Source organism: Schistocerca gregaria, chromosome 2, assembly GCF_023897955.1.
Source record: "Schistocerca gregaria isolate iqSchGreg1 chromosome 2, iqSchGreg1.2, whole genome shotgun sequence".
Lineage (NCBI taxonomy): Eukaryota > Metazoa > Arthropoda > Insecta > Orthoptera > Acrididae > Schistocerca > Schistocerca gregaria.
In genome coordinates, this window is record NC_064921.1 from 110,578,408 (window position 1) to 110,866,765 (window position 288,358).

General features: G+C 41.5%; 2 protein-coding genes across 2 annotated transcripts; both read left to right on the plus strand.

Annotated features, from left to right (window-relative positions):
• The first annotated feature begins 54,378 nt into the window (after window positions 1-54,378).
• On the plus strand, window positions 54,379-171,280 carry LOC126335664 (uncharacterized). Its single transcript, XM_049999119.1, has 7 exons — window positions 54,379-54,439; window positions 65,945-66,580; window positions 111,305-111,376; window positions 121,243-121,917; window positions 153,796-154,113; window positions 166,317-166,547; window positions 170,425-171,280. Exons 1-7 carry the CDS (start codon window positions 54,428-54,430, stop codon window positions 171,157-171,159), a joined length of 2,679 nt encoding a protein of 892 aa, XP_049855076.1. The 5' UTR covers window positions 54,379-54,427; the 3' UTR covers window positions 171,160-171,280.
• Window positions 171,281-193,290: 22,010 nt separating this feature from the next.
• On the plus strand, window positions 193,291-198,208 carry LOC126336455 (cuticle protein 64-like). The gene is made up of 2 exons (XM_050000164.1): window positions 193,291-193,339; window positions 197,285-198,208. The coding sequence occupies exons 1-2, from the start codon at window positions 193,328-193,330 to the stop codon at window positions 197,918-197,920; spliced, it is 648 nt and encodes a 215-aa protein (XP_049856121.1). The 5' UTR covers window positions 193,291-193,327; the 3' UTR covers window positions 197,921-198,208.
• Window positions 198,209-288,358: the final 90,150 nt, after the last annotated feature.

Genomic DNA, 288,358 nt, shown 5'->3' on the forward strand with positions numbered 1-288,358 from the left:
TGTGCTCATGGAAGGCACCGTAACGGTTTTCGGATACGTGAATGCCACCCTCCGACCGATAGTGCAACCATATCGGCAGCATATTGGCGATGCATTTGTCTTCATCTTCATGGACGACAATTCGCTCCCCGATCGTGCACATCTTGTAGATGACTTCCTTCAGAATAACGACATCGCTCCACTAGTGTGGCCAGCATGTTCTCCAGACATGAAACCTATCGACCAAGCCTGGTATAGACTGAAAAAGGCTGTTTATGGACGACGTGACCCACCAACCACTCTGAGGGATCTACACCGATTCGCCGTTGAGGAGTGAGACAACCTGGACCAACAGTGCCTTGATGAAGTTGAGGATAGTATACCACGACGAATACAGGCATGCATCAATGCCAGAGGACGAGCTACCGAGTATTATAGGTACCAATGTGTACAGCAATCTGGACCACCACATCTGAAAGTCTCCTTTTTTTGGTGGTACAACATGCAATGTGTGGTTTTCATGAGCAATAAAAGGGCGTAAATGATGTTTGTGTTGATCTCTATTCCAAAATTTCTATACAAGTTCCGGAACCCTCGGAACCGAGGTGATGCAAAACTTTTGTAATGTGTGTATTACATAAATGAGTATAAGATTTAATTATAACTTTCCCACAGTTCTTTGCCATAGGATCGCTGTATAATTTACAACTGTAATGGACTAAGAATGGATAACTTAGTATACAGATTAAGAAGTTGTTCTCTTGCAGTACAAAATGCAACATTTACGAAAGTATATTTCATCAGAAAATTTAACTGTCACTGTTCTACAGGACGACGTTCACTGCTGTATCTAAGATGTCGAACGGGCTGAGCTCTTGCATGTTCGATCGAGTGTATTGAAGTCAGCGTGAAGGTACTGCTTTGCTGAGAGGAACGGCGTGTCTTGTGGAGTGTCTCCCGTTGGTTGGTGCGGATTGGATCGAGTCCTCTGGAATGGTATGAGCGGGAGTGGAGTAGTAAGGTGCCAAGCCACTTTACAAACATACGTTAAAAAAACACTTATTGTTAATCTCTTCAATACTTTAAACAGTGAACACAGATGGTCAGTGCAGAAAAATTCAAACAAACTCTTATAACCAAAATTAAAAACCTTGTCAACTTTACAACTGTGACTCCTGACATTAAAATAAGATTTAGAATATACAGTACGTACAAATAATTCCAAGAAACTTCAAGTGTAACCTTATCTCCTTAAAACAAATAATCACAACTCATAATATCACAAACGGCTGACTCAAGAAATCAGTCAAGACAATCAATTAAACAACAGATACAATCCTTACAAATCTATTGCCAATCAAGGGATAAACAACAATACTCAACCTGCGGTGGTGGTGTTGGTGGTAGGGGCGGGGGGGGGGGGGGGGAGGAGGTGAGATATGCACCACAGTATTCGTATTAGCTTCACTAATGGTAGGTCCTTTAGTGCATTGCTGGCACTGAAACAAACATACATAACACCACGCAAGCATACGCACACACACACACACACACACACACACACACACACACACACACACACAGCGAGATAGAGAGAGAATACGATAAATTGCGAGAACTAGTATTGGAATTAACCGTTGACATAAGCACTACAAACCCACTTATCTTTAACCTTTTCATTTAATAGTGTCTGAGTTAAACCAATAGATGATTTCTCTCTCTCAGACCAAGTTAAGAACCAACAGTCTGAATGACTTCCCGAGATATCAAATAAGAGGTACTATTTGACCAATGCAAACAACAGCACTTGACTGAAATTCTGTGACATTTGGAAGGTAGGAGACGAGGTACTTGGCGGAATTAAAGCTGTGAAAACGGGGTGGGAGTCGTTTTTGGGTATCTCAGTCGGTAGAGCACTTGCTCGCGAAAAGCAAAGGTCCCGAGTTCGAGTCTCGGTGAGGCACACAGTTTTAATCTGCCAGAAAGTTTAACAGCACTTGACTTTACGAAACAGTTCCCGATCAACAGGAGTGCAAAAACATTTATGGCAGTCATTCGAAATCCCCAAGCACTCAATAAGTCAACAGCTACTTCACAAACACCTCCTCGGCTTACGGGAAACAACAGGGTCAGCCCACTTCATCGTACTAGAATTGTAAACAAGTCAGTGATTATCCAGCCAGCTAATATTTACGTAATGGGTGAATACAAGGAACTCACTTTAGAAGAAAAAATACGTAAAGTACAGTAAACAAATAACAACAGCACATGATATTTCTTTAAATATGCGCACTGTACTAAATTGCAGCCACCTGAAATTAACACAGTTCTTAACAGGCGAAAGAAACTTGAACGGTGCAACAGGAGAAAATTACTATTATCAAATCACAGACCAACCAGGTGTTTCATAACATATACGCTCAATAGTGGAGTCGGTCACAGAATAGAATGAGAGTTGGAACTTTAATAGTGGCAACTATTTATTTACAGCTCATACAAAATAGCGGTCGCGCGGTTCCAGACTGGAGTGCCTAGAACCGTTCGGCCACCCCGGCCGGCTTCAAAGTCTTACTGACCTTCAAAGTAGTCACCAGCATTGTGTATAACTCGTTGCCAGCGATGTGGAAATCGTGGGATACTCTTAGCTCTGCCAGTTATGTTGACACTTCGAGTGGAGCGGTCTATTCCCCGACCAGTTTGTAGCAGTTCTGAAACGACTTTCCGTGAAGTGATTCTTTCAGTTTAGAAATCGAGTTGAACTCACGAGGGCTTCAGTGAGGGGAGTTCAGTATGTTGTATAGTGCTTAGCTGCCCCATCAGTCAAGCAAATCAGTAACAGCTTGCACTGTACGTGCTTGAGCATTGTCCTGGAAAATGATGGTCAGGCCCTGCAGAAAGTGTCATCACTTCTGTCTGTATGCTGTTAATTTTTGGAACACAACCTACGACCAGCTTAGTGATAAAAGTGATGACACTTTCTTTGCTGGACCTGACCATCATTTTCCAGGACAATGCTCAAGCTGTTACTGATTTGTTTGCCTGGCGAGAAAATTCATAGCTTTTCACGACAACGTATCAGCAATTTCAACCCTGATGATGCGTCACTATGCACAAAAAACGAAATCACTGTGCTGCCTCATCCTCCGTACTCTCCAGACCTGGACGCTGCTGACGTTTTTAATAGCGAAGTTGAAATCCCCGCTGAAAGGCCGAAGATATGGCTGGTTCAAGTGGCTCTGAGCACCATGGGACTTAATATCTATGGTCATCAGTCACCTAGAACTTAACACTACTTAAGCCTAACTATCCTTAGGACATCACACAACACCCAGTCATCAGGAGGCAGAGAAAATCCCTGACCCCGCCGGGAATCGAACGCGGGAACCCGGGTGTTGGAAGCGAGGACTCTACCACACGACCACGAGCTGCGGACGGCCGAAGATATGTAATGATACACGAGATGAAAGAAAATTTGGAGACATCAGTTTGTGCGATCCAGCAAGAGGCGTACCAAGAGCGCTCCTGGAAGTGGAAACGTCGCTGGGAGCGGCGCACCAGTTGTCGAGGAGAGTATTTCTATGGCGACCGTGCACAATAAGTATAAGGTAAGCGTAGAAAAATTTTTTCGAACGGACCTCGTATATGCAAATGGTTGAGCTACCGCCTGTTAAGCGAGGGCGGCGGAGACCGCTGGCACCCCGTTGCGTTCGCTTCCCGACCGGAGAACGGGCCGCGGAGTAGGGCGCTCCGCAGTTTCTTACGGCCCGCCGGAGGTGTTACAAGCCCTTCCGCCGGCGGTTGCAGCAGATGGCGGCCGGATAGCACCGGAAGACATCTCGGCCTCCTGCCGCTCTCGCAATTAGACGGAAAACCCGGAGAAAGAGGAGTGTAGCAGTCGGGTGGAGGGGGCAGGGGCTGGCTGGCTGGTTCGTCGCCCCCGCCACGGCACGCCGGAAATTACGCGCCTCCAGCGGCACCGGCGGAAAGCTGCCAGCCTCCACTTCTGCACGGCGGCGCACCACGCCGCGTCGTTCGCTTGTTACGTGACGCACGGCGCCTGCACCGCCGCCGACGCCTTGCTTAACGCCACTGCTGGAAGGCGCCTGCTGCTGCACTGCGTACGCGCGTTTCCTGTTACGTCTTCTACACAGCGTGACAGCTCAAGACAGGTCGTGGTGGGATGATCACATACCATTCAGCCGGCATTAAATACTAACTAACTACATACGCTGAAATTCTTCTGCATAAACCATACAAAGCATTAAAAGTGGCTGCGAATAGTTGGGGATCTACTAGCAGAGGAAAGTGCGGCAACAGTTCGAGAGCTGACAGTTGTAGCAGCTAACTAGTAGAAGTAGTAGTACTAGAATGGTATTCTGCCTTACGGCAGGTCTTGTCATGGGTTAAGCCTCTTCCTCTTTTGTCTGTCCATAGCCAGTCCTTTCATTTCTGAGTATTTGTCTCCTTTTGTATGGTCCAGCGTTTGATATCTTCATTTTCCTCTTACCCTTTTTCCCTCCACCATTCCTTCGTTTCATTTCTGAATATTTCTCTCCTTTTATATTATCCAGGATTTGATACCTTCATTTTCCTCTTCCTCTTTTCCCCTCCACCATTCCTCCTATTCCTCCCTTCAATAAACAGTCCCTCCTCAAACAATGTCCAATCCAGTTTCGTTTTCTCTTTCTGATAACTTCCAGCATGTTTCTTTCTTCTCCAACTCTTCTTTATACTTCTTCATTCCTTACTCGGTCATCCCATTTAACTTTTTCCATTCTTCTCCATATCCACACCTATGGTGCCTCCAGTCTTCTTTTATTTTCTTTTATCAGTGTCAATGTCTCCGCACCATATAGTGCAACGTTCCAGATGTAAGTCTCCTCAAACAATGTCCAATCCAGTTTCGTTTTCTCTTTCTGATAACTTCCAGCATGTTTCTTTCTTCTCCAACTCTTCTTTATACTTCTTCATTCCTTACTCGGTCATCCCATTTCACTTTTTCCATTCTTCTCCATATCCACACCTATGGTGCCTCCAGTCTTCTTTTATTTTCTTTTATCAGTGTCAATGTCTCCGCACCATATACTGCAACGCTCCAGATGTAACATTTGGCAAGCCTATTCCTCGGATATTTGATTAGTTGTCCATAAAGTAATACCTGTTTCCTCTTGAACCCTTCTTTTGCCATTGCAATTCTTTTCCTAATTTCTGTTGACCAATGCATATCATCCGTTAGTACACTTCACAAGTATTTGAAGTTATTCACTTGCTCTATTTCCTCTTCCTCACTTCTCATACGGCATTTTCTCCACTTTCCTCCAATTACCATGCTTTTCGTTTTCTTCTTGTTAATCTTCATTCCACTCCAATAAACGATATTTGGCAATTACCATTTCTCAATTTTTGCTACAGTGTTGCCACTTCGGCTACCGACTAACGCTCGGTAATAGGCGACACACAAATACGGCAGGTCACTTCACAAACGTTGTTAATATGTAGGTATATTTCAGTTTCAGTGCTAAATTCAAACTATGATTTCTCGCTGTCACTGGTTACCACAAACTGTCCTCACAATGGCAAAATGAGGTGCCGCGCTAGCGACCGATGAACAGTCTTAGGAGGCGGCCGTTGTGGCCCAGCGGTTCTAGGCGCTTCAGACTGGAACTGCGCGACCGCTACATTTGGAGGTTCGAATCCTGCCTCGGGCATGGATGTGTGTGATGTCCTTAGGTTAGTTAGGTTTAAGTAGTTCTAAGTTCTCGGGGACTGATGACCTCAGCAGTTTAAGTCCCATAGTGCTCACAGCCATTTGAACCATTTTTGAACAGTCCTAGGTGCTAACTGGTTGTAGATAATAGGCGACACACCCAAATTTCTAACGAAACAAGAATGATAGGAAGAAAGAAATGCAATAATAAAAAAGACGCGGAAAGGATTAGAATTAAGAAAGTAATTTTAGACCAATTAATTAAATAAAAAGAATTGGCAGTATTTGACGAGACCCGATCCTACTACATTGTACACCAGGTTTATGCCCTAACCAATGCGCTATGCCACTGGACTTGTTATGTATGTTATTCTGATGCCTACCCGCAACTGTCAGTTGCATCCTTCAAAACTGCACTTCACACAATGTGCTGCGAAGCTTATCTAATGCAAGCCGATCTCTGTCATATCTGTATATGTGATGAACGGCGTCGTGTGCGGAAGGATCCAGTAGTGTTTGGTTAGTGCTGTGTATGAAACTTTCATATTTCGTTAGCATCATGGTGTGTGTGTTGGTGCGCAAACTTTTTGGTGTTGCTGCCGTGTGTCGGGGTTCCGGATAGAAAAACATCAAGAAAGAAAGCCAGACGAGAGATGGAAGTGGAATGACCAGTTTTTGTGGCAGTTTGCCACCGGCGAACGCTTGGGGTATGATTTTGAGTACTCTGATTGAAAGAAACCAGCTCCAACGAGTGAAGTGTCAACTATCAAGTAACTGTAATCGGCCTTTAGTGTGTTAACTAGCGTAATGATTTAATCGAATGCTACCAGCTTATGAGAGGATTTGTAAAGCGTGGTAGTGAAGGAAGGCAGGAATCGGTTACGGTTGTGGACGGGGTCGTAATCAGTTACTATCGGTTAGCTTTTCTTATAACCACTCACAATTTATTTATAATCAAGACAAAAATTAAGATAATGGCAATAATCTAAGAAAGGTTTCACGCCCGAAGTCCTTAAGGGGGAATACATTAAGAATTGATTAAACTTCTTGCACAGTAAAATCACAGTTATTACAATATAAAAGACAAGTGACCAAAGGTCTTAAAGCTCGCTGCAAAATTACAATTGCCAATTTAGAATTTTAAGACCAGTAACGACACTCAAGGCTGAAGGCCTCAATGGCAATAACTTAAGTATTTTGTCAGGACTGAAGACCTTAAACGCCAAAAATGGCAACTATTAAAATTTTTAACAAACATACATAAAATACAGACACACAAAATAATGTTTGGAAAACAATTCAATGTGGTCGCAATTAGGATCTTAAGGCAAGTAACCACAGTCACGGCAGAAGGCCTTAAACGCCAATAATGGCAATTATTAAAAAGAATTTACAAACATACAATAAAACAGCTAATATAATAACAAAGGTTAATCTAAAAGGACAAGCAACTAATCATAAAACAGGCGAGACAAATGATGGTAGCGTGGTAATACAATAAAATGTTAACACAATAGAAAAACACAAGGGACAGTCACAGACGGTGCTCCAGGAATCGGCCTCTGAGTAGGTCAGGCCAAAAACACTTTCGCGAGCCATGAGAAAGGCAGCCAAGAGTTGCATTCACACCACAAGTCGGTAACTCAGACTAGTGGCAGCCTCCAGAGTGACTAATGATAATCTCGGTGAGGCTACCTGACGTCCGATAAACCAAACGCAGAGATGTAAAAATACGCCAAAGCCGGAACCGGCGGTCTGGACTCCGCGCGCAAGAAGACTGTGCTTAGAGCGCTCGGAACAAGAAAGGAATCACTACTACTAAGATAGAAGAATCGCCAACCAATCTAAAATCAAGAAAGCTGTCAAACTTCACCAGATGGCGGCGACAAGGCGAGGAAACGTACGCTACCGTTACATACACTAACCCCCAGGGAAGGTTTCTGGGCCGTTAGCGGCCACCAGGCAACGAACTACCGCTGGTTGAACTAACAAACTGAAAGTAGTAAATAGTAATTTGAAGCAGAGGAAAGCTAATCAGGTCCGCCTTTCCCAAGCACTACACTCACTGATATTTGCCTCAGTGACACTACGAGCAGCAACACGAATCTAAGTCACTGGAGAATCGCGAGAATTCACAATGATGGAGGTTTGTCTACTCGAATTGAAATGCACTCAACTTAAAACTTGCAAGATCCGGTCTCGACAAGGTCGTGCACCCTTGTGACCACATCCCTTCGATCTGGCAGTCCATGCGCGCTGCCAGCGGTCCCAGCATTTTCGCGTTCTGTGCGGACCTGGCTCCTCCTGCATCCCCAACGGAACTGCTGACTCATACGAAACAGAAGAACAACGACGTCGCCCCAAAGATAGAGCCACAGTTACTACATATCGATAACCGCCACTGCTACCACTAGCAGACAGGCAAAGCTTGTGAAACACAGTGGCGCCAGTCAACACGAGAAGAAGACAAACAGCCACAACCATGTCAGCTAAGCTTTACGGTCTGACCACGAACAGAGGACGGAAACCTACAAACAGCACCAGCGCGAGCCGCAGCATGGCTCAATGGCTCAATGTGTGCTGTATGGTGCGTGGATCATACACTTCGTCTTCTTACCAACATCAACAAGAATATTGCATTTCCAACAGAGGGGCAATGCGTCTGTTTCACTGTAACTGGGAATGAGTGTCTGGTGTCAGAGGCAGCATCGCACAACTGTTAAGTCCCATAACAGCGTCTCTAAAGTGTCATTATCATACTGCGAAGTGTCTCCTTTGCTACCTCGAAAAGAAGTCCTCTCTCTCTACACACTGATACAACCTCTCTTTTGACATCATACTGATATCAGCCTCTGGATGAGATCATGTACCTGACTGACCATCGTGCACTGCTCAAAATTCTTACTACAGCCAGGAAAGGTATTCCTAGAATGCACTCACTCGATTGGCTAGTTATGTCTAACATTACAGAATCATAGCTTTATTTTTCTTTCTCAATTAACAGAATTTGTATTTGGTGACTGAAAATTTTATTATTATTTTTGTAAGAATGTTCTTCTCCCTTTAACTTAAAATGCAAGAAACGTTGATTTTAATACTATTGGATCCTCGACACCCAAGTCAATAGGAAAAATGTAATTTAATATAGCTCCTCATAACATTAAAATGTAAAATAATTTTCACAAGTAAACTATCTGATCAAAAGTACCCTGACAGCTGTTTCTGCACATTTATATGGGGCGTGTCCTACCGAGGATAGTTTCAATCTGAGGAGGATTTGAAGTCCATTTTTCTTAACGACGCAAAAACAAACAAGAGGTGTGCATGGAACCTTCGGTCTAACTCATCCCAAAAGTGTCACACCGAGCTCAGGTCAGGACACTGGGCAGACTAGTCCATAGGGGAATGTTATGGTTCACAAATCATTTCCGCAAAGATGATGCTTCATGACAGGCTGCATTGTCGTGCTGGTACAAGCTGTCACTGGCTCCAAACAGCTGCGCTACCATACGCAATGCACAGCGCAGTAAAATGTTTTCATATACTTCCGCATTTAGCGTTTTCTTAATGGCGATAAGTGGACCACAACCTAAAAACGAATAACACCCGCATGCCGTAAAACCACCTCCTCAGGACCTTCAAGTTAGCTCGACACATGACGGCATGTAACGTTCTCCTGGAAATCGCTCAAGTCACACTCTTCCGTTGCATTAGCGCAGCGTACAGCGTGATTGATCACTCCAAATCTCTCGTTTCCAGTTATCCGTTGTCCAACGTCGTTGCTCCTTAGAAAACCTCAAGAACTGCTTAGCAATGACTACAAAAATATGAACCTTATAAGGACCTGCTCGAACTTATCTGTTCGTCACTACACGATTCTGCCGGGTGATGGATTAACTATGCAAGGTTGTTTCTTCACTTTTCCATTTCACAGGCACACCACGGCAATGGGCAGCTTAGAAGGGTTGGCAATGTTCACGATTAATTTGTTACTCAGGTTACAAGCAACTCCATATTCCATATGGATGTCCGGATATTGATCAGGTAGTGGATATTACTACAACCCACTAGTGAAGTCTTTAATACACATTTCAAGCTGATAGCAACACTTGCTTCATTACAAACTGCATGGTGCCACGTGATTATTCCAAAAATTATTATACTCAATAGGTTGCTACTGTGACAACACAAATTTAGCATTCCCGAAGTCCTCCACATTGGATATGCTATTAGATGCTGTTATGTTGTCATGTCAAAATTAGCCCTTCCGGTATACTACGGAAACAGTTCCGGTTTACTACACGTTCTCCAGTATGATAGACATGAGAACGATCATGCACTTGGATGAATGACCATCTGGTCTGCCGAGCGCTGTTGGCAAGCAGGGTGCGCTCAGCCTTGTGAGGCAAAGTGAGCAGCTACTTGACTGAGAAGTAGCAGTTCCGGTTTCATAAACTGACGTACGGTCGGTAGAGCGGTGTGCTGATCACATTCCCCCCATATCCACATTCAGGGACACCTCTGGGCTGAGAATGACACGGCAGCCGGTCGCTACCGTTGGGCCTTCATGGCCTGTTCAGGCGGAGTTTGGTTTAGTTTCAGTACAATTTTCGGATTTATTACACAAGTTTCCCACTGCTAACTAACCTTTTCTCTTCGTCTCCCTCACCATTATTCTGCAATTACTTAGTGACACGTTGCATAAATTGCGAGTACCCCTCTGGGCTGACGGAGCAGTGTTCGAAATTTTCCCTGTCTCCCTGAGACCCCATGAACCTAGGATTAGAAAAGTGCTGCACATGAAAAACCGATACTAAATCCCCACTTGACATACAATGAATACGAGTAAGCGCAAGAAGTATTTTGTGGCAGTGGGTACGCTTATGCAAATGAGGTGTTCATATTATCCACTCAATGATCTGACAATATTAATTTGTTTGTAAAAACATAAGAAAAACAGGGTCGCCACAAGCTACAAAAGCTTGAAAATGATAAACTGTTTTGAAATCACTGTTGCTAGAAATGGCACAACATCAGTAACAAATAACACATAACCTACATTTATGTGAAATCTGTGAAGGAAAGCCATGGTGGTTGTTTATAAGTAAATAAATGCTCCTTTCTTTCTCATAATTCAACGACAGATATTACCTCACTTTAACTGTTAGGATGAGAGGAAAGAAGACTTCTACCCAAACCCAAGGACAGCTTCTGCTCACCGAAATCTTTCTAATTCCAAACATGAGTAACTGCTCTCTACAAGCCAAAGGAATGAGACTGATTCGCTCGGTGTGGCCCGTCACCTGAGCTCAGAGCAGAGTGCCCTTTTCACCCCCATGACCAATGGCAAGGAAGACACCATTTCAAATTAAAAGAACTGAAAATAAGCTTCGATTTCCACGAGAATACTCGGCACAGGAGAGGAATCAAATGCACTCCTTTCTGAGGCAGATGCATACCGAAACTCCCTCCCCCAGAGTCTCATGTAGGCATCGAGTATCTCCCCTACAAGAATGCAAGTCAAAAATCAGCTATGGAACTATAAGCGCCCTATGCTGTCATATGTATCTGGAAAAGATGTTATGCTTTCTAAAACTGCCACGTCATTCCTAAGGATCACGTGTAGCAAAGAAAGTTTTCTGGAATTCCTTTGGCTGAAGGCTCGATTTTATTACCCAGAGTGTCCCCGAGACACAGGCTGGCGCCTTAGTAGCCCAGTAAGTGGCCGATCCGACGTCGCCTCATTGAGCATCCCATGCTCTCTGCCGGTTGTAAATTTCTCTCTTTGCGCTATCAAGGGACAACAGAAGCTTAGCGGACACAGTAAATGCGAGGCGCAGGTAATGAGATGTAATTAACTGAAAAACCCGCTAAATTTGAACACAGTGAACATACATTATCAAATAAGAAGAAGCTCACGTAAATATTGAGTGAAATATCTGGTTTGAAAATGAGAGGAGGAGACCCAGACAAGGCTGACACCTCTCAACAACTCCGTCATAGGAAAAGAAATTGAAGCCAGCTGGGTTACACTGAGAAACAGGATGTATCCTTTCCGTGCCATTTCTCACCAAGCCAAATGTTTTGAGAATTAAAAGAAAGAGTTGAAGTGGGTATGGAAAGACAGGTATGGTGGTTTCACCTCGGCATCAACATTCTCCTCATACTTATTCAATATTAGCCATGGGTACACTTAAGCTCAAAGATGGCGTCCAGTCACATTTTATAGTTAATTTGACATTGAGTTCAGCTGTTAACCACCTTTGACATTTATTTGACAAGGTGGGCATTCCCCATAACAATCACACTTGTTAACTTTAAAAGGGTAGCACCTCAAGTGATGACACATTTATACTCTCTCACTTCGTAATGGCTCCAGATCATAATGATCTGTGCAAATAATTTTATGAGGGTGGTACATATGTACATTCATACTTCCAAAAAATAGAAACGTAATAAAAGTATATAATAAATCATATATAAGTCTGACATACACACTTATAATTCGATAACATGCGTGTCATCATCAGTTTTCTGCCAAAAGACAGGTTTTAACATGGTAGTTCTCCAGGCTGTCCGGTCTTCTGCCATCCTCTTCAGGTCTGCATAATTTCCTCTTCTCTTTATGTCGTCTATTATTTTGTATCTCCTTCTTCCTTTCAGTTTTCTCCCACAAACCAATTCTTCCAAAGATCTGCTAGCAAGCACTCCCTTCTCAATGAATGTCCTAACCAGTTATTTTTCCTTTATCTTACTACCTTCAGCAGACATCTTATGTCACCAACCCTTTCCAATACTCTTTCATTACTCACTCTTTCCATCCAGCGTTTCCTCTTCATTCCCCTCCACACCCATATCTCAAATGCTTCTAACCTTTTTTCATCCTCTCGTCTCAGCGTCCATGTTTCTGCCACACTCCAGACAAAACATTTGCCAAGCTTTTTCCTTAGACCTTTATCTAATTTGCTACATAAGAGTCTCCTCTTTCTCTTGAATGCCTCCTTCGCTATGGCAATTCGAGTTTTCACCTCCTGGTGACATCTCATGTCTTCAGTTAATTGTGCTACCAAGACATTTAAATGCACTTACCTGGCTAACGGTAGATTGTCCTATTTCAATATTGGACAGTCTGCTTCTTGTACTGATGACCATACTCATTGTTTCTGCTGTGTTTATTTGCATCCCACATTCCACACAAGCTTCATTGAGATCTTTCAGCACGTTATTCACTGTCCGCTCACTTTCTGCCACTAATACCATGTCATCAGTAAATCTTATATATTCTATTCTCTTTCCACCAATACGTTTTCCTCTTTATCCATCTAAGGCTTTCGCAATAATCTCTTCAAGGTATGCACTAAACAATAGTGGGGAAAGGCAACAACTTTGTGTAACACCTCGTCCAATGCTGCTTCCTTATGACATTTCATTTCCAATCCTTATCCTTATTTTCTGGTGTAAATATAGATTCTTTATCAGTAGTCTCTCTTTCCGATCTACTGCTTTGATCTTCAAAATATCCATCAGCTTATTCCACTAAACTCAGTCAAAAGCCTTTCCTAGATCTACAAAAACAGCAAATATTTCTCTTCCATTTTCCTTATATCTTTCCCCTATAGTTTTTAACAGGCCAATAGCATCTCTTGTTCCTTTTCCTCTTCTAAATCCGAACTGCTCCTCTGCAATCCCTCTATCCAGCTTGCCACACAATCTTCTATTCAACAGTCTCACCAAGACTTTAGCTGCATGAGAAATTAGACTGATGGTCCAATGCTGTTCACATTTTTTAGTCTTACTCCTTTTCGCTATTGGTATCACAACTGTTGCATGCTTGCTTGTAAATGTTTTGATCCTTTAGCATCAAGGGAAAACACACCTAAGCAATAGCTCAGGAAACACTGCTCAAAAAAATTGAAAACAAATCTTTCGCTTTCTCCAAAATTATTTTACACAAAAACAACGCCAAAGGTGTGAAATTTGCATTTTAAAACTATCTGTTTTTAATGAAAGCTAAACATTTAATGTATGCCACAAATTCTTGTTAGAATCCCAAATTTAAAGTGAAAAACTTTCATCAAAATTGTGTTGTAATTGACCCTACATACAAATAATTAATCATCCCCGAAAACAATAAGTTAGCTAGTTACTAAAATCGCTTACCTCTGCTAAATCTTCAAAAATTACATTTTTTCATGCATATCATACTTGTATACATATTTTAAAGATGGAACACACTGTTGCAACACATTACTCAAAACAAGTTGTGTATCACAGAAAGATTAGTACGAAGCAATAAACGATTTGTCTCTCTGGGAGGCACTATATTAAAAAAAAACTGTTTGCCTGAAAAAAATTGTTGTTTCATATTTATTCATGTGAGACACATTTGAATTAATATTGAAGGATTAATATAAATTTTTCATATTTAATGACAATTTTCATGGTGTACTAATGGGTATTATAGAAGAAGTTGTAAACTCTTTGAGCTTGTGTGTAAAGGGACAGGCTTGGCGAGAGTGTGGTGTGAAATGGAAAGTCTTGATGGAAGATCTGTTGTAAAATGAATCTAATGTGTTTTTTACAACATTACTAATGGAGGAAACATCTTTTGTTAATAGCTCAGTGTGTCTAAATATTTGTGAATATAGTTGTTTTCCAGGTCAGAAATTTTAGTTCATTGATTTATCACTGGAATCCATCTGAAAAATCCAATCCATTCACCAGTTTATACTTTCTTTGTTCTCAGATGTAGGATCCAAGACCAGCACTACATACCACAGAAGACAACAAAGCCTTCAAAGAAATAATAAGATAAGTAATACTTCATAACTAAAGATGAGGATGTGGGATCGATGCAGCTCACGTGAGATAAATGATCTACATTTGTTTCTGAGATAGATCATTGGACGCTTAGCATTAAAGACCCCATTGTAACATACATTGACATCTTACACTGTAAATGAGGAAAACATCTGGTGCGAACCTCCAAGTTCACTGTCTGCGACGTCTAACTCGTGGATTAGCTCACAGTGGCTGGAAACAAAAGTCCGTTTGTGCTGGTGGTGTCATCTTGGGTTGTTGCGCCTAGATTACTAGCATTGTGGTTGTTGCATGAGGTAAGGCTTTGCCGATGGTTTCTTTTTAGGCTAGAGAAAAGGTTTTGTTATTGAGACTTTTACTGGCTTCATTGTGAGTGCAATTTAAGAAACTTGGTATAGGTTTCCCAAAAAGAAGGATGAGTACAATTCACCATGCAATACTATGGCAGGTAATATCTACTCACTAAAAGGTTTCAGAAAAATATTCATCTTATTTAAGCATGATCAATTAGTTTGTTGACACATCCATTGAATACTGACAGTAAGGTAAAACGTGTCATGTTCTTAGCTTTCTATGGGTGTCAATGTACACCATCTTTAGACATCACTTACTCGTTGCTCAGTGCCTCATGGATGTTCATGTAACTCACCAACCGGTTCAGGTTTGTTGTCGGAAGGCTCGTTTGAAACTGTATCAGTCACCGCCATCGCCTCTGCCGCCAGCGGCACTGAAGGGCTGATGGTAGTACATCGACATCTTCGGGACACCACCATGTCACACGCTGCCCTTCAACAGAGTCTCAGGTTATGTCTTGACCAGACACAGCATACATTTGCTTTCATTGAGGACGCCAGCTGACATTCCACTTGTCACTGCGCTCGATGCTTTGGGATTACAGCTATTATGTGCGCTCCACCATCTGGTTCACCTGCCTCCTTCCCTTTTGCTCCACCCAACTGTTTCCATCGTGTGTCAGGTCAGGAAATAGAACAATACTTCTGATACTTCCTGTTCCAAATCATTCATCATCTCGTCGTTTTCGTATGTTTATAGATCGTCGACTTCCGTCGTTTTCGTCTCACACCTCATTATTTCTTCCTCCTTGTCCCTATTTTCTCTTCATGTATATCGCAATTGTCCATCTGGTTGTATATCATCACATTGTTGGCAATGAAACATAAAATTTCTGCACGCCTAGCACTTTCACATCCTACTCTTTTCAGTACCTCCTCGGTTTCGCATCTTGTCTATTTTTGCTTCTGATATTATTCACAACAGCAAAAGAAAACTTCATTTGGTAAATAAATTGTTTTACTTTACTAACCCCATGTTCTCTTCTATTTACTTTACTATGTTTCGTCTATATCATGTACACTTGTCTTTTTTACTTCAAGTTTCACAAAAATTTTCTTGCGGCGCCTTATCCTTTACTATTCGTGGTACTTCATACTTTCGAATGAGGTTTTCTCCTTGGTTATCATCATGCTTTTCTAGTTCGCTTTCACTTCGTCTAAACTGTTCACACACGGAAAAATTAGTTCATAGATTACATTAACGTTTTACTCAGATACATTCCTCAAATACTGTCTTCTATTGGCATGATATAATACACCGATTCTACGTTTTGCTGTGTAAGCTCGTCTCCTCTGATTATTGGCAGGATCCGAAAGCTGCCTGCTAATTCTATATTTATCCTCGCTGACGGTCTCCAATCTACGTCGTAACTCTTCGTCACGTAAATCCCATATACATGACGGGCCCGACGGTCTCTGGTGTGGACAGTTAAAAACACCAAATCTCTCTGCACTCTTAGTCCCAGCCGTCACTGATTTTGACGAAATATAACCCTTTTCTACTTAATCTCCGTATATAGTTTTAGATCCTGCGAACAATCTCCTCAGGCTATCTCCCGATCAATTCCATCAGGCTCACTGCATCTGTGTTTGTCTTCACGTGACAAAATACATAGAAATTCTTGCTTTAAATAATTCATCATTTCCACACTTGCTTAATTGCATATCTTTCCTGATTACCAGCCTATGTCCTCCCGTAGCCTCTTCTCTGACTGCATCTACACATTTCATAAAACCTGGTTCTCTGGGCGTCTCACCCGCAGTTTCTATGCTCGACATTACATCTCGTTCGATCATAATCATCCCACCTTCATATCATCACGATTACACCAATAATCCTTTGAAAAATGTCACCAAAATGAACAACTGAATTCAAACATTACAAATCATCTCCAAGACGTGCCACTGCTTATTCACTTTACAGTCTTGAAATAAGTCGTCAGTCCTAATCCTACCCTAATTGCTTGCGCAATCACTTCCTTACACTATTATTTTATCCCTAAAAATCAAACATAATTTGTTAAATCATTTTATTCCCTAAATTTCAAAATCTTACTGTAACTAAATGCTCCTTGCATCTTCAGTTACTCACTTTATAACTTTACGTTCACCACATGGTGTGTCCCATATTACGTCCCTGTATCGATTACTTTTATTGACATAGAAATGTAGATATTATAAAACCGATTAACAAAAGACAGGATGCAGCGTGAATACTACTGCACATATTCCAATCACATGTGGTAGTTCGTTCATTACTTGCTAAAAATTGTTTGATAACACATCCCATGATACGTTCTGATACACTATTCTAAGCCCAATTCTGTTGATCTTATACTGAATTAGATGGAACAACAGGTACATTTTGTATTAAATATGATGTAAATAAAATAGTCGTTTACTGCAGTTATCATGCTTAAATACTTTGCAGTAAAATGTTAACCTACAATAATATGAAAAAATAACACATAAAGTGATCTCCAAAGGTACTTAACGCGTATTATGCTCTATTGAACAAGTTGTATTGCAGTATGTGGTGCATTCTGATCTTATATGATCTGTTTATATCTAATGAAACTTAATTATCTGATTGTTCAGCGGCATTACTTAGAACCCGTACTTTGTATACAGTCCTACAGTCAAGATTACTTTTATTGTCATAGAAATTCATATATAAATACGACTAACACCTGCTAGGATGGATGATGCATACTCCTACACATATTCCGTTCGCGTGATGTACGTTGTGAGTATAGTATAGTCTGGCACCTGTTTGATGACGCTTTACAACCTATGAGTCACTTTTTCATGCATAATAATACTCGTTTGCATTCAGTTTGAGGTACCGACTTACTCCAATCCAGAGTTGAAAGTAGCTATCACAAAAGGTTCAAAAATCCCACAAAAAGGAGCTATGGAGATCTGGCATCAGCGAACAGATTTCTCACAAGCAGACATATACATTTAAACATTTGCAGAAAAGCTTCCGGTATCAAGCAATGGGATATATCACAAGTATGTTTAGATATTTACTAACGCCGTTGATATATAGTTCCAGTCTACTGAATTTTTCTGAAGACATGGTGCAACAATTACTTGGTGTCTGCGAAATTGTTCGCAAATCAAACGTATTTATATCTTGATATCATCGTTGGCATTTCCTGCGTTAATGTTGGATGTTTAATTAAACAGAAACCGAATTTTTACGTGACTTAATAATGGTCAGAACTTGCTCTCAATGGCTAACTTAGTCTAGCACGGAGAAATTGGTTGAAGTGATTTCCGAGCTAGAGGTACACATAGTGCCGGCTAGTTCGCCACAAGACCTTTCCTTTCAAATTTTTTGTAACTAAAATTCAATTTTATGATTCAGAAATTAACTCAAATTCGCGAAATAACTAAAAAACAAGATTCCATTGCATCCGAAAATACTGGACTTGTGAACAGGCAGAATGTAGCTGTGAGGCAAATAGACTGTCGAGATTTGCTAGGACGAGCAAACTGCATATTTCGCTGACACAAAAACACATGAAGTGATATGTCAGATTTTCACCAAAGTTGCTGAAATGAAAACTACTCTCAAGTGGGAAGCTAAGTACAGAGGGTTAAGAAAAAGCTGAATCAGGATTTATCGCTTTGGCGAAATGTTGTCCATGAATAATTAGGCGAAGTGAAAGTAGAACGAAGTAACTGGTATCGTCCTAGACGATACGTCGGTGGCTGGTTCGGAAGGAAACTTCGATGCAGAACGAACATCGAGAAAATTATACGAGCTCAGTTCGACTCGTTATCAATGGCGTAACCAAATTTAGCATGCGGCGTGAGGATGGTGTCATATTTAAGTAATGTTGAAAGAAAATTTAATCATCGGCTTCCGGTTTTTTATCCTGGTCAGTAGAAGTGTGAATCGAAATGGTTTGTAAAAACCTTTCGATCACAGATGCCACATTAGTTGTCAGTTATGCAAAAAATCACTTTTGTGACAGGTCCTAGACTTGCCTTATTGGCAACAGTTCTTACATAATATTGCAAAACCTATGATGGCTTTGAATTATCTTATTTCTACATCTACATCTACATGATTACTCTGAAATTCACATTTAAGTGCTTGGCAGAGGGTTCATCGAACCACAATCATACTATCTCTCTACCATTCCACTCCCGAACAGCGCGTGGTAAAAACGAACACCTAAACCTTTCCGTTCGAGCTCTGATGTCTCTTATTTTATTTTGATGATCATTCCTACCGATGTAGATTGGGCTCAAGAGAAAGTTGGTGGCTGAGATTTCGTAAGTAGATCTCGCCGCGACGAAAAACGTCTTTGCTTTAATGACTTCCATCCCAACTCGCGTATCATATCTGCCACACTCTCTCCCCTATTACGTGATAATACAAATCGAGCTGCCCTTTTTTTGCAACGTTTCGATGTCCTCCGTCAATTGCATCTGGTAAGGATCCCACAACGCGCAGCAATATTCTAACAGAGGACGAACGAGTGTAGTGTAAGCTGCCTCTTTAGTGGACTTGTTGCATCTTCTAAGTGTCCTGCCAATGAAACGCAACCTTTGATTCGCCTTCCCCACAATATTATCTATGTGGTCTTTCCAACTGAAGTTGTTCGTAATTTTAACACCCAGGTAGTTAGATGAATTGACAGCCTTGAGAATTTTACTATATATCGAATTCCAACAGATTTGTTTTGGAACTCATGTGGATCACCTAACACCTTTTCGTTATTTAGCTTCAACTGCCACCTGCTACACCATGCAGCAATCTTTTCTAAATCGCTTTGCAACTGATACTGGTCTTCGGATGACCTTACTAGACGGTAAATTACAGCATCATCTGCGAACAACCTAAGAGAACTGCTCAGATTGCCAAATGTTCGTCAATAGTTGTTAAGGCAAAGTAATGCAGAGACGTCTTTAACCCTGAGGCTTTCCAAAAACTCCATGCAAACCTGTGAAGTAATTTAAATAATACGCAACTGAAACATGGTTCTGGGACCATCCTATCTCGCAGCATAGCGTGATAAGAATATTGGAGGCTAGATTAGAGAAAAATTGGCTCATGTATCTGAATATAACGTTGAGTAATTTATGCCGTTATTTTGTTTGATTCAGATGATAGAAGAAATACGGAAGCATATTATCAAAATGGTAAATAGAGCAATAACAGTTGACTTGTTAACGAAAATAGTCAACTGAAGGTTGGTGGAGATCACAAAATGGTTCAAATGTCTCTGAGCACTATGGGACTTAACATCTATTGTTATCACTCCCCTAGAACTTACAACTACGTTAACCTAACTAACCTAAGGACATCCCACAAAACCCAGCCATCACGAGGCCGAGAAAATCCCTGACCCCGCCGGGAATCGAACCCGGGAACCCGGGCGTGGGAAGCGAGAACGCTACCATCACGAGATGCGGGCGGAGATCACAATAATGGTAACGCTATCAATGGGATTATTTATTATAATCACTTTAATATATGAAACCACAGAAAGCAGGGTTATAGATTGAATCCTGGCTATCCAAACCAAACATCAGCCAGCTAATTATTACGCAAATTTTAATAGGCAGAATACTAATTCGTGTCTAAACGACAGAGCGGTAATCAGCCAACTGCCTGTTCCAACCTCTGAAACCAAAATCAATTCCGTCTAGCCCGAGACAGTTGGCTGGAAAATGGGAAAGGGGTAAAGAAGAGAATATTAGACTGGTAAGATATGACTGTGGCAGGGCCATTTGAGAGTAATTGTGTGCTGATACATAAATTGTCTGAATGATCCTCAAATTGTGACGTAGTCACCTGTACATGCCCTAATAGGAAAAATTCCTACAGTAGTATCTTTTGACACGGGTGCTGCAGCCATTGTAATTTCCCATGGTTTCTTGAAAAGTTGTGTCAGACAGTGGTTGTACCCACCATGACAGTTATCAACTGTAGGGTCGTGCGAGCTAGTGACATTCGATCTCAATCTATGAGATGGCAGTCTCGCGTTCCACTGACCATAGATAATGTAGCATTTCCTTGCAGTCAAAGAATTAAATGTAGGCAGCATAACTGGCAGGGACTTCTTACGTGAGAAGAAGGCAACAGTAGGCCGCTCCATGGAGAAATGCGCAATATTAAGCTGCAATATTAAGCGACGGACATGAGAGAGCAACTCATCTCTTAAAGACAAACCTGGGCCATAGCAGTTATGGCCAGGGGATAGTAGCGAATTTATGTGTAAGAAGAATACAAAGCTGTATCAGCGGCATTCCAAACTCATTAATAACCTCAGTATAAAACAGCAGATCGTAATAAACCCAATGTTAAACTCAAAATCAATTAACAGGCTTTGTGGATGCCGTACTGTGACGTCTTTAGGGTTATGTATTTAAATCCATTATCACTAAACGCTACTGTTGTCATTTGAACGTCACACCACACGAACCATTCTACTTACTCTCTCATCCCATTCCTTCATGAAACCGGAAAACCATTTCAAAACGTTAAAAAGGGAAGTAACTGGGCCATCTTCAAGCCAATACCGTAATACTTTGTAATATTTACATCCAGTCCAGATACCCAAATTACAAGAGTATTTGATGCACTTAAAGACTTAAAGAACGATTTTGGCTAATGAGTTTCAAAGGTTTTGTCTCTTACTTATATAACACTATTGTATTATTAGGTGCTTTTTTTTACTACCTACATTAATATCTGTGTGAACTGAATGATTATCTTAGCAGGTAAATGACAACTTTCGAAAGATGTAAGAGCAGAAAAAGAAATTCTCGAAAACCTGACAACAATGGACTGATGAAGATGTTGTAGGATCTTACGTTGGTATTTTATGTAGGGCACTGTTACACTGTTAATAAGTCAGTGATCATTTCATTCTCTAAATAACTATGATACGAAAAAGACACCAGGAATGATTTGTTGATATGTTACTATTTAATAGCTGATGAATATAGGTAGTGGCCATCTAGATTTTTCATAAGGTGATCTTTTCAGTTCTTGAGAGAATTATTGGCCATTTTTGCCTAATGATCTTGGCACAAGTGACTCTTTCCTTCTGAAGGGATGAAAACATATTATGAAGGACTCACTGAACTCCCCATGTCTCCAAAATAGGAAAAGAAGACGTGGTTTTAGACAAAGGTACTTTTCCTGTCTACAAAAGAAGTTGAGGTGCTCGAATAGTTTCTGAATGTTGAATCAACTTGTACCTCTTTAGAGTTGTTAATTTTAGTTGAAAGTTAATCCAACATAAGTCATGTAATAGAATTGTGGTGTACGCGACATAAAGCGCAAACATTTTAACTCATATGTGAAATAAGAAAGAAAGTGTTAAAATGAACAGGCACGTTGTTGTGAACTGAACATGTTAAAGAGACAAGCATAGAAAATAACTGGCGTGCTAAATGATCAAGAATAAACACTTACCTTCTGCTGCAGGGTCAGGTTGTTAAACAGTAGTGTAGTTACTCCGTAGGTGGAATTGCATGTGAAGCCAGTCCTAGATACGAAAAGAAACTGCTGTACCTAGTCGGGAGAAAGTGCGTGTCTTCTTCATCGTGTACAGTTATAATTAACCCGAGACTGGCTCGCGCCGGAATTAACTGTCACGCTAGCTGAACCGGTGTTGCTGCTGGAGTGTTGCGGATACGCTAATTACGGACTCGGCTACATGCAACGACAGAGTGGCGTCTTAAACCACGAGGACGCTTAAGAGTGCTCTTAGCGGGAGAAAACTAACGAAAGTGTATGAAACCGTCAGAGGGAAAATATAGTAAATAGAAAATGCCTGAATTAACATCATAAGAGATCACCATTTTCTAATACACCCAATTCCAGAGAAAAGGAAGTGCTCAGCCCCTGCTGTTATCTAATCTCATTGTGTTCTTCAGACGAGAAGATTTTAAGTGTTATTGGTTAGTAATTTTATGTTTTCGACTCTTTCATGAACTTCGCGACCTGGTGAGAAGTGGCGGGCCCAGATGTGTCTTCCCTCACTGTCCTATCTGTAGACGTCTGTTAACGACATTAGAATCACTAGGAGGAAACCCGTATCACCTGCTCCATCTGACTGCCTTAGCTACTGATGTACTAGAACCAAGAAGACACTTTTGCTGTTTATCACAAGGCTTTGCAACAATTCATATACCAGAGAATTTTGATAGCAAAACGATAACACGATACCCAATGATAAAACATACCTATATTTCTGGCTTCACATTTTGAAATGAAAGTCTAAACATCACTGCAATTATGCAAAATTTAGTAGAAATTCTGAAATCAAATATTGAAAGGGTTATGTAATGCTAAACTATAATTTTAGGTATGAATTGTTGCCTTGCTGATAGTCCAGCAATGAACCTTGAATATTTCGAATGACTTCGAAAAGGATTTATTGAAATTGTACACCTGTTAATATTGATCATCTACATACACACCCCTCAAGTCACCGTACGGTGCGTGGCGGAGGGTACCTGCAACACTACTAGCCGCTTCCTGTCCTGTTCTGCTCGCAGATACAGCGAGAGAGGAAAGATTATCTATGTCCCTCAGTATGAGCCCTAATTTCTCGTACCTTCCTTCGTGGTTCCTATTCGAAATGTATGTTGGCGGCAGTATGGTTCTGCAGTCAGCTTCAGATGTTGCTTGTCTAAATTTTCTCAGTAGCGTTCTTCGAAATGAATGTCTTCTCTCCTCCACGGACTCCCACTTGAACTCCTGAAGTATATCCGTACACTTGCCTCTCCCTTGTTCGACACCTTCTTTCAGTCCGACCTGGTGCGGTCCCAAAACAGTCGAGCATTACTCAAGAACACCAGCGTCCTATATGCGGTTCCATTTACAGGTGAACCACATTTTCCTAAAATTCTCCCAATAAACAATAGTCGACCATACGTCTTCCTTGCCACATTCGTCACATGCTCGTTCCATTTCATATCGCTTTGGAACGTTACGCCTTGTATTTGAACGACGTGATTGTGATCACTAATACTATATCCGATCGTAACGGGTTTATTTTTCCCACTCATCCGCATTAACTTACATTTTTCTACATTAAGAGCAAGCTGCCATTCATAACAACAGCTAAAAATTTTGTCTCGGTCATCTTGTAATAACCCACAGTCATTTGGCGTCGACACCTACCTGTACACCACAGCATCGTCAGCGAACAGCCGCAGATTGCAGCTCATCCTGTTTCCCAGATCATTTATGTTTATAGAAAATAGCAACGGTCCTATTGCACTTCCCTGGGTCACTCTTGATGCTGTATCCGTCACCGATGAATGCTCGCCGGGTTCTTTTACTTAAGAAGTCTTCTGACAGCCCATTCCGAATTGTGCCCAAACGATAAGGCGCTAAAGTGGCTTTATATTTAAAAAAAAGCATACTCTCATGAATATCTAACAATCAGTAAAAACAATGAATCTTATAATCTATGATAGACCATTATAATTCATGAAGTAAATAAACTGAAATCTTATTAAAAAAAAAAACATGTCCTAAGCCACAATAAAAGAATAATAGACGAATGTGTAAGATTCAATTTTTTTCAGATCATATGTAAATCTTTGTTTAATCTTTCTTATACGAAGAACAGAAATGTTATGTCTATGATAAACTTGGTACTCAAGCGTTGCTAAAACCAGTAATTTTTTTTTTAAATCAAAAGGAAGTATTCTTGAACCACTAGTGGATGGAAATGGCTCGATCCTTGTGTGTCACGATAGATCAAATCTTTCACAATTGAGGGTGAATACAGGCTGTTATTTGAGTGTATAGTCTGTTTCGAAAAATTAGTTTCCAGTGCACACTTGTACTGCTTCAACTGTCAGCTGCTATATTGTATTACATTAGTATTTTGTTACATATATTTTTATTTCTAATTTGCATCTTACTGCTCTCTTAGTATGATACTACTACTTTAGGATTCCATTCTGCTTATTACTTCCACTCACTGATTCGCATGTGTTAATAAAATGAACACAATAGGATTCAAATCCCATTTCCGTCGATGATATTGTACTGAAGTAGAAGCAAGTATGCCATGTAAAAATTGCTATATTGTGAGAATTTTATGCTGTTATCGTCTTTAAAAATTAGTAAAACCATGACCTATAATAACAAGAAAAATATAGCTCATCTAGTAAAGTTTAAAGTTACTCACAGAGCCTTTAGCTATATTTAAAAGTAATAATGTAGTAGGTCGAGCACAAGAGTCTTATCATGTGTATTTTTAAATAATGAAATTTAATTCTCTAACCGTTCAGCGACATCCCATTTATAAAACTCCTTCACAGAGCGTCCTTCTTTTCTTGTGTTGGAGTGTATACACATTGATACTCCTTTCCTCACTGTAACTGCTCCATTTCATATTACTTGAAAAGTTTCCTACTCATACACGAAAGCCATTCCAAAAGTCACGCTGATTCATGGCTTCAATACTTCTAGAAAATTCGGTTCTCAAGCATGGATTTGCCAGTCAGATTTCAGTCTCACCTGTCAATGTTCATTTGTACTTTTCCCGATTGTCACTCCCTTGATCTTAGATTTTCGTAATTTCAGCATCATCCAATCACGTTTCATCAGACATCTTCCTAATGCTTCCTCGGCGATCACTGGAGCTTCACTGTCAGTATCCCGGTTGCCTCCAACCTGATTCACCTCACTGACATTACGGTAGCCATATTTAAATATGGTGTTCTCCTACTTTCTTTCTCTTCTGACGACACATCTCAGTCATAGTCATAGACAAGCCAATGCACAACGCCTATGTCAAAACTATTCACCTGCCCCTCCTGCTGTCTTGTTCCGTTGCTATACTCCTGTCGTTGTGTATATAAATGTCCTGAATGTTGATCGTAGTATGGATCGTGGGATCTAGTTCATCCCTCTACAGTATGTACGCTATTATTTACTGTCTATTGTTTCCATTCTCTCTACAATGGCCCGCATTTACTCTGTTCAGTTGGTTCATCGGATACGGTCTTAGCCCATCAGATTGCCAATGTTCAATACATCTGTCATAGCATGTTCTATGTTGTGTCATGATATATCAGCCAGTTCCTCTTGGTCCAAAGCCTATACTGCATATGCAATTATTACAGAGGGGGGCAAATAAAAATGAACTGAAGAACAGGCCGTTATTTGAAGACAGATGTTCCTGGTGTTGGGACAGCAAACAGCCATAATTTTACTTTCAGTTCCTTTATTCAAAGGGTACCGTTACCGGTTTAGAATTGTTGTGATACATCTTCAGACGGTTTTCACGCTTTCCTTATGACATGTGGTGTGTTTTTTACAGATTAATTGTCCTAAAATATAAATAATACATAATTATAAGCACACCATAACAGATGGTTGCATTACATATTTTCATTGCGTGTGACTTACGTGTAATGTCGGTTTGAAGTGTTAGGTTTCATAACACTCGTCCCACAGATGTGAACACATTCCCACTGCATTCTTATTGTTGCACACGCAAATTTTTCTCCCTGAACACTTTAGATTTGTCACTGAGAAGAATTCTACCACGCACCACACATGTTTTGATAAGTTCTAAGATCTTACAAGCATATGACTATTAAAGATGCTATGATAAACCGTAACATTTGAAGATGTCCTATGTTTGGAAAGGTTCATATATTCACTTATGCAACTGAAATGCCTTTTACACTAGTACAGAAACATCGATTTTTTGAGTTGATACTGTTAAATTAATTATAAATGTGTTTCTTCGTTTTTCTTTCAGTTCAGTACAGTGTAAGTAAAACAAATAGTACATTATTTAATTACATTTAGCATCATGAGAATTATAGTAACATATAAATTTGCTACTTGATCTGCAGATAGGCATTGCTTTGAAGGTTCGAAAACAATTTTTGGAATTTTTTCAGGAAATGTATGTTAGCTAACACTGTTTGTTCATTAAGGATATAGTCTGGGGTGGTATTTTTGTGAGTGTGAATTTCTATTTCTTCTGATATATTCATAGTGGCTCCTTTTTCTGCTAGATGTAAAATTTTTAAATTGTTCTTAATGTTTCCCACTGAAAGGTTTTCTTCAGCAATATGGGCTGCAAATACAGATTTGTTAAAGTTACCAAGTCCTAAAGCATCAATGTGTTATTTGTATCTAATTTGAAAACTTCTGCATGTCTGTCCAATGTAGAATTTTGAGCATGTATCACATTTGAGTTTGTATATTCCCAATTTACGGTAGAGACTCTTGGAGGTATTTACATCATGGATTACTTTTTGTTGTAATTTATTATTTGCAGAAAAGTTGATTGTAATATTTTTCTTTTTAAATAAGTTTGCAATTTGGTATTATAGTGGGCCTACGTATGGGAGAGCTGCATATTGAGGTTTGGCTTCTGTGACATACTGATTTGGCTTCAAGTGACTGCTGTGAAGTGGATTTGTGGTTTTTATCTGCATTTTGTCGTGTTTTTCTATTATTATTGTTTTATATCCATTATTATGAGCAACTGTGTTAATTATATTGATTTCATTTTGATAGTCAGTGTCACTTATTGGTCCTTTTTTGATTCGGTGTAGCATCGTTCTGAAATATGCCATTTTGTGTTGGTGGGGGTGGTAAGATGAGTTGTCAGTACTGACATCTGTAGTGGTAGGTTTTCTGTAAACACTGAATTGATGTTTATTGTTACTGTGGCTAATTTTCATTATTAGTTTCGTGTTCAACTGTGAATTTAATATTTTGTGTGTTTTGCTTAGACCTGCTGCTAATGTATCCATTTCATTGCTTCTACCATCAAAAAGCAAGACTGTATCATCAACATATATTCTGTAGTAGATTATTTTGTTTGGGATGTGCTGGTTGATCGAGAAGAATTTTTGTTCTATATGGTTGACGTAAATGTCAGCCAATACCACGGCTAAGCTACTTGTCCTTGCCAAACCATCATGCTGTTGGTACAGGTTGTTGTTGAAGGTAAGTAATTATGCTCCAGAATAAGTGAAAGTATTTCTATGAGTTCGCAGATCTTTGAAATATTAATTTTCTTATATTGAAGCATATTGTTTCTTATAATGTTAATAGTCCTTTTGACATGGGTGTTCGTGCGTAGGTTGACTACGACATTGATGCTAATTTAGCTGTTGGTGGGATTTGGATGTCTTCAATTGAGCTTATGAGTTCATGTGTGTTATTTATGGTGTAGTTAGCTTCAAATGCATAGCATTTGGTAATGAGGTCTTTTAGTTTAAGGCTTATGAAGTACGAAGGGCTGTTTCTTGAGTTAACAATCGGGCGAATCGGAGAATTTTCTTTATGAACCTTTGGCTGTGCTTGCAGTTTTGTTGCTGAGGGATTCATTGCTATGCAGTTAAGTAGTTAATATTTGTTCAGTAAAAAGTTACAGTTTTGTAGCAGCTTTCTGAGTTAAGTTTGGAATTTTATTGTAAGATCTGACTTTATTTCAGTAATATTGTTGCTATGGAAAAATAACAAGGTTTTCTTTAAGTATTCTCTTTCATGCATAACGATTATAGAATTTCCTTTGTCAGCTTTTACTATGAGTGCTTTACTTTTCGGACAGTTTGCTGTTAATATTTTTCAAATATTTAAGTTCAGTGTTTTTGCGGGTATTATTTGTTTGTAGTTGTTTCATTATCACTTTATTTGTATTGTATGCAATTGCATATTTCTCACTTGTGTCTAGCTTTGCTGTGTCACAAACAAGTTTTGTGCAGGCTACGTGATTTTTAACACTGCGGTTATTGAGATTTGTTCAAAGATTATGTTTCAGACCTTTATTTAATAAAGTGAGTTCACTGCTGCTAAATTGGATGTCAGTTGTGTTAATAACTTTATCAAAAAATTGTGTTGGCTTAGCTGTTTGTAGATAAAGAACAAAAGATTATATTATCGAAACAGAAAAAAACATAAACCTTAAAATCTTTGAACAATTAAGAGTGGGATAAAAACAAACCAACACTGGTTGTGTAGTTTCAGCTCTCTGAGGCGTCTGATGTGTGTGCAAGTTGCGCGTGGGTTAGTGTGTGTGTGTGTGTGTGTGTGTGTGTGCGTGTCTACTACTGACAAAAGTTTAATAGCCGAAAGCTGTGATTGTGTGAACCTTTTTATTGTGCCTTTCGTGGCTCAGCGTCTCCGTTATATGGTGAGTAGTAAATTTCCTTCTCTCGTATCAGTACAAGTTTCCATTGTCACAGCCTCTCGATATACAACAACATCATCCGCAAATAGCCTCAGTGAACTTCCGATGTTATCCAGAAGGTCATTTATGTATATTGTCAGTAGCAACGATCCTATGACACTCCCCTGCGGCACACCTGAAATCAATCTTACTTCGGAAGACTTCTCTCCATTGAGAATGACATTCTGCGTTCTGTTATTTAGGGACTCTTCGATCGAATCACGCAATTCGTCTGATAGTCTATATGCTCTTACTTTGTTCATTAAACGACTGTGGGGAACTGTATCAAACGCCTTGAGAAAGTCAAGAAACATGGCATCTACCTGGGAACCCGTGTCTATGGCCATCTCAGTCTCGTGGAGAAATAGCGCGAGCTGAGTTTCACACGATCGTCTTTTTCGAAACCCATGCTGATTCCTACAGAGCAGGTTTCTAGTCACCAGAAAAGTCATTAAGCTCGAACATAATACGTGTTCCAAAATTCTACAACTGATGATGTTAGAGATATAGGTCTTAGTTCTGCACATCTGTTAGACGTCCCATCTTGAAAACGGGGATGACTCGTGCCCTTTTCCTATATTTTGGAACTCTACGCTCTTCTAGAGACCTACGGTACACCGCTGCAAGAAGGGAGCAAGTTCCTTCCCGTACTCTGTGTAAAACGAACTGATATCCCATCAGGTCCAGCGGCCTATCCTCTTTTGAGCGATTTTAATTGTTTTCCTATCCCTCTGTCATCTATTTCGATATCTAACATTTTGTCATCTGTGCGACAATCTAGAGAAGGAACTACAGTGTAGTCTTCCTCTGTGAAACAGCTTTGGAAAAAGACATTAGGTATTTCGGCCTTTAGTCTGTCATCCTCTGTTTCAGTACCGTTTTGGTCTCAGTGTGTCTGGACATTTTGTTTTGATCCACCTACAGCCTTGACATAAGACCAAAATTTCTTAGGATTTCTTATAGGTTGTATCAGAAACTAAAGGTTGCTGATTTTCAACTGTTCCATGGCCTCGAAAAGTTTCTATTCGGTTTCTTTCGGTATGTTATGCACTACTATTTGTAACCCTTCAATCTGCTTTTCCGCTTGTACCGTGCGGCTGTCTTGTTCCTTTTGTCATCGCTCTACCTAGCCGATTTGTCACTGAATGTGCAGAAATTGCTCCAATTGAAGCCCTTTTTTCTCAACTTTCTTCTTGCCTCTCAAGCAACAGGTCTCTTTTGATGCCCTTCCTGCGTTTCATTCTTCTCTTTACATTCCCCCATCATCTACAGCAAGAGTCCTTATTTACAAATCTTTCACAATCTCTTCCCTAACAACTGGTGTACGTGGCATACTTGTTTTTATCTCCTGACACATGATCTATTCTCTCATCACTGCACTTACATACCAATTCTACCACTACATTCTCGACTTCCGCATCCTTGTTATTATCGTTCCCATCATTGCAATCTGATTTTGCTTGTTCCTTCCATCACCATTTTCCGGAGCTTCGTTTCTTCACCGTGTAATCTGTACTGCTTCTCCAAAGGCTATCAGATTATTTTCTCCATTCTCGTTTATGCTTGCACTACCTCAGCTGTGGTCTACTGTCAGTCTGCCATCTCATCCTCATGTAGCAAACCTCAGCAGAAATTTTTTAACCTAATCTCTCATAAAATCTGCCTGCTTTCCTATGAGGTACCGTCAGTGAATCACTCACGCGTTTATACGCACATTAAACGCCGAAAGGAAGCAAAGAGTGGACTAAGCCCACAAAGCTGAAAACATTAGTAAATGAGCTGCAACTTCTTACAAGCTGTACCACAAACTGTTTCTCTTCAAAATTCCATGTTAGTCATTGTATTTGCTGTCATGCTGCTCATCCATAGCATCTAAAATATTTATCAAAATTTTCCCCACTAACTAAAATTACTCAGAAGAACGTACAATTCTAATTAAAATAACGCAGGATGGGATACAGAAGAACGTACAGTCCAATTTCTGTGTCATGACTAAGGTGTCTGAGGTTCTTGCATGCACTTTGCTTCACCGCACAACGGTCGACGCAGCGTCGTGAAAGATTCCGGAAGATATGTTTTAATTTTCTCCAGTGTAGCGCGAATTTAGTGCCATGGATTCTCATTCCCTTTGAAGTGGACTTAGTGTTAATAGAATGCATTGTACAGATTCTGATGACTAATTTTCTCTAATCTCCGTTGGTTTGAGTAGTTAATATTTCGTGTATGAACCAAGTTTTGTTTTTCCTATAGAATTTTATAACACTAAAATTTATTTAGAGCAGACCTGTCTTTTATTCCAGTAGTTAGATGAACCCCATAGTTTCAATTATTTCTATTCATTTTGACAAGAACTCAAGACTCATCCGTCAGCTCCATTAGTTTCATTTATGTTGCGCACAGTTTGTCACATCACACCTGAGGAAGAGGGGGTGATCTGCATATGGAGGAGATTCACTCGATACAGATCACTGGCGTAACTTTCGTTTAGTCGTAGCCCACAGGCGCCTTGGATTCCAACAGCTGGCTCCAAACAGTGTCTTGATTTTTTCCTCTACGAAAAAAAAAAGTTTACCATTGTCGGTATAGGTTTCGTACATCTTGGCGTCCCACGTACCACTCTACGACTAGTGCCGATATCAGTCTATGTTGCCTGGCTTCTCTCCGACATCACTTATTCGGCAGTGTTCTCTCTACCGTTGCCTGTAATTCTGAATTTCCTGTGATTACTGCACTTCTGATATTGTTCGAGCTCTTCAGATTTATTGATCAGTTTCTGCTTAAAATTTCGTTCCCTATCCGCAGTTTCTTTCAAATGACTTTTACAAAACACGGACATGATTCACTTTCGTCTAGAGCGCTTTCTATTTTTTTTAACTATAGTTACAGCATCAGTGTCGTTGTCAACAATGAGCCGGTGCTTGTCTTCTGCTTGCAGAGCAGCATTTACTACGAATCCACGAGTTCGGCCCTGTCAGCGATGCCTGGCAGCGTGGCTGCAGCGTCCTACAGTATTGAGATAATGATGTCGGTTGGTAATGTGAAATACAGTTTATGATCAAATAATCAATTAAATAGTCTACATAATGCATCGGCTCTTACAAGGAAGAACCAACTGAAAAAATCGATCGCAGGCCTAACACCGCATGAATTGTAGAATGACAAGTGGTAAATCTTTATAGAAAGTTTGCTCACCTTGAGGCAATAACGCTGTCAACTGTCGGAAGTGATTTTTTGCTGCCACGCGGTTTTTATAACATGAAAATGGCTACAAAAATGTTCAAAAAACGGCTCTAAGGACTATGGGACTTAACATCTGAGGTCATCAGTCACCTAGACTTAGAACTGCTTAAACCTGACCAACCTAAAGACATCAGACACATCCATGCCCGAGGCAGGATTCGAACCTGCGACCGTAGCAGTCGTGCGGTTCCGGAATGAAGCCCCTAGAACTGTTCTGCCACAGCGCCCGACGAAAATGTTCATAGTGTCACACTCGAACACGTATAATAAAATTATTAAGAGTTCCACCTCAATGTAACTGATCTAAACAAAAGCCCAGCAGAACCGTGAAAGACAAAGTTAGTTGCATACTTCACTTCCAGCGCTCACTCTGTCCCACCCTGCACAGTTTACCAGAAACGAAGTCCGGATGCCTCCGTAAATTTCTGCCTGGTCGTTCGTGCGAATCAGAGATTCGAGTGAGGTGAACTTGGCATTGCCTCTCTGCAAACCAGCTCTTGTGCTCAAGTCGCCACACAGGGGTGGAACGCAGGACTCGGCAGCAGCAGTGTTCTTCTGAAAATGGGGGAAATATGGGTCGCCGAAAGAACGAGTCATGTTGATTTTTAGGATTTGACAGTAAATCAGGAGACTATCAGGTATTATACCTTCTATGCCTTATTAGTGGATGAAGATTGCCACTAATGTGGTTTCTGCCTCTTTCTCACAATCTGGTACCGTATGCAGATGAATATTCACGCTCTGACGTATAATTTTATTGCTGGCAATGAATAATTGGCGCTATGTTTCTTTTTCCAAAGGCATTATTTTACTTATCCTCGAAACATTCACTTAACTATAAAATTTGTTAAATATACATTTTAAAAGATATACTTTACACATTCCGTCTCATGTCTGATGTGAACTCACTGCGAGATAGTACTTCAAACAGAGCCAAGTGTTCTAAACCATTGCTAGAAGGGGAAGGATGTAACAAGACCGTGTCATACTTGTTTTTTTCCCGATACTACTAGCTAGATACATTTAATCAAAATAATTCACACATGTGCTACGAGATTCTAACATTACTGATTCTAGGCATTTACTTCCTGTATTGTAAGACATTCATTCTGATCTTTTGAATATTGGTATCAAATAAACCGCCATTCTTTCTTAAAAATATTTAAAACTTTCTAAATTCAGCACGAATGGTAGCTGCTTTGCAGATATCTTTTGTTTGCTCGTTTTCTTCGAGACATAATTGGATTACTGAAAAATAACCTGCACTTGTCCACTTTCTACACCGAAAGTTGTGTTGATATTTGTTCACAATCAGCTTCGCTCATAACTAGGATATTAAGACAGCAGTCGCACTTAACTTTGATTCTCAGATGACTCTCAATGTCAACTACGGTACAGGGCGTCTGCAGCAGTCCGCATTTTCAGTAACCGTGCAGTGAGCCACGACCGACAGAGTAACATGGACAGAATGACGTAACTATGTTATTATTGAGGATATTTATTTTATAGTATAATTTTTGACATCTTTACTGAGAGAGAGAAAGATTCTTTTATTCATTTAATTAATATTTCTTAAAAAGAAAATAATTAATTTTCTTTGCTTTAATTACTCTCGAGCTTCCAGCACAGTATTACAACAATATGGTATTCAACACAGAACTTTCCTAACTTTTTAACATTAGTGACAATTCAGGAAAGATTGACTCAATTAGTGCAACCTTTTGTGATCTACGTTGAAGACATATATTTGGTAATTTAATTCCTTTGGGGTTCTTGACTTTAATGAAGAATACTTACATAAAGTGACTTCTCTAAATTTTCCAATACACCTTTCAAAAGAATGTGCATTAACATAATTTGCCACGTCATCATCCATTTCCCAATCATTCTCATCATCCATTTGCCAATCTTTGTCATTCACAAGATAAAGTTTCACCATTTCAGATTAAAATGCACACACATTACGAAGACTCATTTCACATGGAGTTCACTTGTAGCTGGTTTACCGCTCAGTAATAGAAACGCTAAGCAAAATAGAGAAAAAAATTAAATTTAAATTTCAGTGGACTTCCTTTCATTCGGCCAGAAATCAGTTACAGTTTCGTCAAATTTCGTGTCAGAAAAGCAAAGAACTATGAAACAGTATTACGATTTTTGAAGGGAACCTAGATAGAATCTGGTGTTCTTTATTAGGTGATTCAGTACACATTTTCGGAAATTACGCAGTCAGATTAACTTCTGTTTCGATTCATTGTTACACAACCTTTCAGAAAATCCAAGCAAAGCAACTGCCAATTCAAAAATAAGTAAATAGAAACTTATTAAAATAACTATTATTGTTCAAAGAAACTTTCTGTAATTGTATTTATGTTTCGCTTTGTAAGCGGAAGCTTCCATTTATAGTTTGAAACGCTATGACTCAGTTTTGTACACTTTGTTCGCAGTCACCTTTAACTGGACTCTACATCTTTCAAGTGTTCACCCATTTCATGAAACTGGTGCAGTTTTTTTTTCCGAAACTGTCACATAACCGATTTAATTACCTGAAAGTAAATCGAATTAAAATACTAATGCTACGTGAACACTAGAAGCAATAATATCAAATGCCAATGTTTGTAATTCTAACTATCTCTGTCTTTTTTATCCTCCTTCTTGTAATGTGCTGCAGCCTGAGGTTTTTAGCTGGCTGACGAAATCTAAGGATCAGGAGGGGAGCTGCCCGGGGAAAAAATGTTCCTACACAGTGACAAAATCTCTCCGCCAGCCGAACATAGGGGGATTGACAAGTGAGGGTAGCCAAGACCATTATAAAGTTTCATTGTGGATGAAGCACAAAGAATGCCTTTCAGCGAAGCGAAGAAGAAACGACACTGCTTGCTTGGCACCCAACTATCAGGCATGAAGGAGGTCAGCTAGAATTTTTGTTCAAAATTTGGTAAGCCTCATTGGCTTATAACAATTACTGGTACCAGGGTAGAGTCGCCCACATGTGTGTGCGTGCACTCTCCCTCATTGGCCCTAACTATAAATCTGACGCATAGTGTGCGAGATTTTTTGCCATCCACCTCACACTAAGGAAGAACTGTACTTCATTGGTTAATCACGGCAGAATCTGTAAAAGAAGGTAATTTGATAGCTTGTTTATACTTCCTGGCAGATTAAAACTGTGTGCCCGACCGAGACTCGAACTCGAGACTTTTGCCTTTCGCGGGCAAGTGCCCAACCATCTTTTTTTTAAAAAAAAAAAAATCTCATTTTGTTCACTTTGGTTCGTTGCATCTGCTCGGGGCGGACGTCGTAAGACACCAGTTTAAGTTCGTTGTTGATCCATTAACTCAGTTTTTTTTTATTACAGAAGGCTGCTAACCCTCTGACCGAACACGCTCAGCTACCGTGCCGGCAATTGCGCGTCGATGGGGATGAAGTGATGATGATCAGGACAACACAATACCCAGTCCCTGAGCGGAGAAAATCTCCGACCCAGTTGGGAATCGAACCCGGGCCCTTTGGATTGACAGTCCGTCGCGCTGACCACTCAGCTACCGGGGGCGGACAACCATCTGAGGTTCCGAAGCACGACTCACGTCCGGTACTCACAGCTTTACTTCTACCAGTATCCGTCTCCTACCTTCCAAACTTTACAGAAGCTCTTCTGCGAACCTTGCAGAACTAGCACTCCTGAAAGAAAGGATATTGCGGAGACATGGCTTAGCCACAGCCTGGGGGATGTTTCCAGAAGGAGATTTTCACTCTGCAGCGGAGTGTGCGCTGATATGAAACTTCCTGGCAGATTAAAACTGTGTGCCCGACCGAGACTCGAACTCGGGACCTTTGCCTTTCGCGGGCAAGTGCTCTACCATCTGAGCTACCGAAGCACGACTCACGACCGGTACTCACAGCAGGTTCGCAGGAGAGCTTCTGTAATGTTTGGAAGGTAGGAGACGGATACTGGCAGAAGTAAAGCTGTGAGTACAGGACGCAAGTCGTGCTTCGGTAGCTCAGATGGTAGAGCACTTGATTGCGAAAGGCAAAGGTCCCGAGTTCGAGTCTCGGTGGGGCACACAGTTTTAATCTGCCAGGAAGTTTCTTATCAGCGCACACTCCGCTGCAGAGAGAAAATCTCATTCTGGAGCTTGTTTATACATTATCATTGGTTAGGACTTATAAGGTTTGTTGCTAAGAGACAACGAGATTCCTGTGGATGAGGAACCAACTAAATTTTGTAGAGGAGGGTACGAAAATACTTGTTCCTGGGACATACTAGAGAGGACTGCTCCACAGGGATTTATATAGTATGTTTCATCTTAGAGCTGCAGAGCGAGATGCCTTCAACTTAGAGCAGAACTCAGATAGCGAGGCTAAGAACACTCATGTTGAGGAAAAAAAAAGCACAACGCCTTGAGCGACTAGACATAGGACGTTCATATTCGCAGAACATGTAAATTAGTATGTTCTGCAGAAATGATTAGTATTTGAACCTTGTCGGTCCACAGGTTACGGGTTCAAGATCAACATCGATATTGTGACGCAACACCACCTACCGGTAAAATGTTCATGATCCTCTCGTTGTCGCTATAAACCGAAGGTAATGGATCAGTGCGACTTGAGCAGACATGCTGGATGTCTCTCAGATTAATTCGCGAACTGTACCGTCATATGAGTCAGTTAGAAACAGGGCACTTAGTAGGCATAAATGTACTTTCATCTAGGAAATTACCGCTCATCTGGGACGAACTGTATCGATAGCGCGATAGTCGCTTGCAGCATGGTTCACGGAAGACCGTAGAGCATGACGAGATGGGTCAGATCGCACTATCTAGACCATCACCCAAGAAGACCGACAACTCATCCGAATGACATTGCAGTACAGGTCTGCGTCCTACATTCATCTACGAAATTACCGCTCATCTGGGACGAAGTGTATCGATAGCGCGCGCTTGCAGCTTGGTTCACGGAAGACCGTAGAGCATGACGAGATGGGTCAGATCGCACTATCTACACCATCACCCAAGAAGATCGACAACTCATCCGAATGACATTGCAGTACAGGTCTGCGTCCTACTCGGCTCTCGCGCAACAGTGACTCAGTAAACTGCCACGAGTGACCTCCCGTCACCGTTTATTACGGAATGGATTGCGTGCGCGTCGTCCACTTCTCCGCCTACCTTAGAAGAATGTGTAGAAACAAGCCGGACGTCCGCAGCTCGTGGTCCTGCGGTAGCGTTCTCGCTTCCCGTTCCCGGGTTCGATTCCCGGCGGGGTCAGGGATTTGCTCTGCATCGTGATGACTGGGTGTTGTGTGCTGTCCTTAGGTTAGTTAGGTTTAAGTAGTTCTAAGTTCTAGGGGACTGATGACCATAGATGTTAAGTCCCATAGTGCTCATAGCCATTCAGCCATGCCGGACGCCAATGGTGTACTCAACGACGTCACTGGGGACAGGAATGATACCAGACAGTGTTTTTGGAGCAATCCAGGCACTGCTTGTTTGACAATGATGGCCGCATTTTGATCCGGCACAGACAGGAGCAGCAGCATAACTGCGACTGCACTCGCTCAAGACTTACAGCGCCAACGCAAGGCCATATGGTGTGTGGTGCTATTGGGTAGATCGTGAAATTACAGTTGGTGCGTCTCCAGGGCACTGTGACCTACGTGAATGCCCCCCAGTGACCCGTAGCCGTACCTTTTCTGCACAAAACCCCGACGCTGTTTTTCAGAAAAACAGTACACGACTACATGTTATTGCATAAACACGTTCCTCCTTGGTGCTATATGATGTTAGCCTTATGCCCTGGTCCTCAAGATCACCGAACTTGTCACCGACCGAAAATTTGTGGGATATGGTGAAACGACAAGTGCAGCACTGTGACCCACTGCCAACACCATAGTTGAACTTTGGAAGCAAGTGAATCCAGCAGTGATTGCTATACCACAGGACGACATTCGGGCCTTATATGCGTCGATGCCATCATGCATAGAGCTAGTTATCAGGACCCACGGCGGATTCTGTGCCTATTAGACAACAGGACACATGCAGAATATACTAATATACATGTCCTGTGAATATGAGCGTCCCATCTCCAGTCGTTCAAGGTGTTCTGTTTTTTTTTTTTTTTCTAAACATGTGTGTAGAATTATCAGCCATTACTGCAACTATCCTCTGCTCAGCACATAATCAGAGAAGTAAGCTTGCTCCACATTTACTCGCATCGAGATAAGGCGACCTTGAAGTCATTTGCCTAATGTCTAAGTATCGAACTGATGATTTAATTTTCGCTGTCAGCTATCTACGCCCACTATAAGCTTAGGAGAGAGTACTTGCTTTCCTGGTTTTCTTTAGCACGTTAAATTACACGTTGGGCATAAGCAGTTTTTTTAATCGTTTGTATCGTGTATGCATTCATATGTCCCAAGGTTATTGTATGTGTTTGCAATCGCTTGTTTCCTTGTGAATTAATTTTGTAGTTGATTCAGCTGATAAAAGAAATCTGTTGGCTGTAGTAATAATAGCCAACGGGTTGCCACAGCGGTAACGGCGGTTCCCGTCAGATCACCGAGTTCAAACGTTGAAGGGCTTGGCTAGCAGTTGGGTGGTCATCTGGTCATCCTAGCGCTGATGGCAAGTGGGGTGCGCTCAGCCCTTGTAAGGCCAGTTCAGGAGCTACTTGCCTGAGAAGTAGTGGCTCCAGTCACGAAAACCGACAACGGCCGGGGGAGTGGCGCACTGACCATATACCCCTTCATATCAGCATCCGTTGTTGGCTGAGGATGACACGGGGATCGTTCGGTACGTTTGAGCCTTTGTGGCCTGTTCGGAAGGAGTTTAGTTTTAACTTTTAGTAATAAACCAGTACCCCTTAGCTTCTCACCATTGTTTGATGGATACTGTTATCAGTATATCTGTGTGAGCTCAGATACCTACATTCTACGCTTAATTGGGGCACTGCTGGTAATCTGATTAGAAAATCTGTTTTCCGTTGTGAAACTGGTGTTTTTATTTCGCTAGATCTTATGGGGTGTTACTTACCGCTGCAAGTCACTGAGGACGAGTATTGCAGTATCTCAGCGGTATGCTAATTGCTCCATCGAATCCTCACACTATGAAGCATTCATCAAGACATCTTGTTGTTGGACCTCTGTTCAGTTTTAGACGTCTGGTTGCCCAACTACTCTGATGCACAATTCTACCTTCCCTTTCCCTTGAACGTGTCTGCTATATTCTGATACACAGCTGCTGCGTCCTAAGCTGCCGTGTCTACTCACCAACGATAACATCTCTTCGTAGACTTACAAGCAACTCTAAATCTAGTTTAAGGGGTTTTATTCTTGGTAGATTAAGCTATCCTGTCCGCAGACCAGATACGTAATGACTGAGTGGTAAGTGTAAAAGACACATAGCAGATGCCAAATCATTGATGCAGTTTCGTTTGCAACATTTTGTGAGCAGACTTCCTGCAGCCGAACGCCTTTCAGGACTGATGGTAAATTATACCTGCGCCTTTGGTGACGCAAATCAATGGACGTGAATATGCAGAGACACTCCAGGCATTTTGTGAGCAGACTTCCTGCAGCCGAACGTCTTTCAGGAATGATGGTAAATTATACCAGCGCCTTTGGTGACGCAAATCAATCGACGTGAATACGCTGAGACACTCCAGGCATTTTACAAGCTGCATTCTTTTTCAACGTGTATTATGACCCCTAGGACATGGTATGTTATTACTTTATGCAGGCAGTAGTGCTCACACATACCCCTTAGCCAGTACCCATGGCCACCAACGCACACCAAAATTGTGCAATGAAGTCGAGGCCAAGGACACCGTTACCCAGGTAGCACCACGTCGTTGGTGGGGCTGTATGGAGTTCTTATTTTGCGCGCTTTGGTGTTATCTTCTGTTTACTTGCAGCAGGTACACTTTTTTTATAGATAAGTACAGAAATTTGGAGTAGGAAATTATAAATTTATAGTTAAATTTTTAACAAGTTAATAAAAGAAAACAGGAAAGAGTAGATACAGATAAAAACCTTCACCTACATCACCTGGGGAAGGGGACTGAACTTCAAATCCAGCGTCCCTATGTATTGTTACCCACTTTAGTAATCATGCACATGAACATCACTCTTTGGGAAAAATCGATTTGTTCAATCCATGCAGATCTAATCCATGCCAGGGTTATTTGTCAGAGTACTGTATTCAACATAAAATATCAGATCAAAACACCTTCACCAATCTAAACTCCCAATTTTATTTTACTTTTGCTATTAGTTTCTGTGTCACTAGCTTCAGGCCCCCTAATCGACGTGCTGAAATAATTCCACCTGTTGTACAACCAGTATATCGTCACTGGAATCTGTGCACTTCTTTTTAACCAAGCGATCCATTCAATCATCACCTGCACACTGATGAGTGCATGTGATGATAAAAGGGATCACTTTTTTAATGTAGTGGCACCACAGTTTAAGACAGGGAAGCTAGATTTGGTGCAATATATCGGAGCACACAAGTTATAGTCAGGTGCGGGCCAGACAGCAGTAAGTTACGCTGGCCAGCGGTTTCAATGTGGAATGGAGGCCACAGGGCCGCCGAACCACTGAAAAGCGTAAACGCAGCGGTTCGCATGTCGCAAGCTGCAGGCAGGAGGGGCCCCCTAGCGCAACCCAGGTGTGGGGCGTACGTGATTTGGAGTGGCGCATTAGCAAAACAGAGGCGCACAGCCGAGTATAAACTCATTGAAGTGTGGCAACTCTCCTGGACGACGTGGCATGTCACACCACCGGGCTACATGCAGCAACAGATGGGGTGGCAGTATCCCAGTCCATGGCGGGTCGATGGTTCGATCCTCTGAGTCCGACGCGGGGTGTGCACCCAGCCAGGGCAGGGCACTCTTTGGCTCGCTACGGTGGGCAGTCGTCTCGGCTCCCAACATACACTGGAAACTTCCAGAGTCGACGGCCACATATTCGGACGCCGGATCGTGGGCGGTCGTTGTTGCTGCATTCTCAGCTACGTCAGCAAGGAAGAAGCAGCAGGGGGGCTGGCCTACGGCTCTCGGCAGAGCAGCATGCAGAAAACGAGGATGGTGGTTGCTGAGTCGGCTGCTGTTGCATAATTGGAACTCTACACCTGGCATACAAGGCCGGCTCGACACACCGTGTTGCACTGGGTCAGTGGGGCGGTGCCTTCAGCATTGCGGAGCAAGGTGAATCGGATACTGTAGTGGAAGCAGATAAATCATTTGAAGAGCTCTGGTGACTTTTAATACGGCATCTCCTACATTTGGTATCTTCCCGCTACAGTTGGTCATCCTGATACATTCGGTGGCAGAAGCCGCCACAACATTAACGAGAAGGGCCAGTGAATGTATGCTGGCCCCTATTTTGATCGTACAAGAGGCGGAAACCTTCCTACATGTTGGTCAGGGGTTCTGAAGATTGAGTTAATGAAACGCTAAAAATGGTAGCAAAAATAGAACTGGAAATTTACATGGCTGAAGGTCTTTCGGTTTGACACTTTTAATTATCAAGTTGTCACACATTACTTGGGTCAGACGGAAAGTGTGTTCGGATAGGCAAACAGTTCAGCTATATACGAGTATCTTTTTAATGAAAAAAATTGTTCAAATGGCTCTGAGCACTATGGGACTTAACATTTATGGTAATCAGTCCCATAGAACTTAGAACTACTTAAACCTAACTAACCTGAGGACATCACACAACACCCAGTCATCACGAGGCAGAGAAAATCCCTGAAGTTAACGAGTTGGAGATCTAGAGCAACTTTTTGCCTTGTTTATTTATGTATGTGCACTGGCAGTATCAATTATTAAAGAAATTTGTCATTTAGTGCAAAGGCCACAATTACACAAACCCCGAGTCAAATATAACTGCCACCGAAAGCCTACTTCATAAATGTGAATTCTGATTTCTCTAATTTTATCATGATTGTAATTCCTCTCTAAGTAGGTGGGAATCAACAAAATATTTTCGCACTGGAGGAGAAAGTTGAAGACTGAAGTTTCGGGAAGAATCTTACTGCATTGAACTATACGCCTCATTTGATAATTGTTATTCTACTTCACTTGCCGCGTGGAGAGGTCGCGCGGTTTGAGGCGCCATGTTACGTACTGGGCGGCCCTTCCCGCCGGAGGTTCGACTTCTCCCTCGGTCATGGGTGTGTGTGTTGTTCTTAGCATAAGATAGTGTAAGTCAGTTTAACTAGTGTGTAAGTCCACAGACCAATGACCTCAGCAGTTTGGTCCCTTAAGGATTCATACACATTTGAAGATTTTGCCATTCACTTATTGTATCCATACCTGTATCTTCCCTCTTTCATTATAATAGAAAGAGTAGTGCCTTTTTTTTAACGTTGTCGTTGTCCGACGTCAGCTTTTTCTTGTAAGAATCACATGCAGCGCAAAAACAATCAAGAAAAGGACGGACAGGCGTAGTGTGGGCAGAGTGTTTTATTAACTATGTTGCATCTTCTAATTAGTGCACTGTCAATGAAAAGCAGTCTTTTGTTCACCTTCCCCTCACCACATTCTGTATGATAATCCCAGATTAAGTTGTTCATAACTATACTCCCCAGGTACGAAGAGCTTCAATAAGTAACGCATCACATTTTTATTGGGCAATTTTGGTTGAAAAATGTGCAAATTGTGGGACATCTTGGAATATTGCTGCTTCAGCCCCTAAATATTTATGAAGCTACAGGAGTTGGCTGCATTATACGAGGGCTGGAACTTTAATAGTGTCAATTATTTATTTACAGCTCGTAAAAAATAGATAAGTGTTTCAAAGTTTTACTGACCTTCAAAGTGGTCACCGTCATTGTGCAAAACCCGTTACCAGCGATGTGGATGTCGTAGGATACTCGTAACATTGCCAGTTGTGCTGACAGTTAGAGAGGCGCTGTCTATTGCTCGACTAATTTGTAGCAGTTATGAAGCGAATCCCGTGAAGTGTTTTCTTCAGTTTAGAAATCGAGTTGAGCTTACGAGGTCTGAAGTCAGGGGAGTGCAGTAGGTGGCATAACACTTAGCAGCCCCATCAGTCAAACAAATCAGTAACAGCCTGCACTGGACGTGCCTGAGCAGTGTCCTGAAAAATGATGGTCAGGTCGTGCAGAAAGTGTCACCACCTCTGTCTGTATAGTGTTCATTTTCGGAACACAACCTACGACCAGTTTTACAGACAGAAGTGATGACACTTTCTGCAGGACAATGCTCAAGCATGTACAGTGAAAGCTGTAACTAATTTGTTTGACTGATTGGGCTGCTGAGTGCTATACCACCTATTGCACTCCCCTGACTTAAACCCTCGTGAGTTCAACTCGATTTCTAAACTGAGGGATACGCTTCGCGGCATTCACTTCCGAACTCCTACAAATTCGTCGGGCAATAGACCGTGCCGCTCGAACTTTCAACACAACAGGGCACTGCTAAGAATGTATCATGACTTCTCCATTGCTGGCCACGGATTATACACAGTGCTGGTGACTACTTTGAAGGTCAGTAAGACTTTCAAACACGTATCTATTTTGTACGAGCTGTAAATAAATAGTTGCCACTGTTAATGTCAAAACCCTCGTACATCGGCTTCAAAACGGTGTCTGTAATGAAGATAAGTTCCAAGTATAAAGCTGTCATTGAGTTTCTTTTGGCAGAAATCTATAGTATCGGAGATATTCACAGCCGTTTGCAGAATGTCTTCGGAGACCAAGCAGTGAAGAAAAGCACGGTGAGTCGCTGGGTGAGGCGTCTGTCATCATCGCAACACAGTCGCGCAACCGAATATATCTCATACGTGCTGGCCTGCCGAAAACAGTCGTGACTCCTGCAATGTCAGAAAATTGCAAAAAAAAAAAAAAAAAAAAAATCTCCTTCACCATTATAACGCAAAATCTTACACAAGTCTCCTCTCCCGACAGCAGCTCAGAAAACATGATTGGACTGCTCTTCCTCATCTACCCTACAGCCCAAATCTCGCGGCATCAGACTTCCGTCTGTTTGGCCTAATGAAAGATGTGCTTCACAGAACACAGTACGTGCTTGTCCGCCCCGATAGATGAGTGGTCAGCGTAGCGGATTGCCGTCCTATGGGCCCGGGTTTGATTCCCGGCTGGGTCGCCATCCAGCAGGCAGGTCGCCCAATGTGGCGTCAAATGACGTAAGACATGCACCTAGGCGGCCGGGACCATCCCCGCAAGGGGCCTCCCGGCCGATGACGCAAACGCTCATTTGAATTTATTTTTTTTCATTCAGTATGTGGTTGATGGGGAGGCTCTTGGTGCCGCAAGATCTTGGCTACGACGTAGCCAGTAGAGTGGTACCATGCAGTCAACTGCCTTCCCACTAAGGTAGCGTACGGCCGTTGCGCTGAATGAAGATCATGCTGAAAAACAAGGTTTTATAAGTAAAAGAATGGAGAATAATATGCTGTAATGGAATACTGAATAAAACCAACCTTCTTTCAGAAATAAATGTGTTGTATTATTTATAGAACGCCCCTCAAATTTAGTCAAATCTACAAGTTTTCACCCCTACATGGGCTGCCAGTCGATCTTGGATTTCTGTAGCTGCCACCGCTTCACGAAATTATTTTGCATCCAGACGTTTCTGCCAGTCACTTCAGGAACCAAATGCAAGCATTTCAACTGACCATTATCTACTCCCACTGTTCGTGCTACTCTGCAAGAATGCAGCTTCCTACCAGGACTTTTACAACTTTTTTTTCCTCCAGGTGGTGTAATATACCAGCTATCATGGGAAAATCACTCACTCGTGAGATGAGCCTAGTCAGCCCTGCCCACTATCCATTTAGGAAGGTTAGGGAAACATCCGCCAGTCATCCCAGCTCCGAGGAAAAGTTCCTATCCCACAGACACTGGAAATGACTCTATCATCTACAACATGGAGAGGAGGAACACAAAAGCTCGGTAGGGAAAAGATACTTCACGTTATATTGGTGCTTCAGGGAGTAAAACTACTGAGGTTACCAGCACCCAAATCACGAGAGTTTGTTGAAGTTAGTTTGCACTTAGGAGACCAAACGTAGAGGGTAGAACTAAGATAAGTAGTGACATTGGGTCTGGAACGCTTCTTGAATAGCTCAACTATAGTGGAGAGATTAAATGAAATTTTACCACAACCCTCCTATTTTAAGGGGCAGTTCGTTAATAGGTGCTAGGACAACCCGTGACCCCAGTGGGAGATAAAATTACCTTCGCCACTTTGGTACGACTAGTGAAGAGTAAAATTGGTTCTTTTAAAACATCGGATAATTCAGATGACGAACATACAATAAAGCGTAAGGTGTTAAAAAGTGACTATGCGTTTCAAAGCAGCGCACAGTCAATGGTTCGTAAGCCCTAGCATTGCCAAGATATTTTTGTTACATTTTATACCGAGGGGGGATATCTTCAGAGGCTCAGAAGGAAAGCGGAAATTTAATGTAAGTTTATTTACTTCTGATATCACTGTAAACACTTAGAACTGCTTAGACATTATTCTTCTACACTGGGTAATAATAAATTAAATTATAATAGAAACAAAATCAATAAATTCACTTTGTATAACTATTTTCCCAGTAAAATTAATAACTGTGTTCTCTTATTAAAAAAAACAACTATTTAATTTCAGTCCACTACATGAAACAAACAGAAACTACTGTCTCATTATGAAACACATTCTTCACACAACAGTCTTCTTGCTGTGTTTCCCATAGACGTGTTTACAACATTGAGAGCATATGACAGCTGATTTTTCAAACTTTTTGTACTTGATCTTTTTAGATGCAGCTTTTTGGCAGCATAGTGCCTGGCTCTGCTGCTGAAGATTCCATAGAGTAGCTAAGCTTCCATTGTGTGATGCTTTCCATTGCCATTAATACTGGCTTTTGGAGCCCATACAAGTTTCGGGCACGTTTATCTATATGAGGGCTTATTAACTGAAGACCTATGTGAGAACAACTCTTCTGCGATTCAACAAATTCTCTTTCCAATTTGGAATGTTGAGAAAGAGGAGTGAATATGCAATTATTGTTTGCTATACCAATGAGTGTGTAGACGTGGGGCAAAGGCTATCTTCTTCTTTCTCTCTTCGTGCTGCAGTGCCTTGTCATCTTGTCTATGATGTCCACGCCTCCTTTTGTAGAACTATAAAAAGGATTTATGTTAGTCTCTTTCTAAACTTCACTAACCCCACCTGTGTGATAAGTCGAAAGCTTCAAAAGCAGTCGTTTTGTTTCTTATAGACTGGAGTTGATGCAAGAGAAACTGCTGGCCTCAGTGTCTGATGACCAGTATATGCAAAGATGGATGAGCGTACGTCACAACCAGTTGTAGTTTTCAACTCTTCAGGTATATGTCGTCCGTTCCAACAGCTGTGTAGTGAGAATAATTCCATAGAGCCTTAGTCACGTGTTGTATCGATCTGTGATAACACTGTGGCCTAATTTCTCAATTGGTTTTATTAGTCTCTTTACAAAACACATTGGTCCGATAGGGTGTTGTGTATTTCCAGACTTTTCTATGTGGACGTCCATGGTGATTGCGTATCTAGTTTCCGAATCAGACAGCATTCTAATTAGAAAGCCGTATTTTCTACGTTTTCCTTTTAGAAATTTCTTGATTGTGCAGTGACGGAACAAGAAAACATTTTTCATTTATGTCTTAGCCCTGTTCTTTTCCCCGCTATACTTTGTACAGAAAGCCGATAGTTTCGTGGTTGCTTCGTAACATATACGCGTCCACGTTTGGCGACAGCTTTATCACAGTTGGGTTCTGCTTAACATCATCTTCATTCTCAGAGGTGAATCAGTTCCACTTTCTTCTACATAAGCATTCACTTCACTTCCTTCTTAAACGGATTCGTTGAGACTTCTTCACACACTCTTTCAATGGAATTATCACGCAAACATTTTCTCTTGATGTTACTTCTCCAACAAGAGTATAAACAATAAAAATAAAATTGGTAGACTTCATAAAAATATGTTCGAAGATAACAATGCATAAGTTCGTTTCGTTTTAAATATTTCGATCCAAAGTCTCAACCGCCTGAAATCATTCCTATGTATTACCTACAGGATAGGTGTATTTGGAGGGGGGAGGGGGAGCTTCTAACGCTCACGGAAAATAAAATCAAATAAATGTGTTGTAATTAATTTTAATGTAGTTATCAACAATTGACTTTAATTTCAAGATACACTACTGGTCATTAAAATTACTACACCACGAAGATGACGTGCAACAGACGCCAAATTTAACCGACAGGAAGAAAATGTTGTGATATGCAAATGATTACCTTTTCAGAGCATTCACACAAGGTTGGCGCCGGTGGCGACACCTACAATGTGCTGACATGAGGAAAGTTTCTAACCGATTTCTCATACACCAACAGCAGTTGACCGGCGTTGTCTGGTGAAACGTTGTTGTGATGCCTCGTGTGAGGAGGAGAAATGCGTACCATCACGTTTCCGACTTTGATAAAAGTCGGATTGTAGCCTATCGCGACGTTGCTCCTCGCGTTCGTCGAGATCCAATGACTGTTAGCAGAATATAGAATCGGTATGTTCAGGAGGGTAATACGGAACGCCGAGCTGGATCCCAACAGCCTCGTGTCACTAGCAGTCGAGATGACAGGCATCGTATCCGCATGGCTGTAAGGGATCGTGCAGCCACGTCTCGATCCCTGAGTCAAGAGATGAGGACGTCTGAAAGACGACATCCATCTGCACGAACAGTTCAACGACGTTTGCAACAGCATGGACTATCAGCTTGGAGACCATGGCTGCGGTTGCCCTTGACGCTGCATCACAGAGAGGAGAGCCTGCGATGGTGTAATCAACGACGAACGAGAGTGCACTAATGGCAAAACGTCATTTTTTCGGATGAATACAGGTTCTGTTTACAGCATCATGATGGTGGCGTCCGTGTTTGGCGACATCGCGGTGAACTCAGATTGGAAGCGTGTATTCGTCATCACCATACTGGCGTATCAACCTGGCGTGATGGTGTGGGGTGCCATTAGTTACACGTCTCGGTCACGTCTTGTTCGCATTGACTGCACTTTGGACAGTGGACATTACATTTCAGATGTGTTACGACCCGTGGCTCTACCCTTAATTCGATACCTGCGAAACCCTACATTTCAGCAGGATAATGCACGACCGCATGCTAGAGGTCCTGTACGGGCCTTTCTGGATACAGAAAAAATATTCGACTGCTGCCCTGGTCACCACATTCTCCAGATCTCCCACCAATTGAAGACGTCTGGTCAATGGTGGCTGAGCCCCTGGCTCGTCACTGTTCGCCAGTCACTACTCTTGATGAACTGTGGAATCGTGTTGAAGCTGCATGAGCAGCTGTACCTGTACACGCAAAGGCACCCAAATTGCGTGAAAATGTAATCACATGTCAGTTCTAGTATAATATATTTGTCCAATGAATACCTGTTAATCATCTGCATTTCTTCTTGGTGTAGCAATTGTAATGGCCAGTAGTGTATAAATATTGAGGCAGTGGGCCTACGAGCCCCCACTTCCGTTTTGGTAATACCAGGGGGTGGGACTGCTGCGTGACGGGCTGCTATGACTGAAAAGACAGCATGTCCCTACGTATAGTAATGGCGAGGTCGTCCGAGGGAACAGAATACACAAAGCGCCTGGGTTGTAGAGTCGAAAACTTGGAAGCAGCATCAATAGCCTCATCATATAACATGCTGACATGTATAGGAACCCATACGAGCAATACATGTGTGATAGCATCAACGTGTGAGTGAAAGTATTTCCGAGTCTTTTGTACTGAAGAGTGTCACCTGTAGTTCCATAGAGGTTCTGGAGAGCACTGAGAGAGAGCATACAACAGATTTTGAGATACTGTGTCAGACGGACTAAAAGATGATCTGACAAATTCCAAACACCTCTGTAATAAAAACAGAACACTGGTCTACAAGGAGGATGAGACTAACTCTGTTTACAAGAACGTGTCTTACGTGTCTACGTTTACGCACTACTTAGTCACCGTGGACATCAATATAGCGTACTCAGCTTTTCTGTTACTGCTAAAACGTTTCCTGGGAATGTTCTTTTCGGAGTGTGTGAAGCAGCTTCTGCGTTTCGCAATGGATCTCCGCAGTGTTGGCAAAACGGCGACCTTTGAGTTGGATCTTCAGCTTCGGGAAGATGACGAAGAATTCGTGCTGTATAATGCGCGAATGTCGAAAAAGAGATGAGCTAGCGCTTGGTCTCGCAGCAGATCTGCCTCACCGTTTACGGTCTTGCAGATGATTGGCTCTTCAACAGTGAAGACTGTCGCTTGGTCTCAGATTCGTACCAGTAGACCCACGTTTCGTCACCTGTAGTGATCCTTGTCAGGAAAGACGGACCATTCACGGCACGCTGACGGAACTCTCGACAGATTTCGACGTGGTGATCCTTCTCGTTGTGAGTTAGCAGCCTGTGGACAAACTTTGTAGCCACACGCTGCATGTTGAAATCGTGCGTGAGAACTGCCTCCACAGGTTCGTAGGACACGCCAACAATGTTGATTGTTCTCCGACTATCCTTAAGCAAAAGTTGAATCTGTTGCAGTGTTACAGAGTTAGTGTCTAAACATTCTGCTGCCCACTCGTAAAAAGCAATATCAGAAGTCCTCTTCACCAGCAACAGCCCACAGTCTTCCAAAGAGCGATCTGATTAAATGAATTTGCTTTGTCCAAACTGCGTACTGAGCTTCATAAAAATCTAGAGAATGCTCGAAGTTGGGCTACTGATCTTCGAAAGGGAAATAAGTCCACATCAACAGCTACATACTTAGCAAACCACATAATGCGCGGATGGCGGAGAGTTTCTTCTACCACCGCCCGTCGTTCCCTCTCCTGTTCCACTGACAATGGGAAAATAATGCATGCGAACCCTGAATTCTCTGATCTCGTCTTCGTAGCGAGCTGCACGTTTGTGGCAGTGAGATCGTTCTGCATTCTGTCGTAAATTCCGATTATCTAAACTTTCTCAGTAGTGATTGCATAGATCTCAACAGCGTTTTGCAAAAAGGTCTTTTATGTTCCAACGATTCTAATTCGAGTTCACACAAGAATTCTGTTACAACCGCGTGCTGACCGAACCTATCGATAACGAATCTAGCAGTGGGTGTCTGAAAAGCTTCGATATTTTTCTATAATCCGACATGAACTGGAGATCAAGCACTGGACCAGTATTCAATAATAAGTCGCATAGGTGTTCGGTACGCCGTGTTCTCTGTAAATGAGCTATACACATTGCTACAAATTCTCCCTATAAACGGAAGTCCATCATTCCCGACAACCGAACTCACGTTTCCGTTCAATTCATGTCACTATCGAACGTTACTCTAGACAGGCAATCGATGGGACTGAGTCAGGCAGCCCACCACAAGCACCGCACTCGAACATTACAGGATTATGTTATATTGTGCCATATTTTCATAACACGAAATAAAATCTTTATCCATGTCATCCTGTACGCTCCTGCATTCACTGAAAGACGACCCTTTCTCGTACACTACAGCGTCATCAACGAAGAATAACTGTTGCTCACCTTATCCGTCAGGTCGTTTCGGTGGATAGAGAACAAGAGGGATGCTGCCACAGTCCTATCACAATCCCCTGATGAATTCTCTCTGATGAACACTCGCCATCCAGGAAAACGTTCTGGTTCCTCTTAAGTAAAGAACCTTCGGGCCACTCGTATTTCTCAAAACCTACTGCGTATGCTCGGACATTTGTAAGCAGTTTGTAGTTTGGCACTTCGCCAAATGCTTTCCTGGAATCTACAGATGTGCAATCTGCCTCTTGCCTTTCATCCATGGCTCGTGGTATATTGTGTGAGAAAAAGAGAAAGTTGTGTTTATCACGAGTGATATTTCCTCAATCTGTGTTGGTTTGTGAATTGAAACTTTTCCCTCTCATCGAAATATTTTATATTCGTCAATACACAGGGTATCCTAGATATGGCGTGACACACTTGTAAGTGGTTGTAGAGGCTGTCTTGAGGAACAAGTCGAAAATAGGATACTGTGTGCTGGTGACCACAAAGATGCTACTGAACGTCGAGGTTATAAACGATGGCTCCAATTACTAGGCTACCCCTCCGGCAGAAAAAGTGACTTTGTATGCTGATTGAGTGTAGACGGAACGTCTCGCAGTGTTGCTCAGTGATCACGATTGATTGCCACGGCGAAAGTGGAGAATATGGAGCTAACTGCTACGTAGAAAGCCATTGTTGTTGTTGTGGTCTTCAGCCCTGAGACTTATTTGATGCAGCTAACCTTGCTACTCTATCCTGTGCAAGCTTCTTCATCTCCCAGCACCTACTGCAACCTACATCCTTGTGAATTTGCTTAGTGTATTCATCTCTTGGTCTCCTTCTACGATTTTTACCCTCCACGCTGCCCTCCAGAACTAAATTGGTGATCCCTTGATGCCTCAGAACATGTCCTACCAACCGATCCCTTCTTCTGGTCAAGATGTACCATAAACTCCTCTTCTCCCCAATTCTATTCAACACCTCCACATTAGTTATGTGATCTACCCATCTAATCTTCAGCTTTCTTCTGTAGCACCACATTTCGAAAGCTTCTATTCTCTTCTTGTCCAAACTATTTATCGTCCATGTTTCATTTCCATACATGGTTACACTCCATACAAATACTTTCGGGAACAACTTCTTCAGAACCGCTTTCCTTGCCATTGCCAATCTACATTTTATATTCTCTCTACTTCGACCATCATCAGTTATTTTGCTTCCCAAATAGAAAAACTCCTTTACTAGTTGAAGTGTGTCATTTCCTCATCTAATTCCCTCAGCATCACCCGACTTAATTCGACTAAATTTCATTATTCTCGTTTTGCTTTTGTTGATGTTCATCTTATATCCTCCTTTCAAGACACTATCCATTCCGTTCAACTGGTCTTCCAAGTCCTTTGCTGTCTCTGACAGAAATACAATGTCATTGGCAAAACGCAAATATTTTATGTCCTCTCCAAGGATTTTAATACGTACTCCGAATTTTTTCGTTTGTTTCCTTTACTGCTTGCTCAATATACAGATTGAATAGCATCGGGCACAGGCTACAGCCCTGTCTCACTACCTTCCCAAGCACTGCTTCCCTTCCATGTCCCTCGACTCTTATAACTGCCATCGGCTTTCTGTACAAACTGTAAATATTCTTTCGCTCCCTGTATTATACCCCAACCACCTTCTGGATTTGAAAGAGAGTATTGCAGTATAGCAGTCAACATTGTCAAAAGCTTTCTCTAAGTGAACAAATGCTAGAAACGTAGGTTTGCCGTTCCTTAATCTTTCTTCTGAGATAAGTCTTAGGGTCAGTATTGCCTCACGTGTTTCAACATTTCTACGGAATCCAAACTGATCTTCCCCGAGGTCGGCTCCTACTAGTTTTTCCATTCGTCTGTAAAGAATTCGCGTTAGTATATTACAGCTGTTACTTATTAAACTGCTAGTTCGGTAATTCTCACATCTGTCAACACCTGCTTTCTTTGGGATTGGAATTATTATATTCTTCTTGAAGTCTGAGGGCATTTTGCCTGTCTCATACATCTTGCTCACCAGATGGTAGAGTTTTGTCAGGACTGGCTGTCCCAAGGCCGTCAGTAGTTCTAATGGAATGTTGTCTATTCCTGGGTCCTTGTTTCGACTTAAGTCTTTCAGTGCTCTGTCAAACTCTTCACGCAGTATCATATCTCCCATTTCATCTTCATCTACCCCCTCTTCCATTTCCATAAAATTGTCCTCAAGAACACCGCCCCTGTATAGACCCTTTATATACTCCTTCCACCTTTCTACTTTCCCTTCTTTGCTTACAACTGGGTTTCAATCTGAGCTCTTGATACCCATGCAAGCCATTACCATACACGAATGCGGTGCTCTTTTGCCTCGATGGGGTTTCGGACACGTGTTTACAAAGGCAGTTAATTTTTCATTGCAAACCCTCTAAAATCTTCAATGTTTTTCGGTATACTGGAGGAAAAAAACTGAAGATGGAAACCCTGTCCAAACTGTCATCCACCAAGGCGACAGAGCGTTGCATTCATAGCTGATAAGGCCTGTTTACACAGCAGCTAACGCTATCTTCTCCAATGACGATCTTGGCAGTCAGCCGCGATCACTAAATAGTGACAGTAAGGACTGCAGCTGGTCACGTACCGACAAGAAACTCCTCTAAACTTCCTGACAGATTAAAACTGTTTGCCGGACGAAGACTCGAACTCGGGACCTTTGCCTTTCGAGGGCAAGTGCTCGACCAACCTTTTTTTTCTTTTTTCTTTTTAATTTCATTTTGTTCGCTTTTGTTCGTTGCATCTGCTCGGGGCGGACTTCGTAAGACATCCATTTATGTTCGTTTTTGATCGATTGACTCAGTTTTTTTTTATTACAGAGGGCGCGTAACCCTCTGACCGAACACGCTGAGCTACCGTGCCGGCTACCAACTGAGCTACCCAAGCACGACTCACGCCCCGTCATTTACTGGCAGATGTAAAGCTGTGAGGACGGGGCGTGAGTCGTGCTTGGGTAGCTCAATCGGTAGAGCACTTGCCCGCTCCCGAGTTCGAGTCTCGGTCCGGCACACAGTTTTAATCTGCCAGGAAGTTTCGTAACAGCGCACACTCCGCTGCAGAGTGAAAATCTCATTCTGGAGAAACTCCTCGATCGGAAACGCAAACGTAGGTCGTGTGTCTAAGGCGTTTGAGAATACGTGAGCTGCAGTACGGGACTCGGAGCTCCGCAAGCAATTGTAGCGGGCAGGAGCGGCCGCGGCACAAAAGACGGAAGAGCTCGGCGGCAGCTCCCGGCGCCGCGGCCGGCCGGCCGTGCGGGACTAATGACGGGAGGGCGGTCTGCTAATTGGGGCGGCTCGGCGGCTCGGCGGCTCGGCGGCTCGGCGGCTCGTCTCGCCCCCAGCTGAGCCGCGCGTGTGCGTGTGTGTGTGCGTGACTCGCGTGTCCCGACGGCTCCTCGGCGGCGGAAAGGAGAAAGCACGGGAAGCGCCTCCGCCAGCGCCCGCTATATAAGCCGGCGCCGCCCAGGGCCTGCTATCAGTCATTCGTTGCCCACCAGCAGCCCAGGCAGAGCAACAATGAGGATCACGGTGAGTTGCGGCTTCCACAGTACCTACCTGCCGCGCCAGTTGTCTTCCCCAACGCAGAGCCGCGTTACATATTCCATCATCGCGACTGTGGTTCTCTGTTTCCCCTTACTCTACTCGTTTTAGTCGTAACATTTTCCCTCTCAGCTCCATTGTAGATACTTATGTCTCCCAAAACAGATTTGAAATACGGAAACCGCTTTGTCCGTGGTCATAACCCTTTGCCTACCAGGTTTATATAAAAAACATTAACTATTACAAGTAATGCCTAAGTCAGAAGTTGTTGTTGTTGTTGTGGTCTTCATTCCTCAGTCTGGTTTGATGCAGGGAGGACTTGCCAGAGCAATTGAAAACCGTATATAAGATGAATATCGTTGAAAATAAAACAAGCCAGTGCTGAGGCGTTACCGTATGGGACATTAATACTAGTAGAAGAATTTTGCCATTTGAGCAGCAAAATAACTGACAGTGTGGCAGAGTGTGTGAAATGCAGAGTTACAAGAACAAGAAAGGTGTTTAAAATTGTTTGTGTCTAATATTAATTTAGCTGTTAGGAAGAATTCTAGAAGATATTTTGAAGTAATATTTCAGAATAATTCTAAACAACAAATAGGTGGTTGAACAACTAATGAAAAGGTGGGGAATCGAAATGGGGTGAAAAGAAATTGATGGCACAACGTGATTAAAAAGTCATCAGCTGGTAGGACATAACCTGAGGCATCAACTAACAGTTAATTTCTTAATGCAGCGAAATGTGACAAGCAAAAGTTGCAGAAGGATACCGAGGCCCGACTACTTAAGCACGTTAAAACAGATGTAAATTATAATAGTTATGAAAAGATGGGGATGTTTGCACCGAGTAGAGAAGCGGGGACAGCTGTATGATGTAATCTTGGGACTAAAGACCTCAACAACAACAATGAATCATATCAAACGAACTCTGAGATACTTCCTCCAAAGCACTCCATCTGTGTCATACTTTGCCACTGCTTTCACAATCCCGTTTCTTTACACTTTACAGTTTGTATAATCCAGCGAAACATTCGGGCCTTCGTAGAAATATTTCATTAGCGTCCCTTTAAGGTGGACTTATGCCTTACTTTGGATACCCATTTGCTGAGCAGCAGTATTTAGGCAACAAATTTTATCTTTCTATTAAAAATAAAACTCCTCCATCTGATGTCCCACCATCATCCAATTGAAATATGGATGTACGACGAGTTTTATATTTGTACACCGCGGGTCGTAATCATTTTATTCTCTCTCTGTACCCAAAATAATAACCGATTCGTCTCTAAAATTAGTGTCTATGGGGCGTCCAACAACCAGTCCTTGGTCAGTCCCTCAGCTAAAATATATTTATTACTTTCAGCACTTATCTGTCGAACTGAGATATGGAACTTTCATGTGGAAAGAAGATTAGGGAATAGCTCCCCGTAGGCGACGAGATCGTCAGAGATGGAGCATAAACTCGGGCAGGACAAGAACGGAGAAGGAAACACTCTGAATCTGTTGTGGTTGGCAGGATAGCCAACACCGTTACTACAGGAGGCCGAAATGCACGCGTTTCAGTTCACGCAGGCTGGCGTGAGGTCTGGAACATGACAAGGGAATTAGAATTGAGAAAAACGGACGTAGCTGGTGGAATACTTAACTTTAATCCATTAATGGAGAACGTCGCTCTTTATGGTACATGATTCACAATATCAATAGTACGGATACTGGCGCCTTGCTAGGTCGTAGCAAATAACGTAGCTGAAGGCTATGCTAACTATCGTCTCGCCAAATGAGAGCGTAGAAGTCAGTGAACCATCGCTAGCAAAGTCGGCTGTACAACTGGGGCGAGTGCTAGGAAGTCTCTCTAGACCTGCCGTGTGGCGGCGCTCGGTCTGCAATCACTGATAGTGGCGACACGCGGGTCCGACGTATACTAACGGACCGCGGCCGATTTAAAGGCTACCACGTAGCAAGTGTGGTGTCTGGCGGTGACACCACAGGATCACTTTCAGAGTAGTCGCTACGACATTTTGTCTAATTAATTTAGGGAGATCGCAAGAAACCAAAACGTTGTTTACAGACGTAATACAGATCCCGCTCTTGCCAAATGGAAGTCCAGTGCCTATAGCTACTGCCGTGACTTCTCTTGGCTATTCAAGCTATATCGTTTTAGAGAAACAGGTCGAGTAAAATAATGTCCAAGAAAGATTTTAAGTATTGTTATTATCGTTATTGTTGTTATTAATAACATTATTATAATTAAATCTGAACGTTAAACAGCATGTGATTAACTTTTGTCGGTTCAAAATTCTCTGAGCACTTTGCGACTTAACTTCTGAGGTCATCAGTCGCCTAGAACTTAGAACTAATTAAACCTAACTAACCTAAGGACATCACACACATTCATTTCCGAGGCAGGATTCGAAACTGCGACCGTAGCGGTTGCTCGGTTCCAGACTGTAGCGCCTAGAACCGCACGGCCACTCCAGCTGGCTAGCTTTTGTTGCTCTTCTTCACTTGCCAAAATTTCTTAATACAGTAAGTATGGGAGGGCTACATTCCAGTCTCCATACTTCTTTTAGTTTCAGACATTGTTCTGTTACATGGATGGGACTTAATGTTATGAGGCTCGAGCTTCAGTCTGTATGGCGTTCGGATTTTGCGACCCGATCGCCAAGTGGGAAGTCAATACAATTCACCACTAAAGGCCTGCGGGGAAAATCATATCTTTCAGGGTTAGGAGGAAATGCCTGCGCGTGGCCAGAAAACTCCTCGAGGCTGTTTACTTGTATTCAACACAACAGACTGCCAGCTGTAGTTATGAACTAACAACCCAAGTGGTGAGAGGCCTCGACGGCCACTGTTTCTTTCGTTACTGAAAGAAGTCCACCAACTAAAATCAACCATGAACGCAGCATGATAAAATCAGAATCGAAGCTTTCAAAATTGTAGCGAATTATGGATTAATAATTCGCTGCACTGTAGATCCAGATTTCCTTCCCCACTCCTAATTGGTCACAACCTGTTTTAAATGTCTTACGCCAAAAGGAAAATTCCATTGATATTAGAATTCTAAGAACTTTGCTGTGGCCAATCTCTGAAACAAAACTTGTGGTTCAGATATATTTCTTTAAAAGACAAGAGATGCAAATAAAACTGCTTTCGTTGAAAGTGGACCACTCCTAAGCGAAAGTACACCTTAGTAAAAATTCCTGGAAAAATGTTTCGAAGCTATTATCCTAACTAGGAATATATAATAATTTTTTCCAGAATCCATTTTCAGAGAAAATAAAAGACTTACACGTGTAGTGCCACACTAGAGGTCATTAGATACTGGACACTATTTTTGGAACGGAGACGTTTTCATTTCTTAGAAGAGCCATCCCAGAATTTGCTTGGTGTAATCTATTCGTAGAATAAGTAATATTTGGATGACAGGGAAGAATTAGAAAACCGTTCATGAAATATAATAAACCTGATATCTTAATATCTGGACACCTCGCTTGACGGAGGAATTGTACGAACAAGGCTTTTATGTAATTGTGTGCTACATTTCGTGACGACAAAGCAAATAGTGATAGCACAGAAAAATTTAAATGAGCATATGGAATCGGTTGCCGGGAGGCAACAGGCGCCGAAGTTTCGCCTCCAAGTGGAAGTCTTATTACAGGAGACGCCACACTGGGCGACTTTCGGGCCGGTGATGACGATGAAATGGTGATGAGGAAAACACAACACTCAGTCTCCGAGCGGAGAAAATCTCCAACCCGGCCGGGAATCGAGCCCGGGCCAGCTAACATGTGACACCAACACGTTAACACCCAGAGCAGCAGGTGGACACTTGTAGTACAGTATTACGGAAACACTGGAGATCCTCTTGACGAAAATATTCCAGAGGTAAAATAGTGCCTCATTCGCATTTCCGGCGGGGAATATCGAGGACGATGTCATCAGAAAAAACAAAACTCGCATTCCACGGATCGGAGCTTGGTATGTTAAGATACCTTATTGGGGAACCTGGGTTAGAGATTTTAGAAAGGGAAACTGATAGAATGAAGCATAAGCTGAGTTAGTGAAGTGCGGTGGCAGGATGAAAAGGAGTTCTCATCAGGTTGGTATAGGATTATCAACATAAAACCGAATAGAGCTAATGTAGGAGTATTCCTACTAAAGAATAAAAGAAATAGGAATGTGGGTATGCTACTATGAAGAACGCAGCGCACGAATGATCGTAGACAAGACAGACAGAAAGCCAACACTCACAGTTTATTTACAGATTATTAAGAGACTGAAAGGACTGTATGATCACATAAAGGAAAATTATTCTGGTCGTTCAGGTTGTCAAAAATTTAATTATTGTGAACGATGGATTCGATGGTAGCGAAAGGCACAAAAGGAAAAACAGGAGCAAACGAACTAAGGGAAAGGAATGAAGGAGGATGCATCCTAGTATAATTTTATATAGAACATAATTTAATGATCGTACTGAATACGAACTGCCGACTAAAACTGAAGAAATTGCAGACAGGAAATTAAGAAGACGGGACCTGTATAAATTATATTACTGAGAGTTTCAGCCGGCCGGTGTGGCCGAGTGGTTCTAGGTGCATTAGTCTGGAACCGCACGACCGCTACCGTCGCAGGTTCCAATCCTGCCTTGGGCATGGATGTGTATGATGTCCTTGGGTTAGTTCGGTTTAAGTAGTTCTAAGTTCTAGGGGACTGATGACCTCAGATGGTAAGTCCCATAGTGCTCAGAGCCATTTGAACCACTGAGAGATTCTTAAGTAGCAGTAAGCAACTTTGGGCAGAAACAAGGGAATGGTATAAAACCGAAGACGGTTGAGTTGTTTTAAGAGATAGGACAGGAAGCAGAGAATCACATACGTAAAGAGAAGAGGTCCAGTAGGACTCCTTTGATATCACACGACGTGCTGAATTTAATTGACGAGAGGATATAATGCCATACATGAAGCAGACGAAAAGAGATGCAAACATCTATAAAACGAGATTACCAGAAAATGAAAGAGGAAAATGCTTAAGCTGGAATAGTTAGAGGACAAAAAAGAATTATAGAGATTTTTGGAGAAAGAAAATCAGCTTTTGAGTGTGGCGGCTTCAGCTGACAAGCCAGTACTAAGCTCAAAGCTGAAAGATGTACAGAATATATTACGGCCTATGGAAGGGAAACAAACTTGATAATAATAATATAGAGAGAGAAGAGGAAGTAGCTGAAGGTGATAAGAGAGATATAATTCGGCGAAAAGGTTTGACAGGGAGGCGATAGACCTAAAGAGAAACAAGGCCCCGGTAGTAGACGGCAATCCGTCACAAATACTAATAGCCTTAGGAGAGAGCCATGACAAAAATTTCTACATGGTGTGCAAGATACCTATGTGAGACAGGAAATGTACCGTAAGACTTCAAGCAAGATGTAATAACTCCAGTTCCAAAGAATCCAATAGCCGACAGGAATGAGTACTATAGATCCATGCGAGTAATAAGTTACGGTTGCAAAAAGCGGACACAAATTATTACTAGAAGAATGGAAATACTGTAGAAACCGATCTCGCGGAAATTTGACAACACGCGAGTCAGTACTGACCATATGTTTCATTTTATAAGACAGGTGGAAGAAAGACAGACCCATATTTATATCTTTTGTAGATATTAAAAGTTTTGCAATTGGAGAACTTCACCCTCTTTGGAAACGACCAGTCTGAAAGAATGAAAAATAATCAAACGGGGAAGAAGTCTTCGTCTATTTGCGTTCTGTCGACATATTAAGTAAACGACCGGCAAATGTATCATTAAATCCCACAGTAAAATTATTTAGTGGCCCGCATTCCTGATGCTCTTATCACATATTATATACAGTGATTTTCCTAGGCCCTTGTGTTTTGCTACATAGTATAGAGCTCCTAACTAGTTTAGTAGGATTAAAAGTCATTGTCACTTCCGAAGGGAAGCAAGACTAAACGACTAAAACGAAAATATTATAATTTTAAAAATTTTGCAACATTAACTAACTCTACGTGAAGCATAGAAAAGATCAGAACTGGTAGAAATGTTTTAAATCTGACTCATCTACAGAAAATTCGACAGTTAAGTATCAAATGATTTAAATCTATGAAACTAAAATTAATTTTCGTTATAACTCGAGACCATAGGAACTCAGACGTATTGTACCAACGGAAATGAAGTGAGTGTGGGAAATAATAGACATAAAAAATAAATTATCTGATAACGGATGTTTGTTACTACTTTCTAGCGCTATGTAGTTTACTAAGAATCCCTAGAAAGTACTCATTAAAAAGAAGTACGTACATGAATACTCCAATGACTGCAATTAGATGTTGTGTCGCATTATTTAGGGAAGCGAACTTCAGGGTGCCTGACAGAAATATGATAGACACGGATAGAAATCGATAGATAGTTTGGCTACCGTTCGTCAGTAAATATGTCTATTTCAAACGATCTGCACCATTCGTTACGCAACGTCGGGCTACTGTGCGTGTAAAACACTCCTCAAAATTTAACGCATAACAAGTATGTGAACATTACTCGCGGAGAGATACATTCGAAATTCCTGAACTTAGAAAAATGTTGTATCGTGCAGTTATCCAGGATATTATTCCTTCCTGTGACTCACGTTAATGAAAGACTGCAGTAATTAGGGGATGTATGCACGTTTGGCTACGAAACTCCTTTTTGGTCGACGCACATAGAACATTGTTATTCGCAGTGGAAAACATCTCTGTTGTGTGATTCCAGAAGGTTTAAAGACATTTGACGTGTTGCCACAACCCTTCATTCAACTGAAAACGTTTTCTGACCACAAATGTGAAAATAGGTGGAAATCAGAAACTACCAAATCCATAAAACAATGTGTATTTTCAAGGAATACGTATTTCGAATTTCTCAGTATTCCCACGGCAAAAGCACTTTTTGGAAGCGCCATTAATAACACCATTATTTTAACGATCAAGGGTCTTCATTCGTATTCTTACATCTATTTTGTAGAGAAGTCTCTCTCAGAATTCCATGCTTACTGTTTTAACATTTGCAACTTAATCTATGAGAAGAAGCATTTTCGTGTCCCACCAACAAAAAATTTCTCTTAAGTGAAACAAGCTTCACGTTTTTTGGTGCAGCCACTCTTTTATGAGCTCTTTCATTTCTTAAATGACGGGGTGAGTGATCCTGCCATTCGTAATTCCTAATACCAACTGTGAAAAGTTTCTAATAAATTCGTGTAAGCATTCGGTTTTATTCAACGCACCCATACTATGCGAATATTTTTATTAGTTAAGACTTCATATCAAATTACACAGTGATTTGAACCAAACAGTCCTTTCTTATGGGTATACCCCACAACAATTTCTAATTTTTGAAATGTCGAATGATAAATACAATACTGAGTACTTTCCTCGATTTTTGTAACAGTGACCGCAACTTAAGGATAATTTTAAAAAAAGTAGATTCACGTGTTAAATAAAGTACGCTTTTCCTAACTCATTCCTCACAAGGACTAATCTTTTATATATATATTCGTTAGAGATAAACCACACAAGCCACTTTTATCGTGGCATGTTACTCGAACTTATTCCCTTAAAATAAATACACAATATAATGCTTTTCAAAACTCGTATTGACAAAATACTTCACTACTAGAGTGATGACTCAAGTGAATGGGCAACATGTAATGTCCGTACAAGGTCGATAAGTTTTCAGTTCTAAATAACAAGTCTTCATTTATCACACCTATTGATGACATACAATATGTATGATCTCTTTGGGTTCTTTCAATATAGGTACTTTCTGTTGTCTTTGGCAGGAAGCCAACACCGTGTTACTAGAGGAGGCCGAAAGGCAAGCGATTCGGCCCACGCAAGCTGGCGTGAGGTCTGGAACAGGACAAGGAAATTAGAATTTAGAAACAACGGACATAGCTGGTGGAATACTTAACTTTAATCCATTAAGGATGAACGTCGCTCTTGACGGTACATATTTCACAATATCAATAGTAACTGATAATGGCGCCTTGCTAGGACGTAGCAAATGACGTAGGTGAAGGCTATGCTAAACTATCTTCTCGGCAAATGAGAACGTAAGTAGGCAGTGAACCATCGCTAGCAAAGTTGGCTGTACAACTGGGGCGAGTGCTAGGAAGTCTCTCCAGACCTGCCGTGTGGCGGCGCTCGGTCTGCAATCGCTGATAGTGGCGACACGCGGGTCCGACGTATACTAACGGACCGCGAACCATTTAAAGGCTACCACATAGCAAGTGTTGTGTCTGGCGGTGACACCACACTTCCTATGTTGGATAATGACAAACTTCTCGATGGTTATTTCGATACGTGTAACACGAACAGAACCATAACACTTCTGCTCTGTGACGCACTGAGACCGACGTCAGATTATAGTGATGTCTATGACACTTCTTAAAATGAAAGGTGGAGTACCGTTTGACGCCCTCACGATGCAACGCCGCAGAAAGGTGAAATAGAAAATGGCCAGCAGCGATTCATGAAGCACATCTCCATCATTCATCTGAAAGCGATTTTTGGGGGATACATTGAACACACAAGTGAGGATAGAAGCTTAATTCGGCCTCAATATCTTTCGATATACAATGTGGCAATACCGAGCCTCTTTCCTCGGTGAAGAAGCTATGTTAGACTTTTAGCGATATCTACTCTATTAAATATGATGCACTGTTTCATTTGGAGGAAGCTGCTCTGTTGACGAAACTACCTAGCCATTGTCCTGCACGGAAACAGCGGAAGAAGATAAGAACGGCACAACTAATATTTCAGCTCCACTTGTTCCAACGACGGGCCCAGTGTCTAAATCACAGCGCACACTCGTTCTGCTGCAATTCCGGAGCGCTGAAGCTATAAAAGGACCCCGTAACAATATTTTAAGTTATTGGTGTTTTCTGTAGTTTCATGCAGTCAAACAATTTTATTCTGTGACCCCTACGTATGTACAATAGATAATATGAGCGACAATCTTCTTTACGTATTGAAATCTTCATTTGCTCCAACAAATCTTCCCTCTGCTGTATATTCCATATCCAGTCGACGATTGTTGTTATTAATACGAGTACTATGTGCGTTGCAGATGGTTGCTGATAATTAAGTGAAATAATAACGTAATAAATGAGGAATTTTTCTTCAAAATCTGCGAAGATGGGAATATGTGTAACATATTGACTGAAAGAATGGAAATGATGAAAGAAGGTGTTGAGAAATAACGGAATAACGTCTGTGGTATTGGTATAACGAAGAACAGCAATGGTAGAGGAGAGCAGATGACGTAGTATTTTATATAAGATGGAGAGCCATTAATAGAATTTCTCGTAGAAGTTGCTTCAGGGGTACGCCAGGAGAGTGTATTGATATCCTTACTGTTCGTGTTAATGATCGGACAGTCAACGTTCATAGAAACCTCTCAGATAATGTAGTTATTTATAACGATGTACTATCTGCTAAAAGCGGTACAAATATCCATTCAGATCTTAATAGGATTCTAAAGTGATGCAAAGACTGTTAATGTACAGAAAAGTGAAACTGTACACTTCAGAAGTATTTAAAATGTTTCATCGTTCGACTATAAAATCAGTGTGACAGCTGAAATCAGTCAGCTTACACAAATACATGGCTCTAACAGTTTGTAGACATATTAAATTGAATTACCATATAGGCTTACTCGTAGGTAAAAGAAGTCAGAGACTGACTTGTTAGCACGATAGTGGCAACATATAATCAGCCTATAAAGGATACCGCTTCAAAAACCGTGTTAATATTAATGCACAAAAATGGGCACAGGTTTGTTTGACTCGTGAGTGGGTGTCACGAAAATTCTCAAGAGTCGGAACCAGGAAACACTTGACGCCTGTTATTGAGCGAAAGCTTAATTACAATATTTCAGGAACCAACATTAAGCGTAGAGTCTACAGATATACTTTAGCGCTCTACGTACCTCTTGTGATAGATCGCGAACATAATTTAAAACTACATACAGCGGATGCGGCGACATTTGAGCTGCCCTTTTTTTACCGTGGAATGTAAAAATATCTCTCCGGTAATTTGTAGTGTATGTATGTAGATACAGACGTTTACGTACTATTTTAAATTTATACTTAGGCGACACTGGTAATAATGGAAAAGAGAAGTTAGGAAAGGTTAAGTCGATATCAGAATGCATAAATGTTCTGCTCTTTCTTGAAGAACAAACAGATATTCAGAAGACACAAAATACCCCCCGTTTTAAATACATCAATGAAATGAACACCCTTACCTGCTTACAGGCGTTGATATACATCAACGGGGACAGATTAAAATGGGTGCCCCGACCGGGACTCGAACCCAGAATATCCTGCTTGCGCGGCAAACACTGTGTCCATGTGAACCACCGAGGACACAGAGGATAGCGCGACTGCAGGGATTTATCTCTGGCACGCCTCCCGCGAAATCCACATTCTCAACGTATTGTCCCGCACTACATTCGTAGCGCCCCCCCCCCCCCCCCCCCTCCACCACCCATTATACTGATTACTCTCGGCGCGTTGCCGATTCCCGTAAGAGTTCGGGCACTGTTTGTGCATTCACACAGAAGAAGAAGATGGTCAAGTGGCCGGTGAGCCTTAACTGTATATATACTAAGATAGTATCTGTTCTTTCGGACCTTCCTAGGGCATGGGTGTCTATGTTGGTCCTTAGGATAATTTAGGTTAAGTAGTGTGTAAGATTAGGGGCTGATGACCTTAGCAGTTAAGGCCCATAAGATTTAACACATTAAAAAAAAAAGTTAAGGCTCACCGGCAACTTGACAATCTTCTTCTTTAAAAATGAGACAGAGCAAGTAGACTAACATGGAAACAAAATGTCAACATAATGGGGGAAAGCATTACTTAGACAAGTAATCAGTTATCAAGCTATAAAATGGTTCAAATGGCTCTGAGCAGTATGGGACTTGACATTTGAGGTTATCAGTCCCCTAGACTCAGAACTACTTAAACCTAAGGACAGCACACATGCCCATGCCACGACCGTAGGAGCAGCGCGATTCGACACTGAAGCGCCTAGAATGGCAGGCTATAAAGCTATATGAAGAAGAGAGTTGGGCGACCGAGGAAAAGACGAACTAAATGGAGGTGAAACGGGCCGTAAACCTATTCCATGAAGAGAGGAAGAAGAAAAAACATATGCAGAATAGCTAAGGATTTGACATGAATACTGAGCATATGGTAGGAAGCCGTAGCAGGCTGCATCCAAGCAGTCACAAGACTGTAATTCCCACCCCCTTCGTCCCACACCCCAACCCACCCTCCCCCCCCCCCCCTGCCCCCTAAAAATCATGATGCTGCCCCTTCATTTGTAAGTTCAAATTTTCGTTGTCAGGTTATTGCTCTTCCTCATTCGTATGTTCTATTACCTTCTTATTTCGCACCTACTCCGTTCTTTTAATCAATTTTCCTGTTAATAGAACTATTTCCGCCCGCAGGTGTGCGTAGTTTTGCTGGCGGCGTGCTACCTGTCGTCCGCTGAAGAGGCCGCTAAAGCGGAGGAGAAGAAGACCAGCAAGACGGAGAAGCGCGGCCTCTACGGCCTGGGCATCGGCGGATACGGAGGCGGCTTCGGCGGCGGCTTCGGCGGCGGCTACGGCGGCGGCTACGGCGGCGGCTACGGCGGCGGCTATGGCGGCGGCTTCGGGGGTGGACTCGGCGGCGGCTACGGCGGCGGCATCGGCTACGGCGGAGGAGAGGTGAAGGCCATCACCATCACGAAAGAGGTGCCGGTGCCGGTACCGCAGCCGTACCCCGTCACCGTGGAGCGGAAGGTGCCCTTCCCCGTGAGGGTCCCCGTCAAGGTGCCGGTGGACAGGCCGTACCCGGTGAGCGTGCCGCAGCCGTACCCCGTCCCCGTGGAGAAGCCCGTGCCGTACCCCGTGAGCGTGCCCAAGCCCGTCGCCGTGCCGGTGCCGCAGCCCGTGGTCGTCAAGCAGCCCGTGCCCGTCGTCCTCAAGGGCGGCTACGGCGGCGGCCTGGGCGGCTACGGGGGCGGCTTCGGCGGCTTCGGTGGCGGCTACGGAGGCCACGGAGGCTTCGGAGGCGGTTTCGGAGGCTTCGGAGGCTACGGACATCCCCACTGAGCCTGCTCTTCATCTTCGCCCTCATCTTACCATAGTGGACGCTCACGGGAAAGCTACGCCACCACAGCTCACAGCAGGATAACTCGCTCTTCAGCAACTATTTCTTTGTCTTCGAAAACATAATCAAACCAAAATCACCAATGATTCACTTCTTTGATACCTATAAATAAAATTTTATACCTTACTTTTCAGTTTCATTATTTTATTGTTTCATCATTTTCACCTCGTACTCTTATTTGCAGACGAGGCCAGCCTATCAACCTCTTCTTCGTGATGTACAAAGATATTCACCACAATTATCACCAACTGCATCGAGACCGAAATTGTGACTGTCAAAACCTACACATTATTTCGCCTGTACACAACGCTCTGCAAATTAATCAGGACAAGACTATTAAACTTTAACTGTGAACATATGAATGATATAAATGACCTAGTAGATAGTGACGGAAGTTCCACGCGGCTTTTCGCGGATGATGCTGTAGTATACAGCGAAGTTGCAGAATTAGAAAATTGTAGCGAAATTCAGGAAGATCTGCAGCGGATAGGCACTTGGTGCAGGGAGTGGCAACTGACCCTTAACATAGACAAATGTAACGTACTGCGAATACATAGAAAGAAGAATCCTTTATTGTATGATTATGTGATAGAGGAACAAACACTGGTCGCAGTTACTTCTGTAAAATATCTGAGAGTATGCGTACGGAAAGATTTGAAGTGGAATGATCATATAAAATTAATAGTTGGTAACGCGGGTGCCAGGCTGAGATTCAGTGGGAGAGTCCTTACTAAATGTAGTTCGTCAACAAAGGAGGTGGCTTACAAAACGCTCGTTCGACCTATACTTGAGTATTGCTCATCAGTGTGGGATCCGTACCAGATTGGGTTGACGGAGGAGATAGAGAAGATCCAAAGAAGAGCGGCGCGTTTCGTCACAGGGTTATTTGGTAACCGTGATAACGTTACGGAGATGTTTAGCAAACTCAAGTGGCAGACTGTGCAAGAGAGGCGCTCTGCATCGCGGTGTAGCTTGCTGTCCAGGTTACGAGATGGTGCGTTTCTGGATGAGGTATCGAATATATTGCTTCCCCCTACTTATACCTCCCGACGAGATCACGAATGTAAAATTAGAGAGATTCGAGCGTGCACGGAGGCTTTCCGGCAGTCGTTCTTCCCGCAAACCATACGCGACTGGAACAGAAAAGGGATGTAATGACAGTGGCGTGTAAAGTGCCCTCCACCACACACCGTTGGTTGGCTTGCGGAGTATAAATGTAGATGTAGATGTAGATGTTTACTATATATGTACGAGGGGCATTCCGTAAGACATGGCAGCTATGGTATATCTTGCGATAATGTGACAACATACGAATTCCACGGTGTGCCACTGAACCGGTACAGCAGTGTGCATCTCAGTATCAACATAAAATACATTACCAGTACAGGTAGTCGTGGTAACACTTGAAATGAAAGACACGCATTGGAACTCTGAGTAAATTTATTCTGGACGCGTACAAACTGAACAAAAATGACTCAAAAGTTGCTGCTATGCTTCAGACTAGTCTCTCAGTGCATACACAGTGCATTGCTAGCGCTGGAGAAGGCAATGCATCCCACTGGCATTACCATCAATGTGTGCTACCTGTCACCGAAATTCCATGAGGACATTCGGCCTTTTTGCAAAGCGCCTCCCACGCAATGTTTTCCTCAGTTGTTGAATGAGATCTAAATCGTGTGGACTGAGTTCTGTTGAGTTGGGTGGGTGGGGAAGGATCAATCCAGTAGCATGGCCAAACTCACTCCGAATGTTCCATGCGCTGGTACTGAGCCAACCTACCATGCGTTCGCAAGCTGTCAGTTGATTTCGGCAATGTTTGCCACGTGCTTTCGAATGTATTTGCTGCCATTATAGTGATCCCACTCTTTCGCAAGATACACCACAGTTGCCTTTACTTATCGAATGAACCTCGTATAATAGAATTAGGAGCTTACTGAATACTAATAAGTAATCAGTCCACCTTTTGCTTTAATGAACTGCTGAACACGTTGTGGCATTTACAGCATGCACTTTCACCACACTTACTACTATGCGGTCCTTTGTTGAACAATCAGTTTTACCAAGAGGCATTTCAACAATACTCCACATAGTTGCTGGGGATTTTTGTCCGGTGAATAATAAGCCCACTGAAGAACATTAACGCTCTTTCCTTCCATGAACGTCTTGACGACTTTAGGACTATTAAACGGGGCCAGATCAGGCGAAACGTTCCTCCGCCATTTGCAATGATCTGTAGGAACGGCACACTCCTACGCCTAAGAATTTCCTTCTAAACTATTTGGTTGAATTCATCATGCCCTCATCTGTGTAAGATGCTCAGTTTGTCACTGCCTCGTGGAGTGCTTCGCCTGACAATCCTTGAACTATACAATGTGACTCTTCACTGAAAATTACATGTTTCTAGTCGTTGGAGGTGGCCCGTGCCAACCGTGTTTCTCCATAAAAGGTGTTAACAGCTGTGTCTTTACTGGCTTTCATGCAATCTGCCGTAATAAAGGCGCCTGCAACGAACCGTTTAATAGTCAGCTTCAGCCCCAGTAACCAATAAATCTCTCTGGAGGTACCTTTTGTCTTGTCATAATGTATTCTACTGTTTACAAGTATTGTCCATTTTAGGGGTGGTTATTCGTTTTCTCCACATCTGACTTTTCTCTACGGAGACAATGAGGCAGTATCACTACATGTCCCAGTTAGTCTTAAAACACTATACGTCCCCTAACTAAAGAGGGAGGTACGTTTCTTACATTTATATATGTGTGTTCACGAAGCGCACGTATTTTTGCCCGATTATAACGTAAAATGTCCATTTTAGCACAAAGACATCGTTTTTTCTGTCAAGAACATAGAAATAACACTCACTGTTGGTGTACATACAAGTAATCAACTGAACACTAGGGGACCTACAGTTACTGTTCATAATCCGGTAAACAACAATCCTCCAATATTCCAACAACTGGTCGGATAAAACCGGTTGTTAGTAACCAGCCTCAATTAATTGTAAAATATGAGCTTGGCCCAATTTACCCTACTGCCACACCACGAAGGTGACGTGCTACACACGTGAAATTTAACCGACAGGAAGAAGATGCTGTGAAATGCAAATGATCGGCTTTTCAGGGCATTCACACAAGGTTGGCGCCGGTGGCGACAAGTACAACGTGCTGTTATGAGGAAAGTTTCCAACCGATTTCTCATACACAAACAGCAATTGACTGGCGTTGCCTGGTGAAACGTTGTTGTGATGCCTCGTGTAAGGAGGAGAAACACGTACCATCAGGTTTACGACTTTGATAAAGGTCGGATTGTAGCCTATCGCGATGGCGGTTTATCGTATCGCGACATTGCTGCTTGCGTTGGTCGAGATCCAATGACTGTTAGCAGAATATGGAATCGTTGGGTTCAGGAGGGTAATACGGAACGTTGTGCTGGATCCCACCGGCCTCGTGTCACTAGCAGTCGATATGACAGGTATCTTATCCGCATGGCTATAACGAATCGTGCAGTCACGTCGCGATCCCTGAGTCAACAGATGGGGACGTATGCAAGACAGCCACTATCTGCATGAACAGTTCGACGACGTTTGCAGCAGCATGGACTACCAGCTCGGAGACGATGGCTGCGGTTACCATTATCGCTGCATCACAAGACAGGAGCGCCTGCGATGGTGTACTCAAAGACGAACCTGGGTGCACGAATGGCAAAATGTCATCTTTTCCGATGAATCCAGGTTCTGTTTACAGCATCATGATGGTCGCATCCGTGTTTGGTGCCATCGTGGTGAACGCACATTGGAAGCGTGTATTCGTCATCGCCATACTGGCGTATCAGCCGGTGTTATGCTATGGGCTGCCATTGGTTACACGTCTCGTCACCTCTTCTTCGCATTGACGGCAGTTTCAACAGTGGACGTTACATTTAAGATGTGTTGCGACCCGTGGCTCTACCCTTCATTCGATGAGAGCGAAATCCTAATTTTGAGCAGGATAATGCACCACCGCATGTTGCAGATCCTGTACGGGCCTTTCTGGATACAGAAAATGTTCGACTGCTGCCCTGGCCAGCACATTCTCCAGATCTCTCACCAGCTGAAAACGTCAGTCACTACGCTTGATGAATTGTGGTATCGTGTTGAAGCTGCATGGGCAGGTGTGCCTGTACACGCCATCCAAGCTCTGTTTGACTCAATGCCCATGCGTATCAAGGCCGTTATTACGGCCAGAGGTGGTTGTTCTGGGTACTGATTTCTCAGGATCTATGCACCCAAATTGCGTGAAAATGTAATCACATGTCAGTCCTAGTATAATATTTTTGTCTAATGAATACCCGTTTATCATCTGCATTTCTTCTTGGGGTAGCAATTTTAATGGACATTAGTGTACTTGCTCACTACTGTAACTCCCACATACAAGTCCTGTTTACAAGAAATCCTGACAAAGCAGAAATCATGCATAAGAGGACGGTTAGAGGAGTCATCAACAGTGGGGAATAAAGGCAATTGAACATCAGATAGCACACTAAGGAGAGAGGCGTCTTCTTCTTGCAGAATGACACTGCCCTAATCTAAGTTCGTAGGCAGGAGTAGGTTGCGTGGATAGCAGACAGTAGCTGGCTTTCATATAAACTCCCCATAACAACTGATCGCAGCGGCCTCGCCTTTGCCGACACCTGCTTCTGCTTGCCTTTTCTGTCGGATGCTTGAAAGCACTACCCACTAGTGGCGCCGCTTCCTGGCGGTGTGGGTCAATCCACGGCACTCAACCATGCTTATACAATGAATAGCCAAAGAAAGTGGTACATCTACCTAATATCGTGTAGGGCCCCCGTGAACACGCAGAAGTGCCGCGACACGATGCGGCATGGATTCGACTATTGTCTGAGGTAGTTCTGAAGGAAAATGACACAATGAATCCTTCAGGTCCGTCGATAAATCCGTAAGAGTACGATCGGTCGGAGATCTCTTCTGAAAAGCACTTTGCAAGGCATCCAAGATATGCTGAATAATGTTCATGTTCGGGGAGTTTGGTGGCCAGCGGAAACGTCTAAACACAGAAGAGTGTTACTGGAGTCACTCTGCTGCCAATCTCGACGTGTGGGGTGTCGCATTGTCCTTCCCGAATTGTCCAAGTCCGTCGGAATGCACAGTGCACCGTCCATGGGTTCGTAAGGTTGTCTCCGTACCTGTACACGTCCATCCTCTCGATACAGTTTGATACGAGACCAGGCAACAGGTTTCCTGTCATCAACAGTTCAACGTCGGTGTTGACGGGTCCAAGCGAGGCATAACGCTTTGTGTCGTGCAGTGATCAAGGGAACACGACAGGGCCTTCGGCTGCGCAAGGCAATATCGATGATGTTTCGTCGAATGGTTCGCACGCTGACACTTGTTGATGTCCTGGCACTGAAGTCTGCAACAATTTGCGAAAGCCTTGCATTTCCGTCGCGTTGAACGATTCTCTTTAGATGTCGTTGTTCCCGTTGTTGAAGGAATTTTCTTCGGCTACAGTCGTGTTGGAGATTTGATATTTTTCGGGTTCTTGATATTCACAGTACATTCATGAAATGGTCGTACTGGAAAATCTCCACTTCGTCGCTACCTCGGAGATGCTGCGCCCCATCGCTCCTGCACCGACCTTAACAGCACATTAAAACTCACTTTAATCTTAACTGACTGTCATTATAGCGGCCGTAACCGATCTAACAGCTGCGCCAGACACTTGTTGTCTTATATAGCCGTTGCCGACAGCACTGCTGTATTCTGCCTGGTTACATATCTCTGTATTTGAATACACAGGCCTGTACCAGATTTTCTGACGCTTCAATGTAGATAGCGTAACTAAGAAGCTTATTGCTTTACACGTCGGATACAGAGAAAAGCGTTCGATTTTAATTGAACAGAAGAACTATCTGGCTCTAATAGTGAATTTGGCACGACTGTCCATTTACAAACTGCGGACGTAACCATGGTGTGAATTTCTACTCTGTCCATGATTCATAGATTTTGTGAAAATGTTAGAGTCGGTTTCAACGAATTTTTTTCCTCTGAGAAAATGGCGTACTGTCCATGGATATCAAGCCCTGTAATGGTTAGGATCTGTATCGCAAATGGTTCAGGCGAAATTAAACATCAAACTGTGTTATCCGAAACTGCATGTTGAGTAAACTATTTAATTTTGACGGCGAATGTACCTAAATATTTACTTCGAAACCGTAATGAAGTAACGCTCATTAACATGAGAGCTGAAAAAAGCCCGCTTCTTCTCTATGGTTTCCGTAAAAGTCAAGTTACAATTGGTAATAGAAACACATAAATTACGAAAATTCCAGCAATCCATATCCAATTCCATATCAATATTCTAAATCCGAAAGTAACTCTGTCTGTTGCGCTTTCACGACTAAATATGCTGTATCTTCTTCTATAAAATTTGGTATGGAAAAAGCTTAATGCTGAGCAAGAACATAGACTACCTTAGAAACTGTGTAGCACTGTATATTTACTGATCTGGAGAATATAAAGCTAAATATGGAACAATAGTTTAAAAAATCCGATACGTGTTTAATCCATACTTCCGCTCCAATATCAGTCACAAACCAGCCACATTTTAGTCGCCGAGCGTCATGCGTCATTACAACTTCTTCGTTTTACTCAAATCTGCGTGAACAGGTCTTTGTCCTGCTATTGACGGTGACGGACTACGATCATGGAATCCCGGGTTCAAGTCCCACCTAAATCTGTCATTTTCTGCTTGTGTATGGATGTATGTCTTGTTCTGATCATCAGTTTATCATCATCAACGTGCATGTCATAGATGTGGAGTCAAATTAAAAGACTTGCACCAAGCTCCCGGACATCCCAACTGCCGTCTTCCGGCCAATAAAGTCACATGCACACTTAATTTAATTTTATAGATACGCGAGTGCAACCATGGGTAAAAGAATACATTGTTTATACAATCCTAATCGTGTTTAATCCATGCCAATCCACGCTTCCACACTACATTGTATTGCAAGTACGACAGTAACCATGTTTGTTACAATTTTACGATTAAACCGCTGAACTGATGAAATTTGGCATGATGAAGAATACAGTCTATTTTGCAAGATACTTATTGGTTTGAATAATATTTAGCAAATTAAAGAAAGAGGTTTACTTTTTGGAAAGGCTATTTACGCTTTCACCTTTGAATTCAACTTTGTATTGTGTTGTATTGTCACCGGGGGCCAAGAAACGACGGCGAGGCTCCGTCCCCGCCGCAGCCGCTGTGGTCCACAAACCCACGACGACTACCGCAGTCCACTTCACCCCTACATCGACCCACAGCGAACCCAGGGTTATTTGAATTCAGCTTACTTGTCAAGATGCTACTACTGGTTGATACGTTCTGCGTAATGTGATTCAATGTAGTTAATGCAATGCGTAATAAATTTTCAACATATTTAATCCATACTTCTATACTAACACCACTATTATAAATTGCGAAAGTAACTGCCCCTGTTACGTTTTCACGATTCTACCACTGAACCGACTCCGATGGGTTTTGGTATAGAGATAGCTTGAACCCTGACCAAAACCACAGGCTACTTTAGGGAGCTGTATCTTTTTCAGGATTATTAATGTTTTAAATATGATATACGTGAGTTGCATACAGACGAATCTGGCGCGACTGTTGGCGACACATAGTGCCTATAGAATTTTACGCGACAGTGCAAATCCAATGTTATTCTGCACGTGGTTTAGAATACTGAGTTCTTATACCACTTGGAATAGTTGAAGAGTTCTGTTGGAGATACGACAATGAAACCGGACGGTAACCGGGAGAATCATATTTAAAATTGTTACTATAAGACTCGCCCTTGCCTAAAGACACGTAGTCCATGCACTAGGGAGAATTTCAGAAAAAAAACAGTCTTGACTGCGAAGTTATCTAATATCAGTGGCGCGTTTCACCCTTCTGGAGCATCGTCAGATTTTGTAAAACTCGCTTTCTACATAACCCATCCGTCATAGAGGCATATAAAATGGAAAATGGACGCATCATTAACTCAATATCCTTGCACTCATTCTCTATTTTATGTGTCACATATCCAGGAACATTCACACAGCCTGATGATGCCACAAAAGAGTGCAATGCGTCATTGATATTAAATAATTTCGCAAATTTTATTTCTGAAATAATTCGTAGCTGATTGCTGTTGCACCCTGCCAAAATAGAACTGAATTATTTTTACATATTGATGCTGTAAATATTCGGCAGTATATGGATCACATTTAGCTCCGACGACATTCGTCCACTATTGCGTGTGTGTTGGCACGAACTCTTGTACATCCACTCACAGTTCGACTCTGCGACCTTCGATAAATCACTTGCTCGTACGGTCAGTCCACTTACTAAGTACGAAGACGTATATGAAACTGAAATATTTCACACTCCAATATACACATACTCATGATAAATTCCAACGTAAAGTAACACCGTAACAGTGAGCTCAGTTCTACTTTTTATAACAGAACTAACACATAATTTGACAAAAATATTTTAATGTTCCCATACTGCGGCGATGAAGAGAAAATAAAAGAAAAAGAGATAGCACCACTCAGAATTAGCAACGTCTTCAGAGTTTAAAATGGTTAAATATTGTTGAAAATGCAGCGGGAACCTCACATCACTGCTTCCAGATTGTGGCTTTGGCCTGAGTGTGGCCAGTGGCTGGTTGATAATGAATGCATCTAGCTCTTTATTCGCACGAAGTAATGGCCGCTATCGACAGGGGATCTCAAGTTGATTCCGTATTTCTAGATTTCCGGAAAGCTTTTGACACCATTCCTCACAAGCGACTTCTAATCAAGCTGCGGAGCTACGGGGTATCGTCTCAGTTGTGCTACTGGATTCGTGATTTCCTGTCAGGAAGGTCGCAGTTCGTAGTAATAGACGGCAAATCATCGAGTAAAACTGAAGTGATATCAGGTGTTCCCCAGGGAAGCGTCCTGGGACCTCTACTGTTCCTGATCTATATAAATGACCTGGGTGACAATCTGAGCAGTTCTCTTAGACTGTTCGCAGATGATGCTGTAATTTGCCGTCTAGTAAGGTCATCCGAAGACCAGTATCAGCTGCAAAGCGATTTAGAAAAGATTGCTGTATGGTGTGTCAGGTGGCAGTTGACGCTAAATAACGAAAAGTGTGAGATGATCCACATGAGTTCCAAAAGAAATCCGTTGGAATTCGATTACTCGATAAATAGTACAATTTTCAAGGCTGTCAATTCAACTAAGTACCTGGGTGTTAAAATTATGAACAACTTCAGTTGGAAAGACCACATAGACAATATTGTGGGGAAGGCGAGCCAAAGGTTGCGTTTCATTGGCAGGACACTTAGAAGATGCAACAAGTCCACTAAAGAGACAGCTTACACTACACTCGTTCTTCCTCTGTTAGAATATTGCTGCGCGGTGTGGGATCCTTACCAGGTGGGATTGACGGAGGACATCGAAAGGGTGCAAAAAAGGGCAGCTCGTTTTGTATTATCGCGTTATAGGGGAGAGAGTGTGGCAGATATGATACACGAGTTGGGATGGAAGTCATTACAGCATAGACGTTTTTCGTCGCGGCGAGACCTTTTTACGAAATTTCAGTCACCAACTTTCTCTTCCGAATGCGAAAATATTTTGTTGAGCCCAACCTACATAGGTAGGAATGATCATCAGAATAAAATAAGAGAAATCAGAGCTCGAACAGAAAGGTTTAGGTGTTCGTTTTTCCCGCTCGCTGTTCGGGAGTGGAATAGTAGAGAGATAGTATGATTGTGGTTCGATGAACCCTCTGCCAAGCACTTAAATGTGAATTGCAGAGTAGTCATGTAGATGTAGATGTAACATTCTCATGTGATGGCGTCGCATCAAAAACAAAACTAAATAGTCCAAAATACTGTAGTAACTGGTGCAGAGAAATCAGTAACTGATCTCCCATGTAAGAATACCGAATAATATGAGTACGTATGTCAGCTTTCCATCTTCCGTTGTAGTACATCAGGATTGTGAGAGACTTATAATTTAAACTGGAGTCACTTCATGAAAACTAATTTCAACAGTCCTGATGAAAGATAACTGGTTTTTGAACTGGAATATCGTAGATGGAAAGCGTACTCTGAAGTATGAATCACATACGTTTTGCTAGAGTAGATGTACTAAAGACACGCAGAACGTATAAACTTCAACACAGGATGCAAAACTTTCATACAGCTAGGTTGGGGCTGGACAGCCAATTTCATTTACACTAACATAGGGCGTATTATATCAAAAATAAAAGAGTGGAAATTAGCAACGAAGTAGAAGAACCAGTTGATGAGTCCTGTACTCAGGGCAATGTAAAGTAACGATTGGATGAATAAGGGAAGAAAGAATCTGAAGAACCAAAAGTGTTTGGAGTACTTTAGTGAACTGTGCACTATGAGCAATACTGACCCTTATTTGCTCAAGATTGTTACGAAAATGTTCCTACATAGATACAGAAGAAACATTCACATGTATTATTAGCTAACGTGTTTTCATGTTGCTTATATGAGTACAGCACTGTGTGTTAGAACTATTGTCTGTCATCGTGTACTGTATTTGCTAAGTCACACAATATATAGATGTGTTTTTGAAATACCTAAAAACCTTATCAAGACTTTTATCGTTGACATTAGATTCTATAACATTGGAAGTTCACAAGTCACTGTTGTGGCATTTGACTCCTTATTAGAAATAACAATCGCTTTTAATTGCCTCCTTTCTGTGAGACCAACTGACTAAAATGACAGACACCGCGACAATCGAAGGTGTACTGTCAAAATAGGACACTTTGTCAGACGTTATATAACGTGGTCGATCGAAAGATAAAATCATTGTGTTAAAACAATGATTAGGGGAAATTCTGAATTCATGTTTTTTCTTCGGGATCCCTGGGACTATAAGAGGAAAAGGTATTTGCCCATGGAACAAATCGCTGTATAATGCAAAAAATTGCTCGAAACATAAAAAAGAAATTAAAAGGTAAGGGAAGTAAACGAAAAGGCTTAAAGGTGTGTATATCATGAGAAATCGAAGTTTTTTTTAAATGTATACGACTATGAGCGTCTTTGGTTGCCTGAACACATGGGTAACAGATATTCTTTTGCTACCAGACAGTTGAATTATTAGAAACGCACGAGTGTTCGAATGAGCGAGCCAGCTGTCCAGCTGCAGAGAGAGGGAGAGAGAGAGAGAGAGAGAGAGAGAGAGAGGGAGAGTGTGTTAAGTCACCGCTGAATGACAAGTTTTCATGGTGGACGTGAAGTACAGAGCATGAATTTAGTTTAAGATGCTCTGTGATCAGTCACTGAAAATAGAGGAGAGTTTTGAGACGACATTTTCGGAAAACTGTAATATGCATTGAGTTTTATTTGCTGAATGCGTTAGCCAAGTAATTATTGTAGAGCATAGATTATATTGTGTTTAACACTGGTCAGACAACAATTATCAATCTCCTGTTCAGAATCGTAATACTTTATTTTCACCATCTACTTTCAGGCAAAATTATTTCATTAGGAAAGCAATGTGTAAATTTTACGTATTTCAAATATTATTTGTAAGAGTTAATTTTTGGGGTATATGACAATTCTAGGAAAAAAATGATACTTCACGTTAGAAAAAGAGACTTTTGTGTTATTAAAAGGACTTCAATACAGTTCCGATATACCCTTTTATTACTCTGAAAATATTTCATTGAAGATTATGGAAAGTATAGTTTAATTGAACTGTCATGCCTTGCACTACTGCGTTTAAAGCTATCTGCATTTTTTGAAAAATAACAACATTCTCATCTGCTAACGCAGCCTAAAATAAGATCATGCACACAGCCGATCTGTGATCTATTTCAGAGTAGTTCAGCCCTTCACATTCTTGCAGTATGCAGGCACAGCAGCGCTGAGTTAAATCTTGCATAGTAGGAAACAACTGTAATGCCTAAAGAAATCGTATGCTATGAAATTAGGAGCTGTTTCCATTTGCAAAATTTTAATAGAATTCAGTAGATGCATTTTCTAGCAGGCGATAGCTTCACAGGCAGTATTTAGTTATTGAGTGACACCGTTTGAGGAGGAAGCCATTTTGCGCAGTACTGATAAGCATTATGTGTATTTAATTTCATTTACAAGTAGCCAAATTCAGTTTACATTTATTGGCTTCAAATACATAAAATATAATTTCCACAGCTAATTTTCTTATTCAAAATTAGGGCATCTAAGCCGGCCGGGGTGGCCGAGTGGCTCTAGGCGCTACAGTCTGGAACCGCGACACCGCTACGGTCGCAGGTTCGAATCCTGCCACGGACATGGATGTGTGTGATGTCCTTAAGTTAGTTAGGTTTAAGTAGTTCTAAGTTCCATAGTGCCCAAAGCCATTTGAACCATTTTTAGGGCAGCTAAGCATGTTCTAGATCAGATACAGTTAAAAGGAATTGAAAGGTCACCCAGTATACAGGTCTTTTAAATAACAAATTTTAGCTCGCAACTTTCCAAAGTGTTTTTGACAGTTGAATAAATAAGTTACACGTTACAGTGAAAGACTCTATATAAGTGCAAGGAATACAACAACAAAAGAGTCCGAGAGGTAAGTTTCATCCTAGATTTTCACACATTTTAACGTTCACAGTATTGAAAATTTTAATTCTCCATTATTATATTTGCATGGGTGAATTTGATGAAAATAAGAAATAGCGACTGTCATTTTAAGTTAAATTATATTTCACGGGTTTTTATTTTTACTGTTTTAACAACATTCATTTCGGAATTTTTATCGCTGATAGTCTCACCATTGAGGGTAGTAAATGCACAAACACACACAAATCTTAGTTTAGTAGATATGAAGTTTATCGCCATTATCAATCATTCCTACTGTAAGTCTGTTGTAAAAGGAAGCTGCAAAGGAGTCTATACTAATTCACAATGGATAGTAAGTTTTATTCAAATAGGAATTGCTTCTGTGCCTACTTTTCAGTGAGTGAATTCAGCAGATTCCTTTAATGTAGTATATTTTACCAACAACTAATTCAGTGAGAGTGAACACAGGTTAAAGTGAGATAGCATTTACCAGAACAAGGAAAAATGTCTGCAAATAAATGAATTTAGCTTATTTTTCGTAGTATCAATGTCGACTTCAGTTTCCTTCATTTAACGTAAGATACAAATCTTGAGCAATATGAGACGTAGGTTAGTGCGTCCTACAGATCTAAATAGTTTATGTATAAGAACTTTCTTTTCAACCGTAAGACTGCGTTTCGGACATAGAAAAGCGGTAGAATCCTATTAATTTCTGGTGATATATGATTACACATTCACGAAAAGTATGTTGCGTTTATAATCTTATCTTTACGTTGGTTGGTTGGTTGGTTTGGGGAAGGAGACCAGACAGCGAGGTCATCGGTCTCATCGGATTAGGGAAGGTTGGGGAAGGAAGTCGGCCGTGCCCTTTCAAAGGAACCATCCCGGCATTTGCCTGGAGCGATTTAGGAAAATCACGGAAAACCTACATCAGGATGGCCGGACGCGGGATTGAACCGTCGTCCTCCCGAATGCGAGTCCAGTATCTAACCACTGCGCCACCTCGCTCGTTTATCTTTACGTCAAACATAATTTAATTATCAGGAAGTATCATTGTGGATCTGTTATCAGAATAATTAATCCCTGCGGAAAATCAACTATCAAAGTATTCTTTAACTCCTGATTATCTTTCCCTACGGAGTACTTCTCATTTGAACTCCGTGGGTCATTTCCATTATAGTTATTCCTGAACTTTTAATGTGAGATTACTTGGAGCGCATTGGTGTCGATAATTTACTTGTCCGACCCTCAAAGATTTGTGTCATGCTGGTCATTCATTCTTGTTTGCCCGCTACAGGCTCTGTTGTTGGCATCAATTTCTGACATGTTCAGTTATTTGCAAGAAATGTTCCTCTTTGCATTCCACTGCTTCTTAGTTGCTTGTGGTAATTACTTTGGTGAACTGCAGTGTTTACAAACATTTTCAGTTCTGCTATATGCCAACACTACTCTCAAACAAAATATAGGCAGAGAGTGTGAACTGTCATAATATACGAAAATGAAACAACAGCAGAGTGTCCGTTGATGGTAGTGGGTTCATTGAGCTATAATGTCAACAATGAACTGCACTGGGAATTACCGAGTGAGTTTTTCAGAAGTTAGAATCTGCGAGTTGAAGATGCTTTCAACGTCTTTCACAGAAGAACCCACAATCAACAATAAGATACTGAGTTTTTTAACATCCCTTCTACAGCGTGTGCTACATGCACGGATGCTATGTCATTATTTGTGTAAGTCAGCATAAGCTTGTCTATCGTGATTTAGTTGGACTTTGTACGTATATACTATGATATAGTCTTCAGCTGCTTTGAAGAAGAGAAAGAAGACTTCGTGGAGGCTAAAACCAGATCGACAGAATTTTCTTAAATTCATTTGTGTTGTAGAGAAGCAAAAGGCATTTGTCATTCATGATAACATATCCAAACAGACGCCTTTCTTTACCAATGATGCTCGTGAACTGATGGAAACAGGAATTGAAGTTATAAACATCATATGGGAAAGGACATGGATCCCCAAATTGTAACAATACGTGTTGAAACATGTAATTATCAATCCATTGTATCACATGGAAGAAGACGTTTTGTAACACGTAACTGCCCGCCTATGAACAATTGTCCGTTCAGTTCATGTTAATCACGTGATAGTTTTGCGGGTCATATACGGCGAGGAATTACAACACATTCATTCCCTGACCAACTTGTTAAAGCTATGTGAATTCGATTTTGAGGAAGGATAGTTCCCACAATGGTGGTGTCACTAATTTTCCAGGTGATATTTACAGATGAACGTAATACAACGGAGGGTCTTCTTATCTCCAGCATTGTGAGCACAGCTCCAAGTCCACACACTAAGGCACCAACTGTAGATGTATGTAGATACCAGATGAGATTCTTACTAAATATGTGGGCCGCTGCAGTCGTAGTACACCTTATAGGACACACATATTACGAGATTATTTGAAAGGTGCACGGTGTTAGAACATGATGGAGATGATTTATACTAAATTTTGGATGTAGTTCCTCTGCAATTTTCCGCAAAGCTGTTGTACGAGCATGACTGTGGTTCAACACACAACAGTCGCCTGCCCCAAGTATATCTCAGACGCTAAGAGAAACAGGAAGGTTGTAGCAAGTCGCTTTCGTCTATCTGCTCCCCTTATCTTACTCTTCCCGACTTTTTCCTACAAGTTTATGTAAAGGTGATTTATATGCGGCACCAATACGAACAGTATGTTAGCTTATTGTTTGCACTTTTACAGCGTTTGGTATCATAAGGGAATGGACTCTTGTTCTTGTGGACTTCAGTCTGAAGACTTAATGCAGATCTCCAGGCTATTCTATCCAGTGCAAACCTCTTCACTCTGCCTAATTGCTTGTTAGTAAGTTTGTTTACTGTTCTCAAGACTGTCAGCTGTCTCTTTCATTGAATTACAAAACAATTAAGTCCACCTTGTGCTGCTATTGCTACCACTAGCTACTACTACTACTGCTACTACTACTACTAAGAAATAAAATTCGTATTTTACTCATAATAACTCGTTATAATTCAAGAATTCCGTACTGAAAAATCTAAAGCATTAGGGAGGTAGCAGAAGCACAATATGACAAAACTGTCAACAGTGCAGAAACGAAGGATACAACCGGTCTCGGGCGCAAGACAAGTCAATACAAAATCTGTAGCAGCATTCCTGGTTTACTTGAAGAACTGCAGTATATATCTACGATTAAGAATGTCAGCTACTTGTGGGAGAGACCTTGACTTTCTCAACAGTGGCGCCATCTGCTGAACCTTTTGTGATAGAGTTAATTTCGAAAATAATCATATGGACTACCATAATTCCTTTTTTATACGTGCCTAGTAATAAATGTGTATAGAAAATGTCGATTTCTGTTCAGAAGATATCACATATTGAGATAATAACTGAAACTAATGTTCCCTCTCTGAACGTTGACTGTTGTGGTTCTCCGTTTTATTCACAACAAAGTGAAGCTTTCGTATACAATATTACTGGTTTTGACTATGATCCAAACAGCTGTTGGTAGTAAATGTAGAAATAATACAGTCGCTCATGAAAGAGTGCTTTACAGAATCTCGACATTGTTGTATTTGAAGTGCATGCTAATTATGAAAGTACGGGATATTTATACTGATCTATATGAAATAAAATCTTCATAATTTCTGAATGGTTTGCGTTAGGACGTTCAAACCGCATGGCTGGCCTCGTGGCATGATGTGAATTAGTTTGCTTACTACGGTTTGATTAAGCGACGAAGGCCACTTTCATTTGGCACGGGTTCGTCAGTAAGAAAATCTGGGCCATTTGGGGGACTGAGACTCCGCATTTCATGATAGAGAAGTCTCTTCGTCCTCAATGTGATCTGCAGTGTCCAGTCAGAGAGTAATCGGTGCGATATTCCTTGATGGCACGGTGATGAGCCAACGGTGCATGGGGGTTTTGGAAGATGATTTCATTCCCCATTATCCAAAGTGATCCTGATCTCGACAAGACGTGGTTCATACGAGACGGAGCTCGATCTCTTTCAAGCAGAAGAGTGTTTGATGTCCTGGAGGAGTAGTTAGGGGACCGCGTTCTGGTTGTGGGGTACCCAGAGGGCACAGGCATGGGCCTTGATTGGCCCCCATATCTTCCGGGTTTTAACACATGCGATACCTTTTTGTCGGGCTGTATGAAAGACAAGCTGTACTGCAACAATCCCAAACCATTGCTGACCTGAAGAAAGCTATTCAGGAAGGCATCGGGAGCATCGATGATCCGACACTTCAGTGGGTCATGCAAAATTTCGCTATTGATCTGCGCCAATGCTGGTAGGCATATCGAACACGCCGTAACCTAAATACCTGTACTGACGCTTACATGTTGAATAAAGTGTGTACACGTCATGGTTTGCAACTAATTTACGTTTTCCTCATATAGTTCAACAATTGTCACCCTTTATTTATTACACTGACACAGTAAAATAAACTGGCTCTCTGTTACATTAAGGAAATATGGTTTACACTGTATACTGTTGGCCTAAAACATGCACCTCAGTGACATACGTTTTCATTAAGGGAGGCAGAGCTTTTAAAACTTGTCTAGCCACTGGGGATGTTTGACACGTTGACTTAATGTAGTGTTTACAACATATGATGTTCTAAAAAGTGCTGAAGGTAATCTTATGTTTAATTGTGTGATGGACAAAGAAAGTAATGTAACGCTTTTTGTAATAAATTTATATCTAGAGTAATCTCGTTGGCTTCATTTGACTTTTCCATCTTATTGTTGATGTTAGCATGTAACTATATAACTGATGTGCACACCACACATGCACGAGTTACCACACTTGACTAAAACTAGTACTGAGATTGCAGATGAAATTAAAGTGATACAGAGTAGTAGCAATAAGATTCTTAATCAGTTACAAATAGACATACATAAGGATCACTTCAAAAAGCTTATGTAAAATCACTATTCATCACTGAAGTATAAAATGAAATTTACTGATAAAGCAGTACAGCATTTGGCATAAACATTTTTAGAGGTGTATAAAGTTGACTGACGAACTTTTCTGATAGGGCACTACAGATTTTGACATAAACAGCTTCTGGTAAAGAATCAGACCGAAAGAGATGAAATTTAATGATGAGACAGCACAAGACTGATGCGTTTTGTTAGTGAATTGTCAAAATAAGAGAGTGAAAGACAGAGAAGACCAGAGACGCAGGTAGAAAGTTAGAAAGATGAAATATTTTGATGTGGAACATAACGAAATTATGTGGGTGTCTGTGTTTGTGTGCTTCCATAATTTTTGACGAAGAATCAAAAACATCAACAAGGCATCAGTTTACACAAGTCAGATTTAGCTTACACAATTTTACATTTAGACATACAGTAGCATTGTTATGTAGAACTGAATGCTTTCAACGTGGCGGTTATATACTGGGTAGGTGTTCCATTTCAATGTCTGGTAAAACAGTGCACTGTCATCCATTGTTTGACTTTAATGGATGTTACAGATTCATATTTAAATTTCCTTAGAGTTCCATCTTGCTTTTTTTTTTTAAATTTCCCCTGCCACTGCCATCTTGCATTATTTTAAATTTTCCTGCCAGCGCTATCTTGATGACACTACACATTCAAGGTTATTGGCCCTTATATGTACACGACCTTGATAACTTCTGCACTTCTCGTGATCATTTAATTCAGGGTATTCCTGAATCTGCATAGATTTACTACTTACCAATATGCGTCCTACCAGTCAAGTACTTATTTTAGTAAAGTTATCTTACAGACAATAAAACAAAATACGTTTATGCTGTGCACAATTTGTACGAAATGTTATGATAGTTTTATCTTTATTGTGATGCTGATTTTTCTTATCCAAGTAGTGTAGACACATATTTGAAGATTTTATTTAATTGTGTCGGTTAAGTCTCCAAAATAACTCAGATATTTTACTTAGCATGCCGAAGGTGTGAAACATTGAGAAGAGAAATTATTCTGATAATGCTGTAGAAACTTGTTCCCGTGTTCCCAATCACATATATTTGTCATTTATAAATTTTAAATTCTCTTCTAATCCACAAATTTTCAAAGCCTCATACAATAATACCGTGTATTATCCAATTAATCTTTATTGTATGTGTTTCAAGTAATATAGTAAGTGGGCTGTCTAATTTTTGCGGATAATTTTTCTGTATGATATACTACAGAGTAAGACCAATTGTATTTGATACCATGCAGCTGAACGACACAACAAAGAGCTTTATGCAAAATAATTAATATTGCAACGAGTTGGATACCTAGCTGTTACGAGTGTCGTGTTGATCGCCACTGAAGGTAACCGTTAGTTGTTGAAGGACAGTATTGACATCTCACACCCATTCAAGATCTCGTTGTTGTAATTTTGTCCGAAAGGAATAGCATTTTGAAGTACCACCTAAGGCTGATTCACATGCAAACAAGCTTCCAGTGAAAGTTAGAATAGTTGTTTTAAAATTAACCTTCAGAATCTTATCATACTTGGCTCAGTATCTGTACAACTGAAACAGAGTGTCTTGACTTCCACCTAACTCGCAAATTCACCATACGTGAGCTAACATTATTTTCTCAATGGGATTGCCTTTCCAAGTTTGATACTAGGACACAGTAAATATTAAATTGTCATTTAACTCTGGAAACATGAAAAGCGTGTATTAATGTAAGCCGTCTTTTCAAGTTGCAGTACATCCAATATATGGAATTTAATACAGTCTAAAAGCCCATTTAAGAAACTGATTAACTATTATGAAAAACTCTAAGTATACTGAACAATGGATTAGTCGTCCTTAGGAGAATTCAGCACAACCTCTAGACTTGATGTCTCAGTTTGTTAAGGAGGAGCCTCCCAAAGTTTATTCAGATAGGGCATACCCAGCTAACTCCATTAAGTAATGATTAGATTTCAAAAAGTTATCAGTATGAGAATGTTAATTGCTACGGTTTAATTACTGCTACAAATGTAGCCAGACCTTTTCTGTATTATTACATTTGGGTGATTTAGCGAGACATCGATGAGCAGTTGAGTGTGTGTAAATGACTGAGGATTCTTCAAAATCAGAAACGTATGCTTGCTGTCCTGCAAACACGACAGCACCCCCAGCGTACTCGTCATGCCGTAGAAGTAAGAGCTGGAATTAGTCACCAAGAACATTTTCGATTCATAGTGAGCTGTCATTTGGGAATGGCACAACAGGCTGAAATGGCAAACATTGATTAATGCATATGACAACAGGAAACTCTTGCCCTTACCATAGTGTTGAAATAAACATCCTCTTCCACATTCCTGGTTTCATGGAAGATAAAAAGAAATCATCCTCAAAATATTACAAGTCGACCTCCAGGCCAAGCTTCACCTTCCTGACACTTGGGATTAAACCTTACATTGGCTCACTGGTGCAATAGACGAACTGTATTATTTGAGACGTGTCAAAATTTTGATGCATCACATCACAACCATCTTCTATTCTCCTCATAGAAAATTGCTTGTATCACACACACTTGCCGTGATGAAAACTAGAGTGGATGTGCTTGGTCTACACCATGCACTCATGGACTACTCTCTCGATGCTGCTATTGATACCCAGCCAGTACACATGTCGGCAAGCCAACGCCGTCATGTGGGACATGCCCCAATGATTCCAGTGCAGGACTCATAAGGCTCGATGCTGCAGTTCAGCTGGAATAACTGTCCAATGTGGGTCAGTCTCATATCCGAAAGAAGCACGCGATTGGCGCTAAGAGCCTGTGGGGAATCTTTTTGAAGGGGTTGATATCGGTCAACAACTGGTGGTGAAGTAGGTGGCTCACCCTAGGATCACGTATTGGGGGGCCTGCAGCTGGGTGGGGTCATGGCATGTGGCAGGGGCTACATATGCGGACATAAGAGGAAACGTCCAAGGATGCAGAAGCAGTCCATTACAGCCGGATAACATAAAAAGGCATCGGCGTTTGGATGTTAGTTCATGGTCTTAAACCAGATGGTGCAGTAGTTGTATGCACTCATGAATAAAGCCCAGCACTGGAAGCATCAGTTGGTTTGGGAATTTATCAGGGCATGAATAACGTAACAAAGTGTTTGTGATTTGTAATTGGAGAGAACTGTGTTGCAATAGGTAGACATGAAATCTTTTGAAGGTAAACACCATCGCCAGTTCCTCGTTTTAGATCTGCGAGTAGTAGTCCGTGCAGGGGACAATGGCTTGGAAGTATACACAATTGGCTGTTCAGAGCTATCCTCATTTCCATGTGCTAGAACTGTCCAATACCGTAAGCAGTTGTGTTGGCCGCTACAATCACAGGACGTTTGGGAGAGGAACGCGTGAGACAAAGGGTAGATTTCAGCGTGGTTTATGATTCGGTAGAAGAATGATCACAGGCATGTTTCCAGTTGTAGGGCACCCCTTTTTTTACACAAGTAATTGAGTGGTTGTGCAATGTGGGCTGCTTGTGGTAGGAATTTGCCCAAAAGCATCGGCAGTTCAGGTAAGTTACTTGCATGGAGAAGGGAATCGATGGGAGCAACATTACGATCAACAGGAATGATTCCTTCTTTGGTGAGCCAATACCCCAAATACTCCACTTCTCCGAACGATAATGCAAACCAGTATCCTACCGGTTTGTGATGGGGATATGTAGGTAATTTTCCAAGAGACTGAAAACCCAAACAGTAAAAAACCACAGATACCAAAAACGTTAGTAGTTAAAGAGCAGCCAACGCCAAATAATGTAATTTGCTGTGTAAAGTTTTTGTAGGCTGCCATGATCAAGAACTGCCCATGAAGGAGAATAAAACGGCCCTCATAGGCCACCAAACGCCGTAAGTGTGGAGACAACTCGGGTAAGGCCAGTGGTGCATAAGTTTCCAGATTGATCACAATGACGGTGACCCACATAACTGTCTCAAAATGGACGCACTCATTATAAACGTGGAATGTGAGAAGTAACTTCCATATGTCCAGTGCTGCGCACGTACAACGTCTTGAGACCCTCATGGGGCGGTACAGTAGCTGGTTGTACGGCTGCGACACTCTGTTCAACGATGCTCCTTTTTGCCTTGGATTGTAGAGGATGCCCAGCGATCTTTACAGTCCACCAGGGAGTGGGCACAAAAGGAGCTTTCCCCATTATGTGTGATGAGATACAAACAGAGACTCACAAGCTGTAGGGGAGTCAGTCAAGGACGAACCCCGCCAGTGATGCAAACTGGGACTGTCTTATGCCTATGGCATGAGAGTGGAGCTAGTGGAGGCACACTGACCGGCACAACTACTGGCTTCCTCATGAGTCGTTCGGTAGACACTGTGCGATTTGTGATGCCCCGAATGTCCTCCAACAAGGGGTTACCTAGTTTCAGCACCGCAGTGTGGCAGTGGAGACCTTTTGATCTGGTGCAGGCTGGTCCAAATGTCACGAATCAAGGAGTCCCGGTATGAGACCGTGCAAGTGAAATTGTATTTACGGCTGAGGCGTTGCAAGTCAGTCACCGAAGTGTGGTGTGATTGACTTGGCTGTTTGTGGTGTTGGTGGAACACGAGCCTAGAGGCAACGATATGGTATCGCTGGGAATAGTAATTAGTCAACAGAACGCATATCTCTTGAAAGGAGAGTGCGACAGGGACTGACAGCAGGGCCAGCTTTCGGAGCAGAAAGAACATGTCGAGTGAAGCCCTGGACAAAAATAACGATCGCTGCAGTGAATCATCCGTAACTTGACACACCGTGAAAAGCTGTTTGCGAGGATGCAGATATATGTCCCAGTCCTCCGTAGCATCACTGAAAGATAGAAACGACAGATGACGTTTGGAGGACTTGTGCAACGGAGCCTCGTGTGCCCTGAATTTGTCCACCTGAAGCTGACGTAATTTTTGCTACATTTTATACCGTTCATAGCGGGTTTGGAATACACGTACGATCTGAGAAACAAGTAATCTTGGCTGCAGGGTTAAGTTTTTTTTATTAATTCCCAATGGTCCGCAGCTCGTGGTCGTGCGGTAGCGTTCTCGCTTCCCGCGCCCAGGTTCCCGGGTTCGATTTCCGGCGGGGCCAGGGATTTTTTCTGCCTCGTGATGACTGGGTGTTGTGTGATATCCTTAGGTTAGTTAGGTTTAAGTTGTTCTAAGTTCTAGGGGACAGATGACCATAGATGTTAAGTCCCATAGTGCTCAGAGCCATTTGAAGCCAATTCCCAATGACACGTTTCACCTTTTTCAGGCATTTTCAGATTGGCTGATATTTGACAGAGCTGGGTACATGGAATACAGTGAGTAACACATACCAGCAGATGAGTGCCCCTTCTCAAAATTTTAAAAACACTGTGCAGTATGCTTATTACGGCATGTGTACAGTCCAATGCAAACGGGATCAGGCTTAGGGTAAGGCTCTGCACCTTAAACATGCCGGAGGTGTACTGCATATTCTGGTTACACAAATCACACCGTTGCAAAAAGCCTCACGTTTGCTGATCTGCTGTCACTCCGTTAACTGGTGCTGTTGCTCAGGCAGGGAAATCAGTTTAGCGCCCATGCTACTAAAGAACTTCATTTCTCCTTTTTGTCTATCCGGCGTTCGGGTCGCACGTCGGAGATCCGGAAGAATTGAAGAAATGGGCGAAGCTGTCAGGTGGGAGAGCCTCCTGCGGAACAGTAACCCAAAGCAAAGGTAGGCGTACGAGATGTGACAGAGATACTGCAGACGAGGCAAACAGACCAGGTCAAGGACAAACAACCTAGATAACAGAATGAGATTTTCACTCTGCAGCGGAGTGTGTTCTGATATGAAACTTCCTGGCTGACTAAAACTGTGTGCTGGGCCGAGATTCGAACTCGGAACCTTTTCGCGGGCAAGTGCTCTACCATCTGAGCTACCCAAACACGACTCACACGTTCAATTCTGCCGGTATCTCATCTCCTACCTTCCAAACGTCACAGAAGCTCTTCTGCGAACCTTGCCGAAATAACACTCCTAGAAGAAAGGATAGCCTAGATAACAATTCGGCGCTACGCAAAGCCCAGCAAGGCGACGAGTAATGAAAAGACAAATCCCAAGACACCACCAAAAAAAAAAGTAATATGAAGCAGTCCCAGTACAGCGAAGTCAGATCCGACAGCAACAAGTGCGAGCCCTGAACTGAGCATTTGCCCACTGCGCGGCCGCCTATATACCCGCTTGGGGGAACGCTATTCGCTCTCCGTACTCGCGTGGGGAGACCTTGACGCTCTCACCTTGCGAGCACAGCGCTGCGCAGTCGCGGTGTCCCTTCTCTGGTGCGCGTTCTGCCTCGGCGGCGCCCGATATTAGACCAAGCAACACAAGGTTACTTGGTCAGGAAAGAAGCAGAGGGGAAGGATGATTAACCTCCCGTCGTCATGAAACGAGTCAATACACAGTTTAAACAATTATAATTAGATAATTGACTCCAAAGAATCAATAAATCGTAAAACATTATGACAGATAGTATATGAATAAATGGCGCAATGCTGATAAAAAGTCTCAAGCATTGCAAGGAATTCCTCCCTTGAATAAAAGAAGTGTGCCACAAGAAAACCTTTCAACTCAGATTTCAATACCTGGGGTTCATTGTTAAGATACTGTTTTCAATTCTAATGGAAGCCGACTGAAAACGAAGCTCACAGAGAAGAGAACACCTTTGTTATAATGGTTAAGGGAGTGTTATCCAAGTGCACTTTGTTTTTCGGTCTAGTGTTCAGTGAATGAAGACGATGGATCGAACAACTCCTCATAAGGTATCAGTAAGGATTTCGCAAGCACCCACCATGGGAAGCTCATGTTTCTCTGTTCCTTCAAGAGAAGTAAGGAACTGTTGCTTGAGGGGCCTAAGTGGACGGTGTAGTTCTTGACTTTTATTATGTCGTCTCTTACACAAACATTTGCTTAAGGAAGAATAAACGAATTATGCGACTCGATCAACGTCTTCTCTTACACAAAATACTTGCTTAGTGAAGAATAAACGAATTGTGGGACTCTGTCAACGACGTCCTTCCGTAATACGTTAAAGAGTTATGGCACGAAAGATACTGTTCATGATGTGTATAAACAGTACTGTTTCGAGCCAACGCAGTTCTGTTGAAGGAGATCAGACAGAGTCTTAAAAGTGTAAAGACAATCATCGACTGATGAAAATTTTAGTAGGTGACCCTCAAGTAATAAATTTATTTTAATATGCCAAAATAGACGAAAGGATGTCATTTTTCTGCACGGTGGGTGATACGCCACAGGAGACGGTCCTAACAGACAAATATCTGAATATATGTTTTCAGTTCTTAATTTGCAATACAGTACTTACAAAGACACGAAGAACAAAACATGAATCCCTTAGTACGGTCTTAGGTGCAGGTCTCAGTGGGAGGAAAATCCTTTAAGTCGTCCTCACAAGGGACGAGACAGCTAACATTAATGTGGACGCGGTCGGAACATTCTACCTCACGACACACTGCGCCATCGGAACAGGGGGACTATATGGTTAACGTAATTTTCGCTCTCAGCGTTCTTTAGCGGCCGTTGACGGCTTCATTTGGCTCGAAAGCCACACAGTTTGTTTAAGGAAATGGTTGTGCGTAAAATAGGAACGGTAGCTCTGTTTTCGATGGTTGAAGAAGGTTCTGAACTCATCGATGGCTTGAACAGAATATTGCTGGTAGAGGAAAGCTACAAATGCTACGCAACGACCTGAGATAAATAGGTATACTAGCAGAAGTATTTGGTTAACACATCGGAATTTTCATCCCATTTTCAGTTTTAAATGAAATGTAATTTATGTTCGTGTCCAATGTCTGTTTTCACATTATCGTATTCTTATTCTCGAAGTTTCATTGATTAACAACACTCTCGCATAAAGCACCTCAAAACATAGGTTTCATATCGAGATTAGTTTTGTCAGTACATTCGAACGGAAAAGGAGATTTTTCTCAAAGCTACTCACTATCACTGAAGAACATATTTACTTCAGAATACTAACGTGAAGCAGTCCTTAAACCCACAGATCAGTATGCGTATTTGTTTTAAAGAAAGTTTCATAACATCAAAATCTTCTAGTGCGTAACTTGTGTTTACTTTAGAGACAGGCCGGTAGTTGCATATTGGAGTTCTGGCCACTGCGGAAATGTTCCAGTAGTTGGCCTTTGCTACATGAATTGAAGGAAATACTTTATTAATAATATATTACATCGACTTTTGACAGAATACATCTGTTAAATAAATAAGGAAACACCTGTCATCTTTTAGAAAACGAAAGATAAAAAAAAAAGGCTTTCGAAGAAGGTGGTGGCGAAAGCCCTGTCGCGGTATTCACTTTTCAGAGTACATGACGCTATACACTGCTGCAGATTCGGCACTACAACACTGTTTCCGATTATGGCATTCGCTCTCCAAAGACAGTATCTATAAAATTCGTAATTTAATATGCAAATTGTACCAAAAAGATGCGTCTGACAGTTCATCAATGAAGAAGTACACTTTTTAGCACACAAGTAACAGCACTAAAAACAACTAGAGCAACCTTTTATCTACCAAAATGTAGTTTTGTGCAATTTTTTTTACAGACTATCGTATCCGAAACGACGCGTTTTCGAGAGATTCTTAATTTGTTGATACACTGGAACAGATTATGAAATAGGAGGCAAACTTTTGCAAGAAATTAAAGGTCTTTACATGGATAGTCGGGCAGCAGTTAGAGTTGACGGTAAATTGAGTTCATGGTTCAGAGTAGTTCCAGGGGTAAGACAAGGCTGCAACCTGTCTCCACTGTTGTTCATATTATTTAAGGATCATATGTTGAAAACAACAGACTGGCGGGGTGAGATTAAGATATGTGAACACAAAATAAGCAGTCTTGCATATGCGGATGACTTAGTTGTGATGGCAGATTCGATTGAAAGTTTGCAATGTAATATTTTAGAGCTAGATCAGAAATGTAACGACTATGGTATGAAGATTAGCATCTCCAAAACGAAAGTAATGTCAGTGGGAAAGAAATATAAACGGATTGAGTGCCAAATAGGAAGAACAAAGTTAGAACAGGTGGACGGTTTTAAGTACTTAGGATGCATATTCTCACAGGATGGCAGCACAGTGAAAGAACTGGAAGAGAGGTGTAGCAAAGCTAATGCAGTGACCGCTCAGCTACGATCTACTCTCTTCTGCAAGAAGGAAGTCAGTACCAAGACTAGGATATCTGTGCAGCGTTCAATCTTTCGAACAACTTTGTTGTATGGAAGCGAAAGCTGGGTAGATTCAGGTTACCTTATCAGTAAGGTTGAGGTTACGGATATGAAAGTAACTAGGATGATTGCAGGTACTAGTAGATGGAAACAATGGCAAGAGAGTGTCCACAATGAGGAAATCAAAGAAATACTGGGAATGAAATCTATAGATGTAGCAGTCAGGGCGAACAGGCTTAGATGGTGGGGTCACGTTACACGCATGGGAGAAGCAAGGTTACCCAAGAGACTCATGGGTTCAGCAGTACAGGGTAGGTGGAGTCGGGGCAGACCAAGGGGAAGGTACCTGTATTCGGTTAAGAATGATTTTGGAGTAATAGGCTTAACAACAGAAGAGGTACCAATGTTAGCACTGAATAGGGGATCATGGAGGAATTTCATAAGGGGGCTATGCTCCAGACTGAACGCTGAAAGGCACAATCAGTCCTAAATGATGATGATGATGACAGGAACAGTTCATTTTCATAGCTCGTGCTCTGTGAGAAACAAGACCTACAAAATACGATGTTTAACCCCATACAACATAGCTGATACTAATGCTCTGTTTGTAACGAAAAACTATGTCGCATCCCATTGCCCATGTTCCTCTCCGTTGGGCAAAAGTATGGCATTACAGATTCTTCATTTCACGCTCCGAAATGTAGTAGAATGTGGAATTCCATGCTGTGACGTCACCAGTACCTCGTCCACTCGTCCTGATACGTTTTCATGTCCCTGTGAGAGGGTGTCCTCAGGGTGGCACATCAGATAGCCATGGAATGAAAAATGATTTGACCATTCGAAAGACGACTAAGAAATGTTCCATCCGCTGCATTCCAGATCTTCCATTGCCGAACCGAAAAGAGCACATATCATTGTAGGTGTGTGGAAGATTACTTTGACTCCCTTGTTATTGCCGCTAATTTCGACGAAATATTGTCGATGTACGGCAGGGACGACCGGGACTTGAACCGCTGCCTCTCTTCTTGATCTTTTGAGTGAGCGGGTGCTGATATGATGTGGAGAGTATCTGTTATCTTTGGACACCGACCGTAGGTGTTCCAGCTCGCCCACAAGGCTGTCTCCATCAGACAACATGTTCCCGATGCATCAACGTGCGAAGAACACGTATAGTTAGTGACGAGTGGTGCTACCTAGACGCCTGCAAATACCAGTTTGTATGTGTGGGCGTACGGTAAACGGAATGCCCTAACGATCCATCTACTCTCCGATTGACCAAGACGTTCAGAAATGCCAGACAGCCGCACAGTAAATATGATATCCTCGTGGATAGAAATCAGATGCTGCCAAAATTGAGACAATTCTTCTTTAGTGTGTTCCCACACCACAGAAGTATCATCCACATATCGCCAGAAGACCTACGGTTTAAGTCCTCTCAGATCAAATGCGCTGTCCCCAGACTCTGTCATAGCTGAAGGGGTAGTGAAACCCGACATAAGTCGCTCATATAGCGGCTGCTTTTGCATATGCGCCATTTTCTGATTTTAAGTTAGCGATGTGAACTAGAAACCTCCAGTGCAAAACGCGCGCCTGAAGATAGCTGAATGGTTGTCAGTCGAAATATCGTGGCCAAACGTCGACATAATACGGCTGCAATGGCTAAACTTCATGGAATACTCTTTAAGACGGGAAATCCGTAAGCATCAAAAGATCAAGTGGATTATGATAGAATTATCATACGCGATGAAGACAACATTAAATTGAATTCGGAATATGTTCCTCTACAGAGGAACGCAGCAGGGAAGCAGCTCAAGCGCTGGTACTATTCTGAACAAGAAACTTAATAATTGTATTACCCATAAAGAAGAGTACTCGAACAAAATAGCCAAACTAGTTTCTGAAATATAGAGAAGATAACACGCAAGAATGGATACCATGCAAGGCCATCTATCAATGAGCTGATGAAGTGATGATGATGTTTGGTCTGTGGGGCGCTCAACTGGGCAGTCATCAGCACCCATACAAAGTCCGCCGTTTGACACAGTCCAATTTTTACACAGGCCAAAATAGCCACTGATGAGGTGGAACACCTGTAGGATGTCTCACAAAAACTGATAAATGGAAGCAGATGAATGTTGAAAGGTAAGTCACAGAGTACATTGAACAGAGATGGTCAAATGTAGTATCGGTTGTGTAGTAGCGTCGCTACTCAGTAGTGATCACTCGTTCAATGTGTGATGGGTAATGTGTTTGAGTAACTTTAAATGGAGACATGTAGAGTGTAACTTTACGTGTAGAGATGTATGGAGGACTTTCAAGTTAAAAACATGTGGTATCTGATGTGTGTTGGATACATAATTACGCGCTACAGAAAGTCATGATTTTTATGTGCATGGTACCACACTGGAAGTAATTATGGTAAATAAAGTTGTCTTGTTACCAATGCAATAAGCGTATTCATTAGTGATGATTGAGACAATGTATAGCCCTCACATCCAAAGATTTTGTAAAGCTAATTGTTAGTGTATAGCTAGTTTATTGTGTGTTAATTGTGAGCATTATTAATTCTCAAAGAGTCAAAATACAAGTTTTAATGTTAGTGTCATATTGTTACTTACCACGAGTCAATACCCGTTCCCAGCACTATGTCGTTTTTGATTAACTATTTTGCTCAAGAAGTTATTGTCCCATTCATATTCGATTTAATTAAAATGTTTGCTAAGCAACAGCCTTGTACAACAGCTGTATGCTAACTATATAACTGAAAGTACCAACAGCAGTACGAAGAGCGTTACCATTGCGCAGATAAAGGTAAGACCTTTTATTATTTCAGGGATAGCATTCACTAAGAATAGGGACGATTATTTTCAAATTGATCAAGTTTTGTTTTATTACAAGGACCAATTTCAGATCAGTAGTTTTGCATGCGATAATGCTTTTGTGTTGCGTAAATTCCTGAAGTTTTGGTTTGGTTTAAAGTTATCGACAGTTTCTATTCTTGCAGTGAGTAAAGTTCATACAGGACAAAGCACATAAACGGAAAGATAAAATAAGCGTTCACATGTCATTCCCATTCTAACAGATATGTTGCAGGTACTTCAAACGTACATGTTTCGCTTATTTGAAGCGTACATTTTTCAAGCTACATGGTTTTCATTGTGAAACCAGGACAAAAAGAACGACTCTGCGCTGGAAAATTTTGTGACACCAAAAATGGCAGCAATCATACATTGGTATATTTGCTCAGAAGAAAATATTTCTCATTAACATATCTCTCCAGAAGACAACAAATGGGAACTGGAGTTCGCAAGATCAAATAGAACTAAAAATGAAGAGATTATACACGGGCCACTCACATTAACGTGACCTCTGCCTGTTCGACGTCCACGTGCATTATCCACTAAAAAGCGACAGATGTCAGCACTAACAATGGAGGATGCAGAGAAAGTAACGGGAGGATATGGTGATGAGTGAAGTCGCTACCGTAATGCGGAAACGGAGCGATTTATCTCACGCCAATAGGGCACGATCATTGGCTTTCGCTCTAAGGGTGAATGTATTTCCGAAACGGCAGTGTTTGCAAACTTTTCACCTGACGACGTATTTAATGTGTACCGTGCATGGGAAATTGGGGATACACAAAACTGGCCTCGACGCCACTGTAGGGCACCAGAGACCATAGACATTGGGTGAATGTCGACTGGGGAGATGTTTACAGGCGAATAGTCGTGCAGATGTTGAGCAAATGATGCTCCAAATGAACCAAGGGGTTACCAACAGTGTCTGCCACTCATCGGCGACGAAGGCTCGAATTTGCAGGCCAGTGCCGCAACTGGACGCCCAATGATTGGCGACACTTAGTCTTTTCAGGTGAATAGCGTTTTATATACCATTGGATAGATAGACGTCTGAAAGCAAACACCCTACAATAATCGTCTGAAGAGTCTAGGCCCGAGAACGAAGCGTTATGCTCTGTAGATGTTTTCGTGGTGTTTCCTGGATGATCTCGCCATCTATCATTGGGGTCATGTCCACTTCCATGTACAGTTCGTATTTCCTCAGCATGATGGCATCTACCGGCAGCGCAATGCAATGTGTCACAATGCGCGCAGTGTACATGCGGGGATCGAAGTGCACCAGGGTGAGTGTACTGTACTTACCTGGCAACTCAACTCCCTTTATTTGAACCCAATCGAGAGTCTGTGAGACCACATCGGTCGGATTGTTCGCGTCACTGATCCTCAACCAAGAAACCTAACGCAGCTGGCGACGTCACTGGAGTCAGCATGGCTCCAAATTCTTGTCGGTACCTTCCAGAATTTCACTGACTCACTTCGTGCACGTCTCGTATCAGTCCACGTTTCGAGAGGGGTTATTAAGTCTTTTGACGGGTGGTCACATTATTGTTACTGGACAGTGTAGTTCATTAAAGAACAGAGAAACGGTTCTGCATGTGATGACCCTACACAACTATAAGTGATCATTGACTTGTAAGGAAAGTCCAAAGCTGGAAAGGAACCAACTGTTCAGGCGTGATTGGAATATAGACAATACGATTTGTTAAAAAGTAGGGTACTGCAGCTTATCAAATTATGTATTAAGATGAGCATCGTACTTACCAATTGTTACAAATCCACAAATAAAACAAGCAAAACTTTACCAATGACATTTTTGCAAACAAGGGAAATATGATGATTCTAAAAAGAAATCAACAGAAAATGAAATATCTCTTCTTGCAAGGCAAAATGAAAGAAATGTGAGATTCAATTAAACAATAGTAATATCGTGGTAGATTGTTATAAATTCAACAAAATAGTTCAGAGATGTCTTAAAGGGGATGAGAGAATATACGAAAGAAATATGATCACACAGAAATTTGAAAAGAAATGGACTTCGGAGAAAATAAATCGGAGTCGTATTCGGACAAACATCAAATGGTGTAACTAAACTTGACAGATGCCACATTAACCAAACACAAAGTGAAAATTGTACAAGAATCTCAAGATTTCTTTAAATATTTGTGCAGGTACTACAGATAAAAATGAAAACAATGGCATTCTGTTCATAATGCCAGATGTTTATGAAGCCTGTGAGGAAAGAAAGCACCTGGGAACAATAGTGTTTCTAGCGGCAGGGAAAAAAGGCGTAAAACGGTTTACAGAATGTTGTGCAGGAAGATAATTACCAAAAACGAAAACAATGCTGTACTTATTGTACTTCATAAGAAGGGAGACACACGACTTAGTTTCCGTGTTGTGAAATGTAAAGATATTTTGATTTTCAATCATATAACGAAAAAGGGATATGGCCTATCGATAATGAAGAAGACCATAGATAGACTTAAACTAACGTTAGCGCTATTCATACTTCACCCAAAACCAGCTATCATATGTTGTGGGTCGTACTTGAGCTGAGATGTTTTGTTAACTCGTTCAGTTCTTACTTACAGATGAATTTAATGTACGTGTTGTCTTTTGTTGCTTTTTGTGCCATGTGCTGTTTGTTGCTAATTATCTATAATTTTGTAACAAGAAAGTAGAGGAAAACCGATTTTGATACGTGCACTACCCTTACGTTAAATAAAAAATAAGTGCATGGAACTAAAGTAGCCTAATCATCTATCTGTAGCAGTTTAATTTTAGCATTGGAGTCGTTATCTGGACACTGGTAGAGTTTTGGCATTGTAATATCTACATGCAAAAGGCAATGACCCGACTGACTGACTCATCATCGTCCAGCCAAAACAGCTACGGATAGAAACTTGAAATATGGAAAAGATGTGCATCTTATACTGTAGCGTCGTTTAAGAGTTATTTTTTTAAAATTCCATCCCTAAGTGGGTGAAATAGGGAATGAAGTGTATATTCGAAAAATGTCGACGTTAAGGCAATTTTTAAGCTGTTGTTGTTGTGGTGGTCTTCAGTTCTGAGACTGGTTTGATGCTGCTCTCCATGCTACTCTATGCGGTGCAATCTGCTTCATCTCTCAGTAAGTACTGCAGCCTACATCCTTCTGAATCTACTTGGTGTCTTGGTCTCCCTCTACGATTTTTACCCTCCACGCTGCCCTCCAATGCTAAAGTTCTGATCCCTTGATGCATCAGAACATGTCCTACGAACCGGTCCCTTCTTCTTGTGAAGTTGGGCCACAAACTCCTCTTCTCCCCAATTCTATTCAATACCTCCTCATTAGTTATGAGATCTACCCACCTAATCTTCAGCATTCTTCTGTAGCACCAAATTACTAAAGCTTCTATTCTCTTCTTGTCCAAACTATTTATCGTCTATAAGAATCATGAAAGAAGGTTGTATACGTGGAAGAACCCTGGAGATACTTAAAGGTATCAGATAGATTATATAATGGTAAGACAGAGATTTAGGAACCAGGTTTTAAGTTGTAAGACATTTCCAGGGCAGATGTGGACTCTGACCACAATCTATTGGTTATGACCTGTAGATTAAAACTGAAGAAACTGCAAAAATGTGAGAAATTAACGAGATGGGACCTGGATAAACTGAAAGAACCAGAGGTTGTACAGAGTTTCAGAGAGAGCATAAGGGAACAATTGACAGGAATAGGGGAAAGAAATACAGTAGAAGAAGAATGGGTAGCTGTGAGGGATGTAGTAGTGAAGGCAGCAGAGGATAAAGTAGGTACAAAGACGAGGGCTGCTAGAAATCCTTGGGTAACAGAAGAAATATTGAATTTAATTGATGAAAGGAGAAAATATAAAAATGCAGTAAATGAAGCAGGCAAAAAGAAATACAAACGTCTCAAAAATGAGATCGACAGGAAGTGCAAAATGGCTAAACAGGGATGGCTAGAGGACAAATGTAAGGATGTAGAAGCTTATATCACTAGGGGTAAGATAGATACTGCCTACAGGAAAATTAAAGAGACCTTTGGAGAGAAGAGAACCACGTGTATGAATATCAAGAGCTCAGATGGCAGCCCAGTTCTAAGCAAAGAAGGGAAGGCAGAAAGGTGGAAGGAGTATATAGAAGGTTTATACAAGGGCGATGTACTTGAGGACAATATTATGGAAATAGAAGAGGATGTAGATGAAGACGAAATGGGAGATACGATACTGCGTGAAGAGTTTGACAGAGCACTGAAAGACCTGAGTCGAAACAAGTCCCCCGGAGTAGACAACATTCCATTAGAACTACTGACGGCCTTGGGAGAGCCAGACATGACAAAACTGTACCAGCTGGTGAGCAAGATGTATGAGACAGGCGAAATACCCTCAGACTTCAAGAAGAATATAATAATTCCAATCCCAAAGAAAGCAGGTGCTGACAGATGTGAAAATTACCGAACTATCAGTTTAATAAGCCACGGCTGCAAAATACTAACGCGAATTCTTTACAGACGAATGGAAAAACTGGTAGATGCAGACCTCGGGGAGGATCAGTTTGGATTCCGTCGAAATGTTGGAACACGTGAGGCAATACTGAACTTACGACTTATCTTAGAAGAAAGATTAAGAAAAGGCAAACCTACGTTTCTAGCATTTGTAGACTTAGAGAAAGCTTTTGACAATGTTGACTGGAATACTCTTTTTCAAATTCTAAAGGTGGCAGGGGTAAAATACAGGGAGCGAAAGGCTATTTATAATTTGTACAGAAACCAGATGGCAGTAATAAGAGTCGAGGGGCATGAAAGGGAAGCAGTGGTTGGGAAAGGAGTGAGACAGGGTTGTAGCCTCTCTCCGATGTTATTCAATCTGTATATTGAGCAAGCAGTAAAGGAAACAAAAGAAAAATTTGGAGTAGGTATTAAAATTCATGGAGAAGAAGTAAAAACTTTGAGTTTCGCTGATGACATTGTAATTCTGTCAGAGACGGCAAAGGACCTGGAAGAGCAGTTGAACGGAATGGACAGTGTCTTGAAAGGAGGATATAAGATGAACATTAACAAAAGCAAAACGAGGATAATGGAATGTAGTCAAATTAAATCGGGTGATGCTGAGGGAATTAGATTAGGAAACGAGACACTTAAAGTAGTAAAGGAGTTTTGCTATTTAGGAAGTAAAATAACTGATGATGGTCGAAGTAGAGAGGATATAAAATGTAGACTGGCAATGGCAAGGAAAGCGTTTCTGAAGAAGAGAAATTTGTTAACATCGAATATAGATTTATGTATCAGGAAGTCGTTTCTGAAAGTATTTGTTTGGAGTGTAGCCATGTATGGAAGTGAAACATGGACGATTACTAGTTTGGACAAGAAGAGAATAGAAGCTTTCGAAATGTGGTGCTACAGAAGAATACTGAAGATAAGGTGGATAGATCACGTATCTAATGATGAGGTATTGAATAGGATTGGGGAGAAGAGAAGTTTGTGGCACAACTTGACTAGAAGAAGGGATCGGTTGGTAGGACATGTTTTGAGGCATCAAGGGATCACAAATTTAGCATTGGAGGGCAGCGTGGAGGGTAAAAATCGTAGAGGGAGACCGAGAGATGAGTACACTAAGCAGATTCAGAAGGATGTAGGTTGCAGTAGGTACTGGGAGATGAAGCAGCTTGCACAGGATAGAGTAGCATGGAGAGCTGCATCAAACCAGTCTCAGGACTGAAGACAACAACAACAACAACATATTTCACTTCCATACATGGCTACACTCCATACAAACACATTCAGGAACGACTTCCTGACACACAAATCTATACTCGATGTTAACAAATTTCTCTTCTTCAGAAACGCTTTCCTTGCCATTGCCAGTCTACATTTTTATCCTTTCTACTTCGAGCATCATCAGCTATTTTGCTCCCCAAATAGCAAAACTCCTTTACTACTTTAAGTGTCTCATTTCCTAGTCTAATTCCCACAGCATCAACCAAGTAAACTCGACTACATTAACATTATACTCGTTTTGCTTTTGTTGAAGTTCATCTAATATCTTCTTTTCAAGACACTGTCCATTCCCTTCAATTGCTCTTCCAAGTCCGACCGAGCGGTTCTAGGCGCTGCAGTCTGGAACCGCGCGACCGCCATTTGAAACATTTTTTCTTCTAAGTCCCTTGCTGTCTCTGACAGAATTACAATGTCATCGGCGAAACCTAAAGTTTTTATTTGTTCTCCTCGGATTTTCATACCTACTCTGAATTTTTCTTTTTTTACCTTTACTGCTCGCTCAATATACAGATTGAATAACATCGGGGAGAGGCTACAACCCTGTCTCTCTCCCTTCCCAACCACTGCTTACCTTTCATGTCCCTCAACTCCTATAACTGCCATCTGGTTTCTATACAAACTGTAAATAGTCTTTCGCTCCCTATATTTTACCGCGGCCACCTTCAGAATTTGAAAAAGAGTAGTCCAGTCAGCATTGTCAAAAGCTTTCTCTAAGTCTACTATGGCTAGAAACGTAGGTTTTCCTTTTCTTAATGAAGCTTCTAAGATAAGCTGCACGGTCAATATTGCCTCAGGTGTTCCAACATTTCTACGGAATCCAAACTGATATTCCCCGAGGTCGGCGTCTACCAGTTTTTCATTCGTCTGCAAAGAATTCGCGTTAGTATTTTGCAGCCGTGACTTATTAAACTGCTTTCTTTGGGATTGGAATTATTATATTCTCCTAGACGTCTGAGGGTATTTCGCCTGTCTCATACATTTTGCTCACCGGATGGTGGAATTTTGTCAGGACTGGCTCTCCCAAGGCTGTCAGTAGTTCTAATGGAATATTGTCTACGAGTCAGGTCGTACAGTGCTCTGTCAAACTCTTCACGCAGTATCATATATCCCATTTCATCTTCATCTACATCCTCTTCCGTTTCCATAATATTGCCCTCAAGTACATCGCCCTTGTATAGACCCTCTATATACTCCTTCCACCCTTCTGCTTTCCCTTCTTTTCTGTGAACTGAGTTTCCGTCTTAGCTCTTGATATTTATACAAGTGGTTCTCTTTTCTCCAAAATTCTGTTTAATTTTCATGTAGGCAGTATCTATCTTACCCCTACTGAGATAAACCTCTACATCCTTACATCTGTCGTCTAGCCATCCCTGCTTCGCCATTCTGCACTTCCTGTCGATCGCATTTTTGAGACATTTGTATTCCTTTTTGGCTGCTTCATTTACTGGATTTTTATATTTTCTCCTTTCATAAATTGAAAATGGCTCTGAGCACTGTGGGACTTAACATCTGAGGTCATAAGTCCGCTAGAACGTAGAACTACTTAAACCTTACTAACCTATGGACATCACACACATCCATGCACGAGGCAGGATTCGAACCTGCGACGTAGCAGTCAAGCGGTTCCGTACTGAAGGGCCTAGAAGCGATCAGCCACAGTGGCCGACTTCATAAATTAAAATCAGTATTTCTTCTGTTACCCAAGGATTTCAACTAGCCCTTGTTTTTTTACCTACTTGATTTTCTGCTGCCTTCACTACTTCATCCCTCAAAGCTACCCATTATTCTTCTACTGTATTTCTTTCCCCCATTCTTGTCAGTTGTTCCCTTATGCCTTCCCTGAAAATCTGTACAACCTCTGGTTTAGTCAGATTATCCAGGTCCCATCTCCTTAAATTGCCACCTGTTTGCAGTTTCTTCAGTTTTAATCTACAGTCCATAAACAATAGATTGTGGTCAGAGTACACATCCACCCCTGGAAATGTCTTACAGTTTAAAACTTGGTTCCTAAACCTCTGTCGTACCATTATATAATCTATCTGAAACCTCTGAGTATCTCCAGGCTTCTTCCATGTATACAAACTTCTTTTCTGATCCTTGAACCAAGTGTTAGCTATGATTAAGTTACGCTCAGGGTCAAAATTCTACCAGGCGGCTTCCTCTTTCATTTCTTCCCCGCAATCTATACTGACATACTACGTTTCTTTCTCTGCCTTTTCCTACTATCGAATTCCAGTCACCCATGACTATTAAATTTTCGTCTCGTGAAGGCTGTTTTTGAAAATATATCATAGTTAAGGGACTACTACAATATTTTTAATGCTTCGTCTATGAACATTGGCATTTGAAATGTCATTTATACATAAAAAAATTTCTTTCAGTGTTTTTGGAAATTGAGCCTCTAAGGGGGGGAAATAGGGGATTAGATTTTTTATGAAAATAATTTTTATGAAAGCACTTTTAAAACTAAATCTATGAAAATTAAAATTTTGGCTTCTCACTTACAAATAAAAATTATGTGACAACAAGTTTATTTGCGTTACCATCCTCCGCAGCAAACATAGAAATATTTGTTTCGTTAATAAAACCGCCTTTTCCTGCTGCCACTTAATTATTTTTCCCAAACGCGTTTCGCCTTTTCCTTGTTCTAAGTCATCATCAGTGTGGTCTATAATGATACAGTTTTGTAAAAGGTGGGAACTAAGAACTGTGTTCTTATGTCGGAAGTAAGGTGGTAAATCGATCTCCAGACTAGATGAGGGGAAACGCAGATCACAACAAATCGTAAATAATTACTTTTCTACATAAAAAATCGCTTTGTGATCTGTTTGATAATCTAAAAATAACAAAACTATATCTTTATAGATCCCACTAATGGTGCCTTAGAACAAGAAAGAGACAAAACGCGTCTGGAAAAATAAATTAAGTGGCAGCAAGAAAAGGGGATTTTGTTCACAAAACAAGTATAAAAGGATATGTGTTTCACTGTTTTTCGAAACTGAACCCCTATATGTTTGAAACGGGGAATGAAAATGTTTATGGAAATATTTCATTGTGCAAGCTTTTCGGAAGTTATACCTATGAAAATTTGTATTTGGTTTCTCTGTTAGAAATAAAACGTACGCATATCACTGTTTTTGGAAATTCAGCTCCTCAGGGGCTGAAACAGGTTTGAAAATATTTTATTGGGAAACCATTTTTTATCAAAAACGTTGAAAATTGTTGTTAGGCTGCTCGTTTACCACAAAGGTGGTAAAATAGTGGGTAAAAGCTTTTTCGAAAATAAATAGTTACCAAAGAACTACTGAGATATTTTTAAGCCTATATCTATGACAATTGGTATTTGATTGTTAGAAATAAAACATGTATTCATTGTTTCTGAAAATTCAGAGTGCAACATGGGATGAAAATTTTAAAGAACACATTTCGTTAGATTAAAAAAATTCAAACTCAATTTGTGAAAATTGATACTTTACTTCTTGGTTTGGTGTAAAGAAATATTTGCTAGGGGATGAAAGTTGGTTTGGAAACATCTCAAAAACAACGCGAATGGTATGATTAACAAACTTTGGACTGCCGCTACCAGAATCGGTCTCTGTTCGGAAGTACGTTCGGAAAAGAACAAGCTTATATGGCCTTGATGGAAAGCTTGGGAATCTTAGAAATTGTTGCAATTTGTGACCAACATAAAAATTCGATAAAATAAAAACAAAGAAAATATCTGCAGACCATACAGTCCATGCGAGTGAAGCAGCGGGCGCTAAGGAAGTATTCCATTATTTCAGAAGGCAGTGGAGCGCTAAACATAATTACAGATAATATTAAATTAAAATCAGTTCATAAAAATGGTCTTGGAGTTGTCTGTGTACCTCCAAAGTCGCATGGATCAACAAAAATATCGCCCAGACGGCGATGGTTGCATTTCTTTAAAAAAAATCTATCATTAGTACCACAAATGGCAAAATATAGCCCGACGTGGTCACCTGGGTGGTACTCAGTTATGAAAATCTGGTCAGATAAGGAAACATGAGAAGTGGTTTGTGGAGAGTGGAATAGGTATGTGATGACAGCCATTTTATAGTGGTTTGAATTCGTCCGAACCGATTGAGCTCTGCCTACAAGACAGGCAAAGATGGCACTAGCGGGGAAACCAAACACCGAACGCCTCATTTGACGATCAAGGCAGCGCTGGATAGACGATCTGGCGAAAGACCTGGCAGACCTGGGAATTGAAGACACCTGGAGGAACCGGGCAAAAAAGAGGAAGGAATGGAGGCAGTTTGTGGAAGCAGCGCGTGGTCTGCGGTCTGCAGGGCCTGTGATCGCTGGGTACCCCCCCCCCCCCCCCTCTCTATCTATCTATCTATCTATCTGTGTATAAAGATGGCTCACATTTCGAACAGTGATCTGTCATGTCTTCAACTTTTACTACAAGCTCGATGTACTACTGTAAAATTTCTTATTTCTAAATTCTTGGAACACTGAGTCCAACCGTCACAACTCTAACGCATTTGTTAATAAACGTTATATAAACGACAACGTATGTTGTGTGTCGTAGATCAGATTATTAGCATCAAAGACTGTGTAACTATATTGCAATGAAGTCTAGTTGAAGTTTATGCAGGAACCAATGTTCAGGTCCTCACCCTGTAGCTCATAAAATTTGCGTACTCCGTTTGGTAAATAAATAAATAAGGTTGCTATAATTTCAAGTTGACTGTAGAATTAATAATTTAAAAAGAAGTTTTTCATCATTTAAGAAAACTGAAGCAATCCTGTCATCACTGAATCTAACGCTTTAAAATATTACAACATATTGTACTACTTAAGTGTTAATAAGGTCTCTCATTTATAGAAGGGCAATCATCATATCTTCAGATTTTATTACAAGGACGAATGTTCTACTGGAGGACGTATTATTCGCAATAGCCTTGGAACAGTGACTATACCTATATCTCTTTTTGACTGATATGATGAGACACCATCTTATTGCGTAGTTCATTGTGCGCTGTTGTACGTACATGATGATCCATTAAAAATAAGCAAACAGTGCAAAGCAACGGATCTACCATTCGCAAGAAATAACATTTGAATTTGAGATACCTTCTATACAGATATTAAAATTACACATTTTTCATTGATATCTCTGCGAATGAGTACATGGGACAGGTGGACAAAAAGATTTTTCTTGCTAAATTCTAATGCTTCAAAATATTAGAACATTTTTCCATCAACGTTGCAAAATTTTTAAAGCACGAGATCGAATATTATGACAGCATAGCTCTGTCGAAACCGGCCACACAATAAAACGCTTTTTTAACGACCTGGGCTTGTGAAATTTTCTTCAGTGACCATACATTGCTGATCGCCCCCATAATGACAATGTGAGGAACCTATAATGAATCAAAATCTTCATATGCGCATTAACGCCTAGTGTGGTTGTTACTTCAGACGTTCCTTTAAGTAGGCAACCACGAGCCGTGCAAATTCGTCGTCTCTAACGACCGTGCCAGAAATGGGACATTAACTTCTGCTCTTTACATTTTGGTTACACTGTTACAGCCCTTAGGATACGCCATTAGCACCACTTACTAATGCCGAAGTCGAACAGATGTGGTCCACAAATAGGATTATCTCAGCGTTACCCGTAAACGAAGACCTTTACTCCCATTTTCTCTCTTTCTCCTAATTATACTGTTTTACTCTACTAACAGATTGTTGTAGTGCTTCCTTTAAAATATGTTTCGATCGACCTTCTGATCCGTAGCTCTGCAAGTGTGTTACTGCACCAGCTGTACTGTCTTTTAAATCTGATAATAAAAACTTTCTGCTACACTGTACCGTTACTCATCGCTTTTCCTAGGATTAGGGTACCCGATACAATACGAATTCAAAAATCGTAGTGATGTGAACGTGCGTCTTATTTCTGCACTCATTAAGCCTATAGTTTACAATTTCCACCTGTAGAGAGCTGGTTCATTTTTTATGCACGATTGTTGTGAGATTTCTCGTTATGATTGCCTTTTTTAAGAAACGGGATACGAATGAACTATTTTGTAGTGATCTTTAAGAAGTATTGATAACAAATAAAATTTGGTCACCTGGTTCGAGTGCTTTCTACCTTCACAGAGTCTCCACTGCCTCTCTCCGGAGAAAACAGCCTGGTGGAGGATTCACACACCGATAATCAGGTCCCAGTCGATGTTTACGACGTTCCTCAACTTTTGCAAGTAACTGTTCTTCCTTCACTTCATCCGTTGTAAGAAACAGAAAATATATTCATGCGAAAATGCTACCCGTCACTAAAAATGAGCGGTGCACTGACGATACTTCCGAAATAATTCAAGATTTTGGCGCCCACGTGACATGCGTAGTATACGCCCTATCTTGTACAAGGGACAACATCTGCCATAAGTAAACATCTCGAATAATAACAACTTGAATGCTCTTGTAAATTATTTATTTCAAGACCGCTTTCGTTGCGTAGAAACCACGTCACCAGTTTAAATCCGTTGAATTGCAAAAAGCATTCGCTAATGTTGTCGTCGAATTATAGTTATACTCAGTACCATTGTTGGGCGTTTTACCGCCATAGGTGAGAATTGAAATATAATGCACTTTCTTTTTTACTACGTTCGGTCTCCCAGATATACCACCCCACTCCCTCCACGACCGCCACACAATGCTAATCACCAATATTACTTTTAATCATTAAACTAAGGCTACAAGACTGCCCCTTTCCTGGGGACGAACCCCAATTTTCATTCTTACGTCTCAGTTCCTTTAACCTCTGACTGAGGGCAGCATATGTACTCAATTCCTTATTTTTTTGTTTTCAGTCTTTCAGTTTTTCTTCTTTCTTTCATTTTTTCGCCTCATTTGTGCATTTTTTCGCTATTTGAATTGAAATTAATTTTTTTCGCCCTTTCTCTACCATAATTTTTTCCGTCCTAGTGGCTCGTCTAGTCTCGTCTAAAGGTAGGAACCACTCTGGTTACACTCAGTAGCGAAAAATAGACCAAACTGCTTACGTGGTGAATCGTGACATTGAAATTGCAGCACTGACAGGAGCAAACATTCCTTGGACTAAATGACGCAGTTAGAGAATTGTCAGGTAAGTGGAAAGTGTGAGTCCACCGATACTTCCGCTTATCTTACATTCCGCCAATTGCGCCATTTTTGCATATACAAGGAATGTTCGGTTCTATCAGCGCTGGAACTTCAATATTAACATTCACCAAGTAAGCAATTTGGTCAATCTCTCACAACTGAATGTTACTTAAATTCGACACAATTGTAGCGAACTCTTTTTGTAATTTTACGTATTTAAACTGATGATGTGGCTTATATGTCACGAAATCAGTCATTAACTGAATTATTTACAAGAACAGCCAAGCAGTTATTATTGAATACGTTCGTATTGTAAGTATAGTTGTGAGCACCTACTGCCTACCTTGAGATTCCGGTGAGAGCACCTCCGATATTACTATAGATATGATTTTCATTACTCCCTGTCGAACTTCACTTACTACCTAAACTCAAACAACGATTTTTTTTAGTAAGTGCTCTCACTAAGAACAAGATTATGATTTCTTTGAGCTATGAAAGATTCAAGTTGACATCGATGTTAACTCTGTTTCATTGTAGCTCTAACTTTGCGATTTTTAGTTTGTAGCTGTATTGTGGAGGGTACAGTGAAGTAGTAAATTATGCCTACGTCTCGTTCTGATGTAATGCGACATCACCTTACGACGTTGTTGACCGTGCAAACACTGTTGTACATACATAATTATCCCTAAAGATAAGTAAACAATGCAGAGCAAACGCTCTACCATTCGAAAAGAACCACGTTTGAACCTAGGATCTCTACTCTTCAAATATTCAAATCATAAATATTTTGTCAACATCTCTGCGAATGTGTACATTGGCATGTGAGGAACATTATTTTTATTACTAAGAAGGAACGTAAACAACTAAATTTGACTTACCACATTATAAAAAGAGCTCAGGATGTCATAAGCCGCGAAGTATTCTGTTTCCAATGAAGTTTATGTTACACCTGGTGGTTACAATTTAAGTGAACCTACTCACAGAGGTGCAGTGTGGGCTGAAATTATCATATGTTTGTAAAACTTGGTAGCTATACTGATGCGTTAATACTGATTCGCGCTGGGAAAAATTAGTTCCAATTTTGGCCACCAGGTGCAAATCTAGCGCTGTACAGCAATTTGTCGAGATCTCTGGTGAACATATTGAACAAACTGTGTAAGAGGAGGTTAATAATAAAAGCAGCATTATACGTTTATCTCTTTTTTGACATTTTCTGCCCACATCCCGTTCCTAATCCTTTAGGTATGGAAACGTTTGTATACGTCTTTCTTGCATCCACAGTGCCAGATCTACACCTGGCGACCAAAGTTGGAACTACCATTCTGGACTTAAGTGAGAAGCTGCACTCTAATTGTGACCACCTGGTACTTCTTTTGGTAAGCACAATGTTCCACGACAATTTTGTCATAAACACTGTTGATTAGACATAGTGATAAGAGATACATTCAGGTGCACATTTTACTTTTACATTATGTGCTTGGTACATGTACATAATATGCACTAATATGCCTGTAACGGTAAAGCAATATACATTACACATATACATAAAACACAGAATGTGGTCAAAATAATGTGATTCAACTACTTCTTGTTGTTTATTTTTATGACACAAACAATATTGCTCGTAAAGAGCTAAATGTCTGTCTCATTTCATACTGGAACGTAATGTCATCAGCAGAACGTTAGACTAATCCACTCAAACTGTAAACGTTATTTTCTTAAGCAGTCATTTCTGTACCTATAATTTAACTTCGTGACGTAAGTGCTAGGAATACAACGTGTTGCGGCAGTGCACACAATGTCAGTCTGCTGGCACAAATGGAGTGAAAGAGGCATTAACACTGGAAAAGTATTGTGTAACAATGTCCTTGCTGGCCACAGGATACGACGTTAACCTAAACTGGCACTTTGAGACTAATAAGAAAGTAATATTTCCGCGTAAAAGATTCAGTTATAGCGCCGTTCCCGTGTGAAGTGAGGCACTTAGAGCAACAGGCGAGACGGAGAAAGCGAGCAGTCGACATTCATGAGGTCCTTTCCCACATTCCACATACAGTGAGCTCGTATAAAAGCAGGCTCCAGTGGCCAGAGAGGTGTCAGTCATTCGTTGCCTCCAGCCATTCCAGCACGCAACAATGAGGATCCAGGTACGTACTGTAACACCAACGCTTTTACCTCCAATCTTGTGTTCGCAGTGGACGCTAACTGACATCTCTGCACCAGTTCTGTCCGATCATTTAGTATCTAGTGCATTAGGTGATGGTCTCCTATTACCGACAACTCATTCCGAAATCGTTAGCTTTCCAACATCTAAATGACCTTTTCAGTCTTACAAGAAAAGAATTACAGTTTTCTTTTCCTTTCTATCGACTGCATGTAATAAGAAATCCTGTCTTCTTTATGCATTTATGGACGAATTAGACTACTTTACTGGATACACCTCTCATGCCGTATTTTGAAACCTTGCGGAAACTCCATGGAATAATTTTATTTCGGTACCACTTTCGGTGCCTCATTGGCACAATCTTTAGGCTCCTGTACAAATCGAGAAAATTATGAAGCTTACAGTAGAATACAAGTCTGTTAGGCAACATTAAAATTAAGTTACAGTACATATGCATTGGTTCAAATGTTCAAATGTGTGTGAAATGTTATGGGACTTAACTGCTAAGGTCATCAGTCCCTAAGCTTACACACTACTTAACCTAAATTACCCTAAGGACAACCATACGCTCCCATGCCCGAGGGAGGACTCGAACCTCCGCCGGGATCAGCCGCACAGTCTATGACTGCAGCCCCCTACACCGCTCGGCTAATCCCGCGCGGCAAATGCATTGGTAACCAGGACAAAATGAGACATCTAAAACTCAAAGGCGTTAAAATAAAATGTGTGAGATACAAATGTTGATTGTTGCACAACAGATTTGTATTCTATTGTATGCTTGGTGATTTTGTCGATTTGTATAGGAGTCTGAAGACAGCGCAAATAACCCACCGAAAGTGCTATCGAAACAACATTATTCCATCCATTTGCTGCTGTTGGGTATTTCTTTTCTATAAGTCATCGGACAGCCAGAGTCTCTTGTTTCCTGTTATACAAGACGGAATTTCAGAATTCGTGTTGACCCTGTCCATGTGATTTCGTTTTTATTTTCTTACCTTCTGAAGACTAGGTTAAGCAGTGCCATCTGTTGACCAGACTCATAGTGCTGTGCTACTGCAGGCATCAGTTGGCGCAGTAGTGCCCTACGCTAAGTACCAATCAACTTTGTAAATGAAATACGACTCTGGTCTGAAGACAGCATCACTGAAACTAGATACTAGAAAACTAGATAATACAAAAGCGAGTAGGTCTTTGTCGAGATTACTGACTCAAGATCAGTCTCCAAAATTTCCAAAACGGTATGTATAAAATTAAGTCCTACAATACCCCAATACCGTTATTGCACTGGAGATTTGATGTATCTCTCGACTCTAACCAAACTGTGGGCTGTGCCATGGATGTTGTATAGGCATACATTTGAAATTGGCTTTAAAACAAAAGCTGTAATTTAAAGGAAACAAGATAAAAGCGATTTTTTCTGAATCCAATCACAATTACTGCAGTAATGTATTATCGTTCACATAATTTTTATTAAGGAAGTCAAGTACATCAACACATTACCGATTAAGTCTTTTGATTTGTTACAATGTGTAACATAAATACTGCACATTTAAGAGTTTCATCAAATAACTATTAGAATTGAGGATATCATGTTTTGATAATGACGTATCCATTAAAAAATCCTATGGGCATGAGATTTACATGTGAGGTCGAAACTTACCAAACAACATTTCACTCTAATAATATTTTGATTAGTTCATATTCGAATATAATTGCGGTAGGTGTTCAAAGAGTCTGCTCGAATGCGTGATACCTTCGCAGCAAGAATCGTTCAGTCAGTCGAGCGAAACAGGATTCTGTGTCATGACGAGAAACGAGTAACTAATTCAGGGTCTGGTGACAACTGAGTCCACACCCCACCACTTTCATGACACTCCTAACAGAAAAAACGAATCTCTGTTGGAACAGATAGTAATGCTGCCCATTCAACAGGGGTCACTCGACCCTTCTACCTTCCAACACCAACTCGGTGACACTTGCTGGCAGATTAAGACTGTAGCTCCGTACCGCGACTCGAACCCACTATCTGAGTTACTCAGGCACAACTCACGCCCCGCCACGACAGCTCTGCTTCCGGCGATCCCTATGCCCTGCCTTGCAAACGTGAGAGTCATAGTCCGGCACACGGCATTCACCTGCCAGGAAGTTCCAAATCAGCGCGCACTCCACCGTAGACTGAAAATTCATTCTCCACGGTTCCTAGTTTTTCTAACTGGGTGTAATACCAGAACAACTAACGATGAATAGGCTCCGGTGGTACTGTTAGCTAATTAAATGTACGAAGGTAATTCGAATTACTGGTATGCCAAGGAACATTCCGCGTCATCTGTTTGACTGCAAGTATTTTTAGATTCTTGTTTATGTGCTAAAGTTATCTACCACTTTATGGAGTTCCATCCTATTGTACGGACGAGGGACACCAGCTGATGATACAAATGAGAAAAAGTGCCACGACAGCCGTACATGAGAATGTTGGTATTGTCTCACACGACTAGTTTCGGCGGCACGTTACCGCCATCCTGAAGCCCCGTCACGGCCAAAAGAGTATTAGAATTCCTTGGCGCGTTTACTGTAGAGTCCTTGTTACTAGTGCCTCGTGATACCAGTTTAGGAGCTACTTAACCGAATAGTAGCGGCTCCTGTCAAAGAAAACCATCATAACGACCGGGAGAGCGTTGTGCTGACCACACGCCCCTCCTATCCGCATCCGCAAATGAGGATGACACGGCGGTCGGGTGGTCCCGATGAGCAAATTGATGCCTGAAGACGGAGTGCCTGTGACTAGTACATGTGGGCTAGCTTCCCTCAGGAGTCTCTCCTCGACCAACGCGTACTAGTAACAATGACTCCACAAAAAATGTGCCTAGGAATTTTAATACCATTTTGATCGTGTGGGGCCTGAGGATAGTGGTAAGATGCCTCCGAAACTAGTCGTGTGAGACAATAAAGACATTCTCAAATTACAGGGCTGTTGGAAATTTTTCTCACATGTATCTACTAATATTGTTAGTACTGTGCTAAAGATCATGCTGTTAATAGTGCCTGTGCCGTATGTACACTCCTGAAAATTTAAATAAGAACACCGTGAATTCATTGTCACAGGGAGGGGAAACTTTATTGACACATTCCTGGGGTCAGATACATCACATGATCACAGTGACAGAACCACAGGCACGTAGACACAGGCAACAGAGCATGCACAATGTCGGCACTAGTACAGTGTATATCCACCTTTCGCAGCAATGCAGGCTGCTATTCTCACATGGAGACGATCATAGAGATGCTGGCTGTAGTCCTGTGGAACGGCTTGCCATGCCATTTCCACCTGGCGCCTCAGTTGGACCAGCGTTCGTGCTGGACGTGCAGCCGCGTGAGACGACTCTTCATCCAGTCCCAAACATGCTCAATGGGGGACAGATACGGAGATCTTGCTGGCCAGGGTAGTTGACTTACACCTTCTAGAGCACGTTGGGTGGCACGGGATACATGCGGACGTGCATTGTCCTGTTGGAACAGCAAGTTCCCTTGCCGGTCTAGGAATGGTAGAACGAGGGGTTCGATGACGGTTTGGATGTACCGTGCACTATTCAGTGTACCCTCGACGATCACCAGAGGTGTACGGCCAGTGTAGGAGATCGCTCCCCACACCATGATGCCGGGTGTTGGCCCTGTGTGCCTTGGTCGTATGCAGTCCTGATTGTGGCGCTCACCTGCACGGCGCCAAACACGCATACGACCATCATTGGCACCAAGGCAGAAGCGACTCTCATCGCTGAAGACGACACGTCTCCATTCGTCCCTCGATTCACGCCTGTCGCGACACCACTGGAGGCGGGCTGCACGATGTTGGGGCGTGAGCGGAAGACGGCCTAACGGTGTGCCGGACCGTAGCCCAGCTTCATGGAGACGGTTGCGAATGGTCCTCGCCGATACCCCAGGAGCAACAGTGTCCCTAATTTGCTGGGAAGTGGCGGTGCGGTCCCCTACAGCACTGCGTAGGATCCTACGGTCTTAGCGTGCATCCGTGCGTCGCTGCGGTCCGGTCCCAGGTCGACGGGCCCGTGCACCTTCCGCCGACCACTGGCGGCAACATCGATGTACTGTGGAGACCTCACGCCCCACGTGTTGAGCAATTCTGCGGTACGTCCATCCGGCCTCCCGCATGCCCACTATACGAACCTCGCTCAAAGTCCGTCAACTGCACATACGGTTCACGTCCACGCTGTCGCGGCATGCTACCAGTGTTAAAGACTGCGATGGAGCTCCGTATGCCACGGCAAACTGGCTGACACTGACGGCGGCGGTGCACAAATGCTGCGCAGCTAGCCCATTCGACGGCCAACACAGCGGTTCCTGGTGTGTCCATTGTGCCGTGCGTGTGATCATTGCTTGTACAGCCCTCTCCCAGTGTCCGGAGCAAGTATGGTGGGTCTGACACACCGGTGTCAATGTGTTCTTTTTTCCATTTCCAGGAGTGTAGTATTGTCGGTATAAACAACGGAAGTATGCTTCAGGTTCCGTCGCTCGTGTGTTTATCTACTTTAACCACCGTTTACAACTAGCTTACTGTTGTGGTTGGCAGGAGAGCCAACCGTATGGTTAAAGGAGGCCGAAATGCACGCGTTTTAGCTCACGCAGGCTGGCGTGAGGTCTGCAGCATGACAAGGGAATTACAATTGAGAAAAACGGACGTAGCTGGTGGAATACTTAACTTTAATCCATTAACGGAGAACGTCGCTCTTTATGGCACATGATTCACAATATCAATAGTACGGGTACTGGCACCTTGCTAGCTCGTAGCAAATAACGTAGTTGAAGGATATGCTAACTATCGTCTCGGCAAATGAGAGCGAAGTAGTCAGTGAACCATCGCTAGCAAAGTCGGCTGTACAACTGGGGCGAGTGCTAGGAAGTCTCTCTAGACCTTCCGTGTGGCGGCGCTCGGTCTGCAATCACTGATAGTGGCGACACGCGGGTCCGACGTATACTACCTGACCGCGGCCGATTTAAAAGCTACCACCTAGCAAGTGTGGTGTCTGGCGGTGACACCACACTTAAAACGAGACGTTGAAACCATATTCTATCAAGCAAGGAGAAGAAATCAAGCCAACTCTAGCAACAATTCATTTAGCAAAATTACAAAAAACTCAGACCGACGCAGCCACAGCGAACCTACTCTCTTTTATGTATAACTTGAATCGTTTATGGAGGCTGGAGCTAACTATATCAAAAGAGGAGAAATAAAGATAAGAATCTGTCTTCTGGGTAAGTATAAATGAATGTAGGCCTGCATGTTATTTTGCGAACACAATCGTCAATGCGATCGCGAAGTTAAACATCTCCATACCTGAAAGCAGAAGTTCTACAAAGCTTTTCATTTACTTATTTGTTTATTATGTGGCGTAGATGCATCAAAAAAAAAATCGGGGTACAATGGTAATGAGACCCTCCTCACTGTTTTACTTACACAGCTAGCCACTTCTTCCCTGACAAATTTGTTTCTCATCACTTCCTAGGCCTTCCTAAATAATTTCTCCCTGCCTCTTTGTATTTTCATCAGTAACTTGTATTCCTGTGCTATGTCGTTTTCAAGATTTTTTCTTGCTTTTCCTATCTCCTGTCTAACTACCTCATTAGATATGTTATCTGGTTTTGAGTAAGCTCGTATCCATCTTAGAAACCAAACTTTCGTACTTCATGTTTTGCGTTTTCCTCCATGAAGAAATTATGGAAATAATTGCATAAAAACTTGGTTGCAAAACTATTTTTCCCAAAGCATTTACGTTCCAACTGAATTTTTTGCCTAAAATCTGTCTAATCTTGTAAAATTTCAACATGGAACGTTTGACATTGTTGATTCAACGTGTATAGGACTCCATATATGTCATATTTTCTCCCAGCGTTAAGCAATCGTCTACAGAAACTAAAATAAAAATATCTTGGCTTCGCGTTGAAGTTGCTTGATATTTTGGTTTATTTTATTGATGTAGATACTGAATTCAGTATGCTATGTTGTACACCCCTTGATATTCTGTTCTACACTCGATTCCTTTTTATCAATAGAAGAAAACGGAAATAGAAAATTAAGGTGAGTAAACACTTTTTTTCGGGGAAAAAGTTAGTTTCGTTAGTAATTTGCTAGCCGATTTCTCTTCTGGATTGTAGATGATCATATTTTATTCATAAATAGACTTTTCTAATACACTCTTTGGCATCGTATTTTATCCATTAATATCCTGGGTAATCTCCAGCTACACCGCAATGTCACTGAGTTAGCGACACAACGTACAAGCATTCGACGGTCTGAGCTCTGTAGGTGGAGAAGCGTGGTTTCATACAACACGTTCACGTGCTCCCTTGCTAAGCACTATTGGAGCATTCCTGTTGGCCGATGCACGCTATTTCAGGGTAAAAAGCTATAAAAGAAACAGGACTGCCACTATTTGGCTACATTATCTCATGTATATTGGTCAATTAAATTTCATGCTATTATTTTCCTTTGAGGTTATTTGAACCTCTACGTCCATTGTCACTTCATGACATGTCTTAATGACTTTGTAAACCTTAAACTAATATTGCTTTCAAAGGTGTAATATAAAAAGAGACACATGAGTTAATATTTATCAACTTTGGCATTCAGTTGAGAGAAATTCTAGATGTGTTTAGTTAAAAAAATATTTCATCTTGTCAATTTCATTGGCACATATAATTTTTGTTTATCTGATGTTAGTCTAACGGCTGAAAACCGATAACAAATGTTGTAAGACAATAAGAAAGTGTAGTGTGTTTTTCATTCACTATGATACTGATGTTTTAGTATATTTTAACCTCGTTGGCCAGGGCTGAATCTTACAGGTTGTAGAAATTAACCCCAGCGAATTAAGCAACACGGCACGCTACAGATAAATGAAAACCGCAAGAATTATATTAACTCGAAATGTTGTAAGTGAGATGCCAAGAAACGTGAAAAACATGCTTATCACGTGCGTAGAATCAACACAAAATGAACGCAGTTCCTGGAAAGGAATTTTTGCTCCAAATTAGAATATACGGGGTTACTCTAAATGATGGAGCCATTTTCAAAACTTTGTATTTATTCAAGTACAAATCCAAAATGAATAAGCCTTACACCAATGAAAAGAGGAAGTTTCAAAGTTCTTTTCATATTGTTTAATATGAGTTCAATAAACTCAATGTTTTGTAATTAATTAGTTTTTGATAATTATTTAATAATTAGAAATGTGATAAATGTTCAATGTGGCCACCGTTGGCTTTACGAAAAACATCGACGCGGTGTCTGTTGTTACTGAGTGCACGGCAGCAGTGATCCGGTACCGCAGATCGTTCGGAGTGGCTGGTACATGCGAGACGTAAAAAGCTTCCTTCACATAACTTCATGAGAAATAGTCGCAGGATGTGAGATCAGGGGATCCCGTTGGCCAAAAGTGCAGAGCCACATCCTCAAGTCCTCTGCTCGATCATTCAAAAATCCTTGCACATCACCGTGACAATGGGGGGAGCTCCATCCTGTTGGAAAATGCCGTGCGAACTCTACCGGGCGCCTCTGGAACCATCACCGAGCGCCCGCCCAAAACTCTAAAACTTTCTCTTTTCATTGGTATAAAGCTTGTCCATTTTTATTTGTACTTGAATACGTACGAATTTTTGAAAACGTGTCCATCATTTAGAGTAACCCTGTATATTAAAGTGTGTAAATGCAGGTGATACAGCAGAAAAAATGCCAAATGGTCTGTTGATATTTATGGACTTCGCCAAAATAATTAATTATCTTACCAATTCAGTCTGATTTCGGACTGAGAGCAACTATACTGTGTTAAAATACTATTGCCAGTAGGAGGAAGAAAGTGGTACCCTTAGTTTAAATAGGATTAGTCTAATCATCTTACGTGCTGTATTTCCGAACGAACCACGTGCTGGTAATAAGTAATTCTAGACGTACCAATAGAAAGAAATGTCGCCTATACACGATGGTGAGAAGAAAGCTCAAATGCTTGTAAAGATGTTGTAGCGTATGGCGTGGTGAGAAATAACTATAAGGGAAACAAATTAGATAAGTTGCGCCGTTTCCGAGTTAACTAGCACTGAAGTCAGACAATCAGGGCGTTGCGCGAGCATTATCAAGCTGCTCCCCAGTTAGTGTCAGTTGTTTACATAACGTTGATGATGGTTCAAATGGTTCAAATTGCTCTGCGCACTATGGGAATTAACATCCATGGTCATTAGTACCCCAGAACTTAGAACTACTGAATCCTAAATAACCTATGGACATCACGCAACACCCAGCCATCACGAGGCAGAGAAAATCCCTGACCCCGCCGGGAATTGAAGACGGGAACCCGTGCGTGGGAAGCGAGAACGCTACCGCACGACCACGAGATGCGGGCTAACGTAGATGACTACGCAGGGAGACTGCTCAGTCCGTGGCTCGGGTTCGATCCTTATAACCGCTCTATGTCCAATTTCTTTATCGCTCTCATGTTCTGGTTTAGGGAACCAAACAAAGACCACATTTGGCGATACCGATAGAATCTGCGCGCTTAACGGCCTGACTGACTAATTTCAACGATAATTAACTCTGAAACGATGCAACGTATCGAATGTTTTTTCTTAACAATTATTTCTGAGCACAATCCATCTTGCAGCACCTTCATAAGCTTCTCAGAATATTTCTGACCACTTTCAACAAATAATTCGCTTTCTTTTTCTTTGTATTTATACGAATATATAACATGCTACGAACCAAACTCATTTCTTGTGGTTTAGCACTTTTTCCACACGGTCCCTTGAAAAGGTTCATATTTTCAGGGATAATGCAGTTTCTGATACTATACCACGCTTCACAGAGACCATTATACAGCACTGATTTTCGATAGTGTATGATACAGTTCTCATAGCGTAGTAAACATTCCATGAAGTATCGCAAGTGTAGATTAATGGAGAGATTAATGAAGTCATCTACCTACAATGCCGACATTTAATGAGCAATGACACTGATCAGTCACCTGTTAGTGTACATAACTGTGGTGTGCGTACTGTAAGACCTTCAGTACACACACCATCAGATTGACTTGTCGCTCTAACGAAGTTGGCGAGTGTCAGCAATATGTCTCGTGGTCTTATCGTGGCGTGTTTATCTTCTGCCGTTACGTCAGACGATAGAGATGCCACTTGCACGTTTAGAGTAGCAGATTGACGGTGACCAACTTTAAACAGAACTTGATTAATTTTCACACACATTTATTACAATAATAACAAGCATAAAAATTACTTAACTTGGTTCAGGATGCTATTTACAATTGACGATCTGAAGTTCCTTTGGTGTTGGTACGTTAATCTTATTCTCACATATACCTCTGATACTTGACAAAAGTGTGTATACATTTATCTTAATGGGTATGTAGAGGAATATGGTAGTCTTATTAGGCGCAGAATGAAACTTGACTATAGACTGGTACAGGCAAATGTAGAACTCGTACAGACTGGTACAGACTAGCGCAGACTGGTACAGACAAATGCAGACTGCTAATCGGAGGTCTGTACACTCGTTATAACACCTCGCGCGTTCATGTATCACTGCGCGAATGTGATCCGCGAGGAGAAAAGGTTCCATGTTATCAGCAATCTCGTTGGCTGCGTTACATATTAATACGCGGATCGGCGGAAGCAGAATTTGGTCTGTCTCTATGGCAGCGCCATCTCGTAGTGCGGAGACGGACGAGCGCTGCGCCTGCGCTGTTGTGCTTAGCGCGCTGTAGTGGGAAAATTGTGTACGCGCTGACTACGCGGAACTATGTACATAACAATAATACAAGCACCTTCTCCTTTCAGATTAGCGCAGTATTTTTGGCGATGTGCACCGTGTCCATTGCTAAAGAAGCAGCCACTAACAAAGAAGGGACCAAGAAGAACGAGAAGCGAGGCCTGCTGGGTCTAGGAGATGGCGGTTTCGGCTACGGCGGTGGCTTCGGCGGCGGCTTCGGCGGCGGCGTCGGAGCTGGCTTCGGGGGTGGACTCGGGGGCGGAATCGGAGGCGGCGGCTTTGGAGGCGGCGGTGCGGCCGCTGGCGGCGGACAAGTGACCTCCGTGACCATCACCAGGGAGGTGCCGGTGGCGGTGCCACAGCCGTACCCGGTGGCCGTCGAGCGCAACGTGCCGGTCCCCGTCAGCGTCCCCGTCCACGTGCCGGTGGACAGGCCGTACCCGGTGCACGTGCCACAGCCGTACCCGATACCCGTGGAGAAGCCGGTGCCGTACCCCGTGAGCGTACCCAGACCCGTCGCCGTGCCAGTGCCCCACCCGGTGGTCGTCAAGCAACCGGTTCCCGTCGTCATCGGCAGCGGCGGCTCTGGTGGCTTCGGTGGACTCGGAGGCCTCGGGGGATCTTCTCTCTCCGGCCACGGTGGTTTCGGCGGCGGATTTGGATCTTCGTCCTTCGGCAGCCACGGAGGATACGGCGGTGGCGGCCACGGAGCGCACGTCAGCTTTTCGTACATCGGACACCATCACTGATATTTCTGGTGCAGTCTGTTGCACCTAGTCTCAAAACAAGAAGTCAGTTGAAACACTCATATATCTTTCTCTATACCTTCATATCATCAGCCATTTTTGTAAAAAAATGAATAAATAAAATTCATTCGGATATCAGCTTTTAATTCTTCCACTCCTTCATATTAACTCTGATTCTAGACAGGAATGTCAAAAGAAAAAAAATCCTGTCCTGTGTTTACATTCTCACGTTGCTTTGAAATAATATCTCCCAGATTTATTGCACATGATACTGTCTCCAGAGAACCAGAGTGGTGCCATCCGTACATATATCAGAAATGGTTTCAAGTATTTATTCCGCGTGCAATAGCGTCTGGACCAACATAAAATTACTTGCTTGTAGGCTAGTGTTGCATGTAGCTTCCATCGGGGTTTCAACTGGCAAGTGTCATTACAGTACATTGGGATAACCGAGAAACAGGGGAGACCCGTAAGAGATGAGATGTTTCAGCGAGATAGTTAAAACTGAGTGGTTACATGTGGTAGGAAAGAATGAAGTTGGCATCGAATAGCCAAAAGAAATAACATGTGGAAAACACAGGCATGAAGAAGGGACTTAGGGGAAGACATTTGTAAGGACGCCAGAGAACAAAAACTGTAGGCGAGAAAACAATTTGGGGTGTATAAAAATGGTTTAAATGCCTCTGAGCACTATGGGACTTAACATCTGAGGTCATCAGTCCCCTAGAACTTATAACTACTTAAACCTAACTAACCATGCCCGAGGCAGGATTCGAACCTGTGACCGTAGCAGTCGCGCAGGTCTGGAATGAAGCGCCTAGAACCGCTCGGCCACCGCGGCCGGCTGGGATGTATAAAAAGAATGACTGTGGATGAAGTACACATGTGCTACTCTGAGATGAGGAGACGGGCCCCATCGGACCCAACAGAAGGAAGTGTTATAAATGGCACGGGCTTCTTGGGAAAAATTCGTCTTGTGTGGATTGCCGTTACAAACTGAGTGTCAAAAAACACTTCAATCTTCTCTAAGAGAGCAGCTTTGCTCAGTACGGTATAACAGAGCGAGCCAATTAGCACAGTGGGCATAGGTTTGGATTAGAATTAATGAAGGAGATCATGTTGCAGGATTTTCTACCTTTCCACAAACAAATAATACAATTGCATGTGTTGTTTCGCAATCCATACATTTTCTATAACTACATAGTGAGTTTTTACGAGGCCGCCTTGTTATAATGTCTTGATACACTGTGTTAATGTCACAAGTTCATAGAACTATTTATCCTGACACAGATACATAAGGTTAAGAATCGCCCAACAAGCTAAATGCAATGCCTTTGTTGTAACCTCATTCTGTGATTATAATCCTGAGTTATAGTACGAATCTGGTTTACCCCCGTACTCTGCAATATAACCTAGTTGAATTCACTAAAAATTGTTACTTGTTGATTTCGTTTTGACATCAAATGGATAATAAACGTCAGCAGCTACAAATCTCTTTTTCGCCTCTTCCAAAGATCTTTTATGAACCAATCAGATATCAATGGAGGTAAAAATAAGGGGAGTTGGCACGAAGCAAAGAACTAGAGGCTGAAGTTCGCCACTTCATTCGACATAAAACATCACATAAAGATGTTCGACTATTTCATGTCTTGAAAATTGTTTGATCAAAACTGTCAGCTTGCGTCGTTTGTGGTTTTACTTCCCTGTTCTGATAGTAGTCTAATGTCCTTTGCTGTGCAGATTTTCCAGAAGAAAGCAAATTAATACTGAATAAATTAACCGATAACTATCTGGGATAATATACTTCCTTTAGCTGAAATATCGGGAAGTGGAAGATTCTTCCCGCAATCCGTACGGATTGCGTTCTTAGTCACAGGTTATCTGCTATTCTAACGTTCGAATGCTTAAACTAGAAAATTTGTCTGCTTTCTTCTAATGCAGTCCATTTTAAGTAGTTAGACGTTGTTTCACCTTATTCAAATGTCTGTATCAAAGATTCTTTCTTTCTTGTTGTTCATTTGTAAATAAAGTTGAGAGCTGTCGGCTCTAATAAATTTATCACACAGGACGTGCGTCAGATCTGGGGTACCCAAAATATATGTTGTAGTTAGTCACAAAAATCTGTGGCTATTGCTCGTATGGTACAGGTTTTGGAGGGATATTCTCTGCATGTAACAAACTTTCGAATATTTAGTTCTTCTGGTAAATACAGTTGTTCGCTATCTTGTTTGCTATCATATGATTTGACTCTACTGTTAAACTATAGAAATACATACAAAGGAACGTGTAAATTTCTTATATATACATGTATCCTGATTAGAAAAAAGTGCAATATCCCTGTCTTGCTCCACATGCGGGTATATCGTCCCTCTCTCTTCTCCGGTGTTAAAGTGTTTTCGTTTTAATGTAAGTTTTGCAAGGGTTTCTTTGGAAAAATAACAAGAAATATCAATAACATTGAGTACAGTTTTGTTTGTAATAGTTTAATTACGTGATCTAAACTTGCGGCTAGCTCAAAGGTAATCAGAAGTAGAATGAAACTATTACTGTTAAACGAAATATTTGTACTCACTATAAATAGCTACATTGGTATCACACCGACTTCATTTTAGTTCAGAATTTTCACGACAGAACTAAATTTAATTGCAAACTCAAAGATATTCTGAAGAAACCTAAACCTTGTGGCCTACTGCAGTTGAATCTATCCACGGAAGCCCGTAAAATTCTCATACAACGAACTTTGCAAATATTAATGCTTGAAAATTATGATGATTATACAAAGTATTTATTACGTTCGCTTGAAGGTGAAGCCCAATATTTAAAATTTTAACTAAATTCCACGCAATGACCACCGGACAAAAGAAAGCCTGATGGGCCATCTTCTGCACACCTAACATTAAATAATTCTTTTTCACTAAAATATTTCCACAGAGCGGGAGAAGATTTGAATAAGAACAGGAGAAATTTTCTTTTTACCGTATATTTTAACAGAAAATACGTACATCAAATAGTGTGTCTGAGCAGGTAAGCGACTTAATTCTTCAGCACCAGAGACAAAATTAGAATTCCATCTCTGAATCAAGTACTTTTTAACCTTAATGAAATAAGATGCTCACGATTACATAGAATGACTTTACATTCTATAATAGCTCTTTAGTACTAAAATACATATTTTATTAACATTTTTAACATAGGAAGTATCATATTAACGAATTGTAAGTTTCTAGTTATCTATCTTTTTACCTATGCACTTTATCGACAGAAATGCGCTCAGTTTTGTACTTCCCTTACACTTTACATTTTCACGTCTGGTATAGGTTTAGTTTAATTTTGATAGGGCTCTCAAGAGACGCGTCACGGGTTTCTTAGCCTGAAACAATTTTAGCTGTTCCAAAAGTCGATGAAAAAGCAAACGTAAGCCCTTCAGATGACGTGTTTTAGATTAATCTCCTTACAAGGATGAGTTTGTTGAAGAAATTTAAAGAAAAGACTCAATCGAACCTTTCGGATCAAAACGAAAAGCGTTATCGAATAGTACGTCTGTTAATCAAGGAAAGATACGAAAAAAGTACTCTCCTGCTGAGTAAAAAATTACGTGCTCTGTTGCTTTGTTAAATAAGCCTTTGTGCTCAAAAGACTATAGACCTACAATGAGTTCGAGGGACAGCGAATAAGACGACGAACAATGTTTGTACTGCTACAACTTCTCCCAAGAAAGTTGGATACGGTATTGCATATGAGCATCGGACCCACAACTCTTACACAAGGATTGGAGATGATAAAGATGAGGCAGTTCACATTTTGTGTGTGGTAAATAGCATAAGATCGTTAAGAACTTAAAACTTAAGAAAAGTTATAACAAATTTAAAATTATGCCTTGAGACACTTTCCTTGTTTGATTACTGAGCATTCCGGATCTATTTATTTTTGTAAGGTTTAAAATCGTATTGACGTTGTTTCCCAAAATTAGACCCAACTGTTCTAGGATGTTCTGGCATATGTTCTTCGGTAAAGCCCTCCGTACCTTCTGCCGTGCCAACTTGCTGAGTATCAGTAGAAAATCACAGTCCTGGTACACATACTTGTCTACAGGCCCAATTCGTACTTTTCTAAATTCGTTCACTGCTGTATTTATGGTGGCTGAACTTACGAAAGCTTTTCGAATACACTTGCAACCTGATGCAGCACAAAAAATTTGCCAGGATTGTTACAAAGTCATGTTCTTATCTAATCTTCGTAAAACCTAGTAAGAGGCTACATTAATGCCATGTCAAAGGGCTGCAAGTGGTGCAAGCAATATAATGGCAAACACAGCATGACAACACGTTTTCCACGTGCTAAATGGTCAATTTTAAGTTTTTGGTGTGTTTTGTAACCATCGAAAATAAGTACTAGTGTTTTCTTTGCAGCTACAATGTATACAATAAACCTTTTCAACCAAGCTAAAAAGATTGAATTCTTCATTTGCGTGGTTAATCACACCGCTATACACTTATGCCCACTCATCATGGTTTCTCCCTGCACTACTCCGAAACGAAAAAGGAATACCTCCACCACTGTTCCTTCCCTACTCTTACACAGTATATAAATACATAGAAAAGTAACTGAATAGAATTGCACGCATACAATAATCTAATAGTAAGAAAAGGTTGTAGGTCAAAGACAAAGTAGGAGACAGGTTATGTTGACAACATTATTAAACAGAAACCACAACATATACTTTAAAGTACAAAAACAAACAGAATACAGTGGTGTGCACAAAAATGTGCTGTGAAAAACATTAGAAATGTATAGTGCTGCAGAACAATTAAAAAATAGACGAAAATTATCAGTGTCTAACACAGAAAAACAACGATGTGCTATCAGACGGTATATCCCTATGTAAGCGAGAAATCAAGCGAAAACCAACATATGCTTAACGGACTGTTTTTCGATCTAAAAGCAAATGAAAATGTAAATAAATGTAATTATAAACAGCTGAGACATTTAACCTCAATAAAGCGAACCGGGGAAACGCTTCTGGTGAGAAAAAGTCACCAATTTTTGTACTTGCAACTACAGAACAAAAATATCCTCAACTCAAAGACAGATCATTTGTTATCCATCCACTTTCTTGGTCTTCCGCCCATTCATCAGAAGGAAGTAAACTCTAAAACTCCTGTTGCTGTCATTTCCGGGACAGATCAACATCTGTGGAACGTAGCAACCTGGAGCTGCGACACATATCTCTGCAGTCAGTATGTAGCCCCTTTCTGCTAAGGTAACTGCTTCTACTGTCCAGGCCCTTTCAAACCGACAACTACAGTATCTCCTTTAGGACTGTTAAACCAGTCTTATAACGGCACGAAATGCTGTCACCAGTAAACTTAAGCATATATACTCTAATTTTCTTGTGGTAAAGGCTTTATTTCGTACAAGAAAATCTTTTGCCCAATCTCTTCCAGCAGAATGGGTTTCTGCATTAAACAGATGTTTGTCGTCGTTCCTTTCGGCAAGCTGAAACGCCAGTTCACAATTTCAACAGTTAGGCAAAAAAACTTTTCTTCTGGTGATTGGTCCTAACTTTTTCACAACAGCATACCCACTTTCAGCACGTTTCTTATCTACATGTCGTTCAATCAGGTTCCAGCACCCTTAACTGTCGAGCAGCCTTGAAAATACCGTTTATCCTTCCAAAAACGTATTTGCAGCTCCTTCCACGGACTCCAAAGACCATTCTTGCGAACCAGCTGAAACGAAACACATCGGCTCTAATATGCCTAGAGAAAACGCCGAGTAATATGAATCACTAGACAAGCATCTAACATATATTTTCAATAAGCATTTATTACAGTGGTCTTTGGGCAGATGCAATAATTTGGAAAATGTTACTTTTTTGATGCATAATATACAGCAAAGGCTGAAAGCTGTAAAGCAATTTCTATTTATTATAACATATGAATCTAATCAGTTAATAAAAACCAGAGTAGGGTAAAACCAGAATAAATTAGGTACTACGCAGTGAGCTGTGGTATTAGTGCGACGACACGGGGAGCTACGATTCTTTCCTCTCTCCGTCATGCACTCTTTGGGGAAGGGCTGGATGAAAACTGTTCAGGAAAAACTGAATTCATGCACACCGTTTTCGGCAATGGATACTACCTATTAGTGAAGTCGATGTAGTTTCCAGCAGATAGCAGCACCCTACCTATAATATCTAACCATCCCCATTGTGCATCGCCTTCTCCCCCAGACTCCCGACCCCTTCACCTACTTCTCTTTATCGTTATTTGAAACGTGTAAACAAAAAGATAGTTACACTTACGTGGGCAAATGTATGACTTGATCAAATACACATTTAAGACCAGAAAAATGTTATAAATGTTTTGAATGTTATTGGTTTTGTGCCCCAGCGAACCAGGTGCCAGGAATTCACGAAAAGGCTAGGCCCCAGGTTATAATATCATTCATTACTTTCCAAGTGATTCACATTAATTAAACTATTTTATTTTTTAAAAAGGCGATAATAGTAAAACAGTCTAACACAACGGTTTTGAGTTACAGACCAAAGGTCCAAAGCGGTCCTAAAAAATTTAAAGACGATTTTTTGAAGGTCTTAATGTAACAACGACTAGCACAAATTTAGAAACAGATGAAATGTTTAACCAAAGTTAAACGTCATAACCTAACAGAATGGCTTTAATTACAGACAAAAATATTTAAAGTGAAACTTGACAACGACTAGCACAAATTTAGTAACAGATAAAAATGTTTAAACTGTCTAAGTTGACGAAATGGTTTTGAATTACAAATCATACACGGTCTTCTGGGAGAGCTGAGACATTTCAATTACATAAGGACCAGAAACAATCCTGCTGATAGGGAAAACTTGATACAGAAAGGGCACGACACAAAAGTGATCCAAGTGAAAAGACAAAACATGTGAACTCTGAACAGGCTTAGGTCGACGCGAACCAGAGAAGAAAAACCCTAAACAACAGTCACCGTATGTATAGCTGCTTCACACACGATAATGACAGCGGATATCTGCAAATCCTGGCCGGTGCGCTCACCCTTGTCAGGCCGGGCCAATAGGACTCGTAGCTACCAGAACCAGTAGCTGACATATCAGGCAACAGCAGAGCGCTCGTCAAATGAGCGTCAGATCACAAGAAGATGCCTAGAGAGACCAACAGGTAAATTACTATGATAACACAGGTTCAGCAAGTAACTGACTGAACAAGCAATCCAGAATAACTCACATAAAACACCCGGCAAACGGCGATTAACAAATAAAGTTCTCTTTAAATAGTAAAGATATGACTGACGTACTGTTTCTGAGTGTAAGATAAGTTGTAATAATAAATGAACTGTCGTAATGAAACTTGTAATGTCGTAATGTAAAGGCAAAGCTGCATTCTAATGATAATTAATTGTCGTAATGTAAAGGGAAGTCATTCGTACAGTAAAAGTTAGCAATCTGATTGCAAGAATTTTGAACGGTATATACTGCCTGAGTAATGAACGTTGACATAAAACATACGATAATTAGTTTTTCAACACTGATCGCAGATTCTATAACTAAAAGTGCTACACAACACAGAAAATCTAACTGTATCTGAATAACATAAGCAGGCCCTGAATAGAAAACATCTTAATACTTAGTCCTTACCTATATTCTGCGCAAATCTGGATAATGCGTTTCAGTACTCCTCTGTCTTGCGCTCCGCTGCAAATTACTGCATCTACACACAGACACTCGTGAGTTCTCTGTTAGTGGCAAATCTAAGTGTTCTCCCAACACCCATTGTTTCCTTTTTTACTTCAGAAAAAACTATGATCAGTTAGAAATTGTAAGAGAAAGGTAGATGAAAAATGAAATAGAGGCATAAATGACAACAGTAAGTTTTTTTTTTGGATACTGTGATAAAGTGTTCTTAGCTAATTTCAAATTTAATGAACGTCTTAACATCCAACCAATACACTTTCCTATCTTTCAAATCTAGCAACTCTCAGTACAATAACCAAGTTAGTCCGACAGCGCAGCAACAACGGAAAAAAATAACATCAATATAATATTTACCTGTGACATTCCACTTCTGATACACACTTACTTCCATTAAATTTCCTCCATCACAAATCGGTTTCCGTTACAATCTTGATGTAATCATGTTCATTAAACACTTCGATAAACTGAGACTTTACATTTGAAACATAACATTTTAACTGCTTCCTCACGCCACCACAGCTCAACCTTATCTGCTGACTGCGCCTCTGAGCACACCAACGATAATAACCTAACCTCTGCGTTACAGATTTACAACATCGGTGCTCGCTCACAAAGGACTTAGATACCAAGATTACACCTGACACCTATCATTACCCCGTGGTCCAGCGGACCAAAATTTCATAGGCGAGTTGAAGTCAGAGATATTGTTCAGAATGCGACATTTTAGTTTACAAAAACTGTATTCTCATAGAAATATGTAGAAAGATGCGTACAGAAGTTTCAAGATACAATACAAGTACACAGGTAATAATAAAAATATACCACACAGAAAATAAGTACAAATTATTGCTGAACATAAACAGTTGCATAACTGAAAATAAGTAAAAATTATTGCTGGACGTAAACATATTGTTACAAGTATTGTGTTTGCTAAATATTAGGGTACGCTCACGGTAGCGCACGCTGCGTTACGTCCGTAGGCTGTCAGTACAGAGAGCCAATTCAACACATATATGCACTGCATATAGTATTGTCCTAAGTACAAAGAAAATCTGTGTTACCTTCCTAGGTTGCAACACACAGGTGAACTAAATGGCACAAAAAGTATCCTCAGAACAGTAAAACGTGTAATTAACTGCCAACCGCAAGTGCGTAGGCAAAGTATATGACACAGGGACAATGAAAGTATAAAAATTATTTGAAAAGCACAGTGAGACAATCTTGCAGACTCACTGGCTCTGTCATCAGAAGTATTTGGAATAACTGACCAGCGCAGGACAGTCGCACAGTGGCAGTAATGAGGAGGTACCAAACTCAAAATGTACTAAAAATTATTCCATCCACACTGTAGCAAGAACTTAACCACTCATTACAAAAATGTCTCCACGAGAATATCCACATAATATATTGCCTTAAGCGCAGCACAGGCTAATCAAAAGCCAGAGTATAAATGCCAACAGTCTCTGATCAAATAAAATATGAGAGCTAACAGTTGATCGCAATGAAAATATTTCAATACCTGTGCAGAGTGCAAGTAAGGTAGAACCTTTCAAATAAAACAAAAGGGTATGTCCTGGCAAGGAATTACAATGATGAAAAAAGCATAAATATTAGATTGAGAAACAAATTCGAAAGATATTACTTCAAAGAGCAAAATAAATACCAGAATACAGTACATCTTAACAGTAACGAGATGGGATAAAACTAAGTAAATAATCAATCTTTCAAAAGTCTTTACGAAGCCCATATGTCAGAGTAGTATGCAAACTTAGTTGTTGTGTAACAAGAATCTTTAACATGAAAGAGCAAAAATAGCAGAATACAGAACATCTTAACACCAAAGAAGTGGCTTAAAACTAAGCAAGTAATCAGGGTAGCAATATCAGCAATAAAAGGGTGTACGTAATGTCCAATATGTCGTAGTGCATACAGATCACATGGGAACACACTGTTCCCATGTAATGTGGAAATCTAGTTACAGTATGACCAGGGTCTTTGCATACAAAGTTATAATGGTGGAACGTGAAAAATAGTTATTAAGAGCAATGTATGTCACATTCGGTAACATGAGTAACACAGTTCTATAAAATAGTTGATGTATACATTCAGAAAAGTGTGCAAAGATAGTTGCTTTGTGACAAGACACTTCCAATATAACTGCAAGAACATCTCCACGTTAAAATGAAAATATGTATTCTTATATCTAGGCTAACTATCGCTGCAGAATAAACATACAAAGAAAAATTAGGAGCTCCAGTAACTACAGGAACAAATCGGACACGAGGAGTAAAAGGATAGTTTCTGTAGAGCTCTAGGCTTATTGGACCTGTGGAAAGAAATAATTTAAAGTCATTCGTCGTGGGTCAGTTAACATACAAAGAAGAAGAATTTGGCCAAAATAACGAATATAGGTCAGACTAGATAAGATAAATGTCGTCACATAACGGAAAAAGAGTAATCAGGGTAAGCATCAGCGATTCATCGTAAAAACTCATCGTAATACTAGAAATACATACAGACCTTAAAATGGATTAGTACAGACTTTGAAAATTCATCAGGGTCAAAACAACGATACATTATCTGCCAAGGTGTCTGCCACATGACCATTACTTGAAGGCTTACCATTTACTTCTGTATGTACCCAGGTGACTGTACTAGGTTGCTGAAGTATATAGATCTGTCTCTCCTTAACTAAATTACGGCAAGATAATGGCAAAAAGGAAACATTTAAAAGCGCAAGGTCGGTCTGTAACAGTTAAGTACATAGGATTAAAATGTGCTTCTGGTAAAAATAAATAAATAAATAAATAAATAAATAAAAAATAAAAAAATATTGCAAGAATGAGGTTCACCATAAACATGCAAGAAAATATTTGCCTTAGTCTATAATATAACTGCCTATACGTAATAAACAAATTGCAAAGCGCTCTACAATCTATCCTAAAATATGACAAATAAAGCATAGTATGACCTGTACACAACTATTTTAAAAAGACAAAGTACGAGTATGTAAAATGATAAGACACAAATTAGGTGTAGTAGTACCGTTTGTGTGAGTACGTTGTCTGTAAAGCTGTGTATGTGTTTCCTAATTCATTCAGTCTATATGAGAAAATCATAGCTTCCACAAGAACAAATAGTCAACATAATGCAGTAGATTATTATTAGGCAAGAAAAAATTGTCGTAGTATATAGAAGTAATCAGACCAGAAATTTACATTGCTGTAAGATATAGGATGGCTGTAGTCTGTTGTCTTGTTCTCAGAGGGAAATGAAAAAAAGATTTATAACTATATGCAGGGTTGCATAAAAATCTAAAAACATAGCAATAGCGTATCATACAAAAGAAGCTTCGGTGTAACTGCAAATAGCTGTAGAACAGTTACCATTTCAACCTTTCTTGGCTGATCCAGACTCATCTTTTATACTTATATACCAGTAACATCATCGCGTGAAATAAAGACTGACTTCGAAAAAAATAGGGTCCTTAAGCTCAAACTATTACGTCAATGTAATTCATCATCATCTCATCGGTATCTTCTCATAACTTATCATATACGTAAACCACATCAATTAAATACCATCATCAAATACACAAATATGAAGTAAACTTCACAAAACAACTCATCTGCAATACACCAAAATAAAATTCCCTGTTATATTACATCAATTGTCTCCCACACGAAAAACACCTCATAGCGATAAGTATTAAGTATCCAATACTGTACACGAAACACTTGCAATGACAATAGATCTCGAGAAAAGGAAATTGTTGCTTTCAGCAAATATTCCTTATGACAGTAGACAAAAATGTATGAAAGCAACAAGCTATGGAAAGCATCAGGTGAAAGGTAAAAAATTCTACTGAGTAACAGCATTGTAAACCCTAATATAAGTGCAAGTCCAACGTTATAAGATAAGAAAAGACAAACTAAGCGGAATGAAAAAAGAGAAACACAAAAACAAATCACAGATGTAAAAGACACGTTTAGAACCATAATATCAAAGCCGAAAGGCAAAGCAAAGTGTTATGAAAATATGGTTGCACTGAAGTACATTAATTATTAATGTACGTCAGAGCAGAATACACTTTCTGTTTCTCAACATATTCCTACGTCGCCCGTATTATTCAAGGATATCACCTGGTGAAAGTTCTCTTTAAATAATAAAAGTATGACTGATGTACTGTTTCTGAGTGTAAGATCTGAGCTGTAATAATAAATCAGCTGTCGTAATGAAACTTGTACTGTCGTAAAGTGAAGGCAAGGGTACATTGAAATAATATTAATTGTCGTAGTGTAAAGTGAGATGTGACGAAATGTCACGGTTGGTTCTCTGCGTTTCCTCCTTGTCTGTAACACGTTCCTTCTGAAATTCCCGCTTCGCGCTCTGATGTTTTCTTATCCTAGCCAGAGGGCGCTGTGGCGTCGCTGCGGCCAGCTGCCTGCTGTGTTTGCGGGAGACAGTCGTTCGGGAGGAGGAACTCTGCGGACGTCGGTGCGTAAATGGTTGAACAAGGCTCAGTTTATTTAATGCCCACCTTATGCTCATGTTCTGCGTGTGCTGCTTGTGAATGTAAACTTGACTCTCACCTTTGTCTGTTGATTTTAAGCGAATTATCAAATACTGAATCCAAGTAGTGACTTTCAATCAATTAGCTGGGTTTTTTCTTTCCTCGTCACGACGCGTGTTAAATGGCGAAGTAGAATTGTAGACCTTAACTTGCTACCTCATTTGCGTGGCATCAAAACAGAGCCTAACCCGTTAACTAATTAAGGCTTGTGGTAAACAAAGGTATTTAAGTATGTTGTTTTAAAATATTATCTGAAATGTGTCAATCATTTACGTTGCGCTGGTTGATTCTGGGATATGAACGGAAGTGTTGGAACGTCTGCTGCGTAAGGGAATCCTGCTAGTTTTAATTGTTTTGGAAACTTTAATTGAGCGTCAAACTAGTGTGCTTTAGTCCTGCTTTGGGTTAAGGCTATATTGGGGATCTGGCATTTGTACTGCAAGCTGCAACATCATCCTGTTATTTCATGGTTGTTTTGTTCTCAAACTAGATGTTTGCCCTAAACATGCTTTGGGCTGGGCATTTCGCTTCTCAGCATTATACTTGGATTTTAGCTGAGTGTTCAGTCTATTGGCTGTCCATCGTACGCCACCTCGGTAATGGTGAACCTGTCATCAGTTGATTTTAATGCTCCAGTTAGTTGTAAATTAGTACTGGTTCTGTTACCTTCTGACCAGGGTTCTTGCTCGACGCTTGTCTTTAAACAAGCCACTAACCTGGTTTAGTGTATGTCGTGGCTAGCTTAAATTAATCACTGCTCAATAGCCCAACACAATGTGTCGGCCGTCAGAAGCAGTGTACGTGTCATTTATTCTTTATTCTAGTCAATCCATAAGCATGCTATTAATTTTGTTACTCTAGGTATCCATCAAGTTGCCATTTTTGAAGTGTTTCGATGGAGTGCTGCTCCTTGGAGTATAGATTCGTCAATTTCCAATTTAGTGTTTTTCCACCAGTTTTCGTGGTTGTTATGCGTATATATATATATATATATATATATATATATATATATATATATATATATATATATATATTACTATTGAGCTGCATATTGTAAAGAAAAAAACTTATTGGAGGTTAACTGTCGCCTCAAGGTGTTGTGGACCGTACACTTTCCTGTTATTCACCGTAATGTTCTACTCAATGTGTAAACTATCTAATTATTTTGCCTCTCATTGGAGTGTGCCTGCCTTGATATTGTGAGTGACTGTTTCAAAACCAGTTCTTTAACGCGGCTACGCGTGTATTTATATTTATGGGAGAACTTAAATTGTGTTCGTCTGTTTAACTAAAGAGCAGAAAACTGAATCCGGTGTTTACTATTGTTGTAGTGCTATTATCTGTCAAGTGTAACACACGACATTTTCTTGGTCTGTTTTCAAGTGTTACAATAAATGCAAATTGCAGTGAAGTGATGAGCTATTCAGTTGTTCCCATTATTTCCTTTTTCCGCATATAATATTTAATTATTTGATGTAAGATTGATTAAGCCTTTGTTGAAACATTGGAGGGAGTAACGCGTGTCTCATAAAGAAAAGTCTTTGGTAAAGTAAAAGTTAGCAGTCTGACGGTAAGAATTTGGAACAGTATAAACTGCCTGAATACCGAACTTTGACATAGAACCTTCGATAATTAGTTTTGCAAAACTGATCACAGATCGCAGAGCTAAATGTGATACACAATACAGAAAATCTAACTGTCTCTGAGTAACGTAAGTTGGCCCTGACTGAATTAAAGAAAAACAACATAAAAACATTTAGTCCTTACCTATATTCTGCTCAAATCTGGATAATGCGTTGCAGTACTGATATTGCCCGCTGCTATGGTAAAGCTGCAAAATACTGTATCTACATGCACACTCGTAAGGTGCAATGAGTTCTCTGTTAGTTGCAAATCGAAATATTCTCCAAACACATATGGTTCCTTTCCTACTTTTGAAAAAACCATGATTTAACAACACACTTTCGTATCTCTCAAATCTGGCAACTCTCATTAACTTAACCAAGTTAGTCCGATGGCGCAACAATAATGAAAATAAAACATCAATATAATATTAACCTCTGACGTTCCATTTCTGATATACACTTAGTTCCATTAAAGTTACTCCCTCACAAATCTGATTCCGTTACAATCTTGATATAATCATGTTCATTAGACACATTCATAAATTGAGACTTTAATTTGAAACATGACATTATAATTGCTTCCTCACTACAAAACAGCTTAGCATTATCTGCTCACTACGTCTACGCACACACCAAAGATAATAACCCAACTTTTGCGATACAGCTATACAACGTCGCTGCTCGCACACAATCGATTCAGATACCAAAATATACCTGCCACCTGTCAACAAGTTAAACTAAGGTTCGATAACAGTATAATTCAAACACTGGCGAGAACCGAGAGTAAGTTTATTAACATAACCAAGCTGCAAACATAGTTCAAGTGGTTTTTAAATAACAATTTGAACTTCTCTTCCAGGTTAAAATCCTGGTTTCATTAATAATATAATGGTCCGACACCAGTACAAGACAGCCCGCAGACCCAATCACACTCTAAGAATCAGATAGGAATCTCGCCTTACGACACTCAAGGGTTCAGATAAAGAAAAAATCACAGCTCTCCTGCAGTGCACCGAGAATATTAGCATATCTGGCCAGACCTGGATTCAAAATATAATTAAAAGCGAAAAGAAACCATAAATGTTCTTTACTGCACAACAACCACTGCGACCTCTATCATATTCCAATCGCTTGGACTGACCGTAACAGTAATAATATTAGGTATAATTTGGCAAAGAGAAACAGAACAATAAAAGACTATAACCACAGTTGTAACACCTGGAGACTACATCTAAGTTACTTCTCAGGAAAGCAACACAGGCTACTCAGCAAACACAGAGGTGGGCTGACTCAAATAGTAAATGATATAAGACCACATTACGGCGGATACAAACTTTCCAGGAAGCAAAAATTAACAACTTGGGGAAGCAGCACGGACGGCAAAGTAGTGACAACAGAACCCGCTAAAGCCACCGAACTAGATCACTCGCCAGGGCCGGATAACAGGAAAGAGGTGCGCTTTCAGAGCACCGGAATCAGCTAATCATAACCTAAGTCGTTTCCGTTGGAACGGTTCCCTCAGAGCGAAACGGTCAAGACACCGATCACCGGCGCGTGACAACAGCCGTTTGCTGCAACAGACTTCCTCCACGTTCCCCGTAGACTGTTCGTTCCACATTCGAGCGCCTCACAAACATTTCAAACCGGAAGACGCGAAGCAAGAGCACCGCTCCGCGACCAGAGGGAAAACGGACCAGAGATACAATCTACTGAGCCCAGCTATTGGGATGTTGAGTTTGGCTCAAAAGAATGATGTCCAGGTTCCAAGCTTTAATGAGCACGCAGGGAATGATAAAACAAGTAAATAACTACCGAGCAATATCAGCCTTGTTATCAGCCTGGTCTAGGACCAAATAATCCATATCGACATATTCGCATTTGTGTGTGCTGTGAGTCTACCACATTGCCTTACACGAAGCCCAAAGAGAATGTTCGGCATACGCTGATCAACCAGAACATTATAACTATCTGCCCACTATCGATATACTCCCGTCCAGGTGATAAGAGCGTCACATGGCATGGATTGTCTGCTTGTGAGACACAAGCACGGTGTACGTAGTATTAATGAGTGTGCTGTCCGTGTGCAGAATGAGGAAGACGCGCCATCTGCCTGAGTATGACCTAGGGCAGAGTGTTATGGTCCCGAAGCTCGGCTCTTGCATTTCGGAATCTGCACGGGAAGTTGGGTGTTCGAGGAGTGCTGTCGTGAGTGTCGTCAACACTTGGCGAAACCAAGGTGGAAGCATTGGATGAAATGAAACATCTGCAGCCGTTCTTTTGAAATTATTTATTGTGTAGCTACCAGTTTCGGCTCTTCAGTGCAGCATCTTCAGGCCTTAGCTGATGCTGAAGGGGGTTATCATGATCCATATTCACGCTGCATCAGTGGCCAACATCACCGTAACTTTGATGTCAGCACTCCACCCAATTGGCAGTTAATGGTTGGAGTACTGACATCACAGTTACAGATAGTCTGCGTAAGCCAGTTATGTTGGCCACTGATGCACCGCATATATGGATCGTGATAACCCATTCAGCATCAACTAAGGCCAGAGGATGGTGGACAGAAGGGCCGAAACTGGTAGCTACACTATACATAAGGTCAAAAGGACGGCTGTAGGCGTTTCATTTCCTTGCAATAGACAACGGCCGTGATCCCAAAGACCTCCAGGGAAAAGAATGACATACAAAGAGTTGAAATCCCGTCCAGGCGCCGGGGGTGAGTGGCCATCATTCATTACGAATGTCGGGCGTCGTAGGCTCGGCAGACTGGTAAAACAGGACACGTGGCGAACTGTGGCGCAACTAACATCAGACATTAAAGAGGGAGACAGTACAAGGGCATCGGAACACACAGCACCAAACACACCCAAAGACTGACCTCCGCAGCCGACGATAGACGCATGTGCCAAAGTTAACACCACAGTATCGGCAACCACGACTGAAATAGGCACCAGACCATCGGCACTGAACGTTGGTGCAGTGGTAGAGCGTTCCATGGTTTGATGAATCCGGATACATTCTTTAACATGCCCAAGGGAGGGCGCGAATCCGTCGTCTTCCGGGTAACAGCTCCTTGACACTGTACTGTGGGGAACACTCACCTGGGCATGCATGGGTTCAGCGTAGCTTGAGAAAGGCACCGTGAGGCACCATGAAGGACAAAAAGCATCGCACTGAGGTTGCAGACCACGTACATACATTTTTCAGCAAGAAAATGCACCATGTCACACGGCCAGGAGTATGACGGAGTGGTTCGAGGAGCACAATGGCGAGTTCCAGTCGATGTGCTGGCCCCACGAATCAGATATGAACCCGACCGAGCACACCTGGGATGTGGCTGAACGTGGCATCAGAGATAATTCCCGTCCCGACCCGGAATTTACGGGGAGTGTGTGACGAGTGTGCAGAAACCTATCAAGACCTCATTGCTTCCGTGCCACAATGTTTTACCGCTGTTTTCCATGACAAATGTGGACCTACCTGCTATTGGTTGGTGCTTATAATGTTCTGGCTGATCATTGCATGTACTACTATAGCATGGAATACGTTAATTGTCCATTACTTAGGTCGTAACTTACGCATCATGCGTGAAACTACGTATTTAAACTGCATTGAACGAAAAAAGCTGCCGTTCCTAATACGCAGCATCCCATTTATAAGTTATCATTGGCGACATTTTTTATAAACGAGTTATGGATAACAACACTCGTGTAAATAATAGCTCATTCCTTGACGAAATCGGCGTGGTATTTTCACAATACGTTTGGATTACTGTTGGACATACAGGTTAATGGTGAAGATTTTGTATTAGTCTCGGTAGTGAGTGATGTCCTCAACGACAATTTCATCTACAATTAGCTGTATGTGTAATACATGACTTCTAGCAAAACAGATCTGGTTCGTAAACTCTTCATTTTCCTTCAACAACCGCCACCATTGCTATAATATTCACTTGTTTGTGTGACTAGTTTCGGATAATCGCGGCCGTTTTCAAACCACGGCATTAGACCTAAGTTTAATCGGGCAGTTCTGACCGACATACATGTGAGAACAGTACGGAGGACATGACAACAGAACGTACCCAGTACTTCTGAACACGTTCGGAAGGCCGTATATAACACATAACACTGAACTTTAGGACGAAGCCTCTTACATGAAGACTTAGGCTGACTTCCAGATACGATCTGAAGATGGTTATTACTGACTGAAACCGGTCATCGTCGAAGGAATTTATATTGCGATCAAATAGTGGAATAAAAAAATTTAATAACTAACCGTTACACTGATACAACATGATAAACAGCGTACGAGTATTCTATGTCAATTCTTTACAGTCGAACGCAGCTGAAGTATTCTGGACATTCATAGATTTGGTTCTGTATTTTATAAATTTAACTGGCGGTAAGGCAACGTATTCATCCACATTTACATCGACGTAACTAACAATAATACTACTAATTAATGAAGAGCTGAAAACCAAATCCCTGAAGCGCTGGGATTGAAACTTGCAGCTTAGTGAGGACAACAAAAATAGTAACTTAGTTTCCACGATACCTCCTTAACTGGAGCTACACATCATGGGAACGTAATCCCTTAATTACCGAACAATGGTGGGAGAGGTATTGGAATCTATATTAACATGTCTTAGATGAAGAGTCCGTGTATATGAGGTGAAAAAAAATTCATGGGCTAGCGATATGCACCTATACAGATAGCGCTGGTATCGCGTATACAAGGAATAAAAGAGCAGTGGATCGGCGGATATGTCGTTTGTACTACACTGACTTATGAGAAACAGTTTCCGGCGTAGTTATGGCGGTATGACAGGAATTAACAGACTTTCAACGTGTAATGGTATTTGGAGCTGGAATCACGGCACATTTGAGTTTGGAAATTGTTAGGGAATTCAATATTTCGAGATCCACAGTGACAAGAGTGTGCCGATAGTACCAAATTTTTGGCACTACCTCTCACCGCGGCAACACAGTGGCCGATGGCGTTCACTTAACGACCGAGAGCAGCAGCGTCTGCATAGAACTGTTGTTGCTAAAAGACAGATAGCTCTGTGCGAAATAACCGCAGAAATCAATGTGGGACGTACGACGATCGTTCGCATTAAGACAGTGCGGCGAAATTTGGTGTTAATGGGTTATGTCAGTAGACGACCGATGTGAGTGCCTTTGCTAACAGCACCACATCGTCTACAGCGCATCTCCTGGGCTCAAGACCATGTCGGCGGCTGGGCCTTAGACGACTGTAATATCGTGGCCTGGTCAGATGAGTCTCGGTTTCAGTTGGTAAGAGCTGATGACAGGGTTCGAGTGTGGCGCTGATCGCTCAATCCATAGCCCCAAGTAGTCAACAAGGTATGGTGAAAGCCGGTGGTGACCCCATAATAGTGTGGGCTGTGTTGACGTGAAATGGACTGTGTCCTCTGTTCCAACTGTACCGAAAATTGACTGGAAATGTTTATTTTCAGATGCATGGAGACCATTTACAGTCATACATGGACTTCATGTTCCGAAACATAGATGGAGTTTTTATGGATGACAGTGCGGCCCCTCACCGGGCCACAGTTGTTCGCAACTGGTTTGAAGAACATGCTGGACAGTTTTAAAGGATAATTTGGATATCCAGATCACCCGATATGAAACCCATCAAACGTTCATCGGACATAATGGAGAGGTCAATACGTGGACAACATCTTCCACTGACAACACTTTCGCAACTGAAGATGGCTACAGTGGCTGCATGACTCAGTATTTATTTAGGTGACTTCCAATGACTTGTTGAGTTTGTGCCACGTCGAATTGCTGCACTGCGACGGACATAAGGGGGTCCGGCTCATTTTTTGTCGCCTCAGTACAGGGTACCACACCATGCCAACTAAAACTGGAATACCCCTGGGATACCTCTAGAATCAAACCCACCATCTCCGGCATTCTAGCTCAAATCTCTGCTTATTGCTTGCACTAGCTAGACGCCACTGGTACACTATATTGAATGAAAACACTGAATGAACACACTTGTCGTTCATGGGATAACAGTGCTGCCAAATTTCCATTCTTGACATCCACATCTTGCCGTAAATATGCTCATGACATTTTTTTTTTTTTTATTTCTGGCATGCGCTGAATCGCGGAGCCTGGTAATTGTTTCCTCCACGATTACGATTTATACATATGTGGTGTTTCTTTTCACCCTCCATCCCCGTGTTATCTTCAGTAAGACGGTTTTCTGGGGCAGTGTCTCTCAAAATGAGGGCGTATCCTTCCTGAGGGTTGGGGACCATTAATTCGGTTCACCTAATGATCTACAAAATCTTATTTTTTAATGTTCTCTTTACTTGTAACAGCCGTAAACGTCTTTGTTGTGCAGTGTAAGATGAAGAAAAGGACCAGTCCATTAAATGGTTAAAGTCTTTCCATACCATATTTTATTCCAGCAACAGCTTCAAGTAATGCGAGTTTTTCCGTTTCAGTGATAGACGCATCAACTAAAACACAGCTATACTCCATAAATTACTGTGAAGTTCATGGTTTAACTGTTTTCTTTTTTGTGTATAACGGGTGGGTTCTTATTCTAAGTTTCGTGTGTGTCTGTTTTCAATGTTGATATGGTCAGCGCAAGAGTTGTGATTTCGTATACGCTGTCTGATACCAATGGTCTCCTGATCCATCTGATACTGCGACACTGTACTGCAATCAGCTTTTACCAAAAATAATTAAAAACTCTATACTAAATGAGCTACCCTGTGAATTTCTGTATTTTTCAATTTCAACATACGAAACTAACACAGAAAGAATTCGACATAAAATTTCTAGCTGAGCTTTGAAAGAATAACTGTCCAAAATGCTTCTATTAAGATGACCTGTAAATCTACGCACGTAAACTGACCAAATGAAATTCGAAACATTAAGCGACGCACATTAGAATGTAGGACAGCACTGAAAGAGTAAGAATGTCTGCAAAAGAAATGAGATGTGAACTGAACTTTGCCTACACTGAAGCCGATGATTATTTTGAAATGCAGTACTGAACTGTGAATGATTTGCTGATTGTAATGTAAAATTGTCCGTAACAAATTTTGTGACTTACCTTGTGATACCGAAAACTCGGTATTGCTCGAAAGTGTTGAACGGCAGTGCATCAACAGAACCAGCTGAAGAAAAGAAACCTTGCACAAGTGAAGTGCAAGGATAAGCAACTACACCAACCACCTTATACATTACACCCGAACTATGTCGTCCGAACAAGACAGCCAGGGCGAAAGCATCACAGGTGCAAAAATGCGAGGAGGTGCCAGTGCCCTACACAATCACCACTTGCGCGTGTACCACCAGCGTCAAGGGTGGTGCTGGGGATGTAGATATCGACTTCGCCTCGACCAACTGTCGGCTTAGTACAATCCGCCAATGACTAGACGACAACGGAGAGAAACCTATTCGATAGATAGGCTAGCACATCTCGCTCTCTTGGTTACAGATCATCATTCAAGGCTGCTGACTTAGAGAGGGAACGTCATTTAGTAATCTCTTAGAAGTGAACAGACAGTTGTAAATTCCATTTTACTGCTGCTTACCTACGATTATTTGCACTTATCCACTGAAAGCCTTTTTATGTTACATGACATGCTATGCTGCAGACTTCATTATTCAACAAGTCACAAAGATTAATAAACCTTTTTTACTTACTTCTGTGACTTAGTTACCAATTTGTTGGAATGTTGTAGAACCCTCGTTCTCCTATTCTCTTACATGACACCGAGCCACAGCTGAGTAACAGTAGCATGGAGAAATTTGCTTACCGTTGTAGTGCATCAGAAGCCGTTTCACGAACTCACAAACTCGGCCTACCGTAACAACAGTGGCAACTCGGCGTCCACAGAAGCAGCGATGAGGCCATTACAAAACTGGCGACGAGGCTTTACAAAATAACGACTGTGTTCTGCTAAGTGCAATGCGGCAACACACGATTAGAAACTATTTCTGGAGGAGAAACTGGTAGAAACTGAATTCACTGAATGAAGTAAGAGAAACTAGAATTAGAAAACTGTAATTAAGATCATTGTCTAACAATCACAACAGCCTTTACAAAACAGCATTCTCATTAAGAAGTATTACTGTACCATGTAATACATTACTAAAATGGTAAAGGAGTTGCGAAAGTATGAGTGCAAGCCATGTTAGTAGGTGATGTTTCTTACATTCGCCCTAACAATCAAACTGACTGATCCCAAATAATAAAGAAAAATCATGCTTAAAAATTACCTCTTTCAGTCACACACAATGAACAAACAAGCAGTGCAGCGAAATTACCTGAATATCTTTACACTTTTCGAATAAGTCTTTAAAAAAATAATGTTTCCAAAAAGCAACATCCTTTGCATTTGCACCTCTGATTTGCACCTCTGATTTCTGCTAGTTATTTTCAGACCGCATAGCATCATGCCAACACCCTATTCTCTCACGTAGTTCTCACTGAATGCTCTACTGCCAACAACAAAGCTACTTGTAATCTAAAATTTTAAGAACAAAAATTTGTTCATATAATTTATCAAACATTCAACACAGAGTATTAATACTGGAATATTTAGATTCTTAAGAGTTTGTGGGCTACGGAAGCTAAAGACGAGACATTTTCAGTTTTCCTTTTCTTAGAAATATCGTTGTGACCCTTTCTTTCTTTCTCTCCCTGTTCTTGTTCCTTGTGTTCTCGTGTGTCCCTAAAGGAGAGCACTGATGACTATTATTGTACTGGAAAAGTTCTGATCTGGGGAAATGTATAGAAAAGGAGAAAACATTGGATTTTATTTGACAAAGCTTCAACATGCGAAAACCTCTCACTGTAAGTGGACAGATGATTTAAATTTCCAAGTCTTAGCGGAAATGATTTAGTTAAAAAGGAGAATAATTAATGTGAAACGTTTTTGTTGACTTTTATAGGCAGTGACTTTATTAGCTGAGAGTATTCAATAATATTAACTCTCAAATCTACGCTATGTGTCAATAACTTGTCGATTCTCGTATCCTTGTGATATGTCTGGCCAGCATTGTTTCCGACGATACTGAAATTTGAAACTCTTTTTGTATCTGCTCAGCAGCTAGAGGTGACATTCTTTATGAGATATCAATGACTTTATCATGACACTGACTCTCAAACATAGATACAGCTAGAATATTAGTTAATTATTATGTCGACTCTAGTGGAAGATTATTCCAAAATTAATACCTCCCAGAGACATTAAAGTCAAAAATTAACCAAACTTGAGAGTGACTTCGCACACCAGCGCTGGAGGAAAAGTTACATACTAAAATTCAAAGATCATATTCTTGTAATCAGATATATTGAAGACTCACGTCTGAAAAGTATCCAGTGTAGAGATATGAAGTACGACACATCGAATAAAAAGACAGCACACATCATTTCCTTTGAAAACGAAAAGCAAGCTAGCAGAATCAGATACAGTTTCTTCATGTTTCAGTTGCGTATGGAGCGCAGGCAAAATGATTGCTTGAAGGGCTCCGTGCACTATAATTAATCTTGTCCCTGCGACTGCTACAAATTCTTACTCCCAAATGTTAGTGTAAATGGACCGATTCCAGTTGTGCCTCATTGATACTATAGTCATACGATTTCCTGCTCTTTTTTGTTACGGTTTTTTTTGTGAAACCATTTGTCAGTCTTTGGACCACTTCAAAACCTCGTAAAGCTCTGAATATTTGTGCAACTGATTTCAGGAAGTTTAATTACGTCTATAGAGGTCTAATGTGTAATGGAAAACATTTTTGTAATAAAGTTTTACCTTTCTTCGAAGATTCTTATCTGATACACTCATTCGCAAAAAATCCTGAAGCTATACCTGTTTACTAAAGATAGTATTTAAGCGAGTGATACCCTCAGACCTGCAAAATGAAAAAGACATTTGATTATGAAACGCTCATCCTACTCAAATTAAAATGTAAATTGCTTCGAACGACTACTGGAATCACAGAAAATCCTAAAATAGCCTTTAGAATTCCACACACTGGGGAATAAGACGCACTTAAGTTTTTATTCGCACAAGAGGATTTAATCCAACTCATACTGGAGAAACGAAAACTGTTCTGAGCTTAGTTATAGATATAATGGTTGCAAAATATATTACTTCCCTCAAAAAGCAAACTGACGTCACTACGATGCCACAGGGCGTATCCCATCAACGGATTCCCTCATTAACTCAGACTCTTTCCTCCACAGTCTTTGCACCCCTCCACTAGTTGTTGTAAGTACCAATTTAATCTGCAGCACGCTCCTCTAAATCCCATTGGAAAAGTTCCTCCTTTTTTCCTGTCTATAAAACTGCTTATTGTCCACATTCCAGTTTTATATGCACTACAAACAAATACTTTCAGATAATACTTTCCAATACTAAAATTTGTATTACACTAGCATTGCACCCATTACGTCGCTCCATAGTCTGTATGATCTGCACAGATTATTTTTTTCTTTAAGGTAAATTCTGTTTTGTTACATCTATTTCTCGTGTGAGAAACATCATTTACAAAATAGTTTGAGATGCTTTGCATGGCTGCCAGTCTCTGAAAAATTAAAGTGTTCCAACAGGTTTAATTTAAATTCTTCCCTATAGCGAGCTAAAAAAAGAAAAAGGCAAATCGGATACGTGGTTCTATAGTTAATAGCGTGAGTCTGTTAAACAGCTTTTCTTAATTTAGTTCACAGACTGCAACACCTCCAAAAAATTTAAACTTAATTAAGGCCAAAGAAGCTTGTTATTTTCCGAATGTACTTCTGAACCAAAAGCAATTCTGCTTTCATAAAGAAATAATTTCATGATCCTTTAAATTCCATACTTCACCCCCCTTAAGAGTTGATCTTGCAAAGACAATGAAACACATATTTTCTTGCTTCCAGCTGAGAAGTCAAATAGCAAGTTTCGTAGACACAGCTTTAAAAATGGTCTGGTAGTCTTAAATAGCGCTCTATTAAAAAAAGTATTTCATCCAATATTTCATTCCATGGTTCATTTTCCAAAAACGATGGATCACGTATTTTTGTGCTAAACAAGAATAATCTCTGCGACTGTTCAAAATATTTTTCAAAGACATGGCAAGTTTCACAAATTGTATTTGCAGTATCAGATGTTTATCTTTATAGGAAGGGTAAAACAATATATCAAAATTTTAACAACGGCTGATAATCGAAAATAAAAGCCATTGTGTCTGGTACTTAACATTTTCTGCTCTCAACTTTACAAAAGTTCATTAATGAAAAAGTAGCTGAGGCCATCCTGAAGCCTAAAAAGGAACCCAATAAAAACACCAGGAGAATGTCGAGGGATGGGCTTTTACTGGTTTTTCAATAACCTGTTTCTATGGATTGACAGTAAATAAACACAAACCTAGTCGCTTTTATTATCCATTACAGACAGTTCCGAAAAATAAAACTACGCTAAATTCTGTAATACAAATATGAACACGTGATGATTCACTTGTAGTTTTCGAAACCGATCGTGTCTTTGAATAAATATTTTAAACAGTCGCCGTGGTCCTTTTTAATCAAAATGGAATTATTTCATCTGTGGATGCCCTACATAAAATGTTACGTTCATGTATTTTTTTTATTTCTGACTGAGAAACCGAATACCTTTTTTTGTATTCTAGCTTCAAAATTTCCTTAACAGCGACATATATTCTGATAACTTTTCACCCATATTTCGAACAATCCTTTCTTAAAGGGTGACTATAGTTATAAGATCACCACTCTCTAGGTTTTCATATAACGAAGTACTTTTAATAAACTTTTTCATTCCCTATTTCACACGTCATTGGTTGAATTTCCAAAATCACTGAAATACTTATCTTAAGACTTTAAACGAGAAGCCAAATACGAATGTTACTAGATTTAGCTACATTTTCTTTAAAATAATGAAGTATTGCCATAAAAACTTTTGTCTACCATTTCTCCCACTTAGTGGTTGAATTTCCGAAAGCCTGAAACACAATCATTCATTCGAAACTTCCTGGCAGATTAAAACTGTGTGCCCGACCGAGACTCGAACTCGGGACCTTTGCCTTTCGTGGGCAAGTGCTCTACCATCTGAGCTACCGAAACACGACTCACGCCCGGTACTCACAGCTTTACTTCTGCAATACCTCGTCTCCTACCTTCCAAACTTTACAGAAGCTCTCCTGCGAACCTTGCAATATCCTTTCTTTCTGGAGTGCTAGTTCTGCAAGGTTCGCAGGAGAGCATCTATAAAGTTTTGAAGGTAGGAGACGAGGTACTGGCAGAAGTAAAGCTGTGAGTACCGGGCGTGAGTCGTGCTTCGGTAGCTCAGATGGTAGAGCACTTGGCCGTGAAAGGCAAAGGTCCCGATGTCGAGTCTCGGTCGGGCACACAGTTTCAATCTGCCAGGAAGTTTCATATCAGCGCACACTCCGCTGAAGAGTGAAAATCTCATTCTGGAATCATTCATTTATTTATAATCAAATAGCCAAATACAAATATTCATAGATTTAGCTCTAAAACGGCTCTCATAATGAAATATGTCCCATGAAACTATTAATTCCCTATTTCTTTTGGATGAATTTCCAAAAATTCCGAAACACTTATTTGTGTATTTCTGATCGAAAGACCGAACAATGGTTTTCGTTCTTCTAACATCAAAAGTGCCTTAATACCGATATATTTTCAAAAAACCATTCATCCCAATTTCATCCAATTAAAGTGCAATTTCGAAAAATTCTTTTTTAAGCGGTGATCACAGTTTAAGGTCAACATCCTTTTCAGATTTCAAGTTCACATCCTCAGTGTATGGGCTGGAAGATGGTGAGTCAGAGAATCTGTCAGGTCTTTTTCTTACGTACAGAGAGAAAATATTTCTTTCTACACTCAGTCGGTCTCCTACCGGTTCTACTTCAACCATCGGCTGCTATTGTGTTGGCCGAATAGCAAAACTCATCTACTACTTTTTGGGTCTCATCTCTTAAACTAACTTCCTCTGGCTTAATTTTACAACAGTCTCTTACCCTTGTTTAACTGTTGTTGACGTTGATCTTATAAATTCCTTTCAAGACTCTATCGATGCCGTTCAGCAAATCTTCCAAGTCATTAAGGCGTCTCCTACCAAATTAGCATGTTATCGGCAATATATTTTCTCATGCTACTATTCATTCCGATGAACTCTATGGGTTCCATTTACTGACTGTTCAGTCCAAAGTTTGAATAACGTGTGAGGAGAAGCTGCTACCATGTCCCTTTTTATCACTGCTGCCTAGAGAATTTTCAAAGTGAATTGCAGTTAACGTTCCCTCTCAATCAAGAAATACTAGATTGTACTTGACCTTTTGTTAAGATTTAAATATTTTACACAATTAATTGGCAACCAAGCAAATACTGAACTCGGTGTCATAACTTATGAGTTGTAATATTGGTAGCTGTTTCGATAGCTTAAATAAACTTACATTCGATAATCTAGCCATGCTGGCTCTTAAAAGCCATACAGTTTGTGTACAAATTTCTTAGATCGTCGCTGAGCGGCGACCACGAACACGAATTGTTTGTAAATTGTATCGATAGCAATAATTTATGTTTCTTATTTTTTGACAGCTGAAGAACTGTAATACTCTTCTGTTATCACAGTCCTGGAGTATTTTTTAATGACGACAAACGTGTATGTGGCGCAGTCAGGAATCACTAATTAGTTATTATAAAACATACTTTTGTTCAGTGGTATGTAAGAATTTATGTGTGCATGTAAGATGAAGTATCGAGGATGGAACATTAAAACTGCACGGAGCCTATCATTAGCAACACTTACTAAGGTAATTAAATTGGTTATTGTGCTCTCAGATGCTGTAGTGCCTGCTTATTACTTAAAGTATTTGTGTGCTATCTCTCTCTTATTAATGGCAACAGAAATAACGGTGTTTTTATATTTTTCATGAAGCTACCAGGAACCGACTGCACGTCGGCAAACGTCGTAGTTAAAAAACACCACACCTGGTGCCCAAACAGGGACTTGACTGAAATCACGAAAAGCAGTCTTCTTGTGTTTGCTGCTAATATAGTTGTATCTAACAATACATTAAGTTTCCATGTGCACCCTACGCGCTTAAAAATTTGTGGACGAAAATTTCAAAGAGGAAAGACGAGTCGACAGCGGAAAACGGACAAAATTTATATCCAGTTGCCGATTTTCAAGACATCAAACGTTGTTGTTGTTGTTGTTGTTGTTGTTGTCTTCAGTCCTGAGACTGGTTTGATGCAGCTCTCCATGCTACTCTATCCTGAGCAAGCTTCTTCATCTCCTAGTACCTACTGCAACCTACATCCTTCTGTATCTGCTTAGTGTATTCATCTCTTGGTCTCCCTCTACGATTTTTACCCCCCACGCTGCCCTCCAATGCTAAATTTGTGATCCCTTGATGCTTCAGAACGTGTCCTACCAACCGGTCCCTTCTTCTTGTCAAGTTGTGCCACAAACTCCTCTTTTCCCCAATTCTGTTCAATACCTCCTAATTAGCTATGTGATCTACCCATCTTATCTTCAGTATTCTTCTGTAGCACCACATTTCAAAAGCTTCTATTCTCTTCTTGTCTAAACTATTTATCGTCCATGTTTCACTTCCATACATGGCTACACTCCATACAAATTCTTTCAGAAACTACTCCCTGACACTTAAATCTATACTCGATGTACATCAAACGTAAGTTAGAAAAAAAATTTCAAATGTAGTTGTGACGCTTCAGTAGTACAGTAGTCTTGCGAGCTACATTACCATTCTTCCTTTTATTTCCATATGCACACTTACGATGTGTTGTTGTTGTTGTTGTTGTCTTCAGTCCTGAGACTGGTTTGATGCAGCTCTCCATGCTACTCTATCTTGTGCAAACTGCTTCATCTCCCAGTACCTACTGCAACCTACATCCTTCTGAATCTGCTTAGTGTACTGATCTCTCGGTCTCCCTCTACGATTTTTACCCTCCACGCTGCCCTCCAATGCTAAATTTGTGATCCCTTGATGCCTCAAAACATGTCCTACCAACCGATCCTTTCTTCTAGTCAAGTTGTGCCACAAACCTCTCTTCTCCCCAATCCTATTCAATACCTCCTCATTAGTTACGTGATCTATCCACCTTATCTTCAGTATTCTTCTGTAGCATCACATTTCGAAAGCTTCTTTTTCTTCTTGTCCAAACTAGTTATCGTCCATGTTTCACTTCCATACATGGCTACACTCCAAACAAATACTTTCAGAAACGACTTCCTGATACATAAATCTATATTCGATATTAACAAATTTCTCTTCTTCAGAAACACTTTCCTTGCCATTGCCAGTCTACATTTTATATCCTCTCTACTCCTACCATCATCAGTTATTTTACTTCCTAAATAGCAAATCTCCTTTACTACTTTAAGTGTCTCATTTCTTAATCTAATTCGCTCAGCATCACCCGATTTAATTTGACTACATTCCATTATCCTCGTTTTGCTTTTGTTGATGTTCATCTTATATCCTCCTTTCAAGACACTGTCCATTCCGTTCAACTGCTCTTCCAAGTCCTTTGCCGTCTCTGACAGAATTACAATGTCATCGGCGAACCTCAAAGTTTTTACTTCTTCTCCCTGAATTTTAATACCTGCTCCACATTTTTCTTTTGTTTCCTTTACAGCTTGCTCAATATACAGATTGAATAACATCGGGGAGAGGCTACAACCCTGTCTCACTCCTTTCCCAACCACTGCTTCCCTTTCATGGCCCTCGACCCTTATGACTGCCATTTGGTTTCTGTAGAAATTGTAAATAGTGTTTCGCTCCCTGTATTTTACCCCTGCCACCTTTAGAATCTGAAAAAGAGTATTCCAGGCAACATTGTCAAAAGCTTTCTCTAAGTCTACAAATGCTAGAAACGTAGGTTTGCCTTTTCTTAATCTTTCTTCTAAGATAAGTCGTAAGGTCAGTATTGCCTCACGTGTTCCAAAATTTCTACGAAATCCACTGATCCTCCCCAAGGTCCGCATCTACCAGTTTTTCCATTCGTCTGTAAAGAATTCACGTTAGTATTTTGCAGCTGTGACTTATTAAACTGATAGTTCGGTAATTTTCACATCTGCCAGCACCTGCTTTCTTTGGGATTGGAATTATTATATTCTTCTTGAAGTCTGAGGGTATTTCGCCTGTCTCATACATCTTGCTCACCATCTGGTAGAGTTTTGTCATGACTGGATCTCCCAAGGCCATCAGTAGTTCTAATGCAATGTTGTCTACTCCGGGGGCCTTGTTTCGACTCAGGTCTTTCGGTGCTCTGTCAAACTCTTCACGCAGTATCGTATCTCCCATTTCGTCTTCATCTACATCCTCTTCCATTTCCATATTATTGTCCTCAAGTACATCGCCCTTGTATAAACCATCTATATACTCCTTCCACCTTTCTGTCTTCCCTTCTTTGCTTAGAACTGGGTTGCCATCTGAGCTCTTGATATTCATACAAGTGGTTCTCTTCTCTCCAAAGGTCTCTTTAATTTTCCTGTAGGCAGTATCTATCTTACCCCTAGTGAGATAAGCTCCTACATCTTTACATTTGTCCTCTATCCATCCCTGTTTAGCCATTTTGCACTTCCTGTCGATCTCATTTTTGAGACGTTTGTATTCCTTTTTGCCTGCTTCATTTACTGCACTTTTATATTTTCTCCTTTCATCAATTAAGTTCAATATTTCTTCTGTTACCCAAGGATCTCTAGCAGCCCTCGTCTTTTTACCTACTTTATCCTCTGCTGCCTTCATTACTTCATCCCTCAGAGCTACCCATTCTTCTTCTACTGTATTTCTTTCCCCCATTCCTGTCAATTGTTCTCTTATGCTCTCCCTGAAACTCTGGTTATTTCAGTTTCTCCAGGTCCCATCTCCTTAATTTCCCACATTTTTGCAGTTTCTTCAGTTTTAATCTACAGGTCATAACCAATAGATTGTGGTCAGAGTCCACATCTGCCCCTGGAAATGTCTTACAACTTAAAACCTGGTTCCTAAATCTCTGTCTTACCATTACATAATCTATCTGATACCTTTTAGTATCTCCAGGGTTCTTCCATGTATACAACGTTCTTTCATGATTCTTAAACCAAGTGTTAACTATGATTAAGTTGTGCTCTATGCAAAATTCTACTAGGCGGCTTTCTCTTTCATTTCTTAGCCCCAATCCATATTCACCTACACTTACGATATCAGTTTAAAATTATTATGTTTCAGTCAACATTTAGCAGAATTCATAACGTAGTGTCTGAATCCCATTGTTGAGTCTTGATTTCAGTGTGTAAATATGGCGTCATGTTACATGTAATATGCTAGCGCTGTGTGCTAATTTAGTTGTTTAGTGTGCCCGTCTTCCATCTCAGTTCACAGTGGTTTGTTAGGCGAATGTAACTCCCAGACTTGACAGACGGTAGGTGACCTGACGTCACAAGCAAAGGACAGACGAACCGCGTTGCAGACCACGTGTAGCTGACGTAATACTGTTGACAAATAGACCACGTGAGATAGCGGAGGGTAAACAGAAATTAATCCCGACAGCAGGTGACAGTGACGATATGAACAGCAATCAATATTCGTTGCGCTCACGTGCAATTAGAATGCGAGTGGTGGCGGAGGCTAAAGCCGGTGATATGATTGAGAAAGACCAAACAATTCAAACGATTCCCGCGGGTAGCAACCCAATTGTAGATACGAATGCAATGTTCCTTCAAATCCAAAACTGAATGGCAAATAATGATAGGGAAAAATGAACAATTGCTGTTAGAAAAGGAACGAAAAGCAAGAGAGAGAGCTGAACGAGAGGAGGAAAACAAAAAGGAATTAATGCGAGTTTTTACCGATTTAGATAAACAATTTGATGTGGCAAATGAAACATTTGAAGTGGTAAATGGAAAATTTGACACAGTATAAACTGAAATAACTACCGACTAGAAAACTGATCTGAGTACCCAATTGGGCGAGGTCACGACGGAAATAACTGGACAAATCCAAGCAGTAAATCCTGAGATCCGTAAACAGGTTGAGGCCGAGATCAAGCAGGTGTCTAGTAAATTTGATGCAGCACTAGGAGCTGCCAAGGGTGAAATTAATGCCACGGTAGAAGCATACCATAGCGAAACTGTTCCATTAAAGGGTAATTGTGATACCATGTCAAAGGAGGTAAGCAGCATGAAACTGGTTGTCACTAATATGGCAAAGGAGATAGATGATATGACGAAACAAGGAGAATCACTTGACATGGAGGGGCAGGTAAAAATTACGGTAAAGGCTCACGCCGAAGCGTTATCCGATCACTGCACAGAGTGGAGAAAAACCAAACACCATTTGATAGAAAAAAAGGTAAAGACAGAACTGAGGGAAGTAGTAATGGAAGTTACTTATGATCTTTTGGCGGAAAAAGGAAAATCGGGAGACACCGTGTTATCTGAGCTAGGACAGATAAGGCGATTTTTGGCACAAGGCCTTTCTCAATTGAAGCAGCAGGTCATTGAAGAGGCGCAGATACTAAAGAGCATTCCGATGGGTAGCGAATGGAATCACTCCCCATACCGAAATGACAATAGGCAAATTCATTACAGCACTCCACTTGATCACACGTCATACCACAGTCCGACAGACACAGTGCATAACCACACTGAAGTGAACAGCCCACGAAGACTCATAACAGAAATGCAGGAAGGAAGTGTATTGAAACACAAAACATTTCCAACCTTTTACCCGCAAAAAACGTGACATACACCAGATCGTATTTTTGTGAAACTTCTCTGGAGTATTTGCGAACAGTTGAACAGACAAGCAAAGAATACAGTTTGTAACAGGGTATATAACAGGAGATGTCGCCTTATGGGGAATAGAAATCACAGACAAGTGCAGGACCTATAATGAATTCGAGTGGATGTTTCTGAACAAATTTTGAAGTGATGATGTTCAGCAGCGCTTAAGAAAAGAAGTTTTCAATACCGAAATGTTCAATTCGAAACGCGGAAGTCTCAGAAGATATTTCGAAAAATATTTAGGAAAAATTAAATTCTGGTACTCGCCAATTACAAATAAAGACGCAATCATGATTTTGAAAACTAAATTTCCTATCTCTATAAGGGAGAATTAGTCAGTGTTTCCGAGGACGATACCGAAGAATTTCTTTCCATATTGGACTCATCTGATTTGATTCGCGAAGACGCGGCAGCAAATGTTGGTAGCGCTCCGAATGAAGTGAGCACGCGAAACAGTGGAGGTTACGAGGTCAAAAATGGCAATGAGGGAAGGAATGCGGTAGCGACGCTTACTACCAACGGTCCGGCGGCTACAAAAATCAGCAGGTGTCGTACGGAAAAGGACAGTTTCGACCGAAGGATATAATAAACTACGGTGCAATCCAATGGATAGTAACAACGGCCACAGTACAAAAACTCAACACGCAATTGTCCACAAAATCAATACGGAAACAAACCACTACAGCAAGGAAGTTATCAGAGCGGACCAGTCTTTAACACGAGGCGTGAGTGGAAATCAAACAAATGGCATGGGACGAGTGGAGGACAACAACATACTGCTAATATTGTCAACACAATACACTACATGGCCCAGAACACATTCCGACCTCCGACAAATATAAATTTTTTCCGGCCACTCAAATGATTATGCAGAAAATTTCTAAGCCGAAACGGCAAAAGACTGCACAGATCTTTTATGTGCAAAGTGTATCGTTCATGGACAAGATCCTTGTCCACCACCCTTCGTGCCACAAACACCAACACGAAGCAGAGGAGACGTTAAGGGCGATATCCAATACGGAGAACCTCCACACTCAGGAAAACTAGAAACAGCATTTTTTAGCCCCCACAAAAAGGTGACACTAAAATCAGGCAGGCGTGGATTTCACTGACAATGTATGCAAACCTCCATAAGAAAGCATTTGACAAAAAGGTAAATAACGTTATTGAATATAGAGAAGGTGAGAGAATCTTACTACGTACTCATTTTAAACCATCGAAGCTACCAAAGAAAAGTCGTAAGTGGCAGCGCGTTTAAGAAGGCTCTATGTTTTGTCAGAAAGCCGCACACAGGAAGTTACTTGCTAGCCGACCCCGTGACTGGAGGGACTAAAGATCAGTTCCATCTTAGTGATTTAGGAAAATGCAACAATGATAACACAAGAAATTTACAGGTGTTAGTACATCTACATCTACATTCATACTCCGCAAGCCACCTGACGGTGTGTGGCGGAGGGAGTGCGAGGCAATTACAAAGCATCATCAGAGAACAAGGTAAGTCGTCGACGTCGAATGATAACTGAAGGAAAATAACTAGCCAATAGTTAATGTGTCTGGAGATCATCATACAGTGTATAAGTAAAGTTTGTACCGATCTGTTAATTGAATACAGGTAAAGGAAAATGTCGAAGAGAGAACTTAGTTTTAGGTTAGTATACAAGTATATGATACATGCTCGAGTGGTAATCAGCCCCCGAGTTGTATAAATCAAAGAGGAAAGAGTGATCGGTGACCTTCTCTCAGGTCTTATAATGAAGGATTTTTTTTTTAAGAAACTAAAGTCTCTCTGAGGACTAGTAGTAGTCCTCTGTAAATTAAAGCGTCATAACTTTTCGTGACTAGAATCAAAGATTAACAGAGGATATCGTAACGAGAGCGACACATTACCTTAAAAAAAAGAGTAAATTATAATATACTACAGAACATGTGTGAGATCCGATGCTTAGGAGAAGTAATGTATGTGGAAAACCTCATTAGGAAGAGAGTTTTAAAGTCTATAGTAGATAAGTTGTGCTGACGCAAATTCGAAGGTGTAGCAAGTAAAAGAAGGGGCAGAGGTAACGCTATATTATAAGTTCCATGGAAATGTTATACTTACGAAATGCCCGCCGCAAGACTAAATGTAGCAGTTAACAACAGGAGCCCGCAATGCTTTACAGTTTACAGTGATGCAGCTGCAAAAAAAAAAAAAAAAAAAAAAAAAAAAAAAAAAAAAAAAAAAAAAAAAAAGAGGACAGCTTCTTGTAGAAAGCTACAGAGTCAAGCAACCAAGTAAATAATTGTTCAAACAAGCACATGCATAGAGGCGTGTAAATGAATCAATTATATTTTCTACGTGAATGACAAGCAAAAAGCAATTGCAGCAGCATAAGCGCAGGCCGTTGTAACCGAGCGGTTCTAGGCGCTACAGTGTGAAACCGCGAGACCGCTACGTAGCAGGTTCGAATCCTGCCTCGGGCATGGATGTGTCTGATGTCTTTAGGTTAGTTAGGTTTAAGTAGTTGTAAGTTCTAGGGAACTGATGGCCTCAGAAGTTAAGTCCCATAGTACTCAGAGCCATTTGAACCAGCAGCATAAGCGCTCGCATATAAATGTTTCTTGTTTAGTATGCTAATTTTATGTCCAGACTATTTAAATGCAGATTTTTGTGTTCCTTTATAAAATCGTATCCAAAATACCGACCCCTGATAATCCTTCAAACATCCTATTGCAAGGATCAGCTCGTAGAGTTTTATTTGTACTGTCTGGACGAAGCAAATATTAAAAGCGTGTAGGTTTGCGACGAAAGTAGTTGAACTTTGCTTGTTGAAGCCCATTACAGTATGGTCACTGGTATGGCACGCAATTAAGTTTGTTGTCGTTGTTATAACGCGCGATTAGTTAGTCATGGCATGTATATTTTTAAGCGAATAGTATGCCGCATGAAAAAGGAGGCAGTCTCTTTGTCTGGAGGTTTTCCTCAATTTAAATAACGCAGTAAACACAAGTTAATGGACACACAAATGAAAAGAGTGATATAAAGAGGTGTGTATCAAAGAGGAAGTAAATTAGTTTGTATTTCAGACAATTTAAGCTGTATTAAGAGTTTGACGGTAAAGAATAAGTTAGCTGAGTTTATAAGAGGAGATTGAAAAATAGTCTTAAGTGGAAAACGTAAATTTTTACTGGTAAGCAAGAGAGAGCCATAAAGGAAATGATCGACAGCAGTTCTGTACCGGACGTGACCATTCGATTAAGGATATATATGCATATATAAGCAAACTATCTAAATATTATTAGTAAAGGTAATTTGTTATCCTTCTGCGAAAGTGTAATTTTTTCAAAGAGAAAGTAAGACGGAGGACAACATTTAGTACACAAACGCCTACCAAAGTGAAAGTGTCGGTGTTGGTCTGTCAACATTAATGGCCGGATCCGCTTGGCTCGCTGAGACAATAATTAAGACTTAATACTACTTTGAAGTACATTGTTCTATATTTAAATAGCAAACATCATATTTTAGAGACTGAAAGAGAACGATTTGTATTAAGCAAGGAATAAAATGGTCACGACTAGATTACATTTAGGTCACGGTCAGCCGCGCGGGATTAGCCGAACGGTCTGATCGCTGCAGTCATGGACTGTGCAGCTGGTCACGGCGGAGGTTCGAGTTCTCCCTCGGGCACGGATGTGTGTATTTTTCCTTAGGATAATTTAGGTTATGTAGTGTGTAAGCTTAGGGACTGAAGCCCTTAGCAGTTACGTCCCATAAGATTTCACACACATCTGAACATTTAATTTGGTAGCGGTCAGAACGAGATTGATATTTGCCTTAAACGCTGCCATAAACAAGAGCAGAAATCAGTGAGAAAGGAAAGAAAGAAAGAAATGATCCCTACCCATCCTGACACATTGTAAATAAAACGATAATTTTTAGTAAAACTAATGTAGAGTATTCTCTATTTATGTTCCATATTCCACAAGTTGACGGCGGATGGCAAATTCCATTCAGTGAAGTGGTAGAAAGGGCACTCCCATCCTAAGCGATTCTTGACAAACAATTCGACGTCACAGTGTGATCCACAAACCAATGTACAATGTGTGTAAAATAATAAAGAATATTACGATGAAATAAACACGAGCCTATCGAGCTTGTAGTGATAATAGAAATTTGGAAAACATGTGAAACAATAATGAAAATGTCATATCAACCTCATAGTTTGTAAGCATTTTAGAACTGTTTAGGTATATGTATTTTTTTCTCTCCACAGGATGGTCCATTGATAGAGACTGGGCCACATATCTAGCGAAATAAGCATCAAACGATAAAACAACAAAGAACGAAACTCGTCTAGCTTCAAGTGGGAAACTAGATGCGTTATGATTGACCCGCTAGATGGCGCAGCCATAGGTCAAACGGATATCAACTGCGTTTTCTTAAATAGGAACCCCCATTTTTTATTACATATTTGTATAGTACGTAAAGAAATATGAATGTTTTAGTTGCACCACTTTTTTCGCTTTCTGATAGATGGCGCTGTAACAGTCTCAAAGGTATAAGTACGTAGTATCACGTAACATTCCGCCAGTGCGGACGGTATTTGGTTCGTGATGCTTTACCCATGTTAAAATGGACCGTTTACCAATTGCGAAAAGATCGATATATTGTTTATGTATGGCTATTGTGATCAAAATGCCCAACAGGTGTGTGTCATGTATGCTGCTGGGTATCCTGACATCATCCAAGTGTGCGGACCGTTCGTCGGATATTTACGTTATTTAAGGAAACAGGAAGTGTTCAGCCACATGTGAAACGTCAACCACGACCTGCAACAACTGATGATGCCCAAGTAGATGTTTTAGCTGCTGTCGCGGTTAATCCGCACATTAGTAACAGAAAAATTGCGCGAGAATCTGGAATCTCAAAAACGTCGGTGTTGAGAATGCTACATCAACATCGATTGCACCCGAACCACATTTCTATGCACCAGGAATTTCATGGCGACGACCTTGAACGTCGTGTACAGTTCTGCCACTGGGCACAAGATAAATTACGGGACGATGACAAATTTTTTGCACGCGTTCTAATTAGCGACGAAGCGCCATTCACGAACAGCGGTAACGTAAACCGGCATAATATGCACTGTTGGGCAACGAAAAATCCACAATGGATGCGACAAGTGGAACATTAGCGACCTTGGCGTGTTAATGTGTGGTGCAATAGAGGACAATCTGGTTTACATAGAAATGATAACTTCGATTATCAAACAACTTTTCACGGTACGCAAATACAAAGTTTTCAGAAATTAGACAAACAAAACTCATCCCCAAGTTTGGATTGATGAGTACCTATATTCTTTACCACCAAATTGGCCACTTGAACACAGATTACAATGTCTCTGCCGTTATTTGGAAAATGAACCTGCACCAAGAATGCGCTCACCGTCCCTATGACGCACAATTCTCGCTGTTGAATAATTAATATTGTGATAGAAGTTTGTCCTAGGGCCGGTGAGGGTGAGCGTGTCCTTAATTAGAATAACACATATACCTGTAATTATGGCAATGAGAACAACTGTAACATTAATGTATTAACTATGATATTAATCGCAAGCAATACTCCAACTCAGATGGTAAGAATGCATCCTGTCGTGGTGCATTTTAGGTAGGTAAAATTCGTAAAATGCATGGCATAATAACAATAACGCTAATAGCTACCAACATAGGCGCAGTAATCAACGTCATAAATCAAAGTGGCAAAGTGAGTACTACACTCAAGCTCAGTGCGACCGATAGAAATAATAGAAGTCAGATCACCAAGCCAAAGAGTTAATCAACGACGAGGAAGCAATATACGACAATGACTTGCGAAGCCAGCAGCAAACAAAATTGTGGATAACGCCACTGTCGAGCCCTTCAGTTTAGTACATTTTGAAGATCTTTGAGACATTTTACTGGGAGAGACTCATGGCAATCAAAACTTCGTAGTACATCCAATTGTAAACATCTCAGTAGGCAATGTACTATTCTTTCCGCTGTTCTTGATTCTGGTAGCCCTACTTCTGTTGTCAGTGACACTGCATTCCACAATTGTATCAGAATAAGAGATTGTCCGACTTTACCTTTACGTAAGATTAAAATAAAAGGACCAATTTCTACAAAAAGTGTTGACGTGATGTATTGTTGTATCTGCTTGTGTGGTACTGTTCTCGTGGAAAATCACCTAAATGCCGTAAATTTGTATGGTCACCAAAGTTTTCTCAGTATGGACGTAAAAAATCAAATTCGTCTTCACAGTTAAGTTTTCTTTCAATACACTCGGCTTTTCCATTCGTAGTGCTCTTATAATGCTCATTTTCCCGATTAATTTTTTCTAGTGGTCTTTAAAATTTATTAATAACGTATTGTGCTGTACCTGAAAACGGTGCTGGTAGCGTGTTGTTTGAATCTCAATCTGCACTCGTTGACAAATCTGCAATTTTTATTGTCAGGTCATCAACTTTTTCTTTTAATTAGGTTAACTGCTGTTTTTGTCGCTCAGAATTTAATGTCAAAAAAGTTTCCTCTTGTTGGGTAATATATTTTACCGTTGTGTTAAGCTGTTCGTTCTGTTCTTTTATCCGTGTAACTACAGCACTCGGAACTACAGTATTGATTTTAGCTAACAACTCGTCCTTGTCATTACGCTGGTTTGTTTTCATGATTTCGTGTTCTGTTTCAAGGTTACATACTCTAGTTGCAAAACTGCTAATTACTGGATGAATGTCATTTTTAATTTCGTCCATAATCTCAACTGACAAATTTAGCATTTTCAATATCATTTCTTCCTGTTTTCTGTTCCCTTCTTGTGATTTTCTATTATTTTCCTGCGATTTTTTTATTATATCCCTAACTAATTTACTACTTTCTTCCTGTGATTTCTTATCCACTCCCTGTGATTTTCTATTTTCCTCTTGTGCTGTTTTTAAGCATCTGACGAATTGATTCCAGAAAAATTATCGGATTCGGGCAATATGCTTCACTACAATTTTTCACTGAAGGTGATGTGTGTTGTGTTCGTTCAAATGACACTGACAAAAAACGTGATTCTGATGTGTCTGTTATCAGTTTCAGTAAAGTTTCGCATGCCTGTGGCGGCTTTTGTAATCTTTAGCTTGTGAGTGTGGCGACTAATCGGCGACCGACTCAACTTCAGAATATACGTGTTTATTACCCATCGTTTGATCTATTTCATTCATGTTCACTAAATTAGTTAATAATTTAGGATCAGCACAAGTTTCTACAGTCTCATGTAAACTACTGGTACCTGATAATTCCTCAACGTGGTTTCCCTCATCCTGTACTGACTCGTTGATTTGTGACACCCTCTGCTGTCTTGTGCAACAATGGAATTTCATATTGTTTCTTGTTGTGCCAAACATGATGAAACACTGTTTCTTGGGAAAAGCAAAATTCCTACAAACCGAACAAACAAAAGCAAAAACTAGACTACTGTGCACGCAAATAGCCGGCCGAAGTGGCCGAGCGTTTCTAGGTGCTACAGTCTGTAACCGCGAGACCACCACGGTCGCAGGTTCGAATCCTGTCGCGGGCATGGATGTGTGTGATGTCCTTAGGTTAGTTAGGTTTAAGTAGCTCTAAGTTCTATGGGACTGATAACCGGAGAAGTTAAGTCCCATAGTGGTCAGAGCCATTTCGTACGCAAATTCTAAACCTTTAATATTATGTCAACTGTTCTTGTAATAAAGAAATCGATAATCATTACACAACATATAATTTCAAATATTGAACAAAATTTTAAATGAATTGCCTGAAAAAGAAGTACAACATTAGCAAAATTAAAGCATCAGTTTTTTTTTGAGAAATGCGACTACAAATTACCAATAGAGCCAATGAACTATCAAGACAAATAAGGTCGACATATTTCCACAGAATGTGTTTCTTTACGAAATTTGGCCCAGATTTGAGCCCCTCTCTATAAAAAGTCTGTGTATTACCAAAACTATGTATCCACTAACAGTTATGTACACCTTAAAGTCGTAAGTTAACATTCGACGAAACGGAACTTAATTTGAATTGAAAAGTAACTGCACTGTGTACAACTTGTCTTTATATTAAATGTACAACTGAAGTAAAACTATTATCTGGCTCTAATCAAAGTTTATTTTAAAAGTACCTCTTGACAACATTTTTGTAGGTTTCTCGAAGGCACAGCAGCAATAAGCAAGCATGCAGCGACTAAGCTAGATTTCTATTTTTAAATAAAATTTCCAAACAATATTGAAACTGCTACACAGCATATTCTGCGATGTTGTAATGCGTAATGATAAACCTTCTTTAAACATTGGGATGTGGGAGTAACAACTCCGTTGACATGATACACCAGGCCAACGGTTATAGAGTGAAGTATGTATTCAAAAAGACAGAGTGAAATTTCCCCTGATCTTCACACATAACATTGGTCTGAACCATACTTTGCATAACAAGGTGAAAAACGATTTCAAAGGGTGTAATGTCAACAGACAGTTCCTATAAAAATCAAACAGCCTAATTAGATGATATCTTAACGTATGACTCAGGGAAGTTCCGTGGTCTTTCTCTCTTCTCTAAGCAAGTTAACTTGCTAACGATAATGATTCTGGCAAACAAGCTGCGCAGTGGAAATGGAAATGCCGTGTGGCTAGGGCCTCCCGTCCAGTCTTATTTCAGACCTGTATTCTTCAAAAATTATAGCATTATTCAAAATATACATTCTCTTCATCCTCTGATATATACATCATATTCATTATTACTGTCCTTTCCAATAGATAAAATCACAACACATTACCACTGAACATGTTCATCACCTACCACATTTCAGCTAAGGAAATATCAGGCTGCACAGAGGCAAAGACTGTGCAACAGGACCACAGATTGTTTAAAACTAACATAACTTGCTCTCTCCCTAACGGGCACATCGACAACTTACAAAAATCCAAATGACGTGACCACCTTACAAGATATCCATACCGTCTCACGACTGACATAACGTAGGGCACACTACTAAAAAATCTTCTTCAACAATCAATGAATTACATACTATCTCATGTGAAACGCATTCATAAAATAAGGCTTCAGCCAATTGCATTTTTCTGTTTAAATTATTGCCACCACTACATTTAACACCGTAACATGTCATGGTATCAGTAGCACATTCCACCTCCTGTGATTCTCCGAGTGGTTAAAGCTTAATCATATTGGTTACAGATTAAATACACTAAAGAGCCAAAGAAACTGGTACACCTGCCTAATATCGTGTAGGCCCCGCGAGGACGGACAAGTGCCGCAACACGACGGGGCATGGACTCGACTAACGTCTGGAGTTGCGCTGGAGGGAACTGACACCATGAACGCTATAGGATCGTCCATAAATTTATAAGAGTACGAGGGTGTGGAGATCTCTTCTGAACTACACGTTGCAACGTATCCCAGATGTGCTCAATAATGTTCATGTCCGGGGAGTTTTGTGGCCAGCGGAAGTGTTTAAACTCAGAAGAGTGTTCCTGGAGCCACTCTGTAGCAATTCTGGAAGTGTGGGGCATCCTGCTGGAATTACCCAAGTCCGTGGGAATGCACAATGGACATGAATGGATGCAGGTGATTGCCATGTCCATACACGTCCATCCTCTCGTTACAATTTTAAACCAGACTCGTTCGACCAGGCAACATGTTTCCAGAACTACACGTTGCAAGGTATCCCAGATGTGCTCAATAATGTTCATGTCTGGGGAGTTTCGTGGCCAGCGGAAGTGTTTAAACTCAGAAGAGTGTTCCTGCAGCCACTCTGTAGCAATTCTGGAAGTGTGGGGCATCCTGCTGGAATTACCCAAGTCCGTGGGAATGCACAATGTACATGAATGGATGCAGGTGATCGCCATGTCCATACACGTCCATCCTCTCATTACAATTTTAAACCAGACTCGTTCGACCAGGCAACATGTTTCCAGTCAACACCAGTCCAATGTCGGTGTTGACGGGCCCATCCGAGGCGTAAAGCTTTGTATCGTGCAATCATCAAGGGTACATGAGTGATAGTACTTTCCACATTGCAGCCCAGTCAGCAGTTGTGATAATCTAATACATGAGAGACTATTAACCTCGATTGCGGTAATGACACCAATTTTACCTAGGTTTCAGTCCAAGTAATTGAGCCTTGTTCAGAAGGTATACTTGATTCTATAATATGTCTACGAGTGCATGGTCTAGAAATAAAACTAAAAGTCTGAATAGGCGTAGTCACATTTTAAAAATGCGGTACATAGGTATCAAGTCACAACCAACACTTAAGCTCCGGCGAGCGCCTCGTCTCCATGGACGCCGTGCGGTAGGCCTCGGGAGCTTACGTCAAGCTAGGTAGATCTAGACGACGCGCCTATTCAGGCTGTTGCAGTTTCATTTCAAGACCATGTCCCTGTAGTCGTATTATAGAATCAGGTATATCTTCTGAAGAAGGCTCAATTACTTGGGCTGAAACCTAGGTAAAGACTGGTTTCATTACCGGAATCGAGGCTGATAGTTTACTTGGGCTGAAACCTAGGTAAAGATTGGTTTCATTACCGGAATCGAGGCTGATAGTTTATTATATGGTATATGAGTGAGCCATCGGCTCCGAAATCCCATACCGATGACGTTTCGTTGAATGGTTCACACAGTGACACTGGTTGATAGCCCACGACTGAAATGTGCAACAACTTGCAGAAAGGTTGCACTTCAGTTACCGTTGAACGATTGTCTTCAGTCGTAGTTAGTTCCGTTCTTGGAGGATTTTTTTCCGGCCACAGCGATGTAAGAGAGTTGATGTTTTACAAGATTCCTGATATTCAAAGTGCACTCGTGAAATGGTCGTACGGGGACATCCGCACTTCATCGCTACCTCGGAGATGTTATATCCCATGGCTCGTGCGCCGGTGTAAAACCACTTAAAAACTCACTTAAATCTTGATAACCTGTCATTGTAGTAGCAGTAACCGATCTAACAACTGCGCCAGACACTTGCTGTCTTACATAAACGTTGCCGCCTGCAGACCCGTATTCCGCCTGCTTACATATATCTGGTTCAAATGGTTCAGATTACATGTATCTAGTTCAAATGGTTCAGTTGGCTCTAAGCACTATGGGACTTAACATCTGAGGTCATCAGTCCCCTAGACTTAGGAGTACATAAACCTAACTAACCTAAGGACATCACACACATCCATGCCCGAGGCGGGATTCTAACCTGCGAACGTAGCAGCAGCGCGGTTCCGGAGTGAAGCACCTAGAACACGCTCGGCCACAGCGGCCGTGTTACATATATGTGTATTTGAATATGCATGCCTGTACCAGTTTCTTCGGGGCTTCATAGCCTATTTCACATGTAGATTTGCCATCATGGTACTAACAACTATATCTTTCATTTCTGTTGCCCGTTCTAAAGGTGTCATACCAGCAGTCATTTACAATAAGGAAGGTTTTACGATTATCGCTTAAATCACGTATCCGTTCATGTACTACCGACTGACATTCAGCCACTATCTCCTTATACGTAACGCACTGTCTAGAAGGTAGCCGATAAATGAGATACCTACGTACATACATGCACACTGTAAAAACTTGTAATTAGGAGAAGGTGAGATGACGGCCCTCCACCGTTGAGAATCTCCGAGGTTTCATTATCATAAGCGTGTCCACGACGTTTTGCTCGTCAGCGAGAGAAACGAGCCAGGTGAACAATACTGGTCCTCTCGCGCCTGGAGGCAGCCGGCGGCATGTAACAACAGGTGCCGGGAGAAAGCGCGCGCGGAAGGACCGCTCGCTCTCCGCCGCAGCTCCTATAAAAGGGCCGCCGTCGTCGGAAGAGGCATCAGTCATTCGTTGCAGCCGGCACACACACGAGCAGCGATGAGGATCGTGGTAAGTCAACGGCAAGTCAGTGTCTAAGAACCCGCAATCGACAAGGTGCATGTTGTGGAGTAGGCGCTATGCATAGGAATTATCACTCTGAACATCTATCAAAAGTGTAGCAGAACATAAAATACTAGAGCTAAAACCTACACGAATCATGAGATCGTAGTTTATCCAGGTGGATGCAACGTCCAAATGGAGTGACTAGAGCTCGATAGAAATGCTAAAAAAAATGTTATTAGTGTTTCAGCGAAAATCCAAAATTCATATAAATCCGTTGCAATAGGGATCGCTCAGGTAAAAAAGAAGCATTTTTTGGAGTTTTTGTTCCCAACAGGGAGATAAAGAATCGTTTGGGAATGTCGATTGGGGACCACGGGTGGTTGATTGTGTCGCGTATAGAAACGGGTTTTCTTCATCCGCGCACAACTTCGACTTTGCTCGAGGTGTGTAAGAGTTGAATCTTAAATGTATTTGTTGAGCGTATACTGATTGTGATAGATTTTAGTATGGTGTGTTTTAGTGTTTGTGGTTTATCATGATGAGAATATAAAGAAAGTGAACAATATGCTGCCACGTAGCCTATTCCTCTCGAATGGCACGAAGGAGACCGCCAGGCTTCACCGTTAACAGTGTCACATGTGCACACGAGGCGTCGGGCTTGTTTCGGATTCAGTCCCGGACAAAGGCGTAAAGACTATTCGTTAAGACTATTGACGAAGAATTTTATGGCGCTATCTCCCTTCGGGCTGTCCGCAGCTCGTGGTCTAGTAGCTAACGTTGGTGCCTCTGCATGACAGGGTCCCGAGTTCGGTTCCCGGCCGGGTTGGGAACTTTCTCTGGCCAGGGACTGGGTGTTTGTGTTGTTCTCATCAATTCATCAACATTCGTGACAGTGGGTAGATTGGACTGCTTCAGCGCTGTTGACAGCACCACAAACGTCATCATCACCATCATCAATCAGAGCTTACTGGCCGAAGAACACCGGCGGTAAAAATTTCTTCCAGCACTAGGATTTGAACCCGTTAGAACTATAAAATGTCAAATCAAAAACACCTTCAGCCTTCAACATTAGCAGTTTTATTTCATTTTTGCAACTAGTTTCGGCGTTTCCCTAGGCCATCTTCGTGCCTCTTGACCGACGTGCTGGTAGGTTCCCGATTCTTGAATAATCGAAATTGGGACCACAATAGAGTAGCTGGTGTCCGTAGTCTTCGTTTTAAACAACGCGGTCCTTTCTTACATCAAAGGCAACTGAAATTTACCTAATTTTTTGCTGTAATTGTGCCAAGAATGACTTAAAAATGCAGTATCTTGTGTTTGCCGATACTGAAGTTCTTCGGATGAAGTATATATTTTTTGTAGCACATGTGAATTCATGTTTCTTCAATGGATAACAGTAAGCAAGGAAGCGACCTTGTCACTTGTTCGGAATGTAATATTTCTTAATATGACAGCGCGAAGTACGCTGAGATATTTGCGATCAAACGCTTGCAGAATTTTTCAAATACAGAGCAAGCAACACGCCGTAGACTCACTGAAGGAAATGGTCGGGACTTTGTTTGAGGTGATATAGGAAATCGCAGAATATAGAAACTACACTAAAAGGATATAAATATGAATCGTTTTCCTCTCGAAAACATTTTAAATGTCTTAATCATAACGGCGACTCGCTTAATACACCTTTAGAGATGCTTTCAGCCAAGTCACTTCTAAAATCTGCATCTACACTGCTTAACGTGTGTGGCAGAGGGCACTTTATGTACGTCTCTTAACTTCCACCCATTTCAATTCCACTCGCGAACGGCGTAAAGAAAGAAGGTTGTTACTAAGACGTGTATGAGCTCGAATCTCACTAACTTTATTTTAATGGTCTTTTCGCGAGATATACCTGAGAAATAACAATATATAGTTTATTTCTTCTTGGAACGCACGCAGACGGCACTTTAACTGTAAGTCGCTCGGCGTTGCGGATCGTTACTCTTGAAGCGTCTGACAATGGAAATGGCTGAGCATCTCCGTTAGTCTCGCTGCCCTTATTTATATTTGCTCTATAAATTCTATATTGTTCGGATCCCAAGCTAACGAGCAATATTCAAGTGTTCATTAAACTAGGGTTTCGTAAGCTGCGTCCTTGTGGTTACCCTACACTTCCCGAGGAATGTTCTAATGAATCTTAGTCTGCTATCTGGCCTGCCCACGATTGCATTTAAGTGGTCCTTCCACATTAAACTTTTCTCTAGGCACAATATGCACATTTTGTCGATGTAACTGTTTACAGTCATTGTTCTGCAATCGTACAGTCATACAATAAAGGGTTTTCCTGTTATTTTTCTCCCGAAGACGTTGTATTTATGTTGATGATGAAATCCATTTAAACAACGTAAGGAAAGTTCAAAAGAATTTTTAATAGTACCTGAAAGACAACATTAGTCAATAACAAGGAATTTTTGTTTTAGAAATAGAAAGGAGAATTAGCCAAATTAGTTCGGCTATTTTTTATTAACCGAACCACTTACGGAAATGAACAGGAACCGTTAGTGTGACTCGCCATAGCTTCGGCTCCCCCCCCCGTCCCACAAAAATATGAAAATGTGATACGTCGCATTTCATTTCAGCACCATTCATAAATGAAACCATTTTTAGTTTTATTTTACGAGATTACAGAGCAACAGCAGCCTCTACGTTGGCTGCAATGAGTGACAATATTCCATATATCTATTCATCTATGCATTCAGTATAATAAATTATCAGTTAGTGAAGTAGCGCCTTTTAGAAAGATAAATTTCCTTTACCAAATAAGTTATGGTACTGTTGTCCAAACTGAATGTATTTCAGCATAATTGGTGTATGCGTTTAAAGCAACCAAAGTCTTTGAAGGATAATTTCATTTTATCCATTACAAAATGGTTGCCCGAAGCCTGTCATTGTAAAAAAAGAAAAGAAGGTGGACTTAATTTTTAACTGCCAGTCGCGAATTTTATTCATCTAATTTCTAATAGATGCGACAATTTACTGCAAAGAGTTTTGTTCTAAAGCTCCGTTTATTGAAGTATGACTTGAGTTTGTAGAACCAATTGATAATTTATTCCACAATTGGTCTATAATCCATTTTTCCAGCTTACTGCGAGCTATCGTCACAATCGTTACGGTATCTAAGCACAGTTCCAGGGCGTGTCTCAGATTTGCGCTGCCACTGATTTTTCCCCATACGATTTACGGACACTACTAGCACTGTTAGTTCGATGGGGTATTTTGTATTGTCATACACATATTGGTTACTTTCGAGGTTCTGCAACCTTAGCGGTCAGCACGCATCATTTCATAATGTTATTTCATTCATTTAATACCCACCGACCTACTTATTTCAGTGTATTTCATTCATTTCACTTTATAGCGCCTTAATAACGTCGTTCATAATGGAATTAATTTATGATCGACGTTGAAAAAAGTATTTTTACGATGTAAACGAATCACGTAACTAGATCACGTAACTAATGAGGAGGTATTGAATAGGATTGGGGAGAAGAGAAGTTTATGGCACAACTTGACTAGAAGAAGGGATCGGTTGGTAGGACATGTTTTGAGGCATTAAGGGATCACAAATTTAGCACTGGAGGGCAGCGTGGAGGGTAAAAATCGTAGAGGGAGACCGAGAGATGAGTATACTAAGCAGATTCAGAAGGATGTTGGTTGCAGTAGGTACAGGGAGATGAAGAATTTTGCACAGGATAGAGTAGCATGGAGAGCTGCATCAAACCAGTCTCAGGACTGAAGACAACAACAACAACAACATAAACGAATCAATACGAAGGAACTTTTTTCTTCCAAATCTTAATCTACGAGTATTTCAACATGAATAAGAGCTTTTTTTCTTTTGTTGCAGTCGACTTTAGTTTTTCTGGCGGTGTGTACCGTGTCCCTTGCAAAGGAAGATGGCACTAAGAAAGAAGGAGGCAAGAGCGCGAAGAACGAAAAGCGAGGGCTGTTCGGCCTCGGAGATGGCGGCTTCGGCGGCGGATACGGTGGCGGCTTCGGAGGCGGCCACGACTTCGGAGGCGGCTTCGGCGGCGGCGGCTTCGGAGGCGGACACGGAGGAGACCTGGGTGGAGGCTTCGGAGGCGGCTACGGGGGAGGACTCGGCGGCGGCTTCGGAGGCGGCGTTGGCGTCAGCGAAGGCAAGATCAAAGCCATCACCATCACCAAAGAAGTGGCCGTACCTGTTCCACAACCGTACCCCGTCACAGTGGAGAAGAAGGTCCCCTACCCTGTGAAAGTCCCCGTGAAGGTCCCCGTGGACCGGCCGTACCCCGTCCCTGTGCCAAAGCCGTACCCTGTGCCTGTTGAGAAGCCGGTGCCGTACCCGGTGAGCGTACCCAAGCCTGTCCCGGTACCCGTGCCCCACCCTGTGCTGGTGAAGCAGCCTGTGCCAGTCGTCGTTAAGGACAGCGGCTACGGCGGCGGCTTCGGCGGAGGTTTCGGAGGAGGTCTCGGCGGAGGCCACGGCAGCTTCGGCGGAGGATTCGGAGGGTCGTCTTTCGGTGGGCACGGGGGATACGGAGGTGGCAGCTTCGGTGGACACGGAGGGTTTGGCGGTGGCAGCTTTGGCGGTCACCACTAGTATAGTGTCAGCAGGTCACCCTATCTGCTGGTAGCGACTCAGCATCTAGTCTCCTTACACTGACCAGAAAGGCTTGTAAATTTTAATATTTTTCTATGAAATAAATGATATTTACAGATGATTTGGTGTTGTAATGCGTTCTATACTTTACACAGCCACGGTTTACATTTCGTAATTCATTATGAGTACCTCTCCTTGCCTGTTCAGATGAATTATTATACAACTTGTGCACAGAGACCTTTCTGCACACACGAAACGCACTGCAACTGCATTAATGGCTGAAAAATACTGATTTAATGGAGAAGGGAATTTAATTTCCTTAAACCGGCGCTCCTGCAGCTGCTTCAACAGCTGTGGCACAGAAAAAAATTTTCACCTAGTCTCGTCATCAGCTGCCTTACGTCCACGGAAATCTCTAATTTGCCATAATTGGGCATTATTTTTGAATAATTTAATGGTATGACATAATTCCAGAAGAGTGTACTCAGATCACCGAACGTGATGATTTGGAGGCAAAGGAAGCGTAATACACGAAGAAAAATTTAATATCGTTTTACTACAATCTCATTTCTTTCCCTAACTAAATAATTAATTTCCTATTTTCTATTACGATTTGACATTGTTGAGTGCAACTACTTTTCTTGACAAAGTTTATTACGAAATGTTTCACTGTTCTTCCTCTTTCCAAAACGCACATAAATTACTGAAAGATCGTCGAAATACTACCGACTTATAATTACTAACGACTTATATTTAATATCTTAAGAAGACGATTTGTTACGAAGCCATTCCAATATGTGTTAAGTCTTCTATTGAAGATTTTCCCGAGTAACTACTATCATATTTTTACCACACATGTATCCGCCACTGGCTATTGATGAGTAAGTGTTCTACCTCATTCGTAACCGAATGTACTGCTTTCTCTCAAGGAATAGTAGGCATCTGTCATTCATTAGGTGTATGAGACCTATAACGTCAGAGAGGTTAACCAAAAACTCTATTATTCTTGCTATATGCTTGTTGGTGATATAAGGAACTGTCTGTCATTCTATCCTCGGTGTGATGGAGAAGGTATACTGCACAGTGAAGAGTTACTGAACTAGTCTTTTATCTGCATAATAATCGAAAGCTATATTGGTTAATACACAAACTGATGATTCAAATTTTAAACTCATTTATAGATTATATTGGATGTAATGCTTCAAGAAATAACACCAGTTTTTTTTCTATCATCTTTAACATTTTAGTAATAGAACGTACGTCGCGTACAGCTCTTCACTGTGAAAATGAGTAACAGTTTGGTAATTCCAACATGGCACCTAAATAATTAAATTTTTCATGTTATAGGAAACATTTTAGAAATCAAACGATGGTGCAAACATTTATTTTATACAAAAAGCAAGATGTGTCCGATCAATGAATGCGTAGAAAGCTCCAGACAACGTTCAAAAAATGCATCCTCTGTTGCGTGAATCCTATCCTGCAGTATTTCCACGTCCTGTGGACTGGTTCATCTTGTTCACCAGAGTTCCCTAGAAAGCGATTTAAATTGCTATGGCTATGCAGACACCCTACGCCAGTGTTTATACCAGACCCACGTCACTTAAAGATCATATATTCAGCCATGTGCATATACGTGCCTGCTTTATCATTCTGAAGCAAATTTTTCACGACAAGAGCGTCTCAAATACGTTAAGTATGACTCGAAATTATTCAATTACTGAATGAGTAGCTTCATCAGAATCTCTAGCAAAATTTTAGCTTTCTTCTTTTTTCGACATATATTCAGATTGTACTGACCAGTTTATTCAAAACCTTTCCACAAACAGCAGAAAGTTTTAAGTAATGGCAACACGTGAACCTGAATTTACTGTCCTCTTTGTGTCAGAGGTGGCATATTGTATAGCGATGATAAACACAGACTATTACACGACTGAATATTGTCTGGTGCCTTTCAGTTGCTGTATTTTAGTATCATCACTGGAAACTAATCGTTGTCACTACCATTTTGGAAAAAAGTCGCTAAGTGAAACAGTTTTATTAGCTTGGTACTATCTCTTTCCTTTTCCTACCTCACGTTAGCTTCTTTTCCTGTTAATTTCTGACGTGCTTAAATACTGAAGGAACTTACTATACACCCTCTGTTACTCTCTACCATTGAAAACGTAGTACTGTGGGTAAAGTCTCGAGAATGCTCGGGATCTTTTTTGCATAGATGGTGAAATGCTTTTGTAATTTAGAATGACAATTTTCTGTTCCTTAAAATAAAGTCAAAGAGTTCGACTTGCATTTACAGGCGCTATCAAAACATTAACAGCAATGAGTAGTCTCCTAATACTCGACAGTTTAGGATTTAGTTGAAATGTCAAAAACCCACTCATTGTAGAGGAACTGACATAATCATTTGCGATAAAGGAAAATTATTACTCTCCCGCATTCATCGCTGATACACATGGGAAACGAGCCTTTGTATTAATTATTTTACTACTGCGAAACAATGGCGACCGGATGGGGAACTAACACTGACTAATGTAAAACTTACCCAGTTCAACCACAAGAGTTTCGAAACACACCCACTACCGAAGCGATTCTCTTCTGCTCGTAAGAGCAGGGGGCGGTGTAGGCTATGCGTCGAGTTTGAAGTGACCAACCAAAATCCCTCACTCCGTCCTATCAGTTACATCCGCCTCCGAGCAGTCCCTTCTGTTGTGTTTTCCACCACACTGCCAGAGAACGGTTACTGTGTTTAAAAGGCATAAATGTCCAACCACTGTGTCGCTCCAGGTTTCGCCTTTGCATGCTTCTCATAGCCTGTCCGCTTCTCTGTGCCAAACGAAGTTAAATAGAGAACGATTACTCTGTTTAGGGAAGTACGGGGCAGCAGGGTGTGGGGGTCGTAGTGAAATTCAATGAATCTCAAACTGAATCCGAAACTGTCAACCAACTCTCTCGTCCCGTTCTTGTTCTGGCCCATTCCCTTCTCTACCTCCATGCTACGATAATTGTCAAACACGCATAATCGTTCACCGACAATCACTCACCGAGAAAGGACCAAAAAAAATTAATGTAGCGTCCATAAGAATAAATGAAATAATATCCTTAACGGGTTCCATCTTTCACACAGCTTTCAGTGTACGTGTGTGGTTCGAAAATCACCAGGATGAGTTTATCGAGCCGGGCGTTGTGGCCGAGCGGCTCTAGGCGCTTCAGTCCGGAACCGCGCTGCTGCTGCTGTCGAACGTTCGAATCCTGGATGTGTGTGTGACGTCCTTAGATTAGTTAGGTTTAAGTAGTTCTAAGTCTAGGCGACCGATGACCTCAGATGTTAAGTCCTATAGTGCTTAGAGCCATGAGTTTGCCGAACTTATCTTGTCACCAAACTCCATAGATTTAAGCTCAGCTGAGAACGCGTGGAACACCACGATCAGATTCTTCGCGCCATGGATCCTCAATCGTAAAACCTAGCGCAAATGGCTCCAAGTTCCAGTCGGTACCTTCCAGTAACCGATTAGTTTTCTTGCACGTCGACGCTGGAAAAGTAGGTGTTTCAGAGTTTTGACAGGTAACCACATCAACGTGACGGGGTTATGTATCTTTCATATTGGTTTGTCTTTCAGTTTTGGACATGTTTGACTCTCTCTTTCACCTTCGTCATTGTGTATTTGGCATACAGTCCAAATAACAGTGATGACAAACTGTGACTTTACCTTACAACTCACCCTCTGTTTCTTGATTTTCTACTTTTATATAACTCTCACTATTTTTTTTAATACTACTGTACATATACGAATATTTTTACCTGTATCCTTCACAATCATTACTGATCTTCCGCAGTAGTATGTAGAGGAAATTTCATACATCAGTAAATGCCCTTAGAATACTGGTTTTCTTCCAATTTTGCTTCCGGCAACTGACTGGCTAATGCGGATAATGTGACCGTGAAAGCGACAGTGCGACCGGAACGCAGCGCACACATCACGCTGCAGATTTACGTAGCGTGCCGCTGCCGCCAGGCGGGGAAAGCGCGACCGTTGGTTACGCGCTCTGGTGTGTAAGCAAGTGGTACCAGCTGACGGCACATCTAACACACCTGCTGCCTCTCAGAGATGTGTGTCAGCCAGCGGGCTGTCCACAGCGACACGACTAAGGCCCACTTCACACTACTCGGGTGCGGCACGGCGGAGGTATGGAGAGCCATTAGCTGGCTTTCACATCTAGATTTCCACGGAACTTGCTTTGAATATGTCTGGGTGATGATCCCACTTACAACATCCGCCATCAAGTATGGACGAATATAATTTTAGTTGAAATACATCGAATTTGATGGATTCACAATTTGAAGATGTTTACCATCAGGAGCTTGCGGCAGTGTGGAAAATTGAAGACAGCTTGTCGTTCGGTAATGGTGAGCCTCTTGATGGTAATTGTGACACTATCGCAGAAAGACATGCGTCTTCATCGAAGGGCCGCGCGGAATTATCCAAGTTGTCTGGGGCGCTGCAGTCATGGACTGTGCGGCAGGTCCCGGCGGAGGTTCGATTTAGTTTAAGTATTGTGTAAGCTTAGGGACTGATGACCGTAGCAGTTAAGTCCCATAAGATGTCACACACATTCAAATATATATATATATATATATATATATATATATATAATTATAATTTTTTTTTCATCGAAGGGAAGAAAACGTTCCTAAATGGCGGTCGGTATTTATGCGACGAGTCCGCTGAAAGTAAATATGTAAAACTTGGACATTTTATGTATTTATCACAGTGGGCATAGTAACATCTATAAATGAAATTATGATTTTGTCCTCCATCATTTTTCCTCTCCAACAAGGGAGCAATTCAACAGAATTTGCCAGTTTTTACAACAGTCCGTCGAAAGCAAAGTCTTATGTTGACTTATTGTCTTCTTCTATCATCATATACGAAATGTACATACTCCTTACTTATAAGACATGAACAAGAATTAATTGCTTGCCTTTTACGAGTGGGCTGCTGCAGGAGCATAGCACATGACTTTTCATAGCAAGTGGTCGTAGCTGATGGAAAATTCGTATGTATTGAAGTTTTCTGTACGTGGATGGTTATAATCACACTACTGTTTGATACTAGGTCTGTACTGATCACTAGTGTTCCGTTTTCCTATCCTATGGTGTTTGATAGTAAGCTATACCATCGCGAACTCCTTATGATTACGATCGCGGCATTGACGCCATCAATAACTCCCATTTACTTCTGAATGAAGACAGTTATCGCTGTCACCACCACTTAGAAATCTATGTTTACTTCTGCCTCTATTTCACTCCCAGCAATGCATTGTGTAAAACTTAGCAAAGGGTAAGTAAGCTACACTCTATCACACGTTTTCAATCCCAGATTTGTAAAAAAAAAAAGTGTTCATATGTGTGTGAAATCTTATGGGACTTAACTGCTAAGGCCATCAGTCCCTAAACTTACACACTACCTAACCTAAATTAGCCGGCCGATGTGGCAGAGCGGTTCTAGGCGCTTCAGTCTGGAACCGCGCGACTACTACGGTCGCAGGTTCTATTCCTGCCTCGGGCATGGATGTGTGTGATGTCGTTAGGTTAGTTAGGTTTAAGTAGTTCTAAGTTTTAGGTGACTGATGACCTCAGATGTTAAGTGCCATAGTGCTCTGAGCCATTTGAACGATATTTGAACCTAAATTATCCGAAGGACAAACACACACACCCATACCCGAGGAAGGACTCGAACCTCCACCGGGACCAGCCGCCAGATTTGTACATGAAGTGCATGCTTGAGAAATGTCATTATTTCACAGTGACTCTTACGAATTATGAAAACGTATATGGTTTATTACGAACCGCAGGTGAAAAAAATTGATTTCTTAACCGAATACATTCTTGAAAATCGGTGAGAAATATTACCTAACTAATAAACTAACGTGCCTTTTCTATTTTGTCAAGGAAAGTAATGAAAAAATAGGTTCATAAAACGATGTAGCCTAATCTTATATACCGTCAAGTGTTTGTATAACTTGAAAATGGAAGAACTCTTCCCCATTCACATTCAACCCCCCTCCGCCCCCCATCATGTCGTGCCTTGCAGTGCACAACAGTAGCCTGATAAGTGTGGAACCGCCACGCGGCATGTCGCATTTTGACGGCTTCAAGACAAATATGAAAGGGGCCCAACTTTCTGTGAATTTCCGGCACATTATATTGCTTCAAGTGGTAGTAAAGTATAGCTGGTGAACCAAAATACACGACCCGCAATTAAAAATCCAATAGCAAATAGACCAGTAAAAATCATATGTTGATGTTTTGAGCATATAACCCGGCTGGTTCATCCACTCGAACTGTGCATATTCGGCCCATACCACTTCAGTTCCGTTCCAGAGTTCATAAAACATATTGGCACGGCAGTTCCTCGGTGACCCTCGGCGAGATTTCTGAATGACCATTTTAAATATCCACCGTAGGCTGTCAGATTTTTTTACACAAGATGTTTATACAAAATGTACCTTGACGCTAAATTACTCACCAATTTCGGCCTGTGGCTATTTTCAGATGCCTCTATTAACAGTACCAACAAAATAAAACTGTAAGCAACCTAATTAACTTGGCACATTAACTTTGATCTTTCATTACTTACAGCTGTGTTGATGATATAGTAGAGCAGAGACTTTTCTCTGGTCTACCACAAGGCGCGCGGTAGGAACAGCTGCTACGCTGTTCTGTCTTCTGGACAAAGAGAGACTGACGCTATAAAATATAATTCGTACTTACAATGGGATTCATATTTTACGCATACTTACGAATCGTTTGACAGATGTCTGGTCGCTCCGAATAATATTCCGGAACTAATCAGTAATTCAAATTCATGAAACAAATTTGTCCCGGCATTTGGAGATCACAGTAGGCTTCCTTATCAGTGGTCTGTTGTCTCATGTGGGCGGAGCAGTTTTCCGAGCCTTGATTTAATCTTCATAGTAATATCCAACATGACGACTATTTACTCGGTCTAAGGCGCTGCTGTCGTGGACTGTGCGGTTGGTCCCGGCGGAGGTTCGACTCCTCCCTCGGGCATGGGTGTGTGTGTTTGCCCTTAGGGTAATTTAGGTTAAGCAGTGTGTAAGCGTAGGGACTGATGAACTTGGCAGTTAAGTCCCGTAAGATTTCACCCACAACAACAACACAACTATTCACTAAGGCTCGTCGACTTATTAATTTGAATATATCGTCACGGCTTCCATGCGACGCAGGGACGTTACATGATGCCATCATTCAGGGGACCCCAGCCTCTGAACCGTGAGACCAGGCCTTAGTGGCCGGAATAGATCCGAACTTTCCCTTCCGAACTTTCCTCCTGTTTCAGTGGACCGTGGGCCTCGGTTTCTGTCAGTCGACGCATGCCGATGTCGTAAGGCACTTACAAAATGTCATTACACTTGGCATATTATAATTGCTCTTACACTCTTACAGTTGTTTCGATGATATCTGTGTCATTCTCATAAACTTCATTCTCCTAAGCTGGAACAGAGCCTTATCAGCTTTTAACTTTAGACCTCTCCTTACTCTCACTGAACGCCTTTTTCAACTTATACCATCTGCAAACTTCAATAATCCAACTGCATCCCCTCTGATTTTCAATTCTAGTACGTTATAGCGCCTCTACGGAGACATTCCGCCACACCTCCACGACTTCTCCCAAAGGAATCCCAGCCCTCTGCCTCACCTAGACCATGAAGTCCGGCGACACTTTTACACGTCCTACCCGCTATAAATCCAACATCCATTCCGCTACATCAGAAACCTCTGCCCGTTCCATACTTCCATAACTCTTTTCCCCTTCATTCCCTCATATCCTAAATCCTTTCTCTCTTTATTGACCCCCTTTACTGCCCCTCCCTTCTTGTCTCGCAAAATCCACTCCTTCTCTGTCGGTACTGCTCGTCAATCCACACTCCCATCATCTTCAGTATACAGCATTCTCGCCTTCAACGACCAACAAGCTTTCCCAGGGGAGGACGTTCAATTTCTTTTAAATATGAGGGTTTCACATCTTGTTTCAAATGTGCTCTAACGGTTTTTCGTTTTACCACTATGGTTTAAATTCAAAACGTAGAAAACTATTTCTCTTTTATGTATAAACATATGTTAGGTCCCCTCTAAAATTTTTAGTTATTCCTAAATATCGTACCATATTAGTGTTTCTTCCGATCCTTGTTCACAAACCAGGAACGTACATGTAACATACAAGTTACGTGCTGCTAATAAACAGCTTGTAAGTCCTTACTCAATGTATTTAGTAGCATAATGTGCTCTTTTCTTCTACATGTAAATGCAGTCGTTGTAAAGACGCGGGAACCGACAGATCTCAAAAAATATATATAGACAGCCACATTTTGCGTCGAATCCACTGTCTAAGAATATTCCATCTGCATTGCTGGTTCTCGTACATTTATTACGACAATGTTCACTGCTGTGGACGGGGAAAAACGTTGTGCTGCTAAATATATTAACCAAGGACTTAGAAGCCGCTCGTTAAGAGCAGTTTAGTTACATAACGTGTTACAATAAGATGCGATACTGCAGTGATTGCGCTGTTCAGAAATGCATTACAAAGTTCCTTCCTGGAACACTGCAACGTACTTCTGAGCATCACAGGCACTGCCATACCGTTCTTATCCACCGAATCCAGGAAAACGTCTTTCAAGTAAATTGCCTCGCTCTTACGGGTAAATACATAATGAATGTACAAGGGTTGGAACTTTAATAGTGGCGACTATTTATTTACAGCTCGTACAAAATATATAGGTGTTTCAAAGTTTTACTGACCTTCAAAGTTGTCACCACCATTGTGTATAGCCCGTTGCCAGCGATGTGGAAGCCATAGGATAATCTTTGCAATGCCAGCTGTGCTGATTTCGAGCAGCGAATCCCGTGAAGTGTTTCCTTCAGTTGAGAAATTTAGTTGAACGCACGAGGGTTTAAGTCAGTGGAGTGCAGTAAGTCGCATAGCACATAGCAGCCCGATCAGTCAAACAAATCAGTAACAGCTTGCAGCCGGCCGAGGTGGCCAAGAAGTTGTAGGCGCTACACTCTGGAACCGCGTGACCGCTGCGGTCGCAGGTTCGAATCCTGCCTCGGGCATATATGTGTGTGATGTCCTTAGATTAGTTAGGTTTTAGTAGCTCTGAGTTTTAGCGGACTGATGACATCAGCAGTCAAGTCCCATAGTGCTCAGAGCAATTTGAACAATTTTTAAAATTTTTATCTTATTAGCCTATCCTTTTTCTTACCAGTGTTTTCCAATGTCCATCGCTTTGTCGATTCGGTGGATCCCCTCCTCATTGATAAATGATCTAATTTCCAACATCTTTCTACAGCACCGCATCTCATATGCTTCGATTATCTTCTTTTACAGTTTTCCCAGAGTCCATAATTCACTTCCATACAATTCTATACTAGCAGAATTCACCAAAGGTCCAGTGTACTGCCTGGATTACTCAGTCTGTAGCAGCATTTCTTTTACAGGTCTAGACTGCGGATTCATGTATAGACGAGCCACATAGTTTTAATCTGCACAGCAGGGAGAAAGATCCAATCTATAAACACAGACTTGCCGCAAAGAATAATAATGTTATCTTACCAGTAGTTGATTATTCTCCGCAGGCCGAGTCTTTCTCACAGTCTCTACATAGAGTAACTGACGTAAAAAACTCCAAGCCATTGACAACGGAGACTTCCAATAATGACGAGGAATGTTCCGGGCAAAGGGCATTTGCCATAATGGATCACAAAATGGATGTGTGTGGTTTTGAAGGATGCTTATTAAGCATTATTAATAAAGAGCTTCACAATATCTACACTGAATGCCTAACTGATTTTTGTATGTGTAGATGTCCAAAATTTTGTACGCATGTATGTTGCTGGTGATTTTACTTTTGGTATCAGTAACGTTCATTTTTTTTTTTTTTAGTTGACTTTCATCTGAATGCTCAATTATTTGTATGATTCATTCAAAGCTCTGTCCTCTTCGTCTATAGTTTCTACCCTCAAGAGCTCCCACCACACCATGGAAGTTCTATCCAGACGTCTTAACAGATGATGTATCATTTTATCCCTTCTTTTTGTCAGTCTCTCCCACATATTCTTTTCCTCGCCGATTCTACGGGAACCTGCTCGTTTCTTATATTATCAGTCTACCTAATTTTCAACTTTCCTCCGTAGCACCACTTCCCAAATGCTTCGATTCCTTTCTGTTCCGATTTTTCCACAATATATAATTACGATACAATACTGTGATCGAGCGTACATTCTCAAAAATTTCTTCCTCAACCCTATATTTCATACTAGTAGAATTCTGAACTCTCTTGGTCAGGAATGTACATTCTTGAAAGTTGTAGTCTGCCTGTGAAGTTATCCTTGCTCCGTCTGTCATGGGTTATTCTGCTGCCTCGGTAGCAGAAATCCTTACCTTCTCCGTGATATGATGTTAACTTTCTCGCGTTTCTCATTTATGCTACTACTTGTTACTTTCGTCTTTCTTCCATTTACTCTCAATCCATAATTTGTACTCATTACAGATCCTATAATTCTTTTTCATTGTCATTGAGGCTAGCAATGTTACCAGCGAAACTTACCATTCATATGCTTTCACTCTGAATTTTAATCCCACTCTTGAATCTTTCTTTGAATGAGCCGTGCTGCGGCTTGTATTGGTGCTGTTTGTAGGTTTCCGCCTGCTGTTGTTTGTCTTCTTCTCGTGTTCACTGGCGGCACTTGGTTACGCAAGCGTTGCCTGTCCGCTAGTGGCAGCAGCGGCGGTTATCGATATATAGTAACTGTTGCCCTTTCTTTGGGACGACGTGGCTGATTTTTCCGGTCGTTTGAGTGAGCCAGTTCGGTTGGGGACTCAGGAGGAGCCAGGTCCGCGCAGTGCGATAAACATGCCGGGACCGACGGCGGCACACTTGGACTGTCGGGTGGAGGGGCTATGGTCTCAAGGGTGCACGACCTCGTCAAAAGCCAGATCCAGTAAGCTTCAAGATGAGTGCATTTCAGTCCAAGTAGAGCGGAGTCAGTCACCCCTGTGGGCCCCATAGAGCGTGTGTGATGTTGTGACAGATTATCATCCCGCCATCATGTGCAGTTGGGCGGATCTGCGTACTGCATAGTACTTGAAGGCTCTACTGTATTAAAAGCACTTGGCTCATTTGTTAGACGGTGTGGTTACTCAACTGTAAATTAATAAAGCAGTGAAGAGATTTGCTTCATTCTGCCAACCATCATCAGAGTTGTCACAGTGAGTTCAGTGTGCGGTTGTGTGCCTACTGAATTTGATGTCACTCATTTGGTACTTGTTTTTGCCTCGCTTTCCGATTGTTTCGGCAGTGACATGTGGTTGCTGATTCTGGTTGGTTGCATTTCAGTTTTTCCCTCACACTCAAATCGAGTAGGGTTTTAGTTACTGATATTTTGTCTTGTGTTCTGTACTATGACTTGTTTGCACAAATTTTCGGGTTTGTAGAATCGGACGGAAATCTGGTAGTGATTCCTTTCTCGTTCCGGGCGCTCTAAACACAGTACTGTTTGGTTCAAAAAATTGTTCAAATGGCTTTGAGCACTATTGGACTTAACATCCATGGTAATCAGTCCCCTAGAACTTAGAACTACCTAAAACCTAACTAACCTAAGGACATCACACACATCCATGCCCGAGGCAGGATTAGAGCCTACGACTGTAGGGGTCGTGCGGTTCCAGACTGAAGCGCCTAGAACCACTCGGCCACATCGGCCGGCCCTCATCGGATTGCTAGAAACATGAAACCTCAACCCAAAAACATAGCGCAGCTGGCTGCGGCACTTTAGCCAACTGGACTCTGCGCCCCTGTCTATATATGAATACTCCGAAGTTGACAATTGAGTGCCTGCGAGAGGGTTCATTGAACCACCTTCAACCTATTTATCTACCGTTCCACTGTCAAACAGTGCGTGGGACCAAAGAACAGTTAAATATTTCAGAGCGAACTCCGATTTGTCTTATTGTGTAATTTAGATGGCTGCTAACAAAATATTGTCACACTCTGAGGAGAAAGATGGTGATTGAAATTTTATGACAAGGAATCTTCCAGAACCTCATTGACTCTCTTCCTGTTCGTCCGCACTGCAAAGGCGGAAGTGAGAATACTGATGGCCTGGAATACCGATAAAAAAACAGTAGCCACACGATGATAGCATCTACGGCGAAGCGTCGAGGCAACGATTAAAAACGACCTTGTATTATTTACATATTTTGGCCACAATCTATGTGATCACAATAGAAAATTCCACGGTCATAACCACAGTTTGTCAGCGACGTTAAGCATTAACGACCTTCGGAGTGGCGTAATGTAAGGCTTCCACAGGTCCTACAACTGCCTGCAACCAACATCAACATAAATGTCTAATGTTAAGCCAAGCCCGCATTAAAAATCCTATTTCTTTTCGGAATGCTTCTCCATCTGGCGCTCACAATCATGTTACTTGCATTTCTGGGCAAAAACTATGTACACCACAAATTTGGGCGAAATCGGTGTCTCGTGTTCATGCGATTTATTGTTTGTCATCTTTTCTAACGGTACAGCCGTTCGTTTTCTTATTCCATTTATTGGCGTCACTGACTTCCTCCCATACCTGCCTGTAAGTGGCAGCACCAGCGCTTGTCGATAAGTTCACTGCTGTACCATCTCTGGAGCGACCGGTAGTATTTCTGGGTCGTCGTGTGCCTGAGTCAGTTCGAGATGGACCAGCAGTGCAGATGCGGGACGGAACAGCTGTTGGGAGGAAGCAGCATCGCGCACCGAGCTCCAGCGTGGTACAGAAAGTACTTGCCGACTGCTGGCGACACACATGTACTGTCCTGCTGAAGAAGGCTGGAGAGGCAACTACCGTTGGTTGGTCGTCTGGTGGGTCATCTCATCGGCCGACGTATATTGATCTTTTGAGCATTTCCGCGTGTTGGGAGTCAGTCGGTTGGAGCAGAGTAGCGAGGAATCTCCGTGGCGCGTAATCAGGTCGGAGCTGCTGACGGTGTGCAATCGCGGTTGGAGAAGTGAGGCGCTTCTTGCGAGGGTTACGAAGTTCGTCGCCCACCGATCCTGGACACTAACCTACTATCAAACCTCAACTGCTATCAATTCTCTTCGTTTGATCCTGGTTGTCGCTTTCTGCGAGATTCCCACTAGCAACCACGTGTGTGCACTGAGGTCGGCTAGAATTGCAACCGTCTTCCTGTGTCGTGTTTAACTTAATTTAATTTATTCCTTCATTAATGAAGTGTACCAGCGGTATCTTTGGCCTTGTGATCTTTGAAATTCCAGAGATGGGCCCTGGTCGTTGACATTGTTTTCGGCAGTGTGTTTTCCAAGTCATGTTGATCGTGTCCAGCACTGTGTGTAGCTCGATAGCTGAGGTGCTATTGGTAGTTTTGGGCGTTTATTCTGAGTTGGCTGGATTGGGCAGTCACCAGTATCCAGAACGTTGTGCTATTGACATATTGTTATCGACTTGCTGGCCGGGTGGAGCAGAACTGATCGTGTTGGTTGGTTCGTCTGCTGGTTTTCGGTTGTGTTGCCTTCTGATTAAGAGGCTGTCTCACCTAAACGTGCTTTAGTGTTACCTTCCCAGGCCGATCCTTGAAACCTTCTGAGCGCCGCTCCTTGTGTTTTACATGGTGATTTCCTTTTTAGACTTAAGTATGTGTGGCCTTCAACCGAGTTTTATCTTATTAAAATTGCAAGGCTTTTCTTCTTAGGCCTTAAGCCGTAAAACAAATTATTTCTTGTTTGGTATGTGGCCTTCTGCCTTGTTTCAGCCTTTCAGTATTAAAATTGAAAATTCCTTGTGTCTAGGCCTTAAGCCATAAATTTGATTCAAGTTCAGCCGAGTTTTCAGCCATTTCAAGCAAAAGTTGAAATATTTTATCTAGGCCTTAAGCCATAAGAAATATTTTCTAGATCGTATGCGGCCATCATCTGAGTTTTCCAGCTTAAATTGAAGATTGGACATTTCTTTGCTTCGGCTTTAAGCAGTGAGATTGTTTGGGTTTCGGATGTGGGCTTCATCCGAGTTTCATGTGAAGCATTTTAGCATAAAGTCTTTAGCTTATTCTAGTTGAAATTTAGGAGCTCTTCCCTTTAGGCCTTAAGTCGTAAAATTGTTTTCTGCATGGTGTATGGCCTTCAGCCGAATTTTAATCTCTCTCAAATTAAAAATTCAGAATCGTTGTCTTGCCCGTTAAGTCATAAGATACTGATTCTTTAGTATGAGGCCTTCAGCCGAGTTTTACACGAAATATTTCAAGATCTACATCTACATCTACATCTACATCCATACTCCGCAAGCCACCTGACGGTGTGTGGCGGAGGGTACCCTGAATACCTCTATCGGTTCTCCCTTCTATTCCAGTCTCGTACTGTACGTGGAAAGAAGGATTGTCGGTATGCTTCTGTGTGGGCTCTAATCTCTCTGATTTTATCCTCATGGTCTCTTCGCAAGATATACGTAGGAGGGAGCAATATACTGCTTGACTCTTCGGTGAAGGTATGTTCTCGAAACTTTAACAAAAGCCCGTACCGAGCTACTGAGCGTCTCTCCTGCAGAGTCTTCCACTGGAGTTTATCTATCATCTCCGTAACGCTTTCGCAATTACTAAATGATCCTGTAACGAAGCGCGCTGCTCTCCGTTGGATCCTCTCTATCTCTTCTATCAACCCTGCCTGGTGCGGATCCCACACTGCTGAGCAGTATTCAAACATTGGGCGAACAAGCTTACTGTAACCTACTTCCTTTGTTGTCGGATTGCATTTCCTTAGGATTCTTCCAATGAATCTCAGTCTGGCATCTGCTTTACCGACGACCAACTTTATATGATCATTCCATTTTAAATCACTCCTAATGAGTACTCCCAGATAATTTATGGAATTAACTGCTTCCAGTTGCTGACCTGCTATTTTGTAGCTAAATGATAAGAGACCTATCTTTCTATGTATTCGCATCACATTACACTTGTCTATATTGAGATTCAATTGCCATTCCGTGCACCATGCGTCAATTCGCTGCAGATCCTCCTGCATTTCAGTACAATTTTCCATTGTTGCAACCTCTCGATACACCACAGCATCATCTGCAAAAAGCCTCAGTGAACTTCCGATGTCATCCACCAGGTCATTTATGTATATTGTGAATAGCAACGGTCCTATGACACTCCCCTGCGGCTCACCTGAAATTACTCTTACTTCGGAAGACTTCTCTCCATTGAGAATGACATGCTGCGTTCTGTTATCTAGGAACTACTCAATCCAATCACACAATTGATCTGATAGTCCGTATGCTCTTACTTTGTTCATTAAACGACTGTGGGGAACTGTGTCAAACGCCTTGCGGAAGTCAAGAAACACGGCATCTACCTGTGAACCCGTGTCTAAGGCCCTCTGAGTCTCGTGGACGAATAGCGCGAGCTGGGTTTCACACGACCGTCTTTTTCGAAACCCATGCTGATTCCTACAGAGTAGATTTCTAGTCTCCAAAAAAGACATTATACTCGAACATAATACGTGTTCCAAAATTCTACAACTGATCGACGTTAGAGATATAGGTCTATAGTTCTGCACATCTGTTCGACGTCCCTTCTTGAAAACGGGGATGACCTGTGCCCTTTTCCAATCCTTTGGAACGCTTCGCTCTTCTAGAGACCTACGGTACACCGCTGCAAGAAGGGGGGCAAGTTCCTTCGCGTACTCTGTGTAAAATCGAGCTGGTATTCCATCAGGACCAGCGGCCTTTCCTCTTTTGAGCGATTTTAATTGTTTCTGTATCCCTCTGTCGTCTACTTCGATATCTACCATTTTGTCAACTGTGCGACAATCTAGAGAAGGAAGCACAGTGCAGTCTTCCTCTGTGAAACAGCTTTGGAAGAAGACATTTAGTAATTCGGCCTTTAGTCTGTCATCCTCTGTTTCAGTACCATTTTGGTCACAGAGTGTCTGGACATTTTGTTTTGATCCTCCTACCGCTTTGACTTAGGACCAAAATTTCTTAGGATTTTCTGCCAAGTCAGTACATAGAAGTTTACTTTCGAATTCATTGAAAGCCTCTCGCATAGCCCTCCTCACACTGCATTTCGCTTCGCGTAATTTTTGTTTGTCTGCAAGGCTTTGGCTATGTTTATGTTTGCTGTGAAGTTCCCTTTGCTTCCGCAGCAGTTTTCTAACTCGGTTGTTGTACCACGGTGGCTCTTTCCCATCTCTTACGATCTTGCTTGGCAAATACTCATCTAACGCATATTGTACCATGGTTTTGAACTTTGTCCACTGATCCTCAACACTATCTGCACTTGAGACAAAACTTTTGTGTTGAGCCGTCAGGTACTCTGTAATCTGCTTTTTGTCACTTTTGCTAAACAGAAAAATCTTCCTACCTTTTTTAATATTTCTATTTACGGCTGAAATCATCGATGCAGTAACCGCTTTATGATCGCTGATTCCCTGTTCTGCATTAACTGATTCAAATAGTTCGGGTCTGTTTGTCACCAGAAGGTCTAATATATTATCGCCACGAGTCGGTTTTCTGTTTAACTGCTCAAGGTAGTTTTCAGATAAAGCACTTAAAAATATTTCACTGGATTCTTTGTCCCTGCCACCCGTTATGAACGTTTGAGTCTCCCAGTCTATATCCGGCAAATTAAAATCTCCACCCAGAACTATAACATGGTGGGGAAATCTACTCGAAATATTTTCCAAATTATTCTTCAGTTGCTGAGCCACAACAGCTGCTGAGCCCGAGGGCCTATAGAGACATCCAATTACCATGTCTGAGCCTGCTTTAACCGTGACCTTCACCCAAATCATTTCACAATTCGAATCTCCGTCAATTTCCTTCGATACTATTGCACTTCTTATCGCTATAAACACGCCTCCCCCTTCACTGTCCAGCCTATCTCTGCGGTATACATTCCAATCCGAGTTTAGGATTTCATTACTGTTTACGTCTGGTTTCAGCCAACTTTCTGTTCCTAGAAAGATAAGGCCTTTACCCTTTTAAAATTGAAAGCTCTTCTTTGTAGGCCTGTAGCCGTTAAATCGTTTTGTTGATATGCCGCCTTCAGCCGAGTTCTCAGCCTATTTAGATTAAACATTGAAAATATTTGTCTTGGCTTAAGCCGTAACACTGTTCTTGATTAATGTGTGGCCTTCATGCGACTTCTATGGAAAAATTTAAGCTAAGGCTTTCAGCCTATTTATATTGAAGATAAAATTGTTTTTTCTAACGAAGTGAAACCTCCAGAAGAACTCCTGTAGCTCAATTCCTTGCTTAGGTTCTGTGCCTTGGATTTTCGATGTGGCCTTCAGCCGATCTAAAATCAAAGTTGGTCTTTCGTTAAAACCTTGAAACTTTTTTATTCCTGCTTCCGTGATTGTGTGTTTTAACAAATAAAGTTTATATGTATAGTGCAACTGTTCGTAACTTATTTTGGCCCCTTTCCACAAATATAACCTCATCCGCTCTGTCCTGCTAGCCCAGGGATTTCATGACCCTCTTAGGAATTGAAGAAACGTTAAGCGTGTTCGTGGCCACCAAAATCATATCTTATTTCAAAAACTGGTGCTGCAATGTAAAATTAAATATTTCGAAAGCTTGAATAAGCAAACGTTTCTATAGGACTACTAAAAAATACTATGTACTTAAATTCTCAGCACTAGTGTGCTGCTATATATGGGTTAACCTGATACAAAAATTAGCTCGGTAGTAGAAGCGGAACAAATAACGAACAATACAAATGTCACCAGTGGATATGAATGATAATACTTTTATTGACGGTCTACAATAAAAATTAAACAACTGAGTTTCATCCATTTAATTTAAATTTGTAGTTGATGTTAGAATTATGAAATAGAGATTAGCTTTTGAAAAGAGGTGTACACCAAATAGAGCTCAAATGAAATTTTCTAAGCTTTAAAAGTGCTAAAATAAAACAAGGACCACATTTTCTTCTTTATAAGCAATGCCTGGTAGTCGTTTCCTTCTGTTTAATCGAATTAGAAACAAAAAATTACGGATGTTGTAGACATGGTCATGAACCGTAAACAATAAAATTCCTTGTTAAATAGTTATGTTTCGATCATTTGCGTAACTCTAGGACTGCTACTACTAAGTGCTTCTACTAATTACATACACTCGAAACTGCCTTACCGAAGTACATGGTTGTCAAAGTGCTGCAAGTGGAAATCGGAAGATAGAGAGAAAGAGAAAATGAGACAGGGAGAGACATATATATATATATAGAGAGAGAGAGGGAGAAATACTGGAAGGAGGGGGTGGGGGGAGGGTAGGAGAAGAGATACTCAGTGCAAGGTAACGAGACCTTCACGTGTCATGCCTTCAGAAGTGGTAAACCACGTTATTTGATGCAAGAACGCATCATGTCTGCTGACGTACACATACACACACTCAGACACGCATACACACACAAAAAAGTATTTCTGTTCATTTAAAAAAGATTATACACAGTCCTTGTAAGCATGAAAAATTGTAATAAACGCTCACCATAAAACTGAAAATAACAGCGACACACGTCATGTGTATCGTCCACTTCTCTCACGTTATGCCTTTCATAAAAATAAAGTAAATATTTCCTTCAGTATAACCACCGCCGCGCATCGTGACTGCTACAGAAGATCTTAGCGTCTACGGCAACTAAATAGTGCTACTAGCAAAAGTAGGGGATAGTCAAATAACCGATCAATCAATCAACAGTCAAATAATCGATATCGACTAAATTTCTTCATTCAGTGTCAATAGCACGACTCTTATATCCGAATCCATGACTAACGATGGGCAGAAACGACCCTTGCTTGCCGGCCAGGGTGGCCGAGTGGTTCTAGGCACTACAGTCTGGAACCGCGCGACCGCTATGGTCGCAGGTTCGAATCCTGCCGCGGGCATGGATGTGTGTGCTGTCCTTAGGTTAGTTAGGTTTAAGTCGTTCTAAGTTCTAGGGGACTGATGACCTCAGAAGTTAAGTCCCATAGTGCTCAGAGCCATTTGAACCATTCGATCCTTGCTTCTTACTGGGGTAAATTATTTTTGTATTCGACATATCTGTCCGGTGATAGTGTCGAGTAATAACAAAATGTATGAAGGTATTCAGATGAATAAGAGAAAAGAAATTAATATTAGAAATTTAGGTTGATGTCAACAATTTTACATAACACCCGCGTCTTGGAAATTAAATGTGTTGCAACCAATGTTGTGAAAAACGTATTTGCCGAAACACTGCAATCAAATAGCCATTTGAACTTCAAACGAACACGTTATACAATAATTCACACTGAAAGTTTAAAGCAACTCATCTTTTAACGACAGCTACCATATTTTTGCCTGTTTATTATTATACTATTGATGGTAGAGTGTGAGCACTTTTTTATCTATCTCCACAATATAACAGTTTTGAACAAGACGATCAAATACATCTTGGGAATAACTGTCTGTGGCATGCAACTTTATGCTCAATAAAGTTCTGCTGATGGACATAGCATACTGGTCAAGACAACAAACGTTTTATATAGGAACAATCAGTGCAGTTCAAACACTGTGGGGATGTACATAGCTAACAAAATATTAGCAGCGGTGATAAATTTCACTGACAGAATCGGAAATGCATAAGTATTTTCTGTTACTCTTGACAGTGTTATTAATAGATTCGTTGGTAGAAACATCATTACCCAGTGTCACATTAATGTAAAAAAAACGTATGACAGACTTCGACTATTAGTCATTGTTACACCTCGGAGTAATTGACCACAGCATTTCGTTTATGACCATGAACAATCGTCGTGATGCCTACTAGGTAATTATTTATCACATTACTAAGGAGTACTGTGATGTACCAAGTATTCTCATAATTTAGCTTTTCACATTATTTACTGACAATCATTCTAAATGAGCTGTTAAAATCCACCAGCTCAGTACTGTTACAACATGATACGTACGTTGAAAGAGATCCGAAATAGGTCTGCTTCAGCGAACAAAGCCCCCGTTGTAAGATACATCTGTTTTTGAAGATTTGTTTGCAACTACTAATTAAAATTGAGCCGGGATTCCAGAGAAAATTGAAAACATCAGTCGCCTTTATTGACCTCTCAGCAGCTTACAACGCTATGTGGAGAGAAGGCATCATGTACAAAATTCTTCGAGTAATTCCTTGCAAATCTATAGCACGCTTAATAGGCAGCATGCTCAATAATAGGGTGTTCCAAATATGTATGGACACTGACTACAAGTCCATCAAAAAACTAAAGAATGGCTTACCACAAGGATAAGTGCTTGCACCACTGCTATTTAGCCTCTATATTGCAGACCTGAGAATATCCTAACGATAGTCCTGAAGATAATGGTAGAATATTTCCGTAAGTGGACACTTCAACGAAATGCTTCCAAAACAGAGGTTAGTTGCTTCCATCTCAACAACAAACTCGCTGGAAAGGAACTCAACATTCGATTTGAAAACACCGTTGGCTCTGAGCACTATGGGACTTAACTTCTAAGGTCATCAGTCCCCTAGAACTTTAACTACTTAAACCTAACCTAAGGACAGCACACACATCCATGCCCGAGGCAGGATTCGAACCTGCACCCGTAGCGGTCGCGTGGTTCCAGACTGTAGCGCCTTTAACCGCTTGGCCATCCCGGCGGGCAAAACACCGTTCTCAGGCATAATGAAACTCCGAAGTACTTGGGCATGACGCTGGACAGAACATTATCTTTTAAAGAGCACCTAACAAAGACTGCCGAAAAATTAAAGACAAGAAACAACGTTATTCAAAAACTTTGTGGTACTACCTGGGGAGCAACAGCCTCCACTCTCCGCACCTCTGCTTTAGCAACTGTACTGTCGGCTGCCGAATACTGTGCTCCAATTTGTCTAAACAGCCCACATGTAAAAAAGGTGGACATAACAAAGATTTCAGGAGTAATTAAACCCACTCCAACGCAATGGCTCCCAATATTAAGCCACATCCCGCCGCCACACCTGCGACGTACTGACGCCCTTGTATGTGAATACAAAAACATCATGGGAAATCGAAGCCTGCCAATCCACCAAGACATTGAGGCTAGCAAACACTAGTAGCCTTCGATCTAGGAACCCGCCAACAAGAACAGCAAGAAACTGTGTACAAGAAGGTTTCAGTATCACAAACGCATGGTCTGAAAAATGGAACGCATGGCAAAATCATAACATGCCTTGCGTCACACAAAAGTCACCTGGTTTTGACCTACCACGCAAAACGTGGTCCACTGTAAATAGGATTATAACTCGCCATGGCAGATGTGCTTACTCCCTGTATAAATGGGGTAAAATACCATCCCATCAGTGTGACTGCGGAGAAAGTCAGACCATAAGCCACATTGTTGAAGAGTGTTCCAGAAGAGCCTATAGTGGGAGTGCCGACGACTTCCTGCTCGCAACTCCAGAGTCGATAGATTATGTTAATAGACTTCATGTTTGTTTGTAATCCGTAAACTTTGTTGAATTAGTAATGCTGGTTGGCAATTATTAACGTTTGTTACATTAGTGACTTGTCTGTTTGTTTCTTATGTGTCTGTATTGCCATACGATAAATAAATAAATTAAAATAACTAACACGCAAGATCGTTTCTCTGGACCTAACAACATTCACTCTGATTTGCTTTATCACCTGTTAGAATTTTTGTTTCTAATTACTGTATTTGCCACTTTTATGAAAGTGAAACGTGTTATCGTGACACATTGGATATACAAATATTTTGGACCCTGTAGATGCAAGCCTTGTAATAGTACTCAACATTCTCTTGCAATTACGTCTTCGTTTACCTGGAGAGGACGCCATAGTCAGTGTTACTGTGCCTTGGAGCCAAGGTCTCTCCTTCAGCAGCGGTGTAACCTTTACACAAGAGCTGCGACCCGCGAGATCGAGAACAGTTAAGCCATGTAGTATGGGGTAAGACGAGCTTGTGCGCGTCAGAGTGTAACTCCTGCGTCCGGAATGGGCGGACAACACGCCGGCGGATTTTCGCAATTTCAGTATAAAAGCGGCACCGTCGACGCCACGGGCATCAGTGAGGTCCATCTTCCTACTGGATTACGGCTACTGTGCGACGATGAAGACTCCGGTACGTACTGCGGCAACTGGGTAGGGACGTGAAGTGGTATTCACTGACTGAGTTGTACATTCGTGATTAAAATTTGTTTTCCGAGGAATGTAGGTAAGGCTGTGAAAACTGTTGAAGAAGCTATACTTAAGTAGAAGTTTTTCACTGTTCTGAAGACATTAACTTTTGGCTGTTACTTTTATGCTTGTGGAGTTGATTGACGTACACTGTCGAAATATGTGTGACGGAGATGACATAGAACACCACAAACATTTACGGCCGTATTCACACGAGGGATGGTTCGTGAGAATAATGACGTTAGATTCCTTTCTCAAAAAATTCGGATTGGTCAAATTTTATTCTCTTGATTGTTACCCAGTGTTTGCAATGGTAATCGGTAATATGTTTCCTGAGTCGTACCGGAACTTGGTATCTTCGAGTCTTGCAAAATAAGGCAGTATGTCATTCTTACAAGTTGACCCATCTTGAAAAATAAGGCACTATGTCATTCTTACAAGTTGACACATCAGCGTTTGTAGCGTTCTATGACGCTCTCGTGCTAACCATTTACATGACGATCAGTTTAAGTAAATTTCTGATCTTCCCTCTCTCTTCCATTAATACAATTCGGTGAGTTTCACAGGCTCATGGACAATGAGAATAGTTCTTATGAGGGAATTGTAAAGTATATTTCTTGGTGAATTACGCATCGTTAACATGTCTCTGATGTTGTCTGCTAGCGCCGAGATCGATTTTATCATTGAGCCCCACGCACAGTATTCAGCAATAGTTTTTCCTATAAAACACACTTTTGAAATTGGCTGCCCCAGACGAAGATTTATGTGTTGGTTCGAGCTGCATTCGTGTCAAATGTATACGCCTAGATACTCTATAGCTGTCCGTGATTCTACTGGCTCATCGTAGTTCGTCTGGGAAACGTCGTACAAGATATCACTACATTCTCGTACAGCTACGTTCGCTTCAGCCAGATCCCAGTGAGGGCTTCCATGAGAGAATTTTATCTCCTCACATATTTCTTCCTGACAAAGTTGGAAGGGTCGGTTGTTTCAAAATTCGGCTCATTGCAGAGCTCAGATCTTTTCAGGAAAGACACCGCTCTGAGTTGAAAATATTGGAGTCTACCTGTCCAAATACGTAATTAAGAACTAAAAGTTCTTCTGATGGGGCAGCTGCATCTGTACAAGTCCATTTCGTAGCCGATTGTGTACACAGAAAAGACTGTGGATTTAGCAACTGTTCTGCGGTTTCGTCATTTTTCAAAATTAACAAATGTGGATATATCTGGCCAGGACACCAAAATTCGTACATCTTAAAATTTAGGGCTATGTCAACACTGTCCCTACAAATATGTGTAGTTAATCTTAGTGTGTGTGTGAGTAATACATTTCACTCACTGCCTCAGATGGTGGGAAGGACTGTTTGCTATCCGATCCCTTGTTAAATTCTATTTAAAAGAGGATTTGGGAGGAAATTTTAAGTTTCAGCATTTGCCTTAATATTATAGAAGCCTTCCGAAAACTTCTGTCTAACGTAGTGGAAACATTTTTAAACTGAAAATGCTTGGAAGATTAAAATTGTGTGCCGGATCAGGCCTCGAATCTAGGAACTTTGCCGTACGCCAGGTCTATTTAGGAATCACATCACAACCCAAGACCTGTCCACACATCTCCTTTCGCTAGTACATACACTTCTACCTTCCAAATATCATAAAGCTATTTCCTTCGTGGACTAGCAGATGTGGAAGAAAGTTGCCGGTTGCTTATGTAACGGCTTCCCAGGGGCAACAAAGCTTGATTTTCAATATTTCATATTTTTACTGACCGCATTTAAAACTTAAAAAAATGCTGTGAGAAACTACTCATTAAGAAGTACAGTCTTCCGTCGAACTTTTAACACAGTACTGCAAGTATAATAGTTAGAAACTGTGTTCATTAATGGGGCGCAAATAGCCCAACTATATTTATCCAATATCTGATAACGAGAGCAGTTTGTGACTTCCAACAAACTTTAAACATAATTTTAAACCCTGGCGACCGCTACGGTCGCAGGTTCACATCCTGCCTCCGGCATGGATGTGTGTGATGTCGTTAGGTTAGTTAGGTGCACGTAGTTCTAATTTCTAGGGAACTAATGACCTCAGGAGTTAAGTCCCATAGAGCTCAGAGCTTTTTTTTTTCTTTTTTGTAAAGTCTTCTCTAAATAAACATCGTTCGAATTTCGATGCATCACGTTTTTGTAAAATATTGTTCTTGGCAGTTCTGATTTGTGATTAATTCATGATTACTTGTTTATATCGATGTATCGTATCCGCTAGGCAGAATAATTTCCCCTATAATTTCTTTCCCTATCTTACAGTTCATAAACGTTGTTTTTAGTACATATTGGAACTTCACTGCGTATTTTGAAAGTTTTCCGGTCTTCTCGGCATCGTTTGTCTACAAAAACTTCACATTATTTTTCGCATGGAAGCAGACATCTACCAAGAAACTCTTATAAAAAACCGAAAGAGTTAGGTTGTATGAGATACCAGATGAAACGAGGGACCATTTACAAAGGCTCCTCATAGGTAAAACGACAGCATAATGAATATTAAGGAAGAAACTGAGAATCGGCAGTGAAACGGCCGGTGGTTTATTTACTTGAAATACCGATTCACGCTGTAGATAAATACTGCCGGAGCTTCAGAATACAAAGCGTATTCAACTGAATAGAAGGGCAGCTTCAGTTGCGTTTCTCGTGAGATGCTAAATGCTTTTACTGACTCACATTTATGGCGACAGTGCTTCAAACCATTTTCTGGCTAACTAAATTTATATTTTCCATGGTCTTGCTCGCTCGCTTGAGGCCAAAGACGGGTGGATCTCTTTGTAAAAGAAACGGCGGAATTCCTTCCACAATCCGAGAAAATAGTCTCTACAGCTCTCACCACTGAATACGCAACCCTGGTCTTCCTTCTTTTAATATTACCAGACAATTCACTGGAATTAATTCCGTCTCTGTCCCGTACGGGATCAGAGTCGACAGTGAGAGCTACTTCATCTTTTTCTGTGGCTCGTCTAGTTGCGCGAATGAACCCCTCTATTAGCGAATGATTACTGTCAGTTCTCGCAGTTGATGGTCTCCCGCTGTGCCGTTTGTTTCAGTGACTGTATGTCTACATCCTTCATTCACCTGAAGACTAGTAGCACTAAGAAACTGTGGTCACAGAACACAGACATTCTATGAAGTGATAGTGGGTGCAGTGGAAGTGTATTTCGCGGAAGCAGTCAATGACATTTCAAAGACAATGACACTTGTTGTCGCTATTAGCCCTACTTATTCTCAGTTGAAGTTACTGTAATGGAGGTATAATCGTTCAAAATACATAGTGTAACGATCAAAAAATGTGACTGATTACAATTGTACGCCGGCCGTGGTGGCCGAGCAGTTCTAGGCGCTCAGTCCGGAACCGAGCGACTGCTACGGTGGCAGGTTCGAATCCTGCCTCGGGCATGCATTTGTATGGCGTCCTTAGGTTAGTTCGGTTTAAGTAGTTCTAGGTTCTAGGGGAGTGATGACCTCAGATGTTAAGTCCCATAGTGCTCAGAGACATTTGAACCATTTTTGAAATTGTACGTTTACTTCAATTCATTTACAGATTTAGTTGCAGTACCAAGTTACTGGGGGAAAGTGGGTAGCCATTCGTGTTTGTTAATGTATCTTTGTAGGCTTGCAAGTCTAGAGTCAACAGGACCCGTGGTCTAGCAGACCAAGAATAAGGTCACTGTAGTCGTTGACGAAACACTGGTTTCATTGATAGTGATTTGCAATATGGTGTGATACCATACCAGATATCTTTCTTGTCAACGTACCGCTTTGTTTGATCGAATTCATGTTGCAAGGAAAATGTTACTGGAATTTAACCTACAGAGGTGATTATATGTTAATACATGTATTCATTTACAGGTGTGTGCTGTACTTCTTTCATTGCTCGTTCTGGTGAAAGGAGAAGACGCAGAATCGAAAACAGAAGGAAGGGACAGCAAGACGCAGAAGCGAGGATTATTAGGCCTAGGTTTGGGGGGATATGATACTGGTTATATTGGACATGGTGGATACTACGGATCAGGCTATGGCGGATATGGCGGCTACGGGGGATACGGCGGGTATGGTGGATACAACGCCTACGGAGGATACACAGGCTTCCCCAGTAGCTACGGCGTGAAGACGGTGACCATCACGAAGCCTGTCCCAGTGCCCTACCCGGTGACCGTCGAGAGGAAGGTCCCCGTGCCTGTCAAGGTTCCCGTCACGGTGCCCGTGGTAAGGCCGTACCCTGTCAAGGTACCCCAGCCATACCCTGTGCCCGTACCCAAGCCGGTACCCTACCCAGTTTCCGTGCCAAAGGCAGTGCCCGTGCCAATCCCGCAGCCCGTAGTGGTCAAGCAGCCAGTCCCGGTTGTCGTCAAGAGCACAGGCTTTGGAGGGCTCTACGGTGGCTTTGGACACTCGGGATATGGCACGAGCTACGGTAGCTATCTAGGACACTCGGGATATGGCAGCCTTGACTACTTTGGTACCAGTGGCTTTGGTCACCACTGAACTACGGGAAAAGGTAGATTCTAAAACACGTTTCTCTAAATGCTCACATATAAGCGTGTGTCACACCAGCTGCAACATCAGCCTATCAACTAATTACTACTCTTGTACTGTCTGCAGCCATGAACTGCATTACTACTAAAACAAGAAAGTCAACTGTCAGTGCACAGATTGTTGTTTGCCGATAATATTAATCCACTGTCAGTGAAACATTTGTATTAAATTTAATGTAATCATATTAATAGAGTAAGGACATGTACTGTAAATTACCAAATAAACTGATAAAATGAATATGCATACGTTTATACTAAAAATGACGTCCTATTTGAATTACAATGCATGCCACTGTTATTCATTCTCCCAATTATATTACAACAATAACTCTTCCTTTCAAGCTTCGGATAAATTATACTTCTTAATTCACTTTTTTGTTGACCCATTATTGTAATAACCATACGGGTTGGCAGTACAGTTCTAGGCGCTACAGTCTGGAGCCGAGCCACCGCTACGGTCGCAGGTTTGAATCCTGCCTCGGGCATGAATGTGTGATGTCCTTAGTTTAGTTAGGTTTTATTAGTTCTAAGTCATAGGCGACTGATGACCTCAGAAGTTAAGTCGCATAGTGCTCAGAGCCATTTGAACCATTAATGTAATACGTCAGTTTTAGCGGGAAGTTAATTTTTTTTATTGCTTGAAAATGTTTCAAAGTTCGGTTCAAACGCATTTCTACTGAAGTGTGGGTTACATCGAGTATAATTCCGAACCTAGTAAATCTTTTTAAAATTTTCTTCCAATGATTACACTTATAATAGTAACGTTCTTTACAAAATTTGTTTTTAATACAATGAATGAATGCCTGAACTGAAAAATGACTGCATAACTGGAGATTTCGTGTAACGTGTTCTAAGTGCAAGTGGTGTACTTACTCCGTGTTAATATCAGCAAAACGTTATTCGAAATGATTGCGCAATGCAACTCCCAGCAGAAATACAGTCGGTGCAGAATACATTCGGCCCCTAAGGCACTGAATCTCCTGGCCCTGCTAAAAACTGGTAACTTTGGTCCCTGTGCACATACCAAATAAATTAAATTGTCTTAGCTCTAAAGCAGCATCGGCGAAACGCGATATATTCTGGTATCTCATAATAAATGTAAATATGCTAACTACAGGCTCAGCAGTGTGCAATACTGGAAGCAATACTTTGGGGTTTTCTTTTGATTGATAAATGAAAGGATTTAAGAATAATCCAACTTCGTTGAAAAACATGTGACCTGGACAGGGAGGTGAATTACGAACACTGATTTTTACTGGAATTATATGTCAAGTTAAGTCTGGCTTTTCAAAATACCTGACAATTGAAATTACATTACTCAGAAATTACATCACATTTACTAATTGATCCACAAACAATAGGACTTACGCGCAAGCATTATCTAAGCTCACTAAAACGGTATAAATACAAATCATCAAATTAGATATAGCTGTATTAACAAATCTCAGAAACATTACAAAATGGAAATACCTAACTAGCATTTACATGAAATTAGTTTATGTACATTATGGGGTTACTGAACAATTGACAGTTATCAGCCAACTCATATATACTAACGCGCTGGAAAAACTAAAGTCATAGTTATTTAACTTCTTTACCTTGCTTGCGTGAAGACTTTTGCTTCGAAGCTTCTATTTCCAATAATACATGTACTCATATTTCCTTCACAGAGCACACCATAAAAACTTTCTACTCCACACACTATCGCTCGCAGACAGCTACCTGATGTGCACCAAGGGCGCTCTGACTTCGACACTACCGTCTCAGACTAGCAGCAATATCTTTGGCTCTGTGGTCGTTCACAGTCAGCGATCCGCTTCATAAGGCCTCTCAGAGACATACACCGTTTATAATATAACAATTTAATTTTAGTTTACATTAGGATAGAAATGTAAGGACTATGGTAAGAAGATTAGCATCTCCAAAACGAAAGTAATGTCAGTGGGAAAGAAATATAAACGGATTGAGTGCCAAATAGGAAGAACATAGTTAGAATAGGTGGACGATTTCAAGTACTTAGGATGCATATTCTCACAGGATGGCAATATAGTGAAAGAACTGCAAGCGAGGTGTAGCAAAGCTAATGCAGTGAGCGCTCAGCTATGATGTACTCTGTTCTGCAAGAAGGAAGTCAGGAAGTCAGTACCAAGACTAAGTTGTCTGTGCACCGTTCAATCTGTCGACCAACTTTGTTGCATGGGAGCGAAAGCTGGGTGGATTCAGGTTACCTTATCAACAAGATTGAGGTTGCGGATATGAAAGTAGCTAGGATGATTGCAGGTACTAGCAGATGGGAACAATGGCAGGAGGCTGTCCACAATGGGGAAATCAAAGAAAAACTGGGAATGAGCTCTATAGATGTAGCAGTCAGGATGAACAGGCTTAGATGGTGGGGTCATGTTACACGCATGGGAGAAGCAAGGTTACCCAAGAGACTCATGGGTTCAGCAGTAGAGGGTAGGAGGAGTCGGGGCAGACCAAGGAGAAGGTACCTGGATTCGGCTAAGAAAGATTTTGAAGTAATAGGTTTAACATCAGAAGTGGGACCAATGTTAGCACTGAATAGGGGATCATGGAGGAATTTTATAAGGGGGCTATGCTCCAGACTGAACGCTGAAAGGCATAATCAGTCTTAAATGATGGTGATGATGATTAGCATCATTATCATATCTGGATCCAACATACAGCTGTGCCCCAGTAGACCCCTTTCTTTTTTCCTTTGAGAAACAACAGAGGAAAATCAAGTTTCTCCACAAAAAACCAGCGTATTTCCTGTGTGAAGCGCTCTACATGTTGCCATCGAGAATAGTAAATCGCTTACTGATAAGTTTCTCAAGCAGTGGATCTGTTTTCAGAAGAAAGAATTCTTTACAAACAAACTGACTGTAGCTCGCAGCCAGGATAAGCATCCAACAATTCAAGTATGGAGTCTCGGCAAAGGAAACGACCCTGACAGCAACGCAGTATTCATCATTAGTCTTTGCAGGTGGTAATAATGAAGACGTTTAATAGCAGAGATGGTTTCTTTTACTAGAATTTTCTGTTTAGATTTACAGGCGGCAGCGACGAAGCCATCAGAAATAATTAAAATTTAAAGCTCCAGAAACTTTTCCATGAAAAAGCACATGGATATATTTGTTGAGGGTGAGTATTCTTCGTCATTCGCCGCGACACTCGTAATTTGTTTCTCTAACACGGCGCTTTGGACGCCAGCTTCCCTTTCGCCGATCACTGCCATATAAACAGGATTGACGCAGAAACTGTAGAAAAAACGTCACCTGTACAATATTGGTGAACATAAAGCTTACATAGCACCTTTCACTAACAAAGAAATGGATGACTACCACAGACGTTAGTTTCGGACAGAAATGTTTATTTAGCCATAACAAGCTTCTGGCTTATGCTAGACTTCAAACGACAGCATCAGTTTAATTTGCGTTGTTCATGTTACGATTAACGTGCTGCTCACTGAAAATATCGTGATCCAGAGAGAATTCTAGCGCTCTAATAATACCAATGATATGAGCCGTCGCAAACATCTGCACACAGTTTTAAAAAAATGTTGAACAGTAACAGATACCATTTACTTCCTAAGTGTCTATTGCCCTAAGTTCAGTATTTTCATATATAATCGTCACTGCGTATACTCTGCATTGACAGTTACAGCAACATAGCTGGTTACTCCAGCCTATTTGAGCTGCTTAGTGTAGTTGTGTAGCGCTGTAATCCTCACTTCACAGAACACACTAGCTTAAGAACAATTGTCATCATCACCATTAGCCATTCAACATGCACTGTTGCACAGTTTAACAATACGTGCCTCCTTTAAGTAGTACTTGTCTCTTCTAATCCATCTAAAAAGTTAACCATTACTTCATTTTCATTCAGTCATATTAGTTTCTTCCACTGGTTTTGTTGCCTGATGCATTTTTTTTCTGTCCCTCGCATCATTTCCAACAAATATTGTTCCCTTGATCACTGAGTAACCTAAGGTTCGTTATTGGTTTTCGCATTAAAAAACTATGCCTCATGGTCTTAGCAATATTGCGCACTGATATTAAACTTCATTTTCTAAACACACAGAAGTCTGAAAATCGTTCCTTCGCTTAGCAACAGCACACTAGGGTATTTTTACTCTTTCGTTAATTTCTTTTGCTAAATATAAAAACTCTGAAACGGCTTCTGTGACTTCGTTGTCAAGTTGGGTGATTAAAAGTTTTTGATTACGTGTTTTTAATTTATTTATCTTTTAGACCAACTTCGTAAATTCCTTTCTTATAATCTTACTAGCTGTTACCCCCTGCTTCGCTCGCATATCGGTAGTTTTGTTAGGATGAGTGATGGTGAGTAGCTACGTTAGTAATTTTAGGATATGTGTGTGTAGATAGTGTACAGACATACGTATAAAATATGTATGTAGTGCCGGTGTGTAGGAACATAATGATATGTTTTTGTTATTTAGCTGTACGTCGAATTTGAATGCATGCATGCCTTGAGTGCAAAAGAAGAATTTTTAGTGGTTTCTCTGGCTCATGTAGTACTGGATGTGAGATTCTGCCACCAGATTAACACTTACCAACCGTTTCTCCCTTCAATTTTAATGCATTATGATGCCTACATTTGTGATCCATCCTCATATGTCGACTAATTTATGATTAACATAGACAGATAGTAGAATAAAAACAAATGCAGCCTCACCAATTGCCTCCCACGTTCCGCATGTAAAAGCACGACTCTCTGTTTGTCGTACAGCCTTTAAATGAAACCGTTGATGCAAGTCTTCAATTGTCTTGGAAGCCGTAAGAGATTAGCGACGACCAGGGTCTAAAATGCGACGGTCTTGTGACTGTTCTATTGTCTCTGTTGCTCTTCAGGCTACCTGATTATCTGTAAACAAGTTCCGGCGGACATGAGATTGCTCTGAGGCTTGTTGAATTCGTGTAACTTTCGCAGCATAAGCTTTCTTAGAACTTTGCGCTAAATCACGCTTACGTTTGCGAAAGTTATTGTAACAGTTTTAAATATGGCTTACGGGCTTACCGTCCGATTTTATTTTTGCATCTCCAACAAAACTGTACAACTATTTCACGTGATGTAGGACCTCAACATTCAAAACCATACACACACTGTAACATTCGATTCGTTCTACGACGGAATAATCTGTGGGCCCTAAGAGTTGCCTATTATCGCGCCAGCGTGGCATTGACGCATACCATATTTAAAATGTTGTTCAGGAACACTGTTGTGGTAATTTGGTACCAGCAACGCGCGGTTTCATACCTCTCAGGCGTATATCTTAATACCTGTGTTACTTTGAAAATATCAACATATCACAAATGTCGATGGTGCGAGCTGCCTGTCTTATTTAGAAAGAAACTTGGTGAACTATCGGTACTTTTCTTGGCTGTATTAATGCCCATTTACCTCCTCTATCTTTTATTCCGTATATTGCTCGGTCCTGTCTCGTTAATTTCTTTTCAGCTGTGTTAGTTCTATGTTAACTTTGATACAAACATGTAGGGGTAGGTTTATTGATGAAAAGTTAGCTGAAGTTTTAAATTCCGCGTTTAAGAAATCATTAACGCAGGAGGCTCGTACAAACGTGTAGTTTGACTGTCGCACAGAGTCCCGTATGGAGGACTTAGAAATAAGCATTCCTGGAGTAGAGAAGCAGATGAAAGAGAGGACAGCTAATAAGTCCCCCAGTCCAAATGGAATTACAATTCGACTTTACTCTGGGGCATTGCTCCCTTACGTAACTTGCATTTATGGAAAATTTCTCCCCAGGGAAAAGACCCATGCGACTGGAAAAGAGCGCAGGTAATCCTCTATAGAAAAACGTTAAATGAACGGACTCGCTAAACTACAGAATAATATCCTTAACATCGGCTTTCTGTGGAATTTTTGAACACGTTCTGTACGGATATAGAAAGCGTAACTACTGCGAAACTCGTCTTGCCTTTTTCTCGCATGATATCCTATAAACCATTGACGGAAGGCAACAGACAGATTCCTAGATTTCCAAAAAGCGTTTGACACGTTTCCCCAGATCAGAAAGTTGACGAAGGGTTGAACATACGGCGGAGGTTCTCAGATATGCGAGTGGCTCGAAGATCTTTTACGTATATCAAAGACAAGAGTATCGTCAGGAGTTCCCATGAAAGTCTGACACCGCCGCTCTGATTATCTGTATACATAAATGATGCTGCGGGCAGGGTGAGCAGCGGTTTTCGGCTGTTTGATGCTGACTCTGTGGAGTTGTTTCTGAGTGAGTATAGTGGGATACAAGTTGAGTTAGACAGAATATCTGGTTAGTGTGGTGATTGGAAACTTGCTGTTGATGTAGAATAATGGAAGTTCAGGAAGATTATCAGAAAAACCAATCCCGTAGCCTTTGAATACAGCATTAGTAATCTGATGCTTGACTCTCTCGCATCGATTAAGTATCTAGGCATAACGTTGCTGAGCGGTGTGAAGTGGAATGAGGCTGCCGAAGGCGAGTGTCCGACTTAACTTTGTTGGGAGAATTTTGGGAAAGTATTGCTCATATATAAAGGAGACAGAGTGTAGAACGCTAGTGCCACCCATACTGAAGTACTGATCGAGTGTTTGGGAACCCCACCCAGTGGGTTCAGTGAAAGACATAGCTGCAATTCAGAGGCGTGTGCTAGATTTCTTACCGATTTGTTTGATCAGCACGTGTGTATTACAAGAAAAGCTTCGTGAACTCAGATGGGTATCCCTGGAGGGAAGACGACGCTCTTTCGCGAGGCACTATTGCGGAAATTTAGAGGACTGCCATCGGAGGCCGATTGCAGATGGATATTATAGATAGTCGTTTTTCCCTTGCTCTGTTTGCCAGTGGAACATGGAAGATAGTGACTAGTTGTGGTACATGGTACCCTTCACCATGCAGTGTATGGTGGCTTGGGTAGTATGTATGTATACATAGGAAAGTTGACCGACATGGGTTCTAACGATGCAGTGGAGATGCGACACAACGCATCTTAGAATTGTTGCTATACTCTGTATTGTCTTGCACGTTTAGGGATTTTTACCTTCTTGTGAAATTATTTTCGCAGAAACAAAGGTATTGGGTGTAACAAACAGAATAAATCCTAATATTTCTCAACAACCTCTGAAATTTTGTTGGTGGATTTCGAGTCGCGCTGTGGAAGACGCCATTCATGTTACTAATTAGTACCTTAGTGTGATTTCCACTAAATGTCATCACGAAACCAAAAGTTTTTACCTTCTTCTTAACTGACTTTTGTCGTCAAAGCGTTATCAAATTGATGATTACACATGGAAAATATTTTAAGTGTAACAACCAAAAAAATAAAAAAAAACCTTTGTCACTGCAGATATGAAGTACCAGTTGTAATTAAAAATCAGCTTTTACAAAACGGTAAAGTGTGAATATAATTAAAAATGTGCAGTTGTGACCGAAGAATAAATGAGAATTGGTGTAAACTTTCCCTGTCTCTTCGTAATGCTAATTCTTTAAACTTCCCTAATAATGCATTGCGCAAAGAATGCCCTTTCTTAGCTGTTATAACCACGGTCCCAAAACATCTCTGAACACTTCCATCACAGTAGACCGAATCAACACACCAACGATCCGAGAAACTCGGTGAACGATGGAATTTAAAAGACTACAGTTTCCAGCTTCTCCCAGAATTCGCCTTTCTCGAGCCTCTTAGAGCGAATGTTGTATGTCTTGTCCCCTTCATATAGATTCGTAACGTTACATGCAGGTAAGCTGTCGATCCAACTTAGCCAGGTCAAAGTTGCAGGTTGGCAAATTTCTTTTCAGGTGTTATGTTCATTTATGACATGTAAGGCAAGCCATCATTAGTTGCACGAACAGAAAACTTAGCCCAGATCTTGTGATCGTCATCACTGTTACTATGAATCGGCTCCTTCCTGAAGAAAGTTCGGATTTTAACAAACAATTAGAAAAAAATCATTTTAAAGACTGCCGTGTGGAAAGTACGAGGCTTGTATCGCAACAATAATAATTTAGTAAGTACCTACTACGTTGGATTCCGAACCTGAGTTCTTGTAGATTAATTTTATTGTTCGTCTTTCTGCCCATTTTTAACATATCTTTAACTCACGAACGAGTAGGAGTATCAAGTTTATATTTATGTGAAATACACTCCTGGAAATTGAAATAAGAACACCGTGAATTCATTGTCCCAGGAAGGGGAAACTTTCTTGACACATTCCTGGGGTCAGATACATCACATGATCACACTGACAGAACCACAGGCACATAGACACAGGCAACAGAGCATGCACAATGTCGGCACTAGTACAGTGTATATACATGTTTCGCAGCAATGCAGGCTGCTATTCTCCCATGGAGACGATCGTAGAGATGCTGGATGTAGTCCTGTGGAACGGCTTGCCATGCCATTTCCACCTGGCGCCTCAGTTGGACCAGCGTTCGTGCTGGACGTGCAGACAGCGTGAGACGACGCTTCATCCAGTCCCAAACATGCTCAATGGGGGACACATCCGGAGATCTTGCTGGCTAGGGTAGTTGACCCTACACCTTCTAGAGCACGTTGGGTGGCACGGGATACATGCGGACGTGCATTGTCCTTGCCGGTCTAGGAATGGTAGAACGATGGGTTCGATGACGGTTTGGATGTACCGTGCACTATTCAGTGTCCCCTCGACCATCACCAGAGGTGTACGGCCAGTGTAGGAGATCGCTCCCCACACCATGATGCCGGGTGTTGGCGCTGTGTGCCTCGGTCGTATGCAGTCCTGATTATGGCGCTCACCTGCACGGCGCCAAACACGCATACGACCATCATTGGCACCAAGGCAGAAGCGACTCTCATCGCTGAAGACGACACGTCTCCAATCGTCCCTCCATTCACGCCTGTCGCGACGCCACTGGAGGCGGGCTGCACGATGTTGGGGCGTGAGCGGAAGACGGCCTAACGGTGTGCGGGACCGTAGCCCAGCTTCATGGAGACGGTTGCGAATGGTCCTCGCCGATACCCCAGGAGCAACAGTGTCCCTAATTTGCAAGGAAGTGGCGGTGCGGTCCCCTACGGCACTGCGTAGGATGCTACGGTCTTGGCGTGCATCCGTGCGTCGCTGCGGTCCGGTCCCAGGTCGACGGGCACGTGCACCTTCCGCCGACCACTGGCGACAACATCGATGTACTGTGGAGACCTCACGCCCCACGTATTGAGCAATTCGGCAGTACGTCCACCCGGCCTCCCGCATGCTCACTATACGCCCTCGCTCAAAGTCCGTCAACTGCACATACGGTTCACGTCCACGCTGTCGCGGCATGCTACGAGTGTTAAAGACTGCGATGGAGCTCCGTATGCCACAGCAAACTGGCTGACACTGACGGCGGCGGTGCACAAATGCTGCGCAGCTAGCGCCATTCGACGGCCAACACCGCGGTTCCTGGTGTGTCCGCTGTGCCGTGCGTGTGATCATTGCTTGTACGGCCCTCTCGCAGTGTCCGGAGCAAGTATGGTGGGTCTGACACACCGGTGTCAATGTGTTCTTTTTTCCATTTCCAGGAGTGTATTATGGTCTATGGCCCCTCGGCGATTTAAAAAAAAAATTAAACTTCTAATCAATGCAGTTAAGAGATACCACTGTTGATGTTATATATAATATTTCGATATTCGCATGCTCACTCATCAAACACTATAGACGAACTGTCGGTGTACATAAACAAGTTTGAGCGGGACCCTCAGAGTGGGTGGGCGTCATACTCGCACTTGTGTGGTCTTTTGAATAACATTTTTATCATATTCTACGTTCTGATATGTTTTAGGATTGAGCAATAAGCATGCTTTACTGGTGGAGTATTCTTTGTGCCATTACCTTCAGCATAAAGCATTGTAGTCGAACTCTTCTTTAGTCAATTTAGGTTGTTCAGTAGCCTGAAATTCACGATAAATGGAAAGAATAATTAAGTTTATTTCCAACAGGAACTATAAAAAATGCTTTACACAAACGCAACCGAACGTATTAGAAAAACCTTTAATCAGACTGATGACGTTTCATATTACAGCATGAGATAACGACTGCGGCTTGCCGCGTGCAAGCAGGAATCATGTCACCAATTCTTTTGATTAATATGTGAAACTGGCACTATTCTTACGCAATAAAAAGAAACGATAACTTTTCAGACATGATTTTATGTTCACTTTGAAGCACAGTAAATTCAGTCAAAGATGACGAAGGAATTTATTTTCATCCTTTGGATAAAGCAGCATACACGCAGCCGTTAGCTCCCAATGAAGTAAATTATAACATTTTTCGAGTAACACGTCTACAGTTTTTTCATTCAACAGTCATAGTCAGTCACACAGAAAGGAAATTGAGTTTTACATGCAGAGATTAAGGGCTTGGGGGGGGAGGGGGAGGGGGAAAGCTGAAAGCTGTATTTCCCCCCTGAGGAAGGTTCTTCGCTGATGTTTTGGCATAGCATTCCTCTGGTATGTTATGAAGTGTCTATTTAGTGTCTGCCTATTATGATTGTAACAAAGATATCTATGTGGTGCGAAAATTGGCAGTCGACCCTCAGTAAGGAAAATGTGAAGTCATCTACACAAGTGCTAAAAGGAATCCGTTAAACTACGGTTAAACGATCAGTCAGTCAAATTCAAAGACCATAAATTCAGCCAAATACCTAGAAATTACAATTACGAACAGCTTAAATTGTAAAGAACACATACTAAATGTGCGGAAGGTGAAGGACAGAGTCGATGTATCGGCAGAATTCTTAGAAGATGCAACAGCTCTACTAAAGAGACTGCCGACATTACACTTGCCCTTCCTCTTCTGGTGTAATTCTGAGAGGTGTGAGATCCTTACCAGATGGGGTTAACAGAGTACATGGAGAAAGTCCAGTGAAGAGTAGCACGTTTTGCATTATCGAGAAATAGGGGAGAGATCGTCAGAGACATGACACAGAATTTCGAGTGGACACCTTAAAAGAAAGATGTTTGTCGTTGCAGCAGGATCTCACCAAATTTCAATCACCGACATTCTCCTCGGCACGCGAAAATAATTTTTTGACGCCGACCTACATAGCAAGAAGCGATCATAATAATAAAATGAGAGAAATCAGTGCTCGCATGGAAAGATATAGATCTTCGTTTATTTCGCGCGCTTTTCGAGAGTGGAATAATAGAGAATTACTGCGCACTTGGCTTAACGAACCCTCTGCCAGGCACTTAAGTCTGATTTGCCGAGTAATCCGATTTGCCGAGTAACCATGTACACGTAGATGTAGAAGTATGATGAGGGCTTTTACAGTGTGGTGTTGTATTTGTGCTGTTACGAACAATGAGAATGAAAATTTGGAAACCGAACTGCTTTCATACCAACACTAAGGGTATTACAGAGCTTATCGTCTCCATTAGGTAATCACAGTATCACTTCGAAAATTTAACTTTTTGGTGGGCTGCTAACCCTAGAGATCCGTTATGCTATGACGTTTCTATGAAATTTGTTCCTAGTTACATCTGAGTACTGCAAGGTCATTAGCGAAATAGCTATGAAACAACACACAGCAAGTTTATGATCTTAGGGGAAGTCGACGCAGCTCTAATTGTCGATAAACAGACTTATGTTAAAGCAAAGGTGAGTGCAATGCGTGTTAGCTTCACTGAATAATAAAAGAATGATCGTGGAATTTGGCCAATGAGCACAACCATAACACCGTCAACTGTGAGAGGAAGAATACTATGTGTGCAGCAGGTTACCTTTATTATTTGTGGGTCGGTGAACCAAGGGAAGTTTTGTAGGTGAGTTTAACGGATCTTGTAAGTTAAATCAAGTCTCAATATTACAGATCTTTATTTTCTCTTAATTATGGAACACAGTACACAAGTATTTAGCACAGAGAGCAACGTGTTCTAAAAATCTGGGATGAATTCACACTAAAACGACTCTGACGTTGTGAGGAGGTACCAAATTATATGGAAGAGTGCATGGAGAAAATGCTACAAATTATCCTTATCCGAGCAGTCCCTGAGATAAAATTGCAAATATTAAAGAAGCCTGCAACACAAGTTGCGTAACAGAAAAGTACAATTTGCACTACCACAGATTGCAAATCTTGCGTTTCCCCAAAATCAGCAAAGAGTGCGCCCATCAGGCCTAGCAGAAAGTGAGGAGAAAAATTACCAAGACAGCTGAAACACCAAAGCATCGATACTTGGTTCTCCATCCTCCACTGTCTATTCTTAAAAATACTACACATGGTTGCTCAATGCTGCTGCCAACGGGCTTATTTCATCAAAAAAAAAAAAAAAAAAAGAAACAGGAACTCGGTAGAAACTTCTCACTGTTGGCGTACAAGACATACGTTAACAAATACGAGGTTGGTACCGGCCTAGAGCTGTGTCGTCTCTTGGTCCATCTCTTTGTACCAAACAGCTTGGTACCAAGCAGCTCAATTTGATTGGACGACCAAAATTTTGAAGTGGAAGCAACCGTAGTGTTCATGCAGATCAGATGGAGCCATAGTCTCTAGGCCTTTAATGTGCCTCCAGAAAAGGCAGAAATTTTACGCTGGGTATTCTCTGGGAAAGGTACTGGTGCGCAGTGTTCTATGCCCTCAGCTTATCCAGGTGCCGACTCCGCCTACAAAAGTACGAACAGGCCACAGACCCACTACTGTGAAACCTTGACCTCCTGCCCGGGAAGGTTCGCCTCTCCTTATGCAATTTACTGACTGCCATATGGTAACAGCAGGACCCTGAGATCACACTGGGAAAACCTTAGCACCACGAAAAATGCAAAGCCTTTCTCTCAGGCTCACACAGACTGGGGTAAGTACGTACATGCGCCGGGTAAGACTGCGCAACGCTTGTATCTCAGTTTTAATAATCCATCATTTGGATGCCCTGCAGAGCACGAAATAGCCTCTGTACGTTAACGGCTGCGCAGTGCGGTAAGAACTCTTTTACATTATTTTCGTATAAATTTCTCTGTTGCGGAACTACGCAATACCTCAAGCAATAGCCGGCCGGAGTGGCCATGTGGTTCTAGGCGCTACAGTCTGGGACCGAGCGACCGCTACGGTAGCAGGTTTGAATCCTGCGTCCGGCATGGATGTGTGTGATGTCCTTCGGTTAGTTATATTTAATTAGTTCTCAGTTCTAGGCGACTGATGGCCTCAGAAGTTAAATCGCATAGTGTTCAGAGACATTTTGAACTCAAGCAATAATGGGCTTAGGAATTTTAACTTTACTCCGTTGTATGCTACGATGCATGTCTTGTGATGTATTAACACATCGACATTCCTTCAAAGCGTTTCCATTTACAGACGAAAGCTGCAATCTCGTAATGTGGGGCAAGTTGACCCTTCGAAAATGCGGTAAAACTGCACAGTGCTTAATCTTACCCCATTCATTATAATTGTCAGATTTTTCGTTGATATTGAGCAAAACTGTTTATGAACGTTACAGTTGGATATTATAAATCGATAGTAGTCTTCAAAAATCCATTTTTTTCTATTTTAGCGTCTACAAAACGAAGTCATGCGCTCCAGAAATGCTGGAAGTTGAAAAAGAAAGCTTGAAAAATGGGAAGTCTAAACAATAAGTAGGGAGTGAACTTGGAATAAATGTATCGTCTTAAAGAGGTTCGAGGCTATTTTAAGTGTACTTTTATCGCTATACTTTTTATTTTGGAGACTGTTGCCTACGTAAAGATAAGCTTAAAATTGACACTACTGCCATTATTATTTTTCAGGGTTTTGGGGTAAAGAGACTGGGATGATTCTGAAGGACCCTTAATGATGGTTGGAAACTGGCACTCGCCGAACACTGCAGATCTTTGGACAGATGTTATTATGGTATGGCTCTGAGAGATTTCAGAAGATTAGTTTGTGAATACTCTGAGAGAAATGACATAAAAACAAAAATTTGACAGAAAACACTAAGATAGCAGGAAGGGACTTGGCTTGGATTTTAAGCAGAGGCGAAACTTTAGCCTTTGGATCCCACAGAAAACTAGTCTTGGACGTACGATGGGCTTCTACAAACAGCAAATGAGCATCTTCTTTGACAATCTTTCGTCGCTAATGTAGAGGAATAATTTAACATGGATAAGTCGCGGATTACAACTGTTACCAAAAAGGTTCCTAAAATGAATGCAAAATGCGGCAAAAAGCACTTATGCAGAATTGCATCTGAAGAAAGAAGTCTTATGATATCGGTTTTATGTTGTGTGGCAGCTGGGGGCAATTCCTTCCGGGAATGATATTTCCTCAAGAAAGGATGAAGGAGAGTTTGAAGAATGGTGCCCCTCCTGAATTACTAATAACGTGTTCGGACACCGGGTACATCAACTCAGATTGTATCTCACATTGATACGACATTTTGAGATACATACAAAGTCAACAGTAGAACATCCAGTCTTGTTAATTTTGAACAATCACTCGTAACATTGCAGCCTGAATGCTGTCCTTTATTGCTGTGACCATAACATTCATGTAACAGTCGCCAACTGCAGCCAATGGGTCGCTGCTTTTTGAAGCCGCTGAAGGATTTTTATTCACAACAATGCTAAAAGTGGCTCAGCCACCACCCTCAATATGTAACTGAACAATAAATTGATGCTGAATTGTTTGGAAACGCTGATCAAAGGACGGGAACGCTTCTCAAAGGAAGTCCACAATGACGACTGCAACAAATGCGGCATTTAGCCAATTGATAGTCACATATTCACCGAGGAAGATTTCTTGCCTTCGACTGTTACACACCAAAATGACAAATTTAATGACGCATCCACAGTTGGAACCGAATCTCTCATGAATCCAAATTCACAGACATATGCCAATGAACCACAACTAGCACAAGTACCCACGTTTCCCGAAAAGAAATAATTCCTTTTCTAAGAAGATAAAATTGCCCAAAAATATAGAAGAAAGGGAAGAAATCATAAATATTGTCCGGGACTCCATTCAAGACACAACTGAAATCCCAATCACCATGACAATAAGTAAAGAAACGGAAGAGGAAACTGTTTGACTCAGATCAAGCAAACCAAAAGAAAGCAAATCCAAACTTACATACGTCGACCGAAAATGAACCAACTTTTTTCCGTCCAGGCTGTACTAAAACGTACAATAATCCACCAACAGAAGACTGGATTCAATCTCTCAGGTGCGAGGATTGGTGGCGTGAAACCTGCTCTTGTTATGGAGGCTCTGGACACTTCATTTGTTATCTCTGTTAAACAACTTTTCCTCCAGCTTAAATATTCTCGCACGATTTTGTTCACAGGCCCCCAGAATTGTCCGACATATCAAATGTTGTACGAACAATAACTCTTATATCCAGAGAAACAAGGCAATTATATTCATGAACATTATAAGTTAAACAAAAAAGAAGACGAACTGAAGGACACATATGTTTTTCTTATTTAATAATAATGCCAAAGTTTAACCCACTAGAAACGCATTCTTACCCCATGATCGGTAAGACAGCCCATTTGCATGACTATTTTTATACTAAGTACCAATTACAGTTTAAATTGTACATATGACTTACGGATAGGAAAATAGGAAAAAATCATACGGAATGACAGTTGAAATATAATTGTAGTTTGTGAAGTTTACTTCAGTATATCGCCAACCAAACAGTAAGTGTGCAAACTCGCCCCATTTTATCCAGCACTCGCAATAAAAGAAAAACCAAATAGTGGCAGAAAATGAAACAGCATCACTTAGCGATATATGACAGTAACCTTAAAACACGCCATAGCTCAGGCGAGATTCTAGAGAGGCTTTGTAAGTTAATGAAAGTGGTTGGCGATAAATTTGATGTTTAGCAGCCTGGTGTCCACTAAACAGTGGCATTGAAAATTTCTTTTAGCACCTGGATTTGAACCGGTGACGTCTGAGTTACCCAATAATGCACAAACATGTTGTAGCGAACTTAGTTACTAGAGTAGGTCGCAATTGTAGTAACGGACGTTTTTGTATACAAACAGATTTTGGACTCAAGCACTTGTTCTGAAACGGAAAACGTGTATCTCAGACACTGGTAGGATAGCTTTGTTACTGCTTAGTCAACGGAGAAAAATGAGTAGCAGACGCTTTCAGTCACTTATTGTTCGGAAAAAAATAGTTACTTATAGTGGAAAGCAGGAGAAAAATTTGTAGATCATTTTCTGTGAATAAAAAGCTATTAAAAGACGGAATACTGTAAATTAATAAAAGTACCAACGATTGTTGTTCTATAGAGAATCTACCCTACCGTTACTAGTAGTATTTGCGAACGTTCGCTTTATTTTCCTCGTATCCTGCTTTGTTTCAGATATTAATATTTCAGACAGTCATTTGTCACTTGTGAACTTCTAAAGCCGTAATTCGACGAACATCACTCACAGCGGGGAAAAGGAATGAGCACACAATGGCTGCATGAAACACCAGTCGGTTTTATCTCGTTCAGATTCTTTTATTGGCGGAGGGAAAATGAATCGCTCAAAGGCGCCTGTATTTCGTGAATTTTCATAACGTATAAATGCAAATTGAAACAAAATTTCGAACTGGCTCCATCTGGAGAAATATTCTGCAGTCCCCTCCCCTGCGTATCCGCGAAACGCTAGGAGGGAATTCGATTTAAATGTAAATGGCAGTAACTAAACTCGGTTGTCAATACAGAGGGAAACCATTAAATGGAATCCGTTATGACACTTCGATGGGCGCCTCGTGGAAAATCAATCAGGTCTGACAGGGTGACTGTCAAGGTGGGTGTCGCTACTTGGTGGCTTCAGAGGGAAAGTTCGCATGTGGCGGGCTTGTGTCACTAGCTCATTGCCGCGGCAGGAAGCTAATTGAAAACCAGTGTCCATGTGAGGCACTGACGTCAAACAACTGTCATATCGACATAATCAACAATTAAAATTTCTCCACAAAGATGTGCAGTAGGGTTGCTCTTACTTGTCAAGCTTGATTTTTACTTTAGTGCTACAGTCCACAGTGGCATATATACCAGTTACGAACAATTCCCACAGCAATAAACTTGGTAGATCCTTCTCCATTTTTGTAAAAAGTTAGATAAGTACTGTTTTCGATTCACCGGGGATAATTACATATTTCCAGTTCTTCTCCATTACTTGACGTAGGACATTGCTCGTCCATGTTTAAGCATTTGTAGTGTGATCGAGTATTCCATCGTGGATTTCGTGTTCCTTAGGTCCTCAATTGTCCTAAGTTCATCAGCAGTAAAGGAGCGGAATTGTTGTTTCTTTGCTCTAGTACAACTCACCGCCATTGTTCTCTTTACTGCCAGGACTGTACAATATTTGGTTATAGTTGCAAATGACTACGTATGGTCACATACGAGAAGAATTCTTCTTTCCATAAAACAGTTTCCAATACTTTTCAGGTCCATCTTCATGCGATGAAAGTGGATTTTACGTACTTACGTTTGTGACAAGATGCTGGCTGCTGGCTTGCGACAATTGGGTGATGTTGTTAATGTCCGCCTAGTAACTTCCTTTTTCATTACCCATTGGCCACTAATGATTAGTGATTAATTTTGTGGTTATATACAATAAAAATGAAGACCGACAGGCGATTATTAAGACCAACACCGAAAGCAAGTTGAAAGTTTCCTATATATTCAAACTCGCGTTTAAGTGTACTATGAAATGAGTAATATTTACTTTTAATATAGAATTACCTTAATCTCAGCACTTGGCTGCAGAACTTTATGAAAATTTATTCTGCACGATGCGAAATCGAGACTAATTGGTACATCAAACAATTCATTTGCGAGAAGCCCATCCGTCTTCAATGAAAATTACACTGATCAGCCAGAGCAATAAGACCATAGACTCACTATCGATATAAACCCGTCCAGGCGATAGCATCGTCACCTGCCGAGGAATCCTTGCTACACACGCACCGTGGATGTAGTATCAGTAGGCGCATTCTACGTGTTTGCAGCGCGGTAGATGCGCGATCTGACTTAGACAAAGGGCAGACTGTGATGGCCAGGACGCTCGGCACTACCTTTTCGGGAACTGCACGTCTTGTGGGGCGTTCGAGGTGTGCTGTGGTGAGCGTCTTCAACACGAGGTGAAACCGAGGTGAAACCACGTCCAGACGTCATGCGGTTGGGCCACCAACCCTCATTACATATTTCGGACTTTGTAAGCTGGTCAAACTGGTAAAACAGCACACGCGGCCAGCTGTAGCGAGACTACATGTCTTAAATGCTGGGCAGAGGACAGGTGTGTGTGAACACCCAGTGCACCGAACACTGGGTGGGTCTCTATAGCGGACGACGCATGCATGTGACAGTGTTAACACCAAAACGTCGGTTGCTACGAATGAAATGCGCACGTGACCATCGACAATAACCCAGGTTTGCATGGTCTGCTGAATCCCGATACTTCTTTCATCACATCAATGGGAGGGCCATATTCCGTTGCCTTCCAGTTAAGCATCTCCTTGATACCGGAACTGCGGGAGGGACACAAGCTGGCGATGGCTCCATTATGCTCTGGGTAAAATTCACGTGGGCATCCACGGGGCCAATAGATCCCGTGCAAGTCACCATGACGGCTAAGGAGTATCGTACATTGGTTGCACACCACGTTCACCACTTCATGACGCTCATGTTTTCCGACAGCCGTGGCATTTTTTAAGATAATGCACCCTTTCACAAGGCCAGCTGTGTGATAGAGTAGTTCGAGGAACAAAGTGGCTTCAAATGGCTCTGAGCACTATGGGACTTAACTGCTTAGAACTACTTAAACCTAACTAACCTAAGGACATCACACATATCCATGCCCGACGCAGGATTCGAACATTTGGCCGTAGCGGTCACTCGGTTCCAGACTGTAGCGCCTAGAACCGCTCGGCCACGGCCACTCCGGCAGGCCAGGAACAAAGTGCCCAGTTCCAATTGATGTGCTGACGCATCCAATAACCAGATCTCAAACCGACGGAACTCATTTCGGACGGGACTGAATGTGTCGTCAGCGCTCATCGGCAACCTTCCTGGAATTTAGGGGACTTGCGTGTGCAGACCTACAAGACTTCATTGCTTCCACGCCACGACAAGTCGCTGCTACTCTCTGTGGCAACGGTGGGCATACCGGCCGGCTACTAGGTAGGTGGTGATAGTGTTCCGGCTGATCAGTGTACATACGCTATCTGGTCGTATACCAAAATGACTCAGATTAAAATGTTGACCTCGAACATTGCTGATCTTTATCTTTCGTCTTGCAACCAATCACTGTACCAGGACTGTTATGGTAATTACACAGAAAATGAACATAAAAATTAACGCATCTGTCATTCTGATAAAACTTTTTGAAAATACACAAGACAAATGATCTGTGCCAGCTCGCGTCGATGCCGTTTGTTCTTTGGCATTTTGTCACAATCGAGTGGCGTCTTACTTCTTCCTGAGTTACTACCATAACGAGTTGCTGACGTGCCTCTGTCAGTGGCAGCAGCAGCGCTTATCGATACTAGTACTGCTGTACCATCTTTGGTGTGACCGCTATATTTCCGTGTGGTGGTGTGTGTGTGGCAGTCGGTCAGTTGTGACAGAACAGCGAGGAAGTCTCCGTGGCAAGAGGTCAGGCTAGGACTACAGGCGACGTGCACGCCTGTAGTCGGTCGGGTTGTGAGGCGCTACGTGTGAGAGCTACAAAGTTTGTTGCCCTCGGAACCTGGACACTGAAGTTGAGTGACGAGTTAACCTGTTATGAAGCCTCAACTTCTCTGTCATCTCTTAGTTCATTGGCGGTTGTTGCTTCCTGGGCAGTTCCGAGTAGCAGCAACATATGGTGTGTTGGAGTCGGCGAAATTATGTAGCCGTCTCCCTGTATGATCTTTCTGTTAAATTGGTTGTTACTTATCAGTAAAGTGCATCAGTGGTATTTTCTGCCTTGTGGCCGTTGACACCCCAGTTACCTTCCCAGGATGTTAGCGTAGTTTTCCGGCAGTATTTGTTTCCTCGTCGTGTTGATGCTGTCCTGCATGGCATGTAGTTTCACAGCCTTTTAGTTGTTTGTTCATATCCTTTTTCAGAGTGGTTGCTGTTCCTTGGTTGTTTTTAGATGACAATTTTGAAGACGTAGTGGGGCTGGTATCATCGTCTTCGGCTGATACATTCCATTGTCGTACCGTTGGTCGGGCGGAAGGGAATTGAGTAGGTTGTTGGTCGGTCTTTCAGCCGTCCCTGGGTCGGGTTGCCATCCTATTATTTAACGTTACTCTTGGCTGCCTGTCTCACCTCACCTTACATTAGAGCCACCTCCTCAGGTCGACCCCCGGAGCACTTCTGAGCACCACTGTTCCGTTAATTTTAGATTGTGGTTTTCATTTTAGTCTGTTGTACTGTGTGAGGCCTTCAGTCGTCTACTAATTTAGTTTGTTTTAATTTTAAATAAGGCCTTCAGCTAACTTAAATTAAAAATTTGAGGATTGATTTGTTTAATAACTACCTATCTGAAATTCTTGTTATCCAGGTCCTAAGTACTGAGTTGTTCAATGTCCAGTGTGTGGCCTTCATCCGAGCTTTTACGTGAAATGTTTTTAAGATAAGGCCTTCAGCTGTCTTAAATAAAAAAATTTTGAAAACTGATTTGTTTCAAAACTAATTTATTTTGCTCTATCTGAAATTCTTATTATCTAGGCACTAAGCCCTGAGTTGTTCATTGTCTTTTGTGTGGCCTTCAGCCGAGTATTTACGTGAAATATTTTTTTTCTTTTAATAATGCCCTCAGCCGCATGCTGCAATTTTTTATAACCTGTGTTCAGGCCTACAGTCGTTCTTGCTTTTTTTTTTTTGGTCCTTCAGCCTCGGAGGTATCGCAAGTTTTCTTAACTAGGTTAAAATGGCTCTGAGCACTGTGGGACTTATCTGCTTAGAACTACTTAAACCTAACTAACCTAAGGACATCACACATATCAATGCCCGAGGCAGGATTCGAACTTGCGAATTTAGCGGTCGCGCGATGCTAGACTGTAGCGCCTACAACCGCTCGGCCACTCCGGCGGCTCTTAACTAGGCCTTCAGCCGTATTGTTTCAATTCCATCCTGGTTCTTAGGAAAATAGAAGTTTGCGTGTTTTGTGTAACTAAGAGAAAGTGGCTATGGTCCCCTCACAAGCATAACGTGATTATATCTGTCCTGCGAAACCAGATTTCAACAACACTTTTCTGAAATCTTGTGCTGTTATTAAGCCTATGAACTGACACTGCAACAGTTAGACACAATGGAACAAAATCTTCAAAAGTCAGACAACAATGTCAACTAGCCACAGACTGCACACAGCACAGCCAGCGATCTTCATACAGAGAGCTACGTGGAGTTACCAATAGAAAAACCTAAACAGCCTACTTACACATTCTCTCGGTAAGCCACCATTGGTTTTCTATAGGTGAGACATCAGGAGAACATGCTGACCACGCCGGCCATGACGGCCGAGCGGTTCTAGCGGTTCTGGAAGCGCGAGACCGCTACGGTCGCAGCTTCGAATCCTGCCTTGGGCATGGATGTGTGTGGTGTCCTTAGGCTAGTAATGTTTCGATAGTTCTAAGTTCTAGGGGACTGATGACCTCAGATGTTAAGTCCCATTGTGCTCAGAGCTATTTGAATCATTTTTTGACACTGATATTATTTTCACAAATGCTCTCTGATAATCACTGTTCCTTTAAGTGAGCATGAACTTTGATACTAATTAAATTTATTGCCCTGTGCGCACGGAACGCCAGCCTGCTCTGAAGCTTGTTGCTATTAGGAACAATGACGTGACTGTCAAATATTAACTTTCATTTGCTGCACTGGCTATATACAATGATGGACGGTATCTTACTACTTCTCGTAAATGCTTCTTAGTACACAACTCGGGATGTGCAGTGCGATTATACAAACGGAGTCATGAAATTAAATGAAATTAAATAACTAATCTTAACGACTGATAAATGAAAAGAACGACTCCAAGTCCAGCTGTGCTTCATTAAGCTGTCACAGCAAAATACTCACCTAGACAAGTTAGCGAAATATTTCTTAATAACTCTCCTGCGTAGAGATGACTCGCATAACATTTGTTTCAACTATAAGACAAGACCATACGCTTCATTACAAACGTTTTACAGCAAAATTCAACCACACCAAGTATTCTAACAATGGGAAGCTACACAGATACAAATTTTAAAAACTGGATTACTTTAAAAGCTGCCTGTTATCATTTTTACATTAATATAATTTTATTTGCTAAGTGTCTCTCCTCAATATATGTAATACAAAATCTTCTTGACCAAGCGCTGTCTCCGTTACACAGCATCCTTTTCAAAACCGAGTACTTTGCCAGCCTGTTCAACGTATTCTGCTACTGAAACATCCTTGCAGATTAAAACTTTGTGCCAGACCGAGACTCGAACTCGGGATCTTTGCCTTATGGTAGCTAATGCGCTACCAACTGAGCTATCCAAGCACGACTCACGATCCCTCCTCACAGCTTCAGTTCTGGCAGTACCTCGTCTCCTACCTTCGAAACTTCACAGAAGAGCTTCACCACGTGGTTGATCCACGATTACAGAGTGTTTTGGTGAAGTATGAAGTGATTTTAAGACCAAATTTCTGAAAATATTTGTTATATTTAAGTGTGCTTCACAACGTCTCATTTGAATCCTGGGAAAAACGTGACAAGATACCAGTAAGAAATAATAAGCAAGTGATCCTGCAAAACTAATGCAAACCGAATCTAAACATTAAATAAAGCAGAGACCCACTGATGATGGTACAGAGGTGCTGAAACATGTTTGTAAAATTCGAAAAAAACTGTGGTTTGAATAAATGTCGGACCTTACATCTAACAATTTTAACTGCAAACACAAAAAAATACAAGAGCTACAGATCCAAATTATGAATATAAACTAATACTATTATAATGGGGAAATGAAGTTATCCATTATATCTTATAGTACTTAGTGAATAGACTTAAGTGAGGTAAAAAATATTATTCACATAGTTAGGAAATTAGGTGTGGATCACATACATGCCACAAACAACGGGTGTATACGTATTTAATAAATATGATTTGTAATTTGATACAAAAAATGGGTACATACAACGCTATGTCATATCGTAGAGAGCTTTGTTACAGAATGACGCAGTGTAACAGTTGGCGTGGCTAGGCAAAGTTCTCACTCTTTTTAAGTTGATAGAAACCTTCATTAAGTGTGGATGTCCAGTCTATAAATGCGAAGGAATGGAATTGGGGATCAGAAACTGATCCTTGATGATAACAACTAAGCAGTAACTGAAACTATGAAGAGATGAGAACTGTTCCCATTTAAAGTGGAACAGCTGTCAGAAACGAGACTGACCTCTGTTTGTTCACTTAGTGACAGGGATTGAGAAGGGAGGAGCTAGAACGAGACCAGAAAACCAACTGGTCTGCAGAGTCTAAGGCTTAACCGCATGACGAACAGGGTAAATTCTCAGTCTCAAAACTGGGTGTGAACATGGTAATGGCGTCGCATATTCAGAACTAAGAATGTTGGGAAAGAGGTAATATATATTACAAAATTATAAACAGCCGACCAGCTGCAATGGATAAAGAGATTCGTTACCTATGTTTCGACAAATATAAATTTGTCTTATTCAGAAGGTAGCCTAAGGACAATGAACATCATAGCATAGAGTAGAAAAGTATGAAACTTAAACCAAGAATGAATTTTAAGACAAATTAGAGAACTCTTGCATTACAGAAGTATTATAACGACAACTGGTACTTACAATTTTACATTAGTAAGGACTAATGTACCATCGCCGTTTTTACAATTGTAGGCATAGATCCATTTGTCAAAAATGAAATATAGCCCTAGAATTAAGGTTGGTTACGTATATATAAAATAGTTCATGGATCTGGCAGAACTCACAACCGACTGAGTGTAATCGGCGAGCGTAGTTAATCTGAAAACAGGGAAGGTGGCACTCGTGCCGACAAAACATGTGCCAATTGGCGTAAAAAGGCAATCTTTAAATTATCAGTATTAATAACGTCCTTAGGTAAAGTATCAATAAAAAGGAAGGAAATTAACACTCGCGTTAAAACAGTATGGGAGCATTGGTACAAATAATGAAGTTATGCATCAAAAAAGCAGGTGGCGCTTACGCCGAGAAGCTTACGCCCAGTGGCATATACAGCCAAACTATAACAAAACTACATTACTATATTAGTGAAGCCCACAAACGGTATATATGTCAGAAATTTAAAATTGACAGTAATGGCTCTTGTCAAGAAATAATTACGAACACTGGTACACAATCCTGTTAATACACATTCTCAGGGAAAACCAAAATTTTAGAGCCAGGTAAAATCACATAAGTGCCGATGTAGTAGCAAACATACATCGTGAGAAAACCATTACATAAGGGGTAGTGAGCTAAAAAGCACTGAAGGTGCATCATAGGTTCCTGAGGAAATAAACCACAAAGGTTACCAGCATTAATGTTATACCAAAACAGTACGGGTTTAAAGCCTTCGAAAAATTGTCTACAACAAAGGTTCAACTGATCGTTCAGTGTATTACCACCCTTGAACTCAAGATATTTTAAAATTTGTAACTCTTCCCACAGATCTAATCTACGCCCTTTGGCTTCTCTGTGTAGGATAACAGTGTCGTCTAAATGTTTAGGCGTATGACTGGATATCAGGAGGTGTTCACCAAAAGTAGAACTGTGTAAATTTTCTCCTTTTTTAGCTAATAGGTGTTCTTTACATCTTGTTTTCACAGCTCTGCCTCTTTGACCAATACAATATGAACGACAGTTATTACAGGTTAGTTTGTAAACCCCGAATTGGAAAACCAATCGCCGGCGATCTCTACTGAATGTGCAAGATTTCTCTTTAAACTGTTATCTGTAGAGAAGGAGACGTAACAGTTATATTCTTTCATTACAAGACGTTTTATCCTATACGATATATTACCCAAGAAAGGAATGTAAATAAATTTTTTAGCTTCTTTGCTGTCAGTGGGGAGGTTGCTGCTCAAAGTCGAACAGTTTTGGGAAGTTTTCTTACTGAACATGTAATCAATAATAATCAGATTTTACCCATTATTAACCGCAATCGCTTTGATGAGATTCGATTCTTTCTGTTGATCGGCAGGTGATAAAGGAGTAGTTACCATAGGGTGAATGGCAGAATGAAAAAAACGCCAGTTTATGAGCTTTTGGATGAGTTGAGTCAGTAGGGATGACATTCTCTGAATACGTTTGCTTACGAAAGATGTTGAAATTGAAGGAACTATTCTGTATAGAAATTGTTAAATCAAGAATGTTCAGTTCACCTTTTTCATTCTGAATTTCTTTTGTGAAGGAAATTTTTTCATGTAAACCATTGAAAGTATTGAAGAGAGGCTCTAACTCATGATTAGTACCGTCAGAAGCAATGATAATGTTGTCATATATATATATATATATATATATATATATATATATATATATATATATATATATATATTAACTGTTCTCAAAAGAACAGATACCATCGGTGACCGTGCAGCTTCTCTAGAATAAATGGTAATTAATTGAAACCCTCAGCTGCTGACAGGTGTTGTTGATATACCTCGGTGCGGAGAGCTGAAAATGTGTGCCCCGACGGGGACTCTCCTGCTGACATGGCAAACTCTGTCCATCTGAGCCACCGAGGACAGAGATAAATAGCACGGTTGCAGGGACTTATCCCTTGCACGCTGCCCGTGAGACCCATATTCCACAGTTGTGGACAGTTTGGAATTTGGGTGTCACTGGGAAGCGTACAAGGGATGAGTCCCTGCAGTCGTGCTATTCATGTGTGTCCTCCGTGTCTCAGATGAATAAAGCGTCTGCCGTGTCAGCAGGAGATCCGGGGTTCGAGCCCCGGTCGGGGCACACATTTTCTGTGTCCCCATCGAGGTGTATCAACAACACCTGTCGGCCGCTGAGGGTTTCAATTAATTATCATTTAATATATACATAAATTGTGTGAAGAAGCAGTACTCGTTCTGGAGGGGTTGTGATAAAGCCACGTACATTTCTTCAGAGGAAATTGCAAGCAGTAGTTTCTGGTGTAAAAGTAGCTGCTAAATTATCCGACGGAAGCTTTAGGATTAATTCTTGTTTGGGAGTACATGATTAACTAATTCACTAAAAATAAACCTCCTCCAGACAAAAACTGATCTAGATTCATGTTAGTGGCTAATTCTTCTCAAGTACCATCGTGTGGTTTGGTGATGTTTCCGATACACGAAATTAAAACAGCACAAATCAATATTGACGTAGATACATGCAGTAGCGAATAACAGATTAATATTCGGTACAATGGACACTTACGTCAACACTCCATACGCTACAGATGTTTGACGGTCATAGTGTTATCCGAGTAATAAGCTAAAATATAAGAAGTCACTCAATCCTGACGAAGACTTTCGGGAGTTTTTCTTCCATGTAACTTAAGTATAGGAACTGGAAAGAGCCTCATATATATTTCCAATTTGGAATGTCCCTGCCCATTTCCAGCTCTTTAGTACCTAATAAGCAAACTGTTAATGTGGACCAAGGTTCCACGCAACCTGCCCTTATGTTTCTGGACGGGGAACGGTATATTCTTACATTAGATTTAAGAAAGGGTATAATTTGCAGAAAGTGCAGCACTGCAATGTAAATATATGCTTCACTCGCTGACATAGTAACAGAGGTAAGATACTGGATAGAACATATACTGAAACTGTGGCATGTCTGTTAAAATGGAAACAAGATTCCCTGATATTCTTTTTTTTTTCAATCTCAACATACTGGTTCACCCATCATTCCAATTGGGAAACTCTTTTATACTATAGTTCTACTTCTCATGTTACTATAGTTGTTGACTGGTGCGACCGAGATAAAGATGATTCTCCTACTGCCGATACCAATCGATAACTGCGCGGAATTTAGAGTAAACTTTAGTTTCTTTTCAAATACTGTTTTGGCTACCATCCCCAGCCGTATTATGAATGTTGTATTCACCTAAAGAGTACTAATGCTTGGGAAAATTGATAGTATTTGCTTTTTACTTTTCCTGCAGTGAGTATGAAGTTTCACTAATCTTTTTATGTTAATGGGCCTGTCATTCGTGGTAAGCCTTGATCGTTCGGCGAAACATATTTTAGGGATCATATTTCTTCGGGGTTTCCAAGTTGCTTACGTTCATCCTGTGGTTTCTAGCTATCTCTCCTCGGCGTGTGATGTGTCCGCTCTTCTGCCTTTACCCTACTATTAAGGAGACCTCTCCCCTGCATACAGTTGAGAAATAATTCACAACGGACTCTTGATATTGCACTTCCCCCTATCTTCCACCACGGAACATTTCCCTCCGGGCATATATTACAGCAACAGCAGAGCCATCAGCGTCAGATCCGTCAGACATATTGCCAGAATTGTGTTCCAACAATACACTCAGAAACTTTCATATTTCATACAGTCACTCACAATCAACATATTCCGTTATCCGTTACCCTCAATGTCTTAGGCTATTCAGCACATAGTCATGAACTTTCGAAATGTGTAGCAGATTCTTCTTTGAAACAGTTGTTCAGACAACTCACTGCGTCATATTGTAATTCGTGTACCAGGAACAAATTTCATTTATAATAGTTGCTAATTGCTATTATCTTTACAGAACGTCCACATTTTATCGGGAATAGAGTATAAATTTAGTCCTGAAATGATAACATAACCTAGTTATACTACTTTAAAATAAAAGAAAATATACACAGTGTACTAGTTATCCCACATGATTCAGTCTGCACGTATGTTTTACGTTATACGTACATCATACACTTTTTATTGAATTGTCTTACATCATACCGTGCCATAACTATGCACGACGATAACGTTCTGCATTCTATTCTACTATTTAAGACAACAGATAGTCGCCGGTATTTTCGTTCATATGCTTCTAGAACAGCGTCAAACGAATGCGCTATTCTAGCAAATACTTTCGATTGCAACGAATTTTTCTCGTAATAGTATCAGATAAGCTTTTCTTCGAATATCTCTTTCAGCGGTTCGAACGCGCAGAGGCGAATGTGACTGAGGACTGTTGTACAGGTCGGAAGACTCCTAAATTTCCTTTCTTGAAAGTTGTTTTCCACTTACTTGACGTGTTAATAGGCAGAAAATTAATTTTACAAAATAATAAAAATGGCTCTGAGCACTATGGGACTTAACATCTGTGGCCATCAGTCCCCTAGAACTTAGAACTACTTAAACATAACACATCCATGCCCGAGTCAGGATTGTAACCTGCGACCGTAGCGGTCACGCGGTTCCACACTGAAGCGCCTAGAACGGCACGGCCACAGCGGCCGGCTTAATTTTTCACTCAGCAGCAACGTAGTATTGAACTACGTAACTGTCACTAATTTTTATCAGCGCGTTTCACGACTTTTGTGACATTTTTCCTTGGCACTATTAGGTGCTCCGGACGCTTTCTTCACACGTAATATGTTTAACATCTCGCTCATAGGTCTCATTTACGTTGCAGTTTCATTGCGGAGAGTGCTTGTCGCACTTTAATACGCCTGCGCCAGACAAATATTACACGTTAAACCCTATCGATATGTCCTCACAAAATAGAATAAACCGAATGAAAGAGTACAACTGCCGCGTATAAGAAGGGGGTATCCGAACGCAGTGCGAAATTGACCACTAGATATCACGACAGGAGAGCCCGCCAGCAAGAAAGTGAGGCGATGGATTGTTGTGTTCTCGGTAGCGAAACAATACCAGCAGGCTGGGTCTGGCAAAGCAGGGGTTAGTAACTGTGCACGCACTAGTCATTGGATATCACTTGACTACCACATCTATCAGCGACATTTCAACTCTTTTAAAGCTGCCCATGTCGACTGTTGGCGGTGCGAGTGTGAGTGAAGAACCAAAGCTAAACCAAAACCAGGCATACCTCATGTACTGACAGACTGTCAACCGCGAGCATTACGGAGAGTGGCTGTAAAAAATCTCATTAGATCAGCATTAGGAATCACTCATGAGCGCCGAAGTGCTGCCAGTAGTCCATTTGTTCACGTGCGTTGGGAGGTACAAACAACTAAGTACAGTGGTCGAGCAGCAGCTTATAACCCATGTTTTTCTGTACTTAATGCTAAGCGATGGTTGAGGTGATATAACTAGCGCTGTCTGCGGACAGTGTATGACTAAAAAAGTGATCAGCAGTGTTGAATCGCGCTATACTCTTTGGAAATCCGATGGAGCGAATTGGGCTTACTGAATGCCTGGAGAACATCACGTGCAATCATGTATAGCGCAAGACAGTCAAATACGGTAAGCTTCGGTGGTTACGACGTGGTCCCTTATTAAGCTCAAGAAAATGGTAGATGCTTAAGTATGTGAACACACTGTACACCACTGTGTACAGTTTATAGTAGAGGATCAGTTCAGAGATGACCCTGTCATGTAGCTGCATCCGTGAGGCATTATTTTGCGGACAACAACGTTCTAGAAATGGACTGACTTAAGCAGAAACCTTATGTGAAACTAGGGAAACACCTTTGGTATGAGAAAATCGAGTTCGCACCACATGCCAGCGACCAACATGAGTACCTTTTCTGGTTTCGACTCTTAAAGGAAAATGGGATGCCAGTCCTGCACAGCTACTCAGAAACACCATTGAACGTGTCCTCAGCAGAGTTAAATCCGAAGAGTTATCACGCTCCATGTTGATGTCCAGTAATAGTTGTCCTGACACTGCTTACGGGACTACGTCGGGGCCATACAAAGGAACTGTAGACAATATAAGGGATTAGAAGAGGAACTAGATGAAGAGGAAATGGGAAATTAAGTGCTGTGGGAGTAATTCTGCAGAGGACTGAAAGAACTAAGTTGAATCACTGCATCATTTAAGACTGATTATGCATTTCAGCGTTCAGTCTGGAGCATAGCCCCCTTATAAAATTCCTCCATGATCCCCTATTCAGTGCTAACATTGGTGCCTCTTCTGATGTTAAACCTATTACTTCAAAATCATTCTTAACCGAATCCAGGTACCTTCTCCTTGGTCTGCCCCGACTCCTCCTACCCTCTGCTGCTGAACCCATGAGTCTCTTGGGTAACCTTGCTTCTCCCATGCGTGTAACATGACCACACCATCTGAGCCTGTTCATCCTGACTGCTACATCTATAGAGTTCATTCCCAGTTTTTCTTTGATTTCCTCATTGTGGACACTCTCCCGCCTTTGTTCCCATCTACTAGTACCTGCAATCATCCTAGCTACTTTCATATCCGTAACCTCAACCTTGTTGATAAGGTAACCTGAATCCACCCAGCTTTCGCTTCCATACAACAAAGTTGGTCGAAAAATTGAACGGTGCACAGATAACTTAGTCTTGGTACTGACTTCCTTCTTGCAGAAGAGAGTAGATCGTAGCTGAGTGCTCACTGCATTAGCTTTGATACACCTCGCTTCCAGTTCTTTCACTATGTTGCCATCCTGTGAGAATATGCATCCTAAGTACTTGAAACTGTCCACTTGTTCTAACTTTGTTCTTCCTATTTGGCACTCAATCCGTTAATATCTCTTTCCCACTGACATTACTTTCGTTTTGGAGATGCTAATCTTCATACCATAGTCCTTACATTTCTGATATAGCTCTGAAATATTACTTTGCAAACCTTCAATCGAATCTGCCATCACAACTAAGTCATCCGCATAAGCAAGAGTGCTTATTTTGTGTTCATATATCTTGATCTCACCCAGTCAGTCTATTGTTTTCAACATATGATCCATAAATAATATGAACAACAGTGGAGACAGGTTGCAACCTTGTCTTACCCCTGAAAATACTCTGAACCATGAACTCAATTTACTGTCAACTCTAACTGCTGCCTGGCTATCCATGTAAAGACCTTTAATTGCTTACAAGAGTTGGCCTCCTATTCCATAATCTCGTAGAACAGACAATAACTTCTTCCTAGGAATCTGGTCATATGGCTTTTCTAGATCTATAAAGCATAGATACAATTCCCTGTTCCACTCATAATACTTGTCCATTAATTGCCGTAAGCTAAAGATCTGGTCCTAACAACCTCTAAGAGGCGTAAACCCACACTGATTTTCATCCAATTGGTCCTCAACTAATACTCGCACTTTCCTTTCAACAATACCTGAGAAGATTTTACCCACAACGCTGATTAAAGAGATACCTCTGTAGTTGTTACAATCTTTCCTGTTTCCATGTTTAAAGATTGGTGTGATTACTGCTTTTGTCCAGTATGATGGAACCTGTCCCGACTCCCAGGCCATTTCAATTATTCTATGTAGTCATTTAAGACCTAACGTTCCACTGTATTTGATGAGTTCCGACTTAACTTCATCCACCCCAGCTGCTTTATTGCATTGCAGTCTATTGACCATTTTCTCCAAATCCTCAAATGTGATCCTATTGCCATCATCATTCCCATCCCATTCTACCTCTAAATCTGAAACATTGCTGATCGTTTTTTCACCTTCATTGAGCAACTCTTCAAAATATTCCCTCCATCTGCCCAAGGCATCCACAGGATTCACCAGCAGCTTTCCTGACCGGTCCAAAATACTTGTTATTTCCTTCTTACCTCCCTTTCGAAGACTGCTAATTACACTCCAGAATGATTTTCCAGCAGGTTGACCCATACTCTCCAACCTGTTTCCAAAGTCTTCCCAAGATTTCTTCTTGAATGCTGCAATTGTCTGTTTGGCTTTGTTTCTTTCTTCAACATAACTTTCTCTGTCTACCTGAGTTCTAGTATGTATCCATTTTTGATACGCCTTCTTTTTCCTTTTACAAGCTGCCTTGACTGTGTCATTCCACCAAGCTGTTTGCTTGATCCTACTTTTACACACTACTGTTCCAAGACATTATTTAGCCACTTCTAGTACTGTGTCCCTGTACCTTGTCCATTCCTTTTCCAATGACTGTAATTGACTACATTCAACTAACTGGTACCTTTTTGAGATCGCTGTTATGTACTTCAGCCTGATTTCCTTATCCTGAAGTTTCTCCACTCTTATCCTCCTACATATGGACCTGACCTCCTGCACTTTCGGCCTCACAATCCCAATTTCGCTGCAGATTAAATAATGATTAGTGTCATCAAAGAATCCCCTGAATACACGTGTGTCCCTCACAGTCTTCCTGAATTCCTGATCGGTTATTATATAGTCAATGACAGATCTGGTTCCCCTGCCTTCGCAAGTATACCGGTGAATGTTCTTATGTTTAAAAAAGGAGTTTGTGATTACTAAGCCCATACTGGCACAGAAATCCAAGAGCTGTTTCCCGTTCCTGTTGGCCTCCATATCCTCTCCAAATTTACTCATAACCTTTTCATACCCTTCTGTTCGATTTCCAATCCTGGTATTAAAATCACCCATGAGCAGAACACTGTCCTTGTCCTTTACTCTAACAACTACATCGCTGAGTGCCTCATAAAAACTTTCTATCTTATCTTGATCTGTCCCTTCACAATTCGAATATACTGACACAATCCCAATTTTCTTGCTTGACTCTGTCAAATCTATCCACATCAGTCGTTCGTTTACATACCTTACTGCAACTACGATGGGTTCCATTTCTTTCCTGATGTAAAGCCCTACACCCCATTGTGCTATTCCTGCTTTGACTCCTGACAGGCAGACCCTGTATTCTCACACTTCCTCTTCTTTCTCACCCCTTACCCGAATGTCACTAACAGCTAAAACGTCCAGCCCCATCTTACTTGCAGCCTCTGCCAGCTCTACCTTCTTCCCAGGGTAGACCCCGTTGATATTAATAGCTCCCCATCTCATTACCATTTGTTTGTCAAGTCGTATCTTAGGAGTCCCTGGTTTGTCACTTAGAGGAGGGACTCCGTCACCTCCAAAGGTCCGAGGCATTTTGCTCTGATTGTTGCCAGCATCATATTTAAAATATCGGAGAGGCATGTTGCTAGCCTTATTGCCCCGAGTCCCATTGAGTTTTGCCCCTACCGGTTGAGGGACTAACCGGTGGATTTGGTAGTCTTTGCCGTCTGAGCACAAAGGTGACCACGACTCAGAATATGTCCGAGATGCCCAGCCTTATTCCAAAGTAACTGGTATCCCGACTGTCGGGACCACTTACTTGGCCACTCATACGTTGCCCGTGGTTCATGACCTAGCACATGATTACAGGAACCCACACCATGAGGGTGAGTTACGCATAATTAAGTATATATAATTCTGCAGTGGCTATGAAACAGACGTCGTCCATAAAATTATTAGTAGTATTATAAAGAAGAAAAAGGAGTCTCCCTCAAATTTTGCGCAGAGATTATAGGGCGAGTATACAACCCTGATCCCGTCGCTTTTACTTGTCCGTTTCTTGGCATTGCTAAGTTGCTGATACATTCTTTTACCTCTTTGTACGCATTGAAAAGCATCTGAAGACGCAAATTTAATTTACGGAACCGGTCGTGTTCGCCAATAAAGAATTCTAATAGTAGCAGCGGACTTTTTTATTCAAACCATCGCAGTTCTTGAGATCCTTAGAATAACATACTATTATACGAGTATTCCATTTGGTATGCACCACGTATGGGACCGGCACACTCAGACTTCAAGTACAGCGTAATATCATAGTTCCTAAAAATGTGATGCTGGCCGTCGCGAATATTGTACAAGAGTCAGTTCAATAATTTCTGTTGTTCAATAATTTCTGGTTCAAGTAAATTAACAACAATTGTTACAGAAAAATGGAAAGTCTGTTAGCAATTTTAATCAGTTCCGTCTAGAATGCGCCGGAGGTGGTAGGGACAAAATTCAGGATGAAAAAGATTTTCTGCAGGGTGGTTAAAAGGAAAGTGCACCTGCTCACGTAGATCCTGTGTGAGCTGCAATTGTGTCGCAGCAAATGCATTCTGACGCGTTAATGCGTTAATGCGGAGGCGATCTCCGGTGAAAACAAATTAGTTCCAACTTTGGACACCAGGTGCAAATTTTGCACTGATTGTATGACGGTGTAACATTCACGCTATCATTTGACAAGCCTAACGTGAATGGACAGTATGGGTATCAACAAGTGGAACTGTTTTATGTGGACGGCAGCAATTACGGAGTTGAACTGAGGGAGTGTCGCCGACTGAAAGGCCTGAGGAGAGGCCAGAAGTCATTACATCGTTTTAAGAAGATGATACAGAAATTCGGAAACACGGGTGAGTTTGGAATGGCAGCTGGAAGAGGAAGGCATCTTATCCCGGTGGTAGTTACTGACGAGGTGCTGTTGCCGTAACTGACCTCTCTGGCAGTACTAGTTTTCGTGCAGTGTCACGAGAATTGTCGATTCCATGGTTAACTGTATGGAACGTTTCATGGTCTATTTTACATTGGTACCCCTACAAGATCTGGATGGTGCAGCAACTGAATTCTCATGACGGCGACAACGTTCCAAATTTGCTCTTCGGTTTCGAGCTCGGATAGAAGTTGATGACACTTGGTTGGGCAATACTCTGTGGAGTGACGAGGCACATTTTACACTACAGGATGCAATGAATACACAAAACTGCCGAATTAGAGATACTGTTAAACCGCGTGTTGTGCACGAAGAGCCATTGCACTCACCGTATACGATTGTGTGTTGTACATCCACATGCAATTTTATTCTTAATCCATTCTTCTTTGAAGAGAAAACACTCAGAGGGTCTTTGAGTTGTGCCATGACGTCTGCATGTTCCTGAAACCTCCTTGTACGGCATGTGATTCCTGCTTTGCAAGAGTGCAACTGTGTGAAAAATAAGATGTGTGTGATGTCCCTAGGTTAGTTAGGTTTAAGTAGTTCTAATTTATAGGGGACTCATGATCTCAGAAGTTCCATAGATCTCAGACCCATACAAGATGGAACGACACTTCATGTCGCTCGCCCAGTGGAAGATCTGCTTGATGTAAAATTCCACGAACGTGCTGTCTCCATGTGACTTTGTGGATATCTACCAAGCTGAAGGCCAGTATACAGGAACACGTTGCTCAGATTCCACTGTAACAGCTGCGAGCAACTGCATAAAACGTCGTTTTATGGATGTAGCATCTCGTCGACGTTTGCAAGGCTCATATTGATCAATCTGTGTAAAAGCAGTTAATAATAAAATTAACATTATGCCTCTCTTACTTGATCGACCTACCTCCAGCCCATGTCCCATTCCTAATCCATTACGCAAGATTTCTATACGTCTTTCTTGCATTCACAGCAACAGAATTCCACTCGGTGACCAAATTTGGATTTTTTTCGAGTGTAAACCGGTTCCTCATTAACACATTAGGATATTTACCAAGATTCGCTGCTGTATCATAATACAGTAGCTGCACTTCAATCACAATGACCTGGTATAATTTAAAAAATCAGACTGCAAAGTCGAAGGGGACAGAAAGGAAGCAGTAGTTTAGAAGAGAGTAAGACAGCGCTATAACCTATCTGACGAGGGTTGTACGAGAAGTAATGTTTGCAATGAGCAACGGCCTCGAAGGAAGGTGTTGGGCTAAATTCGATAACAGTGCCGTGTGCACCGGTTTCTCCACTCTCGAGCCCGCCCGTGATTCTCTACGTCGCTCAGTGTTGCCTTGGCAGCCATCAGAGATGGAAGTGTTGATAGCCGCTCCCACCAAGTGCGAGGTTCGAGCAGTAATCCGGTTTCTCCACGCGAGTTAGTTACCGCCTGGGGAGATTCATCGGCAACTGACTGAGGTTTATGGTTAAGGGTGCATGTCTGTTCAGCACGTCCGGAAATGGTGCAGGACTTATACTGAGGATCGCACGGAAATTCACAATGAAGAACGGAGTGGAAGACCGCCGGTTTCGGATGCAATTGTCCAGAAGATCAACAGTGAGCTGCTCAAAGATCGGTGAGTCCCTGTCCGTGAACTTGTTGAACGCATTCCTGAAGCTTCGCACAGCACAACTGAAAGAACTGTAACAGAAACGTTGGGTTTACGCAACCCTCAAAACAAAACAACAATATCGCCAGTGCCATCACTCCGGTTCACCGACACCAAAGAAATTCAAACAAACGCAGTCGGCGGGAAAGGTTATGGGGCCTGTGTTTTGGGATCGGAAAGGGGTATTCCCCATCGGTTTCATGCTACCTGGGTTGACAATAAACTCAGACAGATATTGTGACACATTGAACAAACTATGGCTAGCAATCCAGAATCGCCAGAGAGGACGACTAATGGAGGGTATAGTGCTTCTTCACGACAACGCTCGGCCCCATGTCGCTCATCAAATACAGGAGCTTTTGAAAAAATTTGGGTGGACTGTTACGCCTCATCCCCTGGGTACAGCCCAGCGATTATCACCTCTTCCCCGTGCTGAAGGAACACTTAGGTGGCAAACGCTTCAAGAGTACGATGAAGTCCGAGAAGAGGTCACACACTTCCTCAAAAGGTTGGCGAGAGACTTCTTCGACTTAGGAATGCAAGAGCTGGAGGACCATCTTCAAAAGCGTGTCGAAAAAAATGGAGACTATGTTGAAAAAAAGACAAAAGTGTAAGCTTTTCAACGATATATAAATTAATAAACTATGTCTTCTATTTGTAAAAAATATGGGAACCTTACTTATGGTATAACCCTTGTAGATGTTAGTGACCCCGTACATTGAGTCAATATCAAAGGAAACGAAAGTGAATTTGGAAAAGTAATTCAAGTTGAGGGAGGAGATATACAAAATTTAATGTCTGTTAGACTAGGTAGATCAGTGGAATGGATAATGTCTACAGGAGAGTTTATAGGATGAACATCATGAACACATATTTGGATTCGTCAAAGACGCTACCCCAGGACACATTCTCATAAGCAAATATTTTTCGCATTGAACCCACAGTGGTCTAAATATTATGTCTCGAGGAGAGTTTATAGGATGAACATGAAGAATACGTTTTTAAATTCGTCGAAGACACTGCGCCGGGACACATCTTAATATGCAAATATTTTTCGCGTGGGGCCCACAGTGCTCTGAATATTCACTTATGATACTATTGACTACAGGATAGTAACATCGCTGGATGACAGTAAACCTTTGGAGTTGGCCACACTTCATAAGTAAAAGTTAGACTTCCGAGAGGTATGCATTAGAAATATGAATTCAAAGAGGGACCGAATGCAAGATAAGTAAGTAGCAAGAACTGTTATCAAAATATTTTTTATTTGCTCAGACTCAAATATAGCCTGCATTGCTGTAAAGGCATGGATTTGGGTAATTAAGTACTTGTTCCAACGTAAGACGTCGAGGGGGCTTAGGCTCTCTGCCAGAAGCGTAAAACATCAGTAGAGCTCATATGAAAGTGTAATAGAGTTGCGCAGGTAACTGAAGTGGAAACCGTTGCAAGTAAAAAGCGAAGGATTTCTTACAAAACCCATTTGGCTCAAGTCATAGAACCTGTATTGAGGTAAACTGTAAGCAATGCTACAGTCTCCATCGTGTAGGCAATATGAGAAGGAAAAAGATTATAATGAACGTTGATGAGGCAAAACTTCACGATCGCAGGCCACCGCGACAACAGTGACGCCTGGTGGCGCTGGGGCACTTGACGCTGTATGTGGAGCATATACACCGATCATAGATCGTCCAAAAAACGAGAGAATAAACTGATACAGACTACACTCGCGATCAGAAAAAGAATAATATCTGGAACGATTAGAGATAGGACGTAAATTAGAATGTTCTACAAAACGATTAGCATTTGAACCACGTCGGCCCTGCCGGCCGTAGAGGCCGAGCGGTTCTAGGCGCTTCAATCTGGAAAAGCGCGACCGCTACGCCCGCAGGTTCGAAACCTGCTGCGGGCATGGATGTGTGTGATGTCCTTAGGTTAGTTGGGTTTAAGTAGTTCTAAGTTCTAGGGGACTGATGACCCCAGAAGTTAAGTCCCATAGTGCTCAGAGCCATTCGAACGATTTTTGAACGTCGGCCCACGGGTTCAAAGTCAGTATCGATATCGCGGCGCAACGCCACTTCGCAGTAAAATGTGCCTGCGGCTCTCGATGCCGCTATCAGTGAGATTTGAGCAGACGAGCAGGATTCTCGCAAACGTATGCATGAACCGTACCCTCAAATCAGTGAGTTTGAAAAAGGGCGCAATATTCCTATGAGAAAAAATGATGTAACTATCCTGGAAACAGCTGCTGGTGTGGGGAGAAGTGTTTGGACAGTGCAACGGCAGTGTGTGGAATGGTTCATGGAGGGCTGTAGTATACGACGAGATGTGTCAGGTCGTACCATCCAGACCACCCCCTAGAACTTTGACACCTCGTCCGAATGGCATTGCAGGACAGATCTGCTTCCTCCTCTGCTCTGGCGCAACAGTGGAGCAGTGTAAAATTTCGTGCATTGTCAGAGGTGATATTTCATCTCCGTTTATTACGACATGGGTTACGTGCGCAACGTCCACTTCTCCACCCATCTTTGACGAATGTGCAGAGAGATGCTAGACGGCAATGCTGTATGGAAGAAAGTCACTGGGGACAGGAATGGCTTCACATAATGTTTCCCGACGAATCCAGGTTCCGTTTGTTTGAAAATGATGGCCGCATTTTGGTTCGCCGCTGTCAGGGGGAGTGGCATTGAATTTACTGCAATCGCACAAAACACACAGTGCCATCGCAATGACTTACAGTGTGGGGTGTTACAGGGTACAAGTCACAACTGGTGCATGTCTATGGCGCTGTGACCAGTGTTAGCTACCTGAATGACATCCTGTTACCTGTAGCCATACCCTTTCTGCACAACACCGCAGACGCCATTTTTCAGTAACACAATGCACAATCACATGTTGCTGCACGAACACGTAGCTTTTGGTGTCACAGGATGTAAGCTTTTTTTCCTTGGCCAGCCAGATCAGCAGACTTGTCACCAAGCCAAAATGTGTGGGATATGGTGAAACGACTGGTGCAGCTTTAGAACCATTTGTGAACAACATGGATGGCTATGCCACAGGAAGCCACTTGCCCCTTACACATGTCGTTGCTATCACGCATGGAACGAGTTATCAGGGCCCATGGCGGACCCTAGGCCTTCTAGGCAACAACACACCTGCTGGATCGAGGTGACTGGAATACTAATCATTTCTGCAGAACATACTAATGTAGATGTCCCTTGAATATGGACTTCCTATCTCTAGTCGTTCAGCTTTTTTCCTAGATATGAGTGTATCTTGGCAAAGGAAAAATTGTTATGAGCTGGCGCCTGGGAACGAGCATTTTGGAAATGGTGAGGCTCGTCGGTTGTTCATTTGCTGCTGCCGTGTCTATGGTAGAGGGTTAAAGGACGCTGAAACCATTAGTGGGCGATAAGGTGATGGACGTCTTCATCATAGAATGTGGAGGTCGGAGCCGTACCCGTTCTGTAATCCAGAATAACCGGCCAGTAGTGGCACATCTTATTGGTGCTGGCACATGATATTTCGCAGCAGACGAAGCACACGTTTCGATGTTGGCCTGATGACACCATTGCGTGAAGAAGGGATCTTCGAGACTGAACTGTTGAACTTAGGAAACGTCTCACCTGGTAAGGTGAATAACGTATTTTGGTAAACCAGTTGGATGGCTGCGTTCGGATACGCCGTCAACCTGGCGAACAACTCGAATGATGCTCTACACCACGAGCGCATGTCAATGAGACAATGTTACGCTACGAGTGACGTTCACCTGTATCACTGCATTCCTGATGTCTGTTCTGTCGATGATATCATCTTTCAGCCGGATAACCGTCAGTGCTACATATAAGCCGGCCATGCTGGTCTCGCGGTTCTAGGCGCGCAGTCCGGAACCGTCAGACTGCTACGGTCGCAGGTTCGAATCCTGCCTTGGGCATGGATGTGTGTGATGTCCTTAGGTTAGTTAGGTTTAAGTAGTTCTAAGTCCTAGGGGACTAATAACCATAGCAGTTGAGTCCCATAGTACTCAGAGCCATTTGAACTTTTTTTTTTTTTTTTTTTTTTTTTGCTGCCAATAAGCCCAATGGAAAATATCTTGGCCGCTATCCGGCGTCAGCTATGCTCCACACAAACTACTAGACCACAATTTAAGGGAACTGCAAGACCGGTGCAGGGGCATGTAGAGCTGGATATCTACCAATGGCTTGTCTAATTCGTGCCATGTTGCTATGCTGTCTTTCAAATGTGAACCAACACGCTCATAAGCATTATGTTTTGATTCATCAGTATGCATGGGGTATAGAGACAAATTGCTTTTTCATCTCTCTGTATGAGAGTGAGTCTGAATTGTAATGGATAAAATGTCACGATGTCCTCCTCGTCAACCAATAATGAATGGTTTGCAGAGCTCTTCGAGACGTGTAACAGATTTCTGCTACGTTAAGATAAATATTATCAGTGCTGTCTTAAGTTCCTGAACGTAGTTAAGTTTAATTCAACCTAATAAATTGTTTATAAATGAATAATTTTGTGCGCATTTTACAGTTACAACAGCTGCAGTATTAAATAGCACTCTACTTATGACATCATGTATGACTAATTTTGCCTGACATTCAAGAATGCATGTCCGTTTCATTTACTACAAAGTTTGAGGCACTGAACACCACATTCTGAAAAAAGAAACAATGAACTAAGGCTTCATAGAGTGAAAGTTCTCGACTGCGTTGTGGCAAATACACACAGAACTGCATTGTAAATTGTGTCCACAATAAAACATGGTATGTGGGTGGCATCTCCAAGACCTCACAGAGATCTTGTAGATTCTCGATAATGCTACAAAAACTGAAGTGATCTTTTTCATTACTTGAAAAAAAAAATTTGAGCAACCCTCACTTTTTATAAGTCTTTATTTATGCCCATCCCATTTACAGCTTTCACCAATCATCAGCTGGAATTTCATAGACTACACTTTTAACCACAGCAGATGCCGACTGTCCTCATTTCCATAGATTCCATCTATGACCTCAATGGACTTTGTAATTCTCTTGGCAACAGCATGTGTTACTCTTCCTAGGTCGCCTTGGTGTACCTTGATGAAGGAACCAATTCGTTTCTTGTGTTTACGCTTCCACTGTACACTTCGGATGTCTATACATAGAGATAGTCAGATGTAGTACAGGAGGATAATAGTTTCAATCAAATGATTGTGTATCACATCACGCTACACATCTACCGAGCAATATTCTTGGGCGTTATTTCCACAACGTAGTACCACCAATTGGTTTACGAGTGTTGTTGATACCGTCACGAAGGCTTCATCAATAAACACTTGTAATAAGATTACTAGATTTGCAATTACCCAGTGAAATGAAAACTTAACGTTGTACCCAATTACAAGTTGACATTTGTTGGATGGGCTGTTTTATTCAGACAGATATCCACTACCACCTTCTAAAGCATCTATCATTCCTCGAGAAACATCATCTATACATTAAAGTCATGTAAAGGTAAACTTGGAATGGTTGAGAAAAAGCCAGTTTCAAACAGAAGTTTATTCGAATCCTTGACCTAGATTTCCACAGTTTTAAAATTGTCCTCTGCAGAAGCTGTGCACTGAACAAATTCAAGTTTTTGTCCTCTTATAACATATTCATCTCAAGAACACGAACAGTCGCAAGACATGACTGCAGTAGCAAGGTATTTGATCGTGTGACTATTAAATGCCTGAATATTATATGCCAAGTGTAGTGCTTTTTGCTACTTGCATATGCCTGCAGTTATAATCCAGATGTCATCATTGTGTTTTATTGTTCCAGGGACGTTCAGTAAATAAGAGACCTCAATTTCTTTCTCGGCCAATTTCGTTTGAAAAATGGGGAATTTGTTTCGGTTCTTCGTGGAATATTCCCGCTTGTCACTTTGGTTCCATGAAGTTCCGATGGATACTGGCACTACACATAGCCTTCAAAATGGCGTATGCAACGGAGCAGCGTTCGCAGCGGAGAGCTGTCGTACTTTTGACGGGAAAACAGATCGTCACAGGTGTAGATAGGTCGCTCAAACTAATCTCCAGTGCGCCGGCCGGTCGCACACAGCTGAGACTCTCATTTGAGGTGAACAAAATCAAACACGTCGCGGTTCAACTGAACGTCTCTATTACTGTGCTGACACAATTGTCCACCAGTTAGGGTATTCAAAGGCGTGTGACCGCGAACTTTCTCATCGTCTAACAAACGACTGGTCATTAAAATTTCTACACCAAGAATAAATGTAGATGATAAACGGATATTCATTGGACAAATATATTATACTCGATATGAATGTGATGACATTTTCACGCAATTTTGATGCATAGATCCTGAGAAATCAGTACCCAGAACAACCACCTCTGGCCTTAATAATGACCTTGACGCGACTGGGCATTAAGTCAAACAGAGTTTGGATGGGGTGTACAGGTACAGCTACCCATGCAGCTTCAACACGATACCGCAGTCCAACAAAAAGTAGTGGGTGGCTTAGTGTGACGAACCAGTTGCTCGGCCACCATTGACCAGACATTTTCAAATGGCCTGAGATCTGGATAATGTGCATTCCAGGGAAGCAGTCGAACATTTTCTGTAACCAGAAAGACCCATACAGGACCTGCAACATGCGGCCGTGCGTTATCCTGCTGAAATGAAGGGTTTCACAGGTCGTAACAAATCTGAAATGTAACTACCACTGTTCAAAATGCCGTCAATGCGAACAAGAGCTGACCGAGAAGTGTAACCAATGGCACCCCATACCATCACGCCGGGTGATACGCGTCCAATGTGCGTTCACCGCGATAACGCCAAACACGGATGCGACCATCATGACGCTGAAAACAGAACCTGGATGCATCCGAAAAAATGACGTTTTGCCATTCGAAGATCCAGGTTCGTCGTTGAGTACACCATTGCAGGCGCTCCTGTCTGTGATGCAGCGTCAAGGTCTCCGAGCTCATAGTCCATGCTGCTGCAAGCGTCATCGAACTGTTCGTGCAGATGGTTGTTGTCTTGCAAACGTCCCCATCTGTTGGCACGGGGAACAAGACGTGGCTGCACGATCCGTTATAGCCACGCAGATAAGATGCCTGTCATCTTGACTGCTAGTGATACGAGGCCGTTGGAATCCAGCAAGGCGTTCCGTATTACCCTCCTGAACCTACCGATTTCATATTCTGCTAACAGTCATTGGATCTCGACCAATGCGAGCAGCAGTGTCGCGATGCGATAAACCGCAATCGCGATAGGCTACAAACCGACCTTTATCAAAGTCGGAAGCGTGATGGTACGCATTTCTCCTCCTTATACGAGGCATCACTACAAAGTTTTACAACTGCTGTTTGTGTATGAGAAATCGGTTGGAAACTTTCCTCATGTCAGCACGTTGTAGGTGTCGCCACCGGCGACAGCATTGTGTTAGTGCTCTGTAAAGATAATCATTTGCATATCACACCATCTCCTTCCTGTAAGTTAAATTTCGCGCCTGTAGCACCTCATTTACGTGGTGTAGCATTTGCAACGGCCATTAGTGTAGAAGGCCTTAAAAAACAATAAAGGGGCATCTGTGCGGAATTTCTTGTTCGTTTTGAAGATTTCTATCCGACATCATCACGGACGATGAAACACAGATTCATCACTTCGAACCGCAAACAAAAAAGCAATCAGTGGATCTGGGGCACACCACCTCTCCATCGAAGATAACTATCAGAGCTGCGCCATCAGCGAGTAAAGTCATGACGACGGTCTTGTGAGACTATGAAGGAGTTATTCTGTTTCATGCCCCCTCTATGACACAACGATCAACTCTGAAGTGCATTGAGCTACTCTCAGGAAATCGAAGAAACGACTTTAATGTGTTCTTCGCCACAAAAATGTAAACGTTCTTATCCTTCTACATGACAACTCAAGATATCACACATGTCTGCGCACCCGAGAGGAGCTCACAAAACTTCATTGAACTGTTCATCAGCAGATCTCGCACCTTTAGAATTCCTTCGGTTTGGCCCAATGAAGGGTGCACTCCGCGGGATGCACTACGCGAATGATCGGCAAATTATTGATGCAGCAAGACGTTGGCTCAAACATCGATCAGTAGGGTGGTACCAAGCAGGCCTACAGACAGGCTCTTCCAGTAAGGTGCTGGTAAGGCCGTCGTGTTGAACTGAGATCATGTGGAAAAATAGGGCTTTGTAGCACAAATAGTGGAGAATAATACTGTATATTGCAACACTGGAACACTGATTAAAAACAACTAGCTTTCAGAAGAATAATTTGTAGCATTGCTTACTGAACGATAATCGTCAACTTTCTCGTCGACAAGAGCCTTATGCTAATGTGTCTTATTGAACTACAATTGGCACTTAATATTCACACCAGAAATATTATGTTGCTGCTCTTGAGCCGTGCTCCGGCTCTTGTTTGTGCCGCTGACATGTTGGCGTCGTGTATTCGGATTGTGACCTCTCGTTTTCTTGGTCCGTTCACTGGCGCCACTACGTTTGCTCGCTTTGTCTGTCCATGAGTGGCAGCAGCGGTGTTTATCGATAGTGAGTACTGTGGTGGTATCTTTGGAGACTCCTCTAGTATTTCCTGGTGGTCGTGTGCCGTTAGTTCAGTTGGCGGACGGGGCAGCAGTGAGGTCCGCACAGCGCCAGTACTCGCCGGGACAGCTGGCGAAACATGCACTCCCCGATGGAAGGATGTGGTCGCGAGAGTGCACGACCACGTCGCGGTCCGGATTCAGTGACTTTAAGTTGAATGGGTTGTTATATTCCAGTAGTGCAACCTTCACTTGTGTGTGACCTCATGGCAATAAGCTGTCAGTCGACGATTCATACTGGCACTTTTCTCCTGCCTGACTTGAGCGTGGATGACCGTTGGTTGGTCGTTCGGTCGGTCGTCTCATCGGACGACGTGTATTTGGTCTTCCGACCGCTTCTGGGCCCTCTGTGATTGTGTCGACTTGTGGTTCATGCTTGTTGTTCCGCAGTGGTTTTAGCATTGTTTGAGTTGTTTTGCAGAAACTATTCGGTAAAGGAATATCATTTTAGCGTTACTTATAGTTCATATTCATGATGATATGCCATCCATTTCGTTAATGGGCATAGTTACTGTATAACACCCGCTGCTTCCCGGGATTTGCGAAATTACAAGTTAACTATGACCGTGAATTATGAATTATGAGCCGTGTCGGGATAAGGCATCCGAATCCGAAGTAAGTGATTTTTATTCCGCGGGACACAAGGGACGTTACAACTTGATCGTTATTGAATGAGTAATTTCATTCAATAACGATCGGTGAATGAAATAATGGAAATAATTTGGAAATAAATTCTGCCAGTGGAAATTTTGCCGAAAGAAATGATTAAGTTGTAAAAGCAATGAAAAAATTGTTCGCCAGCTCAACTGATGAGAGACACTACTGTTAAGTACGTGAATAATTGTGTCAAAAATAAAGTTTACCTGTTTGTAGCGCAGCAGGTGGAACGGGAACTTTTACGTAAGTGCTGTCAACTCAGTAGTCATATAAAATAATGTCATAACAATCTAACTACACTTAAACAGTAATGGGTAACTTTCAATAAGTATTTTGATAGTTATTTTGTTCATAATTTGTCAACTAAGTGCAATGCTGACAATACAGATAATTATCTATCGAGATTTTGAATAATGGACTGTCATTCTGTCTTTAAAATTACGTACTTTGCACAGTTTAATCTACTGATAATGAAATATAGCACAGTCACTGGCAACCCTTCTACAATTTTATCCTACGAAAATTACATAGATCGTACTTCCCTCGTTGTCGGTGGATCGACGGAAGTCCACGGCGGCGACACAATGTGGCAGCTGGGTTTTACTGTTGCCACTTGGGTCCACAGTGTGCTTCACATTTAAGCCCTCGTTTCTTCAGCACTATGCCCATTAATCCATATAACTTGGCCGGCCATGCTTCCAGATATGCCGACCATTATTTTCCCGTCGTACTGAGATCCACACACTACACGTTAGATGTAACACAGCTAGGAATAGCAGCACTCGACTGTACGGCTTACTCCAAGAATAGCGTCACTGTTGCTACTGCCAGTGTTGAATATTACATAATTTAACCATAGTATTAACAATACATATTTACACTAGACAATATATCGTATACAAACACTTTCATGTGTTAAGTAAGCGAAAAATTTCATAGCAATGACTGCGTTGTAGCGTCGCAACTGCGATATTTACAAGGAAGTAAGACACTACATGAAATTCAGAAACGTTTGCTATGAAAAACAGGGGTCGCTATGGCCTTGGTTTGGTGCATATGCGTAACATGTTGTTGCCTATCAAAGTCAGCTAACATACTGAATTTTTTCTTTATATTTCGGTAGCGGTCTCTATCTGTGACCAATCTCGAGAAAATTTATCTCCTGTAGGACACCCATTTGCGATCGCTCTGTGTCAGCGATGAGCCACTACATTCCTTATATTTCATAAACCGGCTGAGATACTGAAATGAGATTTTGGCAAATAATAGAACACAAAGAGGAAAGTATTTCACCATCTGATTACTATGCAAAATTTGATTATCTATCGAGTTACCCCATCAATCACAGACTTTTTCGATGAAAGAATGTAATTTTTAAGGGCCACAAATAGCTAGTGAAATGAGAAATGCTATAGGTTTTGGAACCACATAAATGAAGACATTAACGTTTATTTTGTAAAGAGGATGTGCTTTTTCATATGCTACTGATCATACTTATCCTCACGTAAGAAACTTAATAAGCCACTATTGCCGAATTATCTCTCAGTTCCGTCGCCACAACATGCTATCAGGGTGACACTGTGTAAATTGAGACACGTTTTGGCAAAAGAAGCAAATTTTAACATCTCAGCAATATAAATGTGAAGGTTTTACTCCAAATTTACGACTAATGGCCCTTTTCTGGATGTAAAAAATGGTTAACAATCCAGGCGAAAATAAATCACTGCATTTTCAATGGTATCGTTTTCAAATGGTAACGAAAGCACAGGTGACAGATCATTTTGGCACCGTGCAATTGTGGGCTCCACTTAATATTTACAAAAAAATGTGAGCTTAGGCTTCAGTTTACAACAGTACTTACCCTCTAACCCTACAGCGCTCAGTATTTCCCCTACAGCGCGTGCCACCCGCCCCCCCCCCCCCTCCCCCCCGCTTTCCCACGCATGCTCTGCCGACTATGCGTCTCCACCCTGAACACGTCTGCAGCTGGCTATCGTAAACGACAATCGGTCGACAGCGTCCAACGATCACATACGATGGGATATGTCTGGGCAGTTCGCACCTGGCGCACTCTGTTCAGAACAGGATACATCGTGAACATGTGTGAATTTTCTTCCACATGCCTTGAAACTTCACCACAAGCATGGACTAAACTTCAAACAGCAGCTCGAAGATTCGTATGATTCGATCCCCGAGTCCTACATGGTTACTATCCCCACATTGCCGTCCGAGTGATGAAAATAATATCCATCGGTGTAACGGCGCTGCTTCATCGACAAATATCAGATAAACTGTGCCTGATACGATCGAGAGATGAATTCCGAGAAGTTCCTTTGGATAGACGTGCATTACTTCACTCACCAAAATCATCTACACTGTAAAGCACAGATTGTGCTTACTGGGCAATGAACGTTAATTTTACCATGGCCTTTCTGCATGAAAGCGCCATTGTCGGCCGAGGTGGTCTGTTGACACTACTATACCACTACTCGCGCAAGTAAACAGCGGCCGACTAGCGGAGCCTCGCTCATAGCCCTGTCCACGTTCACTTTACAACACGGCTCAGAATCGGCTGTTTGGACTATTTGCCAGCGAGGCACATTTATGTAGCGTCTATTAGTAAGGTATTTATCAACTGGAAACAATACAGAGCAAAGGAAACAAACACTAATCATAGAGTCCTGTACAAAAAGTACTTTGACATTAACGTTATCGTTTCTAACGAGTCGTTGATAATTCCTTCTTGTCGATTTACTCACCAGTGTACCTTGCTGAAGTCGTTTTCTTTCATTCTAAACAAAGTTCACAATTATATTTTGCTGTTAAGATCCTCAACGTAAATCTTTTTCATACGTCTGTCCAAAATATGTGTCAACATCAGTGCGATTTTAGCAGCAAGATGAGTGCTAGAATTACTTCATCATCTATTCTTTCACGCATATTTTCAGTTTCATAGTGAGTTCATTGACCTTCAGTAACATCCAGTAATCGACTATCACTTTAATTTTCATTATATGTAATCATAATCGTTGTGATAATAATGGATGCCGGCCGGGGTACCGAGCATTTCTAGGTGCTTCAGTGTGGAACCGCGTGGCCGTTATGGTCGCAGGTTCGAATCCTGCCTGGGGCATGGATGTGTGTGATGTCCTTAGGTTAGTTAGGCTTAAGTAGTACTAAGTTCTATGGGACTGACAAAAAATGGTTCAAATGGCTCTGAGCACTATGGGACTCAACTGCTATGGTCATCAGTCCCCTAGGACTTTGAACTACTTAAATATAACAAACCTAAGGACATCACACACATCCATGCCCGAGGCAGAATTCGAACCTGCGACCGTAGCAGTCGCACGGTTCCGGACTGCGCGCCTAGAAACGCAAGACCACCGCGGCCGGCAGGGGACTGACGACCTCAGATGTTAAGTCCCATAGTGCTCAGAGCCATTTGAACCAATAATGGATCTCAGGTATGCAGCAACATGGGAAATAGACAGCTAAGAAGAAACTAACATTCCAAAGACTAGCCGGACTGACACTTCTGGCAGATTAAAACTGTGTGCCGGACCGCGACTCGGACTCTGGACCTTTGCCTTGCGCGGGCATGTGCTCTACCACCTCATTCTGGACTTTTTTTTTGTCATCAGTCTACTGACTGGTTTGATGCGCCCCGCCACGAATTCCTTTCCTGTGCCAACCTCTTCATCTCAGAGTAGCACCTGCAACGTACGTCCTCAGTTATTTGCTTGGCGTATTCCAATCTCTGTCTTCCTTTACAGTTTTTGCCCTCTACAGCTTTCACCTCGTATTTTAATGCCACTCCTGAACCTTTCTTTTATTTCCATCATTGCTTCCTCGATGTACAGATTGAAGAGTAGGGGCGAAAGGATACAGCCTTGTCTTACTCCCTTCTTAATACGAGCACTTCTTTCGTGATCGTCCACTCTTATTATTCCCTCTTGGTTGTTGTACATATTGTATATGACCCGTCTCTCCCTATAGCTTACCTCTACTTTTTCAGAATCTTGAACAGCTTGTACCATTTTATATTGTCGAACGCTTTTTCCAGGTCGACGAATCCTATGAACGTGTCTTGATTTTTCTTTAGCCTTGCGTCCATTATTAGCCGTAACGTCTGAATTGCCTCTCTCGTGCCTTTAATTTTCCTAAAGCCAAACTGATCGTCACCTAGCGCATTCTCAATTTTCTTTTCCATTCTTCTGTATATTATTCTTCTAAGCAGCTTCGATGCATGAGCTGTTAAGCTGATTGTGCGATAATTCTCGCACTTGTCAGCTCTTGCCGTCTTCGGAATTGTGTGGATGATGCTTTTCCGAAAGTCAGATGGTATGTCGCTAGACTCATATATTCTACACACCAACGTGAATAGTCGTTGTGTTGCCACTTCCCCTAATGATTTTAGAAATTCTGATGGAATGTTATCTATCCCTTCTGCCTTATTTGACCGTAAGTCCTCCAAAGCTCTTTTAAATTCCGATTCTAATACTGGATCCCCTATCTCTTCTAAATCGACTCCTGTTACTTCCTCTATCACATCAGACAAATCTTCCCCTCATAGAGGCTTTCAATGTATTCTTTCCACCTATCTGCTCTCTCCTCTGCATTTAACAGTGGAATTCCCGTTGCACTCTTAATGTTACCACCGTTGCTTTTAATGTCAGCAAAGGTTGTTTTGACTTTCCTGTATGCTGAGTCTGTCCTTCCGACAATCATATCTTTTTCGATGTCTTCACATTTTTCCTGCAGCCATTTCGTCTTAGCTTCCCTGCCCTTACTATTTATTTCATTCCTCAGCGACTTGTATTTCTGTATTCCTGATTTTCCCGGAACATGTTTGTACATCCTCCTTTCATCAATCAACTGAAGTATTTCTTCTGTTACCCATGGTTTCTTCGCAGCTACCTTCTTTGTACTTATGTTTTCCTTCCCAACTTCTGTGATGACCCTTTTTAGAGACGCCCATTCATCTTCAACTGTGTTGCCTACTGCGCTATTCCTTATTGCTGTATCTATAGCGTTAGAAAACTTCAAACGTATCTCGTCATTCCTTTGAACTTCCGTATCCCACTTCTTAACTTCCGTAACCCACTTCTTAACGTATTGATTCTTCCTGACTAATGTCTTGAACTTCAGCCTACTCTTCATCACTACTATATTGTGATCTGAGTCTATATCTGCTCTTGTGTACGCCTTACAATCCAGTATATGATTTCGGAATCTCTGTCTGACCATGATGTAATCTAATTGAAATCTTCCCGTATGTCCCGGCCTTTTCCAAGTATACCTCCTCCTCTTGTGATTCTTGAACAGGGTGTTCGCTGTTACTAGCTGAAACTTGTTACAGAACTCAAATAGTCTTTCTCGTCTTTCATTCCTTGTCCCAAGCCCATATTCTCCTGTAACCTTTTCTTCTACTCCTTCCCCTACAGCTGCATTCCATGACTACTAGATTTTCGTCCCCCTTTATATACTGCATTACCCTTTCAATATCCTCATACACTTTCTCTATCTGTTCATCTTCAGCTTGCGACGTCGGGATGTATACCTGAACTATCGTTGTCGGTGTTGATCTGCTGTCAATTCTGATTAGAACAAACCGGTCACTGAACTCTTCACAGTAACAGACCCTCTGCCCTACCTTCCTATTCATAACGAATCCTACACCTGTTATACCATTTTCTGCTGCTGTTGATATTACCCGATACTCATCTGACCAGAAATCCTTGTCTTCCTTCCACTTCACTTCACTGACCCCTACTATATCTAGATTGAGCTTTTGCATTTCCCTTTTCAGATTTTCTAGTTTCCCTACCACGTTCAAGCTTCTGACATTCCACGCCCCGACTCGTAAAACATTATCCTTTCATTGAATATTCAATCTTTTTCTCATTGTAACCTCCCCTTCGGCAGTCCCCTCACGGAGATCCGAATGGGGGACTATTCCGGAATCTTTTGCCAATGGAGAGATCATCACGACACTTCTTCAGCTGCAGGCCACATGTCCTGGGTATACACGTTACGTGTCTTTAATGCAGTGGCTTCCATTGCCTTCTGCATCCTCATGTCGTTGATCATTGCTGATTCTTCCGCCTTTAGTGGCTATTTCCCACCCCTACGACAAGAAAGTGCCCTGAACCTCTATCCGCTTCTCCACCCTCTTTGACAAGGCCGTTGGCAGAATGAGGCTGACTTCTTATGCCGGAAGTCTTCGGCCGCCAATGCTGATTATTTATTAAAATTTAGGCAGTGGCGGGGGTCGAACCCGGGACCGAAGACATTTTGATTATGAACCAAAGACGCTACCTTTTTTTTTTAATCTCATTTTGTTCGGTTGTGTTGGTTTCATCTGCTCGGGGCGGACGTCGTAGGACATCAGGTTAAGTTCTTTGTTGATCGATTAACTCAGTTTTTTTATTACAGAGGGAAACTAACCCTGTGACCGAACACGCTGAGCTACCGTGCTGGCACCCCCAGACCACCGGACTGATTAGTACTGCCACCTTGTGACGAAGCGTATTGAGTCTACGGTTTCCTAGCCGCTTGTCAAGTCGGCACACTGAGTGTCTCCGCCAGATGCCGAGTACCGAAACCGTCCGCAACATGCTTTCGCAACACCTGCAAAGCGAGTAATGCGCAGTGGGTGCAGCTCACGCGGATCGAACCTGTGAATACAGTGCTGTAGCTACATCGCTACTTGCCGCGGCGCTGTGGTTGGAATGTATGCCATCGCGTCCATTATTCTGTATAAAATAACGAGCGCGAATGTAATGGTATATGAAACAGTCGATAGTTATATTTTGTCGTGCAGACTAACAAAGCATCTAATCTTCAGGTGTAGTATATCGTTTATTAACGACCTAAAAGCCCTATCATTAATATTCTTTCGTCCTGGATTTGTACCACAGTCCGGAACGCAACTATTATTTCCGCCATTGCTTCCTTGACGTAGGAGACAGTAGGAGACCAAGTTTGCATCCCTGTCTTACATCGTATTTAATGCTACCTCTTCCTTATTGGTCTACAATTCTTTTTATACGTTCGACTATAATAATAATAATTATTTATAATTACTGTTGTCGTTATTATTATTATTACTATTATTATTATCACTATTAGTGGAAGCAGCAGCAGCAGAAGTAGTAAAATTATAACAGCATTTATCAGTTCATAGTATTATTATTGACATGGTTACTATAGACATTCACATCATTTTAATAGTATTTGTCATTAAAGCTGTTAGTTTTTAGATAACTATGATGTAAAAATTGGACTGTATTTGTGAATCCCTTGTAAGAGAGCACCTGATGGCCCTGACCAGTTAAGGTTAAGTAACTAAATAAATAAAACAAGTAAATAAGCAAAGTTGTCTCATAATCACTGGTGGTATTGCGACCTTTCGGAGTAGCAATGAGGCCCATCTATGAAGTCTTCGCGGGTTGTCAGCCGAGTAGCATCGTCGTCTCGTAGCAAAGCTTCGATGGAATGCGTCTCCATCACCTTCAGGCGAACGTGATGGAGACGCATTCCATCGAAACCTTGCTGCGAGATGACGATGCTACCCGGCTGACAACCGGCGAAGACTTCATATATGAAATTCGCCGAGAAAGCGTGCACTCTCATATAATGAGGCCCATCGTTACCAAACCCTCTCGATGCTTTACTCTTGGGGTATAAATACGGTCAGAAGGCGGAGACAGTAAGTGAACACTGGCCTTCTTCCCAGACCTTTCCGCTATTTCCCTAAGGGGCTCCATCACCCGCCTAACGTTGGAGCTCCCAATAACTAATAAACCCCTCCCCCCGTGTGCCTGCTCGGACCTTGCTGAAGGAGCGGCCACATGTCCACTAACTGGCAGAGCGGGCGATGCCACACGGCCAGCCTCCACATTGACCCTCCGCCTCGCGCGCCGCGAACCGCACGGCCGCTAAAGTCGCAGGTTCGAATCCTGCCTCGGGCATGGATGTGTGTGATGTCCTTACGTTAGTTAGGTTGAAGTAGTTCTAAGTTCTACGGTCTGATGACCAGAGTTGTTGAGTCCCATACGGGTCAGAGCCATTTGAAACCATGTGGATTGAACCGTTGGCGGCTCTGAGTTCGTGGTATACGTTGGAATTTGTTTTCGTTTACAACAACTCATCGTTACATAGTACAAAAGAATATCATCAGTAAACACGTAAATCGCTTTACAACGTTTTACAAAAAATATAATTTTACAAAATAATATATTTTAGTGGTCGAAAGTAATAAATTGGAACAACGCGCTGACTGACGCTGGGGTAATCTCTGTTAATAAAAAAAAAAAAATACATCGCTTTTTCACAGCCTACAGCGGATAAATTACTATCGTCAGTAAAGGTTTGTAAAAATTTAATAAAAACTAAAATTATAGTGATGACTTGAGTGTTAAACGGAAATTGTTAAAGTTGACTCACTTTAGAGTGAGTCAACGTACATAAGATCTTATGTGGTTGTATGACCATAAAACTGTTTTCCGTTAATAACAAACATTGTACAACGCCATGACTCAATTAAAGAAGAGGAAAGGGGGTGAATGGGTGCACAATATTAATCTTGATCTATTAAAAATCCTGTAAAACTGATTTGTAATACTGTGACTATAAATTTTTATAAAATGATAACTTTTAATAGAATAATTCCAAAGAAGAGAGTAGCACCTTCAAAGTCCCTGAAGACCGTCTCCACGACTTTACCAGCTTTGGGCGCGGATTTGAACTTCTTCTTTGGAGGAGAGATCGTATGGCACCACTCGAAGCATTGCCATTTTATTTCCGGCTCGAAGTGACGAGGAGCACAGCGTGTTCAGTCTCTGAGTGCCCCAACTGGTGGACGGGTGTGTCAGCACTACCAACATAGAGTCCAAATGAGCGTCGAAGAGTTTTACTGTGATCCATAGCTCATCTCAAATAAGAGACGCGTGTGGCCGGCCGGCAGCAGGGACGTCGGACAAATTTGTGTGGTTTTGTTGCGATGTTGACAGACGTCTTGCCGAATAACTCACAGTGCTTTTGCTCACTTCTGTGAACCACCATGAGTATCTATTATGCTTTGGTGAAAGGTCTCTGCTTCATATGCACCTTCGTTACACACGTCGTTCTGAGGACTACGTATAGCGCTGCCAGCTACCGGAACTTCTTGAGTCTGTAGGGGCTAATGCGGGAATATTCCACGATGTTTCATCAGCAAATTCTGCATTTTTAACCGAAATGGCTGAAAAAAAAGTGAGTTGCGTTAGTTGCTGAACGCCCCATCGAATTTATCGCGGTGTTTCCGTCTTTCGATGTAATGAAGAAACCTGGAGAAACAACCAGAAGAAGAATCGTCACTGAGAGATCTCAAGCTATCTGTAGATACTGAAAGTTCACTAGATTAGGTACACGTAATGTACGGGGTGTGGGTACGGCTGGTGAAGGAGAGCGGTTGTGGACGATTCAGAAGCTGCTCGTAGTTAGCAGAATTGCTTTGGTAATTTGCTACCAGCTCAAGAGCTTATCTGGTGCTGGCGGGAAGATGGAACTCGGTCCACGGACTTGGTAGCAGCGGTACGTTGGAGTAGCATGTCAGCTGTTATTAGTTGGGTCCAGTTGCGGTGACCTTGCGTCGAGTTCCGGGAATCCGAGCTACGGCCGATGCCGAAGAAGCCCTGCTGCATGCGAGGCTCCTGTTATTGCTAAGCGCGGATCGGTATCTTTTGCCGGACTATGGCCCTTGACAAGCGCAGACGTCCAAGGAGCGAACAGTACACCGATGGCTGGCTGGTGGTCGCTGCGAGGGCCCCAGTTCGACTCCTACTCACCGGATGGGCCCTCTCGCTAGGTTGACGACAGAGCGGCAGCGAACTCTCAGCGGAAGCCGGCGCGGCGATTGCTGACGACCTGATGATCCGCCGAATGAGCTGATCGATGTTTCAGTGACGTTCCTGGACAGGTGTGCAGTGCTTATACCAATCGAAGCGTGTCTTATTATAGTGTTGCGGCTACTTAAGTCCCGCTTGTGGTAATCGCCTGGACACAGACTGGTAGGCATCGACGCCGTGGCGCGAAGCTGGTGCTGTGTGTTGCCGCAGACAGCACGCTTTACGGCATCCAACCTGTCTGATAAGGTCTCTGTTTTTACAGTAGTATGAGACACCAGCAAACAATAGCTATCTGGCGATAATAATTGTCCACATAAGCAAAAAAAACCTTCATGATTATATTGGAACCTAACAGCCGGCCGTATGATTAACCAATCTTATAGCCAAACTACATATAACAGTACTTAAAAAATAACAGTGAGTATGAAATCATTTTGGCCTAGCCATCCATTTACAGGACTCTACAATGCTGCATCAAATTATTTCTAACTTCTATTTATCCATTTGAATTCCATTCGTTTCTTAACGAGATCATATAGTGTCAGTTTCAGTACTTTCTTTTTATTTCAGTTAATGTGCTGCAAATATTTGGTAAGTCCTCATTTTATTAGTAATAAGAGTATATTTACTAGAACATTTAATTTAATGTATGCTGAGTATGAAAGTGGCAAGATATTAAGAGATGTTCCTACATTTAACCAGCTAAAATTTTCTTCAGAAATAAAGACACACTTGAATAAACCTGGAACGTAAGGGACTCACGCTCTATTAATAATAAATAAATAATAAAAACTAATCTCTCAAATTCGAGATACTCATGTGGTTAGAGCTACTGATAGATGCTCTGATCACTTCCCAATTACTTCCAAGATTCAAAAATGGGAAAGATTGACCAAATAAACAAATGAAAAGAAACCACAAAGACAAAACTTAAAATATAAAGTTCATCTGCTACAGGAACAAAGCGATATCATAATGAATCCTTGGAAACATTCATTATTAATGTTGAACATGACATTCCTGGAAGACAGAAGTTAAGGTTTAAATTTATTAAGCACTTGAATAAAACGGAGAAAAATACTGCAAACATTAATATACTAATACAAAGTCAAGGGATACAACACTACAGAAATTTATAGTAGTGTTGTATCCCTTGACTTTATAGTATGATAATAACGTCGTAGATCAAATAAATATTATAGAATTATAAGCGACATAAAACGTAACAAAAATTGAAAAGTTTCTGGCCTTGATGGTATTAATGCTGAATTAATCAAACATGTAGGAACTATTTTAGAATGTTGCTTCCTTCTTTAAACATGTGTTGGAAAAATTGTTCTTTTCCTGGATAATGGAACACTGCTAAAGTTGTTTCCGTTTTGAAATAAGGAAATAGAAAAGACACAGGAAATTATAGAGAAATAAGTTTAATTAAAGACAGATATAAAATTTATGGGAAAATACTTAATGAAATGCTCCATACTATCGCTGATGCAATAATCTCAGAATAACAATCAGCCTTCAGAAAGGGATTTTTGTATATATATATATAAGAAGACAAATTATTGAAAAACGTCGGTCGGAAATTAGGCTTAGAAACGCATTTAGCATTTAGCAATATTGATTTTGAGAAAGCCTTTGATAGAGTATGAAGACTACATTTGCAGAAAGACAGGAAAACGAAAGGCTTTCCGAAGCATCTTGTTAATATCATAAGCAGTCCATACATAAATACAGATTCGGAAACGTCAGATTAAATTTTAATAAATCAAGCGGTTCGACAAGGGAGCAGTCTGTCATCCATTTTATTTAATTTATATATTGATGACTTGGTTATGAAGTGGAAGGATGAAATACACTTAGGAATTAAAATAGGATCTTGTGTACCACTAAATAATCTGTTATTTGCTGATGACCAAGTAACTATGCAGGAAACAGAAGATAACTTACAAAGAGCAGCATAGAGATTGAGCCAAAACAGAAAAATTTACTAATTAACTATATCTGCAACTAAGACAAAGATAATGGCTTTCAAAGGAAAGAATCCAGTGTGATCGAAAATAATAATAAGTGAGAAAGTTTTACACCAACTATCCCACTTCTGTTATCTAAGATGTGATATTAGTTTTAACTATGAAAAAAAAAATTCGGAAGAAGGTAAATAATTATCAAGCTATCTGCGGACAAATTGGTAGAACTTGGAGAAGAAAAACAATTGTAATTCTCTAAAGTTAAAGGCGAGGTAGAAGAGAAGAGAATGTAATACACTCCTGGAAATGGAAAAAAGAACACATTGACACCGGTGTGTCAGACCCACCATACTTGCACCGGACACTGCGAGAGGGCTGTACAAGCAATGATCACACGCACGGCACAGCGGACACACCAGGAACCGCGATGTTGGCCGTCGAATGGCGCTAGCTGCGGAGCATTTATGCACCGCCGCCGACAGTGTCAGCCAGTTTGCCGTGGCATACGGAGCTCCATCGCAGTCTTTAACACTGGTAGCATGCTGCGACAGCGTGGACGTGAACCGTATGTGCAGTTGAAGGACTTTGAGCGAGGGCGTATAGTGGGCATGCGGGAGGCCGGGTGGATGTACCGCCGAATTGCTCAATACGTGGGGCGTGAGGTCTCCACAGTACATCGATGTTGTCGCCAGTGGTCGGCGGAAGGTGCACGTGCCCGTCGACCTGGGACCGGACCGCAGCGACGCACGGATGCACGCGAAGACCGTAGGATCCTACGCAGTGCCGTAGGGGACCGCACCGCCACTTCCCAGCAAATTAGGGACACTGTTGCTCCTGGGGTATCGGCGAGGACCATTCGCAACCGTCTCCATGAAGCTGGGCTACGGTCCCGCACACCGTTAGGCCGTCTTCCGCTCACGCCCCAACATCGTGCAGCCCACCTCCAGTGGTGTCGCGACAGGCGTGAATGGAGGGACGAATGGGGACGTGTCGTCTTCCGCGATGAGAGTCGCTTCTGCCTTGGTGCCAATGATGGTCGTATGCGTGTTTGGCGCCGTGCAGGTGAGCGCCACAATCAGGACTGCATACGACCGAGGCACACAGGTCCAACACCCGGCATCATGGTGTGGGGAGCGATCTCCAACACTGGCCGTACACCTCTGATGATCGTCGAGGAGACACTGAATAGTGCACGGTACATCCAAACCGTCATCGAACCCATCGTTCTTCCATTCCTAGACCGTCAAGGGAACTTGCTATTCCAACAGGACAATGCACGTCCGCATGTATCCCGTGCCACCCAACGTGCTGTAGCAGGTGTAAGTCAACTACCCTGGCCAGCAAGATCTCCGGATCTGTCCCCCATTGAGCATGTTTGGGACTGGATGAAGCGTCGTCTCACGCGGTCTGCACGTCCAGCACGAACGCTGGTCCAACTGAGGCGCCAGGTGGAAATGGCATGGCAAGCCGTTCCACAGGACTACATCCAGCATCTCTACGATCGTCTCCATGGGAGAATAGCAGCCTGCATTGCTGCGCCATAGCGGGCGTTGAAAGATGGTCCCTTGTCTCGGCGCTGGGAGCATTCGTATTGCTCCATCTGCCCAGCCGTATCAGATTTCTACATCTTAGTCAACATCTGTACTCAGCAAACAACTGAGTGCGTTGCAGAAAGCGTTGTACCAGCTGTTAGTGTTTCTTCTCGTTCCATTCGAGTATGAATCGCGTAAACACTGAGAGCTTAAACGTCTTAGTGCTTGTTGCAACAAGTCTAAATTTAGCTTCGCAATCCAACTGGGACCGATAGATAGGTGGCTGTAATATTTTTCGCGCGTAACGTTGAGGTAAGAAACACACAAACGTTTTCATTTGCTCCGTCTGCACTTCTCAGGACATCGATATTATATCTAAAGAAAACGTAAATTTGAGAGCACCGAAAGAGATTTTCCAGTTTGAAAAGGACGAGACTATATCTCGAATGTGCTGGACAGTGCTGCAACATCAGCGTTCAGAAGTGAAATATACTTTCATAGCAGGGATAAGGTAAATGCCAACGAAAAGATTATGAGATAGTAATTATACATAAATCAATGGATACACTACTTTCGTCAAAGTCACTTTAATGCAATATAAATCAATACTTTTATATTTATTGTGTGTAATTCTTGTGTGACGATTGGAGGTTACGTTTTCTGAAACGAAACGTGTTGTAATACAAACTTCATACATCATGTAACTTAAAAGCTTTAAGGCTGGTGTCTGATCTTTTGGGTGTCCGCCAATTGCAAGGAGTTGTTACTTATTGGTGACATAAGGCTAAACAGCAATACATTTATTTATAATGGTTATCTTGTCGTCAATACCAAGTCTTCTAAAATGTTAGTCATTAGAGCTACAAGGATTATTTACCGGAGGGTCTGCAGTAGTCATAATCACATTTCAGCACATCAAGCATGACTGTTATCTTGATGGTACTGTGTAATACTTCCCTGAACGTAATATCTTTGTGGAATATACAGCTAGTTTAACCCACTGAAAAGAAAGCTTTGTGCTACGGTAATTGCACTTTGGTCGATGCAGTCGTTATGAAACAATGATCAATATCTAGTAGCGCCCTTCGGAACGAAAGGTCCGACTGGTCACGAAATGGAAACCACTGTGAAAATCAAATATTTATTATTTGCAACGGTTAGCTACATTTCCCAGCTACTGCTCTGCAAAATCGTCGCTTCGACTTAGACATCTGTCGTAACATTGTATCAACTTTCCAATACCCTCTTCATAGAAGGTAATAACCGCCTGCGGTTTCCGCCAGTACTATATGCTGGTCTACAGCTCGTTGCCTATGCCAAAGTGTTGTCTTCAAAGCCCACGGTTCATGTGAGCAGAGGTGACACTCAGGGGGAGCTGTACTGTGGACAACGAAACACTTCCAATCGAAAACGCAGTAGGAGGGTTTTAGTTGCTCCCGCCGAGTGTGGCGGGAATTGTCTTGAAGAAGGAAACACATGGCAGTTATATTATGTGGGCTGCATGACATCAGGCAAAAATGTCTCACCAGACCCTCATACTTATTTCCTAGACATTTTTACAAACTCGCTGTCGGCTCAGAATTTAAAAGAGCGACTACACACAATTGACGAAGATAATAGAGACACTGCCCAACACTTCTTCGCCAACCTTCGTCGGATTTTCGCTGTGGTTACCATTTCGCCCTACATCTGTCCCTCCTTTTGAAATAACTGTGGTATAAGAAATGTTACCTGACTCACAGGAAGGAAAATAATCGTGACACGTGGTCTAAAATCCTCGTCTTAAACAACACTTAAAATTACGGTTGTATTTTTAACAGAGAGGAGAACGTGTAATTGAGATAAAAGCCTTTCTTAAAATGAGTTTGTATCGATTGAGACTTAATTTCTTAAACACCATATTGTGTGTTCTAAAAATACTAACCACATAATATAAAACGCATATATTACTTTAATTTCATGTCCACTCTTCAGAGTGGGATGACCAGATTTTAAAGAAAAAAAAAACCGGGACACAGGTGTTTACACTTTATACTTAATTTCATTACTACATTTACCCTTACCTTTCTTATCAGTTATCATGGAAATTGGCAGTCGGTAATAAGCCCATAACGATGCAGCAGCTGAAAACTCATAGAAAGTATGTTTCTCCGTTTTGTCAATCGGAAAGGAAAATGTACTTACAGTACAGATAAATACAATTCCTTTCTTCAGAGATGACCAAGAATGATGTATACTGTTTATAACAATAGCCCCGATACATTTTCTGCAATGTTTCGTCACTTATTACTTTAAATGGATACAATCTGTTATTTCTAAAAACTATGTATTAATACTAATCAGTGATGAGACGCATTCATACATTTCAAGCTATGATTTACCCCTGCTGTATCTATCAGAAGAATGAACTGATTATAGACCTAGCAGTTCCTTTTTAGAAAGGTTATAATCATAAGGTTCTGTGCAAGATAGACTGAAAAGAGTTTCCACAACAATAATGGCTATGATTACAGCAAAACTAGACCGACTTTTATACAAAAATTTTGTTCATGGCTGTCAATCACCAGCTGTGAAGCAGGCCTTAAGAATAAAAAATTGTACAGCTGGCAACAGATTATTTCTGTTCTTTAATCAAAATGAAAGCCCTTTCTACTGCAGCATTTTTACCTGGTTGACGTTAAATCAAATTTACAATTTTCTCCTCATTTTCCAAAGAAACGTCACAATTTTCACATTTTTAAATACCAAAATCTATCCTCCAGCGGCACTTTCTTCGTTACCTAATCTCTGATATGCTATTCCATCACGTCCTTAACATTTTCAAACTCATCGAATAATAAATCTTCATTTAACGCAGACACAGGAGTACCATGTTGAGACCAAAATTGAAGAGAATCCGGAGCATGATTCCGAGGAGGCAGTTGTGACAACGAATCCAAGTCAGATCCTCAACGTCTGAATACTGACCTGAAGTGTACCTTTTTTTGTAATTGACGAAGACATAAAAAATGTTTCGAATGATTTCAAGAATTGTTTTCTTGTAATAATTTCTTCTTCCACAAGATTTTTTGATCATTTCTTTAGCAACTGTTGTTGTGATTCTGTTGAAATCAACTTTTCTGTAAGACTGTCAATCAAATTAGTAGTTTTAAAGTATGAGATAGTCCCACTCACCATTTGTTTAATGGTACCAAAAAAAGGTCTCATTGGTCTGCTAGAAATCTCAACCATAATGCGGAAGAGGTAATTTTTTTTTTTTTTGGGTCCTCAGTCTACTGACTGGTTTGATGCGGCCCGCCAAAAATTCCTTTCCTGTGCTAACCTCTTCATCTCAGAGTAGCACTTGCAACCTACGTCCTCAATTATTTGCTTGACGTATTCCAATCTCTGTCTTCCTCTACACTTTTTGCCCTCTACAGCTCCCTCTAGTACCATGGAAGTCATTCCCTCATGTCTTAGCAGATGTCTTATCATCCTGTCCCTTCTCCTTTCCACATATTCCTTTCCTCTCCGATTCTGCGTAGAACCTCCTCATTCCTTACAATATCAGTCCACCTAATTTTCAACATTCGTCTATAGCACCACATCTCAAATGCATCTATTCTCTTCTGTCCCGGTTTTCCCCCAGTCCATGTTTCACTACCATACAATGCTGTACTCCAGACATACATCCTCAGAAATTTCTTCCTCAAATTAAGGCCGGTATTTGATATTAGTAATTTTACTGGCTAGGTAGCAGAATTCCTTAACTTCATCGACTTCGTGACCATCAATCCTGATGTTAAGTTTCTCACTGTACTCATTTCTACTACTTCTCATTACCTTCGTCTTTCTCCGATTGACTCTCAAACCATAGTGTGTACTCATTAGACTGGTCATTCCGTTCAGCAGATCATTTAATTCTTCTTCACTTTCACTCAGGATAGCAATGTCATCAGAGAATCGAATCATTGATATCCTTTCACCTTGCATTTTAATTCCACTCCTGAACCTTTCTTTTATTTCCATCATTGGAAGAGGTATTAGGGAAGGAAATTAGCATAATGTGAGGGCAATTGCAAAGGGGCAACAGTACGACTTCTTCAAAAATGTCCAGAACCGTCTGAAGGTAGGAAGAAGAGATAGTAAAAGGGTTTTGTTATTACTTGGAAGGAACTTGTATTCAGCACCAGTAAGCCCACAGAGTTCTTTCAAATCCAATGTTCTAACAGCATTTGTTAGAGAATGTTTGTAAATTTCGAGTAAAATCACATTATCAACTGGCAGACCATCTGCTGCTGTTTGAACACCATTGTGCAACACGTGAGCACAGCAGCTAACACCAAATAAATTTTGCTTGACCTTTCTGGTAAACATTCTTTGTTCATTACGGCAGGCTCCACAAAACTGGAAATTGTGTTGTCTTCACTAAATGCACTTACTTTGTCCAGTAAACCATATTTTCTTAAAATTTTCTCAATTAACTCCATTTGTGTATCAGCTGTTTCGTTTGGAACATCGCTAATATCCATACTGCAAGAGTATGGGGCTTACATATCATGTCATGCAAAAAAAAAAAAGCCTCAGTCCCTTCAGTAATATGTAATCTGCGAGGGATCTTTCACGGACATCGCACTCAAGGGCATAACGAAAGTTGGATGCTTCACACTTCGCTGCACACACTCAACAATGAACTGTTCTCCAGGTCTGCGAAGAACATACTGGCTGCTTTCTTCCATCGCAGTGAATACAGATTCATTGGTGAAGCATACTAGGTGTACAAATTGCAACTTAGAAGCGGTGGGAACAGTAGCTTATGAGACCTCAACAGTCACAAAATTCAAATATGCATTTCTTCAGAATCAACAAAACATCACAATTTCATGCCAAAACTCCTAACTTCACAGATAAGATCCACTTAATTTACCACATCATTGCGCATACCTGAGCCCAATCCTCACTTGTCCACTCCTGCAGTTGTTTAGCCCACTGCAGTCTTTTGGTTCTCATGGAAGGTGTGATTTTCTTTTTTTTCCTTCATCAGCATGCCTTTAAACCACATTCAAACAGCCTCCTTTTCACTGTCACAGGTGAAACTTAACACCCAAACGTTTCAGCTGATGGCTCATATCTGTAGTTCATTATTGCCATGTTTGTAAGTTTTCTCATTGTTTTAGGACTGATTTTTGTCTTATGTCTACGTCTCTTTTCCTTTTTGGCTTGTATTCACCATCATTCTGCACTGAGAGTTTGATTCTGCTGACAGTTTTCTGTGATAAATATCATTCGATAGGCAATGTATTACTGTGTATAACGATTTTCAGCAACAAGTGCTACCAAAAACCGAAACTTTCCGAGGTGAAACATCTTTTGCAATTTATTACTGTGTATGACGATTTTCAGCAAGAAGTGCTACCAAAAACCGAAACTTTGCGAGGTGAAACATCTTTTGTCTTCCCCATAGTCTCACTTGATTAGGAAATTCTACGATTTATTGGTACAGCTAAAAACTTTCAAGTTCACAAGGAATATAATGTCTTGTTAATGTAGCAAGAAGTTGACAGTATAAATAAGAAGCTGGAGTACACCACAGAAGCATAAAAAATTACTGTAAACACAGTTTCAAAGCATGTACACAGACAACTAACAACAACACGATTTGGTGGGAAAATAACAAATGTTATCAACTGTGAAAAATTCAGTGATATGTCAGTTGCTGGGAAGGGGGATTTCGTGGCATCAATCAAAACATTAAAACAAATCAATTATTACACTTTTCTCATCTTTTTTTACCATGAAACATTAGAGTATAAAAATAATCGTTTAGTCTAATAATCTGAACACGTCTGTAACATTTCTTTAAACGTTTCGAAATCTCTTACTCCTTCTTTAGGCATAAGACGAGTTAAACCAAATGGAGTACATAATGTGAAAACGTGTATTTCTATAGCGATCTGCCTCTAGAAAAAAAATTCTGAGGAATGTTAAATAAAATGTGAATGTAACATGTAAGTAAATAACGGGTCAAGAGTGAAAAAATGAAAATTTCAGTTATAGGTGAAATTCCACTGTAGCCGCAAACGCAATAACATACATTCTGATACAAACTCCAGAAAAGCGCGAAAGAGTATTTATAGCTGTCACAAGATGTTCAAATAACAAGTCATGCGCCCTCTGTTCTCTGTTATTGTCTTGGCCCGTACTTCTGTGAATTGTTGACAGTTGAAATAGCTCTTTGTTTAGTTTGCAACACTAGGACACTTGTGAAGTAATTATCACAGATGCATAATACACAATATTGAAAAATGGAAACGAGATCAGCACCAAAGCGGAGGAAGAGAGGTGAAGTTAGTGCTCAAAGTGAAAAGTACAAATTACACATCGGAGGAAAGGAATACACTCAAAAACACAGCCCTGTGGTTCCAGCTAAAGAGACTCCCAAGCAATAGGTAGGTTTTTACAGCCGTTTTAACTTTTATTACAAGGGTTGAAATCTGCGTAACTTACGTTCTAGTATTTTAATGCGTATAGTTTGTCATTGAAACGAATTTCGTATGGACTAAAATTATCGTTCTGATTATGAGGATATAGTTAACTACTTCAATGAAATCATTTACCTACCTGCAAACACCTAGACATGTTGATTTAAACCTATTATATATATACTTCTTCACTCTTTCAGATCTCCTGTGAATATCAGTTTAAATGTAGGCACCTTTCATTCGACCAGAAACTTGTTGTTTAAGGAATTCTACTCAGTAAACGATACAGTGAAGCAAAATAACCATGCAATGTCTCACATACATCTTTGTGAAGAGACGACGGTCAAAAGTATATAGTGATAGTAACGAAACTGCTCAGGTGTCTACTGAGAAAGGTGTAACTGGACGTACCAAGAAGAAAAACGTGACTATGTGTTTGTTACACTTGACCTGATGCTGAGGGAGATGTAATAAGAACATGTACACGCACATTTATTGAGGTTCTCGGTTTGACGAAAACAAGAGTTCAGACATTAACACAGTTGAAACAGAGTTGTGAGATTGTATACGATGAAAAGCGAGAAAAGAAGACAAAACACCGGAAATATATATAAGAAGATGAAAAGCTGGTTGTTGCTCATTTTAACACATACCAAGACAAGAAAGCTACTATTCAAGGGAAAAAATCGGGTGACAAACAATAGCCGAGCGGTCTCAGGCGCTGCAGTCATGGACTGTGCGGCTGGTCCCGGCGGAGGTTCTAGTCCTCCCTCGGGCATGGGTGTGTGTGTGTGTGTGTTTGTCCTTAGGATAATTTAGGTTAAGTAGTGTGTAAGCTTAGGGACTGATGACGTTAGCAGTTATGCCCCATAAGATTTCACACACATTTGAACATTTGACAAACAATACTTAAGTGAAGACCTGACTGCTTATTGTTCATTTAAGGAATTTCAAAGCAAACATGAAGACACTAACATTACATACCGCTTCTATGTTAAAGTCTTTAAAGGCGAATTTCCCAACTTAAAATTTCATCGTTTGTCAAGTGACACTTGCTCTGCATGTGACCTTCTTAAAGTCAAACTGAAGTGTGTCCCAATAATAAAGACAATAAACTGCAGCTGGAACGCCATCACCTAAAAGCAAAGATAGTTATGGATTCCATGAATGCTGACACAATCAAGAGTCAAGGGCCTAACTAGGAAGTATGTACAGCTGCGTTGAATTTGCAAAAAGTGATTTCTCTTCCTTCATTAAGGCACAGTGAAATGTACTATTTACGACAGCTCTCAAATTACAACTTTTGCATTCATGTTGGTGATAATCAAACCGGTCACATGTTTCTTTGGCGTGAGGCCGTATGTGGCAGGGGTGGGAGTTAAATTGCTTCCTGTGTGCACAAAGCTTTCACCTCGATACTTACTAGTAAAAGGAAACTAATAATGTGCAGTGACAACTGCTATGGGCGGAACAAAAACAAAATGATCATGTTTCTGTGGTTTTACCTGACAGCAAAGGGCTACTTTACAAGGGTTACTTTACAAGGTTTTGGTAAAAGGTCGCTCTTTTATGTCTTGCGATCTTGAGTTTGCTCACACTGAGAAACGAAAGAGACTAACTGTGTAAGAAGTTTCTAAAGATGTAGTTCGCCTCGTCACTGAAGCTACAACCTCGACACCATACTTATGGACCATTACGCAAGAAACAGGGTTTTACTACTTCAAGTCAGCGGCTGAAACATATTATGAATCTCGCCAATGTGCTTATTTCAAACGCACAGTGGATCAGACTGACTGCTGAACGGCCTCGGGTACTCCACGTTCGGTCAACTCTTAGTGAAATTGAGGAGTTCAACGAATATTACATCTTGAAGAGAAACGTGAAGCCTTCGGATCTTCAACAAGTGCAGATGGAAACACCACACCGTGAATGTAGACTTACTGAAGAAAAGAGAAGGGATTTAGCTAACGTCATACCATTTTTAAAAGAGGAGAATAAGTGGTTCTACGAGAAAATTGTAAAATGAATGAAAATGGACATGGTGGCACTTGTATCGTTACTTATGTTAGGCCCACTGCAAAGAGAACGATTCATTGTCTTCAAATTTTGTATCATTTTGTTCTTAAATCCATCACCATAGAAACAAACACATGTGACAAAAAACCTATATAGTTTTTGTATTTGTATAGTGATCGCCAACTTTTATACTAATTTTGTTGAAGTGCTTTATATATTTTGTTGATTATCTCTAAAATAGTTTTTTAGCGATTGGCCCATTATTGACTTACATACCAAAATTATTGTTGCTCGCAATTTCTATCCATAGCAACAATCGGGAATATAATGTATCTCGAAAGACTTTTAGGTGCACCGGGGTATTTATTTGAAAACCGGCATTCTCCCGGAGAAGCCGGGGCGTTTCGTGAGCCTTGTTAAAAGTAGTGTCTGCGAACTAGCCATTACACGCCTGGAAGTAGAAAAAGCTGCACTGGTTGTTACAAACAGTAACTGGCGCGCCGACACGCTGCCTCGCATGCAGAGCGTCCTGACATCTGGTGGTATTTACTCGCAGTGTCGCTATTCGTTGCAGTGGCGCCCGGCAGGTGGCAGTCAAGAGCACTCGACGTGCTGCTGACTCGGCGGGAGAATTTCTAACCTACTTGAGTATTTCCCCGTGTACCACATTCAACGCAACACGACATTTACATGCATATTTCTACTGTTATCTACAGTTTCATGCGCATCTGAGTGTAACATGCAAATACAAGGTGTGTCGTCGATATACAGCTCCTGCGAAAGTTCTGAGTGAAAAGTGTTGCCAGTCGGTGTTTTGCATGTACGCATTCGTAGGGACTTTGGCGTGATATAAGGGGAGGATAGAGGCTGAGAGTATCATTGTAGTTGACATATTTACTGTGGAGCATTAATAAAATTATAATGAGGTTTCTATTTCTTTTGTAAACCGTGTAGTGTGTACCTGCAGGCATGTGGGCGTTGCGCGTGATTACTTCTGTGTACGCACATGCAGTCACGAACTTCGACTGTAATGATACAAAAAAACATTTTCTCAAATTGGGGGCAAGAAGTGATGCTACAGAAGAAAAAGTGTTGCAGGTAACACATTTCATGTGTGCGAAGTAAACGTGAAACATTTTCTTGAACAAAACGAGACAAAGAGGTTAGGATATTCCTTACTCAGAAGAAGATATCAGAGCAGCTATATATTCAAAAAGAAATGGAGCAAGGCACCACGTATCTATAAAAGGTGTCTGTAGAGTAATTCTGCATTATACGAAAAAGAAGTAATTGGCAGCATTGCTGACCCTGAGCATCATGATGCAGGAGCATAAAAGTGGATAGCTTAGTAAACTTACAAATGCTGTCGTACGACATGGGGTGGTGACGTTTATTGAGGAGAATATATTGTTAATTAATTGGTAAGGTACAGGGCTACTTGAAAGTTATTAAAAGATGAGAGGGTGATCGTGAGATAAGAATAATGTAAACAAAATAATGGAAATTGTAACAGTGTTCAAATAGTGGATAGTATCATTTGCATTATTTCATGTCTATGCGCAGAAGAGATGAAATGAAGTAAAAGAAGAACACAAGACACTAGTTACTTCTTTATTACATCACAAGGCGAAAAAGATAAAATGACGCAAATTATGAGAGACGTAGTGAAAACTAATGATGTGGAGAGACACTAAAAAAGATTCCTATTGGAGGACGCGGCAGAGTTGGGCCTCTTTCCAACATGATATTAAATAACTTGATGAGTTAGACACAGTATCAAAACTAATATTACGTTAAATGGAAATAGATTAAGATTGTTGGAGGATTACCAATGTAACGATTAAATTTACTTCCGACTAGCTTACACGAACATAAATTTTCTTCACCAAACAAAGAATTGGCAGAGGCAATGCAAGCAAGGCAGACTTCCATCTAAAGCGTATTTGGAATTAAGCTAACTAACATCAATCGCTTGTTTCACCATCTTAAAACGTTACACGGTCAACTAAGTGTAATGCCATTGGACAGGATTAGTGCCTACAAATCCGAGTTAGTTCCTCATATTGCATTTCCTTATTGCGTCATCCCTTGTGGGAAATTTGTAACAACTTTGCATCAATCATAAACATGACTGACCATCACAACGTCATGATTACAAAATTTACTGCGGGCTGATACGCTGCTTACTCCTGTTTAGCAAAGAGAAATTCTTTCGTGGCCCATTATGGAAAAACATCGCCAGAACCAACATTCCCCCAGTTTATGTACGATGCTGCACTATGACTGTACGCGGAAAACTAAACTTCTTCGTTTTATTAGCACTGTAGATCTGTCGTAACAACGAATTCCACAAATCGTCTCCCAATAACCTATTAAAACTCGTTCTTTCTTCTCATAAACATTTATCCCAGTTTGCCAGTGACTTAGTTTCACGATGTCATCAATTCTTCCCTCACTACTACTACTACTACTACAGCTATTACTACTATGACTGAAAATCAACATCCGTTCTTAACATTTCTTTATATGATTATCACCACTGTATGTTGCTGCTGTTAAGCTTGTCTTCAAATAACTGATGATGGCCGAGGTAGAGAGAATATAAAATTTAGGGTGGCAATGGCAATAAAAGCGTTTCTGAAGAAGAGAAATTTCTTAACGTCGAACGTTCATCTAAATGTTTGGAAGTTTGTTCTGAAAGTATTTGTATAGAGTGTGCTCATGTATGACAGTGAAAGATGGACGATAAACAATTTGCACAAGTTGAAAATGTGATGCTACAGAAGAGTGCTGAAGATTAGCTGGATAGATCACGTGACCACGTGGCACAACCTGATTTGAAGAAGAGATCGGATGATAGGACACATTCAGAGCCATCACCAGACGACCAGTTTAGTACTGGAGGGGAGTATGTGAGGTAAAAATCGTAGAGGGAGATCAAGGGATGAATAGAGTTAGAAGATTCAGAAAGGTGTCGGCAGCAGTAGTTATCAAAGGTTAAGATGCTTGATCGGTATAGAGTAACATGGAAAGCTGCATCAAACCAGACTGAAGACCACAAGAACAATATCGGTTGCCTCATTTGAAATACATAACATAGCTATAGTGTAAGTGTTACAAATCTTGCTACTCAATTTCTTGGCAGTGGTACTTCTAGCGTTATTATTGTATTTTACTCTTATTGACTCATTCCTCATTCATTCCAGGTGTAATGTGAACGTAATTAGCTAAGGACCATAATCAAAACGTTGCGTAAAGGCACCTGAAGTGAAATAAAGCGTATATTTAAAAAGAAAAGTGTTTTGGAATGGACATAGACCCTCCGATAAAATCTAACAGGCGCTATGAAGTTGGGGTGCCGTAATAAGATGTTGGGATCAAATAAAGATGGGTCCAAACCATGCAGTCTTATAGAATTTCGAGAAATAATACGGAATGTTGCATGTACCTAATTTCCAGTGGTTTCTATGACTTGCAAAGTCGCCGGCCGCGGTGGCCAAGCGGTTCTACGTGCTTCAGTCCGGAGCCGCGCGACTGCTAGTGTCGTTGGTTCGACTCCTGCCTCGGGCATGGATGTGCGTGATGTCCTTAGGTTAGGTAAGTTTAAGTAGTTCTACGTTATAGGGGACTGATGACCTCAGGTGTTAAGTCCCATAGTGCTCAGAGCCATTTGAACGATTTGAACTTGCAGCGTCGTCGGTTATCTCTCCCTGACAGTGGTATATGCACGTAGCTTAAAGAATGTGGGTGATTCTGTGGTGATGTGTTGATCGTCGGTCATATCCAGTCTTTCTTACTTCCAACGAAGGGGAACTCTCTTCGTATCTGTTGCAAAGGTTGCAAATGAATGAGGTTGGCTAGAGCATTTGCCTCCAATGCCATATCTACGTACTTACAGGCGGTGGACAAAAATTTGGAAATACCAAGAGTATAACTCATTACCATACGGTGTAGGAAAATTGTTGACGTTCAGATCAGCTTCGTTGCTGATTGGATAAACACAGGTTATGTATGGTGTTGAAGGTAATCCAAGAGTGTGGGGATACAAGGACTATTTGATCATTACTATGGTCTGTCCGGCTACCGCAGCCAAACACTAAGGAGCTGCTCGCAACCACACTTTGAAAGATTTGCTATTATAGAAATTGCGTTCTGTTATGACATATCATTTTACGAAAATGACAGATGCTGAACAAATGAATTAAATTTGTTCTATCACGAGGACTTGGACTCAAGTCTCTAGCTTACTAAGCAGATGCTTTAGCCATTACATCACCATGACAGATATTTAACACAGCAGCCTGGAGCTTTGTTACGGAGGGCTTTCGGCTTAGGTAGTCCACGCGTCAGTGATACTACATTGGTGTAATGGCCAACATGTCTGCCAGTAAGTTGGAGACCTGCATGCAAGTCCTACTGCAAGCACAAATTACAGTTCATTTCTTCAACTTAGGTCATTGTAGTAGATAAAGTTGAGACCCGTATGTCTGAAGGAAAGTTCAATTATATCAGATCTACATATTATTTTCATTACTGATTCGTCTTTGGGATGTATAAACACCCTAGGAACCGGAGTTCCACGTTCTTGCCAGTCCTTCGTAAACGATTAGCATTTCATCAACGTTTCGTTGAAATTAGGATCAGCTGTAGTTAAAACCTATGAACACCAATTTTGATGTGAGGGTTTAATTCTACATTATATTTGTTTGGTTAATGTCGTGTTGTGGTCGGTGTAGTAGTATCTGAGTATATTTGTTTCCGATTGAGGTCGTATCACTGTATATTATCTAGTATCAGTACTGGTAGCGCGACCTAGCCCCTTTTGCAGCCCTATATGCGATGCTTGCATCCTGGTCTATCATAGTAATATTTGTGCGGGCACCAAATGGACGTTACGCACTGTATGCGTCTCAAAATACGTTTATTCTGTAAGCCTGGTTCCTTCCTGTGCTACGACGTACTTCAGGCAAAATTTTCAGCCAACTTCTTGTACCTTCTTCGTGATACACTAATGATTTTCTTCTCATTCAGCTATGTCATCTATTTATGCTGGATGGATTACACACCCAGGTACTTTTGCGTCCATTTTTCACTTTATTAGGCTTAATGACAATCGGGTTAAATACCCAGATATTTTTACGTGAGTTTCTATTAATTTATTTTACCCTCATATTCGTACAAAATGGAACCATGGCACTTCCTCTCTTTGTTTTTAATAGATAGTTTGATGATGCCCCAAAATGGCGAAAAGTGTTATGGATATTAAATAATTTTGCAACCAAGACTGCTTTTATTCTGAGAGTTTTTGCGTCGTACTTATGGAAACTCTTAGTGAAGCGTTGGTGCCACATTTCTTTAGTTTCCCCACGATATGCAGAGTGAACAGTTCTGCACGGTAACTCTGTCATTGGCTCTCTTACTCCTGATTCACTGCCTCTGTCGACGGGTCAGAGAGAAAGTAGATGGAATGATCAGTTTTCTCGACGTAGGTAGCCTCTTATTTGGCAGTTAAAGTGTGCTGCAGAAATTGGAATCAGATCATAAGCTTTCCCAGAACTTTGTAAATACAAGCATTAACAAAATCGTAGCTGAGTCCAACTCCTAGAACAGACAATCGTCGATTCTGCGCCGGTAGTTGTCCCACAGTCCGTCCGTGGCAGATAAAACACATTTTCTACTAACACTTATTGTTCCAGAACTAGGAGCCAACATGACGTCCGCCCGCTTAACCGTTTTTCTCAGTTTTCAATTTGATGTTTGTGCATTGTTGCACTGAGTTACGTCACGATCCTTCACATGTACCTCGTTTTCCTGGCTGGAGCAGAAAGTTCATCAGTCTACTTAGTTTGCTAATACACGACATCTCTCTCCATTTTATATGCATAAAAGCATACACTGCCATTTAAACACCGGTCCACTTAGAGAACGTTTTCAGATAAAGCTTTCAGTTCACTTACTTCCTGTACAGGAATGCGGTAAATCCAATGAAATCCAATGACACTAAAAAACAAAGAGATATCAATATACGGACAGAATACATCAGTGGTGTTTATGGACCACTACACATCATTGTTGAAGGTAATATAAAATTATGCACGTATCACAGATCAAAGAATTTAGGTTATACACACAAGAACGGAACAGAAGTTCAAAAGCAAACAGCACAACTTGCATCAGGTATAAACAAAATAAAGGAAAGGAAAATCTCAAAGGGAACACAGCAAGCATTAAAGAGAGGGCAGTAGTATCAAGCAAATCATGTAGGAACGTGAGACAAAATGCTGGATTAGACAAAACTAGTATGAAGTGTCTCTGACAGAATGTGAGGAGGTACATCACAAATTTGATAAAGGAAACAACCAAAAACTATTTCAACAAAATAAACCAGACACTTACATTGGGTAGACAACAAAATTCCACCTACCAACATGACAGCTGGCATACTAACTAATAATAGAGAGGAAACTGCAAAAGCGTGTCACGATTCTTTCAATTGTTTCTATAGCTAAAGGTATCGGCCCAAAATAGGGTTTTTTACTAATAAAAATAATGATGATCCAGAAGTAATGTCGGTGTATAACGCCAGTGTGAAGAAAGAAAATCACCAGGAGATGATGGATTGCAACAGAAACGGATACATCTGGTGGAAAAATAATATAAAGGGAACATGTAAGTTGTTTTTCCAGAATATCAGTACAGGAAGACTGTTCTTCAAAACTATCACAATGCTACAAATAGTACAGTTCATAATTAAAGAGGCAGACACCACACAAAGGCCACAGACTCACGACCGTCCTCTACGCGGTGTGCAGACTCTTAATTAAAAACTGCCTGCAATCGCAGAAATAAAAGAATCATAGGACCTTAATTCGGCAAATTAAAAATTTAATGACTTATAGATTTGCAGTGGTACCCATGATAACTGCAACACCAGGAAGACCGCAAGTACCAAAGTTCTACTAATTATACTTGTGCAGGATAATAGAGGGCATGCTTGATTCAATTTATACGTGATTTATGGGAACACATCGTGCGAAATCTGATACACACTGCTTTCATCTCTGGCAGCAGCAATGCTTTTAACACGACAGGGCTTGAGGACAGGACTCCACGCCGTTTCAAATTAAGACCAGACGTAGTTACTGGCGAGCCTACTTACACATTCTCTCGGTGAGGCACCATTGGTTTTCTATAGGTGAGACATCAGGAGAACATGCTCATCACGCCGGCCATGAGCGGTTCTAGGCACTTCAGTCTGGAACCGCATGACTGCTACGGTCGGAGGTTCGAATCCTGCCTCAGGCTTGGATGTGTGTGATGTCCTTAGAAAGTCCCATAGTGCTCAGAGCCATGCTGAACACGGCAACACCCTGTGTATCGAGGAGGCAATGTGCGCTCTTGTAACATGTTGTCACAGATACATCGAAGTTATGAAAGAGCCACCATCCTTATTAGGCCAGAGACATAAGGATCCGGTCCAAATTACCGGCTGTGCCAATCATAAGTATTCCTGAATTGGGATGAGTTGTTGTGGTGGAGGAGACCAGGCAGGTAGGTCATCGGTCTCATCGGATTAGTGAAGGACGGGAAGGAAATCGGCCGTCCCCTGGCTGGAGCGATCACGGAAAACCTAAATCAGGATCGCCTGAGGCGGGATTGAGCCGTCGTCCTTCAGATTGCGAGTCCAGGGTGCTAACCACAGCGCCATCTCGCTCGGTGGTGTTCCTGTTACGTGCACGATGACACCTGATAATATAATGCCGTGTGCTGGCCTCAAATGCTAACGATAACTGCACTGTATGGTAATTGTGTGGGAAGAATCGGCACAGAAAACACGACTTGGCGCCAGTCATGTGCCAATGGGAGTCACACTCTCTGTGTTTCTCTCTTTTCAAAGTGAGCCCTAGATACATTGTAAGAGGGCCGTCCACGGGGCAGGGAAGGGGAGAGAGGGGGGGGGAGACAGAGAGAGAGAGAGAGAGAGAGAGAGAGAGAGAGAGAGAAAGAGACTTTCCATAAAGGAATTATCCGGTTGAAACTGAAATCGTTAGATGTGGCGTGCATGTACTGACGAACAAAGGGCTGATAGAGTTGTGGGAGCCACTGCACAAGTAACTTTATGGAAAGCAATTTAGAAACAATTTAACATGTATTCAGAAGTAAAATCAGAGATAACGTTAGTTGCGAACAATAATGATTACTAAAGGAATGCCCGATATTGTTTGTATAGCACATTGGTAATTTCATAATATGCAGGGTGATTATAATTAAAGTTAAACTTTCAAAAAGCTATAGAAATAACACCACTGGTCACAATGACGTCAAATTGCAGCGGAATGTTGTAGGAAAAGGGGGAAAACGTATGAGACAAAAAATAGTGTGAAAATTAATCAATAGATGGCGCTGCATGTGTCAGAATAAGTAAAAGAAAACACCTGTCATGAGCACGATCCACTGAAGTTGGTATAAACACGCAGGGTACATGGCTTTTCCTCCTTTCCCATCTGCGATGTCCACCATTGCCTCACTGCAGGATCGAGCTCTACTGTATTACAACAATAATGACTGTGCACATGTCGCTCTGCGGAAGTTCCGGACACTGAATGGTTTGAGAAACGGCGTTGGTACGATGACTGCCGTGTGTCAGGAGAAAATGATTCTGAAATTCAAAAAGACGGGTTTGCAGCTTGTTAGAGGGAGGAAAATTCAGTACCCGTGGTCTAGAGTTAGCGTGTTTGATTCATAATCAAAAACGTCTTCGGTTCTGGGTTCGATCCCCGCCACTGCGTAAATTTTGATAAATCATCTGCATTGGCGTCCGAAGACTTCGGGCATAATAAGTCAGCCTCATTCTGCCAACGGCCTTGTCAAAGAGGCCGGAGGAGCGGATAGAGGTCCAGGGCACTCTCTTGTCCTAGGGGTGGGAGATTGCCCCTAAAGGCGGAAGAATCAGCAATGATCAACGACATGAGGATGCAGAAGGCAATGGAAACCACTGTATTAAAGACACGTAACGTGTATCCACAGGAAATTCGGATCTCTGGGAGGGGCTGCTAAGGGGGAGGTTACCATGAGAAAAAGATTGAATAATCAACGAAAGGATAATGTTCTACGAGTCGGGGCGTGGAATGTCAGAAGCTTGAACGTGGTAGGGAAACTAGAAAATCTGAAAAGGGAAATGCCAAGGCTCAATTTAGATATAGTAGGGGTCAGTGAAGTGAAGTGGAAGGAAGACAAGGATTTCTGGTCAGATGAATATCGGGTAATATCAAAGGCAGCAGAAAATGGTATAACAGGTGTAGGATTCGTTATGAATAGGAAGGTAGGGCAGAGGGTGTGTTACTGTGAACAGTTCAGTGACCGGGTTGTTCTAATCAGAATTGACAGCAGACCAACACCGACAATGACAGTTCAGGTATACATGCCGACGTCGCAAGCTGAAGATGAACAGATAGAGAGAGTGTATGAGGATATTGAAAGGGTAATGCAGTATGTAAAGTGGGACGAAAATCTAATAGTCATGGGCGACTGGAATGCAGTTGTAGGGGAAGGAGTAGAAGAAAAGGTTACAAGTGAATATGGGCTTGGGACAAGGAATGAAAGAGGAGAAAGACTAATTGAGTTCTGTAACCAGTTTCAGCTAGTAATACCGAATACCCTGTTCAAGAATCACAAGAGGAGGAGGTATACTTGGAAAAGGCCGAGAGATACGGGAAGATTTCAATTAGAATACATCATGGTCAGAAGGATTCCGATATCAGATACTGGATTGTAAGGCGAACCCAGGAGCAGATATAGACTGATCACAATATAGTAGTGATGAAGAGTAGGCTGAAGGTCAAGACATTAGTCAGGAATAATCAATACGCTAAGAAGTGGGATACGGAATTTCTAAGGAATGACAAGATACGTTTGAAGTTCTCTAACGCTATAGATACAGCAATAAGGAATAGCACAGTAGGCAACTCAGTTGAGGAGGAATGAACGTCTCTAAAAAGGGCCATCACAGAAGTTGGGAAGGAAAACATAGGTACAAAGAAGGTATCTGCGAAGAAACCATGGGTAACAGAAGAAATACTTCAGTTGATTGATGAAAGGAGGAAGTACAAACATGTTCTAGGAATACAGAAATACACTCTTGAAATTGAAATAAGAACACCGTGAATTCATTGTCCCAGGAAGGGGAAACTTTATTGACACATTCCTGGGGTCAGATACATTACATGATCACACTGACAGAACCACAGGCACATAGACACAGGCAACAGAGCATGCACAATGTCGGCACTAGTACAGTGTATATTCACCTTTCGCAACAATGCAGGCTGCTATTCTCCCATGGAGACGATCGTAGAGATGCTGGATGTAGTCCTGTGGAACGGCTTGCCATGCCATTTCCACCTGGCGCCTCAGTTGGACCAGCGTTCGTGCTGGACGTGCAGACCGCGTGAGACGACGCTTCATCCAGTCCCAAACATGCTCAATGGGGGACAGATCCGGGGATCTTGCTGGCCAGGGTAGTTGACTTACACCTTCTAGAGCACGTTGGGTGGCACGGGATACATGCGGACGTGCATTGTCCTGTTGGAACAGCAACTTCCCTTGCCGGTCTAGGAATGGTAGAACGATGGGTTCGATGACGGTTTGGATGGACCGTGCACTATTCAGTGTCACCTCGACGATCACCAGAGGTGTACGGCCAGTGTAGGAGATCGCTCCCCACACTATGATGCCGGGTGTTGGCCCTGTGTGCCTCGGTCGTATGCAGTCCTGATTGTGGCGCTCACCTGCACGGCGCCAAACACGCATACGACCATCATTGGCACCAAGGCAGAAGCGACTCTCGTCGCTGAAGACGACACGTCTCCATTCACGCCTGTCGCGACACCACTGGAGGCGGGCCGCACGATGTTGGGGCGTGAGCGGAAGACGGCCTAACGGTGTGCGGGACCGAAGCCCAGCTTCATGGAGACGGTTGCGAATGGTCCTCGCCGATACCGCAGGAGCAACAGTGTCCCTAATTTGCTGGGAAGTGGCGGTGCGGTCCCCTACGGCACTGCGTAGTATCCTACGGTCTTGGCGTGCATCCGTGCGTCGCTGCGGTCCGGTCCCAGGTCGACAGGCACGTGCACCTTCCGCCGACCACTGGCGACAACATCGATGTACTGTGGAGACCTCACGCCCCACGTGTTGAGCAATTCGGCGGTACGTCCACCCGGCCTCCCGCATGCCCACTATACGCCCTCGCTCAAAGTCCGTCAACTGCACATACGGTTCACGTCCACGCTGTCGCGGCATGCTACCAGTGTTAAAGACTGCGATGGAGCTCCGTATGCCACGGCAAACTGGCTGACACTGTCGGCGGCGGTGCACAAATGCTGCGCAGCTAGCGCCATTCGACGGCCAACACCGCGGTTCCTGGTGTGTCCGCTGTGCCGTGCGTGTGATCATTGCTTGTACAGCCCTCTCGCAGTGTCCGGAGCAAGTACGGTTGGTCTGACACACCGGTGTCAATGTGTTCTTTTTTCCATTTCCAGGAGTGTACAAGTCGCTGAGGAATGAAATAAATAGGAAGTGCAGGGAAGCTAAGACGAAATAGCTGCAGGAAAAATGTGAAGACATCGAAAAATAAATTATTGTCGGAAGGACAACCTCAGTATACAGGAAAGTCAAAACAACCTTTGGCGACATTAAAAGCAACGGAGTTAACATTAAGAGTGCAACGGGAATTCCACTGTTAAATGCAGAGGAGAGAGCAGATAGGTGGAAAGAATACATTGAAAGCCTCTATGAGGGAGAAGATTTGTCTGATGTGATAGAAGAAGAAACAGGAGTCGGTTTAGAAGAGATAGGGGATCCCGTATTAGAATCGGAATTTAAAAGAGCTTTCGAGGACTTACGGTCAAATAAGGCAGAAGGGATAGATAACATTCCATCAGAATTTCTAAAATCATTAGGGGAAGTGGCAACAAAGCGACTATTCACGTTGGTGTGTAGAATATATGAGTCTGACTTTCTGAAAAGCATGATCCACACAATTTCGAAGACGGCAAGAGCTGACAAGTGCGAAAATTATCGTACAATCAGCTTAAAAGGTAATGCATCGAAGCTGCTTACAAGACTAATATACAGAAGAATGGAAAAGAAATTTGAGAATGCGCTAGGTGACGATCAGTTTGGCTTTAGGAAAAGTAAAGGCACGAGAGAGGCAATTCTGACGTTACGGCTAATAATGGAAGCAAGGCTAAAGAAAAATCAAGACACGTTCATAGGATTTGTCGACCTGGAAAAAGCGTTCGACAATATAAAATGGTGCAAGCTGTTCTAGATTCTGAAAAAAAGTAGGAGAGACGGGTCATATACAATATGTACAACAACCAAGAAGGAATAATAAGAGTGGACGATCTAGAACGAAGTGCTCGTGTTAAGAAGGGAGTAAGACAAGGCTGTAGCCTTTCGCCCCTACTCTTCAATCTGTACATCGAGGAAGCAATGATGGAAATAAAAGAAAGGTTCAAGAGTGGAATTAAAATACAAGGTGATAGGATATCAATGATACGATTCGCTGATGATGTTGCTATCCTGAGTGAAAGTGAAGAAGAATTAAATGATCTGCTGAACGGAATGAACAGTCTAATGAGTACACAGTATGGTTTTAGAATTTATCGGAGAAAGACGAAGGTAATGAGAAGTAATAGAAATGAGAACAGCGAGAAACTTAACATCAGGATTGATGGTCACGAAGTCGCTGAAGTTAAGGAATTCTGCTACCTAGCCAGTAAAATAACCAATGACGGACGGAGCAAGGAGGACATCAAAAGCAGACTCGCTATGGCAAAAAAGGCATTTCTGGCCAAGCGAAGTCTACTAATATCAAATACTGGTCTTAATTTGAGGAAGAAATTTCTGAGGATGTACGTCTGGAGTACAGCATTGTATGGTAGTGAAACATGGACTGTGAGAAAACCGGAACAGAAGAGAATCGATGCATTTGAGATGTGGTGCTGTAGACGAATGTTGAAAATTAGGTGGACTGATAAGGAATGGGGAGGTTTTACGCAGAAACGGAGTAGAAAGGAACATGTGGAAAACACTAATAAGGAGAAGGGACAGGATGATAGGACATCTGCTGAGACATGAGGGAATGACTTCCATGGTACTAGAGGGAGCCGTAGAAGGCAAAAACTGTAGAGAAAGACAGAGATTGGAATACGTGAAGCAAATAATTGAAGACTTAGGTTGCGGGGGCTACTCTGAGATGAAGAGGTTAGCACAGGAAAGGAATTGGTGGCGGGCCGCATCAAACCATCCAGTAGACTGATGACCAAAAAAAAAAGTGTAAGCAGTGGCCACAACAGTGCTGGAGGAGACGAGTGGTGGTTAGCAAACGTGTAGAGCACGGAGAAGCGCCCGAACATTACACATACCAGTGATGATGATGATGATGAGGTCCCATACGCCGAGGAGCGTAGGGGACGATGCGAGAGACCCGCACCGCCGACTAAGCAAAGCGGAGGTGGTTTGTCATTGACTTCCTCCGACCGTAATGGCGATAAATAATGTCGATGGTGATGAAGACGCAACAACACCCATTTATCTCGAGGCAGGGAATATCGCTGACTCTGCCGGGAATCGAACCCGGGATCCCCTGCGCGGGAAGCGAGAACGCTACCGCAAGACCACGAGCTGCGAGCACGGTGCGTAAAATCCTACGAAACATCCTTCTTTGCTATGCATTCATAATTACAAGCGGGCACGAGCTGACCTGCCGTCAAGAGAGAGCTTTGCTTTAGAATTTCTTGTTCGAATTGGAAGTGCACGATGATTAGCCGTGAAGATTTTGTGGTCAGACAAACCCCACTTCCATCTGAGGATATGTCAAGACTCAGAATTGTCGAATATGGGCAACAGAAAATCCACACGTAAATCAACCAGTACCACTTCATCTTGAAAAGGTCACTGTGTGGTATCTATGCAAGACGGTGCACCTCCACTCACAGCAAAACCAGTTAAGCAGCTGCTGAAGCGCCATTTCGGAAAAGCTAGAATTATCAGCCGCCATTTCTGTACAGCCTGGCTGTCCTGATCACCTAATCTCAATCCGTGTGACTCCTGGCTGTGGGGCTATCTGAAAGATACGATGGTTAGTGTTCCGTTATCAAACTTAGCTCCATTGAAGGCATGCGTTGCGCAACACATTGTGAACTTAAAACCGGAAACACTGGGATCAGTTGTGGAACATGCTTTTCTTGATTTCCACTTGTTGCAGAAAATGGTGGACAGCATAATGGACATTTTTTGCGCCAGTCACATGTAAATTAATAATCCAATTTGATTTTGATTGATGCTTCTTATGCGGTTTTTGGCCTCAAGACAAGTAAAAACCGATGTGATTGATGGTTTTTCTGTGGCTTTGTGGCCTACGACAAATAGAAACCAAAGTGATTTATGATTTTTATGCGGTTTTTTGGCGTAGAACAATTAGAAACCGATGTGATTGTGCTTTTTATGCGGAGTTTGGCATGAGAACAATTAAAAACCGAGTTCTTTATCCGAGGTGATTTGAACTCGCCGTAGTGGATGGGCTTACGTAACTAATAGTATCACACCTGTACACCCATGCATTGTGAGTAGTACAGTTTCCTTAACGTCAAACGTATACATTAGGCATTGTTGTATGATTCATTTGACATTTGTAGTCGACCACTATTAAATTAGGATGCTTACAGCGCCATCTATTGCTACATTTTGCAACTATTTATTTTTCTTCTTGCATACGTTTTCCCCCTTCTCCGATGATATTCCGTTGCAATATGACATCGTTCTGACCAATGGTGTCATTTCTACAGCGGTTTGAAAGTTAACTTCAATTTTGAACACCCTGTTTATCTTAACACATAGGAAAAGCCTCGATTTGGTATAAGGATGGAATCTTCTCATATACGTTGTTGTTGTTGTTGGTGTTGTTGTCTTCAGTCCTGAGACTGGTTTGATACAGCTCTCCATGCTACTCTATCCTGTGCAAGCATCTTCATCTCCCAGTACCTACTACGACCTACATCCTTCGGAATCTGCTTAGTGTATTCATCTCTTGGCCTCCCTCTACGATTTTTACCCTCCACGCTGCCCTCCAACATTAAATTGGTGATCCCTTGATGCCTCAGAACATGTCCTACCAACGGATCCCTTCTTTTGGTCAAGTTGTGCCACAAACTTCTCTTCTCCCCAATCCTATTCAATACTTCCTCATTAGTTACGTGATCTACCCATCTAATCTCCAGCATTCTTCTGTAGCACCACATTTCGAAAGCTTCTATTCTCTTCTTGCCCAAACTATTTATCGTCCATGTTTCACTTCCATACATGGCTACACTCCAAACAAATACTTCCAGGAACGACTTCCTGATACATAAATCTATATTCGATGATAACAAATTTCTCTTCTTCAGAAACGCTTTCCTTGCCATTGCCAGTCTACATTTTATATCCTCTCTACTTCGACCATCGTCAGTTATTTTGCTCCCCGAATACCAAAACTCCCTTACTACATTAAGTGTCTCATTTCCTAATCTAATTCCCTCAGCGTCACCCGACTTAATCCGACTACATTCCATTATCCTCGTTTTGCTTTTGTTGATGTTCATCTTATATCCTCCTTTCAAGACACTGTCCATTCCGTTCAACTGCTCTTCCAAGTCCTTTGCCGTCTCTGACAGAATTACTATGTCATCGGCGAACCTCAAAGTTTTTACTTCTTATCTATGAATTTTAATACCTACTCCGCATTTTTCTTTTGTTTCCTTTACTGCTTGCTCAATACACAGATTGAATAACATCGGGGAGAGGCTACAACCCTGTCTCACTCCTTTCCCAACCACTGCTTCCCTTTCATACCCCTCGACTCTTATGACTGGCATCTGCTTTCTGTACAAATTGTAAATAGCCTTTCGCTCCCTGTACTTTACCCCTGCCACCTTCAGAATTTGAATGAGAGTATTCCAGTCAACATTGTCAAAAGCTTTCTCCAAGTCTACAAATGCTAGAAACGTAGGTTTACCTTTTCTTAATCTTTCTTCTAAAATAAGTCGTGGGGTTAGTATTGCCTCACGTGTTCCAACATTTCTACGGAATCCAAACTGATCCTCCCCGAGGTCCGCATCTACCAGTTTTTCCATTCGTCTGTAAAGAATTCGTGTTAATATTTTGCAGCTGTGATTTATTAAACTGATAGTTCGGTAATTTTCACATCTGTCAGCACCTCCTTTCTTTGGGATTGGAACTATTATATTCTTCTGAGGGTATTTAGCCTGTCTCGTACATCTTGCTCACAAGCTGGTAGAGTTTTGTTATGACTGGCTCTCCCAAGGCCGTCAGTAGTTCTAATGGAATGTTGTCTACTCCGGGGGCCCCTTTTCGACTCAGGTCTTTCAGAGCTCTGTCAAACTCTTGACGCAGTATCTTATCTCCCATTTCGTCTTCATCTACATCCTCTTCCATTTCCATAATATTGTCCTCAAGTACATCGCCCTTGTATAAACCTTCTATATACTCCTTCCACCTTTCTGCTTTCCCTTCTTTGCTTAGAACTGGGTTGCCATTTGAGCTCTTGATATTCATACACGTGGTTCTCTTCTCTCCAAAGGTCTCTTTAATTATCCTGTAGGCAGTATCTATCTTACCCCTAGTGAGATAAGCTTCCTCATCCTTACATTTGTCCTCTAGCCATCCCTGCTTAGCCATTTTGCACTTCCTGTCGATCTCATTTTTGAGACGTTTGTATTCCTTTTTGCCTGCTTCATTTACTGCATTTTTATATTTTCTCTTTTCATCAATTAAATTCAATATTTCTTCTGTTACCCAAGGATTCCTAGCAGCCCTCGTCTTTTTACCTACTTTATCCTCTGCTGCCTTCACTATTTCATCCCTCAGAGCTGCCCATTCTTCTTCTACGGTGTTTCTCTCCCCCATTCCTGTCAATTGTTCCCTTATGCTCTTCTTGAAACTCTGTATAACCTCTGGTTCTTTCAGCTTATCCAGATCCCATGTCCTTAAATTGCCAGCTTTTTGCAGTTTCTTCAGTTTTTATCTACAGGTCATAACCAATAGATTGTGGTCAGAGTCCACATCTGCCCCTGGAAATGTCTTACAATTTAAAACCTGGTTCCTAAACCTCTGTCTTACCATTATATAATCTACCTGAAACCTTTTAGTATCTCCAGGATTCTTCCATGTATACAACCTTCTTTTATGATTCTTGAACTAAGTGTTAGTTATGATTAATTTATGCTCTGTGCAAAATTCTACCAGACGGCTTCCTCTTTCATTTCTTAGCCCTAATCCATAATCACCTACTATGTTTCCTTCTCCTCCTTTTCCTACTGACGAATTCCAGTTACCCATGACTATTATGAACACGCAAATGCATCCAACACGCACACGGAAATAAGAGAACACAAGGATAAATTTACACATCAAATTAAACTACGATGGGCCACAGAAAAGTTAGCATTACTGATCTGCCGCGCGATCTGTAGCCCGTGTAGAAATTCTCCATGAAAGAGGTACAAAGAATTTGGTAACCTGTAGGACGAAATCAAATTCTCGAGTGATCTAAATTCAAGTTGATCAAACACATTGAGCTGAAGCTCTCCATGTGGGGAAAGGCTCGAGGCCTAGTAATCTAACAAACACTAAAAAACACCGAACTCACTAAATTTACTCAAATAACGTAAAGTTACACGTGCACGGGAGGTTAAAGAAATCACACAAAGAGAAGATGTGATTTACAGAGCGGAAGGATTATTGCACCAGATGAGAGGCACTTGACCTATTACCATTTCACACGCTACCAGAAACGCGAAACTCTTGAAAAGAATTTAAAGCTGAAACAGCGAAAAATAATTCTAACACGACAAAAGCAAAACGCACACACACACACACACACATACACACACACACACACACACACACACACACACACACACACACACACACACCTAAAAGATTCACACCAACTGAAGCAGGACTTAGGTTGGATCAAGAATTCTTCCATCGCTAAGTAGCAGTGGGACGAGGAATCGCATTAAATAATCGGACTATTAATAAACACCACCGCAGCCCCTAAATGAAATTCGTATTCCGGATTGAGTTACCATGGTTACAGTTCTAAAAAACGTATTAAGAGCTCAACTGCGACTGGATCCTCATACATTTCAATTACCTTAACTTACATGAAAAGAGATGACCAGAGCAGAAAAGCTCATATTCCCAACACCCAACGAACAATGATGACCCACGCTACTGGACGGAGGTTCACAGGATGTAGCGGAAATGGGCAGATCAATACGTTCCTGCTACCTCTGTCAATCTCCACAGTAGCTGCTGACCAGTGTCCTCTGATGTCTCTCTGGCCTCACAGAAGCTACTTAACGTCACATAAAAGGTGTCTAAACTGCAAGTGCCATTCAAGGAGTGCTAGCTCAAGAACCAAAATAGGAGGAAACATCTCGCACAAACATTCACACATTCTCCTTAGCAAACGAGATTAGGAATGAGAAAGGGAAATACTGAAATATAACATAGAAATAAACAAATGGCAAAAGGAAACAGAGGGCTTTATACTGACCAGCCAGAACATTATGACCAACTACCTAATAGCCGGTATGTCCACATTCAGCACGGATGTAGATGTAGATGGATAACAGCGCCGACACGTCGTGACATGGAAGAAGTGAGGCTCTGTGAGGCCACTGGGTAGGAGGGGGGGGGGGGGGGGAGGGGGGACTGCTGGCCCCACATCTGCTCGCACAAGTCACTTAATTCCCGTAGATTGTGGGGCGGGGGAAGTTGAGCTCTGACGCCAAGTACCGTCACATCTCTGATGTGTTCTGTGTTCCAACGGGTTAATATCTGGCGAGTTGGGGGACCCGAAAATCAACTGTAACTGGCCGCTGTGTTCCACGAACCGCTCTATATCACTCCTGGCCTTGTGACATGACGCATTATCTTCTTGAAGAATGCAACCGGCCTCGGGGAACATGATCGGCATGAAGGATTGTACGTAGTCTGCAAACAGTCTACAATACTCCCTGGTCATATTGGTGCCTTTCAAGACCTACAATGGACACTTGGATGTCAAAATTGGAGTTTCCCAGAGCACAATGGAGCTGCCTCCAGCTTTTCTCCGTCTCGGAATACAGGTGTCACGGAGCTGTTCCTCTGGAAGACGACGGATTCACGCCCTACCATCGGCATGATGAAGAAGGTATCGGATTGTATCAGACCATACAATGCTCTGCCACTGCGCGAACGCCCAATACTGAACCCGCGCCCATTTCAGTCTTAGTTGCCGACATCGTGGTGTTAACATTGCTACATGCGTGGGTCGCTGGCTACAGAAGCCCATCGTTAGGACTGTTCGGTGCACTGTGTGCTCAGTTACACTTTTAGTCTGCCCAGCATTAAAGTCTGATGTTTGTTCGCCGCCTGTCCTCTTTTTCGAGTCTTCCCAGCCTATGGCGTCCGCCTTGTGCAATGAGGGGTGGACCCCCAACCGCACGAAGTTTGGACGTGGCTTTACCTTGGTTTCTTCACGTGTTGAAGGCACACACCACAGACCTCCTCGAACACCAAACAAGCGGTGCAGTTTTCGATAGCTCTTTCTGAGCCTCCGGCCGTCACAATCTGCCCGCGGTCAAACCTAGGTAGACCACGAGGCTTCCCCATCCTACATACGGACAGCACCCTCACTCATACTACGCACAATGCGTGTCTGACTACCAGTCATCCCTCGCTAGGTGGCACTGGTATCGCCTGGATAGCAGGTAGGTACTCAAAATTTTCAGGCTGATCAGTGTATACACACTTAGCACACCTACAGATCTAGGAAATGTAAAGCATAAATTGAAAAAGACAGCAATCGCATATCGAAAATAAGCATACGAAGCAATGGAACGGCTCACACGGGGAATGTTCCTCCCACCACTCTTTGCTAATCGGAAGCGATGGGTCCGTGTTTCTCTCGTAGACGAATAAGTGATTCGTGATCTAAAAGTGACTTCCTGTATTGATCCTCGAAGAGACGCGTGTCGTAGGGTCAGCAGCCCACTTTTACTGTATCTAAAAACTCCTCACATGGGTATACCTGCATCAAGACTCGAGTCCGTCTGCAACATTGAAGTACACCACGAACTACACAATTAATGAAAAGAAGTGTTGGTGGCTGGAAAAAAAACGGATGTTAAGACAAAGCTCTAATTCAAAATTGTCCAAAATTCAATTTTTATTGCATTTTTGAAAGATATATATGTCTGGAATGTTCGGACGAAAAGATTTTTTTTAGTCCGTGTATCAAAAAAGTTTGTACAGCCCACTGTTCTAAGCAGTGTCACGGCCGCCGTGAGACGCTCTCAGCCGGAGACGCCTGGTGTGCCGTGCAGTGACGCACGTTCACAAAATGGTTTACACTGCAGTATGTATGCAAACATATTCTCTGTAAAATCTGACGAACAATGTGCGCAGGCTGCCAAACGCAGCGTCCTACTCAGCCAGGTCGACTTTTCCCTGCAAGAAGGACGAGGGAATTGGACTCCAGCCACAACTGTAGTTAGAGGAATGGTCGATACACTGGAAAGTATCACAGGTCACACCAATATTCAAGAAAGGAAATAGGATTAAGCCACTGAATTACAGACCCATTTCACTGAGCCAATTTGCAGTAGGAATTTGGAGCATATACTGTACTCGAACGTTATGAATCACCTTGAAGAAAATGACTTCTTGATACATAGCCAACACGGATTCAGTAAATATCGTTCTTGTGCAACACCGGTAGCTCTTTATTCTCATGAAGTAATGCGTGCTGTCAAAAAGAGATCTCAGATCGATTCCCTATTCCTAGATATCCAGAAGGCTTTTGATACCGTTCCTCACAAGCGACTATTTATCAGATTGCGTGCATATGGAGTATCGTCTCAATTGTGTGACTGGATTCGTGATTTCCTCTCAGAGAGGTCACAGTTCATCGTGATCGACGGTAAATCATCGAGTAGAAAAGAAGTGATATCTGGCGATCCGCTGAGAAGTGTCATAGCCCCTCTGCGGTTCCTGGTTTACATAAATGATCTAGGTGATAATCTGAGCGGCACCCTTAGACTGTTTGCAGATAATGGTGTAATTTACCGTCCAGTAAAATCATCAGATGATCAATTCCAATTACAATATGATTTGGAGAGAATTTCTGTATGGTGCGAAGAGTGGCAATTGGCACTAAACAAAGAAAAGTGCAAGGTCATGGACATGGGTACTACAAGAAATCCGATAAAGTTTGGGTATACGATAAATTGCACAAATCAAAAGGCTGTCAATTCGACTACATACCTAAGTATTACAACTACGAGCAACTTAAACTGGAAAGACCACATAGATAATATTATGGGGAAGGCGAAACAAAGACTGCGTTTTGTTGGCAGAACACTCAGAAGATGCGACAAACACACGAAAGAGACGACTTGCAGTACACTTGTCCATCCTCAGCTGGAATATTGCTGCGCGGTGTGGGATCTTTACCAGGTAGGATTGACGCAGAACATCGTAAAAGTGCTAAGAAGGGCAGCCCGTTTCGTGTTATCACTGAAATGATACGTAAGTTGGGGTGGCAGTCACTGAAACAAAAACGGTTTTCTTTGCGGCGAGATCTATTTACGAAATTTCAGTCACCAACCTTCTCCTGCGGATGCGAAAATATTTTGTTGACACCCACCAATGTAGGGAGAAACAATCATAATAATAAAATAAGAGAAATCAGAGCGTGAACGGAAAGATTTAGGTGTTCCTTTTTCCCACGCGCCATTCGAGAGTTGATTGGTACAGAAGTAGTATGAAAATCAAAATGGTTCGATGAACCCTCTGCCAGGCACTTAAGTGACAATTGCAGAGTAACCATGTAGATGTAGATGTAGACGGTGCTGTAATTGTCAACTAAGCGTATTTAACGAAAACACTTTTCTTCCTACAAATCTTGGCCAGAGTTGGATAAAACATAGGGTCTAATTTTTAGTCTGCCTTATTGGATTAGGCATTTTGAGTCTTGAAAATTTAACTTGAGATTTGCGTTCAGCGACATCAAAAATTTATTACGACGTGTAGATGTTATGCAAACTGAACTAACCATACACACAAAAATTTTCTGCAAACTTTAAACAGGTTTCCCTCAAGAACCGATTTTTCAATACTGTGTACAGCGTAAAACAGACACTGTTCAATCTGTTAACTTCTACCTTCACCCGCGAAAAGTAAACATACTTTTTGGGACTTTATATCGGTGGTATATGAAATTTGTTAGTATAAACTATTTTTCTAAGCCATAAAGAATGGAAAAACAATAAAAATTCTAGCTCGAAGTACGAATTACCACCATATCATTAAATTTAAGGTTATTTCATTGTGGTTATGTATAAGCTCCCATGAATGTAATATAGTATCGACTGATGTTATGGTTTTCATTTGGTAATTTGTGGTACGTTCTTATGGGACCAAACTGCTAAGTTCATCGGTCCCTAGACTTACACACTACTTAATGTAACTTAAACTAACTTACACTAATGACAACTCTCACACCCATGCCCCAGGGAGGACTCGGACCTCCGACGGGGTGAGCCGCGCGAACCGTGGCGCACCAGACTGCACGGCTACCTAGTGCGACTATGTTTTTGATTTCAGATAACTCCGTAGAGGCTACAGTGCACGCACTCGGCGTGCTACAAACTCTCAGGATCTTGATCAAAGCATAATTACGGGTGCCATTTTTTTCTCTGTACTGAAAATTTAAAACCAAATCCAGAATATGATTAATCACAATCCCCAAATTGCTCCTTTGTAAGTCTTTTCCCTTCCCCTGCCCCCCCCCCCCCCCCCCCCACCAAAGAAAAACAACTTTTCTATTTTTTTTTCTTTTTGCTCATTTTAAAGACAGTTTGGCCTTAATGAATTGAGCAAGAACTTTCCTTAACTTCCATGAAATGAGGTAAGACAGAGATGAAGATACAGTGGAGTACAGGGGCCTGACATTCCGAGATATGCAGGACGTGGCGAACATAGATGAACATAATGCAAGGAAACGTTCACAAGATACGTTTATCCAGGAGCGGATGTAAAATAAGTAACGATGATGACTATGTTGATAACGAAACATTACACTCAGCTTGTGGGATCGATGAATCTACTGCACACTGTACATTACGTAGAGCTAGTGCCAGTAATTTTGAGGCACAATGAAACGAGATAAAACAGTGTGTAC

Coding starts and splice junctions, on each gene's coding strand:
- LOC126335664 (XM_049999119.1), top strand. Junction 111,377..121,242: donor ACGCAACAATGAGGATCCAG/GTACGTACTGTA, acceptor TTCTCCTTTCAG/ATTAGCGCAGTATTTTTGGC. Junction 154,114..166,316: donor CACTTGACATGGAGGGGCAG/GTAAAAATTACG, acceptor CATTATCATAAG/CGTGTCCACGACGTTTTGCT.